The sequence below is a fragment of the Orcinus orca genome, chromosome 1 (genome assembly GCF_937001465.1).
Source record: "Orcinus orca chromosome 1, mOrcOrc1.1, whole genome shotgun sequence".
NCBI lineage: Eukaryota > Metazoa > Chordata > Mammalia > Artiodactyla > Delphinidae > Orcinus > Orcinus orca.
The window spans coordinates 131,216,932-131,477,938 of NC_064559.1; the positions used below are offsets into that span (position 1 = coordinate 131,216,932).

General features: G+C 37.3%; 1 protein-coding gene and 2 pseudogenes across 9 annotated transcripts; 1 reads left to right on the forward strand and 2 right to left on the reverse strand.

Annotated features, from left to right (window-relative positions):
• Positions 1-10,091: 10,091 nt before the first annotated feature.
• On the reverse strand, positions 10,092-10,190 carry LOC117203210 (uncharacterized; annotated as a pseudogene).
• Positions 10,191-34,316: 24,126 nt separating this feature from the next.
• EVI5 (ecotropic viral integration site 5) lies at positions 34,317-241,262 on the forward strand. Of its 9 annotated transcripts, none has more exons than XM_033432778.2 (20): positions 34,320-34,676; positions 86,908-87,137; positions 106,915-107,104; positions 107,760-107,984; positions 108,804-108,878; positions 112,551-112,676; positions 114,589-114,732; positions 115,697-115,786; positions 115,892-115,989; positions 130,799-130,859; positions 140,680-140,733; positions 142,575-142,607; positions 143,163-143,309; positions 161,358-161,492; positions 164,963-165,103; positions 166,269-166,427; positions 174,235-174,381; positions 183,647-183,742; positions 210,039-210,134; positions 237,153-241,262. In XM_033432778.2, the coding sequence occupies exons 2-20, from the start codon at positions 86,989-86,991 to the stop codon at positions 237,462-237,464; spliced, it is 2,478 nt and encodes an 825-aa protein (XP_033288669.2). In that variant the 5' UTR covers positions 34,320-34,676; positions 86,908-86,988; the 3' UTR covers positions 237,465-241,262. The 9 variants fall into 9 exon arrangements, with proteins under 9 accessions (XP_033288687.2, XP_033288713.2, XP_033288729.2 ...); XM_033432788.2 differs by having other exon boundaries at positions 161,400-161,492; XM_049714261.1 differs by lacking the exon at positions 34,320-34,676 and adding an exon at positions 83,663-83,682.
• On the reverse strand, positions 39,983-42,559 carry LOC125965313 (aurora kinase A-interacting protein-like; annotated as a pseudogene).
• Positions 241,263-261,007: the final 19,745 nt, after the last annotated feature.

Below are 261,007 nucleotides of genomic sequence, written 5' to 3' on the forward strand. Positions count from 1 at the left end.
TATTTCAGTCTGTGGGTGCTGTCTTCGAAACCAGAGTGAGTGGTTAGGTTTGCTTTCCTCTCGCTCTTAAATTGCTTAACCTCACCACCAAAATTTATTTGGGCTAATTTCTCTGGAAAATCATGTGGTCTTGGAAATTGAGAGCTAGAACTGAGGGTAACAGTGAGTGCGCTGGCCACTCTCAGACCTGGGGCTCTTGGCTTTGAGGTAGTTTCCGTGATTTCACCAGAGACTTGGGGACTAAGCATACACAGGAGATCTATTCGAGACCAAAAAGATTCCCTAGAACACGGACTTGTCAGGAGTCAGACAAGACTAGGTTTGCATCCTGACTCAACGGCTTACTCATTGTGTGACTTTAAGCAAATTACTTAACTGCTCTAAACCTCAGTATCATCATCTGTAAAACAGGATTAACAATACTTATCTCATAGGGTTGTGAATATTTTTTTAACATCTTTATTGGAGTATAATTGCTTTACAATGGTGTGTTAGTTTCTGCTTTACAACAAAATGAATCACTTATATATATACATATGTTCCCATATCTCTTCCCTCTCCCTCCCTCCCACCCTCCCTATCCCACCCCTCCAGGTGGTCACAAAGCACCGAGCTGATCTCCCTGTGCTATGCGGCTGCTTCCCACTAGCTATCTACCTTACGTTTGGTAGTGTATATATGTCCATGCCTCTTTATTGCTTTGTCACAGCTTACCCTTCCCCCTCCCCATATCCTCAAGTCCATTCTCTAGTAGGTCTGTGTCTTTATTCCTGTTTTACCCCTAGGTTCTTCATGACATTTTTTTTCTTAAATTCCATATATATGTGTTGGCATATGGTATTTGTCTCTCTCTTTCTGACTTACTTCACTCTGTATGACAGACTCTAGGTCTATCCACCTCATTACAAATAGCTCAATTTCATTTCTTTTTATGGCTGAGTAATATTCCATTGTATATATGTGCCACATCCTCTTTATCCATTCATCTGATGATGGACACATAGGTTGTTTCCATCTCTGGGCTATTATAAATAGAGCTGCAATGAACATTGTGGCACATGACTCTTTTTGAATTATGGTTTTCTCAGGGTATATGCCCAGTAGTGGGATTGCTGGGTCATATGGTAGTTCTATTTGTAGTCTTTTAAGGAACCTCCATACTGTTCTCCACAGTGGCTGTATCAATTTACAATCCCACCAACAGTGCAAGAGTGTTCCCTTTTCTCCACACCCTCTCCAGCATTTATTGTTTGTAGATTTTTTGATGATGGCCATTCTGACTGGTGTGAGATGATATCTCATTGTAGTTTTGATTTGCATTTCTCTAATGATTAGTGATGTTGAGCATTCTTTCATGTGTTTGTTGGCAGTCTGTATATCTTCTTTGGAGAAATGTCTATTTAGGTCTTCTGCCCATTTTTGGATTGGGTTATTTGTTTTTTTGTTATTAAGCTGCATGAGTTGCTTATAAATTTTGGAGATTAATCCTTTGTCAGTTGCTTCATTTGCAAATATTTTCTCCCATACTGAGGGTTGTCTTTTGGTCTTCTTTATGGTTTCCTTTGCTGTGCAAAAGCTTTGAAGTTTCATTAGGTCCCATTTGTTTATTTTTGTTTTTATTTCCATTTCTCTAGGAGGTGGGTCAAAAAGGATCTTGCTGTGATTTATGTCATAGAGTGTCCTACCTATGTTTTCCTCTAAGAGTTTGACAGTGTCTGGCCTTAGGTCTTTAATCCATTTTGAGCTTATTTTTGTGTATGGTGTTAGGGAGTGATCTAATCTCATACTTTTACAATGTACCTGTCCAGTTTTCCCAGCACCACTTATTGAAGAGGTTGTCCTTTCTCCACTGTACATTCCTGCCTCCTTTATCAAAGATAAGGTGACCACAGGTGCGTGGGTTTATCTCTGGGCTTTCTATGCTGTTCCATTGATCTATCTTTCTGTTTTTGTGCCAGTACCATACTGTCTTGATTACTGTAGCTTTGTAGTATAGTCTGAAGTCAGGGAGCCTGATTACTCCAGTTCTGTTTTTCGTTCTCAAGATTGCTTTGACTATTCGGGGTCTTTTGTGTTTCCACACAAATTGTGAAATTTTTTGCTCTAGTTCTGTGAAAAATGCCAGTGATAGTTTGATAGGGATTGCATTGAATCTGTAGATTGCTTTGGGTAGTAGAGTCATTTTCACAATGTTGATTCTTCCAATACAAGAACATGGTATATCTCTCCATCTATTTGTATCACCTTTAATTTCTTTCATCAGTGTATTATAGTTTTCTGCATTCAGGTCTTTTGTCTCCTTAGGTAGGTTTATTCCTAGATATTTTATTCTTTTTGTTGCAATGGTAAATGGGAGAGTTTTCTTGATTTCACTTTCAGATTTTTCATCATTAGTGTATAGGAATGCTAGAGATTTCTGTGCATTAATTTTGTATCCTGCTACTTTACCAAATTCATTGATTAGCTCTAGTAGTTTTCTGGTAGCATCTTTAGGACTCTCTATGTATTCTCATGTTATCTGCAAACAGTGACAGCTTTACTTCTTCTTTTCCAATTTGGATTCCTTTTATTTCCTTTTCTTCTCTGATTGCTGTGGCTAAAACTTCCAGAACTATGTTGAATAATAGTGGTGAGAGTGGGCAACCTTGTCTTGTTCCTGATCTTAGTGGAAATGTTTTCAGTTTTTCACCATTGAGGATGATGTTGGCTGTGGGTTTGTCATATATGGCCTTTATTATGTTGAGGAAAGTTCCCTCTATGCCTACTTTCTGCAGGGTTTTTATCATAAATGGGTGTTGAATTTTGTCGAAAGTTTTCTCTGCATCTATTGAGATGATCATATGGTTTTTCTCCTTCAATTTGTTAATATGGTGTATCGTGTTGATTGATTTGCGTATATTGAAGAATCCTTGAATTCCTGGAATAAACCCCACTTGATCATGGTGTATGATCCGTTTAATGTGCTGTTTGATTCTGTTTGCTAGTATTTTGTGGAGGATTTTTGCATCTATGTTCTTCAGTGATATTGGCCTGTAGTTTTCTTTCTTTGTGACATCCTTGTCTGGTTTTGGTATCAGGGTGATGGTGGCCTTGTAGAATGAGTTTGGGAGTGTTCCTCCCTCTGCTATATTTTGGAAGAGTTTGAGAAGGATAGTTGTTAGCTCTTCTCTAAATGTTTGAGAGAATTCACCTGTGAAGCCATCTGGTCCTGGGCTTTTGTTTATTGGAAGATTTTAAATCACAGTTTCGATTTCAGTGCTTGTGATTGGTCTGTTCATATTTTCTATTTCTTCCTGATTCAGCCTTGGCAGCTTGTGCCTTTCTAAGAATTTGCCCATTTCTTCCAGGTTGTCCAGTTTATTGGCATAGAGTTGCTTGTAGTAATCTCTCATGATCTTTTGTATTTCTGCAGTGTCAGTTGTTACTTCTCCTTTTTCATTTCTAATTCTATTGATCTGAGTCTTCTCCCTTTTTTTCTTGATGAGTGTGGCTAATGGTTTATCAATTTTGTTTATCTTCTCAAAGAACCAGCTTTTAGTTTTATTGATCTTTGCTGTTGTTTCCTTCATTTCTTTTTCATTTATTTCTGATCTGATTTTTATGATTTCTTTCCTTCGCTAACTTTGGGGTTTTTTTTGTTCTTCTTTCTCTAATTGCTTTAGGTGCAAGGTTAGGTTGTTTATTCGAGATGTTTCCTGTTTCTTAAGGTAGGATGGTATTGCTATAAACTTCCCTCTTAGAGCTGCTTTTGCTGCATTCCATAGATTTGGGGTCGTCGTGTCTCCATTGTCATTTGTTTCTAGGTATTTTTTAATTTCCTCTTTGATTTCTTCACTGATCACTTCGTTATTAAGTAGTGTATTGTTTAGCCTCCATGTGTTTGTATTTTTAACAGATTTTTTCCTGTAACTGATATCTAGTCTCATAGCATTGTGGTCGGAAAAGACACTTGATACAATTTCAATTTTCTTAAATTTACCAAGGCTTGATTTGTGACCCAAGATATGATCTATCCTGAAGAATGTTCCATAAGCACTAGAGAAAAATGTGTATTCTGTTGTTTTTGGATGGAATGTCCTATAAATATCAATTAAGTCCATCTTGTTTAATGTATCATTTAAAGCTTGTGTTTCCTTATTTATTTTTATTTTGGATGATCTGTCCATTGGTGAAAGTGGGGTGTTAAAGTCCCCTACTATGAATGTGTTACTGTCGATTTCCCCTTTTATGGCTGTTAGTATTTGCCTTATGTATTGAGGTGCTCCTATTTGGGTGCATAAATATTTACAATTGTTATATCTTCTTGGATTGATCCCTTGATCATTATGTAGTGTCCTTCTTTGTCTCTTCTAATAGTCTTTATTTTAAAGTCTATTTTGTCTGATATGAGAATTGCTACTCCAGCTTTCTTTTGATTTCCATTTGCATGAAATGCCTTTTTCCATCCCCTTACTTTCAGTCTGTATGTGTCTCTAGGTCTGAAGTGGGTCTCTTGTAGACAGCAAATATATGCGTCTTGTTTTTGTATCCATTCAGCCAATCTGTGTCTTTTGGTGGGAGCATTTAGTCCATTTACATTTAAGGTAATTATAGATATATATGTTCCTATTCCCAATTTCTTAATTGTTTTGGGTTCGTTATTGTAGGTCTTTTCCTTCTCTTGTGTTTCTTGCCTTGAGAAGTTCCTTTAGCAGTTGTTTTAGAGCTAGTTTGGTGGTGCTGAAGTCTCTCAGCTTTTGCTTGTCTGTAAAGGTTTTAATTTCTCCATCAAATCTGAATGAGATCCTTGCTGGGTAGAGTAATCTTGGTTGCAGGTTTTTCTCCTTCATCACTTTAAATATGTCCTGCCAGTCCCTTCTGGCTTGCAGAGTTTCTGCTGAAAGATCAGCTGTTAACCTTATGGGGATTCTCTTGTGTGTTATTTGTTGTTTTTCCCTTGCTGCTTTTAATATGCTTTCTTTGTATTTAATTTTTGACAGTTTGATTAATATGTGTCTTGGCGTATTTCTCCTTGGATTTATCCTGTATGGGACTCTCTGTGCTTCCTGGACTTGATTATCTATTTCCTTTCCCATATTAGGGAAGTTTTCAACTATAATCTCTTCAAATATTTTCTCAGTCCCTTTCTTTTTCTCTTCTTCTTCTGGAACCCCTATAATTCGAATGTTGGTGTGTTTAATGTTGTCCCAGAGGTCTCTGAGACTGTCCTCAGTTCTCTTCATTCTTTTTTCTTTATTCTGCTCTGCAGTAGTTATTTCCACTATTTTATCTTCCAGGTCACTTATCCGTTCTTCTGCCTCAGTTATTCTGCTATTGATCCCATCTAGAGTATTTTTCATTTCATTTATTGTGTTGTTCATCATTGTTTGTTTCATCTTTAGTTCTTCTGGGTCCTTGTTAACTGATTCTTGCATTTTGTCTATTCTATTTCCAAGATTTTGGATCATCTTTACTATCATTATTCTGAGTTCTTTTTCAGGTAGACTGCTTATTTCCTCTTCATTTGTTAGGTCTGGTGGGTTTTGATCTTGCTCCTTCATCTGCTGTGTGTTTTTCTGTCTTCTCATTTTGCTTATCTTACTGTGTTTGAGGTCTCCTTTTTGCAGGCTGAAGGTTCATAGTTCCTGTTGTTTTTAGTGTCTGTCCCCAGTGGCTAAGGTTGGTTCAGTGGGTTGTGTAGGCTTCCTGGTGGAGGGGACTAGTGCCTGTGTTCTGGTGGATGAAGCTGGATCTTGTCTTTCTGGTGGGCAGGTCCACGTTTGGTGGTGTGTTTTGGGGTGTCTCTGGCCTTATTATGGTTTTAGGCAACTTCTCTGCTAATTGGGTGGGGTTGTGTTCCTGTCTTGCTAGTTGTTTGGCATAGGATGTCCAGCACTGTAGTTTGCTGGTCGTTGAGTGAAGCTGGGTGCTGGTGTTGAGATGGAGATCTCTGGGAGATTTTCGCCATTTGATATTATGTGGAGCTGGGAGGTCTCTTGTGGACCAGTGTCCTGAAGTTGGCTCTCCCACCTCAGAGGCACAGCACTAACTCCTGGCTGCAGCACCAAGAGCCTTTCATCCACACGGTTCAGAAGAAAAGGGAGAAAAAGTAGAAAGAAAGAATTAGTGGAAGTAGAAAGAAAGAAAGGAGGGAGGGAGGAAGGAAGGAAGGAAGGAGGGAAGGAGGAAAAAAAGAAAGAAAGAAGATAAAGTAAAATAAAATAAGATAAAATATAATAAAGTTATTAAAATAAAAAATAATTATTACGAGAAAAAGAAAACGGACGGATAGAATCCTGGGACAAATGGTGGAAGCAAAGCTATACAGACAAAATCTCACACAGACGCATACACATACACACTCACAAAAAGAGGAAAGGGGGAAAAAATCATAAATCTTGCTCTCAAAGTCCACCTCCTCAAAATGGGATGATTCGTTGTCTATTCATGTATTCCACAGATGCAGGGTACATCAAGTTGATTGTGGAGCTTTAATCCGCTGCTTCTGAGGCTGCTGGGAGAGATTTCCCTTTCTCTTCTTTGTTCTCACAGCTCCCAGGGGCTCAGCTTCGGATTTGGCCCTGCCTGTGCGTGTAGGTCTTTGGAGGGCGTCTGTTCTTCGCTCAGACAGGACGGGGTTAAAGGAGCCACTGATTCGGGGGCTCTGGCTCACTCAGGCCGGGGGTAGGGAGGGGCACAGAGTGTAGGGCGAGCCTGCGGCGGCAGAGGCCAGTGTGACGTTGCACCAGCCTGAGGCGCGCTGTGCGTTCTCCCGGGGAAGTTGTCCCTGGATCACGGGACCCTGGCAGTGGCTGGCTGCACAGGCTCCCCGGAAGGGAGGTGTGGAGAGTGACCTGTGCTCGCACAGAGGCTTCTTGGTGGCGGCAGCAGCAGCCTTAGCGTCTCATGCCTGTCTCTGGGATCTGCGCTTTTAGACGCGGCTCGCGCCCGTCTCTGGAGTTCCTTTAAGCAGCATTCTTAATCCGTTCTCCTCGCGCACCAGGAAACAAAGAGGGAAGAAAAAGTCTCTTGCCTCTTCAGCAGGTCCAGACTTTTCCCTGGACTCCCTCCCGGCCAGCCGTGGCGCACTAACCCCCTGCAGGCTGTGTTCACGCCGCCAACCCCAGTCCTCTCCCTGCGCTCCGACCGAAGCCCGAGCCTCAACTCCCAGCCCCGCCCGCCCCGGCGGGTGAGCAGACAAGCCTCTCGGGCTGGTGAGTGCCGGTCGGCCCTGATCTTCTATGCGGGAATCTCTCCGCTTTGCCCCCCCGCACCCCTGTTGCTGTGCTCTCCTCCGCGGCCCCGAAGCTTTCCCTCTCTGCCACCTGCAGTCTCTGCCCGCGAAGGGGCTTCTAGTGTATGGAAACCTTTCCTCCTTCACAGCTCCCACTGGTGCAGGTCTCGTCCCTATCCTTTTGTCTGTGTTTTTTCTTTTTCCCTACCCAGGTATGTGGGGATTTTTTTTGCCTTTTGGGAGGTCTGAGGTCTTCTGCCAGCGTTCAGTAGGTGTTCTGTAGGAGTTGTTCCACGTGTAGATGTATTTCTGGTGTATCTGTGGGGAGGAACGTGATCTCCACGTCTTACCTCTTCCGCCATCTTCCCGGAAGTCGGGTTGTGAATATTAAATAATACAGTTCATTTGAAGTGCCTAGCATTATATTTGGTGCATAGTAAATGCCCAAAAAAGTATAGGATTTTTGTAATCACTTTTATATGGAGGTATTATGGTTTGTCTTACTTGGCTAGCTATGCTATTTATTCAGTCAAACATTAATGTAAGTATTGCTGCAGTGGTATTTTATAGATGTGGTTAACATCTACAATCAGTTGGCTTTAAGTAAAGGAGATGATCTTGATAATGTGAATAGCCCTCATCTAATAAGTTGAAGAACTTAATAGCAAAAACTGAGATTTCTTGGAGAAGAAATTCTGTCTCAAGTATGTAGCATAAAATCATGCTTGGGTTTTTAGTCTTCCAGTCTGCCCTGCCAGATTTCACATTAGCCAATCCCCACAATCACATGAGCCAATTCCTTAAAATAAAGGAATTGTGTGTGTGTGTGTATTCTATTGGTTCTGTTTCTCTGGAGGACACTGACTGATACATGGGTTATACTATGGGCACAGATCAACACAAGAGGCTTAGAAAATCCAGTTGAGAGAGTGGAAAGAAGGAGAGAGGGCAAGAGGGGTTATAAGAAAAATAGTATCCTCTAAACAGCTCCATAAACCCAAGTAGAATTTCCACAGGAAGTGGGAGTCCCTCAACTAGTGTGCAACCCAAAGTGGCTGCTGGGCCTGGTCCCCCCAGAGGAACTTCTACTCGCTCTTACTGAGGATCTTCTTCCTCTCTGAGTTGCTTGCTCAACCACACCCCTTCCTCTGTGGTCCTATGGGATTCACTGGGAGGAGCGGTCAGAGGTGCTTCTTTCCTCCTGGCTCAGGGACTGAGGACTGAAAGATGCTGTACCACAGTCATTGCAGGAACACTGGCCCTCTCAGCCTCCTATTCCTTAGTGGCTCTGGAGAAAGTCAGATGGGAACAAAAATCTCCTCCAACCCCTAAGGATTCCAAGGATGGACTCTCTCTTGCTGTGTGTCACTTACTGTTATATGTTTCCAAAAATACTACAGATATAACATAGTGATTGGAATCAGAGTTGAAGTTCCTCTCTTAGAGTCCCAAAGGGCACCCAGCTATTAATTAGAACTCAGATAAAATAACTGCTGCTTCTGGGCAATGAAGCAGTTAATTAAGCAGAATTTGTTTAGATAATACTCATATTAAAGATTCAGATTTTTAAAATTCAACTTGTCAAATGACTCAAGAACCACTCACTTCATACTCTGCTTAAAATTACTTAAAAATCAAGGCATTACTATGCTTTGAAGACCATCTGAATAAAGGGAAACCTAAGAGGCAGAGTACCAGTGTGGACTGTCTCAGTGAGAAGCTTTTCTTTGTATTACAAACATCAAATGCTTGGCTGATCAAACATGGCCAATTATACACACTCTTTTGTCTCGCTTAAGTTTCTTGCACCATGGGTAACGTTCTAACCTATCATTAGCATCTTCTACCTCCATCTATTCTCCCTACTTCCATTGTTTCACCTTTCTGAAATTCCAGCTTTATCAGATCATGATTAATAATGAGCTTCCTCTGATTTAAACCTGGGTACATAAAACAGTAATATCTATATTTTCTAATTAAAATTCTATAAGACTTTCTTCCCTTGTAAAAAGTGTTTCCAAAGATAGATCAAGATCATTACAATATCAGTGGATATTTATTGGAAATTATGTCATTGTTTGGACAAACTAATTTTGAAAAAGTTTGAGCTGAGTTAGGAACTAATTACGTCCCATCAGGTGTTCATATGTTTCCCAGGTCCTACTCAAGGGTTGGGAAAAAGGGTCTGTGGACAAGATTAAGCATGGAAAGATGTGATCCTTAGGATACTCAAGAATTTACTAAGCCAAAAAGCACAAAAGAAAGTGATAAGGAAGGAGAAATTAATCAACGTGAAAACTGTTGATAAAATCTTGGGTGACTAACCTGAGGAATCAAATTGAAGGGTCAGAATGGGTAGACAGTGAAACTGATGTCCATGAAACTGAAAGACCAGAATGAAGAGGCAAGTATTGAGTAGATATTGATAAAATTTTGTATTGGTAGAAATATGTTTCATCCTATTTTCCATGAAAGAAATAATTTGAGGAAGAATGAAGCTGTAAAATCATAGAGAAAATGCTGCTCATTTGACCAAAATCTGAGCTTTGATTTCATGTGTATCTCTGTCTACTCTGTGTCTACATCCAGGTGGCTCAGTGTGTTTGGGGTAAAAGCACAACCATACTGACTGCTCTCATTTTAAATTTGTGACTATGCACATCGAGTGGGCCATTGATGATGCCTGGCAATCATATTATATTTCTCTAGTGAATTTATTTTTTCACTCTCCTAGACAACTATTTCATACTTTCCTATTAGCTACATCTTCCACTTCTTCTTCTCCTTCTTCTTCCCCTTCTTCTTCTTCTTCTCCTCCTCCTCTTTCTTCTTCTCCTTCCCCTTCCCCTTCTTCTTCTTCTTCTTCTCCTTCCCCCTTTTAATGGATGCTTCACAAATTTGCATATAATCCTTGCACAGGGGCTATGCTAATCCTCTCTGTATTGTTCCAATTTTAGTATATGTGCTGCCAAAGCAAGCATTCTCTTAGCTTAGAGAAGATGACTTCTCCTCTTGTTTCACTGAGAAATAAGCACAATCAGAAAAGAATGTCCACAAATTCCCAGCATCTCTACCCAACTAAACACTTTTGTGTACAGATACCCTGCCTTTTCTCTTGTAACAATGGATGAATTGCCCATGATTCCATCTGAGGCTAACTCTTCCACGCCAGCACCTTACTCTGTGTTATTGTTTCAGTAATTCTCTCCCTTCTCTCCTGCACCCTCAATTTCCCCTTTCTGATAGATCTTTCCCATTAGCATCCAAACAAGATGTTATTTATCTCACTTTAAAAACAAACAAAAAAACACTTTCTTACAACTACTCCTCCATTCTTCACCTTTCCTTTACAGCAAAGCTCTTTCAAAGGTTTGTCTGTTTCTCTGATTCCATTTTCTTTCCTTTTATTTTTTTCTTGGTCCCACTCCAGTCAGGCTTTTTCCTACACTGTTCCATGGAAACATCTCATGGTCAGCAATCATTTCCATTTTGCTAAATCAAATGGTCATTTCTCTTTACCCATCAATAGCAATTGACTAAGTATTCTTTAAATACTTTTTTCTCTTGGCTTCCCAGAGACTATACACTCTCCTGGTTTCCCTTCCACTTCACTGGCTGCTCTTTCCCAGTCTCTTTGGTTAGTTCCTCTTCTCTTCAACCTTTCTAATTGTGCCCTAGGTAAGACTCAGTCTTTGAACCTCTTCTTTTTTCCATCTATACTCACTCAGTTCAATCTTATGGCTTTCCACGTATCGTATCAGTAACTATGATCCCATTTTTATAAATTAACCAACTATAGGTATTCATTTACTCAGAAATGAGACAGAAAGGAAAGAGACCAAAAAAGTCAAGGGTGATTATCATTTGATGATGAGATTACAAGTGATTTTAATCTCTGTAATCACATTTTATACAATTAACATGTTTCTGTAATCAGATTTTAAAAAAAGAAGGATACATGGCTGGAGGGATGCAGAGAGATTTACCCCAAAAAACTTTCAAACATTCTTTTCCCAACCTAAGCATCAGAACGCTTTGGAAATAATGAGAGGCATGCAGATTTGAAGCGATTCTTTAAGAGTGGGAGAAAAGAAGCCTTGGTCAGCAAAAACTATGCCAACTTGCTTGCATTGTCCAGGACGGGACCTTTTTATATTTCCCAAGCTCTGAATGACTGAGAGTCACAGTCATTCTCCTGGGGAAGGACAATGGGAAAGTCTGAAGGCTTGAGGATCCCAGTCCTTGAGTACTTAGGCTCCAGAATTTTCTCTGATGTAGAATAAAAATTCACTGAATATTTTGTTCCCTACAAATAAAATTTTAATAGTATTACTTCTTGTTTATTAAATCAGAGTTTTCCTCTTTAAAATTGTTTTGGTATGTAATATTTCCTCAAAAAAAGGATATCTGTGTGTAATGAAACTCAGCAATAAAACAGATGGCCTTGAACAACCCAGAAATTTACCTGGTCCCTATACATCACCAATACCTTTGCATGTACCTGGGCCACTCCTTTCCTATCCTATTCCCCTACCTCTCTCCCCAGAAGAAAAAACCACTAACCTGATGTCGTTGCCATTTTCATATCTATTTTAATAGTTTTGTTGGGTATGTATACTTTCTTAAACAATGTATTATTTAGTTCTTTTTAGGACTTCCTAAAAATAGTATCATATCTTATGAGGCTTTCTGCAAGGTGATTTTGCAACTCAATATTATGTTTCTAAAGTTCATCTACACTGTTGTGTGGAGCTGTAGCTCATTCATTTTCACTGTTACATAATATCCCATTGTGTTAATATTCCATACATATTCACCTGTCAATGGATATTTGGTTTGTTTTTAATTTTTTCTATTACTAGCAATGCTGCTATGAACTTTCTTGAAACTAATATACATGTGTAAGCGTTTTTCTAGGCCAATAGCTTTCAGGCTTTTTTCACTGCAACCCAAACGATAAGTATATTTTACTTTGCAGTTCAGTACACCTATACGGTACAGATGGTTAGGGGTTCATACATTTCCATAGTGTAGAGTTATTGCTGGAAAACAGAAGTTATTTAGAAGTGTATTTTCAAATATTGAGATCTCTAGGGATTAAAATTGATTTATCTGGGCTTCCCTGGTGGCGCAGTGGTTGAGAGTCCGCCTGCCGATGCAGGGGACACGGGTTCGTGCTCTGGTCTGGGATGATTCCACATGCCGCGGAGCGGCTGGGCCCGTGAGCCATGCCGCTGAGCCTGCGCGTTCGGAGCCTGTGCTCCGCAACGGCAGAGGCCACAACAGTGAGAGGCCCGTGTACCGCAAAAAAAAAAAAAAAAAAAAAAAAAAAAAAATTTGATTTATCTATGTTCTTATCTTTAAGATAGAAAGGTAAATAGATAAAGTTTTTGCTGGTGACTTCTAATTTAGTTGCATTTTGGTCAGAGAAAATATTCCATATGATACCAATTGCTTGAAATTTGTTGAGACTTGCTTTATTGTCTGGAAAGTGGTCAATGTTTAGAAATGTTCCATGTCAATTTTTAGAAATGTTCAGTGTGTGCTTGAGACAGATGAGTATTCTCAAATTATTGGAGACAGGTTTCTATTTTTCCATAATAAGTCAAGGTTAATTACTTTTAAAAATTTTTTAATTTTTTTTTTTGGTGGCGCCTTGAGGCATGTGGGATCTTAGTTCCCCGACCAGGGATGGAACCTGCGCCCCCTGCAGTGCAAGTGCGGAGTCTGAACCACTGCACTGCCAAGGTTAAGATTTTTTAAGACTGTTTAAAACAATGTTTACAGATGAAATGATTTGCTGCAAGAATTTGCTTTAGGGGCTTTTCTGGTGGTCCAGTGGTTAAGAATCCACCTTCCAATGCAGGGGACGCGAGTTCCATCCCTGGTTGGGGAACTAAGATCCCACATGCCATGGGGCAACTAAGCCTGTGCCACAACTACTGAGCATGTGGGCCACAACTAGAGAGCCCACATGCTGCAACTAAGACCCGATGTAGCCTAAAATAAATATTTTAATTGCACACAATACAAAGTTAAAAAAAATTTGTTTTAAAATACTCCAGTTCCTCTTACTCCCTCAGAAAAAAATTGCAGAGATATCTTAAACAGTATCCCCAAAATGGGGAATTCCCTGGTGATCCAGTGGTTAGGACCCAGCGCTTTCACTGCGGTGGCCACTGCAAGCCGCGCAGTGCGGGCAAAAAAAAAAAAAAAAAAATTGCCCAAATGGTTTAGTACTTAGAGGTTCATTACATCATACCAAGGTTCCACAAAGCGTGGTCTTCCAGCCAGTAGCATCAACACTACCTGGAAACCTGCTATAAATTGGTCTCACCCTTTACCTACCGAATTAGAAACTGGGGATGGAACACAGCAATCTGTCTCCAGGTGCTTCTGATGCACACTAAAGTTTGAGATTTTACCACAGCTGCCTTTAGTTGATATTTGCCTGACTTCTTTTTCTAGTTGAAATTCTATTAAGATAATTGTCCATTTATACACAGTTGTAAGAAATAATACACGGAAAGTTCTTGTGTAGTTTGCCCAGTTTCTCCTACATTTTGCAAAACTATGGTATATCATCACCAGGTTACAGACACTGATGATTTGTCTTTTTTCTATCTCTTTAAACCTTTCTATATTCTTATGTTTTAGGTATGTCTCTTGTAAATAGTTGGGTTTCATTTATTCTTTAATCCAATCTACTTTAACAGGCTAGTTCATTCCATTTACATTTATTAAATTACTAACATTTCTACTTGTTTCCACTTTCTATTTATTCTTTTTTCCTGTTTTTTTCTTCATGAGCCTTTGTTTTTTCATATTAAGGTTTAAAAATTATTGTTATCTAGTATGTTATCATATTCTATTTTCTCCCTTCTACTAACTTGGAAATTGCATATTCTATTTTTGTTCTTTTAGTGGTCACCCTTGAAGCATTCGTAACAATATCCCAAGTTAATTCTTCCCTCCGAAACAATATAAGGACCTTTGAACTCTTTAACTTTGGTCATCCACCTTACCAACCTAAATGCTATTTTTTCCAGTTTTTGTTTTACCCTTTTCTTTAATCTTTCAAATTAGCAATATTTATTGTTATACAGATATTTGTTTAGATTTGACTACCTGCTTACCTATATCTTTGCTCAGTAGTTCATCTCCCACCTTTTAGCTAGGATTATTTTCCTTCTTTCTTTTCCTACTCCTGGTCTGAGACCAGCAACATTGGCATCACCTGGGCAATTATGAGAAATGCAGACTCTTAGGCTCCTCCTCAAGATCTACTGAATCAGTATCTGCATTTAATACAATCCCTGGGTGATTTGTATACATGTTAAAGTTTGAGAAGCATTGTCCCAAAGAATTCCCTTTCAAAATTCTGTTAGTGCAAGTCTCTTATGGTAAACATTCTCAGTTCCTATTTATCCAAAAAGATCTTCATTTCACCATTCTTCTTGAATGGGAGCACAATTCTTCATTAACAATTATTTTCTCTTAGCATTTTTAATGACCTCATTTCTCTGTCTTCTAAATTATTTGCTTTTAAACTTGCTGTTTATCTAATTACCATTCATTTCTCTCTGGCCACTACTGAGATATTTTCTTTGACACTATTCTGTTTCACTACAATGTTTTCAGCTTTGGATAGATTAGGAGTTTTCCTTGTGGTATAGATTTGGGAATATCTAAGATAAAAATCTAGAGTGAACAGTTATATTAAAAAAAAATAAGTGGATAGAGCTCATGGAGTAACAGGTGATAGTTTTACAAATGATTGATAATTTCTTGGCTACATATAGATGGTAATAAATCAGACCTGATTGTCATTCAGGCAAAACATACAATAGAAGTGAATTACATTGTGTTTTTCTTATTGCTGGATGTTAATTGTGACTTGAATTAGATATTATTTGAGACTCACAAAGCTACAGTTTTGCCTTTTTTATACTTAAGTATACTTATTACAAAAACTTTATGGATCATAACTAAACGGGAGTTAAGCCCTTTAAAAGAAAATATGATGGAGAAAATAGAATTCTGTGCCATTGTTTCAGGTCTACCTCAAGAGATTAAAGTCTTAAAATTTGAACTCAGCTATAAAAAAAAGAAATATTGCCATTTGCAGCAACATGGATGGACCTAGAGAATACTGTACTAAGTGAAGTAAGTCAGACAGAGAAATATAAATGTTATATGACATCACATATGTGGAATCTAAAAAATAATACAAATGAATTTATATATGAAACAGAAACAGACTCACAGACATAGAAAACAAACTTATGTTTACCAAAGGGGAAAGGCAGGGGGAGAGGGATAAATTAGGAATATGGCATTAACAAATACAAACTACTATACATAAAATAGATAAGCAACAGTAAATAAGGATTTATTGTGTAGCACAGGGAACTATAGCCAACATCTTGTAATAACCTATAATGTAAAACAATCTGAAAAAAATATATGTATATATAATTGAATCACTTTGCTGTATGCCTGAAACTAACACAATATTGCAAATCAACTATATTTCAATAAAAGAAAAAAATATTAAATGCTGAAATGAGCACAAGTTAGGATCCAAGACTAGTAAATTGTGTGTTGCCCATAACTTATACTTAATTACAAACAAAGATAAAATATTCTTTTTCATCCTTCCCAGTTTTTACAGAATGAGTAGTATTGGGGCAGGGAAACCACTTTCAGCTTTCTGGGAAACAATAAATAAGTAAGGTTTACAAATTGAATAGATTTTAATAATTAATAATTTTTATTATTATCTATAAAATTTTTTTAAAAAATTTATTTTTGGCCTCACAGCTTGTGGGATCTTAGTTCCCTGACCAGGGATTGAACCCTAGCCCTGGGCAGTGAAAGCGTGGAGTCCTAACCACTGGATCACTGGGGAATTCCCAGTTCTAATTTTTTTTTTGTTTTTTTTGCGGTACGCGGGCCTCTCACTGCTGTGGCCTCTCCCGCCGCAGAGCACAGGCTCCGGATGCGCAGGCTCAGCGGCCATGGCTCACGGGCCCAGCTGCCTCGCGGCATGTGGGATCTTTCTGGACCAGGGCACAAACCTGCGTCCCTTGCATCTGCAGGCGGACTCCCAACCACTGTGCCACCAGGGAAGCCCTCTAATTATGTTTATATTGGTCTAATTTAAATGAGGTACTTACAGCTTTTATTTGTGAATACAATATTTATTATTATAGTTATTTCATATGTGTTTAATTGCTCATTTTCAATATGTGTTCCAAAATATCTCGGGTTTTGTCTATTTTGTTCATTATTGTATTCCTAGTACTTAACCTTGCCTGGCATGAAACAGGTGTTGAATAAACATTTGCTGATTGAATGAATGAGTGAACATAGTGATGCCATACAACAATTCTCCAAGTATTACATGTCACCATCTAAAAGATAAAATGAAGCTGGTGTGGAGCAGAGCCTGCCATGGAAGGAAACGTAAGTGGAAAATAAATCTCTGTTAGTGTAAGCTGCCAAAATTTGGGGGACTTTTGTTACTCAAGATTTGGAGGTTTTTGTTACTGCATAACTCAGCAAAAGCCTGATGATACAGCATATACAATAATATGCACATATAGAACACAGCCCAATAGATGAGATTCCAAAGAAAGTGAGCTCAATAAGCATTGACTAAATACATCTACACCCTCTTCAGTTACCTAACAGAACAGAACTTTTGTTCACTAAGATCTGCCTCAAATATCACTTACTTTGTGGAAACTTTTCGGACTACCTCAGTATTAGTCAGGACTCTTGACTGCACATGACAAAAACCCGACTCTAACTTATTCCCCACCACCACTCACGCTGCTCATCCTTCAGTCTTCCCTGTCTTGTAAATGGCAACTCCATCCTTCTGTTGCCCGGCCCCCAAATCTTGGAGTCATCTTTGATTTCTCTCTCTTTTTTCCCATAGCCAATCTGAAGACAAATCATGTTGACTGAAAATACATCCACGTTGATCACTCCTCACCCTCTTGCACTTCCTACTCTGGTCCAAGCACTCACTTTTCTCAATAGCTTCTGACTCGTCTCCCCGTTTCTACCCTTCCCTAGAGTCAATTCACTGCACAGCAGCCAGCTGATGATTTTGAATGTAAAACATGGATCAGATCACGTCACTCTGCATATCCATCCCACTTAGAGTAAAAGCCAAAGTCCTAAAGATGGCAGGGTCCCCTGTGTATTCTCGTTCCATTTTCTCTCTGATTTCATATCCTAGCATCTTCTATATTGCTCTTCCCATTCTAACTACACCAAAGCCTCCTTGCTGTTCCTTGGATATACCAGGCACATTCCTGCCTCAGAGCCTTTGTACTTGCTTTTCTCTCTGCCTGAAATGCTCTTTGCCAGACCTCTTGCTCTCTTACCACCTTATTTGTGAGGTCTTCCCTGACTATTCTATTTAAAATTGTAATAACCCTCCCCTACACCTCTTCGCTTCTGTTTGTTTTCTCCATATACTTACACCATCTCATATACTATATATTTTGGGGGGTGGTTATTTATGTGTTCAATTTATTATTTCAACTAAGTCAAATCAAGATTCTCTTTCTCGGGCTTCCCTGGTGGTGCAGTGGTTAAGAATCCACCCGCCAATGCAGGGGACACAGTTTCGACCCCTGGTCCGGGAAGATCCCACATGCCGCGGAGCAACTAAGCCCGTGCTCCACAACTACTGAGCCTGCGCTCTAGAGCCTGCAAGCCACAACTACTGAGCCCACGTGCCATAACTACTGAAGCCTGCGTGCCTAGAGCCCGTGCTCCGCAACAACAGAAGCCACTGCAATGAGAAGCCTGAGCACTGCAAAAAAGAGCAGCCCTCGCTCACCACAACAAGAGGAAGCCCGCGCACAGCAAAGAAGACCCAATGCAGCTAAATAAATTAATTAATTAATTAAATTAAATCAGAAAAGAAAGAAAGGAAGTATGTGTACATTATTTTTAAAAAAGTAAAGAAACTCTGTACCCATTTTGCACTAACTCTCCATGTCCCCCTCCCCTGGACACTAGTAACCTCTATTCTACTTTCTGTCTCTGTGAGTACCTAGATATCTCATACAAGTGAAATCAAACAATATTTGTTCTTTTTGTATCTGGCTTATTTCACTTAGCATAATATTTTCAAGCTTTATCCATCTTGTATGTATCAGAACTTCATTGCCTTTTACAGCTGAATAATATTCCATTGTATGGATATACCATATTTTGTTTATCCATTCATTTGTTGATAGACACTTGGGTTGTTTCCCTTTTTGGCTATTGTAGATAATGCTGCTATGAACATTGGTGTATATGTTTGAATTCTTGTTTTGAATTCCTTTCAATAGCTTGATGTAGAATTGCAGGGTCATATGGTGATTCTATTTAACTTTCTGAGGAACTGCCAACTGTTTTCCACAGTGGCTGCATCAGTTTACATTTCCATCAGCAATGTATAAGGGTTCCAGTTTCTCCAATGTCCTCAGCAACATTTGTAATTTTCTGTTTTTTCCTTGATAGCCATCATAGTGAGTGTGAAGTGGTATTTCATTGTGGTTTTCATTTGCGTTTTCCTAATGACTAATAATATTATACATTATTTTGTGTGCTATTGTATATCTTTTTTGGTGAAATGTCTGATCAAGTTCTTTTCCCATTTTTTTATTGGCTTATTTGTGTTTTGTTGTTAAATTGTAGCAGTTCTTTATATAGTTTAGATATTATTCTTAATCAAATATATGGTTTGAAAATATTTTCTCTCATTCCATGAGTTATTTTTTAACTCTTTTGATAGTGTCCTTTGATGCAGACACATTTTTAAAAATACATTTATTTATTTATTTATTTTTGGCTGCGTTGGGTCTTCGTTGCTGTGCGTGGGCTTTTCTCTAGTTGCAGCGAGCAGGGGCTACTCTTCCATGTGGTGCACGTGCTTCTCATTGAGGTGGCTTCTCTTGTTGAAGAGCATGGGCTCTAGGTGCACGGGCCTCAGTAGTTGTGGCTTACGGTCTCCAGAGCGCAGGCTCAGCTGTTGTGGCACATGGGCCCAGCTGCTCTGCGGCATGTGGAATCCTCCCGGACCAGGGCTTGAACACGTGTCCCCTGCAGTGGCAGGCAGACTCCTAACCACTGTGCCAGTAGGGAAGTCCAGACACATTTTTAATTTTGATGAAATCCAATTTATGTATTTTTTCTTTTGTTGCTTGTGTTTTTGGTGTCATATTTAAGAAATCCAATGTCATAAACATTTTCCCGTTTTTTAAAATTATTTATTTATTTATTTATTTTGGCTGATCTGGGTCTTAGTTGCGGCATGCATGCGAGATCTAGTTCCCCCACCAGGGATCGAATGTGGGCCCCCTGCAATGGGAGCGCAGAGTCTTACCCACTGGACTACTGGGGAAATCCTATGTTTGTTCTTAATAGAGCTGCTCACACATAGCAGCTGGCTTCCCCCAAAGCATGCAGTCTAACGGAAAAGGGGAAAACTACGGTGTCCTAATGACTTAGTCTCAGAGGTTATACTCTATCATTTTTGCCGTATTTTATAGATCACACAGTCCAGCCCTTACTCAGGTGGGAGGGACTATACAAGGACATGAAGAACAGGCAGCAAGGATCACTGGGGGTCAAATTAGAGGATGGCTACCATGTGTATCTATCCCCAGTACCTAGAACAGTGCCTAGAATAATAACCTGGTATAATAAGTAGTATATTATATATAAGCAGTATATATATGTAAATGTTCAGAAAATACTTGATGATGAATGAGTCACTTGGAGGTTCTTGGTGAGGTCACAGCATTAAAGAAAAATCAGAGTGACAATCATCGACAGAAAGACATTGTAACTCACTATAAAAGATACCGCACATCCAAAGACAAAGAAGAAGCCACAATGAGATGGTAGGAGGCGCGCAATCACAATAAAATCAAATCCCATAACTGCTGCATGGGTGACTCACAAACTGGAGAACACTTGTACCACAGAAGTCTACCCACTGGAGTGAAGGTTCTGAACCCCACGTCAGGCTTCCGAACCTGGGAGTCCGGCAATGGGAGGAGGAATTCCTAGAGAATCAGACTTTGAAGGCTAGCGGGATTTGATTGCAGGACTTCGACAGAACTGGGGGAAACAGAGACTCCACTCTTGGAGGGCACACACAAAGTAGTATGCTCATCAGGACCCAGAGGAAGGAGCAGTGACCCCACAGAGACTGAACCACACCTACCTGCTAGTGTTGGAAGGTCTCCTGCAGAGGCGGGGGTGGTTGTGTCTCACCGTGAGGACAAGGACACTGGCAGCAAAAGTTCTGGGAAGTACTCCTTGGCATGAGCCCTCACAGAGTCATCCATTAGCCCCACCAAAGAGCCCAGGTAGGCTCCAGTGTTGGGTCGCCTCAGGCCAAACAACCAACAGGGCGGGGACCCAGCCCCACTCATCAGCAGACAAGCAGATTAAAGTTTTACTGAGCTATGCCCACCAGAGCAACAGCCAGCTCTACCCACCACCAGTCCCTCCCATCAGGAAACTTCTACAAGCCTCTTAGATAGCCTCATCCACCAGAGGGTAGACAGCAGAAGCAAGAAGAACTACACTCCTGCAGCCTGTGGAGCAAAAACCACATTCACAGAAAGACAAAATGAAAAGGCAGAGGGCTATGTACCAGATGAAGGTACAAGATAAAACCCCAGAAAAACAACTAAATGAAGGGAGAGAGGCAACCTTCCAGAAAAAGAATTCAGAATAATGATAGTGAAGATGATCCAGGACCTCAGAAAAAGGATGGAGGCAAAGATTGAGAAGATGCAAGAAATGTTCAACAAAGATCTAGAAGAATTAAAGAACAAACAAACAGAGATGAACAATACAATAACTTAAATGAAAAATATACTAGAAGGAATCAATAGCAGAATAACTGAGGCAGAAGAATGGATAAGTGACCTGGAAGACAGAATAGTGGAATTCACTGCTGCGGAACAGAATAAAACCAAAGAATGAAAAAAAATGAAGACAGCCTAAGAGACCTCTGGGACAGCATTAAATGCAACAACATTCACATTATAGGGGTCCCAGAGGGAGAAGAGAGAGAGAAAGGACCCGAGAAAATATTTGAAGAGATTATAGCCGAAAACTTCCCTAACATGGGAAAGGAAATAGCCACCCAAGTCCAGGAAGCACAGAGAGTCCCATACAGGATAAACACAAGGAGAAACACACTGAGACGCATAGTAATCAAGTTGGCAAAAATTAAAGACAAAGAAAAATTATTGAAAGCAGCAAGGAAAAAATGACAACATACAAGGGAACTCCCTTAAGGTTAACAGCTGATTTCTCAGCAGAAATTCTACAAGCCAGAAGGGAGTGGCATGATATATTTAAAGTGATGAAAGGGAAGAACCTCCAACCATGATTGCTCTACCCAGCAAGGATCTCATTCAGATTCCATGGAGAAATCAAAAGCTTTACAGACAAGCAAAAGCTAAGAGAATTCAGCACCACCAAACCAGCTCTACAACAAATGCTAAAGGAACTTCTCTAAGTGGAACACACAAGAAAAGAAAAGGACCTACAAAAACAAACCCAAAGGGACTTCCCTGGTGGTGTAGTGGTTAAGAATCTGCCTGCCAACACAGGGGACATGGGTTGGATCCCTGGTCCGGGAAGATCCCACATGCTGTGGAGCAACTAAGCCCATGCTCCACAACTACTGAGCCTGTGCGCTAGAGCCCACGAGCCACAACTACTGAGCCCGCATGCTGCAACTACAGAAGCCTGCTCACTTAGAGCCCATGCTCCACAACAAGAAAAGCTACCACAACCAGAAGCCCACGCACAGCAATAATGAGTAGTCCCCGCTCCCCGAAACTAGAGAAAGTGCGTGCGCAGCAAAAAAGATAAAACACAGCAAAAATAAATAAATTTACTAAAAAACAAAAAAAGAACAATTAAGAAAATGATAATAGGAACATACATATCAATAATTACCTTAAACATGAATGGATTAAATGCTCCAACCAAAAGACACAGGCTTGCTGAATGGATACAAAAATAAGACCCATCTATATGCTGTCTACAAGAGACCCACTTCAGGCCTAGGGACACATACAGACTGAAAGTGAGGGGATGGAAAAAGATATTCCATGCAAATGGAAATCAAAAGAAAGCTGGAGTAGTAATACTCATATCAGATAAAATAGACTTTAAAATAAAGAATGTTACAAGAGACAAGGAAGGATGCTACATAATGATCAAGGGATCAATCCAAGAAGAAGATATAACAATTATAAATATATATGCACCCAACATAGGAGCACCTCAATACGTAAGGCAACTGCTATCAGCTATAAAAGACGAAATTGACAGTAACACAATAATAGTGGGGGACTTTAACACCTCACTTACACCAATGGACAGATCATCCAAACAGAAAATTAATAAGGAAACACAAGCTTTAGATGACACAATAGACCAGATAGATTTAATTGATATTTACAGGACATTCCATCCAAAAAACAGCAGATTACACTTTCTTCTCAAGTGCGCACGGAACATTCTCCAGGATAGATCACATCTTGGGTCACAAATCAAGCCTCAGTAAATTTAGGAAAATTGAAATCAAATTAAGCATCTTTTCTGACCACAATGCTATGAGATTAGAAATCAATTACAGGGAAAAAACCGTAAAAAACACAAACACATGGAGGCTAAACAATACATTACTAAATAACCAAGAGATCACTGAAGAAATCAAGGAGGAAATCAAAAAATACCTAGAGACAATTGACAATGAAAACACGATGATCCAAAACCTATGGGATGCAGCAAAAGGAGTTCTAAGAGGGAAGTTTATAGCTATACAAGCCTACCTCAAGAAACAAGAAAAATCTCAAATAAACAATCTAACCTTACACCTAAAGGAACTAGAGAAAGAAGAGCAAACAAAACCTAAAGTTAGCAGAAGGAAAGGAATCATAAAGATCAGAGCAGAAATAAATGAAATAGAAACAAAGAAAACAATAGCAAAGATAAATAAAACTAAAAGTTGGTTCTTTGAGAAGATAAACAAAATTAATAAACCATTAGCCAGACTCATCAAGAAAAAGAGGGAAAGGATTCAAATCAATAAAGTTAGAAATGAAAAAGGAGAAGTTAAAACAGACACCGCAGAAATACAAAGCATCCTTAAGAGACTACTACAAGCAACTCTATGCCAATAAAATGGACAACCTGGAAGAAATGGACAAATTCTTAGAAAAGTATAACCTTCCAAGACTGACCCAGGAAGAAATAGAAAATATGAACAGACCAATCACAAATAATGAAATTGAAACTGTGATTAAAAATCTTCCAACAAATATAAGTCCAGGACCAGATGGCTTCACAGGTGAATTCTATCAAACATTTAGGAAGAGCTAACACCCATCCTTCTCAAACTCTTCCAAAAAAACTGCAGAGGAAGGAACACTCCCAAACTCATTCTATGAGGCCACCATCACCTGATACCAAAACCAGACAAAGATACTACAAAAAAAGAAAATTACAGACCAATATCACTGATGAATATAAATGCAAAAATCCTCAACAAAATACTAGCAAACAGAATCCAACAACACATTAAAAGGATCATACACCATGATCAGGTCGGATTTATCCCAGGGATGCAAGGATTCTTTAATATATGCAAATCAATCAGTGTGATACACCGTATTAACAAATTGAAGAACAAAAACCATATGACCATCTCAATAGATGCAGAAAAAGCTTTTGACAAAATTCAACACCCATTTATGATAAAAACTCTCCAGAAAGTGGGCATAGAGTGAAACTACCTCAACATAATAAAGGCCATATATGACAAACCCACAGCAAACATCATTCTCAATGGTGAAAAATTGAAAGCATTTCCTCTAAGATCAGGAACAAGACAAGGATGTCCACTCTCACACTATTATTCAAAATAGTTTTGGAAGTCCTAGCCATGGCAATCAGAGAAGAAAAAGAAATAAAAGGAATACAAGTTGGAAAAGAAGAAGTAATACTGTCACTGTTTGCAGATGACATGATACTATACATAGAGAATCCTAAAGATGTCACCAGAAAACTACTAGAGCTAATCAATGAATTTGGTAAAGTAGCAGGATACAAAATTAATGCACAGAAATCTCTGGCATTCCTATACACTAATGATGAAAAATCTGAAAGAGAAATTAAGGAAACACTCCCATTTACCACTGTAAGAAAAAGAATAATATACCTAGGAATAAACCTACCTAGGGAGACAAAAGGCCTGTATGCAGAAAACTATAAGATACTGATGAAAGAAATTAAGGATGATACCAACAGATGGAGAGACATACCATGTTCTTGGATTGGAAGAATCAATATTGTGAAAATGACTATACTACCAAAAGCAATCTACAGATTCTATTGAATCCCTATCAAATTACTAATGGCATTTTTTACAGAACTAGAACAAAAAATCTTAAAATTTGTATGGAGACACAAAAGACCCTGAATAGCCAAAGCGGTCTTGTGGGAAAAACACAGAGCTGGAGGAATCAGACTCCCTGACTTCAGACTATACTACAAAGCTACAGGAATCAAGACAATATGGTACTGGCACAAAAACAGAAATATAGATCAATGGAACAGGATAGAAAGCCCAGAGATAAACCCATGCACTTATGGTCAACTAGTCTATGACAAAGGAGGCAAGGATATACAATGGAGAAAAGATAGTCTCTTCGATAAGTGGCACTGGGAAAACTGGACAGCTACATGTAAAAGAATGAAATTAGAACACGCCCTAACACCATACACAAAAATAAACTCAAAATGGATTCGAGACCTAAATGTAAGACCAGACACTATAAAACTCTTAGAGGAAAACATAGGAAGAACACTCTTTGACATAAATCACAGCAAGATCTTTTTTGATCCACTTCCTAGAGTAATAGAAATAAAAACAAAAATAAACAAATGGGACCTAATGAAATTTAAAAGCTTTTGCACAGTAAAGGAAACCATAAACAAGATGAAAAGGCAACCCTCAAAATGGGAGAAAATATTTGCAAACGAATCAATGGACAAAGGATTAATCTCCAAAATATGTAAACAGCTCATGCAACTCAATATTAAAAAAACAAACAACCCAATCCAAAAATGGGCAGAAGACCTAAATAGACATTTCTCCAAAGAAGACATACAGATGGCCAAGAAGCATACGAAAAGCTGCTCAACATCACTAATTATTAGAGAAATGCAAATCAAAACTACAATGAGGTATCACCTCACACCAGTTAGAATGGGCATCATCAGAAAATCTAAAAACAACAAATACTGGAGAGGGTGTAGAGAAAAGGGAATCCTCTTGCACTGTTGGTGGAAATGTAAATTGATACAGCCACTATGGAGAACAGTATGGAGGGTCCTTAAAAAACTAAAAATAGAACTACCATATGACCCAGCAATCCCACTACTGGGCATATACCCTGAGAAAACCATAATTCAAAAAGAGTCATGTACCACAATGTTCATTGCAGCTGTATTTACAATAGCCAGGTCATGGAAGCAACATAAATGCCCATCGACAGACGAATGGATAAAGAAGATGTGGTACATATATACAATGGAATATTACTCAGCCATAAAAAGGAACGAAATTGGGTCATTTGTGGAGACATGGATGGATCTAGAGACTGTCATACAGAGTGAAGTAAGTCAGAAAGAGAAAAACAAATATCATATATTGACGCATATATGTGGAACCTAGGAAAATAGTACAGATGAACCGGTTTGCAGGGCAGAAATTGAGACACAGATGCAGAGAACAAACCTATGGACACCAAGGGGGGAAAGCGGTGGGGGGTGGTGTTGTGATGAATTGGGAGATTAGGATTGACATGTATACACTGACGTGTATAAAATGGATGACTAATAAGAACCTGCTGTATAAAAAAATAAATAAAATAAAATTCAAAAATAAAACCCAAAACAGGCCAGGCATTAAGGCAAAAAAGATTTAGAAGGGGGAAAAAAAGAAAAAGAAAAATCAGAGCAACAGAGGCTTAGGAAAGGCAGGATTCACTGGAACCAGGGATTGTATATCTTCAGGATGCTCTCCATTTCATTTTTAGTTTTCTGAGAATAGCCAGGATCTCTGGGTTCAAATCCCTAGAGCTTCATAATGAGAGGGCAAAGGGACTTTACTTTTGCAGCTCTGGTTTGAAAAATTCTAGGTGAGGATTCCCCCAGTCTTACCTCCTTGACCCAGTTGCTATGGTCAGAGGGTTAAGGTAATGTGATTGGTTTAGCTTGTGTCAGGTGCCTATAATTGTTCATAGAAGATGGAAGGGGATGTGGACAAATAAAAATTGTACAACTCCCTGGCCAGGTTAGGTAATCCCCATACCGTATGTTCCCGCCATACTTTATGTCCATATAATAGAACATATCAGTATTGTCCATTTATTTGTTCACATGTCTGTCTTCTACTCCAGACCATACATTCTTAAACTAAAGTCTGAACACAGGTACTACATTTTGTAACTCCAGACGACACAGGTTTTGTAGTGAAGACAGAGTTATGCTTGTATTTTTGCTTTTCATTTTTCTGTCACTGTGACTTTGGACCAGCCAGAGCTTCCTCAACTTTTAAATGGGTCTAATGATGGCTGCCTCATTTAGAAGCACATTATATTATTGCTGACATGTTGTAGGAGCTGAGAATGTTAGTTATTATCCTTCCTGTTAGGAAAGTGCCTGACACAATTGTATGTCCTTAATACCTTTATGAATGAATGATTGAATGAATAAATAAATGAAGCATTCTCAGTGATTTGCTTGGGTTCACTTGTAAATGAGGACAATAATAGGGTTATGGTGAAGATTAAGTGAGATGATAGATAAAAAGTGCTTCCATAGCCCAGTTCACGGAGAATGGAGTATCTCCATTTAGATTTCTCTCACAAAGTGCATCACTTGCCTTTGTATTTCATAGAAACTCTCAATTAATAGTCCTGAATAACACAAATGCAATACCCATTAATAGAACACAAAAGCCTGCAGTATTCCAAAACCTCAGTTAAAGAGTTAAAAAAAAACCCCAAAGGGTAAGTTCTACCAAGTTAGTAATTTTGTCTAATGTCAAATTCAAGTGCTGAAACCACCTAATATATAGAAGCTTCTAACTAATGCCTCAGACTGGGCACCCCCAAACACAGTAACAATTAGTATACAATTGTCATTCTGAGACCAATCAACTCATTGAAGGAAGGAAAGTGAAAGAAAGAAAAGGGAGGGATGGAGGAATAAAAGAAGGAAAGGTGGAAGAAAAACAAAATCAATTAGCGCTCATGCCCGGAAAGCTTTGTTTATTGCATTCCTAGTCCTCCACATTCTCAGCTTCCCCTAAGGATACTACCTAGCAAATGTACAGGGTGGAACTGAAAGGGTGTTAAGTGGGTGGATCCCAGTGGCAATGTCTTGTAAACACTCCCTATGAGTCAGCTATAAATTCAATTCAAATCCCCAGTCTCCCTGTCTTTGCTTATCATGGTTACCACCAAAATGACTTCTGCCTTTAGAAACCCTAATAGGAAACAGGTAAATGTCTAACAATGTTCGATTCTACCTTAAAACTTATAAAAATGTAGTTACTGTGCAGAAGATATTTTGTTACTGAGTTAGGGTTAATATACCTTCCTTAATCTTCAAATCACAGGAACAGCTGTGAACATTTCAGTTTTATTTTGAGAATGTTATCTCATTGTATTGCGGCCATTTGAGTGAGGAACAAAAATTTATGAAGGGTTAGGTTTAATTCCACACCTGTAAGAAAGATTATTTTAGTAAGTGCCTTTTGTAATTCAATACCATTTCTCTCCTTGCTGTAATTGGCAGCTGGTTATCTTTTTTGAATGTGCTTTCTCAGAGGAGACAATGTGTCTGTATGGGTTTCAAATTTCTCATGTGGAGAAAAAGATTAGCTGAGGAAAATGCTGGTTACCAGCATTTGGTCCTAATGTTGATGGCTGTACGGCCTTTCAGTGATGACTTCAGCAGTGGTTGCTTCCCAGTCCTGTTTAGGAGCACAGGACATAATAAAAACTAAATTAATTTTACCATAAAGTAACACCTTCCTAATGTAGTTTCCCAATTTCCTTTTTGGTAGAGGTGGGGACAGAGTACTAATTAACATTAGCTAAAGTTTGTACTTTACTGTTATTAGACAATTTTCACATGAAATAACACATCTATTGTTGGCAACTCTTATCCTTATTTGTCTGATGAAGAAACTGAAGCTTACAGAGGTCAAAAGCCAAACAATTAGCAGGTGGTAGAGTCAGGAGTTTTCTACTTAAGAGTCTGTTTAAAATCTATTTAAAATTTTTTGCGTGTTGGTGCTTTGTGGCTTTGGATAATAGCAATTACCATTCGTTGAATGCTTATTTTGTGCCTTGCATATATTATTTCATTTAATTCAACACTTACATAGATACTTTTATTATCTCCAGTTTATAGACGAGAAGATTGGACCTCAGTGAGGTTAAACACACTTTTGGCAAGCACACTTGAAATTTTAGGTCACAATCTAGTCACATGCATTAATTTGGAGGTTACTAGTTCCCAGATAATTGGATAGATTAGAATTGCTACTATAGTTGCACTAAATTTTGTCTTGCGATAAAACAGATATTTCAGACAGTCATGAAAAGAATAGACTTCTCCTCTGGTGGGTGAGGTGGAAATTAGCACTCTACTGATGTCCCATTTTGGTGGCACAATTTCAAAAGCTGTTGTTGGGTTGATAATGTGAATGTCTGATATCACACGTAGAAATGATGTCCAACCTCTAGAGCCCGAGAGCAGGTTCTTTACCACAACTGTGGCAGATATTGTCCCTACCTGCGCACAAACGCCAAGAGATGGCAATAGAGGTGTGTTCTTCTTAACAAACAGTGTTTGTGTCTTGCAAACAACAGAATGCAGTGGAGGTGAAGTGGTGACGTTAAAGCCATTCTTATAAACTCGGTATAAGGAGAGGCCACAGTTTTTGCACTTGAGTGGCTTTTGGATTTGTGCTGTGGAAATCATTGAGCCGAGTGAAATAAGCTTTCACTATTTCGTTGTGAGCCTTCAGTTTTCAAGGCAAAAAAAATCTGAATATTAGCTGGAGGTCACAATGGAGTGTTGTTTCTCCTTTTTCTAGAATAGTTCTGCCAAGAGAACTTTCTGATGGATGGACATGGTCTATGTGTGCTGCCCTAGTAACAAGCAGCCACATGTGGCTATTATCAAGCACTTGAAAGGTGTGAGCGCGACTGAGAAACTGAAATTTTAATTTAAGTTTAAATGTAAATAGTCACATGTGACCAGTGGCTGACGTATTGGACAGTGCAATCCTAGAATGTAACTGAGATGCCCTGGTTCTCTCTGGAAGCTCCAGATGCCAGCTGCTCAAAGTGAGAGTGGGCAGTGAGTTTGACTCCACTGGTGAGTTCCTTTTCTGTACTCTGGGTAGTTTTTGCCTCTCAGGGGAATGCCTCCCTTGCCTTTCCTTTCTGTGAGCAATGAGGCTCACATGGCTGACTTATAAAACACTTTTGGCAGTTGAGAGCACTGTGTTCTGATACTTAACCCTTGCCTGGTTTAGAGGGGATTAGAGCTCAGACCCTCCTTCTGTTCCCCTCCTGGACAGTGAAACAAATCAATGATAAGGGTGTGTGGTATTAGAACATAGGGAATCTTGAATTGCTAACTGAATTTGCCTCATACTCAACTGTCTCTGAGGAGGGTGCCCCTGCCCACTGCCCCCATACTTCCTCTATCTTCTACTCTAGTTTCAGGGTGTGAACAGCCGAGGGCAGAAAGCTGGAGCAGAGGCAGTGTTGGTATGGAATTCACACAGTGGGATTTCACTTACGCGAGTGCTCAAGCACTTGGGAGAAGTTAGAATTAGCTATTTCTCTAGTTAGAATTAGCTTTAGTGTTAATTTTATTATTTATTTATACAAATTTTATTTATTAAAAATAAAAATATTAATTTTAATTTTTCAGTAAAATAAATGTGCAAGCTCTTTCATCAAATAAATTGGAAAGTCAGAGCTAATGGTAGAAGCTTCTCTCCTCAGGCCCATGACCTCATTAGAGATAGTACATCTCAGGCACTTAGCACAATGGTACTGATTATTTGGATTATTTAGAATATTTTTTATATATATGTACAATTTGTACCAATTAAAAATGTGTAATTTGTACCAATAAAATTAACACCAAGCTTGTTCTTTATCATTCATTCAAAATACATTGAACAGCTACTATGCAAAGTGCTGGGGCAACTGAATAGTCTAAGACAAAATATGATTTCAGTTATTGCAAAGCTCTTTATCTAGTGGGTAAGTAATATAAACCACTTCTGACATTAGACGGACTGATTTCAAAGCCCTGCCCCACCATTTTCCATTTGTATAAATGGGGGTAAGTTACATGGTATTTACTAAGTGTCAATTTTCTCATATGCAAGGGGGTTATAATGATATCTGCCTCATGAGGATAGTATGAGGCTTAAAAGAAATTATGTATGTATAGCCCTTAGCCAATACTCACACAGAGAGTGCTCAACCGTGTGTTAGCTTATTTGTTTTAAAATGAAGTATAATTGACTCAGGATATTATATTAGTTTCAGGTGTACAGCATAGCGATTTGATATTTTTATACGCTATGAAATGATCACCACAATAAGTCTAGTTACAGTCTGTCACCAAAGTTATCACAACATTATTGACTATATTCTCTACATTACATTCCCATGACTTATCTATTTTATAACTGGACATTTTTACCTCTTAATCCCCTTAACCTATTTTACCCAATCCTCCACCCCCTTGGTGACCACCAGTTTGTTCTCTGTATCTTTGAGTCTGTTTCTATTTTGTTATTTGTTTGTTTTGTTTTTCAGAGTCCACATGTAAGAGAAAACATATGATATTTGTTTTTCTCTGCCTGACTTATTTTACTTAGCATACATACCCTCTAGGTACTTCCATGTTGTTGCAAATGGCAAGATTTCATTCTTTTTTATGCCTAATATTCCATTGTGTATATATACACCATATCTTTATCCATTCACCTTCTGATGAACTCTTAGGTTGCTTCCGTATCTTGGCTATTATAAATAATCCTGCAGTGAACTTTGGGGTACACATATCTTTTTTACCTTTTTTTTTTTTTGGCCATGCCGCAAGGCTTGCAGGATCTTAGTTCCCCAACCAGGGATCGAACCCATGCTCCCTGCAGTGGAAGCACGGAGTCCTAACCACTGGACCGCCAGGGAATTCCCTGCACATATCTTTTAAAATTAGTGTTTTCATTTTCTTCAGATAAATACCCAGAAGTGAAATTGCTAGATTGTATGTAGTTCTATTTTCAATTTTTTGAGGAATCTCCATACGATTTTCCATATGGCTGCACCAATTTACATTCCCACCAATAGTGTGCTACTGATTTGAGTACTTGAACTCTCTAATCAATAGAAATTGATAAGAGGCCAGACAAGAAATTCAGGCAAGTTACTGGGGCTCCTGGTGCAGCATGAGGGAGCAAAAACAAGTAACAGGTGCTCTTACTCACTCCTAGGGGTCAGGGGGCAAGCTGGTTCCCTTGGGCAGGAGGCATAACTTAGGTGGTCTGTCCACCCCCTTGGTGGTGCTATGTGCAGGGGTCCTGCATAGTACCCTGCTTCTGCTCCTGGCATCTCAGAAACAGCAGTTCGTTTGTGGCCTTTTTGTATTGTGTCCTAACTGCCCCAACTGCACATGTGCACAGTTATTTTTAGTCCCTTATAGTTTCTTTGTATTCTGTTGCTCAAGGAAACATTTGTGCAGGTGCAAGCACTTTAGTAAAGGGTCCCAGGTCCCAGCCTAGCTCAAGTGCAGGAGGGTTTTATGACCCAGAAATTTCTCTCATACACCTTCCCAGCCAATTTCCGGCCAGAGGCAACCAGTTACAATTTTTTTTTCGTAGAATTTCAAATAAATAGAATCATAGAGTATGCACTCTTTCGTGTCATTTATTTATTTTCAAGTAGGTAATACACTCACATGGCTTTAAGTTAAGAAGATATACAAAAGGGCAGGCAGTCTCCTTCCCAGCCCTGACTCCCAATCATTCAATCTTCCTCCCTTGAAGCAAAAATTATTATTAGATTCATGTGGGCCCATCCCATAGCTATCATTATTAATTCAGGGCTTTACACAGGTACTTTGAGAACTCAGTTTTAAAGGTTACCCAAAGGATCTTCTGACAGCCCAGCTAAAACAATATAAAATCAGTTTAAAAATAACTGGAGTTCTTTTTAGACTCTGATTCCGAATGTCAGATTGTGACATTTTACCTATCTATGACTTAGGTAACCTTCAAGCCATATCTAGTTCAAGTTCTGGCATCCTATAATTCTCATTTATTGATGAAACAAAAAAATATTGAACAAATATGGAAATACAACCATGAACCAAAGAAAACCAAGCTCCAGGCCTTATTGATCTAATTAGTCCAGTGGGGGAGGGGAAACAAAAATTCACCAAAATAATCATATAATTACAGTCTCAGTGTCATGTGATAGGAATGGACCAAGATAGGGAAGTGTGAAGATGCTTCTCAGAGGTAGAGACTAGAGGTGTGGTTAGAAGGATGAGGATTGGAAGAGCCTTCCAGGCACAAAGGAAAGCATATGCAGGTCTGTGGAGGGAGAAAACTGAGGAATTGGAAGAGGCCAGTCTGGCTGGAACAGAGAAAGGATGGAATGTGGTCTGAGCAGTGAGAAGAGGTGGAGAGGTGGGCAGGCCATCAGACCATGCAGGTTAGTTAAGAGGTTTTGTCTAAGGAAGTGGGAGGCCATTGAAGTGGTACATGCTGGGAAGATAAAAGATCACACAGCCATTTGTGTGGAGAAGAGATTAGAGAGGGGCTAGAGGACATGAGGGTAAACCAATTAGAGACTAAATTTGTAGCCCTCCCAGGCCCCTGGCCCTCCCAGACAAAGGGAGTTTGGACTAGGGTGGTGATGCAGGAGATGGTAGAGGACAGATTCAAGGAAATTTTGGGATGTAAAATCTATAGAATTTGCTGATAGATGGAATATAGGAAGGAAAGGTAGATTAACAAAATGTCTCTTAGCTTCCTATACAAGATGGATTCAGTTGCAATGAAACTGTTAGTTGAAATTACTTTAAATAATGGCATAATCTGAAGTTATGCAAAATTTTGCCTCAGATGCAATTTCAAGTTTTTAGCTGGGTGGAGAGCATGGCTCTACTTCCTATTTTCTGGTATTTCTTAATCTTGTTTTTTAAAAAAATAGAGGATTTTTCTTTTTCTGAAATACTTATTACAGTGGAACCCCTTCTGGAGATTATAAATTTAAATTAGGTAATAACCAGGACTATCTAATTTCTAGGCAATTTTTTTTGTGCTAATTACTATCATTTTGTCACTTCTAAATGTATAATGAAAGTAATTTACATTGCCTTTGTTATTATTATTGTTATTTTTTGCCTGTTTTTCCTGGGATTAGACCGGAATTAGTAGGTTGTTTCTGTTCTTAAGCACTTGCCTTCTAAGAATTTCTTCGTTGATATTGGATGACTGCCCGGCTGGACCTCACATATTTGTGCCCATGTCCCTGCCGGACTCCGCATAAATCCAATGTGTCGAGACGACTGATGGTAGAGTGATTTGCAATCACAAGTGCCATTTACACGTTAATTATTGTTTTTGGGAGTGACCAGGTCACCTCTCGAGGAAGCACGGACGGCCTTTCGAAGGTTGCGCGTCTGCATCCCGTGGCTGCGACCTGGCGACATGCGCATAAGCAGTGCAGCAATGCGAGGCCCGCAGCCTTAAGCGCGGGGTCGCTTCGGGGCGGGGGTAGTGTCTGGTGCAGCTCTTACAGGCAAGGGGCGGTTCCAGAGACTGGGGAAGTCAGCAATTTGTGGGTCCGACCGCTGGAACTTTGAAAGAGAGGCGGAGGAACAAGCGGGAGTTCCCCGCCCCCGTTCCCCACGGTCCAATCCCTTAGGCTTGTTTTCTCAGCCGGCCCGCCCGTCCCCTAACCTGCTCGAACCCATTAAGCGCTAGGGCGGCCCGGTCTCTTTAAGGCCCTGCCGCGCCTGCGCCTTGAGCCTTCCTGACGCGGCCTGGCCGGACCCGGGAGGAGCCGGCGGCGAGCACAGTAGGGGTTGGGTGGTAGTTGAAACCGCGGCGGTGCGGGGGGAGTGGGTCAGCGTCTGAGGCGGCCCCGAGCTCCTGAGTGAGCGCGGCGCTCAAGAGGGGGCGCCGACGGCGGACGGCGGAGCCGGGAGAGAGGCCGAGGCGCTGAGACGCGGCGGCGCGGCTGCCGGCTGGATGGGAAGTTAATGTTTACGGCGGAGTCCACCCAGCGTTTCCAAGGTGAGGGGCGCCGCGCCAGGCCGGGCGGGCCGCGAGCCCGGGTTCCGCGGGGCGCACAGCCGGGCCGAGGCGCGGCGAGTGGGGGCCGCCAACCAAACTTGCGGCGCGAGCGGGGCGGGCGCGCCCAGCCCCTCGGGGCCTAAGTTCCCTGTGGTCGCTGCGACCCTCCTGCCGTGGGCGCTGGGGAAGAAACTCTTCCGCGGGACTTCCAGTGGAGTCCCGGGGAGGTGGAGGGACTAGGCAGCTTCGGGAGCGCTTCCTCGTAAATTCTGTGGGGGAATACTGACTCTTCACCCCCGCCCTCGAGGCCAGGAGTCTGTTCCTTCTGGGTGACCTGATGGGGCGAGACCGTCCGCGCCTCTTGCAAAGTTGGCGTCTTTATTTGGCCTCTGGGATTCTGCGCAAAGCCGTGTCTCCAGGCAGGTGATGGGCGAGCCAGGTGTGCTAGATGACGCCCAAGGATGCACTTGGGGAGCGTTTGTAGCCATCACTGAATCACCTTATGACTATCGGGGCAAGCCTCAAATTAACCACAGCATTTCCGGTAGGTTGGATTGTGGTGTTGGTGTTTGCTTTAGAGTTGCTGTGATTTCTTTGTGGCTTCATTTTTGTCTTTTGGGCTACACAAATCAACTCAGCTGGCATTCTCTCACCGAAGAGTTAACCAAAACTTTTGGAATGGTTTCTTCACTTTCCTATCTGTTGTTGTTAGAGGTGATTTCAAAAAGTAGCATTTTCTTGCAAAGATTTCTTTGGGTTACAGTGTAGAATAACAGACTCCTTTTATTGCTGAAAGATATCCGGTGCTTCGTGAAGATCAAGAAAAGTTATCTGTTCATAGTTTTTACCTTTGTTCTGGGTTGAAATGTGTTAGCAGCTTTTTTTGTTTTGTTTTTTAAAAAAATTTTATTAATAAACTTTCGGCTGTTTACCAGAAGCTCCTTTTCTATTCTAAAATGCTAGTGTTAATGTCTCTGAGAAATTTGTGTCAAAGAAATCTTAGAAAACTTATTGTAGTATAATATATTTTAAAAAGTGCACAATCTTGAGTATGCAGGTAAAGAATTTTTACTAAGTATACTATCACAGATCAAGAAACAGAACATTGCTAGGTTGAGGTTTATGTCTAGGAGTGGAACTCTTGGTTTATGAGGTATGTAAATGATAAAACTTTAGCATTAGATACAGTTGAACATTTTCCCGGTGTTCTACCAATTATCAGGGAATGGTATTCCATTTACCTCATATCCTTGCTAATGCTTGTCAGTTTTAAAAATTTTTGCTATTTTGGTAAAAGTGTAGTAATATATGTGTGGTCTTATTTACATTTTTCTGATGATTGTGGTTGGGTATCTTTTGTTGGCCATTTATATGTCGTCTTTTGTGAAGTGCCTGTTAAGTCTCACTATTATTTTTTTTAATTGGTCTGTAATTCTTTATTCTGGATATGAGTTCTGTGTGTGTGTGTGTGTGTGTGTGTGTGTATACACATCTGTCTTCCATGAGTCCTTTCTGGACTTAATCTTTTTCCACTCTGTATGTTGCCTTTTCACTCTTTTAATGGCCTTTTTTTGATGAATGGAAATTGTTATTTTTTTCTTTTTTTTTTGCGGTACGTGGGCCTCTCACTGTTGTGGCCTCTCCCGTTGCGGAGCACAGGCTCCAGACGCGCAGGCTCAGCGGCCATGGCTCACGGGCCCAGCCGCTCCGCGGCATGTGGGATCTTCCCCGACCGGGGCACGAACCCATGCCCCTGCATCGGCAGGCGGACTCTCAACCACTGCGCCACCAGGGAAGCCCGGAAATTGTTAATTGTAATGAAATATACTTAATCCTTCCCTTTATGATTACTGCTTTTTGTGCCCTTATTTAAGAAATCTTTGCCTAGCCTAAGAATATGGAGATATTTCCCCATGTTACTGTACAGAAGTTTTATTTTGTTTTACTTTTCGTATTTAAGATGTACAATTTACAGTAAATTCCAGATGGATTGTAGGGGTCCAGCTTCACTTTATACCATATGGGTATCTATTTGACCCAGCACCATTTACTGAATATACCATCGTTGCCCTTCTGCACTGTGTGACACTTTTTCATAAATCAGGTGACTGTATAAGTGTGGATCTGTTTCTGGACAGTATTCTGTTTCATTGGTCTATTTGTTATCCTTGCACCAATATCACTATCAACTGATGTAACTTTATAATAAGCTCTGATATCTGTTGTTCGTATATATATATATATATATATATATTTTTTTTTTGGCTATGCTGGGTGTTAGTTTCCTCACGCGGGCTCCTCGCTGTGGGCTTCTCTCTAGGTGCGGCGCGTGGGTTTAGTTGCCCTGTGGCCATGTGGGATCTTAGTTCCCCCATCAGGGATCGAACCCGCATCCCCTGCATCGGAAGGTGGATTCTTAACCACTGGACCACCGGGGAAGTCCCGATGGTTGTTCCTATTTTGTTCTTTAAGATTGTCTGGGCAGTTCTTGGTTCTTAGAGTTTCCACATAAATTTCAGAATCTTGTCCATTGCTACAAATTTTGGAAATAGAGAATTGACATCTTAACAATATTGAGTTTTCCAGTTTATGAACATGGTATATTTCTCCACTTATTTATGTCTTTTAAAATTTCTCTAATATTTTGTAGTTTTCTGTATAAAAGTCTTCCACATCTTTTTTTAAAATTATTTATTTTTGGCTGTGTTGGGTCTTCATTGCTGCACATGGGCTTTCACTAGTTGCCGTGAGCAGGGGCTACTCTACGTTGCGGTGTGCAGTCTTCTCATTGAGGTGGCTTCTCTTGTTGCGGAGCACAGGCTCTAGGCGTGCGGGCTCAGTAGTTGTGGCTCATGGGCTCTAGAGCGCAGGCTCAGTAGTTGTGCGCACGGGCTTAGTTGCTCCGCAGCATGAGTGATCTTCCCAGACCAGGGCTCGAACCCGTGTCCCCTGCGTTGGCAGGTGGATTCTTAAGCACTGTGCCACCAGGGAAGTCCCACATCTTTTCTTATTTATTCTTAGGTATTTGTTTTTTTAAATATTATTGTAAGTGATATTTTAAAACATTTGTGGCCAGTATATAGAAATACAGCTGATTTTGGGGGGGTGGGGAGAGTGGCTCTGGGATTATTTTAAAACAAATCCCAGACGTCATTTCATCAATAAATCCTAAATCTTTAATGTCCCTTCAAGACCTAGTCCAAATTACACCTTGTATGCTCTAGTTTTCCAAGGTTTTAAAATCTCTTGTATGTTATCTCCAGTGTCTGGGACCAATTAAAGATTTATAGAGTGTTTAACATGGAGTGTAACTGTGTTAGGCTCTGGGGATATGAAGCTGATTAAGATGCTGCCCCTGCCTTTAAGAAGTTGAGAGTCTAAGAGGAGTTGTAGAAATTCAGAAGACCTTTATCCTCCACTAGGAGAAGTGCTGTGATGAAAATTGGTTTGGCTGCATGCAAAAGGGGCATTTAAATCCAAGTGTGGGGCACGTACTGTGCCTGGCTCCCGGTGTTCTGAGAGCTGCACGGAGGAATTGGGCTGTGGGTGAAGGCTGCTATTACCGCGCATACTTCTGCATTATTCCTTGGCTTTCAGCCGTGAGCCTCGCTCCACTCTTCTTGACTCTGGAGTCTCTCCAAGTCGCTGTTTCCAGAGAATAAATTTATGAGAGGATGTGAATAGTGGAGGAGGGAAACTGGAGGTCCATGTACAGACTTTACCAGACTTTAAACCACTGACCTGCTCTTCAGCCCCATACTTCTTCCCCACTGACTATATCCCTCGAGACTCTCAAGGGCTGAGCCTTCTGGGGCTCTGTGAGCGAGGCACATCAGCCCGTTGACCATATTCCCTTGTGCAGGCCTGTAGGTTTAGCTTCCCATCCTCTACTCAGTTACTTATTCCTCAGTTACTTACGGCATCTATGAAACAAGAAAAAGTCTCTTTTCTTGTTTCATAGATGCCATATCTCTCTTACCTACCTGAGATTGTTAAAGGCAGTTTCTTTAAGCTTTCTTTTTCCTTGCATAGCTTGTTTCCTCCAAGTTACTTTTTTTCTGTTTGGTATAGTCTCAGCAGTAGAGGCCCTCTTCAGAGGTCTGATAATCCTCCTTGGTTGTTTGCTTGTGACTGAGGGACCAAATACGTCAGGTAGCAGTACTTTTTAAAAATTTAAGTGTGATTGCACACAGTAAAATATATAGATTTTAAGTGTATAGTTTGATGATTTTGCTGTGTGTACACCTGTGTAATGAACACAAGGTACAGAGCATTGTGAAACCCCTAGAAAATTCCTTCATATCCCTTCTATCTTCCCCACTCCTTGCCCAGAGGCAACCACTATTCTGATTTCTGTCTGCATAGATTAGCACCAGTATTTTCTAAAGTTGCCCAGGTGATTCCAGTGTGTGGTCAGGATTGAAATCATTGGTTTGGGTGGGCTGTTTGAGGCTCTCTCCAGTGTCTGTCTTTCCATTTGGCCTGGTCAGATTTCCCAGAGAGTATCCCAGTTTTCTGCTTGGAGGCCAGAGGTCTAGTTGCCGGTGGTCTGGGAACTCAGGAAAAGAGGGCTGGGTAATGAGCCATAGAGCATTTAATATGAAGGGACATACAATTTGCCTCTTCATGTTAGGATTCCTTCATCCTCCACCATGTGTGATTTACTCTTTTTAGAGAATAAATCTCTAACCTGCTGCCTCATTGAGGTTGGGTCACTCAGCAACTCAGGAGAGGCATGGGCTCTAGGTTTCTAACTGTTCAAACAGCTTTCACCTGATCCTTTCTTTCTTTAGTCTCCCTTCCCCCTCTGTGTTCTGGCAGTTCCTGAACCCTTTGAGGATTCTGTAGCGCAAAGTGGGTTTGTTCTTAGTTGTCAGCACTGCTGTCTTATAATTTGTCTTTGACCAAATCAGTTATCACTCATCCATCTTTCCAGCTTCCAAAATTTTGTTGCTGTTGTTTCTTCCATTCTCTCAATCCTTATGGTTTGTGTCCTAAAAACAGAACAAAACAACAGCAACATTTTCTTTATCTTGTTTTAGTAGGGTTTCGTGAGGGAGCAAAATTAGATGTGTGGGTTCAGTCTGCAGTCTTAACGTGCAAGTCCCTCATCTGCTTTCCATTCATCATACAAAAATGTGCTGCCATCTGCCCACCACTGTTTTCTCCTCCCTGTGGGGTTGTAGCTGTTAAAATTTCTTTACTGTTATCTACATAGAATGTTAGGAGGGAGAGCACTTAAATGTTGGATCAAACTGTAATTTCTCTAGAAACCTCTAAATTCTTTTGAGAAGTTTACATTGTCCCAGAATCTTATAATCTCAGGATTGGAAATGATTTTAAAGATAAGCCAGCTTAGTGAGCTATTTGATACTTTCTGTAGTGGGAAACTTGCTATAAAGAGAGAAATGACTGGAGAAACAGAGTGGGCTGTGGATCTCTGCAGTGGGTCTGGAAATCAATATGTGCGTTAAACATTTAATATTGAAAGAACAAATAATAGATCTTGCATATTTGTAACATACAGGAATTATCAAAAAGTCGTGGTGGTTTTGTTATTTTAATCAATAATTCTTAAATCCAGCTACTGTCATGGGTGGGAGGTAATACTTAGAATTTTTTTTGTTTTTTGTTTTTAGCTGAGTTCTCTGAATACTTATTACAACGGGTCATCAGCAGTAATAGGGGTACGGGAGAGAGATAGGAGATGCATTTGCCCCTCAGGTAGATCTTGGGGGTCTGCCAGCCTGTGGGGGTTTCCTTCAGGCCCGCCTTCCACCAGATGCGCTTCAGGTCTCTCTTGAACTTGATTTGCTGCCGTTTCAGGCGTCCTTCCTTGACTTTCCGCAGTAGGTACTGGGTCCTCTTGACCAGCTTGCGGTACTTGCGATGATTCATCTTGTACTGGCAGATCTTGAGTGTGTTTTTGCACTGCATCTGGGGTGCATCCCAGACCTCCTTACCCCACTGCTCGACCCATTCCCCCACCTGGCTGGGCGGACACTCAGAGTTGGGCTGGAGACACAGTCCCTGGGACCCCAGCATCCAGTCTGGGCAGGAGGTAGCCAGCTCTCAAGGTCAGCCAGCTCTCCAGGTCAGCCAGCTCTCCAGGGGGCTGATGGATATATTCCTGCACAGCAGCATCTCCTCAAGCTCCAGATGGACCCGTCTGCCAGGGAGGGAGGCAGCACCACTTGGGCCTGTTGGTTGCGTGCTGTAGCGAGGCCTGCAGGCATGCCTGCCCAGCACCCCTGAGACAGGCCAGGACCCACTGCAGCCTACCCGGGAACAGCCCTGAGCAGCTGGGAAGTGAGGCGCACCAGGAACAAGGTCTGTGTGTGGCGGCGGCCCCAGGTGCTCAGTGGAGCCTCCGTGAGCCTCAGCTTCACCCCGAGGTGCCCACTGCGTGGGTGGTGTGGACTCTCAAGTTCCAGGTCCCCAGCCCAGCCGGCAGCAGCCGCCTCCGCTGTCCCTGGAGCCCGCGGCCTCATGCTGACCCTACCCAGACACTGCTGGGAGACTGACCATTCTGCTGCCCAGTATTTTTTGTTTTGAGAAAAAGATTATATTCCAGAAAAAATTGAAAAGTATTGCTAAAGTTGTAGAAATCTTATAGTTAACGTAAACTGGTAAATTAATTAGAACCACCCATTAAAGCCTCTCTGTTAAGCTCCTCTGATAACTTTGTTATGCTTTGCACTCCTTTTTTCTTTAAAACACTAAGTATGTTTCCAAATGCTCTTTGAGATAAGAGTTTTTTATCATAAAGTTCATGATGAAATGAAAATATTATTCTCAATATAATTTGTTTTTTCTTAGGCTAAATTTATAAAATTTTATGTGTTTACCTTTATATTGTGTCCATCCTTTTCTGTGTTACAGTATCCTTTTACATTTGAGATTTATGCTAGATAGTGGTGGGTTTTTTTGTTATTTTCTGTAATGCCCTTGTTTAGCCCTTTGTTTCTCTTCAAATTAATTTTGGACAAGTTACATAAAATATAAAAGTCTGCTTATCACTGCACACAGTTTTATATGTTTGCATATAAAATTCAAGCTATCAATTAAAGATAACATTGGCAATTATTACTATCTGTTTTGGCGGTATGATAGTCCTTCCTCATTGGAAACATGTAGGTTAATTAATGTGTGTTTTGTGGCTAGAAGCTGTTGACTGTGGCCTCATATGTTTGCTCAGAAAGGGTCATCCAATTTCTCATAATTGTAAGTTGCCTGGCATGTTTATTTGTTGCCATTCCCAGATGTTTATTACTGTCTCTGTACTTCATGAGAGCATTCCCTGCCTGTGCTGTTGGCAGTTTATTGTTTAAGTGGCCAGACAATGTGGGTTTAGTGCTTGTTAATTGTTCTTTGTACTAATCCAACTGCTCACAATTGTACTTTGAAAAATGTTCCCTAAAGCTGGTTAAACTGGCTATTATCTGGGTCTTCATTGTTGGTTTTGCTATTCATTGTCTTTTGGGTTCATGATTAGGGCTCTCTCCTTAAGGAACTGCTAGCTCCTGTGTTCTTGGAAGGAACATTGATAGAGAGAGGAGCAGAATGGTTTTATTATGGATCATTGCTCTTTTCGTTTTTCATAAGAAAGTGTAAGCACTGATAGGGAAGTGAAGATGGGGATTTTGTCTTACCTTTGAATTGGTATTCAAATGATTAGTTGCTGTATTTGGCTTGATACAGATCTTTTGCTATGTTAAAAATGAATCCAGCATTCTCATAAATTATGCTGGTAAGTTTGTTAGAACAATGTTAACAGATACTGGATAGGAACTTCCCTGGTGGTCCAGAGGTTAAGACTCTATGCTCTCAGTGCAGGGGCCTGGGTTTGATCCCTGGTCAGGAAGCTAGATCCCACATGCCACAACTAAAGATCCCGCACATGGCAATGAAGATCCTGCGTGCTGCAGCTAAGACCCGACGCAGCCAAATAAATAAATAAATATTAGAAAAAAAGATACTGGATAAAAGTTTCACTTGAATGAACCACTGTATAATATGATATTTGAATGAGGTACATAAGAGAAAGAAGAAAAATTTAATATCTTCAAGTATACCAGAATCAGGATAGTTTAGAAGACTGAGCCAGAATTTGCTGGTGAGGAGGTAGACCTTGAAGTAAATTGAGAACGAATCTTAGGGAATAATCTCATGAAAAGTGTAATGCCTTTAAACATTTAATTTAAAATACATGTAAGAGAGGAGCACAAAGACTCAACTTGGCTGCGTTTTTGAAAATGTGGAGAAGCTTCTTTTCTGCTGCTGGATGAACAAGGTTATAAATGTTGTCAAGCATTTAACACACGAGATCAGAAAACTGAGTCAGTAAATGATCTAGAAATTTAATGAAGTTATGAACATTGTCAGTAAGTCAGTAAGAACTACCAAAGGTAACACATATATAGCATCTCCTATGTGTCAAGCATAATGATAGGTACTGGGAAGACAACGGTGATCAATACTACATAGACAAAAATCTTTGCTTTCACAAAATTTATAAACCAGGGGAACACACAGTTGGTATAGTCTTGTTTCTTTACTTTTTTTTTTTTTGGCCATGCTGTGCAGCTTGTGGGATCTAAGTTCCCTGACCAGGGATTGAACCTGGCTCCGGCAGTGAAAGCACTGAGTCCTAACCACTGGACCACCAGGGACTACTGCAGACCAGGGTAATTAAGTGATTAATTTGTCTTAAATCTTGAGGTTTTTTTTTTGTTTGTTTAAATTGAAGTATAATTGATTTTCAATGTGTCAGTTTCAGGTGTACAGCGAAGTGATTCAGTTATGCTGAATCTATTCTTTTTCTTTATAGGTTATTACAAGATATTGAATATAGTCCCCTGTGCTCTACAGTAGGTCTTTATTGTTTATCTGTTTTATATACAGTAGTGTGTATCTGTTAATCCCAAACTCCTATTTATCACTCCCCCCACTTTCCTCTATGTCTGTAAGTCTGTTTCTGTTTTGTAAATAAGTTCATTTGTATCATTTTTTTGATTCCACATGTAAGTGATATTATATGATATTTGTCTTTCCTTGTCTGATTTTACTTCACTTATTATGATTATCTCTAGGTCCATCCATGTTGCTGCAAGTTATTTTATTCTTTTTTATGGCTAATATTCCTTTGTATGTGTGTATACCACATCTTTATCCATCCATTTGTCGATGGACATTTAGTTTGCTTCCATATCTTGGTTATTGTAAATAGTGCTGCTGTGAACATTGGGGTGCATGTATCTTTTCAAATTAGAGTTTTCGTCTTGTCTGAATATATGCCCAGAAGTGGGATTGCTGGATCATATGGTAATTTTTTTTTAAATTAAATTTTTATTTATTCATTTGGTTGTGCCGGGTCTTAGTTGCAGCTCGCTGGCTCCTTAGTTGTGGCTTGCCAGCTCCTTAGTTGTGGCATGCAAACGTTATTTGTGGCATGCATATGGGATTTAGTTCCCTGACCAGGGATGGAACCTGGGCCCTCTGCATAGGGAGCATGGAGTCTTAACCACTGTGCCACCACGGAAGTCCCTCATATGATAATTCTATTTCAGTTTTTTAAGGAACCTCCATACTGTTCTCCATAGTGGCTGTACCAATTTACATTCCCACCAACAGTATAGGAGTGTTTTCTTTTCTCCACACCCTCTCCAGCATGTTATTTGTAGACTTTTTGGTGATGGCCATTCTGACAGGTGTGAGGCTTTTTAAATAATTAGTATGGAAAAATGCTGAGTGAAGTAAAAGTTTTAAATTTTAATATTTGCTTTAAAAAATTTTGAGGTAAAGATTACGTATAGTGAAATGAACTTAACTCTACAATTGAATGAATTTTGTCGAATGTGTACTCCTGTGTTAATCTCTCCCTCCCCAGTAATCCCACATGGTTCCTTTAGTCAGTTCCTGTTCTGCTGTCTTTTACCACAGATTCGTTTTTCATGTTCTTGAACTTCACCTAATAGAATAGTAGAATTAGTGTGTATTCTTTTCTGGCTGGCTTCTTTTGTTCAACATAATGTTTTGAAATTCATCTATGTTAATGCTCCTTTCAGTAGTTCTTTTTAACTGGTGTATAGTAATAACATTGTATGACAATAACAGTTTGTTTATCCCTTTTCCCATTAGGCTATTATGAAAGCTGTTATGAACACATAGCTATTAGTCTTCTTATAGACATACATTTTTGTTTCTCTTGGATAAATAACTAGTGGTGGACTTACTGGTTCATAGAGCGGATGTATGTTTAACTTTAGAAGACATTGCCAAACAGTTTTCCCAAGGGAATATATCATGTTACATTGCAACCAGCAGTCTGTGAAAGGTCTGCTTGAGTGACAAATCAGAATTGAGTTTCAGAAAGACTGTGCTGGTACAGTGGGGTATGAGACTTGAGATAGGGAACACACACAGTTAAGTAATACAATTGAAAATTGATGTATTCTTGTTCTAAGGAATTGATAGGGAGGGAGAGACTTACAGATTCTGGAGCCTGTGGTATGTGGGGTGAGGATAGGGCAGGGGTCAGGTGATCCCCATGCATCTGCCATAGGCTGTTGGATATTGGTGTGTCAGTCATTAACAGAGAGAATACAGTGGAGGAGTAGATTTTAGAGGGAAGAGGGAGAAGTAAATCTGTTATGTTTGTAAGTAGTAATAAAAGGAAGTAGATTAAATAACTGTGTATAGTGAGGAGAAGGCCCAGGATGGAATTGGAATTTTGGGGACCATTGACATATAAGAAATGAGCTGATGACGAGAAGTCTGCAAAGGAGCAGAAGGAGTGAGTAGCCACCACAGAAGGGAAACCAGGGAAGTGATTTAACAAACTGAAAGAACAGAACTTTGAAAAAGGAGGGAGGGGCTTGAATGTTGTTAATGTGAGTAAAAAATAACTGTAGCCTTTCTGGAGGTTAACTTTTTTTTATTATTTGACCCAATAGTTGCACTTTGTGGAATAACTTCTAGAGAAACAGACAAATGTGGAAAGGTATCACACACACATACACAGAGTATTATATAGTTTTCTATTGCTGCTGTAACAAATTAGTACAAACTTAGTGGCTTAAAACAAAAATATAGTCTCTTACAGTTATGCAGGCCAGAAGTCTCAAATGTTTCACTGGGCTAAAGTCAAGGTATTGACCCAGCTGGTTCCTGGGGTAGAATCTATTTCCTTGCCTTTTCCAGTTGCATTCCTTGTATTCCTTGCATTGCATTCCTTGATCCCTTCCTCCATTTTCAAAGTCAACTACATAGCATCTTCCGATGGGCCCAAACCAGATAGTTCAGGATAATCTCCTCATCACAAAATCCTTCCCTTAATCACCTCTGCCAAGTCCCTTTTACAATTTAAGGTAACATTCACAGGTTCTGTGTTTTATGATGTGCTCTTTAGGAGGCCGTTAATTAGTCTACCACATAATACTAACAAGGACAGAAGATCAAAGTACATTAAATTAAATTCTCAAAAATGTATAGTGTGATCTGATTTTTTTTGGCTGCACCAGGCAGGGCATGCGGGATCTTAATTCCCTGACCGGGGATTGAACCTGTGCCCCCTGCTGTGGAAGCATGGAGTCTTAACTGCTGGACCACCAGGAAAGTCCCCAAGTATGATCTAATTTTTGTGAACTTAAATACATATACTTGTATATTACCATATGTATAGAAATCTTAATATATATTGTACAGCTAACAGTGGCTGTCTTTGAGAGTGGGATTACAGAGTACTCAAACTTTTCCATTTTTTTCTGTGGTATTTCAATTCTTAACATGTATTTGCTAATCAGAAAAATAAAAAATAAATAACAGGAAAAGTACTGTATGGGTCACATGTTACAGAGAGGTCTGTAAGTAAGATAAGGACTATGAAGCATTTACTGGATTTAGCACAAAGAGGCTGTTGGTGAGTGACCTTGGTAAGTGTGGTTTTAGTAAAATGGTATGGTAGAAGCCACATTGCAGTGAAAAAGTGGGAGGTGAAGAAGGGAAGAATGAAAGCTAAAGCTATCTGTCCAGTTGCTTAGCTATGGGGGAGGGACGATACTGTGAGACAGGGGGTACTTAGTGGGATGTAAGGTCCAGCGAGAGCGCTAAATATGGCAGAGCAGCCTGTTTAAAAGTTGAGAGCAGAAACTGGGAAGAAGAGAGAGACCACCTGAGTTCCAGGATAATTCACAGAGCGCGAGGCCTGTCTTCTGACTTCAGACCCACTTACCTGTGGCAGGTGAGACTAGAGAGGTGTGGATATGGGCAGTAGTTAAGTTTATAACATTTTCGTTTTCTTTAATATTATCAGATTAAAAAAAAAAACACAAACTCTTGTAGTCCTAAATGCTTCTTTGGCATTTTGTTAAAGTCCAAAGTTATTGTGTACCTGTGTTAATTTAGTCTTGCTAATGTACTCTCATTTTGTTGGTTTCTGATTATTGCTGTAGCCTCATAGTATATGAGTATATGAGGTTCAGGGAATGAGACCTTAGTTTTCTAGTGCAACGTTTTGCGGACTCCTCCCCCCCTGTTATTATTGAAACTAATCATTGTATAAAAATCTGCTTATATGAGTTTATCAATTTTCTCTTGACTCTACAGTGTCACAACAGGAAAACATTAGAGGTACCATTCACTCCAACCTTTTATTAAGTTCCTGACAAGGAAACAAGGTTTAAAAAATTTAAATAACTTGTGAAGGCCTTACGCACCCTGTCAAAAGAACATGGTACTTTACCTTGCTGAGATGCTGAGGACCTTTCAAAAAATTATTATTTCATTGATACTATATTTCTGCCAGGATTTCCTGAGTTTTCATGTGTCCTTCTAGCCAATTCCAATTAACATACATTTTCCACCTCTTAATTTCATCACTCTTCTTTCACCAGTATCAGTGTAATTAAATTAATTAAAATGACAATTTAAAATACAGTTTTTAAGGCCTTGCCATGATCTGTGCATTATTTACCTATTTGGAGAATTATGTTGAAGATTCCTATTGACATTTTAGGATTTTTCAGAACTGTGGCAGTTCATTTTGTTTGTTTGTTTGTTTTTGTTTTTGTTTTTGCAGTACGCGGGCCTCTCACTGTTGTGGCCTCTCCCGTTGCGGAGCACAGGCTCCGGACACGCAAGCTCAGCGGCCATGGCTCACGGGCCCAGCCGCTCCGCGGCATGTGGGATCTTCCCAGACCGGGGCACGAACCTGTGTCCCCTGTATCGGCAGGCGGGACTCTCAACCACTGCGCCACCAGGGAAGCCTGGCAGTTCATTTTTATTTCACACTGGGTATGGGGTGATGGTGCTTAACACACTTCTTGACACAGTGCTTGATGTATTGTGTGTATTAAATAAAAAATTTGCGTAATATGTGATATATTTTAAGAGGTACTTGTTCAGAATTTGTGCTTTTTTTGGACTAGATTAAGACCTAAGGAAACAGGTATTTTAGTACTCTTGCTGCTGCCAGGAAAAAAATTGTGTAGATATGCCTTTTTTTTTTTTAAAAATAATTTTGTCTTTGTAACAGTGGAAGGTTGAGGTCAGGGGACAGGCTTATTAGCTCCTTATTCATGAACTTGAACACCTTGGCTATAGCAATTTTAGGTGCAGCTCAAATTATCAAATTTTTTAATAAATTTATTTATTTACTTATTTTTGGCTGTGTTGGGTCTTCGTTGCTGCATGGGGGCTTTCTTTAGTTGCGGCGAGCGGGGGCTACTCTTCTTTGTGGTGCGTGGGTTTCTCATTGCAGTGGCTTCTCCTGTGGTGGAGCACGGGCTATAGGCGTGTGGGCTTCAGTAGTTGTGGCTCTTGGGCTCAAGAGCTCAGGCTCAGTAGTTGTGGCTCACGGGCTTAGTTGCTCCGCGGCATGTAGGATCTTCCTGGACCAGGGATCGAACTCGTGTCCCCTGCATTGGCAGTTAGATTCTTAACCACTGCGTCACCAGGGAAGTCCTTCATTTTCAAATATAATTTTCATCTCATTATTTTAGTTAATTGAATTGCTTAAGTAGGTAATCAGATTGGTTTCTGTCAGAATCCTTAGAGTCATGACATGTTCTGACGTTCTGTGTTTTTACTTTTGTGTTCTTCTGTTTTAGCTCACCTTCCTATCAATGATTTATACTTGTCAGGATGTTTTTGTTTTAGGGCTTAATGTTTAGTATCCTGGTTCCATCGTTTATTAGCTAATGGATTCTTGGGCAAGTTGTTTAACCTCTATAAACTTCAGTAAAATCTGTCTCAGGATTATTGTGAGGATTAAATAAGGTAATGAATGTAAGTGCCTGGTACATAGTAAAACTTACAGTAGATGATGGTGGTAGCAGCAGCAATAGTATATCACTGTGTACAAAGTTTTCCTTTTCTTTCTTTTTTTTTTTAAAATTAAAGTGTAGTTTATTTACAATGTTATGTTAGTTGCAAGTTTTCCTTTTCTGAAATTTTGTTCTAGAATTTTGTTCTAGGAAGGATCAGAGAGAGATGAATATATGCTGTATGCCTACAGAAAATAAATTAACTCAGAGAAATTTGTTGTATAGACATCTAAAGGAAGAAGACTTGTCAGCAGTGTTACCCTTATTTCCTGTTTTTTTCCCTTTCAGTGTAATTCCTGTTTGCTGTTTTTTCTGTTCCTGTTGAAGCCAGTGCTCTGTATCTTTCTCTTCTTCCATCTGACAACTGTTAACTTAAAAAGTGAAAGACAGGGCTTCCCTGGTGGCGCAGTGGTTGAGAGTGGTTGAGTGGCAGGCGGCACGGGTTCATGCCCCGGTCCAGGAGGATCCCACATGCCGCGGAGTGGCTAGGCCTGTGAACCATGGCCGCTGAGCCTGCGCGTCCAGAGCCTGTGCTCCGCAACGGGAGAGGCCACAACAGTGAGAGGCCTGTGTAATGGGAAAAAAAAAAAAAAAAAAAAGTGAAAGACATAATTTGCAGTTCTTCTTTGAGGATATTTATAGACTGTATTTTAAAATCTGTACTCCATATTTATTGATAATACTCAAAACATGCAAGACACTGCTATTTATATAATAATGTTGTTTATTCCCATGTTTGCAGAGTTGGAATAACACTCCCTTATAACCTGCTTAAAAGATTGAAGATAGATATTACATTTGCCCCAAGCTTAAATCCTACTGGGACAACGTTGAGTATAAATAATTTTTTTTTTTTTTTGCTTTCTACATATTTATTCAGTTGTATACCAAGATTTTTATGGGTTCAAAATTTCCAACGCCTTGAAGAATGTTGAAGTAATGGTGTGTACAGATAATTATTTTTTATATTTATATTGGCATAGACCATTTTGAAATTTGATCATATATTTTAGATGTACTTCTAAGTTTGATACGTTTGCTATTTATTTTGGAAGCAAATAAGAAAAGATCTCTCTGGACCCATTTGGCATTACAAACACTTAGGCAAATAGCCACTAAAAAAGTATGATGCTGTAAGTTGGTGAGTTTTCTGGGCTTGTAATCTTGTGTAATCAGTCAGAGTTGTAGTTTAAATAATGGTCCCAGAGATACAATTTCCTGTCACTCATCTACTGGCCGATTTCCCCATAAATTTATGGGTTCGTATAAAACTTCCTGTGAAACTTGAGATGCTCCTAATAATCTGTTTCAGACTAAGTATAAACAGTTAAAAAAACATGATGTAGTTGTAAGAACTCAGATACCTATAGAATTATCCATCTGTTTTTTTCAGCCAACTTTTGTTGTTGAGTTTCTAGAATACACTGGGTTCTGTGCTAGGCATTAAGGAGGGCAAAGTAATACCTTCTCTTTGGTCAGAACAAAAAGAAGATGCTGTTTGAGGCTATAACTCTGCTCCCTTCTCAGTATTGCTCCTAACCTGCAATCCTGACCTTAGTAATGATTTGTTAATATGTTACTTAAGCATTGTTGCTTTCTCCCTTTTATTTCCTTCTTGTATATTTTTCAGATTAGAACATATGAAGTCTGTCATGATGAAGGACTCCAAAATTTGGAAAAATCAGAAGTATAAATAATTTAAAAACCATAAAGTTGGGACTTCCCCGGCAGTCCGGTGGTTAAGACTCTGTGCTTCCACTGCAGGGGGCATGGGTTTGATCCCTGGTGGGGGAACCAAGATCCCACATGCTGCGTGGAAAACCCATGAAGTTAATGTCTTATATTCTGTTCTATTGTGGTAATTGCTGTTGGCAGCTTCTGTTGCTGTTTTTTTTTATAGTCCTTTTCTGGCTTTCCAGCCAGAGCAAACTATTAAAAGTCTATTTGGCATTTGTATGCCGGTGTTCATAGCAGCATTATTCACAGCCAAAAGTTGGAAACAACCCAAAATGTCCATCAACAGATGAATGGATAAACATCAGATGAGTAGAGTTCTTCCTTCCTTCTTTTTTTCCTTTCTGTCTTCCAGCCTTAAATATACCAAGTTTTTCATGGGCTCAGAGTTTCTAGCACCTTGAAGAATGTGAGAAGTATATGTATATAATAGAATCTTATTTAGCCTTAAAAAGGAATGAAGTTCTGATACATGGTGCAGTGTGGATGAACATTGAAAACATTATGCTGAATGAAATAAGCCATGACACAAAAAGACAAATATTGTATGTATGATTCTACTTATAAATCTAGAATAGGTAAGTTCATAAAAATCAGAAAGTAGTTTAGAGGTTACCTGAGGCTGTGGAGAAAGGAATGGATACAAAGTTTCTGTTTGGGGTGATGAAAATGTTTTGGAAATAGACAGTGGTGATGGTTGTACATCACTGTGAATGTAATTAATTCCAACGAATTGTACACTTAAAAATTGTTACAATGGCATGTTTTTATGTTCTATATATTTTACCCCAATTAGGAAACAGGCTGTTTGGAACCTGCAAGAGGCTTGTGGCTAGTTCACAGTTTTACTTCTAAGTGAGGCTGAGGTCTTGCTCATTCATGCTTCCCTTGTTCATGCTCCATTGTTTATGAAAAAAAAAGACCAGCACTGATTGAGTGGTGTTTCTGGATGATTCATTTTTCTTCATGATTTTCTTTTTTCTTTCCTTTTTTCCATAAATATGGATCACTTATAAGGAAAATATCCATAAATAAGACTTATTTTAAGAACAAAATCAGGGGACTTCCCTGGTGGCACAGTGGTTAAGGATCCTCCTGCCAGTGCAGGGGACACAGATTCGATCTGTTGTCTGGGAAGATCCCACATGGTGTGGAGCAGCTAAGCCCGTGCGCCACAACTACTGAGCCTGCGCTCCAGAGCCCGTGAACCACAACTACTGAAGCCTGCGCGCCTAGAGCCTGTGCTCCGCCACAAGAGAAGCCACTGCAATGAGAAGCACGTGCACTGCTACGAAGAGTAGCCCTTGCTTGCCACAACTAGAGAAAGCCTGCATGCAGCAGCGAAGACCCAATGCAGCCAATAAATGAATGAATGAATGAATGAATGAATAAATAAAAACAAAATCAAGTCAGAAAATATTTATCTTCTTTGGCTCACTATATAGTATTCTTTTCTTTCTCTTATCCTTTATCTCTTCTTGATCATCTTTCACTTTTTTTGCATGTATGTATCATTCCTTAATTTTACAGTTTTTAATATAACCAAATTGGAGATAATTGGAAAAAGAAGGGATTCTTCCCATCCCCAAATTCACTACTATAACACTGAGTTTCTTGGTTTTTAATTTTAATGTATTTTTTCTATTCTCTTCTTGCTTATATCTTTGTTCTAATAAGAATTTATATATAATTTGAGTTTTTTTCATTTTTTGCTGCATTAGCCTTCTGCATGTGGTCTGCCTTATTATCTTCCTAACCATCTTTTTAAAACAAAGTTACAACTTCCAGTTTCTAGTCCAACATGGAAGTTGCCACTTCCTGTTAACAACAGGTAAAATAGCTGAACAAACTGAAAAACAACAGTTCTTAGATTCAGCAGGGAGGTGAGGTCACAGGACAAAGCACCGCCCCCTGAATTGGAAAGACAGTCGGCAGATACAGAGAATTACAACTTAGTGGAGAGAAACCTGTGAGTTGAAACCGCTGTGGGAACCAGTGGTAGGGAAGGGAAACCTGAACTACTGATGAATTGCTGCAGGCTCAAGTGTGGACAAGTCAGAAATAAAAACTCCAGGGGGACCCAGTCATTGGGTGCCCGCACACTTCTGTGAATTTTGCCTCCAGGAACTTGGCCACGTTCTCATAATGAATATCAGAGAAAAATCCCCTCTTGCGTCCAGCTGTGGGAAGGAAAAGGAAGTATTTTGAAATACTCCAGAGTATTCTGTTCTTAACAAGGTCTGCCCTTAGGAGAAACTACTTAACCAGAGCCTCACCTGCTGGGGTTTGATCAGAGCCTAACTGACCTGGGGGAAATAAGCAATTCTGGCCTAGTATAGCCATTTTGTGCCACAGAAGGGGAGTGGAGTGATGGGAGAGGCCGATGACTGAGAAGCACATGTAAAGTTCAGAGTTTAGAGATACAGGCTCACTGAAAGACTAAGATCTAATCATAGGACTATAAAATGCTTCCCTGCCCTCCACACCTTACTACCACATTATTAAAGGCCTATTTACAGTAGTTCCTTTACACAGTACATCATAACTATCAAAAAAAAATTACAAGACATACTCAAAGACAAAAAACAGTTTGAAGAGAGAGTGCAAGCATCAGAACCAGACAGAGATATGGTAGGGACGTTGGAATTATCGGACAAAAGAAGAATTTTATTTATTTATTTTTTGCGGTATGCGGGCCTCTCACTGTTGTGGCCTCTTCCCTTGCGGAGCACAGGCTCCGGACACGCAAGCTCAGTGGCCATGGCTCACGGGGCCAGCCGCTCCGCGGCATGTGGGATCTTCCTGGACCGGGGCACGACCCCGTGTCCCTTGCATCGGCAGGCAGACTCTCAACCACTGTGCCACCAGGGAAGCCCTAAAAGAAGAATTTAAAGCAATTATGATTAAGATGCTAAGGGCTCTAATGGATAAAATAGGTAGCTGACAAGAACAGATGGGCAATGTTAGCAGAGGGTGGAAATTCTAAGAAAGAACCAAAAAGAAATGCTAGAGATCAAAAACATTGTAACAGAAATGAAGAATGCCTTTGGTTGGGCTTATTAGTAGACTGGATATGCCTCAGGAAAGAATCTCTGAGCTTAAGAATAGCTAGATAGAAACCACCAAAACTGAAAGGCAAAGAGGAAAAAAGACTGAAAAAACAGAACAGAATATCCAAAAACTGTGGGACAACTACAAAAGGTGTAATACATGAGTAATGGGAATTCCCGAAGGAGAAGAAAGAAAAGAACAGAAGAAATAGTTGAAATATTAATGACTGAGAATTGCCCCAAATTAATGTCAGATACCAAATCATAGATCCAGGAAGCTCAGAGAGAACCAAGCAGAGTAAGTGCCCAAAAGACTGCACCTAAGCACACCATTTTCAAACTACAGAAAATCAAAGATTAAAAAAAAAATCCTGAAAGAAGCCAGAGGGGAAAAACACCTTACTTATAGAGAAGCAATTATAAGAGTTACACCCAACTTCTCAGAAGCCATGTGAGCAAGCAGAGAGTAGAGTGAAATACTTAAAGTGCTGAGAAGAGGAAAAAACACCAGCCTAGAAATCTGTGCCTTGCAGTATTATCCTTCAAAAGTGAGGGAGAAATAAAGACTTTCTCAGTCAAACAAAAATTAAGAGAATTTGTTGCCAGTAGACCTGCCTTGCAAGAAAAGTTAAAATAAATTCTTTAGAGAGAAGGGTTGTAATATAGGTCAGAAACTCATACCTTACTTCCTTACATAAAGTAAGGAAGAGTAAGGAAATGGGAAAAAGGAATAAGTGATGGTAAAATAAAAACTTTAGTGTTTTTGTTCTCATTGATCTAATAGATAAGTTTGTTCAAGATAGTAATGTCAACTGTGATTTCATTATGTATACTTATGTATATATGTGTGCTATGCATAAGTTCAATGAATAACACCAGTGAAACAAGGGCACAGGGGGGAGGATATATGATTATTTTGTTACTATAAGGTACTTACACTACCCATGAAGTGGTGTAGTGTTATTTGAAAGTGGAATTGGATTACCTGTAATTGTATATTGCAGACTCTAAGGCAACCACTAGGAAAAGTGTAAAAAAAAGAAAAAGTATAACCAATATATAAGAAAGGAGAGAAAATAGAATCATGTAAAATCTCTTAAAACCATGGAAGGCAGAAAAAGAGTGGAAGACAAAAATAGGAACAAAGAACAAGGAAGGGCAACAAATAGGTAACAGTAACAAATTTGGTAGATGTTAGTCCAACTATGTCAGTAGTCACTTTGAACATCAGTGGTCTAAATGCACAAATTAAAAGACAAAGACTGGTAGAGTGGATCAAAAAACAAGATTCAACTATGTTGTCTACAGGAAATCCCCTTAAAATATAAAGACACATATAGATAGGGGATTAAGAGGTACAGACTACTATGTGTACAGTAAATAAGCTACAGGCATATATTATACAGCACAGTGGATGACTACAGCCAATATTTTATAATAACTAAGTGGAGTATAACCTTTAAAAATTGTGAATCACTGTTGTATACCTGGAACTCATATAATATTGTAAATCAACTATACCTCAATTAAAAAAACATAGATTAAAAGGAAATGGATGGAGTGGGCTTCCCTGGTGGCACAGTGGTTAAGAATCTGCCTGCCAATGCACGGGACACAGGTTCGAGCCCTGGTCCGGGAAGATCCCACATGCTGTGGAGCAACTAAGTCTGTGCACCACAACTACTGAGCCTGCACTCTAGAACCCACGAGCCACAGCTACTGAAGCCTGCGCACCTAGAGCCCGTGCTCCGCAACAAGAGAAGCCACCGCAATGAGAAGCCCGTGCACCACAACGAAGAGTAGTCCCCACTCACTGCAACTAGAGAAAGCCCGCACCTGGCAACGAAGACCCAACGCCAAAAAAAAAAAAAAAAAAAAGTAAATGGATGGAGAAATATATAAAAGGTACAACATTGCTAACACTAATTAAAGCAGGAATAGCTATATTAATTTCAAACAGCAGATTTCAGACCAAGGAATATTTTCAGGGATAAAGAGCGAGGGGAATTACATAATGATAGAGGGATCAGTTCATTAAGAAGACATACCAATCCTTAATATGTATGCACCTAAAACAGGGTATCAGACTATGTGAGGCAGAAACTGATAGAATGCAGGGAGAAGTAGATGAATCCATTATCACAGCTGGAGACTTTAATACCCCTCTATCAGAAATGGACACATTCAGCAGACAGGACACAATTGAACTCAACAGCACCATCAAATCAACTAACTAGAATGGACATCTTATACTACTTCATCCAACAACAGAGTGCATAGTCTACTGAAGGTCACATGGAACATTCATCAAGACAGACTACATTCTACATTCTAGATCATAAAACCAATTTTTTTCTTTATTGTTTTTTTGGCTGCGTCGGGTCTTTGTTGCTGCGTGTGGGCTTCCTCTAGTTGTGGCAAGCGGGGGCTACTCTTTGTTGTGGTGCGTGAGCTTCTTAATGCGGTGGCTTCTCCTGTTGCTGAGCACGGGCTCTAGGTGTGCGGGCTTCAGTAGTTGCAGCATGCAGGCTCAGTAGTTGCAGCACGTGGGCCCTAGAGTGCAGGTTTCAGTAGTTGTGGTGCGTGGGCTCAGTAGCGGTGCGCAGGCTCCAGGGTGCATGGGCTTCAGTAGTTGTGGTGTGCAGGCTTAGTAGTTGTGGCTCACAGGCTCTAGAGTGCAGGCTCAGTAGTTGTGGCGCACGGGCTTAGTTGCTCTGTGGCATGTGGGATCTTCCTGGACCAGGGTTCGAACCCGTGTCCCCTGCATTGGCAGACGAATTCTTAACCACTGTGTCGCCAGGGAAGTCCCCAATTTCTTAAAAGACATGATCTGCCCAAACTCACACAAGAATAGACAATTTCTTTTTTATTATTATTTATCATTTTTTACTTTTTTGGCCGTGCCACGCGGCATGCGGGATCTTAGTTTAGTTCTCTGACCAGGGATTGAACCCGTGCCCCCTGCAGTGGAAGCATGGAGTCTTAACCACTGGACTGCCATGGAAGTCCCAAGAATAGACAATTTCTATTAAAGAAATTGAATCGATAATTAATAACTTTCCAGAACAGAAAGCACTAGGCCCAGACAGGTTCACTGGTGAATTCTACCAAACTCAGTATTTTAAGAAGGTCAGCTCTTCCCAACTTGATCTGTAGATTCAGTGCAATCCCAATCAAAATCCCAGCAAATTATCTTGTTGATATTGACAGACTGATTCTAAAATTTATAGGGAGAGGCAAAAGATCCAGAATAGTCAACACTGCTGAAGGAGAAGAAGAAAGCTGGAAGACTAACACTACTCAACTTCAAGATATACTATAAAGCTACAGTAATCAAGACAGTATGGTGGAGGGGGGAGGGATAAATTGGGAGATTGGGATTGACATATACACTCTACTATATATAAAATAGATAACTAATAAGGACCTACCGTATAGCACAGGGAACTCTACTCAGTACTCTGTAGTGACCTTATATGGGTAAAGAATCTAAAAAAGAGTGGATATATGTATGTGTATAACTGATTCACTTTGCTCTACAGCAGAAACTGACACATATTATGAATCAACTATACTCCAATAAAAATTTTTAAAATTTGTTTTTTCTAAAGGGAGAAAGGAAGGAGGTGATGAGGTCATACAGACAAACTCTAAATGATGACTGGGGGGAGAAAAAAAAGACAGTATGATGGATAAACAACAAGGTCCTACTGTATAGCCCAGGAAACTATATTCAATATCCTGTGATAAACCATAATGGAAAAGAATATGAAAAAGAGTGTATATCTGTATGTATGATTGAATCATTTTGCTGTATAGGAGAAATTAACACAACATTGTAAATCATTTATACTTCAATTAAAAAAAAGTATGATATTGATTAAAGAATAGATATATAGCTCAATGGAATGAAATAGAGAGCCCAGAAGTAGTCACACATAAATATAGTCAATAGTCAACGATTTTTGACAAGGGAACAAAGGCAATACAATGGAGAAAAGATAGTCATTTCAACAAAAGGTGTTGGAGCAACTAGGCATCCACATGCAAAAAATAAATAAACAAATAAAAAAGACTTAGGTACAGACCTTACATCCTTCACAAAAATTAATTCAAAACGGATCACAGACCTAAATGTAAAAGGCAAAACTATAAAACTCCTAGAGGATAATATGGTAGAAAATAGGTCACCCAAGTAGGTGACCTTGGGTTTGGTGACTTTTTAGATGCAACACGAAAGGCACAATCCATGAAAAAAAGAATTCATACCTGAATTTCATTAAAATTAAAAATTTCTGCTTGTGAAAGACACTGTAAAGAGAATGAAAAGGCAAGACACAGACTGGGAGAAAATATTTTCTAAAGACATATCCGATAGTGAAACCACACTCCTACTCAGATGGGACTCAAACCTAGCCAAAACTCAAATTGGAACTTGAACCCATGGGCTGGCACTCGAACCCACTGTCTTTTAATTAAAACTGCTCACCTGGTGTCAGGACTTTCTGAAGCTCAGGTTCTTTTGTCTCTATGCAGAGAGAATTTGGCGAGAGGCAAAGTGATAGTAGAGTGAGTTTATTAGCACAGGACGCTTTTGCAAGCAAGGGAGTGCAGTCTGGAGAACAAAGAGGCCTACGTTTTTATAGTCAAAGAAAAAGTGGGGAGGGGAGAAGACCACCTTCTTCCTTATTCTTGGGTAAGGAATTACATCAAGGCTTATATCATTAGTTCCTCCTTTGACCCTATATGGTCTAACCAACACAGTCATGGCGCTATTTAAATCATATGTATATTAGCAGAAGGGTAGTAACATATACTAAAATATGGTAATTCATCTCAGGTTTCATTATAATGTCCCCTTTCACCTATATTCTTGTCCTGGCTACATGCAGAGATGCTACTTTTCAAGGACCATTAACTCTGACTTCATGTAACGAGATTTAGACCCCTTATCTATTGTGTTTTGTTTTAACCATCAGGATTTGTGGCTTGAATGTGCCTGGTCTTCTTTCAAGGTAGTGTAGATTGTTGCTAGGTTACTGGATTCTTGAGTGGTCATTAGCTTACATGAGTCTCCCAAAACTCCCTTAAAATTCCCTGTCTTTAATCCCCTAGTGGGATTTTTATTTTTTAAAATTTATTTATTTATTTATTTTTGGATGCACTGGGTCTTCGTTGTTGGCTCTTCGTTGCTGTGCGCAGGCTTTCTCTAGTTGCGGCGAGTGGGGGCTACTCTTCGTTGAGGTGCGTGGGCTTCTCATTGCGGTGGCTTCTCTTGTTCTGGAGCACAGGCTCTAGATGTGCAGGCTTCATTAGTTGTGGCACGTGGGCTCTAGAGCACAGGCTCAGCAGTTGTGGCCCACGGGCTTAGTTGCTCTGTGGCATGTGGGATCTTCCCCGACCAGGGCTCGAACCCGTGTACCCTGCACTGGCAGGCAGATTCTCAACCACTGCGCCACCAGGGAAGCCCCGCCTAGCAGGATTTTTAAATGAGCTATTTAATTATCCTACTTTATCCCTATCACTAATGGACTGTTACCCCAAATATTCAGAGGATTCTTAAAACTCAACAATAAGAATACAACACGATTAAAAAAAGGACCAAAGACCTTATCAGACACCTCACCATATGTACAGATGGCAAAAAGCATATGAAAAAAAAAAACACATATGAAAAGATGCTCCACATCATATGTCATCCGGGAAATGCAAATTAAAACAGCTATAAAATATTACCATATTCCTATTGGACTAGCCAAAAATCTAGAACACTGACAACATCAAATGCTGTCAAGGATACGGAGCAACAGGAACTCTCATTCATTAATTGTGGGAATGCAAAATGGTACAGCCACTTTGGAATACAGTTTGTCCAGTTTTTACAAAACTTAAACATTCTCTTACCACACAATCCAGAAGTTATGCTCCTTAGTGTTTACCCAAAGGATTTGAAAAGTTGAAAAATGTCCACACAAAACCTGCACGCAGATGTTTATAGCACCTTTATTCATAATTGCTAAAACTTGCAAACAACCAAGATACCCTTAGTAGGTGAATGGATAAGTAAACTGTGGTACATCCAGACAATGGAATATTATTCAGCATTAAAAAGAAATGAGCTATCAAGCCATGCAAAGACATGGAGGAAACTTAAATACCTATTACTGAGTAAAAGAAGCCAGTCTGAAAAGGCTACACACAGTAGGAGTCCAACTATATGACATTCTAGAAAAGGCAAAACTATGGAGACAGTAAAAGGATCAGAGGTTGCCAGGCATTGGGAGGAGGGATGAGATGAAGAGGCAGAGCACAGAGGACTTTTAGGGCAGTGCAACCACTCTGTATAATACAGTTGGACTTCTTTATCCTTGGATTTCTCATTCATGGATTTGGCCAACTACAGATCAAAAATATTCGAAAAAAATTCCAGAAAGTTCCAAAAACCAAAACTCGAATTTGCCTCAGCTCAGCAACTGTTTACATAGAATTTACATTGTATTAGTTATTATAAATAATGTAAAGATGGTAAAGTATACGGGAGGATATGTGTAGGTTATATCCAAATAGTATGCCATTTTATATAAGGGAATTGAGCATCCACGGATTTTGGTTTCCATGCGGGGTTCCTGGAACCAATTCACTGTGGATACCGAACGTATCTTTATGCATTTGTCCAAACCCATAGAGTGTACAACACCAAGAGTGTACCCTAATGTAAATGATGAGAATGACAAGAATGGGAATAATGGAGTGGGAGGAATACAGATCAGCTAGGATCTTCTGTCTGTGTGACCAAAGCCATTCAAAAATACCTTTGAACTCTTTACTTCTCCCCAAAGCTGCAGAATTAGTTGCCCCTCTTACTTGTTTCTGTGTTATCTTATATATACTTTTCTGTGGCCTTTGTCACATTGTGTTATAGTTGTTTCCATGTTTGTCTCCTCACACTCCATGGATGGTGCTACTTGAGGACAGGGCAAGACAGGAACCATATGTCATATTCCTCTCCCCCTCAGTGCCTAGCCCTATACCTATGCTTAGTAAATATTTGTTGAGTGAAATTGATAGGGTTTTTGTGGAGGTAAAGAAGTTAGAAGGAATATTAAATTCCTGAAGCTGAGATAGCCAGGTTTTTGAGTCATTGTTAACTTGTATAGAACACCCTGTTTCTTCTGAAGAGTAGTCACAGTAAGCTTCTGAACTACTGTTACTTTGGCTGTAGGAGTTTGGCACTGATTTTGAAGTCTTGGCATTTGTCTTCTATTTTGTTATTGTTCTCTGGGGCTTGGGTTAGGAGAAAATGTTTTCTGTAGAAGATTTTGATTTCACACTCCTTCTGGGCGTATTAACTGAAGGTAAATTTTTTCTTTTCATTTTTCAAAATAGGAAAGAATTATAAAAGACCCAAAGGGGCCTTTCAGTTGAGGATTTTGCTGATGGTGTCACAGGAGGCAGTTCTTAGCTACATCCTAATGGAGTATTTTTATTTATAGATTTTGGAGACACAGTACATTACCACAGAGGGTAATATACCTAATTTTAGGACATCTGGGTTTGAGTTTCACTTTTAGTATTTATTTGTAAGTGTGAGCCTCTCTGAACTTATCTTCTTATTTGGAAAAATTCTTGATTTCATTTTCATGAACTCTAGCACCCCCTGCCAAATAACAACAAAATGCCAATTTCTCTGGTTTCAGTAAATGGTACAATCAATTGCTCAAGTCAGGATAGAATGTACTCTTGATTCTTCTTTCGCCCTCATTCTCTCTATCCACTTCATCAGGAAGTCATTTTGTTTCCACCTCCGCAAAATTATTGGGTGCGTGGAGTGTTAACCACTTGACCGCCAGGGAAGTCCCAGGAGAGTACTTTTTTATAAAACAGAAAAGACCATATTATTCTTCACATGTTTAAAATCTTAAGTGACTCTCAGTCATACTCCAGATAGAGTCCAAATTCCTTTCTTATAAGATCCTTACCGACTGGGCCCTGGTTGACTTTTCTAATTTCATCTTTCTGCACTTCCCGTTAAACTACTATGCATTAGCCATAATGATCTCCTCTTAGTTCTAACCTGTGCTATTCAGTATGGAGGCCACTAGCCATGTGTAACTGTTGAGCACTTGAACTGTGACTAGTCTGAATTGAGATGTGCTATATAAAGTACACACTGAATTTCAGACTTAGTATTAAAGAAAGAATGTAAAATATTTCATTAAATGTTCATTTTCTGTTGAAATAATGTTTTAGATATATTTGGGTTAAATAAAAGATATAATTTCACTTGCTTTTACTTTTTAAAGTATAGCTACTAGAAAATTTTAAATAACTAATGTGGCTTGCATTTGGCTCACCTTATATTTCTGTTGATATTTCTGTTGATAGATATCCCTTATCTAACCCATTGAGTTTTTAAATTACTCAGGGCCTTTGTACATGTCGTTGCTTTCTTTGCCTAGCCCGCTGTGTAGCTGGCTGCTTCTTGCTCATCTAGAAGATCTTAACTTAAATATTGCCTCCTAAGAAAGGCAGTCTTTAAATGCCCTATCAAATTAAGTTCTAGTTTGTTGCTCTCATGCCATATATTCTTCCCTGCATTTGTTTGTTCACTATTTGTCTGACTTCTTAACTAGTTCCATCAGGGTAAAGAACATGTCTCTTTTGTTTATGACTACATATTCATGTATATTCATCAACCAGTAAAGTGCTTTTTCAGAGTAGGTTCTAAATAATTACTTGTTAAAGGAGTAATACTGGAATACCTTCTTCTCAGATCTGTTGTAAGATCAAATATGTGAAAATATCTTGTAAAGGGCTGTACCAGTGTTATATGTAGAGAAGCGGAAGAAATTGGTCCTTAAATGTGCTGAGATTATCAGAATACAACTCAGTATTCTAGTCAGTATTCAGGTATCACTTTTGCTAACTTAAGAATAAAATTCTTTAAGAAATTACTTCCAAAGGAAGAATTCTTGTCAAAAAGAAAATTTAATTTGATTTTGTTCTTCAGTAATTTCACAGCTATGTATTTGTATTTAAGAAAATAAAGGTTAACTAATGTAGTTTGTAACATATTGATTATAAGCCCATGAATAGCAGCAGAGATCTGGAGAAGAATGATAATTCTTACTTTTTAAACTCTGAGAGATGGGGAAAGGAAACGAGCAAGATTTAAGTATAATTTCAATATAGGTAGTTAGTTTAAACCTCTGTAAAAGCTTAGGATATAGGTGGGGAGACCATCACGAGCCTTTTAAATAGCAGTAATAGCAGTGGAGCAGCAGCAGCAGAGGCAGTAGAGGTAACACTAATGTAGTAATAGTGGCAAAAATTTGAGTGCCTACTATGCCAGGTAGCCTTCTAAGTCTATAAAAACATAACGAAAACCATAGGAGATATGCTTATTAACCCAGTTTTTCAGATGAGGGTTTGAGGCATCAAGTGGTAAAACAAATTGCCCAAGGTCACACAGCAACACCTGGGTACAGAGTTTGTATTTGATCTAGCATAGAGTAAAAAGAGAAGTGGCCAAAGATGGATTTGTAGAGGACATCAGATAAAGCATAAAAAGGATCCAGGAAAAAAGATACCTGAGAAGTAGAAGGAAAAACCTAAGGACATGCCGTCATAAAAGCTATGGGAAGAGAGAGAAGAAAAAAGAAAGATTGTTAGTATGAAAATAGCTGCATTTATTGAGTGCTAGGTATATGCCAAGTGCTTTGTTTACATTTTATTTATTACTATTATCCCTATTTATAGATAAGAAGCTGAGGCTTATGTCAGTATTAAGTAGAGGAGCTGGTGTTGAACTCAGGCCTTTAACTTCAAAGCCCAGGTGCCCAATCTCTAAGCCGTCCTGCTTTGCAACAATATGAGGGTTTGTAGAAAGTAGTGATTAAATTGGGAGGAAAGGTAAAATTAGAAAGCCAGCCCAAGAAGTACAATAACTGAATAATAAGAGTTTAAGAAAGATATTGTCAAAGAAACAAATTAGGAAAACTTCCCAGAACGAAGGATATGAATTTCTAAATTAAAAGGGCCCATCTGGGACTTCCCTGGTGGTCCAGTGGTAAAGAATCCGCCTTGCAATGCAGGGGACGCGGGTTCGATCCCTGCTCAGGGAACTAAGATTCTACATGCTGCAGGGCAACTAAGCCTGTGTGCCACAACTACTGAGCTTGCGCGCCTCAGCTAGAGCCCACAAGCCGCAAACTACAGAGCCCACATGCTCTGGAGCCTGTGCGTCACAACTAGAGAAGAGAAAACCCTCACACCACAACTAGAGAGAAGCCCACGCACCACAATGAAGATCCCGCATGCCTCAACAAAGATCCCGCATGCCGCAACTAAGACCCGACGCAGACAAAAATAAATAAATAGATTAAAAAAATAAATCTTTAAAAAAAAAAATTGAAAGGGCCCATCATAGTGCTAAGCACAATGGATGGAAAAAAGATTTGTGTCAAGGCATTTCATTGCAAACTTTTACAACTAAGGAGCCAAAGAAGAGTTGGAGAAGTTCCCAGAGATGAAGGGAAAATGGGTTATTAATAAAATTAGAGTGATTACAGACTCTTCAATAAGAATAGTGAAAGGTAAAAGGCAACTGAGGGCAATATCTTCAAAAATCTCGAAAAATTATTTCTAATGTAGTTTGCAGTGCAGCCAGATTTTGAAGTGTGAGAGTAGAATATATTTTTTTCATGTATGCAGTGTCTCAAATTTACCTCTCGCTCAATCCCTCTCAGGAAGCTTTTGAAGGCGTTAACCCACCAAAATGAGAGTATGTACCAAGAAAAAGGAAGACAGGATTTAGGAAACAGATTATCCAAGCCAAGTGCAAGGTGGATCACACTGAAGGGAAGTCCCTGGAGGACAATTGTATACCAGGTGTGAGAGCGAACAGTCCAGAATGGAGCAGGTCAGGTTTCAGAATGGACATGTTCAAAAATTGATAACACGTGATAAATGTGTTGTGGAGGCTTATAAAATTGGATGAATTGGGGAACGAATTAGGCATGAATTAATAATATGTACATATAAAGCTAAATAAAATTAAAGCATTTGTTAACTCAAGGGAATGTAAAAAGTTGGGCTAAGAAAGTAAAACTAATCACAGCACACTTCATAGAATAGCTGTGACTTAAGTTACATAGTCATGTTAATGTATACACAGAATCTTGATCCAACCGAAAGTATGTTTTAATTATATAGGGATGGTGAGATGTAAGGAGCGTATGTGTGTTATGGTGGGCAAGGAATGGATGGTATGGGTGATGCGGAAGAGAACTAAAATGTCCTTTTTTCATAGTGAGAGGTCAATAGATAAATTATTTAAAAGTTTCTTTTTGGTCATAGGCCTCATATAACTGGTAAAAAATTTTAAGTAAGGGGAAAAAACAGTGATGAAGCAGACATTAGCTGAAGGAAGACCCGGTATTCTTATTACTGCATCTGTGGATTATGTGAACCTTAAAGCTATTTGCAAAATTTTGTCTATATGAGCATGAAGTTCTCAAAGGGATTTGTGACCCTAAAATGTCCAAACTTATGCCTTAGTAAGAGAGGTGTAGGGGATGATACGGTGATGGTGTTATTTTTCAGCATGCTCATAAGATGTGGTTGTTTTGGTGTTGATTCTGTTTTTGAGCTGGGGCTACTCTTGGTTGCGGTGCTGTGAGCTTATTTCCATCTGGGTCGACTTTGGTGGCTTGACTGAGCATTTTTTTTAAAAAAATTATTTTTATTTATTTGCTTGTGGCTGCATTGGGTCTTCATTGCTGAGTGTGGGCTTTCTCTACTTGCGGCGAGCAGGGGCTACTCATCGTTGCGGTGCGCGGGCTTCTTGTTGTGGTGGCTTCTCTTGTTGCAGAGCACAGGCTCTAGGCACGTGGGCTTCAGTAGTTGTGGCACGTGGGCTCAGTAGTTGTGGCTTGCGGGCTCTAGAGCGCAGGCTCAGTAGCTGTGGTGCCCGGGCTTAGTTGCTCCGCGGCATGTGACATCTTCCCGGACCAGGGCTCAAACCCGTGTTCCCTGCATTGGCAGGCTGATTCTTAACCACTGTGCCACCAGGAAAGTCCCCTTGATTGAGCATTTTAAGTAAAGAGACTTCAAGAGCAGTTATGTGAACCTGAATTGGTATGGGTATTTGGAAATTTGAGGCTGTGGGCCCAGTTTTAGCAGGAGGTATATGACATATGATAAGTTTGGATATGCATTTTAATGATAATTTGAGTGATTAGCAAACTACTTTATTTCTTAATGCTTTCATGTGCTCTAAATAGGGAGGGAGTTTTCCCGTAGTAGCTGTCTGATGTCAGCATGATTTAGCTAATTAAAATGAATAGTCATTATATGTACTAGTTATTACTCTCCCATTTATTATATATATAACTTACTCTTTACTGCACAGACATTTCTTGAATATCTTCTTTATGATAGACACAGTCTTTGGTACTAGGGATGTAGAGATATTCAAGACACAGTCTCTATTTTGGGGGAAGTCAAGTAGCAGATGAAACTGAGAAAAACCTTACTGAGAACTTATGACTGCTCAGGCTTCATTGTTCACATTATAGAATGGTTGCCTTTTAAAAAGTTGGAAATGATCGGGCTTCCCTGGTGGCGCGGTGGTTAAGAATATGCCTGCCAGTGCAGGAGACACGAGTTTGATCTGGCCCAGGAGGATCCCACATGCCGCAGAGCAACTAAGCCCGTGCACCACACCTACTGAGCCTGTGCTCTAGAGCCTGTGAGCCACAACTACTGAGCTCACCTGCCACAACCACTGAAGCCTGTGTGCCTAGAGCCCGTGCTCTGCAACAAGAGAAGCCACGACAATGAGAAGCCTGCGCAATGCAACGAAAAGTAGCCCCTGCTTGCTGCAACTAGAGAAAGCCCGCACATAGCAACGAAGACCCAACACAGCCAAAAATAAAAACAAATAAATAAATAAATTTATTTTAAGAAAATGTTAGAAATGATATGGTGTATTGGCAGATAGAAGGGGTACCTTGTTCTGAAGTAAGAGACAAAGATGTTTTGAGGTGAGTAGAGAAGTAAATGAGGAACATAATATTAGACCACTTCTGCTTCATCAAGGTGAGGCCATTTGCTTGGGAATGTCTAAAGAACCAGATGGTGAGGCAAGCTGGGGAAAGACATGAAGATAGGAAGATAGGAGATTTGATTAGAGGTGAGGAAGGTTGTCAAGCATTGTCTGCATCATAATCTGGTCTTTTTTATTTTATGGAGAAATTTGTCTGACCTAAATTTTGTTTTTGTATATACAATATAATACTAATTTTTATTGAAAATACATCAAGTATGGAATAAAATATATCCAGTATTAATAGTACTGACCTGAATTTTTTTTTTGTGGCTGTGCTGCGTGGCTTGTGGGATCTTAGTTCCCGAACCAGGGATTGAACCTGGGCCCTTGGCAGTGAGCACACAGAGTCCTAACCACTGGAATTCCAGCACCAGGGAATTCCCTGACCTGAATTTTTAAAACAACTTTCTTCATATGTAATTCACATACTATACAATTCACCCATTTAAAGTGTACAATTCAATGGCTTTTAGTGTATTCACGGGTATGTGCAACCATTGTCATAGTCAATTTTGAAACATTTTCATCACCTCAAAAAGAAACCTTGTGCCCTTTAGCTATCACTCCCTGTCCCTGCATCCTCCTCAGCACTGTGCAATCATTAATCAACTTTCTGTCTATAGGTAATGCCTAGACATCTCATATAAATGGAGTCATTATATGTGGTATTTTGTGACTGGCTTCTTTTACTTAGCATAATGTTTTCAACATTAATTTATGTTATAGACTGTATTAGTACTTCATTCCTTTTTTAGCTGCGACCTATTTTTTTTTAATTAATTAATTTATTTTAGTTTTGGCTGTGTTGGGTCTTCGTTTCTGTGCGAGGGCTTTCTCTAGTTGTGGCGAGCGGGGGCCACTCTTCATCGCAGTGCGCGGGCCTCTCACTGCCTGCGACCTATTTTTTTAAATGTAAATTTAATTGAAATTGCTTATGCCTGGACTTCCTGGTGGTCTAGTGGCTAAGACTCTGTGCTCCCAATGTAGGGGTCTGGGTATGATCCCTGGTCAGGGAACTCGATTCTGCATGCTGCAGCCAAGAGTTCACATGGCGCAAGTAAAAAGATCCCGCATGCCGCAACAAAGATCGCGCACACGCCAATGAAGATCCTGTGCGCTGCAACTGAGACCCGGTGCAGCTAACTGAATGAACGAATGAATAAATAAATAAATCTGCTGATGCCATTGAACTAAGCTCTTTTGGATTTTTTTTTTTTTGTGGTACGCGGGCCTCTCACTGTTGTGGCCTCTCCCGTTGCGGAGCACAGGCTCCGGACGCACAGGCTCAGCGGCCATGGCTCACGGGCCCAGCCGCTCTGCGGCATGTGGGATCTTCCTGAACTGGGGCACGAACCCGTGTCCCCTGCATTGGCAGGCGGACTCTCAACCACTGCGCCACCAGGGAAGCCCTCTTTTGGATATTTTTACTGAAAGATTTCTCTTCTATTTTAGTCACTTGTTTTAGTTAAAATATAAATATTTACAATTAAATCTTCAAACTAATTATATCCTATATTACTCAAAGAAACAAGATTCCTATTTCAAGAGAATAGCCTACTTGTTAAACAGAAGGCTTCCTTGAATATCTTATTTCTTGGCATTGCTTTAACATACTAATCAAAATGCCATTTTAATAGCAGTGAAAAAGTAATGACATGATTTCAGTGCATTTGACTATGAGGTGCAAATCAATGATACATTTTTCTAACTTAATTAAATGCTGTTCTCTCAGGCCTTTGGAGCATTAATATAATTTTCTGGTTCTACTATTTACTTATATTTTCCTAGTATACTGTCCTTGTACCTACTCACAGCATACTACAGCCATGTAAAAAGATGATTTTTCTCAATTATGTGCGTCCTCCATTCTCTCAAAAACAAAAACAAGTGCAGTAAGAAGTCTTTAATAATATACTATACTGCAACTTCCTGGCTTTATTTTAAGCATTATTAAATATTTTAATTTTATTTTGTGAGTTATAGCTGTGTAACAAGCCCCCATAAAATTAGTGGCTTAGAAACAGTCATCTTAGTATGTCTGTAGATTCTTTGGGTCAGGAATTTGGACAGAGCCTTATGGAGAGGGCTTGTCTCTGCTTCATAATGCTTGTGAAGCTGAGAAGCTGGGACGACCCTTCATCTAGGGCCTTGAATTATTTGATCATGTATCCACACTCATGTCTGGTGGTTGATGATGGGACCTCGGCGGGGCTGTTAGCCAGAATAACTACATATGGTCTTTGTGTGGGCTAGTTTAGGCTTCTCAACAGCATGGTGTCTGGGTTCCAAGACTGAGCCTCAGTAATGACTTTGTTAAATAAATAAATTTTAAAAAACATCTTTATTGGAATATAATTGATTTACAATAGTGTGTTAGTTTCTGCTTTATAACAAAGTGAATCAGCTGTACCTATACATATATCCCCATATCTCCTCCCTCTTGCATCTCCCTCCAACTCCCCCTATCCCACCCCTCTAGGTGGTCACAAAGCATTGAGCTGATCTCCCTGTGCTATGTGGCTGCTTCCCACTATCTATTTTACATTTGGTAGTGTATATATGTCCATGCCACTCTCTCACTTCATCCCAGCTTACCCTTGCCCCTTTCCGTGGCCTCAAGTCCATTCTCTACATCTGTGTCTTTATTCCTGTCCTGCCCCTAGGTTCTTCAGAGCCTTTTTTTTTTTTTTTTTTAGATTCCATATATATGTGTTAGCATACAGTGTTTGTTTTTCTCTTTCTGACTTACTTCACTCTGTATGACAGTCTTCCATGTCCTGGCTATTGTAAATAGAGCTGCAATGAACATTTTGGTACATGACTCTTTTTGAATTATGGTTTTCTTAGGGTATACGCCCAGTAGTGAGATTGCTGGGTCGTATGGTAGTTCTGTTTTTAGTTTTTAAGGAACCTCCATACTTTTCTCCATAGTGGCTGTATCAATTTACATTCCCACCAGCAGTGCAAGAGGGTTCCCTTTTCTCCACACCCTCTCCAGCATTTATTGTTTGTAGATTTTTTGATGATGGCCATTCTGACTGGTGTGAGTTGATACCTCATTGTGGGTTTGATTTGCATTTCTCTAATGATTAGTGATGTTGAGCATCCTTTCATGTGTTTGTTGGCAATCTGTATATCTTCTTGGGAGAAATGTCTGTTTAAGTCTTCTGCCCATTTTTGGTTTGGGTTGTTTGTTTTTTTGTTATTCAGCTGCATGAGCTGCTTGTAAAGTTTGGAGATTAATCCTTTGTCAGTTGCTTCATTTGCAAATATTTTCTCCCATTCTGAACGTTTTCTTTTTGTCTTGTTTATGGTTTCCTTTGCTGTGCAAAAGCTTTTAAGTTTCATTAAGTTCCATTGGTTTATTTTTGTTTTTATTTCCATTTCTCTAGGAGGGGGGTCAAAGAGGATCTTGCTGTGACTTATGTCATAGAGGGTTCTACCTATGTTTTTCTCTAAGAGTTTTATAGTGTTTGGCCTTACATTTAGGTCTTTAATCTATTTTGAGTTTATTTTTGTGTATGGTGTTAGGGAGTGTTCTAATTTCATTCCTTTACGTGTAGCTGTCCAGTTTTCCCAGCACCACTTATTGAAGAGGCTGTCTTTTCTCCATTGTATATTTTTGCCTCCTTTATCAAAAATAAGGTGACCATATGTGCGTGGGTTTATCTCTGCACTTTCTATTCTGTTCCATTGATCTGTATTTCTGTTTTTGTGCCAGTACCATACTGTCTTGATTACTTGATTACTTGATTACCGTAGCTTTGTAGTATAGTCTGAAGTCCAGGAGCCTGATTCCTCCAGCTCCATTTTTCTTTCTCAAGATTGCTTTGGCTGCTCAGTGTCTTTTATGTTTCCATACAAATTACGAATTTTTTTTGTTCTAGTTCTGTGAAAAATGCTGGTGGTAGTTTGATAGGGATTGCATTGAATCTGTAGATTGCTTTGGGTAGTATAGTTATTTTCACAGTGTTGATTCTTCCAATCCAAGAACATGGTATATCTCTCTATCTGTTTGTATCATCTTTAATATCTTTCATCAGTGTATTTATAGTTTTCTGCATACAGGTCTTTTGTCTCCTTAAGTAGGTTTATTCCTAGGTATTTTATTCTTTTTGTTGCAGTGGTAAATGGGAATGTTTCCTTAATTTCTCTTTTAGATTTTTCATCATTAGTGTATAGGAATGTCAGAGATTTCTGTGCATTAATTTTGTATCCTGTTATTTTACCAAATTAATTCATTAGCTCTAGTAGTTTTCTGGTAGCATCTTTAGGATTCTCTATGTATAGTATCATGTCATCTGCAAACCGTGACAGCTTTACTTCTTCTTTTCCAATTTGGATTCCTTTTATTTCTTTTTCTTCTCTGATTGCTGTGGCTAAAACTTCCAACACCATGTTGAATAATAGTGGTGAAAGTGGACAACCTTGTCTTGTTCCTGATCTTAGAGGAAACACTTTCAGTTTTTCACCATTGAGAACGATGTTGGCTGTGGGTTTGTCATCTATGGCCTTTATTATGTTGAGGTAAGTTCCTTCTAGCCTACTTTCTTTAGGGTTTTTATCATAAATCGTTGAATTTTGTCAAAAGCTTTTTCTGCATCTGTTGAGATGATCATATGTTTTTTCTCCTTCAGTTTGTTAATAAGGTTTATCACATTGATTGATTTGCATATATTGAGGAATCCTTGCATTCCTGGGATAAACCCCACTTGATCATGGTGTATGATCCTTTTAATGTGCTGTTGGATTCTGTTTGCTAGTATTTTGTTGAGGAATTTTGCATCTATGTTCATCAGTGATATTGACCTGTAGTTTTCTTTCTTTGTGATGTCGTTGTCTGGTTTTGGTATCAGAGTGAGGGTGGCCTCGTCGAATGAGTTTGGAAGTGTTCCTCCCTCTGCTGTAGTTTGGAAGAGTTTGAGAAGGATAGATGTTAGCTCTTCTCTCAATGTTTGATAGAATGTGGCTGTGAAGCCTTCTGGTCCTGGGCTTTTGTTTTTTGGAAGAATTTTAATCACAGTCTCAATTTAAGTGCTTGTGATTGGTCTGTTTATATTTTCTGTTTCTTCCTGGTTCAGTCTCAGAAGGTTGTGCTTTTCTAAGAATTTGTCCATTTCTTCCAGGTTGTCCATTTTATTGGCGTATAGTTGTTTGTAGTAATCTCTTATGATCCTTTGTATTTTTGCAGTGTCAGCTGTTACTTCTTTTTCATTTCTAATTCTATTGATTTGAGTCCTCTCCCTTTTTTTCTTGATGCATCTGGCTAATGGTTTATCAATTTTGTTTATCTTCTCAAAGAACCAGCTTTTAGTTTTATTGATCTTTGCTGTTGTTTCCTTAATTTCTTCTTCATTTATTTCTGATCTGATCTTTATGATTTCTTTCCTTCTGCCAACTTTGGGGTTTTTTTGTTCTTCTTTCTCTAATTGCTTTAGGTGTAAGGTTAGGTTGCTTATTTGGGATGTTTCTTGTTTCTTGAGGTAGGATTGTATTGCTATAAATTTCCCTCTTAGAACTGCTTTTGCTGCATCCCATAGGTTTTGGGTCACTGTGTTTTCATTGTCATTTGTCTCTAGGTATTTTTTGATTTCCTCTTTGATTTCCTGAGTGATCTTTTGGTTATTTAGTAGTGTATTGTGTAGTCTCCATGTGTTTGTATTTTTTTACAAATTTTTTCCTGTAATTGATATCTAGTCTCAAAGTGTTGTGGTCGGAAAAGATACTTGATAAGATTTTAATTTTCTTAAATTTACCAAGGCTTGATTTGTGACCCAAGGTATGATCTGTCCTGGAGAATGTTCCATGAGCACTTGAGAAGAAGGTATATTCTGTTGTTTGGGGATGGAATGTCCTATAAATATCAGTTAAGTCCATCTTGTTTAATATATCATTTAAAGCTTGTGCTTTCCTTATTTATTTTCATTTTGGATGATCTGTCCATTGGTGACAGTGGGGTGTTAAAGTCCCCTGCTATGATTGTGTTACTGTTGATTTCCCCTTTTATGGCTGTTAGCATTTGCCTCATGTATTGAGGTGCTCCTATGTTGGGTGCATAAATATTTACAATTGTTATATCTTCTTCTTGGATTGATCCCTTGATCATTATGTAGTGTCCTTCTTTGTCTCTTGTAATAGTCTTTATTTTAAAGTTTGTTTTGTCTGATACGAGGATTGGTATTCCAGCTTTCTTTTGATTTCCATTTGCATGGAATATGTTTTTCCATCCCCTCACTTTCAGTCTGTATGTGTCCCTAGGTCTGAAGTGGGTCTCTTGTAGACAGCATATATACAGGTCTTGTTTTTGTATCCATTTAGCCAGTCTGTGTCTTTTGGTTGGAGCATTTTATCCATTTATATTTAAGGTAGTTATTGATATGTATGTTCCTATTACCATTTTCTTAATTGTTTTGGGTTCGTTATTGTAGGTCTTTTCCTTCTCCTGTGTTTCCTGCCTAGAGAAGTTCCTTTAGCATTTGTTGTAAAGCTGGTTTGGTGGTGCTGAATTCTCTTAGCTTTTTGCTTGTCTGTAAAGGTTTCGACTTCTCCATGGAATCTGAATGAGATCCTTGCTGGGTAGAGTAATCTTGCTTGTAGGTTTTTCCCTTTCATCACTTTAAATATGCCCTGCCACTCTCTTCTGGCTTGCAGAGCTTCTGCTGAAAGATCAGCTGTTAAGCTTATGGGGATTCCCTTGTGTATTGTTATTTTACCCTTGCTGCTTTTAATATTTTTCTTTGTATTTAAGTTTTGATAGTTTGATTAGTATGTGTCTTGGTGTGTTTCTCCTGGGATTTATCCTGTATGGGACTCTCTGTGCTTCCTGGACTTGATTGACTATTTCCTTTCCCATATTAGGGAAGTTTTCAACTATAATCTCTTCAAATATTTTCTCAGTCCCTTTCTTTTTCTCTTCTTCTTCTGGGACCCCTATAATTTGAATGTTGGTGCGTTGAACGTTGTCCCAGAGGTCTCTGAGATGGTCCTCAATTCTTTTCATTCTTTTTTCTTTATTCTGCTCTGCGGTAGTTATTTCCACTATCTTATCTTCCAGGTCACTTATCCGTTCTTCTGCCTCAGGTATCTGCTATTGATTTGTTCTGGAGAATTCTTAATTTCATTTATTGTGTTGTTCATCATTGTTTGTTTGCTGTTTAGTTCTTCTGGGTCCTTGTTAAACGTTTCTTGTATTCTCTCCATTCTGTTTCCAAGATTTTGTATCATCTTTACTATCATTACTCTGAATTCTTTTTCAGGTAGACTGCCTATTTCCTCTTCATTTGTTTGGTCTGGTTGGTTTTTACCTTGCTCCTTCATCTGCTGTGTATTTCTTCTCTGTCTTCTCATTTTGCTTAACTTACTGTGTTTGGGGTCTCCTTTTCGCAGCCTTCAGGTTTGTAGTTCCCGTTGTTTCTGGTGTCTGCTTCCAGTGGATAAGGTTGGTTCAGTGGGTTGTGTAGGCTTCCTGTGGGGGGTCTGGTGCCTGTGCTCTGGTGGATGAGGCTGGATCTTGTCTTTCTGGTGGGCAGGACCGTGTCTGGTGGTGTGTTTTGGCGTGTCTGTGACCTTATTATGATTTTAGGCAGCCTTTCTGCTAATGGGTGAGGTTGTGTTCCTGTTTTGCTAGTTGTTTGGCATGGGGTCTCCAGCACTGGAGCTTGCTGCTCATTGAGTGGAGCTGGGTCTTAGTGTTGAGATGGAGATCTCGGGGAGATCTTTTGCCATTTGATATTACATGGGGCCAGGAGGTCTCTGGTGGACCAGTGTCCTGAACTCGGCTTGGCTCTCCCACCTCAGGGGCTCAGGCCTGACACCCCAGCCAGAGCACCAAGACCCTGTCAGCCACACGGCTCAGAAGAAGAGTGAGAAAAAGAAGGAAAGAAGAAATAAGTAAATAATATAACATAAGTTATTAAAATGGAAAAAATTGTTAAAATAAAAAAATTAAAAAGTAATTAAAAAAAGAGAGAAAGAAGAGAACCATACCAAAAAACAAATCCACCAATGATAACAAGCGCTAAAATCTATACTAAAAAAACAGAAACAAAAAATGATAGTCAGAACCCTAGGACAAATGGCAAAAGCAAAGCTATACAGACAAAGCCACAGAAAGAAGCATACACATAACACACTCACAAAAAGTGAAAAAGGAAAAAAATATATATATATTTAAAAAAAGGCAGAGAGCAACCAAATCAGTAAACAAATATACCAGTGATAATAAGCTCTAAATACTAAACTAAAATAAACATAAAACCAGAAACAAATTATATTCAGAAAGGAAACTGCAAGCCTACAGTTGCTCCCAAAGTCCACTGCCTTAATTTTGGATGATTCATTGTCTATTCAGGTATTCCACAGATGCAGGGTACATCGAGTTGACTGTGGACATTTAATCCACTGCTCTTGAGGTTGCTGGGAGAAATTTCCCTTTCTCTTCTTTGTTTGCTCAGCTCCTGTGGTTCAGCTTTGGATTTGGCCCCGCCTCTGCGTGTAGGTTGCCTGGTGGCATCTGTTCCCCGCCCAGATAGGACGGGGTTAAAGGAGCAGCTGATTAGGGGGCTCTGGCTCACTCAGGCCCCGGGCGAGGTCGGCGGCAGAGGGCAGCATGACGTAGCAACAGCCTGAGGCACACCCAACAGCCTGAGGCACACCGTGGATTCTCCTGGGGAAGTTGTCCCTGGATCATGGGACCCTGGCAGTGGCAGGCTGCACCCGCTCCCAGGAGGGGAGGTGTGGATAGTGACCTGTGCTTGCACACAGGCTTCCTGGTGGCTGCAGCAGACCAAGAAGCAGACGGTCTCATGCCCGTCTCTGGTGTCCACGCTGATATCCACGGCTCGCGCCCGTCTCTGGAGCTTGTTTTGGCAGTGCTCTGGATTCCCTCTCCTTGCGCACCCCGAAACGATGGTCTCTTGCCTCTTAGGCAGGTCCAGAGTTTTTCCCGGACTCCCTCCTGGCTAGCTGTGGTGCGCTAACCTCATTCAGGCTGTCTTCACGCAGCCAACCCCAGTTCTCTCCCTGGGATCTGGCCTCTGAAGCCTGAGCCTCAGCTCCCAGCCCCCACCTGCCCCGGCGGGTGAGCAGACAAGCCTCTCAGGCTGGTGAGTGCTGGTCCGCAGCGATCCTCTGTGCAGGAGTCTCTCCACTTTGTCCTTTGCACCCCTCTTGCTGTGCGCTCCTCCGTGGCTCTGAAGCTTCCGCCTTGCCCACCCCCTGTCTCTGCTAGTGAAGGGGCTTCCTAGTGTGTGGAAACTTTTTCTTTTTCACAGCTCCCTCCCCGAGGTGCAGGTCCCATCCCTAATCTTTTGTCCCTGTTTTTCCTTTTTTCTTTTGCCCTACCCAGGTAGGTGGGGAGTTTCTTGACTTTTGGGAAGTCTGAGGTCTTCTGCCAGCATTCAGTAGGTGTTCTATAGGAGTTGTTCCACATGTAGCTGTAGTTTTGATGTATTGTGGGGAGGAAGGTGATCTCCATGTCTTACTCCTCCGCCATCTTGAAGGCGTCCCCCAACTCAACTATTTAACAAAAAATTTTTGTTTTATTTTTTGGCTGTGCTGTGTGGCATGTAGGATCTCAGTTCACAGACCAGGGATCGAACCCGTGCCCCCTGCATCGGACGCATGGAGTCTTATCCTCTGGCCCGCCAGGGAAGTCCCTATTTGTAGACTTTTTGATGATGTATGTCATCGTGGTTTTGATTTGCATGTCTCTAATAATTAGCAATGCTGAGCATCTTTTCATGTGCCTGTTAGCCATCTGAATGACTTCTTTGGAGAAATGTCTAATCAGATCTTCTGCTCATTTTTTGATTGGGTTGGGTTTTTTGTTTTTTCAACTTTGAGTTGTATGAAGCTATTTGTGTATTTTGGATATTAACCTCTTGTCGTTCACATCATTTGCAAATACTTTCTCCCATTCCATAGGTGTTCTTTTTGTTTGGTCAGTGGTTTCCTTTGCTGTGCAAAAGCTTCTAAGTTTAATCAAGTTACATTTGTTTATTTTTGCTTTTATTTCTTTTGCCTTAGGAGAGTGCCACAAGAAAATACTGCTACGATTTATGTCAAAGAGTGTTTCTTCTAGGAGTTTTATGGTTTCAGGTCTTATATTTGAGTTTATTTTTGTGTATGGTATGAAGGAATGTTCTAACCTCATTGTTTGACATGTGGCTGTCCAGTTTTCCCGGATCACTGTTGAACAAACTGTCTTTTCTCCATAGTATATTCTTGCCTCCTTTGTCATAGTTTAATTGACCGTAGGTGCATGGGTTTATTTCTGGGCTCTCTATTCTATTCCATTGATCTATGTGTCTGTTTTTGTGCCAGTACCGTTCTGTTTTGATTACTGTACACATAGCTTTGTTCTTAAGTCATCAAGAGGATTCATGAAAAGTAGAGAGTAGTCTCTTTGACCTATTATACTCTTTTTGGTGACAATATGAATATATATGAAATATTCTTTTTATTTTGTAAGGAACTAAGAGGCAGTACATCTAAATGGTTAATAATGTAACAATATAAGGACAATATGACACGTATACCATAGGGTTGGAGGTTAAATTAGGTGATATCATCAAGTATCTGAGTATAAGCACTCAGTAAATATTAACTGGTATTACTTTACTAATGAATATCAAAATATTCAGTAAAGTCGTTCTCAGTATCTTCAGGGGATTGATTCCAGGACGCCTGTGGACCAAAATTCTGGGATACTCATTGGCGCAGTATTTGCATAAAACCTATGCACATCTCTGAATACTTTCAATCGTATATAGATTATTTATAATACTTAATAAAATGTAAATTCTGTGTACATAGTTGCCAGTGAGGGGCAAATTCAAGTTTTACTGTTTGGAACTTTCTGGAATTTTTTTTCCCCTCAATATTTTCTATCCATGGTTTGTTGAATTGGTGGATGTGGGACCACCGTTTACAGAGGACTGACTATATAGATGAAATGTACCATAGAAATGAAGGGAAAGATGAGAACACGAAGTTACAAATGCCTTAAAGAATGAATACTGTTTGGAAACAGCATTTCTCAGAATATGTTTTGCAGATAATGGTGAAAAAAGGATTTACGGGCAGTTAAGTTTGGAAAGTACATTCCTCTACCTTCTATAGTTATGTCTCTGAGAAGTTCTATAATAAAAAAAAATTCACCTAATCTATAGGACTTCGGCTTTTAGCAGTACAGTTCACTACATAGCTTAGAAAAACTCTTCCTATATAAAGCATCTAGAAATGCAAACATCTTTTTAAACGCAAAATTGTATTTCCAGGAAGGTAAGGGAAATAACCCAGGCAAAAACAGCCAGAAACTGGAAACCAGATGGCCTTCAAACCCACCCATGTATTGTATGAATTATTTATTTACTTTTTTGTATAATCTATAGAAAGCTGGAGTAGCTATATTAATTTCAGACAAAGCAGACTTGAGAAGGAAAATGTTCAGACATTATGTATTGATAAAGGGGTCAAGTCTTCTAAAAGACATGGTTTATTAGGCAAAAACTGATAGAACTTCAAGGAGAAATAGATACATTCACTGTTATGGTTGGAGACTTCAGCACCTGTCTTTCAGTAATTTATAGATACAGCAGAGGCAGAAAATCAGTAAGGATATAGCTGAACGGTACCATCAGTCAAGTGTATTTAATGATGTTTATCTGACAACCACTGAATATACATTCTTTTCAGGCTCACATGTAACAGGCTTCAAGATGCACTATATTCTGGGTCATAAAACATACCTGAACATGTGCTCTTAGACTTCAATGGAATTAAGTTAGAAATAACAGAAAGTTAGTTGGAAAATCTGAAAATATTTGGAGATTAAACAACACACTTTTAAATAACACATGGATCAAAAAAAAAGTCCAAAGAAAAATTTAAAATATTTTGAAATAAAGGAAAATGGAAAGCAGCAAAAGCAGTGCTTAGAGATTAGTTTAGAGCATGGAATGTATATGTTAGAAAAGAAGAAAGATATAAAATGAGTTTCTAAGCTTCCAGCTCAGAGCACCAGAGAAAAAGAGCAATATAAGCCTTAAGCAAGTGGAAGAAAGAAATAAAAATTAGAGCATAAATAAATAAAACCAAAAACAGGAAGACAATAACAGAAAATCAACAAAACTAAAAGCTGGTTCTTTGAAAAGATTGTTAAAATTGATAGACCTCTAGCCAGTCTAACAAAGACCAAAAGAGAGAAAGACACAGATTACTAATATAAGGAATGAAAGATGTAAATTTCTTTTTTTCATTTAATTATGATAAAATACACTGTTGACCCTTGAATAACACAGGAGTTAAGGGCACCGACCCTCCCACAGTTGAAAATCCATGTATGACTTTACAGCTGGAACTCTGTATTCATGGTTCTGCATCCTCGGATTCAAACAACCGCAGATCTTGTAGTACTGTAGTACATATTTATTGCAAAAAATCTGTGTATAAGTGGACCCATGCAGTTCAAATCCATGTTGTTCAAGGACCAACTGTACATAACAAAAATTTACCATTTTAAACATTTTTTAAAAAATAAATTTATTTTATTTATTTATTTTTGGCTGTGTTGGGTCTTTGTTGCTGCACGCAGGCTTTCTCTCGTTGTGGCGAGCAGGGGCTACTCTTCGTTGTGGTGCGTGGGCTTCTCTTGTTGTGGAGCACCAGCTCTAGGCGCGCGGACTTCAGTATAGTGGCACGCGGGGTCAGTAGTTGTGGCTCACAGGCTCTAGAGCGCAGGCTCAGTAGTTATGGCGCATGGGCTTAGTTGCTCTGCAGCATGTGGGATGTCCCTGGACCAGGGTTCAAACCTGTGACCCCTGCATTGGAAGGCGGATTCTTAACCACTGCGCCACCAGGGAAGTTCCACATTTTAAGCATTTTTAAGGGTACAGTTCAGTGGCATTAAGTACATTCACATTGTTGTACGACCGTCATCACTCCATCTCCAGAGTACCCATTAAACTCCCCACTCCCCACTTCCCTGGCAGCCAATTTACTTTCTGCCTCTATGAATTTGACTACTCTTGGTACCTCATATAAGTGGAATCATAGAATATTTGTCATTTTGTGACTGGCTTATTTCACTTAAAATAATGCCTTAAGGGTTCATTCATGTAGCATATGTCAGAATTTTCTTCCTTTTTAAGGCCAAATAATACTCCATTACACGTAACAATGTGTATATAGTACTTTTTTTTTTTTGATTTATTTATTTATTTATTTTTGGCTGTGTTGGGTCTTCATTGCTGCATGCGGGCTTTCTTAAGTTGCTGCGAGCTGGGGCTACTCTTCGTGGTGGTGTGTGGGCTTCAGTAGTTGTGGCACGCGGGCTCAGTAGTTGTGGCTCATGGGCTCTAGAGTGCAGGCTCAGTAGTGGTGCATGGGCTTAGTTGCTCCGTGGCATGTGGGATCTTCCTGGACCAGGGCTCGAACCCGTGTCACCTGCATTGGCAGGCGGATTCTTAACCACTGCGCCACCAGGGAAGTCCCTATAGTACATTTAAAAAATCCATTTATTCATTGATGAGCACTTGAGTTGCTTCTGCCATTTGGATGTTGCGAATAATGCTGCTACGAACTTAGATATACAAATATCCCTGCTTTTAATCCTTTTGTGTACATACCCAGAAGTGGAATTGCTGGGTTATATGGTAATCCTATGTTCAGTTTTTTGAGAAACCATCATATTTGTTTCCACAGCAGCTGCACCTTCTTACCACTTTACATTCCTATCAGCAATGCCAATACTTGTTATTTTACGTTTTTATTTTTTTAAATTTAATTTTTATAGTAGCTGTCCTATTCTTTTTCAAATTCCTTTTCCATTTAGGTTAATACAGAGTATTGAGCAGAGTTCCCTGTGCTGTATGTACAGTAAATCCTTGTTGGTTATCTATTTTAAATATAGCGGTGTGTACATGAATAGATACATGTATATGTACTCATGTATAAGTGAATCACTCTGCTGTACAACTGAAACTAACACGACATTGTTAATCAGCTATACTCCAGTATAAAATAAAAAAACAGCTATCCTAATGTGTGTGAAGTGGTATCTTATTGTGGCTTTGGTTTGCATTCCCTAATTAGTGATGCTGAGCATCTTTTCATATGCCTGGTATGCTTATTGGCCATTTGTATATCTTTGGAGAAATGTCCTTTGCCCATTTTTATGGGATTGTTTGAGTTGTTGATTTTAGGAGTTCCTTATCTATTCTGAATATATGTGAATATATACATATATATGTGTATATATAGATATACATATATATGTATATCTATATATACACATATACATATATGTATATATTTGGCATGGCCAAAAAAAAAGAGTTAATACTAGTTGTTGTGAAAAGTCCTAAAAAAATATGCTAAATTGTTGAATCAGCCTTGACTTTTTTTTCTTTTTTTTTTTGGCCACACCACACGGCATGTGAGATCTTAGTTCTCCGACCAGGGATTGAACCCATGCCCCCTGAATTGGCAGCACGGAGTCTTAACCACTGGACCGCCAGGGAAGTCCCAGCCTTGATACTATAAAACAAAGTAACTACAAAATGATAGAAAAAAAATAAGAGTCTAGTTATCTGAATTGTATCAATTTTTTCTTTGTTTCATAAAATCAACTGAAGTTAGTGTGTTTGAAGGCATTTTTGGAAAGTAAGGTTTGTTACATGGTAAAATCCTGACCAACTTACTGGAACCTCCAGCCTTCAGGAGTCAGACTGAATCAAGATGTCTCAAGAATAAAGGTCATAGTGATAGAAATGGGATTATTTTGCAGCTCCTAATTCTCTAAGATGGTCCTCAACCTTCTGTAATCTGGTTTCTGCTTCCTTCACTGTGGAATGGATTAATTGAGGTCATTAGTGACTACATCTCTTGCCAACTTTTGGTCTAATACACTCTTGTTTTTTTTCTTTTTTTTAACCATTGAATTGTACACTTTATTTTGTTGTTGTTGTTTTAACATTTATTTATTTATTTATTTTGGGTGGCACTTGGTCTTGTTGAGGCATTGCAGGATCTTCGTTGCAGCATGCGGGCTCGTAGTTGCATCACACACGTTTCTTAGTTGCAGCACGCTGACTCTTAATTGTGGCATGCTACCTCTCAGTTGGGGTATGCATGCGGGATCTAGTTCCCCGACCAGGGATCAAACCCGGGTCCCCTGCATTGGGGGTGTGGTGTCTTACCCACTGGACCACTGGGGAAATCACGGGTCTTATTCACTCTTGACAGTGGTTAAGAGCAGAGAATCTCAAACCAGACTGTCTACGTTCCACTCTTAATAGCTTTCTAATATAAAAGTTGTGTTACCTCTCTGGGTCATCATTTAAAAAGTGTCATCACTTTTACAATGGGGAAAGTAGTGATACCTGCTTTAGAGTATTTTAGATTTTGGATCTAAAATTGGAATCTTTAAAAACAGTCCTTTTGGGGAGTTAAGAGCATCTTTATAAGTTCTAATAAAATATAAAGTGATAAAGGAACCATGATTGTTTCTCATGGGAGATCCTATTCAAATATTATAGCAATATCTAAGACTTTTACTAAATTTATTTAATTTATTTTATTAGTATTTTATTTTTTAAGAGCAGTTTTTGGTTCACAGCAAAATTGAGTGGAAAGCACAGAGATTTCCCATCTACCCCTTACCCCTACACATGCAGACCCATCCCCCATTATCAGCATTCACTACCAGGGTGGTACCTGTGTTACAATTGATGAGACTATGTTGACACATCATAATCATCCAGTCCATAGTTTATATTATAGTTCACGCTTGATGGTTTACATTCTGTGGGCTTGGACAAATGTATAATGACATGTATCTACCATTTTTGTATCATTCAGAGCATTTTCACTACCCTAAAAATCCTCTATGTTCTGCTTGTTTGTCCCTTCCCTTGCCCAAATCCTGATCTTTTTACTGTCTCCATAATTTTGCCTTTTCCAGAATGTCATATAGTTGGAATTATACATTATGTAGATTTTTCAGATTGACTAAGCTCTTTTAAAATTGAGATATAATTCACATACCATAAAATTCACTCGTTTCAAGTGTACAGTTCAGTGGCATTTAGTATATTCACAGGTTCGTATAACTGTCACTGCAGTCCAATCCCAGAGCATTTTCATCACTCTAGGAAGAAACTCTGTACCCATTAGCAGTCATTCCCCATCCCCCCTCCTACAGTCCCTCCAAGCCACCCAACTACTTTCTGTCTCTGGATTTGCCTATTCTGGACATTTTATGTAAATGGAATCATACGATGTATGGCCTTTTGTGTCTGATTACTAAGCATTTTTAATGATGGTTTTAATCTTTCCAAAGTATGTTCATGTTTAAAAATAAATGCATAACACCTCTATGAGGTAGACAGGAACTTTGTGACAACCTTTGTGACATAATTGCATTGTCAGATTTATTGTGTCCTCATGACCTCAGTTTACCATAGGATGAGGGAAAGAGGTTTAGAGGTGGCAGGTTAGAGATTTGGAAAAGTAGAGTTAAAGGAAAAATAGGACATGATGATATATGAAAAATAACTCATCCTGTGGGATTTCTAGAACCATGAGAGTTAAACTTTATTAAAGTGCAACTGCAATTAAATACTCCAGTTATATTTAAGAATTTTAAATTGTAAAGATGGGTTGTTGAGCCTTCAGTAGTTATAGACTGAATCTCATTTCATCAGGGTTGAAAGGATGTCAGGATTGTGCTCCGGGTTATTCCAAATTTTTTAAATGGAAGCCTGTTGCTACAGTGTGCAGAAAGGGTATGATAAATTTATTTTTAAAAACAAATTAAAGCAAATAATAGGTGTCTTTTGCTTTGCTACAGTTAGCTTGAGTAGAGAACTTTTATATAATGGAAATGTAAAGCGTTAATTCTTTCTTTAAAAATTTTTTTCCGTATTTATTTCCATATACTTCAATTTTAAGATTGAAGTATAGTTGATTTATAGTGTTTCTGGTGTATAAATCAAAGTGATCCTTTGATTCTTTTTTTTTTCAGATTCTTTTCCCTTACAGATTATTACAAGATACTGAATATCGTTCCCTGTGCTATATATACAGTAGGTCCTTGTTGTAAGCATTAATTTTTGAAAGTTGTGAGTATATTTGAAATTTGTCGTCAGTGTTAGTAAAGGGTAACATTTTTCTGTAAATTTTATGTGTTAGGTTTTCTGTTTTACAATATAGTGTGCTTGTGGGATGCAAATTAGTGCCATCTTCACAGTTGAATTTGTAGTTGTAACTGAGTAGAGAAAATCAATAGGATAACAAACTACAACAGGCTGTCTTGTTGTCTGCCATGGCTCTTACCATTTCCTGGTACAAAGGAAGTTCTGACTAAATTATTTGGTTACTATCTGGCCTTTTGCCTTAATGAACTGTGCTGCTGGTCTATTCATTGGCGAGGACTTTTTTTTTTGGCCTGGAAGCCTAAATGATCGTCCCCATACTTCTTTTCCTTGGTTCCCCTACTTCATCCTGCTTGTCTTTCTTGGGGGTTCTTCCCTCAACAGTAAGAGCTCCCTGATCCCTTCTATAATGCCATTCCAAGGGAAGTAAGTTCTAAAATGAAAAAGTTACTGAAAATGAAAAGAAAATGAGAGGTATCTTTAAGTTAATGAAACTCTTGCCCCTATTCACTTGTAATCAAATCTTTGTCTCAGAAGTTCCAGCCTCACATTGAGTGGCATAACTATGACCTTAGAATCCCTTTTCCCTACATTGAATTTTTCTGCTGCTGGGTGAGGTGGAGGAAGTGGGGACATGTATGTGTTGATGAAGTGAGAAGGAAAGACTTGGACAACCCATGAGGGGAGAGTAGTATCTGCTAAGATAGTCTAGGTGGCATTTTTATTTGTGTATATAAGTTGGTGTTTAATTTTTGTGTGTATAAGTTGCTGTATGTAACCAAGGTTAGCTGAGAATATGTCTATCTAGAAAACAACTTTATAGTGCTTTAGTCATTTTCTGTTGCATAAAATTTAAGATCTTCTCAAAGCACGTAAAAGCACTTCATAGTTTTTGTCTAAGAACTTCACAATCAAGAAGCTCTTTTTCTTTTTCTGACTTATCTTCACTCTGGGGCGAAGTGAGAGTAGCATCGACATATATACACTACCAAATATAAAGTAGTTAGCTAGTGGGAAGCAGCCACATAGCACAGGGAGATCAGCTTGGTGCTTTGTGATGACCTAGAGAGGTGGGATAGGGAGGCTCAAGAGGGAGGGGATATGGGGTATATGTATGCATATGGCTGATTCACTTTGTTGTACAACAGAAACTAACACAGTATTGTGAAGCAGCTGTACTCCTATAAAGATCTGTTAAAAAAAAAAAAAAAGAAGCTCTTTTTGTGATAGTTTCAAAAAAGTATATAATCCCTTAAAAAAACTACTGTACCTTATTTTGTAAACTCAAATTAAGAATGTTTAGTTTTATATAGATATTCAAATATGGTTATTGTTCACATTGTTTTTCATTACTGAAGTGATAATGCCTGTTTGAATATTACTTATGTATATTTTGTGTTTCAAATGAATTCGCTGTAGGCATATCTGCTTAGGACTTTGGCATGATTTATGAAGAATATATAGACGTTTGTATAGTTCATTGAATCTTAGAGATGGGAGGGATTTGAAAGGCTTTTTTAGTCCTGGTTGCCCATCTAAAACAGAAACTCATCTTCAACCAACTCTTGACTTTTGACTCTTATATTATTAATTTTTTTTAACATTCTTTTTCATATTCTTTTCCATTATGGTTTATCACAGGATATTAAATATAGTTCCCTGTGCTATACAGTAAGACCTTGTTGTTTATCCATTCTATATATACCAGTTTGCATCTGCTAATCCCAAACTCCCACTCCACTTCACCCCTCCCCTAACCCTGTCCCTCTTGGCAACCACCAGTCTATTCTCTATGTTCTTGAGTCTGTTTCATAGATATGTTCATTTGTGTCATATTTTAGATTCCACATATAAGTGATATCATATTGTATTTGTTATTCTCTTTCTGACTTCACTTAATATGATAATCTGTAGCTGCATCCATGTTGCTGCAAATGGCATTATTTCATTCTTTTTATGGCTGAGTAGTATTCCATTGTATATATGTACCACATCTTCTTTATCCATTCATCTGTCAGGGGACATTTAGGTTTCCATGTTGACTCTTATAATGAATTTTTTAAAAAAATTTTTATTGGAGTATGGTTGCTTTACGATGTTGTGTTATGGATTCTTAATTGTAGCCATTGGTAGGAAATGTCTACTGTTTCTAGGCATCCCATTCTATTTCTGACTAGTTCTAACTATTTGAAAATTGTACCTGAAACTCTCTTACTCTGTTAAATCAATCACTTATCATAATTTTGTTCTTCTAGAGCTAAATCCTCTTTAATAAAAATACTCTTTAGTGGTTTGAAGATACATCATGAGTCTCATTTCATCTTATTTATACTAAGCCCAGTTTTTGTTGAATTGTTGGTCATATAGGATTTCCCTGTCTTCAACACCTAATGGACATGTTTTAGTTCCTCGGCTTTCAAATGTTTTTGACTATAACTCAAATAAAGAATATATTTCATATCCCAACTCAACATACATGTAGTATGTAGTTTTAATACATATATGCAACTGAGACAGAAATTTTATAAGACAACATACCTTTACATTGACACTTTCTGCTCTTTTTCATTTTTTAAAAACGGTGGTGTTACCTATTAAATTGATTTTATCACTCCCTGATGGATTTTAGCCTGTAGTTTGGAAAGCATTGTTCTAATTTGTTCATGTCGCAGAACTGAAATAAGGAGTTTCCAAAAGCTGTATGTTAGGACAATCATTGCTAAAACAGGTTTTACCTTTATTAACTCAAAGAAAATATTCTGATGGTGGTTATAAAGTAAAACTAACCAGGATTATCAAGTTCTTGGTAATGCATACAATACAATTGATGTATGCAACTATTATTTTTATCCTTAGGTGGCGACAGACAAGGTTGCAGAAAAGTTGAGTTCTACTCTCTCATGGGTGAAGAACACAGTGTCACATACAGTCAGTCAGATGGCCAGTCAGGTGGCAAGTCCATCTGCTTCATTACACACTACATCCTCGTCTACCACACTGTCAACGCCAGCCCTTTCACCATCTTCCCCGTCACAGTTGAGTCCAGACGACTTAGAACTCCTGGCTAAACTGGAGGAACAAAATAGGTAAGTGAGGTTGCTTGGGTTTTCTTTCTTTTAATTATCATACAAAGTCAACCATTCATATATGTATATATGCCATAATCAAAATTTTAAATATTTGTTCAAATTAAGAATGTTTAGGGGAGTTCCCTGGTGGCCTAGTGGTTAGGATTCTGGGCTTTCACTGCTGTGGCCCAGGTTCTAGTCCTGGTCAGGGAATGAGGTGCCACAAGCTGTGTGGCGTGGCCAAAGAAAAATGTTTAGTTTTTGGCTCCTTGTTTATCAAAGCTACTTAACAAAAGTATTCAAGTCTTTTTTGGAGGAGTTGATCTTAAAACTAAAGTTGGACTAAAATTTTCTTCTGCCTTGGATAGCTGTAGAGATTTGTTTTCTTAATATAGCAAATTATCTAAATTTTTCCTGAATTTAGAAAAGGTTTTTAAGGCAAATAAAACTACCATTTTTGTTTTTTAAACTCTCTAAATAGTCCCTTTGGTTAAGCTGTAGAATTATTTAATTTAGGATGGATATCTGATTTGTGATTTAGAGTGGGAAATCTCTTCATAAATTTATTCATGGAAGGCAAAGTATTCTTTTCTTTTAATGGTGTGATATAGAATACTTGTTTACTCTGTTATTAATGGGTACTGTGGACCCTGGGTACCCCTTCACTAATATTACTATCAGAAGTTCTCTAGGGCATCAGCTATTAAAGAGTTATTGGAAGAGCGTCCTTTTACGTTCAGTCAAGATATATACCACCACTGGCTTTAAGGGTAATAAGAGAGATAATTTCTAACAGCTCTTTTGATATACAATGTACATAATAAAGTACACATACTTAAGGTATACAATTTGATAAGTTTTGACATATGTATATATCTGTGAAATTATCAACCAAATCAAGAAAATGAACATATCTGTTATCTGCCTTTCTATCCCCAGATAGCCGTTGATTTGCCTTTTGTCACTGTAGATTAGTTTGCATTTTCTACAGTTTTATAGAAATAGAATCATACAGTATGTACTCTTTTTTAATGGGTTATTTCACTAGCATAATTTTTATGTTGTAGCACATATGAATACTTCATTCCTTTTTTTTGCTTAGTAGTATTCCATTGTATGGATATATCACAGTTTACCTACTCACCTGTTGTGAAATGCTATAAACATTTGTGTACAAACCTTTGTATAGATTTATGCTCTCATTTCTCCTGGGTAGATACCTAGGAATGGAATGGCTGGTTTATATGGTAGGTGTACATTTAATTGTCGAACTGTTTTCCAAAGGGCCTATAGTATTCCACATTCTCATCATCAGTGTATGAACATTTCAGTTCTTCTACATCCTTACCAATGCTTGGTACAGTCTTTTAATTTTAGCCATTCTAATAGGTATTTGTATCTTGTGGTTTTAATTTTCATTTCCCTAATGGTGTTGAGCATCTTTTTATGTGCTTATTTGCCATTGATATGTCATCTTTGATTAAATGTCTGTCTGAAATTTTTGCCCATTTAAAAAAATTAGGTTGTTTGCTTTCTTATTATTGTGTTTTAGGAGTTCTTTATATATTTCAGGTGCAAGTCCTTTATCCATATATATGTTTTTCAAATTTTTTTTGCAGTCTGTGGCTTATGCTCTTAGCATTATCTTTTGAAGAGCAAAAGTTTTAAATTGTAATTAAGTCCAATTTGAAGTTGTTCTTTTATGGACTTTGCTTTTGATGGCTCAAGGTCACACAGGTAGACTCCTGTGTTAGAGAAGGTTTATATTTTTAAGTTTCAGATTTACTGTCGTACATTTGAGTTAATTTGTTTGTATGAAACAGAGCATAGATCAAAGTTCAGTTTTTGAATATGCATGTTTAATTGTTTTTGTATTTGTTGAAAAGACTGTCCTTTCTCCACTTAATTACTTTTGCACTTTTGTCAAAAGTCAGTTGTCTGTATACGTTATGTGCTTATTTCTGGATTCTTTTTCTGTTCCACTGATCTATTTGTCTACTTTAATGTTAGTATGACACTGTCTTGATTATTGTAGCTTTCTAATAGGTCTTGAAATCAGATAGTGTTAATCCTCCATCTTTGTTCTTTTGACGATTTTTGCTGTTTATCATACCCTTGTGAATTTTACATGAAGTAATTTGTACAAAAATGCTTGCTGAGATTTTAATCAGAATGCTGTTGAATTCCTAACAGTATTGCCTTCCACCCATGAACACAATATATTTCTCATTTACTTATTACTTGTGCATGCTATTGTTTTTGTAAATTTAATTTTTGATTGTTCATTGCTACCATATAGAAATACAATCATTTTTCTTTTGTCATTCGTGTATCCTGCTGCCTTGATAAATTCACTTGTTCTGGTAGGTTTTGTTGTTTCTTTAGATTCCATTAGATTTTCTACATAGATGAGCATGTGGTCTGTGAATAAAAGCATGTTTGTGTCTTCCTTTACAATATGGATGCCTTTTATATCTTTTTCTTGCCTTATTGCAATTGACTAGTACCTCCAGTACAAATTTGAGTGTAAGCGATGAACAGATAGCCTTGTTTTCCTGATCTTAAGGGGAAAGCATTAAATATGAAGTTAATTGTAGGTTTCTGTAGATGACTTTTATCAAATTGAAGAAGTTCCTTTTTATTTCTCATTTGCTGAGAGTTTATAAGAAACAGAAGTTGGATTTTGTCATATGCTTTTCCTGAATCTTTTGAAATGATTACATCGTTTTCCTCTTTTAGTTTAATATGGCAAATTACATTGATTTTTAAATGCTAAACCAACTTTGCATTCCTAGGATAAACCCCACTTAGTCATTATATACTGTCTTTATAAAGTATTGTTTACTGTCTTTATAAAATATTGTTGGATATGATGTGTTAAAATTTTGTGTGGAATTTTTGCATCTATTTTCAGGAGGGAAATTGGTCTGTAGTTGTCTTCCGACATCTTTGACCTTTATCTGTAATGTCTTGTGTCCTTGTAATGTCTTTGTGATCTTTCCTCTTTTCTAATATAAGTGTTTAGTGCTGTACGTTTCTCCTAAAGCTCTGCTTTAGCAACATCCCTTTAAATTTTATGGTCCTGAGTGTGGTCTGTTTTGATAAATATTTTATGTGCACTTGAGAAGATTGTATATTTAGCTGTTGTTTGGTGGCGTATTCTATAAATGTTAATTGATTCAAATTGATTGATAGTGTTGTTCAAGTCTACTGTATCTTTGCTGGTTTTATGTTTACTTGTTGTATCAGATATTGATGTCAGATGTTGAGAGAAGAGTATTGAAACCTCCAACTATAATTGTGGATTTATTTCTGTTTAAATTTTATCAGTCTTTGTTTCATGTAACTTGAAGTTTTATTATTGTGTATATAAACGTTCAGAATTGTTATGTCCTGTTGTGAAATGCACTCATTATCCCTAGTAATATTGTTTGCTTAGAAATCTACTTTATCTCATCTAGTCACTGTAGCTTTCTTTTGAATAATGTTAAAATTTTATATATTTTTCCATTCTTTTATTCTATTTTTTTCTTTACCTTTAAAGTTTGTCAGTTAGCATATAGTGGCTCTTGCTTTTTAAAATACAATCTGACAATCTTTGCCTTTTAATTACAGTAATTAGATCACTTTTTAAAAAAATTATGACAAAATTTTATTTCTTGCTCACGTTAACGTTCATCCGAAACTGCAGGCTGAGTACATTTTTGCTGCACACTTCATTTCTGGAACAGTGACCAGCCCCTATGCAGGATAAACCAGACTCATGGCAAATAGTGGAAATATATCTTAAAACATCTGCTAGAGAGTGATACACATAACTTCAACTCACATTTTATTGGCCAAAGCAGATCACATACTCACACTCCTTATAGAGTGAAGTGAGGATTAGAATCTTCTTGCTGGATCTTAGAAAATACATGCTTATTATTATTTCAGCACCTTTTCCAGTATTTTTATTGTATTGTTATTGTGCTCTTAATTATTCACATACCATAAAATCCATCCCTTTAAAGTGTACAATTTAGTGGTATTTTTAGTACACTCACAGAGTGGTGCAAACATTACCACTATCCAATTTCAGAACGTTTTTATGACTCCCAAAAGAAACTTTGTACCCATTAGTCTCCCCTTTCCTCCCTCCTTCCAGCTGCTGGTAACCACTAATCTACTTTCTGTCTCCATGGATTTGCCTATTCTGGACATTTCATTGGTAGTCTTTTGTGACTAGCTTCTTTTACTTAACATAGTATTTTCTAGGTTTTGAGGAAAATAGATCATTTACATTTAATGTAATTCTTGATATGGTTATGTTTATATTTGTCATCTTGTTTTACTGTTCTTTATCTTTTAATTTTTCGGCCTTTTGACTGAATGAAATGTTCTTTATGATTCTGTTTTATCTTTTGTTGATTTATTGGCTATAACTGTTTTTTTTTATTTTTATTTTTTTAACATCTTTATTGGGGTATAATTGCTTTACAATGGTGTGTTAGTTTCTGCTTTATAACAAAGTGAATCAGTTATACATATACATATGTTCCCATATCTCTTCCCTCTTGCGGTTGCTTTATGGTTCATAGTATATATCCTTAACTAACTTAGCACGGTATGCCTTCAAGAGATCTCATACCATTTCACACGTAGTGTAAGAACTTAGAATAGTACATTTCCATTTCTCCTCTCCAATCCTTTGTGCTAGTTTTATCATGCATTTTGCTTTTGTATATGTTATAAACCCCATACTACATTATTATTTTTGCTTCAGTAGTCAATTATCTTTTAAATGAGATTGAAATAATAAGAAAAAATCTTATATTTGCCTACATAGCTTCCATTTCTGGTGCTCTTTGGTTCTTTTTTTTTTTTTTTGTGGTATGCGGGCCTCTCACTGCTGTGGCCTCTCCCGTTGCGGAGCACAGGCTCCGGACGTGCAGGCTCAGTGGCCATGGCTCACAGGCCCAGCCACTCCGCGGCATGTGGGATCTTCCCGGACCGGGGCACGAACCCGCGTCCCCTGCATCGGCAGGCGGACTCTCAACCACTGCACCACCAGGGAAGCCCTCTTTGGTTCTTTTTTAGCTCCAGATTTCCAACTGATAGAATTTTCCTTCTGTCTGGAGGACTTGCTTTTATATTTCATGTAGTGTGGGTTACTCCTGTATGTCTGAGTCTTCATTTTGCCTTTGATTTTTAAAAATATTTTTTCTGAGTATAGGACTCTAGGTTGACAGGGCTTTTTGTTTGTTTTTGTTTGTTTGTTTTCCTTCAGTACTGTAATGTGTCATTGACTTCACTCTTGTATTGTTTACATCAGGAAATCTGATGCAATCCTTATCTTTGTTCCCGTGTATATAATGTGCCATTTTTCCTCTCTGTCTCCTTTTAGAGTTTTTCTTTATCCCTGGTTTTGTTAATTAATTAATTAATGTATTTATTTTTGGCTGCGTTGGGTCTTCATTGCTGCGCAAAGGCTTTCTCTAGTTGTGGTGAGCGGGGGCTACTCTTTGTTGCGGTGCATGGGCTTCTCACTGCGGTGGCTTCTCTTGTTGTGGAGCATGGGCTCTAGGCTCCTGGGCTTCAGTAGTTGCGGCATGCAGTCTCAGTAGTTGTGGGTTGCAGGCTCTAGAGCGCAGGCTCAGTAGTTGTGGCACACGGGCTTAGTTGCTCTGCGGCATGTGGCATCTTCCTGGACCAGGACTCGAACCCGTGTCCCCTGCATTGGCAGGTAGACTCTTAATCACTGAGCCACACAGGGAAGTCCTTTATCCCTCGTTTTAAGCAGTGATTCTGAGGTGCCTTATTGTAGTTTTCTGCATGTTTCTTACTTTGGGGTTTTGTTGAACTTCTTGTAGACTTAATAATTTTCCTCAAATTTGGAAACTTTTCAACCATTTTATTTTTCAAAATTTTTTTGTGTGTGTGGTACGTGGGCCTCTCACTGTTGTGGCCTCTCCCATTGTGGAGCACAGGCTCCAGACGTGCAGGTTCAGCAGCCATGGCTCACGGGCCTAGCCGCTCCGCTGTATGTGGGATCTTCCCGGACTGGGGCACGAACCCGTGTCCCCTGCATCGGCAGGCGGACTCTCAACCACTGCGCCACCAGGGAAGCCCCTTCAAATTTTTTTTGTTCCTTTCTCTCCTCCTCCTCAGTGACTCTAATTACACAAATATTAGGCCACTCGAAGTTGTTGCACAGCTCACTGATATCGTGTTCACTTTCTGGAAAATTTTTATCGCTTTGTATTCAAGTTCTCTATATTGTGATCTGCCATGTCTAATTTGCCATTAATCCTATCCAGTGTGTTTTTCCATCTCTCACATTGTTCATCTCTAGAAGGTGGAGCTGAGTGTTGTTTGTATGTCTTTACTTAAGTTTTGAATATACAGAAGTATAGTCTTAATAACTTTTAATGGCCTTGTCTGGTAGTTCTAACATTTCTATCAATACCAGTTTGCTTTTGATTAATTGCTTTTTCTTCTCATTGGTTATATTTTTCTGCTTCTTTGCATGCCTGATAATATTTGATTGGATGTCTCACATTGTGAATTTTACCTCACTTGGTTTGGCTTTTTTCCTATAAATATTCTTGAGCTTTGTTCAAGAATGCAGTTAAGTTACTTGGAAAGAATTTGCTCTGGAGTAGTGCACAGCCTAGGGCTATTATTCCCTCCTACTGAGGCACGACCCTTTTGTGTACTTTACCCAATATGCCTTGAAACAGGTTTTCCAGTCTGGCCGGTGGGGACAGATACCATTCCTGGCCCTGTGTGAATGGTGGCCACTGTTAAATCTAATCTTTTCTGGTGTTTTTTTCCCTCTAGCTTTGGGTAGTTTCCTTACATACATGTGCTGATCAGTTCCCAGCTGAATACTTAATGGATATCCTCTGTCAATCTCTGAAGGTCTTGTTTGTGTACTTCTTACCTCTCTGATACTCTTTTCCTTGGACTCTAGCCACTTTGGTCTCCTCATGCTCTCAGCTCTGTCTACTCAATTGAGAAAGTTCACTAGGATCTGTTGAATTTTTCCTACGCATGCCAGAATCTGGAAACTCTCTCATGGGAGGTAAGATGGCAGTCATAGGTCTTACCTCACTTATCTCCTGAGTTTCAGAAATTGCTGTCCATTGTTGCCTGTTGGCCAAAGTCTTACATATTCTGAATATTAACTCTGCTCAGCTTTAAAAAAATTTATTGCTGAGGTAGTTGTTGAAATTTTTGCTTTCAAATGACCTGTCCTCAGGTTCGGTCCCTTTCTGTTGATATGGAGACAGAAAATAGAGACGTGAAAGAAATTACCTGGAAATAGAATTTACAAGCTAGCGATTTTGAACCTGGCCCAAATGAACAACTAGAAGAAGACCTAATGTTAGCCCATTCAAACCTGGCAATAGAAATTGTCCCCTTCTGATTATTGTTTCCTAGAAAGTGCTTTTAAAGGGTTTTCTTTGGCTCTCAGCATTTGATGGGTAAGATAGAAAGCTTGGTGTGCCACATGATGATAACTTTATGTGGGTTTTATGTGTGTATTGGTATTAACTTTGTGCCTCTTTGCTTATTACATTTGAAAGATTTAGAGCAAAGTCTTTTGGTTGAGGTTTTAGGAGGAGGTAGTTTTCTAGCATAATATGTAGATTGGCAAAGTTTCTTGGATAAGATGAATTTGGAAGAGGCTCATGAAAGAGCAAAGTGGAGTGTTGGGTTGTGTGAAGGCAGTTATGAGCAAATAGATGCTCACAGAAAACAAAGTGGCGGGGACTCTCAAAAGGAGGTGTATGGTGTGGAAAACTTAGTGGAATATAAAACCAGGGCAGGACTGGCAAAGTAAAACACTTACAGATGGTGCTAAAGGATGTAAAGAATTTATAAGTTTTGAATTGGTTCTTACATGGAAAAGTAGTTCGCACAAAAGATAACTTTGGCCCTGAGTTTGTAAGTGACCAAAGTTGAACTTATGGTTATGATCAATAATTACTGTATAACTAAAATATAGAAAACACCATATAAAAATTGTTGCAAGTGATGTGTGTATAGATGAACTTTTTCTCACGTAATTCACAATTTATTCCAGAATACTAGATGTGCTTGGCATATATCTTAACAATTAAATAATAATTGTTAGAATTGTTTAAAGATGTCTAGAAAAGAAATTTTGACAAGTAAGACTTCAAAGAAGTTAAAGAAGCAGAAGGTTTTCACCCTTTGTTCTTGTGTGGAATTACTCAAAACTTTGTACTTTTTTGAGTTCACATTTTGAGTCTCTCACTCTTTTTAAAAAAGTCATTAAAACCCAGAATCCATGGGAAGGATTTATGTGTAGAGAATGGGTAAATGTAGCAATATTTTGTTTTGCCTTAGGAGAACAGTCCTGGTGGAAAAACACATCTTTCTGACTTTAATAAAGAATAAAATGACAAACACTAAGATCTAGCTCACCTTCCCCTGTTCTGCTCTAGTACCCCAGCAATGTATTAAGTCCAAGAAAAAATTGCAAGAATAATAAGCTAAATTTTCTCCGACCACTTCTGTGGTTTGTAATGTAGATATGCAAGTTATGTATCTAAAGTAAAAACTGAGACACAACTGTTACTTCTAACAGGTGAAATGCTTTTATTTAGGATGTTTTCTTCTCTTTTGCAAATGTAGATGAATCTCTTGTGTTGTTTAACCGTCTTTGATTAAGAAGTATAAAATACTTTGGCAGTATTTTAGAAAATTAAAATTGAAGAAACATGAAAATACCAAATTCTATAAAGAAACTGTTTTTCCTTCCCATAGTTTTGCTGCAGTTATCACTTTTTAAAAATCAGTGCATCTGGCAACCCCAGGAAGATGTGAAGAAATGGTTCAATACAATGGCAAAGATCTGTTTGATGAAAGTTAATTATTGATAGCCTTGAAGTTGAAATGGGACAGCTATTTTTTTTTCTGTGTTAAGTGTGTTTTTCATTTTAAAAATACAAAGGCTTTGGCTGAGATGAATTTAAGAAGGTAAGGTTCAAGTGTAATAGCAATGCATTTTAATTAAGGAGGGGAATAGTGCTAATTTAAATTTTAAACGGGCCATTATTTGTGTGGTTTAAAAGTTTGGCATTGCAACCATGTTTGTTTCCTTTTGCGTTCTGTTATTTAGAATCAGATTTTACTTTTTAGCAGATTTTGGGGAGTGAAATATGAGGATGAGGAAATGGTTCTTCTAAACTAAAGTAAATGTATTTTATTTATTTTTTAAAATATGGTAAGCAGGAATCTTTGAAACCTTAATTTATATATCTTTGTATCCTACCAATATCTAAGTCTACACTGTCGAATATGGAAGCCTTTAGCCATATGTGACAGTTGAGCTCCTGAAATGTTGCTGGTCTAAATTGTGGTGGGCTGTAAGAGGAAAATATACTCTAGATTTTGAAGAGCTGATTTTGGGGGGAAAAAAATCTCATTAATTAAAAAATTTTGATTACATACTAAAAATATGTAATATTTTGACTATATTTGATAAAATAAATTATTAAAATTAATTGCAACTATTTCTTTATACTTTAAACTTGGCTATTAGAATATTTTAAATTATGTAGGGGCTTGCGTTATATTTCTATTGGACAGTGCTGATCTAGGTGATCTAACTTTTATGTTTATAATTTTAGCACCACAGCATTACCTCAGTTTTCCTAAGGATACTCTCTATAACACAGCCATGAACATTTAAGGAAGTAGTAAAAAGCTTCTGAACAAAACATGTATTTTCAAGTCTTTGCGTTAAAAATTCATGTATTTTTAATCATAGGAGAAGCCTTTAGATCTTCACTCGAACTCTTTATTCTTTTTCTTTTCATAGGATTGTTTTAAATTTTTAATCGGTTATCTGATTTCCTGAGGAATTTGATGATATGATTAATTAAAAGAATTTATTGTACTATTTCTGTTGCAACTAGCTTAGCTTCAGTCTGCAGTGTCTATGCTTTCTGTCTGGAGTGTCTGCATAAAGCAATCAGTAAACCATCAGTTTCTTTTTTTAAATTTTTTTTTAACATCTTTATTGGATTATAATTGCTTTACAATGGTGTGTTAGTTTCTGCTTTATAACAAAGTGAATCAGCTATATATACATATATCCCCATATCTCCTCCCTCTTGCATCTCCTTCCCAGTCTCCCTATCCCACCCTTCTAGGTGGTCACAAAGCACTGAGCTGATCTCCCTGTGCTATGGGGCTGCTTCCCACTAGCTATCTATTTTACATTTGGTAGTATATATAAGTCCATGCCACTCTCTCACTTGGTCACAGCTTACCTTTCCCCTCCCCGTGTCCTCAAGTACATTCTCTACGTCTGCATCTTTATTCCTGTCCTGCCCCTAGGCTCTTCAGAACCTTTTTTTTTTTTTTTTTTAGATTCCATATATATGTGTTAGCATACGGTATTTATTTTTCTCGTTCTGACTTACTTCACTCTATATGACAGTCTCTAGGTCCATCCACCTCACTAAAAATAACTCAATTTCATTTCGCTTTATGGCTGAGTAATATTCCATTGTATATATGTGCCACATCTTCTTTATCCATTCATCTGTCGATGGACACTTAGGTGGCTTTCATATCCTGACTATTATAAATAGAGCTGCAGTGAACATTGTGGTACATGTTTCTTTTTGAATTATGGTTTTCTCAGGGTATATGCCCAGTAGTGGGATTGCTGGGTCATATGGTAATTCTATTTTTAGTTTTTTAGGGAACCTCCATACTGTTCTCTAATCCATGAATTTGGTAAAGTAGCAGAATACAAAATTAATGCACAGAAATCTCTTGCATTCCTATACACTAATGATGAAAAATCTGAAAGAGAAATTAAGGAAACACTCCCATTTCCCATTGCAACAAAAAGAATAAAATACCTAGGAATAAACCTACGTAAGGAGACAAAAGACCTGTATGCAGAAAACTATGAGACACTGATGAAAGAAATGAAAGATGATACAAACAGATGGATAGATATACCATGTTCTTGGATTGGAAGAATCAACATTGTGAAAGTGACTATACTACCCAAGGCAATCTACAGATACAGAGCAATCCCTATCAAACTACCAATGGCATTTTTCACAGAACTAGAACAAAAAATTTCACAATTTATATGGAAACACAAAATATCCTGAACAGCCAGAGCAATCTTGAGAAAGAAAAACAGAGCTGGAGGAATCGGGATCCCAGACTTCAGACTATACCACAAAGCTGCAGTAATTAAGACAGTATGGTACTGGCATAAAAACAGAAAGATAGATCAGTGGAACAGGATAGAAAGCCCAGAGATAAACCCATGCACATATGGTCACCTTATTTTTGGTAAAGGAGGCAAGAATATACAATGGAGAAAAGACAGCCTCTTCAATAAGTGGTGCTGGGAAAACTGGACAGCTACATGTAAAAGAATGAAATTAGAACACTCCCTAACACCATACACAAAAATAAACTCAAAATGGATTAAAGACCTAAATGTAAGGCCAGACACTATCAAACTCTTAGAGGAAAACAGAGGCAGAACACTCTATGACATAAATCACAGCAAGATCCTTTTTGAACCACCTCGTAGAGAAATGGAAATAAAAACAAAAATAAACACATGGGACCTAATGAAACTTCAAAACTTTTGCACAGCAAAGGAAACCATAAACAAGAAAAAAGACAACCCTCAGCATGGGAGAAAATATTTGCAAATGAAGCAACTGACAAAGGATTAATCTCTAAAATTTACAAGCCTCTCATGCAGCTCAATATCAAAAAAACAAACAACGCAAACCAAAAATGGGTAGAAGACCTAAATAGACATCTCCCAAGAACATATACAGATTGCTAACCGTCAGTTTCTGATCAGAATATTTGAGAGGGGGCTGCAAGACTCATGCATTCACCTTCTCTGAGATCTCATCTTAGGAAACAAAAGCCAAAGAAAACCCCTATGCTTTCAGAACTGGAGAGATTCTTGTCGTCTAGGCACCTCCCTCCTGAGTTGTCTCTGAATTGTTTCCTGTGCTAATTCCTTGTCTTTTCTCTTAATTGTCCCTTCTTGCTTCTCTTGTTCTGAGACTTGTATACGTGCTTGATGATGTTGCTGTGAAAGGGTGTGACTCCTGTGAGTCAGAAGTGTATTTTGTTGCTATTGATTTGCCTTTCTTTTAGCCAGCAAGCTGCTGTCTTTCTCCATGCACTTTCATATCCTGTTTGTTTGGTGTAACATTACAAGAGTGTTTGACCCTATGTTTGAAAGGTTGCTCCCTCTGCAATAAAGTGCCAGTGTATTTAGCTTTCCACGTGTTTTTCTTGTATAGCAGTTTTCTTCCTTAGCTTTCTTAGATCTTTCCTTAGTTCTTTATAAATTAACTTAGCAGTTTACACATTCCCAAATGGCATGTTGACCTGTCATTTTTGTATCCTGCTTTCTTATTTCTGGTATCCATAGGAAAGCATTATACTGAGTACAGCAGGATATTCAAAAAGTTTGTCAAATAATTGCCCAGTTTCCATTTGTAGACTTTTCAACTTCTGGGCTTCTTATCTACGTGGGTAAGTCCCACAAGTACTTCATATTCCAAATAACCCAAAAGAGAACCCATTCTTTATCTTCTCCTCCTTTGTATTTTTCATAGTATTGTAGTAAGTAGAGGGGTTTTTTTCTTTCATGTTTGTCAAATATGTCCTGCTATACATAAGGTACTTTTTTTTTTTCATGTACCCATCATTGAAGTGCACAGAGTACCATTTTTCTCAGATAGGTGACCCCTTGGTGAGGTGAAGGTTCACTTCTCAGTAGCAGGAATATGGTGAAGGTAATCTCTCTAAAATAAGACCCAAAGACCCTGATTACTCTCTTTGTTGGCATATTCCCTTGTTCTCACTTTAGTCCCTAGTCCTGTCTATTAGGGTACTGGAAATGCTTTCTCTCTGCCAAGTATTCTAAGCTTCTGCAAGCAAACAATCCTAGACTTTTTCCATCCTTGATACTATTTGAAGTCCAACTAATAATTGGCTTTAGCACCTCCACCTCAGATAATGTGGAGCTGTAGCCATTTTGAATGCTGCCCTTAGAGCTGGAGGTACAGAAATTTGGAATTGCTTAGCTAGAAGACTGAGGACTATGTATTTATTCCCCAGTCAGTAGAGATTCAACTCTGATGTCTTAGTCTGGCAGCATTCTAGGAGGATGAATAAATTTGGGCCTCTGAATTATTGTATAGCAGCAGGCCACACATACCTATGGGGAATGCCTTTGATTATAGTGTACAATATTCCTACCAGGCCAATATTCTTTTCCTTAATTTGATAAATTTCTTCTTGTATTAGTCATAAGGAAATTATGTTGGGGTGGGAAGGTAGTTTCCTTTTTTTTTTTTTTTTTTAAAAATTACAGTAAATCCATGCAAGGCAGTGAACCCATGTGCTCTGGGAAGAGGAAGATAACTGAATAAGTTTTGAATAGACTTCTCACTAGCCCATGGATCATGAGTAATGTTGTTGTATTACCACTTTCTCAGTTGCCAGGCTAAAGTCTTTGGAAACTGTTGGCATTTTCAGGCATTGTGCCTCTACTGCCATGTCAAGAGTATTTTAATTGAATTTAAACTAGGTGGCAACCTGTCTAGCAGTCTTCCTGAGGTGGTTTTTTTTTTTTTTAATCACTGCTTTTAGGAAAAAGAAATAAAAATATCTGATTTTAATTACACATTCTGTAAGGTCTACATATTCTTAATTAGTATGTAAATTCTTCTACATACCATGACTAAGTAGCTACTGGGGAGAGACTTGGTAGTATCAATTCAAATGTTACTTCTTTTGGAAAATGTTAGCGGTCTCTTAGAAGGATTTCATTATATCCATAGCACTGGAAAAAAATTATAAAATTTTTCCTTAGAAAATTCTAAATTTTGATAGAGTGACCAACAAATTTGAAAAAAGAGAAAGGAAGTCGTGTTCATATTTCCCTTTCTTTATGAAATAGATACACTTAATATATCAAAAACAGTTACTGTTTTTTTTTTTTTGGCGGTACGCAGGCCTCTCACTGTTGTGGCCTCTCCCGTTGCGGAGCACAGGCTCCGGACATGCAGGCTCAGTGGCCATGGCCCACGGGCCCAGCCGCTCCACGGCATGTGGGATCTTCCCGGACCGGGGCACGAACCCGCGTCCCCTGCATCGGCAGGCGGACTCTCAACCACTGTGCCACCAGGGAAGCCCCAGTTACTGTTTTTTGTGATAGTAATAGTCATGGTTTTTAAAACAATTCTGAAGGGCTTCTAGTAATAAAAAGCAGTAGTTTCTCACCTAATTCTCACTACCCCTAATGTCATTAACCAGAGACAGTATTTTTAATACATTTTTATAAAGTTGATGTATAATTTGCAACAGAGAAATGCACAGTTCTTAAGTGTACAGTTAGAGCTTTGATAGATGTATACACCTGTGTATAACCCACAGACCATTAACACGGAGACAATTTCTGTCATCTTAGAATATTCATTTGTGCCCTTTTTAGCAACCCCACCACCTGAAACTTTTCATCTGATTTTTATTGCCATGGATATATTTCATTTGTTCTTTTTTCGATATAACAGCATTTGGGGGCTATAATTCATATACTGCAATTCACACATATGAAGTGTACAATTGAGTGTTTTTTCATGTATTCACAGAGTTGTGCAACCAATCACCACAATCAATTATAGAACATTTTCATCACCCCCCAAAGAAACTTTGTATCCATTAGCAGCCACTGCCCATTCCTTCTTGTTCCCCTTACTCCCACTCCAGTCCTCAGCAGCATCTAACCTACTTTCTGAATTCTAGCTATTTCCTATAAATTGAATCATACAATATGTTTCCTTTTGTGACTGGTTCTTTCACTTAGCATAGTGTTTTCAAGGTTCATCCATGTTGTAACATGTATCACTACTTCATTTATTTTCAAGACTGAATGATATTACACCTTATGGATATACCAGTGTTTTTATTCATTCAGCACTTGATGGACATTTGGATTGTTTCCACTTTTTGGCTATTATGGATAATGCTGCCATGAACATTCGTTGTATAAGTTTTGTGTGGACATAGATTTTCATTTCTCTTGAATATATACCTAAGAGTAGAATGGCTGATTCGTATGGTAATTCTTTGTTTAACCATTTAAGGAATTGCCAGACTATTTCCCGAAGTGGTTTTAACCACTTTATATTCCCATCAGTAGTGTCTGAGGGTTCCTGTGTCTCCATATCTTCACCAACACTTATTATTTGTCTTCTTGATTATAGCCATACTAGTGGTTGTGAAGTGGTGTGTTGTTATGGTTTTGATTGGCATATCCCTAATCATTAGTGACGTTGAGCATCTTTTTATGTGTTTATTGGCCATTTCTATATCTTTGGAGAATTGTCTTTTCTTATTCTGCGCCCGTTTTTATTTATTTTTTATTTTTTTAAATGATTGCTTTATTTTTAAAAAATTAATTAATTAATTTTTGCCTGCCTTGGGTCTTCGTTGCCACGCACAGGCTTTCTCTAGTTGTGGCAAGCAGCGGCTACTCTTTGTTGCGGAGCATGGGCTCTAGGTTCACGGGCTTCTGTAGTTGTGGCACACAGGCTCAGTAGTTGTGGCTTGCGGGCTCTAGAGTGCAGGCTCAGTAGTTGCGGTGCACAGGCTTAGTTGCTCCGCAGCATGTGGGATCTTCCAGGGATTGAACTCGTGGCCCCTGCACTGGCAGGTGGATTCTCAACCACAGTGCCACCAGGGAAGTCCCTGTGCCCATTTTTAAATTGGTTTGTTTGTCTTTTTCTTATTGAGTTGTAAGAGTTATCTATGTAGTCTAGATAGAAGACTCATGGGTTACAAATATTTTTCCCATTCTGTGGGTTTTCTTTCCACTTTCTTTTATTTTTTATTATTTTTATGTATTTAGTTTTTGAATTTTTAATTTATTTTTATTTATTTATTATTTTTGGCTGTGTTGGGTCTTCGTTGCTGCGCGCGGGCTTTCTCTTGTTGCGGCGAGCGGGGGCTACTCTTTGTTGCGGTGCCTGGGCTTCTCATTGCGGTGGCTTCTCTAGTTGCAGTGCATGGGCTCTAGGCACGCGGGCTTCAGTAGATGCAGCGCGTGGGCTCAGCAATTGTGGCTTATGGGCTCTAGAGCACAGGCTCAGCAGTTGTGGCGCACGGGCTTAGTCGCTCCACAGCATGTGGGATCCTCTCGGTCCAGGGCTTAAACCCGTGTCCCCTGCATTGGCAGGCGGATTCTTAACCACTGCACCACCAGGGAAGTCCCTCTTTTCACTTCCTTGATGGCATCCAGTGAGGTACAAAACATTTAAAATTTTGATGAGTCCAATTTATACATATTCTTTATTGTTACTTGTTCTTTTGGTGTCATGTTTAGGAAGGCTTTTCTTCTACAATCTGTGAAGGCTTGTTCTTGAACTTCTTATAAGTAAAATCATATAGCATGTACTTGTTTGCATCAGGCTTCTTTCACCTAATGTTTATAAGATTCATGTATGTATCAAAGTTTGTTTCTTTTTATTGCTGAATAGTGTTGCAGTGAATATATATGCAGTGAATGAATATATCACAATTTGATTATTTTTCTGGATATTGGGGTTGTTTCTGGGCTTTGGCTAGAAATAAAGCTCTTCTGAACTTTCAATTGCAAGTCTTTTTGTGGATGTAGGTTTTCATTTCTCTTGCTGTGTCATATAAAAATGTGTTTAACTTTGTAAAGAATTGCCAAACAGTTCTTCAAAGTGGTTGAACTCTTACATACTTCTGACATGGTTATATGAAAGTCACAACTGCTCCCATCTTTAGCAACACTTGGTATGGCCAGTCTTTAGAATTGTAGCCATTCTAATGTGTACATAGTGTGGTTTTAACCTGGGTTTCCCTGGTGACTAAGGATGTTGAATGTTTTTCAGTTGCTTATTGACTACTTGACTATTTTGTTTTGGAAAGTGTCAGTTTAAGTCTCTTACTCATTTTTTAAAAAATGTGTTGTTTGCCTTCTTAATTATCAATTTTAAGTGTTCTTCATGTACTCTGGATACCAGTCCTTTTTGTCAGATGCATATGTTAAGGATTTTTTTTTTTTCAGTTTGTGACGTACCTTTTCATTTTCTTAAAACAGAGCTTTTTGAAGTCCAATTTAGTATTTTTTTAATCAGATTTTTCCTTTATTGTTAGTGTTTCCTTGTGTCCCATTAACAAATTTTGCCTATTCCAAGGTTGTGAAGACTTTTTCCTGTTTTCTTCTAGGAGTTATATAGTTTTAGGTTTTATATTCAGGCCTATTGTCCATTTTGAGTCATTTTTTTTTAATATGTGAATTAAGGCAGAGACAATATAATGTAATGTCTTTACTTGGAATATTTCATTTGTAAATGTTTTTCACAGTTTTGTATATTTGTTTATGTTACTTATTTCATTGTCCTCTGAAGGTGAACTGCTTAACCCTTTTCTCTAATCCGCCCATGAATTCACTTGGCTTTCCTGCTTATACTTAAAGTTACAACGTGGGGATCTCTGAGACCCTTCTGATTCTTAAAAGAAAAAATAAAAGAAAACTTCTATTTGGGTACTTTTTCATCTATACTTTCATTATATCTCAAATTTATGTTTAGCTTAGGAAATACCATTATTTTCTTTTTAACTGTGTGTCTCTTTGTTAATGGTAGTGGTGCAATTTAATTATTTGGCATATAGCAAGCATTCAGTGAATAAGTGAAATGAAGAACTTAGGTTCAGGTTATTTCTGTAAAGTTTGTTTCTGTATTCCATTTATAATTCTTAAGGTTTAGAGTCATACATAAAATTACTTAAATACATACACTAATTTTTTCATAAGATATATTATGGACTTACTAAAATAACATGGGAAAAATAGTATTTAAAGCAAAACATTATCATTAATTAGTTTTTTCTTTTTTTATATAAATTTATTTTATTTATTTATTTTTGGCTGCATTGGGTCTTCGTTGCTGCACGCTGGCTTTCTCTAGTTGCGGCAAGCGGGGGCTACTCTTCCTTGCGGTGGGCGGGTTTCTCATTGTGGTGGCTTCTCTTGTTGCAGAGCATGGGCTCTAGGCGCGCGGGCTTCAGTAGTCGTGGCTCGCGGGCTGTAGAGCGCAGGCTCAGTAGTTGTGGAGCACGGACTTAATTTCTCTGCGGCATGCGGGATCTTCCTGGACCAGGGCTCAAACCCATGTCCCCTGCATTGGCAGGCGGATTCTTAACCAGTGTGCTGCCAGGGAAAAGTCCTAATTAGTTTTTTCTGATAAATAATATTTATAGCAAAGAGTTGACCCTGAATTTGGCTGTTTTGTAAGTTTTTCTGTTCTTAGAAATATTTGGGACATTTTATTTAATTTATTGTTGCCGTAAAAAATGTATTAAATTATCCCATGAATAAGGATAGAATGAGTACAGTTTATATTACTGTGTTATTGAATATGACTATCTGGTATTTGACGGTATTTTTTAATATGGGATTTTGATTTTATTTCGATTCAGTCAGTGTTCAGTATACTTTGTATTGAGCTAAATACAAAGATGATATAAAGGAATGTAAAGTTAAGCAAGATATAAATATGGCTCACAAAGGGTGTTTTTATAATCTGCTTGGTATAATTTGACTCATATGTTTCTTTTCTTAATTATTTTTTATATGTCATAAATTAGTATTGGGAGCATTTCTTGTCTAAGCAGATGATTTTCTGAAGGAGTTACTGGAAGTAAATAGTAGCCATGTTAAATACCTAAATAGATGTTTTAATAATCTATTGAATGACATGTAATTTACATCTTTATAATGATAGAGCCACATTTTTCCAGCCTTTTTTTTTAATAGCCTGTGTACATGTGAAAGAAATAATGGATTTGATGTTGTAATGAGTCATGGAATGGATCTCTGAAATTATATTAACCCATCATTCTACAGATAAGGAAGAGGCCTTAAACAGGGCCTTAAGAGTAAAGACGTTTCAGTTTAAAAGTGCAAGTCCAATGATAAATGACAGCTGTTAGTTGGCCTGAGTTTTTGGGAGATAGTAGGGATTATGGAGAGTTAGTGGATTAAAGTCCTTTCTCATTTAAAGGGAGAAGCTCCTATTCTGCTACATCCTGTTGTTTCTGTTTAGGAATGTGGGCCTAGTCCCTATCTTTTTATTTTTCAAGAGAGTCCAGAATTGTAAATAAATATAAATATATGTGTATATAAACAGGTAAATGAAATCTTCTAATTTTAGTTTTAGTAATTATTCAGTTTTTTACTCAAACATTGCATGGGCCAAACAAAACACTTTTTGTTTGGGCAGGTTAGTTATGCATCGGTAAAAGCAAAATGAAAAAAGACTAGGGATTTGATTAATTTGTGTGTCTGCCTTACTTTTTTAGCCCTAGACACATTGTAAACATGATAGGGTTAGTTCTTTCATAGAATTGGTTATACCTCTTCCAAGTAGTTTTTTTTTCCTGAAGCCCTCCCAATCACTTTTCTCACCAGAAGATTTCTTTTAATTTTTAGTGGTGATGAAGGGAAATTATGAGGGGACTAATAGTAAAATATTTAACATAATTTACTATTTCAAATTTTGAAATTGTATGCTTAGTAGAAAAAATACAGCAGTTAATTTTATAGATGCTGACCAAATATTATTGAAATTATATATATTTTAAAACCATGGCTAAATTGCAGTAGTGAAGCTCTTAAGTATCATCATGTCATCTAGTGTCACAGTGAGATGTTGAGCAATTTTTAATTATGTTTTAGATTGTTAGAAACAGATAGTAAATCTTTAAGATCTGTAAATGGATCAAGAAGAAACAGTGGCTCCTCCCTTGTATCAAGTTCATCAGCCTCCAGCAACCTCAGTCACCTTGAAGAAGACTCTTGGATTCTTTGGGGAAGAATTGTTAATGAATGGGAAGATGTGCGCAAAAAGAAGGAAAAGCAAGTTAAGGTATTCATATTCTTTGCTTAAGTCCTTCCTCTTATCCGAAAGGGCATGAGGCATCAATTAATAGAGGATTAAAAAAAATCAGATTCAATACTTCCCAAGTGCTATGATGAAGAGGTCTGCTTTATATATTTGTGCCCATAGAAGTTTTGGTTTGTAGCTATCAATTGTTATAGAGGTCTCCTAATTGTAGAAATATATAGCTGAAAATTATTTTAGATATTAAATTCTCTTATTTTATAGATTCAGAAATGGAAGTTGTGACATCCTATATCCTTCAGTTACCAGTATTTTACTTTTTTTATTTTAAAACATAAAACAGCCCTTTGAAAGATGATGGTTACAGTGCCATCATTCGCAGCTCTGCAGATTATCAGGTCCTTAATACCTTTAGAGGCCATACTCTGAGTGAAATGACAAGAATTTATCTGTGGCATTGTTGTCCCTCTGATCAGAACAGAATATACCCGTATCTTAGCCAAATCGTAGCCTTGGTTAAAAAGTTCCCTAGTCTTATTTTTATAAAAGTAGCTTTGTGAATTATAAATTTGAGAAAGTCATCTATTCTACTCCAACCTCCAATAAGTCTTCTTTGGCTTTCAAGGTAGGAAGCCTAAATAAGTCACTTAAACATTTTTATTTTTATTTTTATTTGTAGGAACTTGTTCGTAAAGGGATACCCCATCATTTTAGAGCAATAGTTTGGCAACTTTTGTGCAGTGCACAAAGTATGCCAATTAAGGATCAGTATTCAGAACTCCTGAAAATGACCTCACCTTGTGAAAAATTGATCCGAAGGGACATTGCTAGAACTTATCCTGAACACAATTTTTTTAAGGAAAAAGATAGTCTTGGACAGGAGGTTTTGTTTAATGTAATGAAGGTAAGTTCTATTTATTCATTTTTTGAGATGAAATGAATTCTCAGGAGGTTGAAATTAAACATTTCTCATAATGAAGTATGAACTCTCACCCCAGTAATCAGTTGCTTTGGCAATAAATTTGACTTTAGCATAATTTTGGCTTTAATTCTGATGCTAGATTATTGTCTAGTTTGGAGAACTCTTAGAAAATTCCTCACATTGCTTGGTATCAGTTGACTGAAATCAAATAACCTATAAATCACTATACATACCATAGAGAATATCTTCCATGAGAATGAATAATTCACCTTCTATGAGTCACAATCTGGGAGCAAATTTTTCGCTTGCTGTGGCCAGCATTGCTAAGAGCTCTTAGCCCTTAAAAGTGTGTGCCATTGTAATTTTTTCTCCAATGTTGCCTTTTCCCTTTGCATAATTCCTTTTCCTTCTAGCTACCTCCGTGAAATGTTGGTTTCTTGTTAAATCATTTCAATTTTTTCAGTGCTTCGCCTTCATCCTACTCTAGTTTTGATCTTTGTCAGATATATATTTTTAATGATTTTTAAGCTTTGTCACTTTCCTGAGTACAGATTCCTTTATTTTCTTGTCCTTAGGAGTTGTCAGTTCCTAATTGGGAAATCATCAAAATAAAACTTTATGTGGTAAATCATTTGCTTTTAAAATACTTACAGGATAGGATAACATCTACAATAAAGCAAGCAAGAGCTTCTCTAAAAAAAATGGCCTTTAATCCACCTTCTTACTGTCTTTAGGCTTTTAGAGAAGGAAGGTATGATAAATCATGTGAAAGTATTTTGAACAACATTTTTTACTTTTTAGGCATATTCTTTAGTGGATCGTGAGGTTGGTTACTGTCAAGGAAGTGCTTTTATAGTTGGATTGTTGCTTATGCAGGTAAGTTAGTATAAGTATTAAATGTCCAATTAAGTTCTTTATTAAAGTTGGAGAACTTAAATATCATCCTTGTTTTAGTAAGTAGATATTGGGTATTTCCCCCTAAACATAGTCTAAATAGGAACATTTAGTTTGCATTTTAAAATATTAAAAGTATTGAAAATAACATACAGTAGATATCCTGCCACTAAATCAAATTTCACCTTATCTACATTTGGACCATAATATTCTCTAAAGCCTGTATCTACTTTTAAATCTTAACTTATATGTCAATATTTAATGACGAATAATCTTTTCTCAGCCAAGGAGGACTGATTAAAGTGTTGGTATGAAAATCTTATTTATGGAACTTCCCTGGCAGGTTCTATCGCTGGTTGGGGAACTAAGATCGCACATGCTGCGCGGCGCAGCCACAAAAAAAAAAAAAGAAAGAAAGAAAGAAAAGAAAAGAAAAGAAAATCTTATTTATCATGTACAACGTCTTTGGAAATTTATACAGTAATTTTATTTGTCACAGAGCTGAGGGCTTGTTATGCCTGTTTTACTATAGGCTCTATAATAGAGGTACTCAGTCACTTTTACTGCCCTGGGGATATAACATGTATTTCCATTGGCAGTGACTTATTTTGGGTGGGGTGTTTTCAGAAGTCAAGGACAGGGACAATCAGTCATAACTTTGAAGGGAAATAGCACGTTGTGTTACCTCTCCAGCCTTATTGAAATTAAAAAAAAAGTCTATCATACTCTATATTTAGTCTCAGACTAAAATATGATCTGAAAAGAAACCTTGGAAATAACTTCATTTGATCATGTGGGCTTGTTTTTGCAACTCAGTTCTGCACTGAGTTCAGAAGTCAGTGATTCTTATTAACTCAGTGTCATAGAGAAAGTATGTAGCAACACATTGCTGTAAGACTCAAGTGTGCAGATTTCTTTATCATAAAAGGAATGACTATAAAACAACTGGGTGATTGTTCTTCATATTTATATTTTACTTGGTGTCACACTTTTTCATTTTGTGACTATCGTTTCAATCTTTTTGAGAGGGACCCAGTGATAGTATTTTTTCTACCTCCTTTTGGTCTTTTATTCAATCATTTCAACTTATTTTTTAAAATATCACCATTTTTAAAACCTTCTCCCAATTTCTATATCAGTGCTATTGTGGAGGAGAGAGGGAATGAATTATTTGATATGTTCAGAGGAGAAGAAGTTCTTACAAGGCAAAAAAGGGAGAGAAATTGACTCATTCTCACTGTGACTGGAGTTGAGGGGTGGAGGGAGAAGTGGAAAGCGGAAGATAGTTGTGGGAGATGAGTTTGGAGAAGTAGTAAGGGGCCACATCATGTAGGACCTTGTAAGCATTTTGACTTTTACTGAGGATATGGGGAGGCACTAGAGTGTTTTGAGCAGTGGAGTGATGTGATCTGATTCATACTTTAAAAGTATCACTCTGGGATTTGAACCTCAGGTGGTGTGGCCCTAGAGCCTGCACTAGTAACTACCTGCCAGGATCATTGGAGGAAAGGAGTCAAAGATCTGCTAGGCCAGGGAATTAATCCTCATGGAAATGAATGGAGTTTGGGGTTGGGGGTTGATCCAGAGGTTTGTAGATGCTGCAAAAAACAGGAGTAAAGGGTAATATCTGCTGGTATATGTTTCAGAGAGAAGGGGCAGTTAATGCAATGGCAGTGAGGCATTGAGGTCCAAGGAGGGACATAAACCTCTCTACCCCAGGCCTCTTCCAGTGCTCTGGGAGAGAAAACAGCCACCTCAGGAGAGAGCCAGGTTTCGGTGTTGAAGTATTCTTCGGGGGAATCAGGTTTCACTTAGAGAAAGACAGTGAAAGAACATTTGGTAAACAGATTGAGGGTATAGGTAGGATATTTTGTTGATGGCGTATTATCAGGTTCAGAAAGTACTGTTGGAAAGATTTCGGGAATATTGGAAATGGTGTTAAATTATGGGAGCAATAGAACCAAGCACATGGGATGAGAGTTCTGGGAGGTATGGTTTCTTGCAGTAACTGATATAAAAATCAGTGGGGCTATAAACCTTGACAGGATTAATAAGGATGGTCTCCAAGGCAAAACTGTGGCTGTGTGTTGGGAGGAAGGAAGGAAGTATGGGTTTTGCCAAGAATAACTCTTGGCTCCTGTCCATGGCTGTGTCAAGGCCAGGAAAAGTGTATTGTTAATAAAAGTAGTCTTCAGTAAGAAGAGTGCCTAGAGACCCTTTGAGGTTTCGTCTTTTGAAACACACTGGTATAATGTGAGTGAATGAACATTAGAAAATTTTATTTTAGGAAAAGCCACACAGGGGAATTCCCTGGCCGTCCAGTGGTTAGGACTCCACGCTTCCACTGCAGGGGGCATGCGTTCCATCCCTGGTTGGGGAACTAAGATCCCTGCATGCCATGTGGCAGGCCAAAAAAAAAAAAAGGCCACAAAATAATTTGTATAAGTGTTATGTGCCTACATATTCTTATTACAGAGCTTTTACGTTCATTATCTTAGTTGATATGATTATCTAGTGAGTTACACATAAAATGTGAAATTGGAACCTTTAAAACTCTAATTACAGGTTTTTTAAAAACTTATTTTACAAGTTCTTTTAACACTTACGCCATATTGTTTCTGCTTGGAACCCTTGAAAGGCTTCCTATCTCACTTAAGGTAAAAGTCCACATCCTTACAGTGGCTTCTAAAATCCTATGTAATTTGGTTCCCTTTATTTCTCCTCCATAACCATACTTTCATTTGTAACATTACTGCTAATTTAGTAGTCCCCTATTCGTTGTTCCTTGAGCATGCCAATTGTGATTCCATTTCAGGACCTTTGTATTATTCTCCCAGGACTGTTCTTTCTTCAGTTGTTCCCTTACTTCAGTATTTTGCTCAAATGTTACCTTATCAAGAGACTTTCCCTGACCTATCTATATATAAATAGCAGTGTAGCTCCCCGGGATTCCCTCTTGCTCTACTTTGTTTTATTTCCATAGCACTTCTCACCATCTGATGTATATATTAATTGATTTATTCCATGTATTATCTGTCTCCCCCAACTAGAAGGTTCAGTCTGCTTGAGGGTAGATACTGTTTATTTTGTTCACTGGTATATACTCAGAGAGAGAAGTATCTGGCTTTAAATGAATATTTGTTGGTTGAATTCATGAGTAAGGCAAGTGAGGCAGCTGGTCTCAGAGGCTGTAAGATTTGTCTAACTTCTCATTGTCGGTGATAGAATGGGAAATTAGAAGCTTCTGATTTCTAGTCCATTGCTCTTAATATTGTACCACATGGCACTCAGGATTGACATATATACACTACCATGTGTAAAATAGCTAGTGGGTACATGCTATAATGCACAGGAAGCTAAGATCGGTGCTCTGTGACAACCTAGATGGGTGGGGTGATGGGGGGGATGGGTGGGAGGGAGGTCCAAGAGGGAGGGGATATATATATATACATATAGCCGATTCACTTCATTGTACAGCAGAAACTAACACAACATTGTAAAGCAATTATGCTCCAGTAGAAGAAAAAGTTAATGACAATAAAAACCAAAATAACAACATTGTTTATAGTTGGATGGGTACTTAGTTTAAATGTGTTTAGCTTATTTGCATATCACAGAACATTAACCTATGTTGCTTTTTTCCTCCTAATGCAGATGCCAGAAGAAGAAGCTTTCTGTGTATTTGTTAAATTAATGCAAGATTATAGACTTCGTGAACTTTTTAAACCAAGTATGGCAGAATTAGGCCTTTGTATGTACCAGTTTGAATGCATGATACAGGTAAAGGTGTGGTGTTAACCAAAAACATATTGCCTTTATATTTTTTGTCATCTTGGTTTGAGTGACAACTAAGCAAATTTAATGTTAAAAGCATTAAAGCAATAGAAAAAAACCAGTGTTTTAATCACATCATCATTTGTTGTTCAGTTAATCCACAGTTTAGACCTACTTCTCAGTTAGGCGCTGTCTGCAGGTAGATCACAGTCTGCAACTTGACTAGTTTTTATATTCAGACCTTAAGCATTTGTGCCAAATATAGTATATCATAACCTAGATGCATGAATTTCTTTATTATGCCATATTGTATCCTATTATTTTACGTAGACTTTGCTCTCTTACAGAAGCCCATGACATTTGGACACTGATATCAATTCATTTCCTTTGAGACTATCTCTTTTATCTCTTTCCGTCCTCTCCCCTGCCTTTCCCTTTTCATCACTTTTTTTGCTAGCCTGTAATCTTTTAAAAAATATATTGTTTCTATCCTTTTGTGTTACTAGTTTAAGAGTCAGAGTCTTAGTGACTATGTGAGGGTGAAGAGGAGGAAGAGAGGAATCAAAACCAAGTAAAAAATACCTTTGAAGTATTTCATCTTTCTGGATTTAATTTTATATTTGTATATATAAATAAATTTACTATTTTGTCCTGTAATGTAATGGTAGAAATATTCTTCATTTACTTAAATTTCAATTAGGTAAGCAGAATTTAAGAATATAGGTTAATCATTCAGCTGGCATAAGAGCCATTTTCACAACTCTACTTTTCCCTGGCAGCCTTACCCACAGCAATTTTAAAATTCTCTACCTTTTCTGTGTGTGATGAGACAAAGGGGATATACAAAATATTTTTACATTTTAAAGTAAAAGACAAAGTAGGTCTTGGTGATTCTTAATTTTTTTTTCTTTTTGAACTAGTAAGCTTATTTTTATCACCCTTAAACTCCCTTGGTTTATTTTCAGTTAATGTATCATTAATGTTTTGAATTACTAGAGTGTTGAAGTATCTGTATTTTGGGTGAGAAGGTAGGAAGCTTAGGATAGGTGACCAATGGTAGATAGCACCTGAAAGTATTTCAAGATAACATTTCTTTCCCTTAAAAAATTTTTTTGGGGCTTCCCTGGTGGCGCAGTGGTTGAGAGTCCGCCTGCCGATGCAGGGGACACAGGTTCGTGCCCTGGTCTGGGAAGATCCCACATGCTACAGAGCAGCTGGGCCTGTGAGCCATGGCCGCTGGGCCTGCACGTCCGGAGCCTGTGCTCTGCAGTGGGAGAGGCCACAACAGTGAGAGGCCCGCATACCGCAAATAAAAAAAAGAAAAGAAAAGAAAAAATTTTTTTGGAAATATTATAGTTTATAGAAAAGTATAGAAAATATCAGATACCCATGTACCCACAAATAAGATTAAAGAAATATAAAATTTTTACTTATTTATTGTAATTTTTCTTTTTATTAATAAATCATTAAAAAGTTCCAACTTTTTTTTTTTTTTTTTTGCGGTATGCGGGCCTCTCACTGTTGTGGCCTCTCCCGTCGCGGAGCACAGGCTCCGGACGCGCAGGCTCAGCGGCCATGGCTCACGGGCTCACGGGCCCAGCCACTCCGCGGCATGTGGGATCTTTCCGGACCGGGGCATAAACCCGTGTCCCCTGCATCGGCAGGCAGACTCTCAACCACTGCGCCACCAGGGAAGCCCCCATTTCCAACTTTTTAAGTTCCAACTCCACATCCTTTTTCCCTTCTTTCTTTTCCAGACAATAACCACTATCCAGAATGTGTCAGTTTCTGCCTCTTAACTCTTCCGTATGAAGCCTAAGTTTTATGTTTGTGTTTGCTATCAGCTACTTTAGTATGTATACAATGGTCTGGCTTAAAATACTCAGTTTTAACTAAGAACTTCTTTTCATCTCTTTAGGAGCATCTTCCAGAGCTCTTTGTGCATTTTCAGTCTCAGAGTTTTCATACCTCAATGTATGCATCATCTTGGTTTCTGACTATCTTCCTTACGACTTTTCCACTACCAATTGCAACAAGGATATTTGATATCTTTATGTCTGAGGTGAGTTAATGCGCAGACTGAGCAAAGGAATCATTGGGTTAATGAGAGCTGGGCAATGAGGCCAATGATATAGGAGACCCATGTGTTCCATGCTAAACTGCTTACCTGGATAATCTCATCTAATCCTTTAACAACCCTATCAGTACTATTCATCTCCCCATTTGATAGATGATAGATGAGAGATTAGGAAGCCAATATTTAGAGAAAGATTAAGTAGCTCGTCTATGGACACATAAGTGGTATAGTAACCAGGATTCAGATGTAGGCATTCAAAATCTGGAGCCCACACTCTTAATCAGACCTCTGCTTCACCTCCTTTTTGATTTAGTGAGAATTAGTGAGGGGTAAAATCTACCTTACAGTCAATATTGTTGCAATGCATCTGTTACCCAAAGAGGAGTATAATTAAGTTTCTTCTATCCCATGAACACCTTGCAGGCAGTCCTTCTAATTGTCAGTGATATGTAGTAGTGATCCTTTGTCTTGTATATTTTGAGTGAGAAGGTAGGAAGGTAAGGATAGGTGATCAGTGATGGAGAGCACCTAAGAATATTATTAATTGTTATTAATTACATCTTGGGAAGATCAGTTTGTATAATGTAGCTAAGTTAGGTTAGTCTGGAGCCAGCAAGCTGTGATTCATATACTAATCTCTTCTGGTTTGCATGCCAAATCTGTCCTTCCACTTATTTCTGTAAATAAAGTTTCTTGGAACGTAGCCGTGACCATTTGTTGATGTGATGTCTGTGTCTGCTTTTGAGCTGCAATGGCAGGGTTGATTATTTGTGACAGCAACCATAGGTAGGGCTCATAAAGCCTAAAACATTTGTTCTCCAACTCTTTACAGAAAATGTGTGCGCACCTCTGTTTAGATACCTAAATGTTTACCTTAGTATTCTTTTGAATGATTAGTTTTTGTTTTGAAAGAATAAGACAAATTTGACTTTATAATTTGATTCCTCAGGGTTTAGAAATAGTGTTTCGGGTAGGATTAGCGCTTCTTCAAACGAATCAGGCAGAACTGATGCAACTCGACATGGAAGGGATGTTACAGGTAAGCCAGGCCATGATTTCTTGAATGTCTCTAGATTTTACCATTAATTAATTGATAATAAACGGTACTAAGTCATTCTTATGGTTTTCTTCTGTTGTATTTTAGCACTTTCAGAAGGTCATTCCACATCAGTTTGATGGTGGTCCAGACAAATTAATCCAGGCAGCTTACCAAGTCAAGTATAACTCAAAAAAAATGAAAAAGTAAGTATTTTATATTTTGTTTTTTTAGTTATGGGGGTTTGTTGATGCATTTAGGAAATTAAATGGAAGAAGCAAAACATTCTAGTGGTGAGTGCAGATTTCCTCCTCATTTTATAGAGCTGTAATGTTTTATTTGGTGGTATTGGTTTCAATATAACCTAAATTTAATATTGGAATTTCATAGTGCTCTAGTGGTGCATGGGATTATTGTGTATTACTTTTAAAACTCCCCTTCCCATTCCACATTGATTAGAATTAGGAACCTGGTAAGTGTATATATGTGAGTGTGCTGTTATTTTAGAAACCGCTTTTATGGTGTGGTCTAAGTCACTGACATTCTTTTCCTCTTAGTTGATCCCAGTTTATCACTTAAGTTCAAGATTAGCATAACCAGCAAGATAGGCATGAAGTATGCATTAAGTTAAAATTTTGTTTACTGTGTATTACTTTCTAGTGAAACTTTTCTTTGAATATATTTCATAAAAGTTCAAGATATGCAGTGTTGGCCTGTAAAGGTTAATTTTTGAAATATGATAAAGGTGTTAATTAAGAACAACAGCTCTTACTCTTCTAGGTTCCAGTAATTAAATAAATCTTAGCCTGAGGTCATTGTTAGCATTCCTGACACTTGTTCTCAGTATCTCTGCTGCTGCAAGGTGAAATTACATTAACATGTACAACTATTCCCATGGAGATTCCTACTCCAGAAAGTATATTAGAATATGAGTAAGAATTATGTTATTAAAATTAGTTGGCTCTAATTTGAAAAAAGACAATTTATCATATTCAACTATTATTGTTAATAAATTACCTGTGAAATTTCTAATAATCACATCACACCATCATTTTGAGACATTACTGACTGAAAAGCTGTTCTGTTCTATAATTGATAAAATCTTAGGCACCATCTCAATTTCTGCCTGTTGACCTTAATTTAAAAATACTTTATTGGGACTTCCCTGGTGGCACAGTGGTTAAGAATCCATCTGCCAATGCAGGGGACACAGGTTCGATCCCTGATCTGGGAAGATCCCACATGCCATGGGGAGCAACTAAGCCTGTGCACCACAACTACTGAGCCTGTGCTCTAGAGCCCACAAGCCACAACTACTGAGCCCGTGTGCCACAACTACTGAAGCCTGCATGCCTAGAGTCTGTGCTCCGCAACAAGAGAAGCCAACGCAATGGAAAGCCCACGCACTGCCACGAAGAGTAGCCCCTGCTCGCCGCAGCTAGAGAAAGCCCATGTGCAGCAAAGAAGACCCAGTGCAGCCAAAAATAAATCAATAAATGAATAAATAAATTTATTAGAAAAAAACTTTATTGCTAATCATCATTTGAGCCTTCATCAAGTTGTAATCTTTTTTACAATAGTAACATCAAAGATCACTGATTATAGATCACCGTAACAAATATGCTTCTGTTTTCTTTCCCTTCCTTTTTTTTTTCTTTTATTGGTACTTCCCTTCCTTTTCTGTTGCAGTATCTACTTCTTACTGCATTGACTACTTCTTAGTGGTTAGTAGTTGTTTATGCATATTCTGGAGAATAATACTTTATCAGTATTAAAAGATGAGTGTCATCCATTTCTACTAAGTATCACTCTCAGAATGTAATGAACTTACACTTGGACCTGGCTCTGAAGAAGGTTCAAATTTCCTGTGGGTAGGATGGTGGCAGAACAGAATTAAATAGCCTATTACAGTCTGGTAGATGTCAATATAACATGTTATTAATATAACATGTAAGAGATGCCTAAACTATGTGTCTTTAAGCTGCATACACAGTCTAGTCTGTTGGGGCCCAGGAAAATGTTCAGAGCATGGTAACTAGATTTTCATTCTTTCCTAACTTTTATCTGCCCTGATAATATTCCTGTGGTAGAGGTACGTTTACTGAGTTCAAGCTTGTAGTACTCGCCGCACGACAGGCCAATAAATCGAGAGACATGGTGTTGGGGCAAGGAATAGTGACTTTATTTGCAAAGCCGGAAGACCAGGAAGATGGTGGACTGGTGTCCCAGTGAACCATTTTACCCGAGTTAGGATTTAGGTCTCTTTAATACTAAAAGGGCAGAGTGTGTAGCTGGTTGTTGCAGACTTCTTGGTGCCACAATCCTTTGTTCTTCCAGCTGTCCACCTGAGTCTAGCCACAATGTTCCTATCAACCCTCAACAAAACAAATGTTGTTCTCTGTTCTGCAACATTTTATCTCTGTATGAAAAAAGTGTTATATGGAAAAGTGTTATATTGATACTTTTAAAGATCAAGCCTGGGAGGCAGAGCCTTGAGAATGGGCTCTCATGTATATTTTAGGCTATAGGCAACATCCTTTTACAAAGGTGCAGAGCCAGCATAACTAAAAACAGCTCAAAGGTTAGAGCTAAAGGAATAGATCCAATATGGAGTCAGGTTTGTTCTTCTTTGTTACAGTATCTTTGTTCTCCTTTCTAGCTCCCCTTTTACAATCTGCCTTCTACCACTTTATAAAAGTAAGGCAAACCTGTCACTCCAATTCTTACTGTGGTACATTACTTTGGGATATAAAAATCTCTGGGGTACCAAACAAAAGGGACAATTTCAGAATGCCTTGCTACAGAAGGAGTGTGCCCTTAGAGAACAAAGCAAGAAAAATCAAATGGAGCAGCTTCTTATTTCATCCAGCTGACAAATGCTTGGCAAGGCTGCCTTATCTTGCTTATGGTTAGAATTGAAAAATAGAATGGTGGTTATGGGGTTATGTATTCATATATACTTATTTGAGTTGAAAAAAGAACATGAACTTTAGTGATAGAGAAAGTAAATGTAATTTGACTCATTGGTTTAGTAACAGTGACTGCCTTTGCTGCTTAGGTTATAGAGTAGACATCCATAAATCGAATAAGTCTCATTTAAAGTTTTAGTGAAAAAATTTAAGCATATATAAATCACATCCTTTGCAACTATATGCACTTAGGTAACAAAAATTTTTTAGACTTCTTTAAAGTATATAAGGGGCAACATTCTTTTAGCAGGTACATGAGAAAAAAAAGTTGAAGACCACTGACATGGCTGGATAGGAGGATGGCAGAAGATGAAGATTCAGGTTTTCTTGTTTTTTTTTAACAGAAGATGTTGGGGGTAGGTGTTTATTAATTAATTAATTAATTTTTGCTGTGTTGGGTCTTCGTTTCTGTGCGAGGGCTTTCTCTAGTTGTGGCAAGGGGGGGGCCACTCTTCATCGCGGTGCACGGGCCTCTCACTATCGCGGCCTTGCTTGTTGCGGAGCACAGGCTCCAGACGCGCAGGCTCAGTAGTTGTGGCTCATGGGCCCAGTTGCTCCACAGCATGTGGGATCCTCCCAGACCAGGGCTCGAACCCGTGTCCCCTGCACTAGCAGGCAGATTCTCAACCACTGCACCACCAGGGAAGCCCTCAGGTTGTTTTCTGAAGGAGAGGGCACCAGAGTATAGTTTTAAAAAACTTACGTTTCCAGTTGCTGGGGTTAAATGATGACTACAGAGAGGGAGTTCCTCCTTTGTGGAACTTACAGAAGTGCAGAAGACTGACTTTGAGATATAAAAACCTCTGGAGTTCCAAACAAAAGGTACAATTTCAGAATGACTTGCCCCAGAAGGAGTGTGCCCTGAGAGAGCAAGGCAAGAAAAATCAAATGGAGCAGCTTCTGAACAAATATACAGTATCATGTCCATCAGTGTCAGTGCCATGAAGGAAAAGTAAAGGAGGATGAAGGACATGGAAGTGATGGGGTGCTTTTTTTAGATAGAGAACTCAGGATAGGGCACACAGACTGATAAAGCACCATTTGAGCAGACAGCTGAAGGAAGTGAGAGAGGGAGCCATGTGATTATCTGAGCAAGTATATTTCATGCTGAGAGAGCAGTAAATGTAATGAATGAAATAAGAATGATTGATATATTTAAGAACAGTAAAAAGCCATTGTGACTGTACTGTAGGCAAATGGGAGTGTAATAGGCAGTGAAGTTTGAAACGTGGTGGGAACCTAGGGGTATTTAAAGCTGTGCTGTCCTGTATGGTAGCCATTACCTGTATGTGGCTATTTAAATAGAATTAAAGATTCATTAAATCAGTTGTATTAGCCATGTTTCAACTGCTCACTAATCACTCACATGTGGTTTAGAGGTTTCTTTAAGATATGAATGTTGCAAGCAAGCAGTCTTAGCCTTTGGCTTCTTTTGTTGTAATTTTTATTTTGGTATACTTTTAAACTTTTCAAAAAAGTTACAAATATACTACAAGGAACTCCCTTATGCCACTTATCCAAATTCACCAATTGTTTACATTTTGCCCCATTTGTTTGATTTTCCTCCCCCCCCCCACATGCATATATATAAATAAAATAATATGTGTGTGTGTGTGTGTGTAAGTAAAATCCATACCCATTATTTTTGGGAGGACACATTTTAGAGTAAGTTGAGATATTGTGCCCTTTTTCCTTAAATACTTGAATGTGTACTTCCTAAGAACAGAGCTTTTTTTTTTTTTTTAAACCGAAGTCAGCAGTTAATCAAAATCAGGAAATTATCATAGATACAATAGTATTCTAATCCATAAAAGAAGTTCAAATTTTATCATTTGTCCCAATAATATTCCTTACAACAATCTCCTCCTCCCATCCCCAACTTCTACCCACTCCCCACCCTTAATCCCTTACCCCCTGGCTCCTGTATCCACTCCAGACCCTACAGGATCATGTATTGCAATTTGTTTATTTATTTATTTATTTAAAGATTTAATTTTATTTATTTTTGGCTGTGTTGGGTCTTCATTGCTGCATGCGGGCTTTTTCTAGTTGCAGCAAGTGGGGGCTACTCTTCGTTGTGGTGCGCAGACTTCTTGCGGTGGCTTCTCGTGTTGTGGAGCACAGGCTCTAGGCGTGCTGGCTTCAGTAGTTGCAGCACGCTGGCTCAGTAGTTGTGGTGCATGGGCTTAGTTGCTCCACGGCATGTGGGCTCTTCCCAGACCAGGGCTCGAACCCATGTCCCCTGCATTGGCAGGTGGATTCTTAACCACTGTGCCACCAGGAAAGTCCCGTGTATTGCATTAGGTCTTCCATGTTTGTATTGTAAATAGTGTCATTTCAGTCTCCTTTAATCTGAAATGCTCTCTCAATGCTTTGTGTTTCTCGACCTTGATATATTTGAAGAGTACAGGCTAGTTATTTTGTAGAAGATCCCACAATTTCGGTTTATCTAACATTTCCTCATTATTAGATTCAGGTTGCGCATTTTTGGCAGGTATAGCAATAATATTGTATCTTCTCATCAGTCTTGGCTTGTCTCAATATTGATGATGTTACCTTTTTTAAAAAACAATTATTTATTTATTTTTAAATTTTTATTGAAATATAGTTGATTTACAATGTTGTGTTAGTTTCAGGTGTACAGCAAAGTGATTCAGATATATATATATATATATATACACACACACACACACACATATATATGTATATATATATTCTTTTTTTACATTCTCTTCCATTATAGGTTATTACAAGGTATTGAGTATAGTTCCCTGTGCTATACAGTAGGTCCATGTTGGTTATCTATTTTATGTATAGTAATGTGTATATTTTAATCCCAAACTCCTAATTTATCCTCCCCGCTTTGGTAACCATAAGTTTGTTTTCTATGTCTGTGAGTCTATTTCTGTTTTATAAATAAGTTCATTTGTATCATTTTTTTATATTGCACATATAAGCAATATCATATGCTATTTGCCTTTCTCTGGCTTACTTCAATTCACTTATTATGATAATCTTTAGGTCCATCCATGTTGCTGCAAATGGCATTATTCCATTCTTTTTTAAGGCTGAGTAGTAGTCCATAGTGTGTATATACTACATCTTCTTTATCCATTTAGCTGTTAATGGACACTTAGGTTTCTTCCATGTCTTGTATTGTAAATAGTGCTGCTATGAACATTGGGGTGCATGTATCTTTTCAGCTTATGTTTTTCTCCAGATATATGCCCAGGAGTGGGATTGCAGGATCATATGGTAGCTCTACTTTTACTTTTTTTTTTTTTTTTTTGCGGTACGCGGGCCTCTCACTGCTGTGGCCTCTCCTGTTGCGGAGCACAGGCTCCGGACGCGCAGGCTCAGCGGCCATGGCTCACGGGCCCAGCCGCTCCGCGGCATGTGGGATCTTCCAGACTGGGGCACGAACCTGTGTCCCCTGCATCGGCAGGCGAATTCTCAACCACTGCGCCACCAGGGAAGCCCCTACTTTTACTTTTTTAAGGAAGATGATGTTAGCTTTGATCACTTGGTTAATAAGGTGATGTCTGCCAGATTTTACTACTATAAAGTTATTATTTTGTCTTTTATGAGTAAGTAATTTGTGTCAAGGTACTTTGAGGTTATATAATATCCTGTTCCTTACCAAACTTTCCCTCCCCATATTTGGCTCTGTTTATGATTGTCTCACTCCCTCATTCCTTCCTTATTAATTGGCATTCTAGTATAAGGAAGAGGTTTCCCTTCTTTCTCTTTTTATCTCTTTGCTTGCTTGCTTGCTTATTTATTTATTTATTTATATCTGTGTGAATCCACTGAGTCTTATTATTATTTTTTTTTAAATTAAGAACTACTAGGTGGTTTTCAGACTGGTTTTTGAGAAGCCCTGATTTTTTAAAATTAATTAATTTATTTGTTTGTTTTTATTTTTTGGCTGTGTTGGGTCTTTGTTGCTGCGCATGGGCTTTCTCTAGTTGAGGGAAATGGGGGCTACTCTTCGTTGTGGTGCGCAGGCTTCTCATTGTGGTGGCTTCTCTTGTTGTGGAGCACGGGCTCTAGGTGCACGGGCTTCAGTAGTTGTCTCACATTGGCTCAGTAGTTGTGGCTCACGGGCTCTAGAGCGCGGGCTCAGTAGTTGTGGCGCATGGGCTTAGTTGCTCCACAGCATGTGGGATCTTCCTGGACCAGGGCTCGAACCCGTGTCCCCTGCATTGACAGGCCGATTCTTAACCACTGTGCCATCAGGGAAGTCCCCCAAAAATACCACTCTGGTAATGGTGTTTAGAAAAGATTGAGTTAAGAAACTGGCAAGTAGCAAGAACAATTAAAATATTCCTCTAGTAATTTAGATAAGCCATAACAAAGGCCTAAAAATACTACCAGTGAAGGGAGAGGGAGGTAGCTTTGCAGCTACTTGGAAGTAGGTTTGCAGAAACCTGATCATACCTCAGCCAGGTGATCAAGGTCAACATCAACAGTGGTATCCTGTTGATAGTTTATACCTTTGATGAAAATGGGACTTACCTCTGTGGTCTTCCTCCCCCAAAACCCATATTACCAATATAATCATGAGCAAAGCATGAGACAAATCCCAGTTGAGGGACATTCTACAGAACACCTGATGACCAGTACTCCTCAAACTGTCAGGGTCATCAAAAACTTGGAAAGTCTGAGAGACTGTCCTAACCATGGGACTTTAAGAAGACGTGACAGCTAAATGTAGTGTGGTATCCTGGATGGGATCCTAGAGTAGAAAAAGGACATGAGCCAAAAACTTCAGAAACCTGAATAAAGTATGGCCTTTAGTTGTTAATAATATATTAATATTCGTTCATTAATTGTCATAAATGTACTATACTAATGTAAGGTTTAAACCTAGGAGAAACTGGGGATGGGGTTTATAGAAACTCTATACTCTTCTAATTATTTTGTAAATCTAAAACAGTTCTAAAAAATAAAGTTTGTTTAAAAAAATTATCAATGCAGATGAAAAAGTAATATTGAATTTTAGAGCAGTGTTAAGGTGGTTGAATTGAACATGCTTGGTGACTGAATTGGGAATCAAGGATTAAATGATAACTCATAGTGTTTTGTTTTAGGTTTGTGAATGAGTAATGATGACATTTATCACAATACATTACAAAATATCTGCTTCACAGTAGTCATTTGTGAAGGCTATAAAGTTATTTCAACAGTGCAGCCATTGCTCAAAATGTTTCGCACTTTTTTAGAATCAAAATTTTTTTGGATATCCTGTATTCTTTTAGACATACCAAAGTAAGAGACATAGCAGTGTAGCAGTTAAGGGTGTGACCTTAGGCAAGTTTCTCCTTCTTTCTAAGCCTCAAAATTGGCATATTACATAGTCACTGTGGACAGAAGATTGTGAAAAGATGGCAGAGTAGGAAGCACCAGGAATCTGTCTGCCACCTAGACAGTAGTTGCACTGGCAGAATCTGTCTGATGTTAACTGTTTTGGAACTCTGAAGTCTATTGAAGACTTGTAACTTCTAGGGGTAGGCATGGTAAATTGCAGTTAATTTGATCAGTTCAGCTCTTAGCACATTACCCATTCTCTACCCCTTAGCCACTGACAGGCAGCTGTGCTTGTATTCCTGGAACAGCCTGCATGCAGCTTATGGGAGTCAGGGTGGGCAAAAAAGACCATGTCCTCCACATATTGGGGATCTGTGCTCTGATTCCTGATCACTGTTTTTGATCAGACAGGTGCAAAGAAGTTGTTGTTGCACATCTCCCCATTGATGTCGCACCTCTCTCCACTGTTGTTGCACCTCTTCCTCTGGCTGAAGAGACTGCCAAGAGATTTAAAGGGCTCGTGCCCTTTTCTCCCCTTCAATTTTTTCTTTTTCCACTTTTGGGAGCCGGACACAAAAGACTAGGACGTTCAAAAACAACTGCATATATGGAGAAAATTAAAACGTGACTGTGTATGCCCAAGGGAGAGGCTCAGAAAAGACCTGTGGATACCGTAAGTTTACAACTCAGGTTGGTCATCAACACAGAGACAGCCTATAACAATCAAAAAGACAAAAACAATAACAAAAAAACCCCCAGCAAATCCTGGGGATGGGGAGAATCTGATTTTCAGAGTTACCACATTACTAGATTCAAATGTCTAGTTTTCAACAACAAAAAAATCAAGGCATGTGAAGAAACAGGAAAATATGACCCATTCAAAGGAAAAAAATAAACTGTATCTGAAGGAAACTTCATGGCATATTTGGTAGATAGAAACTTTAAAAGATGCTCAAAGAAATAAAGGAAGCTGTGGGAAAAGTAAAGAAGATGTATGAACAAAATGGAAATATCAGTAAAGGGATAGAAAGTCTAAAAAGAAACCAAAAAGAAATTCTGGATCTGAAAAGTACAATAACTGAAATGAAAAGTTCACTAGAGTGATTGAAAGGCAGATTTGAGCAGGTAGAAGAATAAGTGAACCTGAAGATAGGATACTGGAAATAACTGAGTTCGAGGAATAGCAACAACAAAAAAGACCTAAGAAAAGTGAACAGAGCCTAAGGGATCTGTGGGATACCATCAAGTGGACCAAAATACGTATTGTGGGAATCTGAGAAGGTGGGGTGGTGGGATAGAATGTTTGAAGAAATAATGGCTGAAAACTTAACATTTGTTGAAAGACATGAATATAAACATTTAAGAAGCTCATTAACTCCCAGTAAAGTGATGTAAGAAAGACCCCACACCAAGACACATTATAATCAGACTTGCAAAAGGCAGCAAAAGAGAAGCCAGTCATTATGTACAAGGGATTCTCAATAAGATTTATAAACATACTTCTCATCAGACACTTTGGAGGCCAGAAGACAAGTGGGCCTTTATATCCAAAGTGCTAAAAGGAAAAACAGTCAGGAATCCTGTATCTGGCAAAACTGTCTTTCAAAAGTGAGGGGAAAATCGAGACATTCCCAGGTAAATGAAGGCTAAGCTCGTTATCACTAGATCTGCCCTTCAGGAAATACTCATTCCTGCAGGGTGAAATGAAAGGACACTCACGAAACAGTAACTCAGAGTCATCTCACAAAATGAACTTCTTAATTAAGGCAAACACATGGGCAATTATGAAAGCTATTATTATCATAACAGTGCATTGTAACTCCACTTTTTGTTTTCTACATGATTTAATAAATTAATACATTTTTTAAAAAGCAATTATTAGTCTAAAAGTTACTAGTATTGTAATTTTTGTTTGTAGCTCCAAATCTTGTTTTCTACATTATTTAGGAGACTAATAGATTTAAAAGAATCATTAGTTTGTGTTTTGGGGCACACAATGTATAAGTACATGTTTTTGTGACCAGTAACCAAAAGGGGTGGGAAAGAAGCTATAAAAGAGCAGAGTTCTTGTATATTATTGAAGTTAAGCTGCTATAAATTCAAATTAGAGTATTATAACTTTAGAATGTTAATATAATCTCCATGGAACCACAAAGAAAATAACAATGGAATATACACAATAGGAAATTAGAAAGGAATTTAAGCATTTCACTACAAAAAAACCAACTAAACACTAAAGAACAATAATGCAGGAAATGAGGGACAAAAAAAGCTACAAGGCATATAGCAAACAAATAGCAAAATGACAGTAAGTCCTTCCTTATCAGTACTTACTTTAAAAGTAAATGAATTAATGGGCTTCCCTGGTGGCGCAGTGGTTGAGAGTCTGGCTGCCGATGCAGGGGATACGGGTTCGTGCCCTGGTCTGGGAAGATCCCACATGCCGCGGAGCGGCTGGGCCCATGAGCCATGGCCGCTGAGCCTGCGCATCCGGAGCCTGTGCTCCTCAACGGGAGAGGCCACAGCAGTGAGAGGCCCGCGTACCGCAAAAAAAAAAAAAAAAAAGTAAATGAATTAAACTCTCCAAAAGACATAGATTGGCAGAATGGGGAAAAACCACATGATCCAACTACATGTTATCTACAGGTGACTCATTTTAGATCCAAAGATGCAAATAGATTGAAAGCGAAAGGTTGGGAAAAGATATTCCATGCAAATAGTAAACAAAAGAGAGCAGAGGTAGCTATAGTAATATCAGACAAAACAGACTTTAAATTTTAAAAGTTTCCAAGAGACAAAGACAGGTAATATATATTAATGAAAGGTTCAATATAGCAATAGGTGTTACAATTATAAATATTTATACACCAATGACAGACTATCAAAATACATGAAGCAAAAATGGACAGATGAAGTGAGAAATGGACAGTTGTACAGTAGTAGTTGGAGACTTCAATATCCCACTCTCAGTAATGGATAGAACAACCAGAGAATATAAGTAAGGAAATAGAGGACTCAACACAATAAACCAACTATATCTAATAGAGATACACAGAACACTTTACCCAATAACAACAACACTATTAAGTCTCAGTAGATTTTAAGAGATGTACAAAATGTCTTCTCCAGCTATAACAAGTTGAAGTTAGATATCAATAACAGAAGTAAAACCGGAAACAGCAATTTTTTGGAAATTAAACAACACACTCTTAAACAACCAGTGGATCAGTGAAAAAGTTTTATTTTTCAGTAGCATCAAAATAAATACTTAGGAATTAACTTAACCAAGGAGGCAAAAGACTTGTACAATGAAAACATCAAAACATTACTGCAAGAAATTAAATATATAAACAAATGGAAACACATCCCATATTCAAGGATTGGAAGACTTAATCTTGTTAAGATGTCAGTACTACCCCAAATGATCTACAGATTCAGTGCAGTCCTTATCAAAATACTGATGACATTTTTTTTTGCAGATAGAAAACCCTATTCTAAAATTCATATGGAACCTTAAAGGACCCCAGATAGCCAAAATAATCTTGAACAAGAACAACAAAGCTGGAGGACTCACACATCCTGATTTCTAAACTTACTGCAAAGCTACAGTAATCAAAACAGGTTGGCACTGGAATAAAGACAGAAATAAGCCCTTACATACATGATCAAATGATTTTTGTCAAGGATGCTGAGACCATTCAATATGGAAAGGACTGTCTTTCAACAAATGGTGCAGAGAAAACCAGATATCCACATGCGACAATATGAAGTTGGACCCTCACCTAACACCATGTGCAAAATTTAAGTCAAAATGGATCAAAGATCTAAGGACTAAAACTAAAACTCTTAGATGAAAACATAGGGCAAAAGCTTCATGACATTGGATTTGGCAATGATATCTTGCATATGACACCAACGGCACAGACAACAAAAGAAAAAATAGACAAACTAAAGTTCATGAAAAATTTAAAATTTGGTTATTAAGATGTAAAAACTTTCAGTTACAAAATGAGTCCTCAGTGTGAAATGTACAGTGTGGAGAGTATGGTCAGTAGTTATGTAATAGCTTTGTTAGGTGATCCTTTTGAAATGTTTAGAAATGTCAAATCACTATGTTGTGTACCAGGAACTAACATAGTGTTGTAGGTCAGTTATATTTCAGAATAAGCTGATAGAAAAAGAGATCAGATTTGTTGTTACTAAAGGTGGGGGCCAAGAGAGGGGGAATTGATAAAGGCAGTCAAAAGGCACAAACTTCCAGTTTTTAGATAAGTAAGTACTGGGGATGTAATGTATAACATGATAAAGATAGGTAACACTGCTGTACATTATATATGAAAGTTGTTAAGAGAGTAAATTCTGAGTTCTCATCACAAGGAAAAAAAATTTTTTTTCTATTTTAAGCCCTAGAGCGGAACAACTTCAATTTAAAAATGTAACAGGTTGGGGCTTCCCTGGTGGCGCAGTGGTTAAGAATCCGCCTGCCAATGCAGGGGACAAGGGTTCAAGCCCTGGTCCGGGAAGTTCCCACATGTCACAGAGCAACAAAGCCCATGCGACACAACTACTGACCCTGCACTCTAGAGCCCGCGAGCCACAACTACGGAAGCCCACGTGCCTAGAGCCCGTGCTCTGCAACAAGAAAAGCCAACAGAATGAGAAGCCTGTGCACTGCAATGAAGAGTAGCCCCCGCTTGCCGCAACTAGAGAAAGCACGCAGGCAGCAAGGAAGACCCAATGCAGCCAAAAATAAATAAAGTAAATAAATAAATGATTTTTAAAATCTATATGCGGTAATGGATGTTCACTAAACTTATTGTAGTAGTAATTCATGATGTATATAAGTCAAATTATTATGCTGTACACCTTAAACTTATATGACGCTGTATGTCAGTTATATCTCAATAAAACTGGAAGAAAACATAAAAAATTCAGAAAAATTCTATCCATTAGAGGCTCATAAAATTTTAAAATAAAATATTACTGTACTTTGAGAAAATTTTTATGTATTATAAGACATTCAACAGAAAAAGGCAACCCGCAGAATGGGAGAAAATGTTTGCAAATCACATATCTGATAAAAGATTAATATCTAGAATATATAGAGAACTCTTAAAACTCAGCAGCCAAAAACAAAACAGCTGGATTAAAAAATGGACAATGGATTTGAATAGACATTTCTCCAAAGAGATATAAATGGTCAGTTAGCACATAAAGAGACGCTCAATGTATGGTATAATATGGGTGAACTATGGGGACATTATGCTAAGTGGAATAAGCCAGTCACAATAGGACAAATACTGTATGATTCCACTTATATGAGATACTTAGTGTTGTCAGACTCACATAGACAGAATGTAAAATGGTTGTAGCCAGGGCCTGGTGAGAGGGGGAAATGGGGTGTTATTGTTTCATAGGTACAGAGTTTCAGTTTTATAAGATGAAAAAAGCTGTGGACATGATGGTGGTGATGGCTGCACAACATTATAAATGTATTTAATACCACTGAATTGTACATTTAAAAATAGTTAAGATGGTAAAGTTTGTTATGTGTATTTTACCACAATAAAAAAAATGTTCTGTGAGATAAATGAAATTATACATAGTACGTAATAGATTCTTGTCCTTGGAGGGAGAACTTGATTTTTAAAAGAAGCTATAAGTTATGTGGGACCTTGGTTATTATTTGGAGGGTTTAACTTGTTATTAACATTTTTGATTGAGAGTAAGGTATAAAAATAATTTGTTAGGACTAATTTTTGGATGGCTGATAATTTTTTAAGATAATTTTGTGTTTATAGTAGAGTTGCAAAAATAGTACCTTGCATTTGTTTGTCATTTCTTACTCTCCTACAGTCCGTGACAGTTCTTCAGTCTTTTCTTGTTTTTTCTGACCTTGGCACTTCTGATGCGAGCTGGTCAGATATTTTTTAGAATGTCCTTCAATTGGGGTTTGATGATTTCTCTTGATTAGATTGAGGATATGCATTATTGGGAAGGATACCACAGAGGTGAGGTGCCGCCTTTCTCAGTACTTTTTAACAGGGGGTGTGTCATGTCGATATGCGTTACCGGTGATGTTAACCTTCATCATTTGGCTCAGATGCTGTCTGCTAAGATCCTGTACTATAAATTTACTATTTTTTCCTTTGTAATTAGTAAATATTTGGGGAGAGATACTGTGAGACTGTGCTTAAACTTTTACCCACTAATTTTAGCATTCATTCATTTTTCTTGCCTACGGCAGTTATTTATTGTGGAGTTCTAATGGTGATTTTTATATTTGCCTCATTCTTTCTACATTTATTAACTGGAATTTTTTTGTTAGGAAGAGTTGTTCCTTTTCTCCCCTTACAAATTTCTAGTCAAGTTTAGTTAAGATCCAGTTGAACTTTATCAGTGTATTTTAATTTGAGAGGGAAGGGTTTGTGCTTCTTCTGTAAGTTAAGGGCTGAATAGAATCTCTAAACTCAGTTCTCTGGTGCTTTATAGCAGTTTACTTTCTAAAGTTTACTTTTGTGTGGTTCTTATATTTGTTATTTTTGAAGTAATTTTTTTTTCCTGATAGCCTGTATAACTATTGAGATGGTTTTTCTGATTTCAAGTATCTCAAGTCATAAGTTGGGGGAACATAGCAAAATTGTATTTTGTGTTAATATATGGTTTTAAATTTTATAATTTCCGTAACTAGTTTGGAATGAAAGCATACCTTTAACTTTTTTTTTTTCTTTCTCAGGCTTGAAAAGGAATATACTACAATAAAAACTAAAGAAATGGAAGAACAAGTTGAAATTAAAGTAAGCATCTTAGGACTTTTAAAAGTACTGAACATAAATTCATTAAAGTCAGTTATTTGGCAGTAGATGTTATGTTGATATATTTATTACCTGTTATAAATTTAACAATGATGTTTGTATTTATTTATTGATAAATTTACCATCCCATTAGATTATAGTTAAAAACAGACATTTCAAAAACTGATCTGAAGTGGTTTTTGTTCTAGTGTGAAAGAAAGCAGCTTCCTTTTTCTGGATTTATTGGCAGGTCATCAGGAGAAAATACTTCTTTGGGGAAGATAATTATCATTTCATTTAAGCATGTTTTAAAAAGTTATAGAGAATATAATCTGTAACATGCTGAGACTAACAGCAGTATAGTATAAAGGAGACCTAATAGAGTAGATCATTGCAGTAGAACTAATTATGGCTGCCTTAAAGATGCAGAAAGCTTTGACTAATTAAATTTTCTCATCGCTAACCAAAGAGTATTTTTGAATTACTGTTCAGAGAAACAGGTAGATTTTCAATTTGAAGGACATGTAAATTCCCACGTGTACCTTAAAATTCTTGTTTGTATCCCTGTAGGCCAGAAATTGTTGAGGATCTTTGGCATTGTGTGAGCTGGGTGTTAAGGAAAATTGAATTGGCATTTATGCTGATATTTCAGGATGGGGCTAATGAGTAGAAGCATGAGTTAGTGAAGGAACTCAGTGACTGGCTGATCCAATTCCTTACCTGTTATTTTCCCCCCAGCTGCCTGAAAAAAAAAAAAAAGAAAAGAAAAAAAGAAACAAAAAAACAAATTTATTGAATGACTCCACTTTTGTATATTTGGATGTGTCTGATTTTTTACTTCAACCTGGCAAGACATTTGATGACCATCTTATTTACAATTCCCTACCTGTGTATTATTTTGCCTTGCTATAAAATAACACTTTGTTACTCACACCCCGCATGCCTTTTTACTAAGAATGGGTTCTGTTAAATTACTACTCTTTCTTACCATAATCCTGCTCAGAAGCCACCTGGGAGACAGTCTCTTCCCTCATCAAATCTGTCTCCCTTTTATACATGTTTTATTTCCGTTTCTGTCACCTACTCACTATCTGTTGGAAATAGATACTTATACGTTTTCTTCAGAGAGAGAGAGGAGGAGAGAAGGAAAAGATCCCTGTGGATGTTTTTCCCTCTTTTTTTTTGTTCTGTCACCCACCTGCTGCTCTACCATTTGCTTTTCTTTTAGGTTCCATGAGTAAGGGTAATATTGAATCATACTCTCCACTTCAACCTACTGAAAGTAAAAAGTGCACCATCCTGATGAGTGGGGAGAGAGTATGGGTTACTGCATACCACAAATATTTGGAACTGCAAATCAAGAATCTGAGGATGGGGAAGCCATCCTGTTCGTTTCCTCATGCTTGTAGTTGCAAAAAATAAAAAAATAAAAATAACAGTTCTATGAACAATCCTTGCTCTTGAAGAAGTTTTTTTAAATTAAGTCACATGAATGTAGGAATAGCAAAGGCCTTTTCAAAAAGATCTAGCAGACATTAGCCTATATTTGCAGTTTTTTTCAAATTTTGATTTTGGGGGAAAGTTATAGTTCATATACCTCACAAAATACTTTTGAGTATGTCTTAGGCAAAAACAGATGGCACAAAGTTGTTTATAGAGAAGAATCTGGGGGGGAAAAAGTTTAAAAAGTTAGTGGAGTGCATTGGGTAAATAAATACGCTGATCTCAGAGATAGTTTCTTTTATAAAATCTTGTTTCCACATAGTTCTTTTTTTACTCTTGTACCATTTTCATTCCTTTCTTCATTCCTCCTGCCCTCTGAAGGGCAAAGCCAAAACAATTTTTGTGTAACTCTACTTTTTTAACTTCATGTTTGCATATGTCTGATTTTTAAGCTGGACCTGGCAATTCATCTCATTCCCAACCAGAAGACCACCTTATTTACAATTAATTAGCCATGTATCATGGAGCCTCTCTCTTCTTTGGGAAATGTCACTTCCTTATTCAATTCCCTTCCCCTCCCCCAAGGGCCCTTTTATAAGGGAATGAATTCTGTTAAACTAGTACTTTCTTGCCTTGGTTCTCCTCAAAAGCCTTCAGGGAGATAATCTTACGCTGTTCTTTACGCAAGTAGTATGATCATAATTATGTGATGTTTTGATATAGACGTAAAAATCAGCCTTTGATGCTATGACATGTGTTTAAGGTTTGACCTTTGGGTCAGTGACCTTTACGCTAGGAATTATACCTGTCAGCTCCCTGATCAAGACGGTGACTTTAAAGTATTTTCCATTCCTTCTCTGAAAGTATTACAGGAAGATTTTGATAATAACGATTTCATACGGTAGATCTTACATTTTACTGTGCGAAATTTTTTGTTAATAGAAACACCTTTGTCAGTATCTTCTTCCAATCTCTTGATGTTCCACCTGAGGGGGAGGAGGTAAGAAATATTAAGATTCTAGCTTATATTGGGATAAACCACAGATCTTTAAAAAAGGAAGAGCCTTTATCCCCTACTCTATTTAAGATAGACATATGAATTTATGTTTACATTTATGTTTTGGGGTATAGAGATTTAAGCCCTGTGAAGAGGAGTTAGAAATTCTGACTGGTTTTTAGTCAGAATTTGGATATTTTTTCTTATTTCAAAAATTATGGAATATTCCAGATATGCTGAAAACTAGAGCGTAATATAAAAACATCTGTGTTTTCACTGCCTAACATAAAAAAACATGACAAGTATTATCTAAGTCATCCAGGAATTATATTGAACAATCAATATAAAGTACTAGTACTGACACATTTATTCAACACTTAATATATGAAGGATAATTTACGTACATTATCTCCTTTTATTTTTCCAGTAACCTTATGAAAGGGTTGTTTATCTTTCTATGAAGAAACTAAGGTTCAGAAAGCTCAGATAATAAGCTAGTGGTCATACTGACAGAAAGTGGTAGAAGTCAAGAGTTTGAACTCTGATTTGGGTTAGTCTTAGACCCATACATGTTCTTCAGTGTATACACACTACTACTTTGCAAGAGACACTTTAATGTATTGTGATGTAGGAAGGATTTGGATGCCCAACTTTTCATTAAAAAATGAATAGCTACTTAATAAAATCCAATGGGGATATAATAGCTTAATTTATTTAAGAAGTCATTCATTTAACAGATATTTACAGTGCCTGCTACATGCCCAAACACTGTGCTAGGCACTTGATATGTGTTTATGAAACAGACCAATTCCTGCCCTTGTGGTACTATATACTCTAGTATGGAAATCTGACAATAAGTAAAATGTACAGTGTTTTAGATGGTGATAAGTGTTAAACAGAGGAAACAAATATCTTAGGGAAGGGAAAATAAAATGATAGTGTTCGGATTAAAAGTTTAGAGAAGTTGACCAGGTTACCTTTGAATAAAGACCTGAAGGAAGTGAGGGAGCTCGATATATAAGGAGAGCAGGGTCTGGTCAGGAGCATGCTGATGAGGAGTAGTGATGGGACAACATGAAGATGAGGGAAGTGAAAGGAGGTAAGGTGTTGCACATTGCAGATAATGTAGGGAGTTGCTGAACATGTGAAGACTTTAGCTTTTACTCTGGTGAGCCACTGGGGTTTTCAGTAGAGAAGGACAAGATCTGACTTAAGTTTTCAGTGCATCTTCTGGCTGCTGTGTTGAGAGTATATTGCAGGGGGTAAGAGCAGAAGCAGGGATATTAAGTAGAAAGCTGGTGAAGTAATACAGGCAAGGGGTGGTGGTGCCTTGGACTGAAGTGTTAAGAAATTATTAGATTCTGAATAGGTTTTAAAGGTATAGCTGATTGTGGAGGTGTCAGAGGGACAGAAATCAAGGACTTTGGCCTGAGCAGTTAGAAGAATGCAGTTCCCAGTACCTGCAATGGGAAAGTCTACAGGAGGAATACCAAGAGCCCCAGTTTTGGTTATATTAAGTATGAGATGCCCAGGAGCTGTTCAAGTAGCTCCTCGAAATACAGTAAATCCCCTGTGTATGAACGAGTTCTGTTCAGAGAGCGCATTTGTAAGTTCAGTTTGTAAAGTCCAACAGAGTTAGCCTAGGTACCCAACTAACACAGTTGGCTATATAGTACTGTACTGTAATAGGTTTATAATGCTTTTCACACAAATGATACATAAAGAAACAAGCAAAAAAATAAACATTTTTAATCTTATAGTACTGTACCTTGAAAAGTACAGTAGTACAGTACCACAGCTGGCATACAGGGGCTGGCTTTGAGTGAACAGGCAAGAAGAATTACTGACTGGAGGAGGGAGAGGAGGTGGAAGATGGTAGAGCTGAAGGATTGTCAGCAATAAGAGACAGAGGGCAAGCTGCAGTTTTAAGAACGCACGTTCAAATCTTTGAAAGTTCACAACTTGAAGGTTCGTATGTAGGGGACTTTATTTAAAGTTGGAGTTAAGAGAGGACAAGCTGGAAATAAAAATTTGACAGTTATTGACATGATCATAGTAAAAGCCATGAGAGTAGATGAGATTACCTGGGGAATGGATGTAGATAAAACAGAAGAGTACAAGAATTAAGCCTGAGAGTAAGCCAACATTTAAAAGTTAGGAAGACCAAGAGGCAATCAGCAAAGTAGGAGAACACCAGGGAAATATAATGTCCTAGAAGCCAAGAGAAAAGAGTGTTTCAGAAAGAGAGCCATTTACTGTGTCAAATGCTAAAGAAAGGGGACTTCCCTGGTGGCACAGTGGTTAAGAATCCGCCTGCCAATGCAGGGGCCACGGGTTTGAGCCCTGGTCTGGGAAGATCCCATATGCCATGGAGCAGCTAAGCCCGTGCACCACAACTACTGAGCCTGCTCTCTAGAGCCAGTGAGCCACAACTACTGAAACCTGTGTGCCCCAACTACTGAAGCCCACGCACCTAGAGCCCGTGCTCCACAACAAGACAAGCCACCGCAATGAGAAGCCTGTGCACCGCAACGAAGAGTATCCCCGGCTCAAAAAAAGAATCAATACCAAAACAACCACATCTTATGAGCACACTGCAACTAGAGAGAGCCCGCGTGCAGCAACGAAGACCCAATGCAGCCAAAAATAAATAAATAAATAAATATATTTTAAAAAAAGAACAAGAGAGAATGTAAAATATATGGGCAAAAATGTAGGTAAGATGTTGGTTGTGGGATGTTGTGAAGTTCTGTTGTGATTGCTTCAGTTTTTTCACTGAAATCAGAAACAAGATTATCATCTGAGAGTGACAGTAGGGTGGAGGGTTGCTGGTTTGAAGACAGAGGAGAAAGTATGAAATAGTGATCTAAGAAGGTGGGAGAAGGAATGGACTAAGGAAACACATTATTCTAGGATGCATTAAGAGTCCAACTGAATTTAGTGATTGTTAATTGAAATAAACTTTACAGTTTTATTTTTCTTTGGTCATATTTACTGGCTGAGGTGCAGACTCAAGAGTTGTCAGTGTGTTGACCCAGACTAGTGGTTTCCCAGGCAAGTATGCTCACTACTAAAGAAGAGAAGGGACAGGGGGATAAAAGCAAGGGAAAGTCTGCAATGATTGGAAATTAAACTTTGTTTGGGAAGAGAGGATATCAGGCAGTGAGGGACAGTGAAAAGTTGGTAGGATCCATGGATTATCCCAACAAGAAGGAGGATTATTGAGTTTGGGTTACTTCATAAAATGAGTAAGCTGGAAAGAATAGAGTGGTTTGTTTGAAACTGAGATTCCCCTATTTTGGCATATTTAGGTGGTTTTTCGTTTTTCATCATTAAAAAATAATGCTTATGTTAACATCTTTGTATATAAAGTTTTGTGGTACCTTCTATTTCTGTAGTCAGTTGTAAAAAGTAGAATTACTGAATTATAGGATATTAGTATTTTTACGACATTCAATATGCACTAAGTAAATTTCCTAAAGAATATTTCCAGGATATGTTCTTGGCAGCGTTTCCATTTCACTAATACCTTGCGTATATTAGATATTTCATTCTTGTTCTCACCCTTAGTCTCATTTTCTTTTCTAATTTGGTAGGTCAAAAAAGTCTCTCTTTTTAAGTGTATGTATCTGTTGCTCTTTCTCTTTGTGGCTTTCACTTTAAAGTTTAGAAAACACCTTTTTAATTAATTCTAGGAAATGTGATTAAAAGTAAGGATACTCAAAAATTAATGAGAGGGCATCCCTGGTGGCGCAGTGGTTGAGAGTCCGCCTGCCGATGCAGGGGACACGGGTTCGTGCCCCGATCCGGGAAGATCCCACATGCAGCGGAGTGGCTAGGCCCGTGAGCCATGGCCGCTGAGCCTGCGCGTCCGGAGCCTGTGCTCCGCAATGGGAAAGGCCACAACAGTGAGAGGCCCATGTACCGCAAAAAAAAAAAAAATTAATGAGAAATCAGTCAAGTGATAGATTTTAGTCATTAACTTTCCTATATAGCAGCAATAAACATTTCAAAAGTATCTTGGAAAAAAAATTCAATTTGAAATAAAGATAAAAGCATATTTGGGACTTACCTGGTGACACAATGCTTAAGAATCTGCCTGCCAATGCAGGGGACGTGGGTTCAAGCCCTGGTCCAGGAAAATCCCACATGCCACAGAGCAACGAAGCCCATGCACCACAACTACTGAGCCTGCTCTCTAGAGCCTGTGAGCCACAACTACTGAGCCTGCGTTCTAGAGCCTGCGAGCCACAACTACTGAGCCCGCGTGCCTAGACCCCATGCTCCACAACAAGAGAAGCCACCCCAATGAGAAGCCCGTGCACCGCAGTGAAGAGTAGCCCCTACTCACCACAACTAGAGAGAAAAGCCCTCGTGCAGCAATGAAGACCCAATTCAGCCAAAATTTAATTAGTTAATTAAACTAATTTTTAAAAAAGCATATTTAAGAATAGCCTAAAGGAAAAATAGTTTAAAACCTAACGAACACCGAAAAAACTTTGCAAAGGGTGTTTTTAAAGGATGAGTAAAGGGGAGAGACAAAAATAACTACATGTTGTGTAAAAACAATCTAAAGAATAATTATTTTAAAAAATAGACGAAAGTAATAAAATTATATTCATGCCCTAACTTTAAAAATATTATAGCAATGCTTATCATTAACCAAGTATTTGGTATATATTAGGCAGTATGCTATCTCGTTGAATTCTTGCAGCATCATTGTAGGTTTTATTAGTGTAATTTTCTAGTTGAGGAAATGGAGATTCTAGGGCACTGAATGATATCCACAGGTGTTAATTGTACAGTGAGGATTTGAACCTAAACTACCTCATTTCAAAACCCAGTCTCTAAACTACTAGTCTACTAGTAAAGGTTTGCGGAGGATAAAAAACACAATATAAGAAGGGGGAAAATTACCTATAACAGATGTTAAAATAGATTACAAAGCTCTAATTACCAAAATACTGTGAAGGTAACCCTGAAACAGTCTTTAATAACTGTAAAGTCTATTATATTTTTCAACTCATAATGAAGTGGGTATCACACAAATAAGGAATTGATTATTTATTTAAAAAGTGGTATTAAGACATTTGTGTAGGTGTTTGGGGGGAAAATGAATTCAGGTTTTTATAGCAAAATTTCAGAAGATTTAAAGGGGGTGGGGAGGGAAATCCAAGTGAATGTTTTTAGTTTTAAATTTTAAGCATTATTTCTATTGAAATATTAACTTTATTCACTCAATTGTCTGGTTGAACTTAACTTCCTAAGTCTTTTAGAAAACAAAATGCTACTTTTTTTTTCATGAAATATGTTGAGAAGATTTTGAGAATCACATTTATTTCTTTGGCTTTCCAGACTTTAAGAGCATTTAATAATTGCTTATTTGTGTAGACCATTATGCTATACATAATGTGAGTAGCAAAAAAATGAGAAATATTTTCTTTTTCTCAAACTATTTTGTAGATTGAGATCACACATAAAGTAATATCTATTTCAATTCATCCAAATATATTCTAGTGAATAGAGCAAAAATATTTAATTTGCAAACTGTCTTTGTAATAAATAAGATTTATTTGTTCCAATTTGTGGTCCACTTAATAAGACAACAATAATTCATAGTCTTTTATTTGCTTTGTTCTGAGATTTTATATGTCATATAAACTATATTTTAGTCTTTACTGGCAAAATAATAGGTTGAATTAATAGAAGAATTTTCTGAGGAAGACATTTTTAGCAGGAATTTAGAGGAAGGCAGGGTTGGAAGAAGTCTGGATTGCACTCTAGAGCAAATTGGTACAAAAAGGTCAGAGGGAGTTTGAAATTATAATGATGGCAAAATGAAGGGATAACTTATATTGGTGAACTATACAAAAAGGAGATGATTTTTTAACGTAGAGTGTTTTGTTTTTTTCATATTATTTTCCATTATGTTGTCACAGGAAAGAACTGTAGTTCCCTGTGCTATACAGTAGGACCTTGTTGTTTATCCATCCTATATATAGTAGTTTGCATCTGCTAATCCCAAACTGCCAATCCATCCTTCCCCAACCCCACTTTCCCCCTTGGCAACTACAAGTCTGTTCTCTATGTCTGTGAGTCTGTTTCTGTTTCGTAGATATGTTCATTTGTGTCATATTTTAGATTCCACATATAAGTAATATCATGGTATTTGTCTTTCTCTTTCTGACTTACTTTGCTTAGTATGATAATCTCTAGGTCCATCTGTGTTGCTGCAGATGGCATTATTTCATTCTCTTTTTATGACTGAGTAGTATTCCATATTGTGTGTGTGTGTGTGTGTGTGTGTGTGTGTGTGTGTATCACATCTTCTTTATCCATTCATCTATCGATGGGCATCTAGGTTGTTTCCATGTCTTGGCTATTGTAAATAGTGCTGCTATGAACAAAGGCGTGTGTGTATCTTTTCAAATCATAGTTTTGTCTTGATATATGCCCAGGAGTGGGATTGCTAGATCATATGGCAGCTCAATTTTTAGTTTTTTTGAGAACCGCCATACTGTTTTACATAGTGGCTGCACCAGTTTATAATGTAGGGTGTTTTAGATTTAATACTTAATAGCAGTAATTTGACAGGGTTTTGGGAGTTGGGCATTGAGCAATTAGGTGAAGTTTTTTTTTTTTTTTTAATCTGGTTTTACTCTTTTAACTACAAGAAAATGCTAGTAATTTTCTTAAATTGAAAACAACTCATGATAAATAATTCATTCAATGAAAATAACTCATTCTTCGTATTTTCAGAATGGAACTTTGCAACTTGGCATATATAACACATAAATGGAGGCTGATCTAGTTCTAAACTGACAATTTGATATTTATCCTACGAACATGCATTTTTCAGGTTTCTTGTTTATTTGATAGACATTTGAATATTATTTGTGTAGTCTTTGTAGGAGATAAATGAGTTAGAATCTTTTCTATCTAATAGGGATATTAAGACATATAAGAAAATACTGGGAATTCCCTGGCGGTCCAGTGGTTAGGACTCTGCGCTTTCACTGCCGAGGGCTTGGGTTCAATCCCTGGTCGGGGAACTAAGATCCTGCAAGTGGTGAGGCGCAGCCAGGAAAAAAAGAAAAAGAAAATACTGATTATGAGTCATTATGCTAGGTACAGAAAAGGAAGGGGTTATTTTGTATGTATTCTAGCTTATATTTAAAATTCAGTCACAGCTGGAATGATGAATGTGGTCGTTTCCTTTGCCATGCATTTCTTACTCTGAGCCTTTAAGAATTTCACAGATGATAATGTAGCCATTTCTTGGACTCTTTCCTACTTATAAAAGGTGGTACATTTTATCGACTGTCATTTTTCCTTCTCAGGAATGTTTGCAAGCAAACCTTTGTTTGTTTTCTTTTTCTGCAGAGGTTACGCACAGAAAATAGACTATTAAAACAGCACATTGAAACATTAGAAAAAGTAAGTAAATTGCTACTTATGTAAACTTCAGTTGAATGCACAATAATTTTTCTATTTTAAATAAAGGCTCAAGAAATCTGGCACATGTCTCTGAAGTTGTGGTATTGACTGCTTAGCTTGCATAGCTTACTACTTAACTAAATAAGTTGTCAATAAAAATTGATCATTACTAGTCCTTGAACTCTTAAGGTTAAAGTTTCAAACTGAGATTATTAGAGTAACATAGTGATGTCATTTGTTTTTGTTACATAATCTCTGAAAAGTATGTTCTTTAGGGGTAACCTAATTGAGGATCCATTCTGTGTAGTATTTTAAAGATGAATTTCAAATGTTGCCCTGTCGAGCCATATATTAAATGTGGCAGTGATTTCTTTAAGGCCTAGTATTGCTTTAGGTTTAGTCAAAATGACTGACTGATTTCTTATGTAAAAATTCACCATGATGTTTGTTGATTTTCAACACAGGAATTGTGACTAAACTTTTGGTTCTTAGAATTATTTTGATACCGCTTGTTACCTCTTCCTCTGTTTCATATAAAATAACTGGGTAAATGTGTCAATCTTGCATTATTTTTCTTATTGTGCTTTTGATGTAGTGTCTTTCGTAGTCTTGTTCCTGATGCTATAAGAATGTATTAAGTAATAGAAGTATAGCCTAAGAGTTTTGGTTTATTAAAGGAGAAACATCTGAATTCACAAACTGTTTTGGGTTTTTTTTTTTGTTTCTTTTTACCAAAAATGAAAGTTAGTAGTTTAAAAAATAGTCCTCATGATATTGCCAAGTATCTTAAAATCTTCCCTGAAAGTCTATTGGTCAATATTTAGGAATTAAATGAATGAAGATATAGATTATTTGCATGTTTATCTTTTGTTTGAAAGTATTGATGGTTTCATATTAAATAGCATGGCAGAAGGACAGGATCTTTGTTACATGTATATTTTTGTTATATAATAATTGCAGGTACATTATATTAAGGATATATTTCTTTCATCTTATTAGAGTTTGAAGATAATTCTGCTTTTTTGGTGACTGCAAAAAGGTTGAGCTTAATTGTTTTTAAGTCATTTTGATTTTATCGATATATATTTTTTCCACTAAACACTCAGTTTATAGTAAAATGTACATCTTCCTAGGTGGTCTTTTATCTTTGGAGTAAGACATTTTCACAGAGAAAGCATTTTTATTTCATTGAACCTTAAGAATAATAAAGGTGCTGTCTGAAAGAGTTAAGTTTGGATTTTGCTTCTAGAAAATTAAGTACCTTTTTACTGGCTTAGATGGCCTAGGTGTGTTCTTTAGCACTTAGAATTCTGTAAATACTTAGATAGCAATTAAAGTCTGTAACTGAAATGTTTACTTACTCAGTAATTGCTAGAGTTTATTATGGTTGAGCTCATTAATTTCATTTGTCATATTTTCCTTGCTTTGCTTCTTTGGAAGTTGCTGTTGCACAAATTGCTGTCACACTTCATAAGTGATATTGCTTACTCAAATTCCTTCTCCTTTTCATATAAATGGTTTGACAATACGGCTGACGCTAAAAATACTTAAAGTATGCTTTAAAAAGAAGATATTAGCTTGTCCCAAATAATGAAAACTCTCTTGGAATGATCTCTTCTAGAAGCACATGATTTTCTGCAGTTTATCCTTATTTTGATATATACTTTTTTAAGAATAGAAACACATGCAATAAAAAATAGTTTTAAAATCTAAATGTCCATCTTAATTACAGTGAAACGTAGGTGGAATTTGGGTATGCGTTGTTTCTTCTTATTCCTAATTTTATCACCTTTATTTTGTTTCTTTCTCTTATATTTCTATCTGAATTTTTCCTTTTGTAGGAAAGTGCTTCCTTGGCAGATAGATTGATACAGGTATAGTTTTTTTTTTTTAAGCATTTTCTCTAACATCTAAGGAAAGTCCTAAACCTAGAAATTCATATTTTAATGCATGCAATTTTACATGCATTTATCTAGAAATAATTTTTGGGGTGGTATCTATGGGTGTAAACTTAATTTTTGATAATAGTGTGTTATCTTTATTAAAATAAACCCATCTTTTGCACGTTTTAGAGCTAACCTTATTTTAAAGTTTATTCCAAAATGGCAATCAGTGGATTCTGCGAAATTAACCACTATTCATTGAAAACATTAGTCCTGCATGTACAATAATATTGCATGAATTGAATTTTTATTGACTGAAAGAAGAATTGTTCTTAAGATTATCAGATGAATTTTTCATTTGGTTTCCCAAAATTTGCTGGAGCAATAATGAGCTGCTGGCTAATAATTACTCAGGCTGTTCTGTTCTCTGAGGTGATCTTTTTTTTTTTTTTTTAACATGTCAAAGTAAGTAACTAAACCTCACAAAGGCAGTCTTTCTTGAATCTATCCTAAATTGCTTTACACACAAAAAAATTATGTCCTAAGGGACAAGTGACAAGAGCCCAGGAGGCTGAGGAAAACTACCTCATAAAACGGGAGTTGGCCAACATCAAACAGCAGAGTGATGAGGCCAGTGCTAAACTGGAGCAAGCTGAAAATACCATCAGGAAGCTCCAGCACCAACAGCAATGGGTAAGGAGTCTGGTAGTGGTTTTTCTCACCTTTCTCATCCCCTTCCTTTAAACTTTTTTTTTAAAGCACAACTTGTGTGCTCTTGTTTTAAACAATTTTGTTTTCTACTTTAATTGAATTCTTAATTTTAAGTTCTGTAATATTTACAGGTCTTATTGTGGCCTAAAGACTCCTTGTTCTAACATTTTTTTTTTCTGTCTACACAGTTTTGTTAGAATTAGGTAATGTTTTCTTTCCTTACATTATATTTTAAGTCACAGCAAATAAGTGATGTATGTCAGACCTGCTTTTTAGGTTTTAGAAATCTGTTTATTTACAAAAGATATTTTTCCATGGGTAATTATTAAATCTTCTGATAGTTTTTGTTAATTGTGTACACGAGATACTACCCAACATGTAGAAAATATGTAACTATCTCATTTAAGTCTTTGATAATATGGTGATTTATATCTTGCGAAATACTATAGTCTTCTTACATCAAGACATTAAATTATGGGTTCAGTTATATGCTTACATTTTTTCAAGAAGAGAGAAGTTGTGAAAATGAAAAAAATGGACTTTTAAAATATTATGTTAACAGAGTACTAAACAGCTTCTGATTGTACAGCTATCCTCAGGTATCTTTTGTAACTTAGATATTATTTTCCATTGGCAAATTCAGACAAGTGTGATATTAATAAAGAATATGAGAGTTAAAAAGAAAGCCAGCTGTTTATCTTTGAAAAGATATTATTTCTTGTTTCAGTTTTCTGTTTTCAAGTAGGAGTTGGATTGTAACAGGTGGAAAAAGTTGTGGTAAACCTAGAATTCTATATAGGTCTGAAAGGCAAATAGAATGACTTCAAGGTTCGATGTTATTTTTATTCAGAAAAACTAAGAAACATTATTATCTGAGTATGAAAAGCAGAAAACTAAAAGCAAAAAGAAATTGGTATTTGAAAAAAAAATAACATAAAATGTTTCCTATTAATGTTAATTGAATATGGTTACAAAAAATGAATAGCAGAGTGGTAAGAGAATACATTCATCCCTTGTTATATGTGGGGGACTGGTTCCAGGACCCCTGAGGATACCAAAATTCTTGCATACTCAAGTGCCTTTTGTAAAATGGCATAGTATTTGCATTTAATCTGCATATATCCTCCCATATACTTTTTTTTAAATTTTTTGCGCTTAGTAAATATGTTTTTATAATGAAAATTCTTGAAGTATAGCTTTGAACATATATACAAGAGTAGCACAATGTGAAACAAATTGAGATTGTGTATTTTTTCCCTTTAAATCTTGGAATTGCTATTGGTATATGAATATTTCATTATAAACATTTATATTGTATGTTAAATATTTAAAAATTCATATTCACACACATTGTTGCTGTAGTCTCTACTACATTAGTGCTTCATGCTGCCTCCCATATACTTTAAGTCATCTATAGGTTACTTATAATATCTAATACTGTGTAAATGCTAGGTAAATGGTTGTCTGTGTATGGCAAATTCGAATTTTGCTTTTTGGAACTTTCTGGATTTTATTTTTCCTGAATATTTTCAATCCACGGTTGGTGGAATCTGCAAATGCAGAAGCTGTGGCTGTGGAGGGCTGACTGTACTAAAGAGATGGGTTTCGTTTTGCCTTTGTATGAAATGTCAATAATATCAAAGCATAAAAATAGGAAGAGCAGAATTGGAGGGTCACGTTGAGAATTAAGCTGAACTGAGTTATCAGTGTAATGTGATTTTGTTATTGGAAAAGATAAGTATTATATTTACATTTAGTATAAGCTACAGTCTTTAATACATTGGAGTCATAAATTACTAGTTTCTTTGCATAGTTTTTCATATAGTAAGACCTGTGTATAGATGTGTATCAAAGATAAAAAATGTTGGTTTATAATGAAAAAGCTAAGTGGGCAAGCAAAAACAGCCAGAATGAACTGAAGCTTTTGAAAATAGTTAAGTGTAACAAAAAGAATCTTTGTGCTCTAATTCAAAGGACAAGATAGACCCATATTGTGGGGCTATGATACAACAAGTAGAAATCAAATCTCTACTTCGATTTTGCTTCCATTTTTTTTTCTCACTAAGCAGACATTCTCCTAAACTGAAATAAACTGTAAAGCAGACATATAAAGCAGTAATGCACAAAAATAGGTGAAGTAACAGAATCTTCGTTAAATTTCTAGTTTCAAAGTAAAGTGATATTAGATATTAAAGTAACTTGCAAGATGATCATAGGAATATTATTATTATTATTTTTTTTTTTTTGCGGTATGCGGGCCTCTCACTGCTGTGGCCTCTCCCCTTGCTGAGCACAGGCTCCGGACGTGCAGGCTCAGCGGCCGTGGCTCACGGGCCCAGCCACTCCGCGGCATGTGGGATCTTCGCGGACCGGGTCACGAACCCGTGTCCCCTGCATCGGCAGGCGGACTCTCAACCACTGCACCACCAGGGAAGCCCAGGAATATTATTTTATTTATTTTATTTTTTTTGGCTGCATTGGGTCTTCATTGCTGCGCGTGGGCTTTCTCTAGTTGTGGTGAGCAGGGGCTACTCTTCCTTGTGGTGTGCGGGCTTCTCATTGCAGTGTCTTCTCTTATTGCGGAGCACGGGCTCTAGGCGCGCGGGCTTCAGTAGTTGTGACACGCGGGCTCAGTAGTTGTGGCTCGCGGGCTGTAGAGCACAGGCTCAGTAGTTGTGGTTCATGGGCTTAGTTGCTCCATGGCATGTGGGATCTTCCCGGACCAGGACTCGAACCCTTGTCTCCTGCATTGGCAGATGGATTCTTAACCACTCCGCCACCAGGGAAGCCCCTAGGAATGTAGGTAATATGTTAATGGTGAGTCAAGATTTTAAAATATTTAAACAGTCTATTCAGAATAAGAAACTAAATAAAAGATTATTTCATAGAAGTAAATCTATAGCCTTGCCTCTAAGTTTAAAACTTAAAGATATATCTTAGTGATGCTTTATGTAGCAAAATTGAGAAATTGACAGCGGATCAGGAATTACCAATAATATAATGAGACTCCCTGCATTCCTTATCCCAAGTATAGTCTTCTAGAAGTATAATAATCCAGTTCAGTTCTAAGTAGCTTGTAGAAAATTTGTAGTGTTGTATCTGGTTTGAATACCAAAACTCATATGAAATGTTTACAGACTGTGTTATGGCAAGTATAGGAACATGTGGAATCCCTGGATATTTTTAGACTCTACTAAAGAAGATTTTTATAAGAACATCACAGTTATGGTCATTTTAAAGTATTTGAGAGGTGAGGTGATCTTATGGAAAAGTGGTTAGTCTCTTTTGATATTGCTTCAGAGGGCAGAATGTGTTTAAGATCCAAAGATACAAAATCTTACCAATGGGAATTTTGACAAATGGAGTAGTTTCTTCGCAAAGTAGTGAGCATACTACTGCTAGAAAGTTACCATCTATTGCTAATTGTCTTGATTACAGCCTTCCAATATAACAACATGAAGTCTTCAGAATTCTCTAAGGGTTTCAAGTCTATTCCAGCAGGAGGTATTGAATTACCAGTATAATCAACCACCACCACCACCCTCTACTGCCAGTAGTGTCATTTTATATGCTATAAATAGCTTTGGATTTCATATACAGAACTGAATTCTAATCCTGTTTTGCTAACATTGTGACCTTGGGTACTCAAGGATTGGGTTTCTTTTTTTCTCTAAAATGATTACATAAGGCTAGATTACATAAGGCTAGAAAGACCTCAAGTCTTTCTTTTTGATTTTTTTTTTTTTTTTTTTTTTTTTGCGGTACACGGGCGTCTCACTGTTGCGGCCTCTCCCGTTGCGGAGCACAGGCTCCGGACACGCAGGCTCAGCGGCCATGGCCCACGGGCCCAGCCGCTCCGCGGCATGTGGGATCCTCCTGGACCAGGCACGAACCCGTGTCCCCTGCATTGGCAGGCGGACTCTCAACCACTGCGCCACCAGGAAAGCCCCTCTTTTTGATATTTTAAATGAACTTTATTAAGGTATAAATTACATGTAATAGAATTCATCAAATTAAAATTAAAATGTATGGTTTGATATGTTTTGATATTAGTTGTATAACCATCACTATCACAATCAAAATGTAGAGTATTTCCATCACCCCCCATGATTTCTCTCATGTCCCTTTGCAGTTCACCTCTCTATCCCAGCAGCCTCTCTGCTTTCTGTCACTGTAGTTTTGCCTTTTCTAGAATTTCATATAAATGGAATTGTAAGGTATGAGGCTTTTGTGTATGGCTTCATTCACTTAACATATTCACTCAATTTTTTTCTTCTTGGCAGTTTTTTTTCTTTACTGTGGTAAAATAGACACAACATAAAATTTACCATTTAAGTTCACAGTTCAGTGACACTAAGTACATTTATAATATTTTGCAACAATAACCACTATATTTCTAGAACTTTGTCATCATCTCAAACAGAAGCTTTGTACCCATTAAAAAAAATAACTCTCCTTCCCCCCCTCCACCTTTTTGCCCCTGGTAACCTCCATTCTACTTTGTGTCTCTGAATTTTCCTCTTCCAGGTAACTCATATAAGAATCATACAATATTTATCCTTTTGTGTCTGACTTATTTCGCTTAGCATAATGCTTTCAAGGCTCATCCTTGTTGTAGCATTGCATTAATATCAGAATTTCCTTAGTTTTTATTGTGGCTGAATAATATTCCATTGTATGTATATATTTTGTTTATCCACTCATCTGTTTATGGTCATTTTGGTTGTTTCTACCTTTTGGCTGTCATGAATAATACTGCTGTGATCATTAACATACACATATCTGTTTGAGTCCCTTCTTTTGAGTATATACCTGGAAGCAGAGTTGCTGGATCAAATGGTAATTTCATATTTAACTTTTTGGAGACTCAGCAGACTATTTTCCACAGCTGCTGCACCATTTTACATTCCCACCAGTGTACAGGGTTCCAATTAATTTCTCCACATCCTCAACAACTCTTGTTCTTTTCTTTTCTTTTTTCTTTACTGTGTTTTTATTAAAAACCATCCTAGTAGCTAGTAGTAGGTGTGAAGTGGTATAAAGAAATTTAAGTAAATGGAAAGATCTCATGTTCATGTATTGGAAGACTTCATATTGTTAAGATGGCAACACTACCTAATATGATGTATAGATTTAATTCTATCAACCCTGTCAGTCTTTTACAGAAATGGGAAAGCTGATCCTGAAATTCATATGGGATTACAGGGAGCCCTAAATAGTGAAAACAATCTTGAAAAAGAACAGAGTTGGAGGACTCACATTTCCCAATTTGAAAGCTGACTACAAAGATAGAATAATCAAAACAGTGTGGTACTGGCAACAGGATAGACATATAGATCAATGAAATAGAAATTGAGAGTTCAGAAATAAACCCATACATGTATGGCCACCTGATTTTCAGCAAGGGTACCAAGACCATTTCATAAGGAAGAATATTCTCTTCAACAAATGGTTCTTGAAAAACAGGACATCACCATGTGAAAAAATGAGCTTTGACTCCTACCACACACCACATAAAAAAAAATTACTCAAAATGGATCAGTGATCTTTATGGTTTTAAAACACGTAAGGATAAATTTTCATGAGCTTAGATTTTTGGCAGTGGATTCTTAGATATGGATTCTTTGACACCAAAAGGATGAGCAACAGCAACAACAACAACCGAGAAACAGATAAATTGGACTTCAAAATTAAACCTTTTGGGCATCAAAGGACATTATCCAGAAAATGAAAGGGCAACCTGCAGAGTTGAAAATATTTGAAACTCACATATTTAAGTGTTTAGCATCCAGAATATATAAAGAACTCTTTCAGCAAAAAGGCAAACAACTCAATTTAAAAATGAACAGAGAATTGCAGTATTACTTACCATAACCAAGACATGGAAACAGCCTAAGTGTCCACCAGTGGATGAATGGTTAAAGAAAATGATACACATGAATACACACACACATAGTGCACATGCTGGAATATTATTCAGCCAATAAAAAGAATGAAATCTTGCCATTTGCAACAACATGGGTGGACCTTGAGGGCATTATGCTGGGCAAAATGAAATAAGTCAGATAGAGAAGGCACATATCACATGGCCCACTTATATGTGAACCTAAAAACAAACAACAAACCCCACTGAGCTCATAGATACAGAGAACAGATTGGTGGTTGCAAAAGATGGGAGGGTGAGTGAATTGTGGTTAAGGGGGTCAAGAGGTAGAAATTTCCAGTTATAGATAAGTCATGGGGATGTAATGTACAGCATGGTTACTATAGTTAACAATAGGCAACTGTATTTCCTGTTTGAAAGTTGCTAAAGAGTAGACACTGCAAGTTCTCATCTCGAGAAAAAAGATTGTAACTACCTATGATGATGGATATTAACTAGACATTGTGGTGATCATTTCACGATATATGCAAATACTGAATCATGATTCTGTATACCTAAAAACTAATATAATGTTATATGTCAATTGTACTTCAATAAAACTTTTTTTTTTAAGTAAGCAGAAGACTCGAATAGACCTTTCTCCAAAGAAATATACAAATGTCAACAAACATGAAAAGATGCTCAACATCATTAGGCTTTAGGGAGATGCAGATCAAAACCACCATGAGGTTTCCACACTCACTAGGATATCTGTAATAAGTAAAAACGAAAAGGAGTGTTGGCAAGGAGATGGAGAAATTGGAACCCTTGTATATTGCTGGTAGAAATATAAAATGGTCAGATACTGTGGAAGACACTCTGGTGGTTCCTCAAAAGTTTAAACATAGGATTATCATATGACCCACAATTCAATTCCTAGATGTATGCCCAAAAGAATGGAAAACTGATGTTCAGACAAGTATGTGTACACATGTTTGTGGCAACATCATTCACAAAAGAGTGGACATAGCCCAAAAGTTCATCAACAGAAGAATAGATAGGCAAATTGTGGTATATATGTACAATGAAATATTCAGCCATAAGAAGGAATGAAGTACTGATGCATGCTATGAATAATATGGATGAATCTCCAAAACATTAAGCTAGGTGAAAGAAGCCAGACACAAAAGATCACATATTGTATGATTCCATTTGTATGAAATATCCAGAAGAGATAAATCCATAGAAACAGAACAGAGGTTGGTGGTTGCCAGAAGGTTGAATGGGAAAAGGGTGAGAAACTGCTTAAGAGGTTTTACTGTGGACTGATGGAAGTGTTTTAGAGCTAGATAAAAATTTGTGGTTGTACAACATTCTGAATATCCTAAATGCCACTGAATTGTTCATTTAAAAGTGTTATTTGAATTTTGCCTAATTGTCTAAAGAAGAAGGCTACAGAACTGAAGGGTATATGGCTCAAGGAAATGACGCATTTAGTTTGAGTAATTGTGGTAGAAGGTGGAAATAAGGGAGAACATATAACATCCCAGTGCTGAAACCCATTGGTTGAGGTCAGAGTAGGACCAGAAGCAAGTGAGCTAGCTTGTATGAAGAGGCTGAGAGGACTGGAAGAGCCCTCAGGGCTGGAGTTGGGCATGTCTTAATCAACATTATGGTTGCATTGATACTAAAAGGAGAATGCAATGTGGGGTAGCGCAGAGCAGGTCAAGGTTGGCAACTACAGAAGTGACTTACAGTAGGTTGTCAGATGAATACCCTATAGGAACTGTAGCCCAAGGCAAGGGAGTTTAAGACATAAAAGAACAAGAATTTGGATTATCAGGAGTTTAGTGGGCTAATGAGAGAGCAGCTTGGGCAAGTGTTGAACATGGAGGCTATTATCCATAGCTGTGATTTACGTGATTTGGGAAGATGTGGTGTTAGGATAGGCCATCTCTGTTAATGTGCCAGAGTAGAGCAGACATATTTTTATATTTTATTTATTTTTTTTATGTCCTTCTACTTAGGAATAAGGTTGTTCCCAGAATCTCAGTGAATCTGAGATGGTCTCACTTAAAAGGGCTGGAAGTGACAGAGGCCAAGTAGGCTATTATATGAATATTGGGAATGTGGATAGTATGATAGCTAATGAGGGTGACACTCCTACAGTGAAAAGGATCAAGGTGGTCTTCAATATACTAAATTACAACTAGAAAAAAATGTAAAAAGATAAATAAGAAATACCATGCAAACACTAAGCAAAAGAAAGCTGGAGTGACTGTATTAATATCAGATAAAGTAGACTTCAGACTTCTTGGAATAAAGAGGTATATTACATGTTGGTAATATGGTCAGTTCCATAAGAAGACATAACAATCTTAGGATTGTTATGTATTTAGGAATATATGTCTCCTAATATGTGTATGCTCCTAATGATAGGGGAGCATGAAGCTGAACTGATAGAACTGAAAAGTGACGTGGACAAATCCACAGGTACAGTTGGAGTCTTTAATACCCCAGTCTCAGTAATTGGTGAAACAAGTAGGTGGAAAAATCATTATGGAATGGATATCAAAGACCAACCAGCTTGGCCTGGTTGGCATTTATGGAACACTTCACCTAATAACAGAATACATGTTATTTTTAAGGGCACATGGAACATTTACAAAGATATTTCTGGAGATAAAGATATTCTGGACCATAAAATAAATTTTGACAAATTTAAAGTAACTGAAATCATAAGAAGTATCTTCTTTGACTCTAACAGCATTCAGTTAGAAATTAATAATAGATATCTGGGAAATTCCTAAAATATTTGGAAATTAAACAACACATTTTTACCCCTGTGTCAAAGAGAACATCTCAAGGGAAATTAGAATGTGTTTTGAATTAAATGAAAATGAAGACACAACATTATCAAAATTTGTGAGATCTGCCTAAAGCAGTGCTTAGTGGAAATACTATAGCATTGAATGCTTATATTAGGAAAGGAAATAAGTCTCAAACCAACAATCTAAGCTTCTACTTTAAGAAACTAGACATGTAAGAGGAAATTCAACCTAAAGCAAGAAGGAACAAGTAATAGAGTAGAAATTAATGAAATTGAAAACAGTATAAAACAAAAATAGAGAAAATCTGTGAAATCAAATGCTGGTTCTTATAAATCATCAATAAAGTTGATAAAACTCTGTCTAGACTGACTAAAGATAGAAAAAACAAAAGCCAGTTTAGGGGTGACATTGACTTTTTACAGATGTAACCAAGTTGTCTTGTCTCATATCCTGGATTTGTCTGATTCCTTTCTCACGGGGTCATATTTCCTGTAAACTAGATTCAGTTAAACATTTTTAACATTTAGATTATAGATGATGCTGTGCTTTAAATCAGGAATCACATAATGTAAGTTCCCACTATTAGTGATGCTGCTGAGTTTGATCACCATGCTAAGTTTGGTTACCACACAGCCTTTCCCTTGTAAAGGTATGGTTTCTTCTTTGCCACGATTAAGTAATACATTGGGAAATACTTCTGTACCAAATAAATATCTTGCCCTCTATTCACCTTTTACCTATGGTTTTAGCATTCTCTGATTGGGTTTCCAAAATTGAGATTTTCATATTTTCTCATTTTTTTCTACACTGTTAGCTAATGTTCCTCTGTAAAAGAGACTTTTCTCTTTTTCCCCTTCAATCTCTCTCTTACTCACTATGAATACTTTTCTATCACTCCAGACTCATGGGCTTTTGTTTGTTTTGATGTTTCATATCATATTTAATGATTTTAATGCTGTTGGTACAATGATATATATTAAACTTCTGAGCAGCAGTTTTTAAAAGGTAAATTTTATTTTTAATAAATTTTGAGTATTGATATGCTTTAAAAAGCATTTGTGCAGTACTCAATCATTGAGTAATTGTCTTTAACACATCATTGCATTTTATGCTGGCTCTTGATACTTTGAACCTGATATTGCTGGTTTTCAAAAACGATCGTGTTAATTTTTTTTTAATTGAGGTATAGTTGATTTACAATATTAGTTTCGGGTGTACAACATATATATTCAGAGATTACATTCCTTTAAAGTTATTACAAAGTAATGGCTATATTTCCCTGTGCCATACAATATGTTGTGTTAATTTATTATTTAGTATTTACACTAAATAAAATTTAATATTTACTTATATTTAGTAATTTTAAATTAAATAATAAATATTAAACTAAGCACAAGATAAACCAAGCATTGAGATTAAATTATCCCTTTAAGTATTTGTTATACATGTTGCATGCCAGTTTTTCTAGGAAACCCATAGAAGTAGAAATGATCCAATGATACTTCATACAGTTGCATGTCTGACTTTGTCCTTTTTCAGTGTGATGGGGCACAGATGTGTTTATATTGGATGATTTTTCCTGATGAGACCAACTGTCTGAGTCTTGCTTGATCTATTTATAAACTTTTTGCCCTATACATGACTGCTTATCATTCAGGTGTCCTGAATAAGTAATTGTTGTCCAGCAGTTTGTTGGCTAGGATCAGCGTATACAAGAAGGACTGTAACACTTAAAGCTGCTGAGCGCTGAAATGACTGCCTTTTGAGGTTGTTGGGACCTTTGTACCAGGAAGTACTTAACAGGAGGCTAGGCAAGATTTCTTTCGATCTTCCTTCCTCTTCCTATAATTCTAGAAGAAAATATGAAATAATTATGTGATACTTTTAAGAACCAAGGATTTGATATGAGGAATAAAAACTAATCTTACTTAGATTAAACACATGAATAAACATTAATAAACTAAAAACTATCCATTAGTGCAAGTTGTGAAATCGTCTAGATAATTTATTTTAGAAAGTGTGTTTGTTAAGCAGCATTTAGAATTGCCCCACACCTGATTTACCTAGTGGGTTTGTTTTTCTTTATGAATATGGAAATTAATGTTTAATATTTCTTCCTGCATTATAAACACTTTTAAACTCTACTTTGGTGACATTTCAAGAAAAAGCCATTTAATTTGTAATTATTGGTAAGTTTATGTACATCTTCCTAAAAATCCAAACTAGACTGATGACTTAACACATTAAGCTTCGTAAACTCGCAGTATGCCTAGAAATCTGAACAGAAGCTTTCTTCCAAACTAATTTTGGCCTTAGTCTAAGATTAAATGTTTTATATTCATATGTTATCATCTCTTTTCAGCTTAAATAATAAGTGAACATTCATTTTAGTGGAAATAATTGTTTTCTTAACATTTTCTTCATCAAACTATCTTGCAGTTTGTGTATATAAATAATCAGAGATAATCTTCCACTTTTTAAAGGATGTGTGTAATTTTTCAGATGTTGGGAATAAATAATTTAAAAATGATATACCAATTAAAAAATAAATTTATTTATTTTTGGCTGCGTTGGGTCTTCGTTGCTGAGCACGGGCTTTCTGTAGTTGCGGAGAGCGGGAGCTACACTTTGTTGAGGTGCGTGGGCTTCTCAATGCGGTGGCTTCTCATTGCAGAGCACAGGCTCTAGGCATGCAGGCTTCAGTAGTTATGGCATGCAGGCTCAGTAGTAGTGGCTCTCAGGCTCAGTAGTTGTGGCGCACGGGCTTAGTTGCTCCGCGGCATCTGGGATCTTCCTGGACCAGGGCTGGAACCTGTGTCCCCTGCATTGGCAGGTGGATTCCTAACCACTGTGCCACCAGGAAAGCCCCCAATTTCTCAAAAAAGTTTAGTGTGACAAATCTTTAAATAGTACATCCATATTGCTTGGATTTTTAAAAAAAGACTCATTGGAACATGTGGTAGAGGGGATTACAAACATCTTTTTTGGGATCATATGCTGGGTGGGAGAGCAACTTTTTATTTAAGTTTTTTTCTCCTTTAATATTGTCTTGCATAGAACCATTCTGGACTCTTTGATAGTACAGGCGTTTTCTCAGATGCTTTGGATGTAACAATGGAAATGTACCATATCCCCACACTATTACAAATTTTGTTTCGTTTTGAAACAGATTTCTTTTTTTTTTTTTTTGCGGTACTCGGGCCTCTCACTGTTGTGGCCTCTCCCGTTGCGGAGCACAGGCTCCGGATGCGCAGGCTCAGTGGCCATGGCTCACGGACCCAGCCGCTCCACGGCATGTGGGATCTTCCCGGACCGGGGCACGAACCCGTGTCCCCTGCATCGGCAGGCGGACTCCTCACCCACTGCGCTACCAGGGAAGCCCCCAAATAGATTCTTATAGGTTATTTTTGCAGCATTGAATTTCCACTCTCATTGTTTAATATATGGTTTATGATGGGGGGGGGTTTGTTGTTGTTTTTTAAACCACGAGTTGACTAGCTAATTGATTCAGCAAATAAGGTTTCTCACTTACTATGAAAAGTACGGTTTAATTCTAGCAATGTAGTGGTAAATCACACTATCCTTGGCATTGATTGTATAGTATTTATAGAGATAGATATTGTGAAAATTATTTAATTAGAGTGGCAATTAGTACGACGAGAGAAGAATACAGCAATGCAGTCACATCTTCAGGCTCCACTTCTAATTCTAGTTCTCTTGCTGTTTTCACCACATCTGCAGTTACTTCTCGCACTGACTTGAACCTCTCCACGTCATCCATGAGGGTTGGAATCAGCTTCTTCCAAGCTCCTGTTAATATTGGTATTTTGACCTTTTCCCATGAATCATGAATGTTCTTTTTGTTTTGTTTTGTTTTTTGGGGTTTTTTTGGCGGTATGCGGGCCTCTCACTGCTGTGGCTTCTCCCGTTGCGGAGCACAGGCTCCGGATGCGCAGGCTCAGTGGCCATGGCTCACAGGCCCAGCCGCTCCGCAGCATGTGGGATCTTCCCGAACCGGGGCACAAACCCGTGTCCCCTGCATCGGCAGGCGGACTCTCAACCACTGCACCACCAGGGAAGCCCTCATGAATGTTCTTAATGGCATCTAGAATGGTGAATCCTTTCCAGAAGGTTTTCAATTTACTTTTCCCAGATCCATCTAAGGAATTGCTATTTATGGCAGCTATTGCCTTACGAAATGTATTTCTTAAATTTTTTGAAGACTTGAAAGTTGGAATTATTCCTTGATCCATGGGCTGCAAAATGGATATTGTGTTAGCAGGCATGAAAACAGTATTAATCTCATTTTACATCTCCGTCAGAGCTTTTGGGTGACCAGGTACATTGTCAGTGAGCAGTAATATTTTGAAAGGAATCTTTTTCTGAGCATTAGGTCTCAACAGTGGGCATAAAATGGTCAATAAACCATGTTGTAAACAAATGTGCTATCGTCAAGTCTTTGTTACCATTTAGAGAGCATAAGCAGAGTAGTTTTAGCCTGATTCTTAATGGCCCTAATATTTTCAGAATGGTAAGTGAGCATTGGCTTCAGCTTCAAGCTTCCAGCTTCATTAGCCCCTAACAAGAAAATCAGCCTGTTCTTTGAAGCCAGGCATTGACTTCTCTTCTAACTGTGAAAGTTTTAGATGGCATCTTCTTCCAATAGAAGGCTGTTTCATCTACATCAAAAATCTATTGTTTAATGAGCTGCCTTCATTAATGACTTTAGCTAGGTCTTCTGGATAACTTGCTGCAGCTTCTATGTTAGAACTTACTGCTTCACCTTGCACATTTATGTTATGGAAAAGGCCTCTTTCCTTAAACCTCATGAACCAATCTGTTTTAGCTTCAAACTTTTCTTCTGCAGCTTCCTCACTTCTCTCAGCCTTCATAGAACTGAAGAAAGTTAGGGCCTTGGTCTGGATAAGGCTTTGGCTTAAGGGAGTGTTGTGACTGGTTTGATCTTTAATCCAGACCACTAAAACTTTTTCCATTATCAGCAATAAGGCTGTTTTGCTTTCTTATCATTTGTGTGTTCAGTGGAATAGCACTTTTAATTTTCTTTAAGAGGGACTTCCCTGGTGGTCCAAAATCCGCCTTCCAATGCAGGGGACGCGGATTCGATCCCTGGTTGGGGAACTAAGATCCCACATGCTGCAGGGCAACTAAGCCCACGCTCCAGAACTACTGAGACCGCGCACCTCAAGTAGAGAGCCCACATGCGGCAAACTACAGGGCCCACGTGCTCTGAAGCCCGTGTGCCACAACTAAAGAGAGAAAACCCACACGCCACAACTAGAGAGAAGCCCACGTGCTGCAATGAAGAGCTGGCGCACCGCAACAAAAACATCCCGCATGCCGCAACAGAGATCCCGCGTGCCGCAATGAAGGCCCAACGCAGCCAAAAATAAATAAATATTTTTTAAAAGTTAGGATCATTGTCAAAAAAAAAAAAACATTTAAAAAAAATTTCCTTTAAGAATTTTTCCTTGGGCGTCCCTGGTGGCGCAGTGGTTGAGAGTCTGCCTGCCAATGCAGGGGACACGGGTTCGTGCCCTGGTCCGGGAAGATCCCACATGCCGCGGAGCGGCTGGGCCCGTGAGCCGTGGCCGCTGAGCCTGCGCGTCCGGAGCCTGTGCTCCGCAATGGGAGAGGCCACAACAGTGAGAGGCCCGCGTACCGCAAAAAAAAAAAAAAATTTTTTTTAAAGAAAAAAAACCACGAATTTTTCCTTTACATTCACAACTTGGCTGTTTGGTACAAGAGCCCTAGTTTTTGGCTTATCTTGGCTTTCGACATGCCTTCCTCACTAAATTTAATCATTTCTACCTTGCGATTCAAAGTGAGAGACATGCAACTCTTCTTTCTCTTGAACACTTGGAGGCTGTTGTGGTTTTATCAAATGGCCTGATTTCAGTAGTGTTGTATCTCAGGGAATAGGGAGGCCCAAGGAAAAGGATGGGGGGAATGGCCAGTCTGTGGAGCTGTCAGAACACAAACAACATTAGTAACACCGAAAGTCACTGGTCACAGATCATCCTAACAAATATAATAATAATGAAAAAGTTTGAAATATTGTGAGAATTACCAAAATGTGACACTGACTTGAAGTGAGCAAATTGTTGGAAAAATGGCACTGATAAACTTGCTTGAAGTAGGGCTGCTACAAACCTTCAATTTGTAAAAATTGTATCTGCAAAGTGCAATAAAGCGAGGAGCAATAAAACGAGGTATGCCTCTATTAAATAATACCCACTGTAAGCACTATTAACAGATGGTGATATATAAGGCTATTGTGGTGGTTCAAAGAAAGAGATGAGAGCATAAATAAAAACAATGACTGTGAAGATGGAAAGCAGCAGACAAATTCAAGAGATGTGCAAGTTACTAAGACTTTGTGATTGATTTGGTATGGGTTGAGTATAAGAGGGGAAGTTTTGACTTGGTCAGTTGTTAGATGGTGGGATCCTTAGCATATAGTAGTAAATACATGAGGAGGAAAAGATGGGGAGTCCAGTTTTGACATGTTGAATGTGAGGTGAGTATGAGGCTAAAGAGATGAACAAAACCAGTAGGAAGTTGTGAATATGAATCTGTAGCTTAGTAGAAAGATCAGAGCTGAGAATATGGACTTGAGAGTCATTGCTTTCTATGTATCTGTATATCTGTCAATATCTATCTATATATTTATTGTCCCTAGAGTTCCATTGTTGTGTGTTCTTTCTTCCTCCCTCTTCCTGTCCCTCTTTCCCTCCTTTTTTTTTTTTTTTTTTTTTTTTTACTATTTACATATACACAGTATCTGATAGTGTCTTTATACAGACTGTATTAGTGGATGAAATCACATAGGAGGAATCTACAAAATAAGAAAGTTAACAGGAAGATTGAGAAAAAACACACAATATTGGAACCCTGGGGCCTACTGATTGATATACACAGACATATACATACACAGATACACGTAGACATACATACCTATAATTAAGTAGTTCAGCTGACAGAGGAGACAGAGAAGATATGAGGTAGAACCGTGAAACAGTAATACCTCAGAATCTGAGGCAGGAGAAATTTTTGAGTTGTCAGTTGTTTTAAATTCCATAGACTATCAGGTGAAGGTAAGAGCTGAATAAAAGGGCTTTCCATTGAGTTTTTATATTGTTATTGGGTATTAATATTGTTAGCGATTAGAGCAGTTTCATCAAGGGATGAAGACTAAAGCTAGTTTGCAGTGGGTTGAGGAACAAATGGGAAATATGAGAAGAGAAATAGCATGTACACTATAGAATGTATCCCATTAACAATAGAGGATGATTAGAAGTTTTGTAAATTTTATTGATAAAAATTTGTTCCCAATATTAGTACAGTTTTTTGTTTACTTGGTTGGATCAGTTGGATTATACCAGATCAATGGTTTCATTCTCATTTTGGCTATTTGGGTTTGATGTATTCCTGGGGCTCTCCTGATAGAGTCTTGGAAAATAAGTGTGAAGTAACATAGAGCTTTAGATTAAAAGCAAAAAATTCTAGTATTATTCATAAAGTAACTATGACTAATTAAACAAAAATCATAGCACCTGCATTTTGGATGTGGTCATTCCAAAATTGCCATTCTCCTATTTGGTAAGGTAAGTATTTGCTAAGCTGTTACACCTATTGCAGATGTACTTCTTGTATTGATATATTGTTTTAATAGTATCAGAAAATTACTAGGAGAAACAACATGTAGTACACTGAATTTAAAAATTCTCATTTGCCTAATAAGTGGATGGTGCATTTTTTTTTTATTTTTTTTTTTAATAAATTTATTTATTTATTTATTTTGGGGTGTGTTGGGTCTTCGTTTCTGTGCGAGGGCTTTCTCTAGTTGCGGCGAGTGGGGGCTACTCTTCATCGCGGTGCGCGGGCCTCTTACTGTCGCAGCCTCCCTTTTTGCGGAGCGCAGGCTCCAGACACGTAGGCTCAGTAGTTGTGGCTCACGGGCCTAGTTGCTCCGTGGCATGTGGGATCTTCCCAGACCAGGGCTCGAACCCGTGTCCCCTGCATTGGCAGGCAGATTCTCAACCACTGCGCCACCAGGAAAGCCCTGGATGGTGCATTTTTAAAAATATCTTTTTGGGTAACTGGGGCAAGGGAGTACCATATGTTTTAATTAAGTATTTAATAGTTTTTAAATAGAGTTTTAATTTGATGTCTGTTTTGTTCCTAATGTCTTGAATAGTAAAAGGAACCATTCTTTACTTGTGCTAGTTCAGTGGGAAATTATTCCCTATGACTCTGTTGGAATTTTGAGTTGTCGCTATTTTTTTACTACGTGAGTTAAATGTGAAGTGATAGTTTATTTTAGGAAGTCTTTTATAATGGTGAATTCAATATCTTTTTGCTTTTTTGAACAGCTTTGTGTAGAAACTAGTTTAAAAAAAGGGATTTCTAAAGTAGCTGTATTGGTATAAAGTAGGAAAGGAAATGGAAAGGTTTCATGCTTCCATGGCTAATTTCTTTATGCAGCATCTTTTTCTTTGCTTCCAGCAGTCATTTTCATGAGTATATTTAAATAGATCTACATTTCTAACAGCAAATACATTTTTATTCTTTCGGGATTTAGGATGGTTCACGTTATTGTGGATGCTTTGTTTTTATTTCTATTAGGTTAAAATAGAATTTTCAGTAAATACGTACTTGTCTTCTGTAGTCTGTAATGGTGCTGTCTAATAGTAATATAATGTGAGCCAGATATGCATTTTAAAATGCCATGTTAAAAGGCGTAATTAATAATTAATGAAATTAATAAAAATTTTATTTGATTAAATTAATATTTTGTTTAACTCGGCATTTGAAATATTATTTCAACATATAATCAGTGTACAAATTACTGAGATATTTTGCCTTTTTATTTCACACTAAACCTTCAAAATCCAGTTTGTATTTTACACTGAAAACTTTTCTTAATTTGGACTTACCACATTTCAAGTGCTCTGTAACCATATATGGCTGGTGGTTACACTGTTGTACAGTTCAGGTCTATAGAGCTGGAACAAATTCTTAGTATCTGGATGGATGGACAGATAAAAAAAGATATTTATCTCCTATAAATTGGATTCAGTTAGTGTAATAACCGACTATGAACACCCAATAATATGATCATCTTTATAGATATCAAACCTGGAATTTTTTGTTCATTGGAAAGTTAATTGGAGGAAATAAGCTGGAAATATTAGGTGGATGGAACTTTTACAGTCTGGTTGCCCTCAATAGTTGTATTGTGTAATTGCACTTATTTTTATTATATATACATGTTCATACTTATGAAAAATTTCAGTGTATGTCTATAACTTGTAGCATAAATGCAGTTCCAACTACAATGAAGATTTTGTGCTACAGCTAGAGAAGGAATTGGTCCAAGCCCGACTGAGTGAAGCTGAGTCTCAGTGTGCACTAAAGGAAATGCAGGATAAAGTTCTGGATATAGAAAAGGTAAGAACAACATAAATGCTTTCATTCCCGAATTAGAATGGGACATGTGATAGATACTTGTTAAGTACTTACTGAGTAGTGAAATTGGACTTGGTGTTTTTGCACATTAAAAATCTTACATATTATAAGAGAGGAAAGGAAAAAAATACATGATTCCCATTTATTCTTTGTTGTTGCCATACTACTCAAAGTGCCATATTTAAGGTAAAAATGGAGATTAGAGCCCTTTTAGAGGAAAACAACCAGGATAATTTTGATATGAATAATGTTTAAATGTCAGAGAAGAGAAACTTAGGGGATAGAAATTAACCATTGTCAAGATGAATAGTACTTACAGCATTTAGACTATCACCCGAATGCAGCTGGTACAGTATCTCCCAGACTTCTCATTTCTGAAGTTCTGGGGGAAGTGGGACAATTTGAACTGTAACAGTCTACAAGGTAGTAATATTGCCTCTTGGCCATTGGCCCAGTACTAACCTTTTTGTTTTGTTTTTTAGTATATAAAATATGCTGAAAGTATTTGTCTTAAGCACATTTCAATTAATGTAATTAAACAGAAGGCAACAACTTCTAGAAGAATTAGATTTAGCTATGAAAAACTTGCCATATATTTGTTAATTTATGGAATACTTTTTGGGTCAATCCAGACCATAGTGTATTTTTTAATTTAAAGCCTGTGCTAAACACAAGTAAAAAGAACTAAAAACATAATCACATTGGTAGTTTTTTTAAAAAATGAAAATTACCATTTTTATCCCTATAGTATATAAATACATCATGTTGCTTTTATCCAAATAAAAGGTAAATTTCAAAAAAGAAAAATCCACTGTGAAATTTACATTCTGACTAAGCACAAAAGTACACAAATATTAGGTCTAATCAGAAATTTCAGCTGACAAGTGAACATTTTTACTTTGAAATATGTAGATCTGAGATATAGGAGTGAATATTTTGATTGAAACACATTGCAAATATACCTTGTTTTCATGTAAAAATAATGTTTTTAAAGAGAAAAAAGAAATTAACCATCATCTTCAAATATTATAATGCCTTCATCTGCAAGAGGTGTAGAAATAGACCAATACATAAACATTTCAGCGAAAATTTCATCTGAGTGTAACTGTTACAGCTTTCCAAGCTGCAAAAAAACCACCTCCGAATATATAGGAAGATCTTAGCTGGAGGTGTACTTACAGAAGCTAACTTACCTTTTTTCAAAGCTATTAAAGAACAGATTAGTAGTGGAAATAGAAATGATTTTAGGTTTCTTACAACCCTCCGACTTGAGAGTCTCCAAATCACAAACTCTGAATCTCTGTTTTCTCATTTATAAAATCATAGATGATTTGGGCTCTGTGTTGCGTTTGTTTCTTTGGCCCTTGGGTAGTATCTAGCCATTGAGTCAAAAACTCATAAATAATGGACATGAAAGATACCCTCAAATTGTTCTTAACTGTTAGAATAGGGTATAAGTACAATCAGTAGTGGAATAATTTTACTAGAAATCTACTTGCTATTTTTATATTATTTTTGGAAAACTTATTCTCCTGTTTGCTGAGAAAAAAGCTGGCAAGAATGCTGTAAAAATTACCTAATTAAGAGCATTCTGGGCTCCATGATTTAGGTAAGAATCTGGATCTTTTAGTTTTGAATATTTGGTAGAAAGAAATGTCCTTGGGTCCAATTTAAAAATAAATTTTTAAGTATCTTTGTTGGTATTCATGTTATAGAGTAGAAAGGAACTTGGAAGGTTTCATGCTTCCTATGGTTAATTTCTTCATGCAAGATACTTTTTTTAATGCATATACAGTAAATTTCTGGTTTTCAATTGAGAAAATATTTCAAGTCCATCATAAAAATGTGTAGTTGGCAAGAATAACTTTATTCCATCATCTCTGTGGGCTAAAATCTTCATGAAATATTTCAGATAGAAAATTTCATAGACTCAGGACTTGATATTTCAACAGTACTTCAGTTTACCTAAGGAGCTTTTACTAGAGCCTAATTTAGGATTCTTTGGTCATTCCCCAGAGCAGTTTAATATGGCAACCCTATATCCTATGTGGGTCTTTCAGCATGGTAGGAGATTAAATCTTGTACCCTTGAAGCAAATATTTAGGTCACCTTGGTGCTTATTTCTTGAATATTGATATAAATAGTGACTAAGGTACAGATGTTTTACACTCCCTTTTCAAAATGATATGCTGAGAAAATATAAGAAAACAGATTTTGGACTATTCTCTTCCATAAATCTTTAAAACATAAATGATGTTCATGCTTTGTAGTCCTAATCAGAGGTTAGTATGTTCACTGCCATATTGAAAAACATTTTTAATCCTGTTGCTCCATAATTAGTATTTTATTAAACAAAACAGAGTTAGACTTTCTGTGTCCTCAACATTAAGTACAGTTACCCTTATACCTTCCTGGTGGGAATGTAAAACGTGCAACTGCTTTGGAAAAGTTTGACAATTTCTTAAAAGTTAAATGTAGAATTACCATCTGATCCAGCATCTCTGTTCTTTCATATATACTCAGGAGAGTTAAAAACATATATCCACACAAAAACTTTTACATAAATGTTCGTAGCAGTGTTATTGATGTAACCCCAAAGTGGAAACAACCCACATTTCCATCAACTGATGAACGTGTAAATAAAATGTTGTATATCTGTACCATGGAATATTATTTGGCAATAAAAAAAATGAAACTTGAAAACATGCTAAGTGAAAGAAGCTAGTCACAAAAGGCCACGTATTTTATGATTCCATTTATATGAAATATTCAGAATAGGCAAATTCATAGAGACATAGATTAGTGGTTGCCAGGGGCTGGGGGTAGGGGAAACGTAGAGTGACTGCTAATGGTATAGGGTTTCTTTTGGGGGTGATTAAAATGTTCTGAAATTAGTTTGTGATGTTGATTGCACAACCCTGTGAATACTCTTAAAACCACTGACTAGGGACTTCCCTGGTGGTGCAGTGGTTAAGAATCCACCTGCCAATGCAGGGGACATGGGTTTGAGCCCTGGTCCGGGAGGATCCCACATGCCGCAGAGCAACTAAGCCCGTGCACCACAATTACTGAGCCTGCGCGCCGCAACTACTGAAACCTGCATGCCTAGAGCCCATGCTCCACAACAAGAGAAGCCACTGCAATGAGAAGCCTGCGCACCGCAACGAAGAGTAGCCCCCACTTGCTGCAACTAGAGAAATCCCATGTGCAGCAATGAAGATCCAACACAGCCAAAAATAGAATAATTAATTAAAAAAACAAAACAAAACCCACTGACTAGTGTTCATTAAAAGGGTAGGTTTATGGTTTGTGAATTATATCTCAATAAAATTAAATACAATTACATATGGGAGAAAACAGCTCATTATTTTGTTGTATTTTATTGTTATTTATGCTGTATTTTATTCTTCAAATTAAAAAAAAATCCCCAATTAAATTTTCTCTTGCTTTAGAGAAACAACTCGTTTCCTGATGAGAATAACATTGCAAGGCTTCAGGAGGAACTCATTGCTGTGAAACTGAGAGAGGCAGAAGCTATTACGGGTTTAAAAGAACTTAGACAACAAGTCAAAGATTTAGAGGAACACTGGCAGGTATATCAAAATATTTTGTGTGCTTTAAAAAAGAAAGGTAAAACCTGAATATCCATTTTGTGTGAATTTGAAGTAGTTAATGACGAACACTAGGATCTGAGTTTAAAGTGAGAAAGACCCTGTTTAATATACAAAACTGAGAGCATTTATAAATTGAAAGTACCGTTAGGCTTTTTCTCCCTTTCTGATTCTTATAAGTAAATAAAAGATAAAATAGAGATCAAGTCATTTTTATTGTGTTGTTATACCATTGTGATTTGTGTAACTTTTTCTAAAGAACTGAAAGAAAATACTTCTTTATATAGTACTTATTTCTTCTCCTGTTGATATTAAATTCATTGGTCAGTATGAAACATCAGAAGGGTGACGCCAATATAAATTTGTTTATGAATTTGTAACTTCTTTTGAAAATGGTTTTCCCACAAAATAAAACATTCAGTTAGTTGTATGCCCACAAATTTATTCACCCACAAATTTATTCACATATGAGGGAAACTTGATAAGTAGCAAAAAAACAAAACAGAATCTATAAGAGAGAAGGGAGAGAGGGAAGAAAAAATAAACTACACATCATTTCAGAATAGTGATCTTGGTATGAATTTGGGATGGGGGATGCATCTAGCAAAGACTGAAGTCAGTCCTTTAAGTTGCCATGGCTTTTTTTTTTTTAAGAAGTATCAGGTGGCATTAGAAATTAGAAACAAATGAAACAAAACTGTCCTTCACCACAGATATTTTGAGAACACTGCTCTCAACTTCTAATATTGTTTCCTTAATTCGTGAAAGGCCCAATTTTCCCCTTTTCTTGGAATTTCATTACAAAATAATGTAAAAATCTCTCAGAAAAAAATTAGGGTGAAAAATGTATTCTTTACAATAATTAATCCACAGTATAAAAAAAATTGAACTATATCTGAGTTTATATCGCACATCTGCCACTTACTGGCTGTGTGACCTTTCTGAAGTTACTTACTCACAATTTCCATTTTCTCACCTCTATATTTAAAATAATAGTGTTTAACTTTTAAGATTTTCTGGGGATTAAATAAAATGATTCATATAAAGTGCCTTATACAGTACTGGGCCTGAAATAAGTGCTTCGTTAAGTTGACTCTTACTGTAATGCTGGGAATATTTGTTGCGATATAATTTTTTTGTATTTCAGCGCCACTTAGCTCGTACTACTGGGAGATGGAAAGACCCACCTAAGAAAAATGCTGTGAATGAGTTACAAGATGAACTGATGACCATTCGACTTAGAGAAGCTGAAACACAGGCAGAAATAAGAGAAATAAAACAAAGGATGATGGAAATGGAAACACAGGTATAATGGGAAAGCCTAATAGCTTTAAAAAATACTGTTAGCCCGTTAAAAGTTTATGCACAAATTGTATCATCCTTAGAACAGAGCCAAAAGGTGGACACATGAAACTGTCTAGACTGCAGTTTTCTAGCCCAGATAAAAAGAGCTAAAAGTGTATTCCTTGACAGCAGAGATTTAATATCTTCTTTGACTCTTTCAACAAAGTTTAAACAAGTCATAAAACTCTATATGACTTTGTTTCATTGTTGTACAACCTGAAAGGGAATACTCATGTTGAGCAAAATTTCTTAACCTCAACAATATTAACAGTCAGGACCAGTTAATTCTTTATTGTGAGACTGGCCTGTGCATTGTAGTATGTTTAGCAGCATCCCTGGCCTCTCTACCTACTACCATATCCCTCTACCCTCTACTCAGCACCACGCCCCTGCCACATTGTGATGGCCGAAAGCATCTCCACACATTGCCAAATGTCCCCTGGGGGGCAAAATTGCCCCTGGTTGAAAACCACTGATGTAGAATATAATGTGAATGATGCTTCCTAAAGTGTAATGTGGTGACTCTGAGCAGTCAATTCCGAAATTACACTTCTTTCTTCTCAAGTCCCATTTTCTCTAATAAATCTTATCTCAAATATGCTTGACTTAAGATCTGCAAAGTCCTTTTTATGTAACCCATTTACGTTATAAAAGTACCTTTGGTACATTTGGTTTTTATGTGGTACATCTGTGTGGACTATATTCTTTATTCTCTGTAATGTTATTCAGTTTTCAAAATACTTATTCAGTCAGTAGGGGGCATAGTTAACTCATATATCATTCTGTATACTTACTGCAAAATGATTATCCCAAACAGACTCATATATAGAGAGAACAAACTGATGTTCATCAGAGGGGTGAAGGATTAGGGTTGGTAGAAATAGGTAAAGGGGATTAAAAGGTACAAACTTCCAATTATAAAATAGTTGTCATGGGGATATAGTATACAGCATAGGGAATATTGTCAATAATATTGCAATAGCTTTGGACAGTGATGTTATCAGACTTACTGTGGTGATCAATTTGCAATGTATATAAATGCCATACCATATGGCATTTATATGTCACTACGTTGTATACCTGTAAATAATATGTCAAGTATGCCTTAATAAAAAAATTAAAAATACATAGAAGATATTAAAAAAAATGATTATCCCAACTTAAACATGGAAATGATTATCCCAACTTGAACATGGTAATGTGGATATGTAAATCCTTTAGATTAAATGTATCTTGTTTTACATTGTTCAAAGTTATTTTCTTGTATTGTTCATTGTAATTAAAAATAACAGTAAGATTATGAAAAGTAGAAATCCAGCTTTGTGATGGTAAGTTTTATTTTTATAATCAGATTTTATCCCAGTATAGATATTAAAGATGCAAACACAACTTTTAAGCCAGTGTTCAGGATTTATTTCAGAGTGACTGTAGGTGAATGGATCAAACTCAGCAAATGTGATTTGGGGAACTTGTGACTACAAAGCAGTATGCAGCCATCAAAGATCTTACACTTAAAAAAAAAAAAATCTTACACTTGAGAAATCAGGCAAGCACAAACTGTATTTAATATAATTCACTATGTGAGATAATCAAGGTTAACTAAATTTACTGTGGTAATCATTTCACAATATATGTAAGTCAAGTTATTATGCTGTACACCTTAGACTTATACATGCTATATGTTAATTATATCTCAGTAAAACTGGAAGCAATATATAATTCAGAAATTTGTAAGTAGAGAGTTAGATAGAAATTGCTATGGAGACTAGGACAGGACAGTTAATTGCAACTTGGTGGTTTGGAGAAAGGCTTCCTAAGGAATTTGTATTTTGCACTGTGCCTGACTAATGATCGTGGCTCCTAAATGTCAGTGCATGTACTGGTGACGATCCATGAAGTTTTCTCATTGCAAAGTGAGGAAAATAAAAACAGATAGTGTCGTATGATGTTAATGCTGTATTAGTCATCTAAAGAATATTACATCAAACACCTATGTATCCAGCATCCAGATTAAGAGATAGGTCCTTGTTGATACATGTAGCTCCAGTTCTTTCATTTTAATGACTTTTAGAAAAGTCCACCTGATAAGTATACCTTGGTTTATGGAGCCACTTTCCTTTTCGTACCGATTTTTGCTATTACAAACAGGGCTGCTATGAGCATTCTTGCATGTTTTCTTGTGTATATCTCTAAGAGTTTCTTTAGTACAGGGGTTCTTATCTTTTTTGTGTGCCATGAACCCCTTTGGCAGTCTGAAACCTATGGACCCCATCTCAAAATGTTTTTTAATGCATAAACTACATAGGATTTCAAAGAAAACCAGTTATATTGAGGTACAGTTATCAAAATGCTGAAGAACAAGTTTGTAGTATGGAATGCAGACAGAGACATACACAACATATTCCCATTGCAGGAATCAGGTTTTTCATAATTTAGATTTTTTTTGTACCTAAATTAAATTGTGCTATAATTTTCCTTTTGGGGGAACCTTTTATCTGGTTTTGGCACCAAGGTAAGCTGGGGGAATGAGTTGGGTTGTATTTAACTTTTTCTGTTCTCAGAAGTTTTATGTAAGATTGAAATTACCCATTACTTGAATATTTGCTGGAATTCATTCCTCTTTTTTTTGGGCCATGCGGTATGTGGGATCTTAGTTTCTCGACCAGGGATTGAACCCGTGCCCCCTGCAGTGGAAGCACGAGATCACTGGACCACCAGGGAAGTCCCTGGAATTCATTCCTTTAAACAGTCTTGTTTTTTGTTTTGTTTTGTGGGTGTAATAATTATTGATCCTAGTTGTTGAAGGGTTATAGATCTTTTCAGGTTTTCTGTTTCTTCTTGAGTCTGGTGCTGTAAGATGTGCTAAACTTCTTCAAGACTTTTTAAGAAAAGAAAGAAGGCACAAATAAACACTATTAGGAATGAGAAAAAGGGACATAAATATAGATCCAGTGAAAATATTTTTTAAAAACATACTCTGAACAAGTTTAAGTGATACATTTGAAATTTGAGTATTTAGATGAAATGGGCAGTTTCCTAGGGAAATATAATTTGACTTGATGTGATTTTTGCTTTGGTTTTTTCTTGAGCTTCTGGGACCTGTGAATTTGTGACTGCCATGAAATTTGGAAATTTCTGGGTCATTATTTCATCACATATTTCTTCTCCCACACTCTCTTCTTCAGGGATTCCATTTACACTTATGTTAGGTTGTTTGATGTTGTCCAGCAACTCTTGGATGCTCTACTCTTTTCCCTCCCATTATTTTTTCTCTTTGTATTTCAGTTTCTATTGACTGACATATTTCTCTTGATTTATCACTAAGTTCACTGATTCTTTCCTCCAGTTTGTGAGTTGTCTGATGAGCTGTTTAAGGTATTCTTTACACCTGTTAACTGTGTTTTTTACTTCTAGTATTTGTTTAATTCTTGTAGTTTTCATTTCTTTGCTGATATTACCTATCTGATGTTGCATATTTTTCACCTTTCCCATAGAGCCCTTATTTTAAATTCCCTGTCAGATAATTTCAATATCTGTGTCATATATGAGGCTGGTTCTGTTGATTGCTTTGTCTCTTGGAAGTGTTTTGTTTTTTACCTTTTCGTATGCTGTGTAATTTTTTGTTGAAAACTAGATGTGTATCTTGTGTAGAACAGTAGACTAAGGTAAATAGTTTCTTGCCTGGAAATGGGTACATCTTTCCTTCTACTAGGTCTTTAATGTGGGGGATTTGAGTTAATATAGTCAGGAGTTGGGCTGGTTTGAGGTTTGTTGTTTCTGTGGTTACCCTCATTGCACCACGGGCTTCAAATTCCTCTAGCAATATCTTATTTTTAGATCAGGGGTTGGTTTGCCAAAGGGTTTTCTTAATATCTTTAGGTCTTCCCTTCGTACAGTACTTCAGGGGGTCAGTCCCCAGCAGTATTCCACTGTTACTTGTTACAGGAAATTGGAGGGTCAGAGAACACTTCTGCCCTATTGTTCTGATAAAGCCTCAGTCTTAGGCTGCATCATGTCCCTGGATCTGGGGTGTTTGGTCTCATTAGTGCTCCTGTCCTACCCCCAAGCTCTAGTCCTGCCCCTTCCCCAGATGCACTGATATTCCCCGTGCCCCAGAGACAACAATATTTGTTGTCCTGCTCCAAGCAGATTAAACCTTTTGTTCTGTAGAGGAGATAAGCAAGAATTAGTGCCCCTGACATATCAGCTGTTTCCTCCCTCCCTGCGGCCTGTACCATGGAGATCTCTTTCTCAGGACTCCCACCAATCTTTTTCGTGTGTACCTATTGGGGTCCATGAGGGAAAAGTGTATAAGAGTTTATGCACTCTATTCTCCCCACGGGCTCCACGCTCTCTAGCCAGCCCACACTTGAGCTCCACCAATTCAATGTTTATTCTAGCTGAATTATTCTTAACAGCTTCTAGCAGCATCTGCCCTGTCTCTTAGATTTTTGAGCTAGTTGGTTGTCCTGTGACCTCACCTCTCTGGGTTCAACATTAGTCATGAACTTAGAGTTTGGCTGCCTTTTTTTTTTTTAATTGAAAAGGTGGAAGCAATGTTCTTTCTGATTCTCTATATCCGCAATCAGAAATCAAAAGTCTTTTTTTTTTTAAATTTTATTTATTTATTTATGGCTGTGTTGGGTCTTCATTTCTGTGTGAGGGCTATCTCTAGTTGCGGCGAGCGGGGGCCACTCTTCATCGCGGTGCGCGGGCCTCTCACTGTTGCAGCCTCTCTTGTTGTGGAGCACAAGCTCCAGACGCGCAGGCTCAGTACTTGTGGCTCACGGGCCTAGTTGCTCCGCGGCATGTGGGATCTTCCCAGACCAGGGCTCGAACCCGTGTCCCTTGCATTGGCAGGCAGATTCTCAACCACTATGCCACCAGGGAAGCCCAAAATGTCTTTATTATGATGTATTTGAAATTATTTTATTTTGTATTCTGTTTCTTCTTTCTTTCTATGTGTTTTCTTCCTTTCTTGCTTTTTATTGGATTTAGTGTTTTCTTCCTCCTTCTATTAGTTTGACTTTTATAATTCCTTTTCTTTTCTATTAGTGTTTATTACCTAAAGGAAAGAAAAAAGGAAGAAAATGCTTGCCTGACTGAACAAAGTCTAAAGTTAGTAATTATCTCTGTCATTCTTCCAAACTATATAAGGGCCTTAGAATAACTCCATGTGTTCTTCTTACATCTTATGATTATTGTACATTTTTTTTATATCTCCAAATTCCTAGGCATTATTATTGTTTTATGGAGTCAGTACTCCTGTGGATTTGTCTACCTGCATGCCAATTTTTTGCTCTCTTCTTACTTTTATCAAACAGTTTCTTTCCAGTTTTGATCATGAGTTGTAAACTCTCTCACTTTCTTAAAATAAATGTACTTTTCTCTCACTCTTGGATGTTGTTAGCTGAGTATACTTTTATAGGATGAATTTTTTTTAAGCACTACCAATTTTTCCTGTTGAGATGTCTGCTGGATATTTCACTTTCCGCCTTCACAGATACTCAGTTTTCCCCTTGATTTGCCTCTTCTTTTCTTTAGCATTTTTTAAGTTTTGTTATAATGTATTTTGATGAGGCTTTATTTATGTTGATATTTATCCTGTTTGGGACTAGTTGTGCTTCCTGAGCTGTAGATTCATATGTAGTTGTTGTTGTTGTTGTTGTAAAAGATTCCCAACTATTACCATCTTCTTAGGCCATCGTGTCTCACTTTTTTTTCTGCAACACCTGTTAGGTATATTTTATCCTGAAACACCTAATAGGTGTATTTTATACTCCCTTATTCTCTTTTCTGTGTCTCAACATAATTGAATTTTTAACAGCAGTGTCTTAATTTTAAAAATTATATTTGGTTATTTTTCAAATTTGCTGAATGCTTTTCTGACAGTGACCTGTTCTTTGTTTATGTTTTGCTTCCTCTTTTTATGCCTATGTCTAATAATTTTAAATATAAACTATTTTGTATAAAGCCCTTATGTGATTATTTTACTATCTAGAGTTCTTAAAAATCTATTCTTGCTATTTATTTATTTTTTTGTCTACCATTTCTCACTCATAGTCAATTCTTGGATTTTGTTTATGTGTGAGTGTTTTGTTTTGTAATTTTGGATCGTGGAATGGTATTCAGGGGTGTAGGGAGGAGTTTTGTCTGTGGGAATTCTTTGCAGCTTATGTTGAAGTTGTGTCCCTCTGTAGTATAGTTATTTGTCTTAATGGTAGGAGGTAAGACAGTAAAAAGAGGTTGTAGAACATTTTGAATACAGTACTAAGAAGTTCACTCTTAATTTTGTAGACAGACAGTGTTCATTGATTGAAAGTGAGAAAGAAGGGGGTGACATAGAGGATCGTCTTAGGAAGGAGGCATTTCTTCTGTGAGTCAGGAAGATGAGTGGTGAAGATGAAGAAACCTGGAAGTGGTAGAAAGTTTTAGAGCTTAAATCTATTGGATGATCCAGATTTTAAAATTAAAACTGGAGGCAGGATCATCTTCATAGAGTGAGATAGAATAGGTTTAATAATAGTAACAACTGAGTATTTATTAAATGTCTTAAATTTCAGGCATTAGGTGAGAACTCCTTCCATAAACTTTTCTCACATAATTCTCAAAACACGGCCTTAAAAGACAAGCAGTAATCTATGGTTCTATCAGTGTACTATAATTTGATGGCATTAGTTAACTTGACCAAGGTTGAAGAATGGTTAAATGAAGAGCCTAATTTTGCCTGTCTTTGGTTATGAAAATCCATTACTGTTTCTTTCAGGCCTCTAATAGAATAATTTAGCTTTGAGAGAATTCAAGCTGGGTCAAGCCTGAATGTGAAAACTGCCTCTTGTCAGTAAATTCAAGATCTATAACAAGATCCTATTGTACAGCACAGGGAACTATATTCAATATGCTGTAATAAACCATAATAGAAAAGAATATGAAAAAGAATACATATGTAAAAAACTGAGTCACTTTGCTGTACACCAGAAACTAAAACTACATTGTAAATCAACTATATACTTCAATAAAAATAAATAAAAGATCTATTTTTTTATCATGTCCTATAGTTATAATACACTAAGCAGCTAGCATGTATTGAGTTCTTACTATATATTAAGCTCTGTTAACATGTATTATTATCTTGTTTAATTCTAAAGATAACCAAATGAGAAACAGATAGTATATTTATGTACATTTTTCAAATGAGGAAATAGAAACTAGATATTAACTAGTTTGCTTACTCACCAAATAGCAAGCCAGAATTCAAAACCAGTCCATCCTCCATAAAAACAGACTGTGCTATATATATTTTAGGAATGTAGAAGTTCATGTGATATATTTTGTGACATCAAAAAGTTTACAGTCCAGTAAGTGCTGATGATACCTTTTGATTAGTCTGTGTTTTCTTTTGGGAACTGGAAAAGGGAGTTAAATTCATCGTATCACATCTATTTTATACCATATTGCCTATTTCAGAAATTAATACCTACAAGTTCTGTGTAAACATCCTTATAGTTTATAGATATTTATTGTATAAATGGTAAATGGACCTCTAATGAGAATTTCTAATATGAACCTATGCATCCTTTTGGATGATTTGATTCTTAAAGCAGTTTTATAATTTTTTTAATGTATTTAACTATTTGTTGAATAAAATAGGCCTATAACTAATAATAATATTAAGAATATTATTGAGGCATAATATGCGTAGGTAGAAATTTATAAGTTTTTTCAGGCCTTTTATCTATACTCTGAGTTTTTATATTTTTAATTATTAGAACCAGATCAATAGTAATCATCTTCGAAGAGCAGAACAAGAGGTGATCAATCTACAGGAGAAGGTGCAGTATCTTTCTGCACAGAACAAAGGACTACTTACCCAATTAAGTGAAGCAAAGCGCAAACAAGCAGAGATTGAATGCAAGGTAAATATATCATTTAGCAAGTTTATGTTTTTGTCAATATAATAATACTTTTTTTGTTTTTGTCTCATCATTGAGTACATTATCATAAAACCAAAAAAAAGCTAGTCTTATTTCCTACTTTTCCTGAAGTTACTTTGGCAGTTGCTTTCAGGCCAGGTTAGCTCATCTTGCTTTGGGTGGATTTCAGTCAGGAAACTTCATTTTCAACCACTTGGTTAAATGCCAGTGCAGGAAATTAAGTTAACCAAGTGGTTGAAGATTGGTATCTCTTTTTACCCATAGCCCTTTAAAACCGAAGCTTTTAATGTCTCAACCAAAAAGATAGGTAATTTAGAAAGGTTGGGGCAACTCTGCTTTTATTGGTACCTTATTGGCAGGCTGTCAATATTGATATATGTTTTCTGGCTAGAGAGCAAAAGAGGTGTGCGTGTACCAGTGGGTTGGGAAAGTTGTGTACATTTCACATTGCTATTTTAATCAGTTTTTAAATTTTTTGTGAAGTGTTTAGATTCGTAAAACGTGGAAAAGTTTTTGAATGCAAGTACGTTTTTTCCTTAAATAAATTTACAATATAGTAATGGTGAGAGAGAAGAGGAGGTTGGGAAATGGGGTGGAAGGAGAGGGACTGTGTGTGTGTGTGTGTGTGTGTGTGTGTGTGTGTGTGAAGTAACTAAAGAGAAGACTGTGGTGTGAACATTAGAATGGATTACTGAGGACAAGTAATGGGATTTTAAAAATAAACTAGACATCCATCTTTCCATGGTGAGATAGTAGGAATGATGCCCTTTAAAGATTCCAGTCTTATTATTCTATGATAAGAAATAAGACTTTCAATGGCACATATAAAGCTGTAATTCCATCAACTTGTTCTGGTGTCATTAAAAACCAAGAGTGAAGCTTGAGTGGTTTATCAGTGTCACTGAAATCCAGAGATGAAATTACATCCTAATAAATATGCATGGCTCTTACAGTTTACACTGACAGAAATCTGTAGGCAGTACTGAAGTTTGTACTGACATAAGAGTAGTCCCTCTTGAAGGATGTGACTAGGCTTTTATTTTTGGCCTCATCATGCAGCTTGTGGGATCTTAGTTCCTGGACCAGGGATTGAACCTGGGCCACAGCAGTGAAAGCGCCAAGTCCTAACCACTGGACTGCCAGGGAATTCCCTAGACTAATTTAAAAATAAAATGATGTGACATGAGGTTACATCAATTTGATTTATCATACTAATATCTGTTTGAGTTTTTTGGTGCTATAGTGTCTGTGCTGACTTACTTTTAATAAAGAATTAAATTTAGCCTTTTTTATTATTGGTATAAGTTTTCCTTTAAACATGTTGTTAACACTGTTACTGGATTTAATATTGCTCCTCAAATGCCTTAGCACCTTTTAATCAAAGTACAGTATTCTTTGGAAATAAATATTTGGGGAGTTTGCTGATGAAAATAATTGTTTTCTTTGAATTTATCTAAGTAATGGGCTCAGATTCAGAATTTTCAGAACCGATATGAGATTTTATTTAGTTTTAACTTTTCATTAGTACCTTTGTAAAGTATGTTACAGATACTGACTCTGAGATCTCCCCCATGTTTAAGGTGTATATTGATTTATTCAATCTTTTTAATGCCATTTGCAGATTTCAAGAATGATCAGTGTTAATTGTCACCCTAGCATCTAGTACATTCTGGTTAAGTGTACGTATTTTATTTTGTCATGCTGGAACAATTCAGCAACAAACCTAACTTTTTCAAGGGAGCTAGTCCTTCAGTTATATAAATCTGATTCATTTTCATTTAGTTTTATATGATTATGGCTTATGATTTGCTGATAAGTAATTATTAAAGCTCATGTTATTTTCATTGATGTAAAATATGTCAGGATACTGTTTTTAATATTAGTGTTATTTTCCCTCTATAACTGAATTTGAATGTTCCCACTTAAAGATGAAACAGTACAAGTCTAAGACCCCTAATACGAAAATCCAAAACACTGAAACTTAAACATTTTCATAAATTTCACACAAATCCATTTGGAAGCAAAACCAGATTTGAATTAATTTACAGCCATTTATAATTTTTATTTATCCCACTTGGTGTGGGTATTTGTACTTCACTGCTTCATTGTGTTAAGCATTGAGTATACTCTTGCATAATGGATGCTGCCTCAGATCCCACTGGAGAGTACTAATGTTTGGTTTATGCACCTTACTACTCTTAGAAAGTCTAAAACATCTGAAATTCCGTAACACACCTGGCCCTCAGGATTTCAGTAATAAGATTGTAGGATTCCTACATAAATCTAAATTTGAAGACTATAGAAAGGTTTTCTATTCTCTATGCATATACAAACATAAAATTGTGTAATAAATAATGTTAAGAGGAAAGCTGAGTGAAGTATTATACTATGATTATAATACTGTGCATATATGGAATAATCATAGGAAGAAAAAAAGAAGAAATAAACCTCTTATATTTCATATACATTTTATTTGCTTATTTATTTTTTAAATACTTATTTATTTGGCTGCATTGGGTCTTTGTTGCGGCACACGGGGTCTTTGTTGCCGCATGCGGGATCTTCGCTGCGGCATGCGGGCTCTTTGGTTGCAGCATGTGGGATCTAGTTCTCTGACCAGGGTTCGAACCTGGGCCCCCTGCATTGGGAGCACAGAGTCTTAGCCACTGGACCACCAGGGAAGTCCCTCATATAAATTTTAGTAGCTTAATACTTACACATTTTTTCATAATGTTTTGATATTTTTAAACTAAAATATAAATAAAAGCATTCCCCTTTTAGTCTCTTCCTGACCCTACCAGATACCCTTTTACTTTTTTCCCAGGTAACTGCTTTTATTATTTTCTGATAAGTTCTTTTAGAGTTTCTTTTAGGCAGATACTAACAATTTAAAATGTATACTTTTAGAAATATACACTTTTATACAATTAAAAGTGTATGCTTCTTCTCCTCACTTTCTTATGTGAAAGTTAGCAGACAGTAATATATTCTACTTTTTGCGCTTTTTTTGGTGGTATGTTTTGTAGAGCTTTCAATTATCAGTGCTTAAAGAATCTCCTCATTAGTTACTAAGGTACATTGTTTTCCATTGCATGCATATACTATAGTATACTTAACTAGGTCCTTATTGATGAGCACATGGGTTGTTCCCAGTGTTTTGCTACTACAAGCAGTGTATAGTGAATAACTTTGTACATACATAATTTCAGATGTATAGAAGTATATCTACACATTCCTGTAGGATAAATTGCTGTAAATTTGATTGTTTTGTCAATTGTACTTTCATAGATTTTGTCAAATTACCCCACTTAGGGTTGTACCATTTTGTACTTTGACCTGCAGGGCATGATAGTACCAGTTTCTTCATCATGTTACTTGCAAATTGTGTAACCAAATCTTTTCATTTTAAATAGATATAATTTATATGTTCTAAGACAGTGATTTTCAAATAGGGATGGGAAGAGGTGAGATTATGAGACTTTAAAGAATGATGGCATCTATCAGTACTTAACATATTTGTCAAATATTTGGGTGTCTTCTATTTGTCGGTTTTTCTTGTAGGCATTGGGGATACTGTAATGGAGAAAGTGGGCATAATGTTTCGTGAGACAATAAGTAAAAAATAGGAAAGATCATTAGTAATGATGTACTATAGAGTGGGAGGTTAGGGGAAGTGGCAATTAAGATTGAATGCCAGGAGATGGTAGCAGAACTGGGACCTGAAGAATAAGAAAGAAGCAGCCATATGAAGAGTTGGACGAAGATCTTTGCATGAAAAGGGTCAGAGTTCAAGACCCAAAAGCAGGAAAGAACTTGGTTGCTGAGTCTCATGTATAATGCAGAGCTGAATGAGATAAAGTCAGGGAGGTAAGCTAGGACTCCACTTCTTACTGTGTAGATTTTTATAGGCCTTGGTAACAAGTTTGAGTTTTACTCTTAAATGCTGTGGGAGGCCACTAAAAGGTCTTAAGCAGGAAAGAAACATGATATATTTTTTGATTTGCTATATTTGCTTCAGTTTTTTTACTTTTAATTTTGAAGTAATTTTATGTTTACAGTGAAGTGGCAAAGATAGTACAGAGTTCCCATATACCCTTTAATCAGCCCCTCCTAATTTTAACATATTACATAACCATGATGCATTTATCAGTACTAAGAAATGCACATTGGTATAATGTTATTACTAAATTACAGACTTTATTTAGATTTCCCCATCGTGTCTCATTCTTCTTTGAGCTGCAACAGTTTCTCAGTGTTTTCTTATCTCTCATTACTTTGACTATTGAAGAATACTTGTGAGGTATTTTGTAGAAATCTTTCAGTTTGGGATTGTCATATGTTTTCTCATGCTTTGACCAAGGTTATGTATTTTAGGAAAGTATACAGAGATGAAGTGTCTTTCCCAATGCATCATATCAGGGACATACTGTCTTGATATATCTTACATCTAGTGGTGTTGACTTTGGTCATTTGATTAAGTTGGTTATCTGCCAGCTTTCTCTACTACAAAGGTTTTTCCCCCTCGTATTCTGTCCTTACAAACAAGTTACTGAGCCTAGACAATGGTCTGAGTGGGGGAAAGGTCATTGAGCCACAATTCCTGAAGGAAAGAGTATCAAAGGACTTGTGGGCATGTGTTAAGACCACCAGAGTAGGACAATAATTAATAAGTATTTGGAGGAACTATTTTGAGTTTATGCAAATATCCTTAAGGTTTCAGCAACTAATTCTATTTCATTTTATTTATTTATTTATGGCTGCGTTGGGTCTTCGTTGCTGCATGAGGGCTTTCTGTAGTTGTGGCGAGCAGGGGCTACTCTTCGTTGCGGTGCATGGGCTTCTCATTGCGGTGGCTTCTCTTGTTATGGAGCATGGGCTCTAGGCATGTGGGCTTCAGTAGTTGTGGCACACAGGCTCAGTAGTTGTGGCACACGGGGTTAGTTGCTCCACGGCATGTGGGATCTTCCCGGATCAGGGATCTAACCTGTGTCCCTGGCATTGGCAGGTGGATTCTTAACCACTGCGCCACCAGGGAAGTCCCTCAGCAACTAATTTTAGCATTTATTAGGGGATAATGCTTATAGCGATTAATATAATTTTTTTTGTTGTTTTTAGCTTTTTAAATTTTTATTTTATTTTTGACTGTGTTGGGTCTTCGTTTCTGTGCGAGGGCTTTCTCTAGTTGCGGCGAGTGGGGGCCACTCTTCATCGCAGTGCGCGGGCCTCTCACTGTGCGGCCTCTCTCGTTGCGGAGCACAAGCTCCAGATGCGCAGACTCGGTAGTTGTGGCTCATGGGCTTAGTTCCTCCGCGGCATGTGGGATCTTCCCAGACCAGGGCCCGAACCCGTGTCCCTGCATTGGCAGGCAGATTCTCAACCACTGTGCCACCAGGGAAGCCCTGTAATTATTTTTTAAAAGAACACACGTGCCACTGTGTGTGGAGATGGATTTGAGGCGGGATTGGAGAGGGATTTGATATGAGATCATCAGGTAGTAGTATTGAATACAAGACAGAGTTGCTAGCCTGGGCTCAGGTGTTGGCAGTGGTACTAAAGCAGAGTAGATCAGTTCAGTATTTTTGTAGAGACTTGGTGATTGGATTGGAGAGGGGGAAGATTGGGAGAAAACTGCTGCCCAGATTTTTGTTTTTTTACTTGATGGAGATAATATTTTTATACAATGTTAAAATTTGTAGAGCATAAATGTATTAGTTATCTATTGCTATTTAACAAATTACCTCTAAAACTTAGTGGCTTAAAATAGCAGTAACCACTAATATCCCAGGGTTTCTGTGGATCAGAAATTCAGGAGCAGTTTAATCAAGTGGTTCTGACTGAGAGTCTCATGAGGCTACAGTCATCTAAAGGCTTCGCTAAAGCTAAAGGATGAGGTTTTTTAGGTGTCCCACTCACATGGTTGCAAGGTAGTGCTGGCTGTTGGAGAGAGATCACTGTCCTCAAGGGGCTTTCTCTTAGCAAAGGATATAGACAAACACACCATTACAATGCAGTATGAGTAGTGCTATGATTGAGGAGGTATATAGAATACTATAATGGGCATTTAGTGTTACGGTTATGGTTCAAGCAAAGCTAACTAAGGAATGATTAAGCTGAGACCTTAAGGATATGTAGGAAGTAGTCAAGGAAAGGCAGCAGAGTTCACTAGACAAAGGGAATAGCACATGTGAAGAGCAAAAGTGAAAAGGAACAATAGGTTTTTGCTTGAACTGAGGAAGTTCATTCTAGTTGGAGGGAAGTGTGTGGTGAGGAATACTGGTGAGATATAAAGCTAGAGCAGTAAATAGGGAGCCAAATCATATAGAATCTTGGACACCAGTAAAAGAACCTGTTATCTCAAGATCTGTGGAGTACCATTAAAGTGTTTAAAGTTAGAGAGTGACAGAAAGAGATTTGAACTTTATTAAACATAGACACAGAGGTGTGCTGGAGCTGGCTAGTAAAGGCTTGCAAGAACCGATTGTTACAAGATGTTATGGAAAAACCTGAACGAACTTTTTGGCCACCCCAATAAATTTTCAGGAATTTTGTGGCACATTTGTTAAACAGCCATATTAAAAATTATTCAACATGATTAGACAAATTATGGTAGTAAATACTCAAATGTCATCCTTTCCTAATTATTTTTACACTTTACTATTATCTGTGCTTTTAAGATTATTTATACCTATTTGTATCTGTTTAGTGGAAATACCAATGTGTGCTACTCATGTTATATTCATTAATGTTCACTAATGTTATGTCGACTTGAAAGGAGCCATGATGGGAGTATTTACACCACATAAATTGGCAAACTACAAATCAGGGCTTGATTTATTGTTTTGTGGATTATCAAGACCAGAAGTTGGCAAACTATAGACCATATCCCAAATCTGTCTGGCTGCCTGTTTTTGTAAATAAAGTTTTATTGGAATACAACCTTTCCCATTCATATATGTATTGTATATGGCCACTTTCATACTCCAGTGGCAGATAGAGTGGTTGTGATAGACTGTACGACCCACAAGTCTAAAATTATTTACTATCTGGCCCTTTAAGGAAAAGTTTTTGAATCCTGCTCTAGACTGTTAATGCAGATTAAAGCTTAAAAATGTGTTGTATCTTTAGTCTTTACATTATGAATAGCACAAAATATTGAGGAAATCATCTTTCAGTGTTTGATTACTGTTATCAGAATGATAATAATTCTATTATCAGAATAGATAACTTGAACAAAAATTAACCAACGTTCATATCCATACTTCACTTTTTCCTCATTTTCAGTGGTAGATGACCTATGGATACAATAGTTTGGCAAAAAATTAGTGAAAGCATTCTCTGAGAGTATATTGACTACATAGAATTTATAATAGCATTATATATATCTTATTAACTGTGTGTTGTATATTATACATCTTCTATTTCAGTCTGTATTAAAATATATAATAAATGTACATACAATCACATGTGTACACACGCACACGTACACACACTTGCTTGAGAGCTGGTCGTTAAGCACTTTCCATCACAGCACTGGGTACAGAGACTACACTTTCTGGCCATGTACAAAATGGCAAAATATTTAAAGCAGTATTTGCTTGTAGTGATGTACCAGTATCATATCTAAGATTAAAAAATATATATATTTTTTGAGTGAACTATTTCTTTATTGTTACACAGTAGGGTCATTTACAACTTTTTACCATTGTAAATAGTGTTTTGATGTACTATAATTGTGTACACTTGTCTGAATATATATATTTTTTAAATTTATTTATTTTTGACTGCATTGGGTCTTTGTTGCTGCGTGCAGGCTTTCTTTAGTTGCGGCGAGCGGGGGCTACTCTTTGTTGCGGTGCGCGGGCTTCTCATTGGGGTGGCTTCTCTTGTTGCGGAGCACAGGCTCTAGGCGCGCGGGCTTCAGTAGTTGTGGTATGGGGGCTCAGTGGTTGTGGTGCGCGGGCTCTGGAGTGCAGGCTCAGTACTTGTGGTGCACGAGCTTAGTTGCTCCGCAGCAAAAAAAAAATATATATATATATATATATATATATTTTGTGGTATGCGGGCCTCTCACTGTTGTGGCCTCTCCCGTTGCGGAGCACAGTCTCCGGACGCGCAGGCTCAGCGGCCATGGCTCATGGGCCTAGCCGCTCCGCGGCATGTGGGATCTTCCCGGACCGGGGCATACACCTGCGTCCCCTGCATCGGCAGGCGGACTCTCAACCACTGCGCCACCAGGGAAGCCCTATTTTTTTAATTTAAAAGTTTAATTATTATATTTTTACTAAATTTAGTATTTTTAAATTTTTGATATTATATTACTGTCAGGTGCTAAATTTCTCCTATGGTCACCATGATGCACATTTTTGATACTAAATGATTGCTAAATTTCTACTGAAGTTAATGAAGGAGCAAAATATTTTTGTATACCCCATTTTCCTCTGTCTTTCTTCATATTTTGTTACTTCTGGATCATTATTATTTAGCATGGATATTGTAGAATACAATTTTAGAGCTTTTCGTTTGTGAAATTTTGAAGTGGTAGAATTGATATTATGCTTTTCCTAGGAAGATTAAAATTATGATATAATCTAATTTCTATTACTCTCCTTTGTAGTGTAATGTAAATACTCATTAAAGTTCATTGCCTCAGAAAAAATGTAGTATAATGTAAATACTCATGAACTTTCATGGCCTCAGAAAAAATGTAATTTAAAAAATATTATCTAGCTATCATACTCTTAGTGTTTATATTCCCTGTTAATCTGTTGTCCTAGATACGTGTTTGAAAGTTCTCAGTAATTGTTCTTGGTTAAAAAATTAACAGCTTTCACAGTCACCAGTTTTAATTAAGTTAACTTTTAGTTGAAAAGTTTGAGTAGGGCTTCCCTGGTGGCGCAGTGATTGAGAGTCTGCCCGCCGATGCAGGGGACATGGGTTTGTGCCCCAGTGCGGGAAGATCCCACATGCCGCAGAGCGGCTGGGCCCGTGAGCCATGGCCGCTGAGCCTGCGCGTCCGGAGCCTGTGCTCCACAGCGGGAGAGGCCACTACAGTGAGATGGAATGTTACTCTATACATTTATTCTTCATTTTATACCAAGTTCAGGATATAATGGCATTTTTTCTCTCATTTAATCATGGGTTTATTTGTCACTTTCTAAATTTGAGGCATGTTACAAGTGTTTATGTTTTATTAATGGTTTGGTTTATTATATGGTTTATTTTTGGTTTGTTTTGTTTACCACCCTAGAACAAGGAAGAAGTGATGGCTGTGAGACTCCGGGAAGCAGATAGCATAGCTGCTGTGGCTGAACTACAGCAGCACATTGCTGAGCTTGAAATCCAGGTAACACATGAAAATAATAAAGTACATGTAAAAATAATGCAGTTATTTCCCCTTCCCTCTGCACCTGAATAGTGACATATGTCTTCATCCTAATGACTATGCTTCTATTTTCAACACTTATTCATTTCCAAGTCCATTTTTTTCTATTGTGGTAAAAATACACGTATTGCTGTAAAATTTACAATTTTAATGTATACAGTCTGTGACATTAAGTGCATTCTCATTGTTGTGCAGCCAATTTCCAGAACTCTTTACCTTGCAAAACTGAAACTTTGTACCCATTAAACAACTCCCCATTCCCCTCTTCCCTCAACCCCTGGAGACCACCATTGTCCTTTCTGTCTCTGAATTTGACTACTCTAAGTATCTTATATAAGGATTGATAAAATCATAGGATATTTGTCTTTCTGTGCCTGGCTTATTTCACTTAGCATAACGTCATCAAGGTTCATTTATGTTGTAATATGTGTCAGAATTTCCTTCATTTTTAAGGCTGAATAATATTCTGTTGTGGGTGCATACTACGTTTTGTTTATCCATTCATTCATTGATGAACACTTAGATTGCTTCTACCTTTTGGCTGTTGTGAATAATGCTGCTATGAATGTGAGTGTACAAATAGCTGTTTGAATCCTTGTTTTCATTTCTGTTTTCATTCATACCCAGAAGTGGAATTGCTGAATCAGGTGGTAATTCTATGTTTAATTTTCTGAGGAATTGTTATACTGTTTTCCACAGCAGCTGCACCATTTTACATTCCCACCAGCAATGCACAGGGACTAGTTTTTCCACAGCCTCACCAATACTTGTTAATTTTCTGTGTTTTTTTTTTAACACCCATCCTAATGTGTATGAAGTGGTATCTCATTGTGGTTTTGATTTGCGTTTCTCTAATGATTAATAATGTTGACCATCTTTTCATTGTGCTTATTTGCCATTATGTCTTCTTTAGAGAAATGGCAGTTCAAGTCCTTTGCCCAGTTTTTAAATGGGTTGTTGTTGAGTTGTGGAAGTTTCTTATATATTCTCAATGTCAATCCCATATCAGATATAAACAGATATTTTTGCAGATATTTCTTCTCATTCTGTGGGCTGCAGAATTTTCCTAGCACCACCCTTTTTGACTCTCTTCTTTCTTGTTGAACTTTGTTTTCAGTCTTTTTTTCCTCAGTTCTGAGTGTTTGTATTCCTCTGAGCATCCAAGTTTTTTGGCTTTTTAAAAACTACTCAGTGTACAACAATGAATTCTAATCTATCTCCATCCTAGCATGTTTCCCCTAATCAATAATCTTACACCTTTAAAAAAAATTATGAAGACAATAAACAGAAAAGTTCATAAAACAAAGCTACATTATAATATGTATAAAAACAGTATCCATGTAACCACTACTTGGGTCAAGATACAGAATATTGCCTATATTCCAGAAGTCTACCCAATCACACCCTTTTCCCTCATCCCGAATTTTATAGCAGTCACTCCTCTGCTTTTCCTTTTAGTGGTGTCATCTTTGTATGCATCTCTCATGCACACAGTTTAGTTTTTCCTATTTCTGAATTTCGTATAGAGTCATGCTGAATATTTTCATTTGTCTCTCTTCTTTCTTTGTTCAGCACTGTTTTAATGAGTCATGATTTTTATTGTTGCAACGTGTTCCATTTCATGAATATGTCACAGCGTACATATCCACTCTGATATTAGTCGTCATTTGTAAATTTCCAAATTGGGACTGTTATACACAATGCTGAGATCGTAAGCAATCTTGTACACTATACTGACTACGTGTGCACACGTTTCTGTAGCATGATGCCAGGGTGTGGAATGGCTGGGTCATAAAGCATGCAGATAGATCTTCAGTTTTATTTTCCAAAGTGTTTGTACCACTTTAACTGCCAACCACAGCCTACGAAAGTCCTGTTGTTCCACATCCTCCCCAACACTTGGTGGTGTCAGATGCTTTAATTTGTGCCAGTCTGGTGGGTATGCAATGGTATTTCATCATGGTTTTAATTTGTATTTGCTGGATTACTAATGAGGTTGGCAGTTTGGATTTCATCTTTTATAAAGTGCCTATTAAAGTCTTTTGTGTATGTCTTTTCTTTAGGATTATCTTTTTCTTATGTACGCGTAGTTCTTTCCAAGTTGATGTTATGTTTTACAGATAGCTACTCCCACTTTGTAACTTGTCATTTGTCATTGTTGTTTTTAATTTATTGTGTCTTTTGATCAGTAGACCAGTATGTTTAATGGACAGTAGAGAACTCCTCCTGGAACTTGTACAGGACCTTCAAATTCAGCACGTTTAAAATCAAATGTGTTCCTATTCCAGCCAAAATGTTTTTATTCTTTTGTATCTCAAGGCTTGTTCAGTGGTATCATCTCGTCTTGAATTATTCAGCTTAGTAGGAACTTCACTTATGCTTTTCTTAACGTTATGCCATATTTATCAAGGCTACGTATGCGAACTTTCAACTTTACTTGAGAGTACCAAATTATTTTTGCAAAGTGCTTCTGCTAGTTAACATGCCTACCAGCGTTTCACCTGCTCACCTACTCATATAGATTTGCCTTCAGATAATTCTTAATAATTCATACAGATTAAAGTACCATGTCCGACTCTTCAATTTCTTCAAAAGATAAAAGTCGTGAGTAAATCTAAAACTAAATCAAAGGTAATTTTACTCATTTCAGAAACTTTAAAAAAAATCTTTCATGGCCTTTCTATTCCCCCCTGCCACTCCCTTCATTCATCTGCCTTCGTCCCCACCTGAACGTCACAACTTCCTGTCCAGCTTCTTTTTCTCCACCCTGAGCTCTTCCACAGAGCCACCAGAATTTTCTGTCTAAAACATAAAAACCTTATCTTTTCATTATTGTCCAGACTTACATTTCTAGCCTCTTCTTTGACCATTACCACCCCATCCTCTCTCCCCACCTCCTACACACACACACACACACACACACACACACACACACACACACACACACACACCTCTTTACAAAGTCTCTATATTCTTTTAAAATTCTGTATCATTCTACATGCTATTATGTCTTCAAAAAATTGCTGTGTTTTTCTGTATCCCCTAGTCCTCTGCTTTTTAGGTATTTCTGCTTACTGAGTTCTCCATGGCTAGTTTGCCGTTAAGACATTTGATAAATGTGTTTTCAGTAAACATCTTAATGATTCAAACTTCATTCATTCATTTATTTATTATATGCAGGTTAAGATCCATAAATAGATCTTTTGTTAAAACCTGAAACTCATTTTCAATTATAAGAGTAATACATTTTAGGTTATTTTTATTCATGGAAATATCTTAGATCATTTTCAAGTTCCACTAGGGGGAGAACTCAACTTAGTCAAATATTTTTGTACTTCAGATCTCTTCAGACCAACTCTTCCAATTACTCCTGCTCTCTTGTGAATAAAACTTTTTCCCACAAACCAAATTCTTTCAAACCCTTCATTTAATAAATTACATAATTATGTAATTAGTTATTGATAAAATTAAAGCCTGCTATTTTAAGTGTAGTTATGAAAATTGTACTTTTGTGAATGTCTCATTTAGATGAGGAAATACTCATTTTTATACACACTATAGCATTCTGTAGTAGATATATTTATGAGGTTGAAGTTTATTAAATTTATTTTCAAAGATCTTTCAGTCAACTTGAAACTTTAAGGTCTGGTTTAAAGTTCATAATCACCACCCTCCCCATGTTAATCTGAGATAACTACATTTGTAATATACTTAATGTTCTTTATAATAATGCCTTTTCCACCATCTTTGGAGGATCTGTTTTATATTAGTGTCTCAGAGTGAATTTAACCTTTTTTAAAGTGTAGCAGCTTTCAGGTTTTAGCCATTTTCCTGAACTCTTTGTAAAAGTTATTGCTGAGGTTTCCTCTTTCTCAAACAGAATTACACTTCTTAATGGATTTTAGTCACTATCTACTGTAATACTTATTTAGAGCAGATCATACCCCTATAATAGAATTAAGAGGTTGAACTCCAAGGTGCCATGAAATATTAAAAAATATGATATCATGTATATCATTTTAATATTTTTTGACAATTCAGTGTTATCATTATGAACTTCAAATACTGTATAATCTCACTTCATTCAGATCTCTATTGTTTTCTTACATAAAGCTCCTTTGGCCAAACTTCTATCTAAAATAATATTCATATCCTAATCACTGTACTCTTATGCTGCTTTATATTTCTTCAAAACAGTTATTTCTTGCCATAAATTATACATGTTTGTTGTTATTGTCCACATCCCCCCACAAGAATGGAAGCTCCGTAAGAGAGGAATTTTTGCCTGTTTTATTCAGTTGCTGTATTTCTCAGCGTTGGTATATAATGCTTAGTATATAGCCATCATTCAAATATTTGTATTTGAAGAAATTAATATAATAATTTGCTCATCTGTTGTTTTTACAATAAGTGATTTTTAATGTATGTAATTTCAGCATTCAATTTTTTTTTTTTTTTTTTTTTTGCGGTACGCGGGCCTCTCACTGCTGTGGCCTCTCCCGTTGCGGAGCACAGGCTCCGGACATGCAGGCTCAGCGGCCATGGCTCACGGGCCCAGCCGCTCTGCGGCATGTGGGATCTTCCTGGACTGGGGCATGAACCCGTGTCCCCTGCATCGGCAGGCGGACTCTCAACCACTGAGCCACCAGGGAAGCCCCAAATTTTTTTAATTCAGAGATTATCACTGTATTCACACATGCATCAATTTGCATTTTTTTTTATCATTAGGTCACTACTGGCTATGAAGGATAAAATGAATTCAGACTCTGCCTAAGTGCATTTATCATTATACAGAAGGAATGATTGAGTCTGGGTCCCTTCTTTGCAATATCATTGAGTAGAATTTAAACCTCTGAAAATTTATGTACATTTATTGGTGTTAATGGCTTTAATTACCTGTGAGAGGATGCCAATTGTTGTCTTTTAAAGGAGAATTTTTTTTCTTCCTACCTGTACATATACTTTACAAGCTAATTGAATGGCTCAGGCTAAGTGGAATTTCTATAAGTAGCCTGCAAAAATAAATATGACATACCCTGATCAGAATAGAAAGAGTCAATAAATTTAATTATTATTGGGAGCAAGAGGATTTTAGAATCCTAAATAACTCTGTGGTGACAACTTTTATCTTTCTGTTTTCTTATAATTGCTAGAGATTTTGTTGATTGGTTGAGAGTAGATTTTGAAGACAAACTACTTATTAGCTGTCTTGTCTGACAAGTTATTTAACCTGATTTTCAATTTACTCGTTCAAAACTAAGGGTCCTAAAGTTATCTGCTTTAGAGTTGGTATTAAATGAGAAAGCATGTGTCAAGTGTTCTTTCCTCCCTAACTAGTTTCCAGCAAATCAGTTTATCAATGACCTTTTATAAAAGATCACACTCAGCATTGTAAGGGCTTCCAAAAATTACAACCAGAATGGAAAGTGCAGAAAGTCTTTTGAGTTCCCTTCAAGATAGTGTTTACCCACCCCAGATAATGAATTTATCCCTTTCCAAGAATTAGATATAGCTGCAAATTAAGAATTGTTTTGGCTGGTTTTTTTTTTGATTGAACTTGTTTCTGTCCAGTGTAGGCCCTGTTTAACTTACTCTTCATTTTTTATGTATTTACCATGTTTTACCATATTATCTGTAACTTTATTTCTTCCAGAATACTAATAATTAAAGTATTAATAGCTAGCATCATTGAATACTTAAAACATGCCAGGCAGTACTATTAGCCATTTAAATATATTCACTTATTTAATCTTTACATATGACATTATTGTTAGTATCCTCATTTTATAGTGGAGGAAACTGAAGCATAAAGAAGATTTTTAAATGAGATTTTGTTGTATGTTTAAGAACCCACTCTAACTTAAATTCTTTCCAGGATTAAAATGAAATTTTTTTTCTTTAGTATTACAGGTACTGTCATGTTAGTTATATGGATTTTCTTGGTAGATCAACTGCCTCCTATAACTTTGTTACTACTGGTTCCCTTTTCCTCACTTAAATCTTTCAGTAGCTTCCCATGGCTTTCGGGACACAGTTCAAATTTTGGCTGTACTCACGAGCCCCTTCCTGCTCTGATTCTTGCCTCCCTTTCTAGCTTCATTTCCCGCTTTTTCCAGCATATACCTGTGCTTGAGCCATAATAAACTAGTTAAGAACTCTTTAAATATGTCATAGAGATTCACTCTGTTTTTCTTCTCTCCTCCTTTGATCTTGCTTATCATTTCAAAGGTCAGATTAAGTTTGACATGCTGTGATCAGCCTTCCCTGATGATGCCAATCCAGCCAATTTTGTTGTGTCTCTGCTGTTTAACCCTCTCTGTTATAGATCTCTCTTATACCGTCTCACATTATTTTAATCATTCTCATTTAAAAGCCTAGATGTGAAGAACAGATTAAATTATTAATTTAAATGGGGTGTTAGTTTCAATTCAACAGATACTTATGGGGTACCTACTATGTGCTAGTCACTACTCTACATACTTTATAAGAATTAGTGAACAAAACACATGAAAAGTCCCTTTCCTCATCAAGCTTAATGGTAGAGGAAGAAGTAGGATGAACAAAATAAATGAATCGTATAGTGTGTAATTTAGAAGATGATGAGTACAATGGAGAGAAAAATGTAGGAAAAGGAGAGGGTTGGGGTATTGAGCGTAGGGTACCATTGCTATTTTAAATAATGTGGTCAGGCAAGCTCGCTAGAAGGGGATAGTTAAACAAAGATTCATGCAGATTTGTGGTAGAACTACCCTGATAAGGGAATAGTAAGGACAAAGGGCCTAAAGCCAGGGGCATCTCTGAGACCCTGAGTGGAGTAAGAGAGGAAGTTAGAGGAAGTATGAGAGGTAAATAGGGCAGATTACATAGGGCCTAAAAACTTTGGCCCTTCTCTGAGTAAGGTAGAAAGTCATGGGAGGGTTTTGAGCATAGGAGTCATCAGTTAGATGACATTTAAACCTATTAAAAGGATTCATTTGAACTTGATTCAGAAAAAAATGCTTGTAGGAATTCATAGTATTTAGATGGGAGGAAATGGTGGTTAAAAATTGTTTCCTCCTCCTCTTAGTGGAATTTTCCACCTTTATTCTATTGATCCAAATGTTATTTATTAGTTGAGGACTTTATTTTTATGTTAATGCTAAATCACACTTTCTCCATTTTCCAAGTGGTGGAACAAAACACAGAAAAGTTAATTTTTGCTTAGTTAATTGAGGAAAATAGATGAAAATTGAACCCAAGCCTTGTGATATTTAACCTGGAATTGAGTTTGTGTTTTGATTTTTATAAAGATAAACATATTAATTTGTCATAACCATATTAAAAGCTTCTGTGGGCTGAGCACATCTATAAAGTTAATGCTGCTTTGTTATAAATAATGAAAAGTTTTGAGTTTAAAACAGTTTAGTTCTACGCAAATCCAACTTTGTGTTCTTTTCCTGGTACCCAGTAACATTTACCCATTTTCATTACTTTGCCCAACAGATAACCTCTAGGGATGCCTCAGATGGGCAATACCCCAACCGCTCTTGGCTTAAGAAACACCCACTCAAAATTCTGTTCTGACATAAAATGAGGGAGTTAGATTTAAATCAGTGTGCCCAGCTCAGTATGCAGTTTTGACAGAGATAGAGAGGAAGTGATAAAAATCTTTACCATTTAACAAAAAAAATTTTAATAATGTAAAATTACAATGACATTACTAAAGGATGGAGTTTAGCATGAAGCTTTGTGATCAGTTGGTGCTTTCTAATTTCCTGAGCTCATTTGTTAATAGTTTCACAGCAGGTGGTAGTTTATATGCCACCTCTTGACTAACAAACTTCTTTTTGGAGGACTTTTTTTTCCCCCTTTAAGTACAGTGGTTTCTGTTTTGAGCAACTTGTTTAAACATTAAAATATTTTTCATTTTTCTTTAATGATTTTTCTCAAAATTTTAAGCATTTTTAAATTAGAAAAATAACTTCTATAATCTTATCTAGTCTTAATGCTGATTCTCAACAAAGGGAGTTAGGTATACAGAATATTTTACTCAGCTTGCTCTCTGGTCATTAGGTATTAAAAACTTTAAAAAAAATTTTTTTTTTTTTTAACTGAAGTGCTCAGAGATGATTCTCTGATCTCCAACTTTAGTATGCAGTTAAATATAAAGAGACTAAGTATCTAGAGGTTTTTAAATTTGCTATATCTAGGAATGAAGGATATCATTCACTTACTCAAGACCAGTTCATAATAGTATCTAAAGAATTAGTGAAGATAGTTTAGACCCTTAAAGTACCATGCTACCAGTGATCATCTTGGTGTTATTAAAATTAGTTTAGAGAATTCCCTGGCGGTCCAGTGGTGAGGACTTGGCACTTTCACTGCTATGGCCCGGGTTCAGTCCCTTGTAGGGGAACTAAGATCCCTCAATCCATGTGGCGTGGCCAAAAACTTTTTAAAATAAAAATTAGTTTATGTACACCTAGCACACAGATCTTGGTTTCTAATACCATTCTCCAATAACAGAAACCAAGGTTCCTGAGAGAAATAGCTGATTCCAGGACTAGAACAGGAAATACACAAGATGAGCCTGGAGTATCTTGTAGTGTCAGAAAGTAAGGAAGTGTTCCAAAACAAAACAAAACGAAACCCTGCATTAACAGGAATATGTTAAAGGGACAGAGAGGAGCCAACTGAAAAAGCTCCCAGTGGCCAAAGGTGGAACAATATTTAAAATAGGAAAAAATAATTAACATAGTAGTGGATTATAATTCAAGGTATAAAATAAATATCCATGGATCCATACTGATATCAATAATGATTGAATAAATTAATAAATGAAGAGGAAGAGAGAAATCTCTATGCAGAAGAATTCCAAATAACTTTTGTAGATACTCTGCCTTCAGAAGGGAAGCATAAATTTCTATTCTTTTAAGTGTAGCCTGTGCACAGTGACTTCCTTCCAAGGGGTCCAGTATGGAAAGGGTAAGGGAAAAAAGTAACTTTTTTGGAGAAACCTGACAAACACTACCTCACCCAGATGATCAAATCAGCATCAACAGTTGTAAATCACACTGCTAGTAATATACTCTTGATAGGATGTGACAAAATGGCACTTTACCTTTGTGGTCTTCCAGTGGCCCATAATCACATTCTTACTATGAGAAGAATATCAGACAAATTTCAATAGTAGGGCATCTGGCAAAACACCTGACCAGTACTCCTGTAAGCTGTCAGGGTCATCAAAAACATAGAAAGTCTGAGAAACTGTCCCAGCCAAGAGGAACGTAAGGAGACATGACAACTAAATGTAATGTGGTATCCTGCATAGGATCCTAGAACAGAAAAAGAACATTGGGTTTAAAAAAAAAAAAACAAACCCTAAGAAAATCTGAATAAACTTTGGACTTTAGTTAGTAACAATGTATCGATATTAGTTCATTAATTGTAACAACATGGAAGATATTATTAACAGGGGAAACAGTGCAAGGGAGTATATAGTACTCTTATCCTCTCAATTTTTCTGTAAATCTAAAACTGTTTGAGAAAACGTCTGTTATAAAAAATAGTTTATGGGAATTTCCTGGCGGCTCAGTGGCTAGGACTCCACACTTTCACTGCCAGGGGCCTGGGTTCAATCCCTGGTCGAGGAACTAAGATTCCACAAACTGTGTGGTGTGGCCAAAAAAAAAAACAACAAAATTTTTTTAAAAATTAAAAAATAGTTTATATAATTCCATGGTTTTTAGGAACCCCTGGAATTAGATAGAATTTTAAGTATTGGTCACAAAATTTGATCTGTTTTTAATTAAACTGATTTATAAGAAATATTTTCTAGCTTTTGGACCTTGTACAAATGCTGATTTTTCATGTGTGTATTTAGCTGATCCTGTAAGAAATATCACTTTAACTATGTGTGGGATGTATTTCTCTTCTGAAATGGAATTAAATCAGTCTTAGTAGTGAGAAAAAATTTTGATTTATTTCCTCCCTTCCATACTTTTCAACTTACCTTATTATTTCTTTAAAGTATTTATATGTACTTTTTTCTAGTTACTAAAACATAAAGAATAGTCAAACCTTTTTGTCTGTGACTTGAAATTACAGGAAACTGTTTTAGAAACTTACCAATAGTACGTGATATGAGTATGATTTGGTTTTAGATGTTTCAAATGAGTCACCTTTAAGTCATGGAGAGGCTACCATTTACCACATTTACTATTCTGATTAATTTTTCTTAAGGCAAAGTACAAATCAGTAAAAACTTACTAAAGCTTAGTGATTGCTATTGATGTTTCAGTAAGGTTATGTTGATTAATCGCGGTGATTGCTTATCGACTGTCACAGACTTACTCAAATCATTGTGTTTTCTGCTACTATCGTCATCTCACATGCAGTTATAATTTGGTTAATATAGCTTGCTTTAATTGAAAATATCAAATTAGAACTTAGAAATTGTGCTCCTGCTGCTGCAAGTTAATATGGTTGCCTCTGTGACCGTTGAACATAGTTTCATAATATAGCCTTGAAAAAAAGCATTATTTAACCTTTAAAATAGTCAAGATAATGCCTTTTAATGGTCTCTAAAATAGTTAAACTTTTACAAAGGAGAGAGAGAGCTTGTATATATCTTTCTGTAGCATAATCTCTCTTTTCGTTACATTTTCTCATCTGTGGGTGTAATTTAAAATATTTTTTTAATGTAAGCTTTACACTTGCATTTGAGACTAAGCAACCTGCATTGTGTCATGACCCTTCCAATACCACAAACCTTCTGTAATACTACTCCCAGCGAAAAACCCACATCCTATGTATAACCTTAGATTTATTTTGAAATCTCTATGAAGAGCGCACAGAGAGATTACTAATTGTTTCTGTTATTTCCTTTAAGGGTGTGATGTCTATTTGTAAACCATGTTTTAAGTTTTACTTTGTCAGGCTTAAAATGTTAAAATATATTAAGTACTGATTTCCTATTCTAAAGTTACTATATAAAAGTTTAATAACTAACGATAAGTTTCAGTTCAGAATTGGGTGGTATGTTAGACATCTGTAGGGTGTTCAAGAAAGGAGAAAGCAATGGTACTTGCAGTAGCCAATATTTCTAATACCACTGGCCAGCACAGTACTAGTAAACAATTGCAAATTTTAACAATAAGCAACTTTTTTTCCCATTTTATTCCTGTTCTTTTATTATTTCCTTTTGTCTGTTTTAGCTTTGGTGTGTGTTCTTTATGTAACTTCTTAAGATGGGTGCATAAATCTAACATTATTATTTAAAAACAAGGATAACTACTGATTATTAGGAGAATGGTTAAACCATAGTAGATCCATATTTGGAAAAGTCTGTATCTTTAAGAAAGAATAAAGAAAGATCTGCAAGACATAATAATGAGAAATATTATAGAATGTAGTGATAATTCCATTTGTGTATGTTAAAAAGTATATGTGTGTGTGTATTTGTTTAAGTAGATTGGGATGTCTGCTGTGATACCTATCAAAGCTCCCTCTGGGGAGCATAAAGGGCTTGGTGCAAAAGAGAGGGAAACTTCAGTTTTTATACCATATGAATTTATATGATTACCATTATAATTTTTTAATGTACATACATTAAAATAACCTGAGGTAACCATTGCTAGAATGGAAATAAGAATCATTGGAAAACAGCAATGTAGAAAACTTGGTCAACCTAGCAAAAATGCCACCCTCCTTCTCTGGCCTTAAAGTCTTTGAGTTGTCTGGCTCCTGCCTACTTCTCTGACTGCATCGTAAACCACACTCCCCTTCATGTCATGCTCTAGCAACACCAACTTTATTTTTGTTTCTAGAACCAAAGCTCATTCATTCCTACAGGCTTTTGCTCTTGCTCTTGCTCTTCCCTGCATTTGGAATGCTATGCTCCTTGATCTTCCCATGGCTCGTTCCTTTTCATCATTTATATCTCAACTTAAAAGTCACCAACTCGGGCTTCCCTGGTGGCGCAGTGGTTGAGAGTCCGCCTGCCGATGCAGGGGACACGGGTTCGTGCCCCGGTCTGGGAAGATCCCATGTGCCGCGGAGCGGTTGGGCCCGTGAGCCACGGCTGCTGAGCCTTGCGCGTCCAGAGCCTGTGCTCCGCAATGGGAGAGGCCACAACAGTGAGAGGCCCGCGTACCGCAAAAAAAAAAAAAAAAAAGTCACCAACTCATAGAGATTTTCCCTGACCACCTTTATAAAGTAGGACCCTAATGCCGTAACTCTCTATTTCATCATTGTGTTTCATATTATTTGTAGTTCTTATTAGTGTCTGAAATTACCTTCACTTTAAAAATCAACTCACACCCACATGTAATATATTAGAACCTGGTTTGTCTTACATACTGCTGTATGCCTTGTGCCTGGCATGTAACAGGCGATCAAAAAATAATTGTTGAATGAATCTTAGGCGGCAGCCATGTACATGAGAATTTAATATTATTATGCCATAAGAACAGGTAGGTTCAAAGTACCTTTTTTTTATTGAAGTATAGTTGATGTACAATATTACATAAATATCAGGTGTAAAGATTCATTTGTTTAAATGCTGCCCCAGAGGTGGACTGAAACTGATCCCGTAATTTCCTACCTCAACTGTCTAACAAAATAGTAAATTTTTTTTTTAAAGGCAAATACTTTCCCACTAAAAGCAGCCTGAGAGGAAAAGGATCTTACCCTAATGCAATAAACTTTAAAAGTGACAGTTAAGGAAAGAAATAAACTATTTAAGAGCAGAGAGGCCTAGCAGGGCTTGGCTTCTAACCTCAATTATCTCCCTCTCTCCTATGTCACCACGCTGTATATATAGGTAAGTCAGCAAAACCCCCGGAAGATTCAGTCATATCCCAAATGTGGAGAGAAGGAAAATGAGTATGTCTGACTGAGAAGTTGTAGAAACTTCTAGAAGGAACAACCCAGTGAAGGAGATTAGAAAGTGAACATCTGAATCTTAATTAAAGTGAAGGCCCTGGGACAACACACTCTATTTGGGAAATGATCTGAATCCTAAAACCCAGGTTTTGGCATGTATGCCCCCAGTTAGGTAATACAAAATATCTAACAGAATCTCAGAAGAATAAAGAGTGCCCCTGTTTAGCCAGGTTCTTCTTTTCCCCATGCTGTCCCTCAGGCCTTAGAAATATGGGAACAAACTTGAGCTTGGAGGGCACAGAAAATAGATTTTAAATATGATGGAAAGAGAGTTAATAAGTAACTCATATCATTAGAGCATTTAGAATATCTAGACAGTCACCTAGCCATGAGCATGATGAGAAGAAATGGCACAACAACTTGGTTTCTATTATTATAGCAGAGAAAAGAGAAAGAAATACTATTCAGAAACATCCCAACCAAGAAGAAAGGTAATTCAAGGGTAAGAGGAATTACAATTACTTCATACTATAAAACAACTAAACGTGAATTTAGTAAAATTAAGAAATCAAAAGATAAGATAATTAAAAAGTGCACTGAGGTAAGAAGGAGGGGATTGTACCACTAAGGGAATAAATTGAAGCCCAATACACCATTGCAGAAACCACAAAAGAATAGCCTATTCAATGGACAATGCTGAAAATTGGAATATTGGCATAGAAGAAAAGCTTGAGATAATAATCACAATGAATATAGAGGTTAAGAATGAAAAACAAGTATATTAGCTAATGCTTATGGATGACAGACAGATAATCTAACACTAAGAATAATTGGTATCCCACAACAAATAGAAGGAAGATATATTCAAAAATAAGCAAGAAGGGGTCCTTGAAATTAATGAAGACGCAAATTAAAAGAAAACCTTGTGTTCTAGGAAAATTTGACACAGAATGCTCCTTAAACACTTAGAGCAAATTACCTACAAAGTTGTATGGGAAGATTAAGACTTGTCCTCCAGATTTCTCACAGCATATTCAATGCCAGAAATCAGCAGAGCAATGGCTATGCTGCACTCTCCAATATGATAGCCACTAGCCAGCCAATGTGGTCATAGCCTCATTTTGCACAGTAGCTCCTAGCTAACATATTAGACAGTGCAGATGGAGAACATTTCCATCACCACAGAAAGTTGTCTTAGTACTAGTCTACAACATTCTGAGTTTGGCTGACCCAAAAATGTTATAGCTAAACAATGTGTCATCCAGATATTTTGAAGAAATAGATTGTTATTTTCCAGTGTGAAAAGATTGCTAGGATACTATTCTCATAATCTTGAAAAAATTACTGGATAGTGAAATCCAGCTTAAAACAAGTCAAAATAAAGAACTATGAAATGTGGGCACTATTTGAAAAGATGGGTGGTAAATGTTGAATCTGTTTAAATACGGAACTAATACTAAACAAATATGGGAATAATGATTACAGGTGAGAGAGTTTTTTTTAAATAAACTTTGACAGTGTAAAAATAACAGCTAACAAAAATCTGGAAGTGGAGGGAGAGGGGATATGAAGGCAGGTATAAATGCACTCATATCCCAGCAAGATAGTCAATCAATACCACATACATTTAAAGCATGTAATAAAAATGCAGACTTCTAACATCTTAATGTTTTTTTGTTATCCCTTAAATGTAGAGGTTTTTTTTTAAAAAAAGGAAATTACCTCTCATATTGAAGAAACACTTGGCATTCACTGTACTTTCTTTTCCTATTAATTTTAGCTAATATTTAATGTTTAATTTTCATTTTTGCATTTTTACCACCGTCCAAGTTGCTTAAGGCAAACATATATAATTTTACAGAAACAGTTATTTTTATTAAAAAAAAATCTGGCTGCATGTATTCCAAGATGTTAACATTGATCAATTCTGAGGAGTATGAATAGAAATGATTGTTACTCTCTTTATGTTTTTTTTTCAATTAAAATATTTTTCCTGTTTTTTTCTACTGTATTAATCACAGCCAGGCCAGACCACCTCATTGAAATAGTTGAGAAAGGAAATTAATTTTATATATGAGTTACTAATTTGAAATTTATAAAGTATTATTGATATTATCTTTACATGGGCTGTCTTTGATTTATCTTTTTGTTTGTTTGTTTTGTTTTGTTTTTCCGCTGAGCTGCACAGCATGCAGGATCTTAGTTCCCCAACCCATACCCCCTGCAATGGAAGGCGAATTCTTAACCACTGGACCTCCAGGGAAGTCCCCCTATCAAGTTTTAATACTCTTAACAGTCTAATAAGTTGATAAAGATGCTTTTTGGCAAAATCAGCTCTGCATGGATTCTTTAAACAGGGCACAGAAAAACATGTTTTATCCATGAGGTGAATATATAAGAGCCATGTATATGGTCATCTGATGCTAAGGAAGGTAGATGAGAAATTTTGACAGCTAAGGACTGAACTCCCCAGCTTTGGCTTACTAACACTCTGTACAGAGGGTCCAGAAAAAGATAAATGAGTAACATAAGCAACACCAATTTTGGGAAAATAATTCTAGCACATATCCTGCTGTGATTTGTCTTACAACTAAGGCACTAGGAATGAAATCTGGTTTCTGTCCCTGGCTAGCCATGTGATCTTTGACAGGTAAGCCACTAGTCTGTCTAATCTTTTAGTGTTGTTGAGGCCAGGCTGTGCTTAGATCAAACCACCTGTGAGGACAATAATCAGGTAAAGCACCAGGCCAAAAGAGAGGGCTTATTATTAGTCTGTCAGTCTGGAGAAAATCTGGCTAAGAGAAGGAAGTGGTAGTAAGAATCCAGAGGATGGAAATAATAGGCCTAGGTCGTAATCATCATCAAGCTGGGAGAAGACAATCTAGAGAAATAAAAGTGATGGGCAGTAGAATGACAAAGCGATGAAATGATGTTTGCATAGATCTAGAAAGGCTTTTTGTAACTAATTCTTCGAAAGTCTTGGTTTCCCAAGACAGTACTCCCCAAAAGGGTTTGTCAGGTGTTTACTCAGCCTGGCATAACAGTGTTTATCCTTAGTAAATGGGATACATTACCATATATCCTTTCCTCATAAGGAACAAGTGAGACAGAAGCTGCTTTACAGTGCATAAGAATACCTATTTGGAATTTAAGTTTGTGGTATTAGAAACAAAAAAAACAAAACCAAGAAACAAAAATAGAGATAAATCTTTCACTGAGATGATAACCCCCATGACATGGAATATAAGGGTATTAAAATATGACAGTTCCACCTCTCCAGAAGGTGAATCACATTTTCTTCAGTTACACAGTTTTCCAGCTGTGAGCACTATCTCAGTGAGCAAGATAAAGCTTAATGAGTGGTTGTTTTATGCTTTCTTTTATGACAAGTCTTCTCTTTCTTAGAGATTTCTTTGTGATGAACACTATGCTTTTCCCAGAATTTAAAGTCATCTACCTACTTTATAGAATATTTTTACAAAGGGTTTTGTGTGTTTAAAGTGATGTTAAATATAGAGAGTTCTGGGCTTCCCTGGTGGCGCAGTGGTTGAGAGTCCGCCTGCCGATGCAGGGGACGCGGGTTCGTGCCCCGGTCCGGGAAGATCCCACATGCCGCGGAGCGGCTGGGCCCGTGAGCCATGGCCGCTGAGCCTGCGCGTCAGGAGCCTGTAAAAAAAAATAGAGTTCTTTGGACCTCTTAGGAGTGAAATGTTAAACACGTTAATCTATTAATAAGAGGCATGAAATCATAACTGCTAATATTTATAATGTTTATCTTTTACCAAATACATATAAATAATAGAGTAAATATTTACAAGGGTAATATATAAAATGCTGTATTCCTATAAATATTCTGAGTCTTTGGCTTCAGATATTTAAATTTCTGTGCCCATGTCTTCTATATTTACTCCCTTGACCCAACCAACCATTAAATATACATTATATTAGTTTTACTCTGTTACCTGTTTGATTTGAAAAAAGGAATAAAAACAGTACTTGTTTTCATTCGAATGGGAAATTTTTCTATTTCAGCTTTGACTCTTAAAATATCAACAATATCATGGGGAAAAAAGGCAAAAGTACTACTTTAGATTAAAAAAGGCTAAAGAGATATAATAACCAAATGTAACCATGAACCTTGGTTCAATTGTGGATAATAATAAAACATTTTGGGCCCTTTCAGGAAAGTCTGAATAGGAAGTACATGTTTAATGATGCTGTGAAATTACTATTAATTTAGGTGTTGTAAGGACATTTGGTTTCTTTTAGGAGATGCATGCTGAAATATACAGTAGTGAAATGTCATATCTGCAATTTACATTCAGATGTTTCAGAAAATACACAAATAGGAAAAACAAAAGCAAATGTGGCAAAATAGTAATTGGTGACTATAACTAAGGGGTATATGGGTATTGTACTATTATTTCAGCTCTTCTGTAGATTTGAAAATTTTAAAAATTAAAAAGCTAGAGAAAAATTTTGCAAGATGTTAATGATAGACTAGATGCTTTTATATTTGATATAGGGTGCTTTCTGCTACCTTCATCTACACATCTAGTATATTAAATGGGTGTTAACTGGTTAAATTCTTTTAAAAAAAAAACAAAAACCCTCTAAGCAAATTATCTGGTTGTGTAGAGCATTAAAAAGCCTATGGCTTGAAACACAGCTTTTTAAAATCTGCTATCTTCCTGTCTAAGGAAGTGTCCTTCCTGTGGCAGGATAGGGGTAAGTTATAACCAGCCTTAAAAACATAGATAAAGAAACAAATAAACAAGAATGGACTCTTAGGCATGCCTATTACAACTTCTCTTTTAAAATGAGGCTAATTCATGAATTTAAACAAACCAGGGCCCCTGCCTCCTCTTTTCTCACTGCCACAATATTTTTTAATGTTGTCCACTGCTAAACCACACTTTTCTCTCAAACACTTGTTCAAAGCAACTTAACAACATATTTATCTCAGTTTTGCTGCAACATAACACGTAAAAACATGCTGCTTAGAGCTATACGGTAAACATTTCATGTTTTCTCTTCAATCTTTTAGCTTGATATGCATTACCATACTTAATTGTTCAGCCTTTTTAAATAGTATGTTGGAGTACAGTAGACGTAGGTGAAGGTATTTCTAATTAAAATGTCCACTTTCTGCTGTGACTTACACAAATACATAATTCACTTATTTCCTGCTGAGCACAGCATTTATGATTTTTCAATCAACAGATTGAAAATATTCAGGTAACAGAATATTTTACATATCCTGAGCACAGTCCATCTCTACCTCATCCTTTCTGTGATTAGAGCTCCCAAAGGTTGCAGGGACAAAAACAGGTGAAAGTATATGCCGAAGGTCGTTAATCAACCGTCTAGGTAGTTGAACACCAGAATCACTGCTCTAAGTAAAATATTCCTCTATACACATTTATATGTGTTATATTAAAGCACATAGCTTTGGGGCTATAACAGTCTGTTACCTGATTTAAAAAAGTTTAGAGAATTGGACTCCATATTTCCCTTATTTATTGCCATATCTCCTCATAATATTGGTACTTTAAGTTTTAAAAGAATTATTTTGTTGGTCCCCAAATCTTTGGTTTTTCTTCATTCTTTAGAACAGTTAGTTTTCAGTCATAGGGGTCATACATGTGGAATTTTCTCAGATCCTAAACATTTTATTTAGTTCCTCATCATGCATTACCAAACTTTAAATCATATTTTCTGTTTGAGAGCTACGTTAACCAAGACAGGGATTTGAGTTCAAAATTGAACCAACCTCTGCAGACAGGGAACTGACCAGCTGAAACTATCACAGAAATAATGTGAAGTGAAACTGATAGCAGAATTGAAAGAAATTAAAGAACCCTTGACAGTTTTCCTCTATTTTTGTTTTTAAATATATTCTCTCTGGAAATGTAGCGACTATTTGTAGATAAGTTTATCAGTCTTGGTCATTTACCACATTCACCATTGTGGTAGTTGTAAAAACATCTCTTTTATTATATGTAAATTTATACTAAGTAAATTCTGTAATGAGTGTCAACTCATAAAATATTCGAGATTTTTAAGAAATAGGGTAAAAATTAAACATTTTATAATTGGCATATAAATAGAATTTTGAATTTGTGTTTAAAAAAAATAGTTAATTTTCAAAGATGGTTCAAACCAGTGCGTTTCAAGTGTAGTTTATGTCACGCTGGTTATGTCAGAATCACCACTTGTTTAGCTTTCAAAGTATACTGATTTTCAAGCTCCATTCCCAGACATTTAGAATTCAGTAGGTCAGAAATTGGTTCTCTTAATCTATATGTTTACAAAACTCCCAAAGTGATTTTTTTTTCCATAATCATCATTTGGAATCATTGTTTTAAGCATTTCATAGATTATGTTGTTTATATCATGGTGTTTATTTACTTAGCCATATTTTTTAAAATATTTATTAGGATGTTTTTATTGCAGGCAACCCAATTCTGGATTTGTTAATGGCATAAATAATATGGCTTAAATAATAAAGGGGATTTATTGGCTTACATGCCTGAAAAGTCCAGAAGTAGGGTGTGCTTCAGGAAAAGTTTGGTTTGAGCTCCATTTTGTTGTATTTAACCATGATTCTTAAGGCTCAGCCCTCCTTGTCATTTTTATCTTCAGGAGGTTTTCCTTATTGTGCTAAAATGGCTTACCGGTGAGCTTTATACCCACATATCGTAATATCCAGAATAAGAAACTGTACCCCATACTTTCCAGCAAAACTTTTGAGTGTCACACTTTGAGAAACCCCTGAACCAATCACTGTGCAAAATAGATGTGATCATCTTGTTTGAGTTAAACCCCACCAATCAGGGCATACCTGTGGAATTAAGGATCAGGATAATTCCAATTCTGTCACCACTACATAATGAGGGAGAGAGAATGGATCTTGAGGTAACACCCATAAAATCTACTACAAAATATTATAGAGATGAACTATAATTTAGCCTGCTCCAAAATTATATTGTTTTAATGAAGTACTAATTGTATGATTTAATCATATTGCTTTTTAGTTTCTTAAGTTTTCAGTAAAATGTGAAGAAAGTAGTATCCATTCTAGAGCAAAACATGGATTTTTAAATGAAGAAACATTAAGTAACCTTTGGTAGATATGTGTCTTTTCACATATAAAAATGAAGAACAGTGTGGACCAAGTGCTTACTATTTAGCAGGCTGGGGAGGGAGAGGAAATTAATTGCTTTTTATCGATGACTTCCTCCCCATATTTTATTATGAAAAATTTCAAACATACAGAAGTTGAAAGAATTGTATAGTGAACATCATAAACTCACCACCTCCATTCTAAAACTAATATTTTGATATATGTTTTAAATGTTGCTTTATCAGATACTTACCCATCCACCATTCTAGCTCACTTATATTTTTGATGCATGTCAGAGTAAGTTAAAGTTGTCATACTTTACCCCAGTCACTTAAGCTTGCATATTATTAACCAGAGTTATTAATGACCTTTTGACCAAGAGGCTCATATATAAAGCTCAGTGGCTCAAGGCCTTAATATGAATTAGATTATTTTAGACTTCATAATGGTAATTCCTAAAATAATCATTCAAAGATAGATCTAAGAGTGAAATATGCATTTAAAACTTTCATAAAGTTACTTTATGCTCTCTTGATATAGTTTCTTTTGCTGTGTGAAAAAATATATATATTTAAGGTCTGTTCACTGAAATTACTGACAATTGCCAAAATTGTTTATATGTTGGATCTCTTTAAGTTTGTTACTTACCTTATTAGTTTTGCTTGGGAAACCAGTTAACTGGCAATCTGTTTTTGTTATCAGTTGGACCAAAAGAAAACCTCAAGAAAATGCAGGTTCCTGGTAAATTTATTAGCGTAGCTGACATTTTCCCACCTGCTTATCAGAAAGAACCATGTGGACATTGCTTGAAAACAGAAAGCTATAAAAATACTTGCAAAAAAATCTTAAACATTAGAAAATTGAATGAACTGCCTCAGAAGTGAAATCAAATTGATATCCACTTATTAGAATATAATAGTTAATTGTATTTTGGGGTGTTAGAAATATACAGTTATTCAGTTTTTACATTTAAAAAGGATCCTTAAAAGGCTTTATATTAACATATTTAAATGAGACCCTATTTGTAGAACATAAAAATCACAGACTTTTAGATGAAAGGTCATTTTTATACATTTCAATGTATTAAATAGCATTTAGGGCATCTCTCAGTTTTTACTTCTATTTTTGAAATATCAGCTATATTCCCTTAAAGCAGACTATTGAATCAAAATGCCCCAAGCAGAGCTTTCCAGCTGTTGTGTCTGTCACACTGGTGTGCTACTAATGTGTGACAAGTGTGCCAGGATGGTGATTGTCTTCTCCTGGGGTCACTGCTAGAGCCTGGAGTTGCTTAATCACCCTTCCTCTTTCTTCAGTTTAGCCAGTGTGCCTTATAGGTTGTTTATTGGGGTATCTGTCTGTCCACAGAAACAGTGGGTTGTTTATTGGGGTATCTGTCTGTCTGTCCACAGAAACAGTGGTTTGATGGGCATCAGAATCTTTTTGTTTGTAAAAAAAAAAAAAAAAAAAACCCAATAGTAACCTTTGTATTTAAATCTAAAAAGAACAACTACATGCAATTAGATTTGATCAAACATATAAAGTGTTTCTCTTTGAAATTATGCTTTTTTTCTGCAGTTAATAGAAATTCAAAGAACACCATTTTTTTAGTCATAAAATCTAAGAGGGCTTCTTTGATTTTCACAAATATCTTTCAGGAGTCTTTTTTTTAAGCTAAAAGCATTCCATTTTTTATTGTAAAATTTCTTAACTGCCGTTTTTCACTAAACACTACCTTTCCTCCAAAGAAATCAAAGTGCTATAACAAACTTTTTAGCCAAACCCTACAAAGACCCACCTTTGGAAGAAACAAATCTTTGGAGTCACTTGATCGCTTTAAAAAAAAATTTTTTTTTATTTATTTATTTTTGGCTGCGTTGGGTCTTCGTTGCTGCGCATGGCTATCTCTAGTTGTGACGAGCGGGGGCTACTCTTCGTTGTGGTGTGTGGGCTTCTCGCGGAGGCTTCTCTTGTTGCGCAACACAGGCTCTAGGTGCGTGGGCTTCATTAGTTGTGGCACGCGGGCTCAGTAGTTGTGCCTCACGGGCTCTAGAGCGCAGGCTCAGTAGTTGTGGCTCACAGGCTTAGTTGCTCCGCCACATGTGGGATCTTCCCGGATCAGGGAAGGAACCTGTGTGCCCTGCATTGGCAGCCGGATTCTTAACCACTGCACCACCAGGGAAGTCCCTTGATCGCTTTCTGTAAAACAGATTTAATGATTTCTGTCTTGCCAAGCATTTTTTTCATGCAAGTTTTCCTGTAGGGAAGAAATGATATTAATTATTGTTACTGGTCATTCTACAGCCATTCAGACCTAAAGCATTTCTGCGTTCTTGAGCTTCTTTCCTACAATATTAGAGCTTACCTTGGGCTTTGTCATTTTATTTGCCCTGAAAATTCTGTTATCCCACATGATGATATTGCTATGCAGTGTTCAAAATCCTCAAGACCTTTGCCTTTATTGGGGACCTGATTTAAAATCACCTTTCTCCAAGTCTGATTCCAAACCATAAACATTTAGCTTATTTCATTCAGAAGGATTTCTCCCTAGTAGTGGATTGCACTTTCCATTTAATCAACCATTTCAAGGGAATTAATATGACATGATAGTAAAATTAGACTAAAATTTAAAGCCATCAAAAAGGACAGCCGAACACTTGTTAAAATGAGTAATTCTTATCAAATTACCCTGCTTTGGAAGTATATTTACTTACTAAATTTCTGCTGCCATTTCTCATGTCACACATGGGATTTAGAAAGTACTTTCTATAAGAATAACGGCTTCATTTATTTACGTCAATGACTATTCTTCCTCCAAAAATTTTTTTCCTACATTATTCCTTCTCTCATGCACTCACTGCTTAATCCCTTCTGCTTAACATCATCTTTGCCATCTTTGAGATATACAGGACTAAGGCGGAGGAAGTCTAGAGCCAAGGAAAATCTTAGAATGAGATGGTTATGAAACAGGCTGAATTTGGGTGGTGGGTTCATTAGTCTTTATTATAATACTCTTTTGTTCTTATTCTATGCCTTTGAAATATTTCATTTAAAAAGTGGAGTGATTAAAAGTAAGATGCAGGTATAAGTACATGTAAGTGGTATTGGACAACTGTAAATTGATAATATGGGTCATTAGCTTAGGGCCATAAATGCAAGTTGCTATAGTTTTTTTTTTTTTTTGGCTGCATTGGGTCTTTGTTGCTGCACGCAGGCTTTCTCTAGTTGTGGGCAGCGGGGGCTACTCTTCCTTGCGGTGGGCGGGCTTCTCTTGTTGCGGAGCATGGGCTCTAGGTGCGCAGGCTTCAGTAATTGCAGCACGCGGGCTCAGTAGTTGCGGCACGTGGGCCCTAGAGCGCAGGCGCAGTAGTTTTGGCGTCCTGGCTTAGTTGCTTCGTGGCATGTGGGATCTTCCCAGACCAGGGATCAAACCTATGTTCCCTGCATTGGCAGGCGGATTCTTAACCACTGCGCCATCAGGGAAGTCCCTGCTCTAGCATTTTATCTTTAATTCTTTTGATATTGCAATTACCGTTTAAATCAGCAGAGGCTGAAATAAATACATAAAGATTTTTGTAACAAATCCAAGAAAGCTAATTTGTGTGATCCTTTGCATAGATTTCCATATATTCTCTTCTGTTTCATTATTTCTCATGTTCATAGTGCTGTAAATTTAAGGTGAAAAATGTGTCAACTGTTGCTGTGACTCTTACGCAGACAGTTCACTCAGTCTTTCATTTAAGTTTCCTTATCTAGGAAATATGAATAAAAATAATACCTATTACACAGGATTGTTGTGATGATTACATATAAAGGGCTTAGAACAATTCCTAGCTCATTGTAAGCCCCAGTCTTTCTCCACCACAGCTCCACAAGAGAATTAAGTCCTACAGAAAACTGAGTAACTATTTTCTCGATTCTTCTAAGGATGGTACATAGCTAGTACGATTTTAGATGCATAGGAGGTAAGTTAAATCATTACATACAATGATGCTTTAGGCATTAGGGCTTAATTCCTGTGGGGAACCTCAATTGTGAAGGTCTAATAAGTGCTCAAGATATGTTAGCTTTTATTTTTTTTTGATTGCAAGGGACAAATCCATATTCGAACTGGTTTAAATAATAAAGAGACTTTATTGGTTCATATACCTGAAAAAACAGGTAAGGAAGGCTTCAGAGATGGTTTGATTAGGATCCTGACTTGGTATCCCTGCTGTTCTATTGGTTCTGCTATCATTTATCTGGCCATCATACTAATACTTATAACTAAATCTTCAAAAAAATTTTTTTCTTAAATATGGGAGTGTGGGGCTTCCCTGGTGGCACAGTGGTTGAGGGTCTGCCTGCCGATGCAGGGGACACGGGCTCGTGCCCCGGTCCGGGAAGATCCCACATGCCGCGGAGCGGCTGGGCCCATGAGCCATGGCCGCTGAGCCTGCGCATCCGGAGGCTGTGCTCCGCAACGGGAGAGGCCACAGCAGTGAGAGGCCCGCGAACCCCGCCCCACAAAAAAAAAATATATGGGAATGTGGCTGAAAACCATAAGGTATCTCTTGTATATATTTAAGAAGCCCTGCATATTTGGAATATAGTAATTGTTAAGTTAGTTCTTTGCTTAGATGATTATATGTGATATTCATGTTTTTAATTGTATAAGAAAAGTTTTAAAGCCTGTAGAAACAGTAGTTTTTCTTTTACATCTATACAAACATTGGTTACATCAAACTGCTTTAGCAGGCCAAATTCCAGTAAAAGGTTTTTAAGGCAGGTTGCCAAAAGAAAAAAATAAAATAATAAAGGTATGTATAGGAATAACTTGATGAAAGGATTTGCAGAACACGCTAAGGGTACATAAGAATGAAATCAAGGTGGCAAAGATAGTTTAACACAGAAGAGCAATCCTGTTGGCATGGTGCCCTGACTCTGCAGAGGAGCTACCCATTCTGTTGCCGGAGCAGCTCTGTCTAGTTCTTCTTTCTGCCAAGGATGTTAGGGGAAGGTGTGTAGAAGAAAAGTAGAGGCTGGATTTGGCTGCAGTCAGAGGTCCAAACCGGATAATGTCCAAGGTCCCTTCTTACTGTGAGTGGGAAGAAACATTTTCCACATTGGAAAATGCTCTTCACTACAACCCATTACAAGGTAATTGTACAGAACCTAAGGCACCTTTTAAAACCTACTTTTAAAAAACCGATAAATATTTAGATACCACTAAGATAACTTTTACAGGAACTTCAGAGCTCTTTCAAATCAAAATGTATTATCTTTCTGCTCTATGTATACTGATATTGAATGATCTTCAAGTTGTATTCTTGAGAGATAATAGCAAGTGTAGAACAGCTTGTATAGTGTCAGTAGTATGAGTAAAAATATGTGGGTATACATGTGTGTTTGATTATATATGTAGAAAATACCATGGAAAGACTACACTAAAAAAACTGTCAACAGTGGTTGTCTCCATGGAAGGAAACTGAGTGATGACTATTGAAAGTGAATTGGTACTTTTCTGGCATGAGTAGTTTCAGTAGATGTCTCTGCATCAGAGCTTCTTAACATTTTAAGCATCAACTTCCTAAACAAATAATCTGGAGATAACAAAAACAATCCTGTTTTCACTCTTTAATAAGTTCTTTACCTTCAAAGTACATTTGCTTTCAGGTGGTATAAGAAAAAGGCAGCTCCTCCCCTTCCTAGTCTACTTCCCTGGAAAATGATCCCAGCATGATTCTAGAACTAGTTCTTAGGATTGGAGCACCTTTTAATCACATTCCTGAACTAATTAAACAGAAGAGATTCAGAGCTGTCCTCCCCTTTTAAGAGTGGTTTGGAGAACCTGGTTTTTTTCCTTCTCTGTTCCCCAGCAAAAGCAGGTTCGTAGTGTAGCTGTAGGAGGCTTACAACCTTCTCAGCTAAGCATTGAATCTCTTATAGAACGGATAGAAAAGCATTTGCCCTCAAAATAACTGGATAAATGGCTTCTGAATTCTAGGGTAATTTTTTTCACTAGTAGACCCATTTGATTATTGATTTCTAAGAGTCTCTCAAAAGGTACATTTTATAAATTGTATTAATATAATTAATAAGCACTATTTAGAAATATTCAATATAGTTTACTATTAATTATTGTACAGAAATAGTTTGAGAATAGATTTGTTCAGAATTTAGCCAATTAAAGGATATGCCCTTATGCTGTCCTGTATCTTCAAATGTTCAAGTATATGCTGTGAAAATTGTCTCTTGATTTTGCTTTGTTGTATTGTCACAAAACAGAAAGAAGAAGGAAAGCTTCAAGGACAGCTTAACAAGTCTGATTCTAACCAGTACATTAGGGAACTGAAAGATCAGATAGCAGAGCTGAATCATGAGGTAAGTGATAAATTTTGATCTTCACATATTTCTTTCTTCCTTCCTCTGTATTGACACAACACTTTATTATTGCTTATGACTGACTCTTTCATGGTAAATATTTTCTGTGAATCTTTAATTATGATTCATAATAATATTTTGGAAGATTACCTTCTTTTTAACATGAATTTTTCTGTTCCAATATTGAGGATTTATTTTCCTTAAACCGCTTTAATCATGATCTGAAACGATCAATTAGTATTTGTATGGCAAATATTTCACTTTTTTATTGTGATCTGAAAAGGTAGTTTGTCTAGGTGTCAAAGTTACTTAAATTAAACGAAAATTTTCTTTTTACTTCTATAGTAGATTTGTGGTATTTACCGTTGTGGATAGAGGGAAGTTTTTTTTACTCTTCTTTTTCCCAAGCGGTATTACCGAGATTGCAAAAAAGGATACTTGCCTAATATCAGTTAACAGATTTCTTAGTATCTGAATACTTTTTAAACTGGCACTGCCTTGAATCTGTGAGATTCAGCTCATGAAATTTTCAGATAGTTTTACTAGATAGTATACTAGGTAATTTAAATTATTTAATGTGTTTTGATTAGAGAGACACTTTTTATTAATGTGGCTCTAGGTCAGTTTCCTTTTTTTTTTAATGATAAATATCTGGCTAAACATGAATGGAAAAGTGTGTTTCTTACCTTGAATTATTTGTACAATAATGTTTATTCACAATGATGAGATTTGAATGGGTAACATAAACCTCATTTGTTAAGAAAGAAACTCATTTTCTTCACTAAATTAATTTAAACCTCAAAGGAAAAAGTTTGGATATTACCCTTTCCTGGTATTACACTCTTCAGTGAAAGTCTAAGTGTTTTGGGTAATACCTCCTGGAGGCAGTCAATCTAAGTAAAATCTGAATGAAAAAACAAAACATTAACAAAAATGATAAATCTTAGATGTGGTTTAATTTAATTTGTCCTGAAATTTGGGAGGTCATGCCTATAAATATTGATTTTCAGCTCTGATAACATTTGAGGGATTCAGGATCATGTATAATCTTTACCTATTCGTGTGCATTTTTTATAATCTGTTCTGATCTGATAGCCATGAATGAAAGAACAAATTACAAATAAACATGTTCTAGAAACCCTTATTCTTTTGAGAACCCTAAGAATTATTCCTTATGTTCAAAGATTTTCCCAAAGGAAATTATGACTAAAATAAAGCAATCTCCCATTTATAATTTTGACATCTAGTGATAAGGAATGTACCTTAACTAAAAATAATGATATTCTCGGGCATCCCTGGTGGCACAGTGGTTGAGAGTCCGCCTGCCGATGCAGGGGACACGGGTTCGTGCCCCGGTCCAGGAAGATCCCACATGCCGCGGAGCAGCTGGGCCCGTGAGCCATGGCCGCTGAGCCTGCGCGTCTGGAGCCTGTGTTCCACAATGGGAGAGGCCACAACAGTGAGAGGCCCGCATACCACAAAAAATAAATAAATAAATAAATAAATAATGATATTCTCCTCATCAGGAACGGCAGAAAATATAATAGTTCATGAGGTTTAACTTTAATGTAGGTAGGGTTTTTTTCTGTGGCTTGTGAAAGCAATCTTTTATCTTATGCAAACATGAAAAGAAAATTACTTAACAAGTAGAAGTTTCTTCTGTTAAAATAGAGAGCTAGATTGTGCAAATTAAAAACTAGAACAGTTTGTGATAAGATGCTAATTAGGTGATTCAGAATAGGCCAGAGTCCTGGGCTTAACCAAGTCCCAGTTAGGAAGCATAATAGAGAGGAGAATGAGTACAGCTGGGGACCACACAAGCACACAGAGGTGAGAGTGGGTATGGGGTTGGGAGTTTAGAGGAGGCCAGATTTGATTAAGAATTAATGCGACTAGGCTTCCCTGGTGGCTCAGTGGTTAAGAATCCACCGGCCAACACAGGGGACACGGGTTCGAGCCCTGGTCCGGGAAAAGCCCGTATGCCACGGAGCAGCTAAGCCCGTGCGCCACAGCTGCTGAGCCTGTACTCTAGAGCCCGTGAGCCACAACTACTGAGCTCACGTGCCACAACTACTGAAGCCCACGCTCCTAGAGCCCATGCTCCGCAACAAGAGAAGCCACCGCAGTGAGAAGCCTGCGCGCCGCAACAAAGAGTAGCCTCCGCTTACATGCCACAACTAGAGAAAGCCCGCATGCTGCAACGAAGACCCAACACAGCCAAAAATAAATAAATAAATAAATAAATTTATTTTAAAAAAAGAATTAATGCGACTGCGTTGTGGAAATAAGGTTAGACTGAATAGAGCCAGCTTATGGTGAATCTTCAAAGCTAGAAGAGATTAAGTTTACTATTATAGATAATGTGAAACCACTATAGGTCTTCAGTTGGAGACTTCTTTTCATTATGTTTTCTGAGCAGATTTTAATATATGCACCTGTTCAAAGTCTTATAACTAAAGAAAGGATAAGTGAAAACAAGTGAACATTTAAACTGAGATAAATGGTTGTAGTCAACTTACTATAAAAATTACTCTTTTTTGGACCAGGTTCTTGAGAAGTTTAAACAAGTTGTCACTTCTTTAGTGTTTTTTTCATTCTTGTTTATAGCACTTCACAGTGGTAAAAAAAAAAGATAACTGAAGTCAATCTAATTGCTCCAACTTAACTTTTGTCTGTATGCTAAAATTTGCCAGAATCTTTGGCTTTCAACATAAGAATTGACTTTTAAGTGTTAATGTTGTATTTGAGCATGTGACTGTTAATAGTCACTTTGTTAGCTGATCTTTGTACTTCTCTAAATATTGAAGGAAATAGTGAGACAAACTTTGTAGATTCATCTTCCTGAAGATACAGCAATGTTGTACATGTTATAACAGCTATGACCACTTAGCATAGTTAGCTGGATGAAATAGTAAAGAGGATTAAGCAGGTTATTTTTATGAATGGCTGAATATATTGTTAATCTATAAAATAACAATAATAGATACTATTCATTGGTCTGTCGGCCAAGCATTGTGTCAGATACTTCATAGTTATTACTACTAATCTTCATAATAATCCCATGTGATGGTGGTATCCTCAGTTGAATGGATGTGGAAACAGACTCACAGTGATTAAGTAACTTTTCCCAAGGTGATGCAAATAATAAATGGTTGAGCCAGGATCTAATCCAGTTTGGCCTGTTCTTTTCTGTGCTGCTTACAGAGACATTAGATTAGAAAACATGTCATCGATGTTTAAAATCCTAAGAATGTCAATTAATGACAATATTTTAACTGTGTTGTCCTCCTTGACACATGAATCTGCATATATCCAGTAAGTAAATTCTGCAGTTGACCTAGCCACAAGGGTTCTCTCTGTTAACATTGCAAATAGAGATTTAGCTTCACTTTCTGCACCTTACTGTCATCCATCCATGTGATTTCTGTGACTCCCAACTCCTGTGATTCCTACCCTCACCACCTAATTTTGCTCCTAATATTACCTACCTACCATAGCAATCTTTTAATTTGAAGCCTTTTACCCTGCCAAGAGCTTCACAGAAGCCACTGTGGAAACTCTTGCTGCCCCAGACCTGGCAGGAGCTGTGGTTAAATCCTCCCCTTAAGCCTACATTCTGTCCTCATGGGAGACATAGAAAAGACCCAAGGTCCCAATTTAAGTGCTTTCGTTATCCCATCTTCCCACCTCCTGCCCTTTCACCCATCTATCATCACAGCACCTACTCTGTACTAGGCACTGGGTTTAGAACTGAAGATAAAGAAGATTGAAATACAATCCATAGCCTCAAGGGGCTCACAGTCTAACAAAGGATATAGGCGTACAAATAAACAAATTGTAATACATAATGAAAAGTATAGCATTATAGTAGCTACCATTCATTCAACAGCTGCTCTGTGTCAGACACTGTACTAAGTATTATACTTCCTTTATTTCTTTTAATCTTCACAACAGTCCTCTGAAATAGGTAGCATCATTATTATTCATGCTTTACTTGTCATAAAACTGAGGTTCTGGGGTATTAAATAACTCCCCATGGTCATACACTAGTCAGTGATAGAGGTAGAATGTTAGACTATATGACTTTAAGCCCATCCATGCACTTAACTACCATATGCTATATAGCCTCCTTTGAAACATACAGGGATAAGATGGCAACAGCATCTGGGCTGGGTTTTGAAAAATGAAATTTTTTCAGGCAGATTGGACATCAGAAACATTTCAGTCGGAGCCATAAAACAAAAATGTAGATTCCAGAAATGAATAAGCCATCTACTTTTTCAGTGCTGATCTGTCTTCTTGCAGCTGCCAACCACTAAAGACAAAGAATATTTTCTAAATGCCAGGAAAGGGAGATAGAAGGAGGTAGAAAGTTAATCTCATTTAGAAGCCAAAGGAAATGTACTCAGAACTCATTTATGTATTGACATATTGAGAAGTATAATCATATGGTTCACCCAAATTATCAGTTGACTAAGCTCCTCTGGGTTCCTTGAAGCCTTGCTACCATTTACGGTATTGTTTCACGCGAAAATGCACGCTAAACAGCTGATTTGAAAATGTTTTTGGAATACAAATTTTATGTTTTCACTTGTTCTTGATGGTGATGTGTTCCAGTGGATGTTCTAGGAATAGGTAAATTTATTCCAGACTAAAGATAGTTCACTTATACTAAAAAATATTTCCCCATTATACAGCTTTGCTCAATTTTTATGTCTTAATAAAATAATTTTAATGTGCTTTATATCCATAAAGTCTCACAAAAGTAATTCTAGTTCTATTCACTTAGTAGCTTTTCAATGTAAGGCAAATATTCCCCATTTTTATTAAGCTTTCTATGTGGTTGTTGCTAAACCAGGTATAGATCTTTTGGATAATTATTTTAATCTTCACAGTTATTCTGTGAAAATTATTATTCCCATATTATAGGCTCACCAAGGCTAAATAACTTGTCCAAAGTCACACCTATTCCTGATACTAAGACCAAACAACAGTTTCTTCATGGCTCTTTTCATAAAGAAGACCTTCTAGTATGAGTCCATCAGCTATTATCCTTAACATTCTGTAATAGTATGGGTTCATAATCATAAAAACTGAACAGTCTAAAGAACACAAACTGTTTTAAAACTTTTCTATAGAAGTAAAACTTACAGAAAAGTGCCCAGGTGACAAGTTTGTTGCTCAGTAAATTATCACAGTAATCACACCCATGTAACCACCATCCAGGTCCAAGAAATAGACCCCAGAGCTCCATTCATATTCTTTCACAACCTCTCCTTACTCCCTCCTCCTCAAAAATAACCACAATATCAGCTTCTAATGCAGTAGTTTTAAGTTTTTGAATTTTATATAAATGGCTTCTTATGGTATATATTCTTTGGTGTCTTCTTTTGCTCAAAGTTGTTTGTGCAGTTTAACCATGTTATTTTTAAATGTAGCTATAGGTTATTCATTCTCATTGCTGTGTAACTTTTCTTTGTATAAATATACCACAATTTATCTATTCTGTTCGTGAATATCTGAATTACTTCCATTTTGGCCTTTTAAGAACATTGCTGTTATTTATACTCCCATGAGCAGTAAAGATAGTTTCTATTGTTCTGCATCCTCATCAGCATGTAGGATTGTCAGTCTTTATCTAATTTTAGTCACTGACTGTGAAGAGGATTCTCATTTAATGTGTATTTCCCTAATTACTAATAAGATTGGGTACCTTCCCCCCAGCATCCAGAACAATATTGGCATGTGGTAGTTACTCCATGAAAACGTTTTTAATGAAGAAATGATTGTGAAAGGCTTTGCTGATAACATAACATATAAGTTGTGATAGGAATGCTAAGAAGCTTCCTGATGTGCGAAAAACATTGGAAAGATCATGCCTGGCAGAAGAAACAACTAACACAAAGACCCTAGACAAAAATGAAGTGGACTTTTTGAGAAACCATACTAATGTGGCTGGAGTGTAGCACAGGGCGGGAAAAAATGGTATGAGGTAAGATTAGAGAGGAAGACAGAGTCAAATCATATACAGTGTTTTGTAAGCCAGGATAAATCATTTGAATTTTTTGGTTGAGTGGGAATGGATTTAAGCAAAGAGTGATGTGATTTCATTTGCCCTGCCTGCTATGTGGTGAATTGAGTGTAGGAAAGTAAGAATGGAAATAGGGAAGCTCATTATGAGGCTGTTAAAATAGTCAAGGTAAGAGCAAAGGTGACTTAGAAGGATGGCAGAAGTGGAAATCTTAGCAACGTGGATGTATTAGAGATATGTTTTAGAGGCAGAGAATTTGCAGATGGATTGTATGAGGGACATGAGAGTGCAGTCAGTGACTCCAGAGATTTTTGGCTTCATAGTTGAGTGAATGGTTGGTGCCACTTACTGAGGTTAGGGAAGGGTAGATCCAAAGCTTTGTTTTGTTTATGTTAAGATTGAGATTCCTGTTAAACATTAAAATGAAAATAGCAGGTAGACAATGGGTATGTGAGTATGAGGTTCTAAAAAAGAGGTCAGGGCGAAAAATAGGTTTACTAGTCATTGGCATATAAATGGTATTCGTAGATAAAGAGAAGGAGGTCCAGGAGCAAGTTTGTGGGCTCCTGACCTTTAAGGTCAAGAGAGCCAGCAAAGGAGGCTAAAACCACCAGTGGGATAGGAGGGGAACTGGGAAGTGTGAAGATGTAGGAACCCCCCAAAAGGAGACTTTCAAGAAAGAAGCATTTCAGCATAGTTGTTTTAATTAGATTTTTAAACTTCCCTGATCCATCTGAAGAATGAATTTATGTTAAAGAGGTTTCGTCATCATTTTTTACCATTTATCAGAAGACGGTGGATGATTTATGAAAGAACTTGAGAAGGATCGATCTATGGTCTGTCACTGAACGATTACTAACACCTCCTTCTTGAAGAAATTAGAGAACTGTTAGCTATTTCAGGACAAAAAAAAAAAAAAAGAAAGAACTATTACAGGATGCTCTAAACGTCGTACAATCCGGGTAAGTGGAACCAACTTTCTCTCGAAGGATAGACATTGTGCTGGTTTCCAAAAGGTCTTCTGTCTTCCTGTCTCCTTTGTTGGGGAGGCAGGTTTTTTAAGTTAAGTTGTCGTATGTCACTAGAATCTTCTTTTTTTTCTTCTAGCCAAGTATGAAATTAGGAGTTTGAGTAAATAAAAAGAAATCTAAACAAAGCCCTTACTGCAGTTTGGCTTAGGAAATATTTATACATGTAATATTTAAGTTTTTAAATTCTGATAACTCTGTGTATGTATACCTGAGCTATGGATTTAATTAAATATCTACCAAAATGTATTTTTAATGTCCTAAACATTCTTAATATGTTTAATATGTATACTCATTTTGTTATCAAACTAGAATTTTTGAAATAAGGATCTTTAAGAGTCAAATGACAGATGACCCTTTGGTACTGTTTGAGTCTTTTTTTCTTCCCTGTATTTTTCAGTTTAAAAATAGTTAATAAAACCACTTGAACTTGAATTAAAAAAAAAAAAGAAGAAGAAGCAGCTTTTTAAAGACTCAATAAACATTGATTTTCATCTAGGCATTAAAACCAGAATAAAGGTAGAAAAGAACTTAGTCATTTGGCTCTGTAGGTATTGACAGCTATTTTTTCCTCTTTTTGTCCAACTGAATGATTTTGGTTTTGTTTTCTTAACTGGATGCTTATTCTATGCTACTGTTTTTACCAGTGTTTGTTTCCTTTTAAATCTTGCAAAGCTCTGAGTATATTACCTAGTTTACAGAGTGGTAACCTAGAATAGAATTTACATTCTTACAAACAGCTTTGATAACAACAATCTGTATCTGGAGGCAGAAATAAGAATCAAAAATAGTGTTTTCTGTTTGTACGGTTGGCTGTTGATAATTGAATTATCTTTTTTAGAAATACATCTACTTTTTAATTTATTTATTTTTGGCTGCACTGGGTCTTTGTTGCTGCGTGCGGGCTTTCTCTAGTTGCGGCAAGCAGGGGCTACTGTTCATTGCAGTGCGCGGGCTTCTCATTGTGGTCGCTTCTCTTGTTAAGGAGCATGGGCTCTAGGCACGTGGGCTTCAGTAGTTGTGGCACACGGGCTCAGTAGTTGTGGCTCGTGGGCTCTAGAACACAGGCTCAGTACTTGTGGCACACAGGCTTAGTTGCTCTGCGGCATGTGGGATCTTCCCGGACCAGGGCTTGAACCTGTGTCCCCTGCATTGGCAGGCGGATTCTTAACCACTGTGCCACCAGGGAAGCCCTGATAATTGAAGTTTAATTTTAAGGTTATTGTTTAAGAAATTTTTCAAAATGTGGAATTTTAAGCCTTCATGTATGTTTTTACAGTGAAAAGTGCTAGGTTTCTCAGTGTAGAAGCCTCTTAATAAAAGAAATTATTTCCTTCAACTTGTTCTTTCTCTAGTTAGAACAATGTGAAGTACCATGCAGGAGCTCACACAAGCCTCAGTGCAAGTAAATTCTTTTTCTCTGCTGCCCCCAAAAAAGGTCCTATGTAGATAATGAGAGATTATAATTGTACTCCTATGAAAATTGGTTTAAGGCCCTTGAATGAAACGTTTAGCACTGGTTTTTAATCTTACAACCTCCATTTACTGATAAAAAAATTGATTCTTAATGACTTCTTTAAATGAGTGTTATTACTCCTGTTTCTCTTATATGTTCCATTTTATCTTCGGTAAGCAGCTTATCTTATTTGAAGTCATAAGATTAAAAAAATTATTGTACAATATTTTATGTCTGGAATAATATCACTATGTAAAAGACTTAAAGCTGAGATTTCAGATTTATGTTTTTTTTAAACCAGGCATGTTCTTAAAGTTTATCTAGTTTTTCACTTGGTAACTGAGGAAGCTGAGGGCCCAAGACTTAAAGGGACTTACCCAAAGTTGCACAGCTCTTTGGTGGCAGAGACGTAACTACTGCCCAGGAGCTCTGGCCTCTGATTTACTACATCCCACTGCCGTACCAGTCCTGCCGACCAATTTAGCTGTCTCATGGTAGATAGAGTAGGAGTTTCATAGATGTTTAATTGAATTAAAATTAACTACCTCTCTCAGATGAGAACCCAGTGTCTAGATAGTAGAAATCTACTCTCACTTAGTATTCTTTACTTTTCCTTCAGCTTCAGGATCTGAACTTTTATTTGATCTGAGACTGGGGACTTGACCCTTCAGATTCTGCTTCAGTTTCCAGTGGTTACCACTAAAATCTTAGCTTTTAAATATTAGATGATTTTCTGAAAACAGAGGCAACTGAGATTTTTTAGCCAAATCTGACATTTCTAGAAACCAGGTAAAAATAGTCAACCCAATTTTATATATACATATTATTTAAGAAATACAAGCTTACTCAAGGACGTAAATTAGCTTAGCTATTCAATACATTCTGTTTCAAGAGTCTGTTATTTAGAGAAAGACAAATATATGATATCACTTATATGTGGAATCTTAAAAAATGATACAAATGAACTTACTTACAAAACAGAAATAGACTCACAGACATAGAAAACAAACTTACGGTTACCAAAGGGGAAAGGGGGAGAGAAATTAGGAGTTTGGAATTAACATATACACATTACTATATATACACTAGGTAACAACAGGGATCTACTGTATAGCACAGGGAGCTATACTCAATATCTTGTAATAACCTATAATGGAAAAGAATCTGAAAATCATATATATATGATTTTCAGAGATACATATATAGGGAAAAAAAAATATATATATATATATATATATGAGTTTGATATTTAACTGGTGACCAAACTTCCAGCAATTGTTTCTAGATTAATTTTTGTTTTAATCTCCAGGGATATATATCTTTCCATTCATTCTTTGCCTCCAAAAAGAAATACCACATTCATATAAAGAAATCTATAATAATCCCACACAGGATACCTTACTTTTATTCAAGACTTTTAGACCATCTTCTAGTTTTATGTTACATTCATAAAAAGAGTGTTTTCTACCTAATTACATGCATCTGTGTATCCTGTTCCTACTGTAGGTAAAAACAGATTTTTTAATTTGTCAATGAAAAATGTGTTTCTAATGATGGTAATTTCATTAAGGAATTGGAGTTGAATCATGAGAATATGAAAAAAAAGGTATGGTAGGAGAGAGTGAGAAAATGAAATCACTTAGGAAAGAAAAATTAAAAATATAAAACAATTTGCTGTACACCTGAAACTAACACAACATTGTAAATCAACCATACTCCAATATAAATTAAAGAAAAAAAGAAAACAAGGCAGGAAAAGAAATTAGAACATAGAAAAGATGAGATACCAAGGAAAGAAGACTCTTAGGAATATTGACTGAAGTAGGACATGCCTCTAGAAGGGTTTGTAATGAGATTTCTAGGATAAACTCTGGGTGAGCAACCAATTTAGAGAATACAGAAGCAATCTAGAACTAGGGTTTTAGATCTGAATTAAGGACCAAGTACTCAGAATTAAGGACCAAGTAAATATCCTCAAGAGATAATATCACACTGGCCAAGGAACAGAACCCGTTAGAAGTGTAAAGTCAGACTTGGATATTAAGCTGTGTCAGGTGGAATTTTTCCTGATATTGTGCCAGACACTATAGGAAGTACAGTGTAGTCCTTCTCTCAAGGAATTTACAGTCTGATGGGAAGAAGCAGAACAGTTAATTTGATAAAGACTATGTGGTTGGTACTGATAATACTTGATAGTTCAGAAATGGGAGCAAACACAGCACTTAATTTCATTTATTTTAATTAGTGGCTGTTATACTGTCCTTGATGCTCCAGGGCAAGCTAAGCTGTGCATTCCTTGATGGCAAAAGTTGTCTTATTCAGCCTTATATTTCTTAGAGTCTTTCAAAAGTCCTGACGCAGTACCATAAACTGATGGATTCAGTTAGTTCTCATGGTGTTCAGATTGTCCTGAATTTGACCAGTGGGAGCTCTTTAAGGCTAGCTTCAGTATCTTTTTTTTTCTTTACAAACCCATTAGTCTTTGAGCATTTTTGCGTTTTCTGGCACTAATAGTACTTTACATCAAATGAGTATAGCTGGATTTTCAAATGTAAGGTAGTGAAACAGTGTTTATTAGTATAGTCGGCCCTCACCATCCGCGGGTTCCATATCCGCGGATCCCGCCAACCTCAGATTGAAAATATTCGAAAAAGAAATATTCCAGAAAGTTTCAAAAAGCAAAACCTGCATTTGTCACACATGCAACTGTTTACATAGTATTTACATTGTATTTACAACTATTTACATAGCATTTACGTTGTATTAGGTATTATAACTAATTTAGAGATTACTTAAATTATACAGGAGGATGTGCACAGATTATATGCAAATACTACACCATTTTCTATGAGGGACTTGAGCATCTGTGGATTTTGGTATCCACAGGGTCCTGGAACCAATCTCCCTTGGACACTGAGGGACAACTGTACTGATCTGTAAATTGCTTAATAAATGGTCCCAACAATTACTCTTATGACTATTAGATTGGAAACATACCTCACAAGAAACCACTTCAAGGGAAACTGCATGTCAAATACCACTTGGGTTATGAGAAATAAAGGTAGATGATAATAAGCATTTTTTTAAAGGAAATGGAGCTAACTATAAAGCCTAGAGTGACAGTTTTTATAGTTACTTACAGCAGTTCTTAAACAGATTTAATTCAATAGGGGTGGAAGAGACTTGCTTTCAGCCTTCCCACGAAGAGGCCATCTAATAGTATACTCTTAGATCTAAGACATGAGGAAAATAAGATATAAATGCCTAAAGCCATTTCAATCATATGTATGATACCAATAAGGTTTTAGCATGACTACGGTATTACTTGTTGACGTTTAGAATGATACTAATAAGGTGTGCTTGAAGATTTCATTCAACCTGATATGGGGCAACCAAAATGAGCTACGATTTTTAAATCCAGTGAATTTACTCATATACTCAGGTTTCAAGACTTCAGTATTCAGTTTTTAAATTTCCTTCATTTATTTGAAAGCTGATTATCCCTACTCTTCACCTCTTACTTTCTCCTTCACTATCATGTCACTACTGCTAAACACATTCATAAAATAGAGAAGAGGGGAAAAATAAATATCCATGCAATTTATCAGGTTCTTAATAGCATTTCTGGATTTTGTTTGTTGTTCTTTGGGTTTTTTCATTTGATAAGTTTAGTTTTGTTTCTGAATTTTGTGTCTTTGCTCTCCATCTTACTGCAGGTGGTTGAGAAACTGTCATCCTGGATTGTAGGCTTAGTTCTGCCACTGATTAACTGTGTGACCTTAGGATGCCAATTTACTTCATACATTCATTCAGTGAACATTTGGACATCTTTTAGCTCCCAGGCATGCCTCAGGCTTTCCCTCAGTTTCTACATCCCAAAACAGTTATAGTTATACTAAATGATCTTTAAAGTCCTTTCCATCCCAGTCCTGTGCTAGGTGTAGAAAAGTCATAGTCCCAATTGTTAAGGAATTCAGACTGGTAGGGAGAGCCAGTCAGTATGGGCAGTGCTGTGGTAGAACCGTATGGTACCACGGCCCAGAAACGTGAGGAAGCATCTGGGCGTGGGGCTGCCTATTGAAGGAAGAATAGAAGATAACCAGGAAAAGGAAAGTAGAAGGATATTTCAGGTAGAGAAGCCATCATATGCAAAGGCTTGGAGGCAAGTAGAGAGCAAGTAACGAAGGAACAGCTAAAAAAGTAGGAGGGAAATCAGTAAAGAGGGACACCTCTGAAACCAGAGAGAGCCTTCCCCTGATCAGTCTGTTTTTAGTGTGTGGTAGTGAAAAAATCATTTGTAGAGATTGATCTGATGGCTGAGGGTAAAGCTTTCTTAATCAAACAAGAGGAAATCCATAAAATACAATCTTCTTCCTTGATTATGTTATGAGTTATTTTCCTTTTAAGGCTTTGGTTCAAATGATGCATTTCAGAGCCAATTTGAATCTTTTCAATCTAATTTAGGTATTCTTGTGCTGTTATTCACCAAGCTATCCAGTACTTCACACTTGTTTTTTAGTGCTCTATTCTTAAGTATTAGTCCAGTTTCTTCAACTACACTAAGATTTTGAAATATAGTCAGTCATTTTTAAAAACTTTTTTTTTTTTTTTGCTTCACGTAATTCAATTTTAAAATGCTAGTTTTTAAAAGAAACAGTAACAGGGCTTCCCTGGTGGCACAGTGGTTGAGAGTCAGCCTGCCAATGCAGGGGACATGGGTTCGTGCCCCGGTCCGGGAAGATCCCACGTGCCGTGGAGCGGCTGGGCCCATGAGCCATGGCCACTGAGCCTGCGCATCCGGAGCCTGTGCTCTGCAACAGGAGAGGCCACAACAGTGAGAGGCCTGCGTACCGCAGAAAAAAAAAAAAAGAAACAGTAACATAGTATTGACAGTTTTTCAAACTAGGAACATTTGAAAATGTGCTCCATAAATTTACTGTGTCGATTAAAGGAAAATCGATAAAAGATGAATAGCTAACTCTCTCTGATTTACAAAAACTAAAAATTTTACATTGTGGTTGGAAGTCTTTAGTGCAGTAAATCATGTGCTTTTCATGGACCATATCTCACAGATGCAGTTGGACGTGAGATAATCAGATTTTCACTCCCCACAAGCTGAACAGCTGAAAATGTCATACCAATAATACTTGTCAAAGACTCAGTGCTCCTTTCCTGCCTGTCTGATTTAAGTTGTTGTGGTCAGTGTGAGGAACCTGTGATATGATAAGATAGCATTCGTGAGGTCATGTGGTTTGCAAGTACCCAATCTTAACTAAGCAGCCTGTGAGCACCTCCGAATGAGGAAGAAAGGGATACTAGCCTTGTCTGTTTGAAAGCTTATTTTGTGTTCAGTGATAAAATAGTGTGGGTGTGTGGCCATATATATATATATAGAGAGAGAGAGAGAGAGAGTATATATTTAAAATTATTTTTCCATCAGGAGTTTTAGTTTCTGAAGAAAGTAAATACTATAAATGCATTCATCTCCTTTAACTTCAGTCTAAAGGATTAAACATTTTATTGCAAATATTTTCTGCCTGTTTAAAATGAAACTGTAGAAGGTAGCCATCATTTCTTTTTCTGTTGAGAAAAAACTAGATGTTAAAGGTTAATATTGTTGGTGAATTTTTTTAATCAATTAAAATTTCTGCATTTCCTAAATAGAAAATTATTTCTTTTCAGTCTGGCAATATCTCCATTGAAAACATATCCACAAAATGGCTATCTGATATATATGTAAATATATATATAGATGTAGATATTTAATATATATATATAACAGCTTTATTGAGCTTTAATTCACATACAGTACAGTTCACCCATTTAAAATGTGCAATCCAGTAGTTTTTTATATATTCACAGAGTTGTGCAGTCATCACCACAATAAATTTCAGAACATTTTTATCGCTCAAAAATTAATCACATTCCCATTAGCAGTCACTCCTCATTTCCCCCAAGTTCCCGTCCCCCAGCTCTAGGCAAACACTAATCTACTTTCTGTCCCTATTGATTTCCCTATTCTGGACATTTCATTTAATGGAATTATGCAATATGTGGTCATCTGTGACTGGTTTCTGGTACTTAGCATAATGTTTTCAAAGTTCATCCATGTAAATAGTAGCATGTATCAGTACTTCATTCCTTCTTATTGCCTAATAATATTCCTTCATATGGATATACCATAATTTATTTATCTATGCATCAGTTGATGGACATTTCGGTTGTTCCCACTTTGGGGCTATTATAAATAATGCTGCTGCAAGCATTTATGTACAGGTTTCTTTGTGAGCATATTTTCATTTGTCTTGAATGTATACTTAGTAATGAAATTGCTGGGTCATGTGGTAACTCTATGCTTAACCATTTGAGGAACTGCCATACTGTTTTCCAAAGAAGCTGTACCATTGTATATTCCCGCTGGCTGTTTATGAGGGTTCTAGTTTCTTCACATCTTTGCCAATACTTGTTATTCTCTCTCTTTTTTTATAGCTATCCTAGTAAGTGTAAATGTCATATCATTTTGGGTTTGATTTGTATTCTCCTGATGGTTTATGATATTGAGCGTCTTTCCCTATGTTTATTGGCCATTTATATCTTCTTTAGAGAAATATCTACTCAGACCCTTTGCCCAGTTCAAATTGGGTAGTCTTTTTATAATTGAGTTGTAAGAATTCTTTATATATTCTAGACACTGATCCCTTATCAGATAAATGATTCAAAATTTGGTTGATTGGATGGACTGATAAAACCCATGATTTAGCTTTAAAGAAGAATAATTCCTCTTAAGAATTCAATCCAGATCGAAAAGAAATGCTTCGTTTTTATGAGGATGTTTTGCTAAAGGTTTGAATTTTTTTCAGTGCTCCAGCTAAAGGTTAAATCATATGAAATGTACGTGGTACTTTGATGTAGCTTTAAAAGTTCAGAGTGAAACAAGTGTGAAGTGATTTATTTCCTGTAATTGGTCATAAATTTACATAGAACCTCATATATTCCTAACCTCATCACCATTGACATTAGAGTACCTTCTAAATAATGTTAATGGTTTCAATTTTATCAAGATGTGTCAGCTGCCAGGAAGAGGGCAATGGCAGTTTCATTTTGTTTGCCCAAGTGTACTGGATAAATCTAAGTATGTGCTACAGAAAGATTAAGAGTTCTTTGTAAATGACTTTTATTTCTTCCCCCTCTCTCCTTCTCTGGTAACAAATGCACAGTATAAATTTCTTCAGTTCCAAACCTTACTTTTCTCCTTTTTCACTTATTAATGTGGGTATGTACTTTTTTTCTTTGCTTCTAATAATGTAGGTTTTAACTATTGCACTTTATACATTTAACATAGAATCTATATATTTTTTTAATTTTAAGTGTTTTATCAGTTTTTAAAAAATGATTTACATATATTAAAACCAAATACATTTTCAGCATTGTCTATTTTATATTATTTCAATAAAATTCTTGAATTTTTAAACTTAATCTGATTTTTAATTACTGTAGGTAATTACTGAATTTTGGCTGTTTATGTTTATCGCTAGTTTTTTGGGTGTTTTTGTTTTTAAACAAGCCTGTTTATTGAAAGGATCTGAAAATAGTAATAAGGCTTTCAACATTTAACAAATTTTCAAGATATTAACAACATAGGACATTAAGAATTGACTTCAAAAACCCAAAGTTTCCTGGGTCATTCCCTGTCACACTTAGGACTTGGTCTACACTGGCTCTGTTGTCTGAACGAGTGACCTGTGTTCTGAATGCCACTCTCTTCTGGACCTAAAGCTGGGAGTGTCGCCCCCTCAGCCTGTGGGAGGCCAGGTGGGCTGCCCGCTGTGCCCGAGCTCGCGGGCAGAGGGTGGGAGCCGACCTCCGTCCCCAGCACCAGCTGAGCTACCCAGACGGGCACATTATCGCTAGTTTTAATCTTTGTTGTGTGTATAATTGAGAATAAATGTAGTGTATTATTTCCCATTGACATTTATTTTAAATTTTGAAAATAAGGAAAACTATTAAAATTATTCTGTAAGGAATCCAACAAAATCACTGATTAAACTTTGGGAAAAAAGAGTAAAGCCTTTATAACTTAGAAACACAAATCTATGTTATTGGACTTTATGTACATCTGCCCATATATATATATATATATATATAATACATCACTTATAGAAATGTTACGTTTAGCTTTAAAAGCTATAGTTCTGTGTTTTACAAAGATTGATTATACAAACCCAAATGTACAAATAGGAGCTTTTATAATCTGATATGACTCAGTCTTGGAAACTTACTGCAACTGTTTTGCAGTTCACTTGGTATCACATGACTCACTTCAATGGTTTAAACCCTGTCTAGTAGCGATCAAAGTTCATTTGGTTAGGGGTTTTTTTGGTGTGTGGATGACTTTTTTCCACTTTGTTGTGGATTGATTGTCTTTCAAAATACTCAGTGCAGTCCTTCTTATTATTCTTCTGAATCTCAGAAAGTAGTAGTTCCCTGCACAATTCAACCTCCAAGCATACACACTGGGAAAAATTTTTAACTTGAAATAATATACATGGAAGCAGTTTTAACTGTAAAGCATCATATAAATATAAGTGTTCATTATTAACTCTGTTACCTCTACATGTTGAAAATGGAGGGAGAATAACCTGTTGTGTCTCTTTAAAATCAACTATAAAATCAACTCTAACATTTTTCAAGTTACCACTGTTCTATAATGTGCAGAAAGAAAGCAAACACATAGAGAACATGTCGTGTCCTCTGTTTACATGGTCACTAGCCGAAATGATCAAGTTTTCTTAGGACAGATTTTCCTGTTATTTATTAAGAAGTTATATTTAAAAGCTGTATGTCTCTAAAACTATCACACTTCTCTGTTTTACAAAAGAAACTTCAATCTTAACCTTTAGTTGTTTAGCGAATGAAGTAGACTAAGGAAAAATTACAGAAAATACTTCTATATCCTTAATGATTATGAAGTCCCTTGGGGCTTCAGAATATTCACCCCTGCAGGTTTTCCTTGCTTTAAAATTTTAATATAATTTTTCTGTGAAACAACTGTAATAGTTTTTAATACTCTTTTTTAGTGTTTGTACTTTTACTGTCATACAGTTAGAAACTCTGCTGTTTCCTGTCAAAACCTACGTTCATCAGACTATGAACATGACAGTTTCCTGTTTTCTTATTACCTATAGTGCATTTTGTGCTTTATTCTTTATAAGTTGTATAATATCTTAGCTTATCACTTTCCTTTTCTAATTACTAAATGCTTTCTTGGGTCAGCATTGCTTAATACATGCAGAGAAATCCTTAAGTCCAAACTCTTTGTTGATAGTGAAAGGTTAAGATTTTGTTAACTTTTTAAGTTGTAATGAGTATATCAGAATGTCTTAAGTATTATTTAAATAAATTCTACATGTTTTTACTTTTTTTTTACTCTGTCTCTTAATGCATAACATGATGAAGCAATCCACATCAGGTAAGAAACAGTACATTATTTGGATTTTGTATATTAGCACTTTCATCTGTCTGCTTCTTAGTATTCTCATTCAGCATTTTAAAGGACAGGATGAATAATCAGTACCCCAGGGTTTTTTTTCAAGAATCCTGCTGTCTTTTCAGTGTAGTTCTTCAACATTCTTAGGTGCCTACTCTGGTCAAGTCAGAATGCTAAGTTCTAGGATACAAAAATGATTAAGAAATAATCCCCATCATCAGGAGCTAACAAGAGATAAAATATATGTACAGCAACCAACCATTCCATATTTTTCCAGACAGTACTGATTTTAAATATTCCAGTGTTAAATCATATCATTTGGAAAAAACATATCTATTAATATAAACTCAGGGACTTCCCTGGCGGCCCAGTGGTAAAGACTCCATGCTTCTACTAGAGGGGGTGCGGGTTGGATTCCTGGTCAGGGAACTAAGATCCGTCATGCCTGTGCAGCACGGCCAATAATAATAATAATAATAATAGTAATAATAATAAAAAGTCAAATATACATGTGTGTGTGAATCACTACAATATTAAGGTATATGTGAATATATTTATGCCTGTTGATTTATTTAAAATGTTATAAAAGTTATAAAAATGGTTTGTAAAAATGCTAATATTTTAAAGTATTAATATCAAAATAATACTGGAAAACAAAAAAAATACTTTCAAAAATAAAAGAAGCAATTTTGATTTTTTTGTTATAGGATTATTTGGGGGTTTTGTTCTGGTGAATGTAACTAATTTATTATCAAAATGGTCAAGCTACAGATAAATTTGGAAGCATATTTGAGAGGCTTTATTGATCACCTAGTCTTGGGATACAACTAAACAAATAATTGAAACTAAGAAACTTAATATGCATGGTGGATAATGTTTGTTTTTAGATTTATACCCCTCCTTGTTTCCTAAAGATTTTGAGGCAGTTTGTATGAATATATATAATACAAAAATAACCAAAAATTAGGTTAATTAAGCCAAATGAAATTGCTGATACTTGACTTTCACTTACAAAAATGGCAATATCATATGATTCAATCTAACAGTTAAAATAATTAGTTCTTGGACTTTTATTTAATAATAGACATTTTAATTTAAGTGTAAGATATATACAGAAAAATGCATAAATCCTAAGTGTCCAGCTTGATGAATTATCACAAAAATGAACATGTCCATTTAACCTTCCACCAAGGTCAAGAACTAGAACCTTGCCAGCATTTCAAAAGTCTCCTTGTCACTCTTCCACTCACTGCCTAGTTTTTAACCTTATACTAATGAAATCATACAGAATGGATTATTTTGTGTTTGGCTTCCTTTGCTCAGTACTGTGAGATTTATGTTGTTCCATGTAGCAGTAATTGTTCATTCATTTTTGTTACTCTATTGTGTCAATTATATGACTATTCCATAACTTATTTACTCATTCTACTGTTATTTCCATTTGGGGTTATTATGAATAAAATTGCTATGAACCCTGTTATAAATTTTTTTAGTGTATTATATTTATTTCTGTTGTTCATATACTTAAGAATGGAATTGCTGAGTGACTTATTATTTATCGTTCAAACCAGGCCACTTTTGAGAATGAAAATAGTTTGTCCCAAGCAAACTGTAATCTGTGATTATTTTAGGTGTAGGGTATGTAGATAGATGGTCAACTTTAGTAAATACTGCCAAACCATTTTCAAAAGTGCTTTTACCGATTTACACTTCTACCACCAGTTTACTTCTACCACCAGTTTACATTCCATGTCTTCGCTAATGTGATTGGACAGCTGAAAATTCAATGTTGTATTTTCTAATAAGAACCTGGAATGAATTTAATCAGTGTGATCCGTTAAGGGACCATTAATTTGCTTTAACGACCAACCTGGCAGAAGGTAAGGCAAAAGTTTTCTTGCAAAAATTAAAGAGCTTATGTTACAGCACTTTGGAAAATGGCTTGGCAATTTACTAGAGCTTAACACAATGACCCAGCAATTATATTCAAGAGAAATGAGTGCTTATATTCACCAAAAAAACATATTTAAGAATGTTTCTAGCAGCCTTATATGCAGTAGGCTGGAGACAACCCAGAAAGCCTTTAACATTATAATGGATAGTTAACTTTTGATATGTTCACATAGTGGAATACAACATGGCACTGAAAAAGAGTGAACAACTGCTATACATGCCAATGTAGATGAATCTCACAAACATAATGTCGAGTAACAGGGGCCAGACACAAGTGAGTACATACCACATGTTTCTTTATATTAAGTCTGAGAACAGGCAATACTATTTTATGGTGATAGATGTCAGAGTAGTGGCTACCTTTGAGGGAATGTAGGGTTATCACTCAGAGAAGAAGGGATACAAGGAAGCCTCCTGGGGTGTTGGAAGCATTCTGTATCTTGATCCAGATGGTAGTTACATGGGCATATACATAAGTAAAAGTTTATCAACCTGTACACTTAAAATCTGTGTGCTTTTTACTGTGTTTTATCTTTTTAAAGAACACGAGCCTAAACATTACCTTGAAACAAACATACTCTCAAAATTTTCTCAAGCAGTTTTGATATTATAGCATTGTGGTCATAGAAGAATACCACAGAACATCTCATTTTTTTTAATTGATAGATTTATTTTGGGGAACAGTCTTAGACTTACAGAAAAATTGATCAGAAAATGCAGAGGTACACCCCCTCAATGCCTTTCCACAGTTCCCCCTATGCACATCTTGTGTTAGTGTCATACATAAGCTAATATATGATATATTATTAACCAAAGTCCTTATTTACTTTAGGATGCACTCTTTGTGTTGTACAATACGTTCTGTGGGTTTTTACAAATGTATGATGACTTGTATCTACCATTACAGTATCATACAGAAGCGTTGCACTGCCAAACAATCTCTTGTGCTCTACCTATTTATTCTTCCTTCTCTCTCTTTGAACCTCTAGCAACCACTGGTCTACTTACTGTCTCCATCATTTTGCCTTTTCCAAAATGTTATATGGGTGGAATCATACAGTATTTAGCCTTTTCAGATTGACTTCTTTGACTTAGCAATTTGCACTGCCCAACACCCTTAGCAGGCTAATATTAAACTGTTTAACGGTTCTTCAGACCTCTCTCTTGCCTCCATACTTTTAGTACACGCTTCATCTCTTTAATGGGACCTTTCCAATGTGTGTGACACCATGCGATACTTTCTAACCAGAAAGAATTACTGGTACAGACTCAGTCATTTGGAGAGAAACCAGGACCCTACTCAAAGATTTGGAAGGGGTCCACTCCTAAGAAAGGTACATTTCGTGTGTGTGTGTGTGTGTGTGTGTGTGTGTGTGTGTGTGTGTGTGTGAGTGTGTGTGTGTTAAAGCTCCTGAGTTGTTTCCCTAGAGGCCTCTCCTGTAGAGTGTAGACCAAAGACAGGCCTGGAAAATCTTATTTTTAACAAATTTCTAAGATGGTCTTATCAGGGAAGTTTGAAAAATAATATTTTGGGGAGAGTTTGTTTTTCTGGCTCTAGTTATTTTAAACAGGTTTATTGAGATATAATTTACATATCATAAAGTTCTTCCATTTTAAGTGTAAAATTCAGTAGCTTTTAGTATATTTATAGAGTTGTGTGACCATAACCACAATCTAATTTTGGAATATTTCTATCACCCCAGAAAGAAACCTCATGTCCATTTTCAGCCATTCCCTTTGTCCTCCCCCCACTTCCCTAGTCGCAGGCAGCCACTAATCTACTTTCTGTCTCTGTGGACTTGCCTGTTCTGGACATTTCATATAAATGGAATCATGCAATATGTCGTCTTTTATATTTGGCTTCTTTGACTCAGCTTAATGTTTTTGAGGTTCATTCATATATCACTACTTCATTCCTTTTTATTGCCAAATAGCATTCAATTGTATGGAAATAGTGTCTTATTGTGATCATTTTATCTGCGTACATTTATTCAAATTATTGTCTTCGTTTTTTCATTTTCTTGGTGTGGTCTCTTATGCGTAACTCTCCTCTAATACAGTGTAAATCTCCTGTTATGTGTTAATCTTTTCTTTTCAAACAATTTACGTGTACTACTAATTTCACCTTCTTGAAGAAATCTTTCCTCTGGCCTGCTGTTCTCCTTCAAAGAGGTCTGACTGCCTGGAGGCCTGCACAGATGTCATCTTGGGAGCTTTTTTTATTATTGTAGGAATTCCTTTTGCCTCACTTTTGTATTAGACTTCCTTTTTCCTGGATCAAAAACAAAAGGATGTCTTTCTTGGTGTACTTCATTTTGGTGGAGCATATCACCTACCTTTTGGTGTGGGGGAGGGGGAGAAAAACGATGGAAGATAAACTATAAAAAGGATTTATCTGATTCCGGTTCAAGTCCTTTAAGCTTTTAACTCATATTTTAGTCTCACATTTAATTGATAGTTTGTATGGGTATAAAAAAATTTTTTAAGGTAATTACAACTTTTTAAAATATAGGTTAGAAATGTTTTTCTCAGAATTTTGGAGGCATTGCTGTAATTGTCTGATACCATTCTGATTCTTAATCTTTTATGTAAAACTTGTTGTTTTGGGCTGGATACTTTGTCTTTTCTTTGTTCCCAGTGTCCTGAAATTTTATTGTGATGTACTGTAGTATAGGTCTACTTTTATCCATTGTCCTGGGCACTTGACAGCTTTTTCAATTTCAAAGCACATGTCTTTCAGGTCAGAGAAATTTATGTCTAAGACCCTTTTTTAGAATATCACTTTTTTTTTTTTTTTTTACATGGATGCAGCATCAAGTTTTCTTCTCCACAGATAGTCTGTTAACTTCTAGTTTCTTTTTTTCTGGTTTCTCTTAGATGCTTTCCTCAAATGTCTGGTAATACTTTACTCTCTACGCAAACTTTAAGACTAAAGAACTTAAGGACTTCCCTGGTGGCGTAGTGGTTAAGAATCTGCCTGCCAATGCAGGGTGCACGGGTTCGAGCTCTGGCCCGGGAAGATCCCACATGCCACGGAGCAACTAAGCCCGTGTGCCACAACTACTGAGCCTGTGCTCTAGAGCCCATGGGCCACAACTACTGAGCCCGCGTGCCTGGAGCCCATGCTCCGCAACAAGAGAAGCCACTGAAATGAGAAGCCTGCGCACCACAACAAAGAGTAGCCCCCGCTCACCACAGCTAGAGAAAGCCAGCGCGCAGCAACGAAGACCCAACGCAGCCAAAAATAAAAAAAATAAAAAAGACTAAAGAACTTAAAAATCTGACAGGAAGTTCTGAATGCCTGGGTAGGATTCATTGACTATGACCGTCATTGTAGGATGATCCTGCTGAGATTCTTCTTTGGGGAATCCAGAGATTCCTGAATCCCTTTACATACAATTCAGAGACTCCTGGTGCCTCTTTTTCCTTGGTGAATCTCAAAAGTACTTCTAGGCACATTCATTGACTTTAAAACCTATGTCTAATTTCACCCAGAAAAATAATACATTTTTTCTTTTCCACGATATGAGTGTATTTCACAATTGAAGTTTTTGTCATTGCTGTTCCCAGTGTCACGAAGATATTCCTATAGTCTTTAACCTAAAATTAGAAAGACAGTGGGCCTCAAAAGGGTATGCTCCATCTAGTATGTATGTATACTTTTCAAGACAAAAGGCAGTAGCTTTTGTCAGATTCTTTATCCTGTGATTGACCCAAAAAAGATGTCAAACAAAACCAAACAAAAAAAATGGCCTAAAGAGTGGTCCTTATCCTAGGATGTACATCAAAATTACTCAGCTTTTTTGAACATATACATTCGTAGACTCTACCCTTAGACCAGAAGAAAGTTTCAGGAAAAGAGGTTTCAACAGACCGCTCCTTGTTTCAACCACCAGATAGTAGAATTGGCCCAGAACAGCTTGGTTGTACTACTGAAAGATGGTGTCCATTTGTGTATACCGGACACAAACAGGTAGATGTTCATAGTTCAGGAGCACTTTTGTCCTGCATAATTGATAGTTGCATTTCAGGTAAATCAACTCCTTTCTGAGTCAGCCCCATTTGGTTTGAACATAGGATCTGCCACAGTGATTCTCTGAATACATCAAAATCTCCTGAGATGCTTGTAAAAAATATACTCTCCATATTTGGGATCCTTAAATCTGGGGAGCGATTCTACATTTTTAATAGGCATACTTGGTTATCCTAATGCTAATGCTCAGTGGGCCATGTTCTGAGATATGCTAATCTAAGTTTGTTATTGGTAATATCCCTGAAAGTTTTTCTAGGGGGGTTGGGTTAAGAAGGTTACTTGTCTGCTTTTTGTTGTTGTTGTTTTCTTTCTTTCTTTTTATTTGGCCACACCATGCGGCATGCGGGATCCTAGTTCCCCCGACCAGGGATCAAACCCATGCCCCCTGCAGTGGAAGCACAGCGTCTTAACCAGTGGACCACCAGGGAAGTCTCTGTTGTTGTTTAAATATAATTAATTCCCAAGAGTCTAGTAATAAGGGTAAGCAGTACAGCTCTTAGATGCAGGCAACCAAGACAGCACTTTAGAGGGCCCAGCTCTGGTCCTCTCCCAGCCAAACCCCTTTTCACAGGATGCCCTCCCAGAGGACATCCGCACCTGAAGTCTAACCCCTCTGAGACCATACTCTGCGTACTCAGTACCCTGGAATTCCTTGCCCAGATGTCTACCTTCAGGGCCTACCACAGGCCTCTTCCCTTTCAGAACCAGTATGCACACTCCTAGGTCCAGGGGATAACTAGGATATAGCTTCAGTTTTACCGTCCCTTACCTTCACAGTTTTCTTCTTTCCACCAAAAAATTTCTCGATGTCTTCGCTGTTCTACATTAGCAGTTCTCAAAGAAGCAATAATTGCATCTCCTTTGACAGTGAATAAATGACCCTTCAATCTGTAGTCCACTTTATATAATATTTGAGGTCGATTATTACATTTGTTATGAGGGTACTATGTTTTAATTGCAATAAATTTTGGTAGAGCAAAGAAAAGCATAGCTTTCCAAACAATTGGGAAGTTGTGGTTCCTCCGCCATACTCCTCCTTTATAGCCAGGAAGAAGGAAGACACGTGCTCTATATTATTTCTTCAAAAAGGGTTTGGGGACAAGAAAAAGGAAGACATCAACTGACTTAATTTTACACTTGGAGCTATAAATCATGTGTTGCAATATGGTGATAGGATGTTGCATCAGAGTGTGGCAGTTGTAGTAATGCAGTGTGTATCACAACCACGGAGAGGTCTTTGTGGTGCTCTGTGCCCTTTCCCTAAAGATTCAACTCCAAGTTTATATCCAAGTTTATATCCCTTCTGCTATGCCAAAGAGGAAGGTTTTACTTAAATTACATTGTACCTCACTATGATGTTCTCTTAGCCTAGGGCACAGGAATTTCTTAATGGCTGAAGGTTTACCTGAGGCAGACATCGTTGTGTTGAGTCCCAGCATCCCTCTTGTTTCCCATTGTCACATACCAACAGGGAAGTACTAGGGTTTCTTCACTTCTTCCTGGAAGAATATCAGGAAAGCTAGGAGGTGTTATGGCAAAGCTGTAATGTCTTTACTCTCAGAACCGTTAGTTTTGAAAGTGTATGTAATATTTCCTGAATATTTCACATTGTCTTTATCTCAAGATTCGAAAGATAGTGACCAGGAATTTGTCCTGGAGAAACAAAATTGCAGGTTGATAGTAATGATAAGGACAAGAGACATGGAGTATATTTTTAGCAAATTCTTGATAATAAAGGTAGATTTTGGTAGTTAATGGTTTTTATTGTTTTGGATTTTTTTTAACTCTTCTACTTTATCGTAGGAGAAAATTCATGGTGTATGAGATAAACAGGTGATAATATCAAAATTAAATTTTATGTTTAAAACATAAGCCCTTGAGGAGAAGCTGATGTCTTAATTATATGATAGTGGATGTGGTAGTATCTATGGTGGTGGGTTTGGGAATTTGTGGGAATTTAGGCAAAGAAGTGGCAGATGATGAAAAGAAATCACCCTTAATACTGATAAAACTGGTTTGGGAGAATGTGGTTTTGATGTGTGCAACAATGGGTTTTTCAATACTGAACTCTAGAATTTGTCAGACTTGCCCGCCCCCTGAGTAATAGGTGGCATTTGATCTGCATAGCCCTTCCCACACAGGGTATGGCCCTATAAAATTCCAGGGATAGAGAAACAGAACCTGGTTCCCAAAGATGGAAAGAGAGGGAAAAGAGCTGAGCAATATGTGCCATTCCTCTTACCTACCCCTGGTGAAAGAAGTCACTCCTTCTCCCTGGGAGGAATAGGGGAGAGAAGGCAAAAATGTTATACATCACTGGCCTTCCCTCTACACAGAAGGACATATCAATAGTGGGAAGAAGCATTTCTGCCCTAATTGAGTGATAGTGGTATGGTGGTCTTTAGGATATTATAACAGGATGGAGACTCCTAGCAAATTTTATTGATTTGTAAACCATTATCATCATTCACAAAATTATGGAGACATGCTCTAAGACAGTGTGTGTGATAGTTCAGAGTATTGTCTTTATTAAGTCCATATCTTCTACAGATGTACATTGAAATATTTGCAGGTGAACTGATAGGATGGCTGGGATTTACCTCAAAATAATCCAGGAACAAGAGAGGCATATTGTAACAAGATTGTCCATGATGTGTTAGATGTTGAAATTAAGTGATGGGCACATGGAGTTCATGTTATCTCTAGTATAACAAAGGTTCCATTTGAATCTAAACTTGGGTATTAGCTATGTGTCCTCAGCAAGCTACACTACCTGAGTCTCTATTTCCTAATGTCTAAAATGAAGATAATAAAATCAACCACACAGGACTGTTGTGGTGATTCAATTAAAATAAGTTATCTGCTCATTGCATAACACGTGAGAGTCACTAAAAAATTGGTAGTTACTATTTATATCCATAAATGGAAAAAGATCAGGGTATCTTCTTACTTAAACATGAAATGTTTGCTTTCTTGGAGTGTGTATATTTCCCCAAGTTGAGTATATTAACTTGGATTTTGTTTCAACAGCTCAGGTGCCTAAAAGGCCAGAGGGGCTTCTCCGGCCAACCCCCTTTTGATGGAATCCACATCGTCAGCCATTTAATAGGAGATGATGAATCATTCCATTCCTCTGATGAAGAGTTCATAGGTAATTCCTTACAGGAAAGTGGCATTGGTTTTCCTTTGCACAGAAAATCTGGCCTGATGTCTTTGGACCCTACTGTGGCAGATGGTAGTGAAAGCGAAGCAGAAGACAGTGCGCTGAAGACCAGAGAGAGCAGTGAAGTGGTTCAAAAGGAGCGGCCCCTGAGAAGCGAGTCGTACTCAACCACTGTCTGACCATCACTGTGACCTAGACTGTGGATTTTTTTAAGGGATCAGTTATCATGACTAAGGGTTTTTGGAACATATCTGTTTCATATGTATATATATATAAATATATATATTTTACAATCTTAACTGCCTTTTTATCTTTGCCAAATCTTCACCACTGACTTACCATTGCTATAAAGTAGAGTGGAATATGGTTAATGGGAAAAATAAGGTTCTAGCAGTATTACTAAATATTAATGTTTCTTGTTTAGAAAATGCAATTATATCTATATGTGGGAACAATTTTGAAGTTCAGAACTGTGGAAAATTGAATTTTCTTCAGACAAAACTGTTCTTGTGCAATACTTTATGCTCAGTGAACAAATTGTATATTTACGTTTATCAGTTTGTTTTCAGGGTGGCTGTCTACACACATTTGACCGAGACATACATCTGATTTATCTTGGTTTTTTTGTGTTTGGGGAATTTTTTTTTCAACTAAAATTACTGCTTTATTAGTGGGTCATTGAAAATTCCCAAACGCAAAGCCTTTTTTTCACATAATTTTATAAACACAAATTAATGGTTATCTGTCTTGAGAATTCTAAATTTTGTTTTAATTTCAGATTTTTATGTGCACCTGATGCTTCTGTATGTTGCCTACCAGTCAGAGTAGTAAGTTAACTACAAATATACTGGGTTTTTGTACATATTTATAAATCTGCACCATGCAACATTGAACATTTTATGTGGAGAATGTATCTGTTGCAAGATGACTGCCTTCACTATTATAAAAGGACCTCTGTAAATAATAGGTTAAAAGAAAATTGAAAATAAAACCAAACACTAATATTTTAATAGCTTTAGAATTTTGCTTAGCATTCAACAGTAACAGATTCATAACTGATGCTTGTTCAAAGACACTATTGATGAAATCTTTTACTTCATGTGTATGTAACTAATAAATTTTTCATGATTAGAGAGGTAATAGCACACATTACTTAGTGCTAATATTCTACTTAATATAATTTAATCAATGGACTGAGGTCCACAATACACAGCAATTGTATCTGCAAATAATCTACGAACATTATCTTCAGATTCTCTAGTTACTAATCTATAGATAAAGCAAGCCATAAGAATCCTTTCCTACCAATTCTTTATTATCTAGACTTTTTTTCCCCAGAAAACTGAATGCCTGTCATTGATAAATTAGAGGAAACACCCAAACTACACTTGTACTATGGAAAGACTACAAAAATGTGTTGACTGGATGCTTTCTACTCTCATTTTCATCAGCAGCCTACGGAAAAAAAAAAAATAACCTTCAAGAATAAGAGGAAGGTAGAATTCGGTAAATATGGAGGTACAGTTTTGCACGATACGTTGCATGCAGAGAAGAAAAAAATTACATGACACAATGGAACAGAAGAGACAAAAATAGTTTTCTGTCTAAACCAAGGAGTTAAGCCTTACGGTGCATCGTAGGCAAGAGTTTCCCAGCAAACCCTTTATAGCCGTTTTGCTTGAGAAACAAGATTGAAAACATGCCTATTGTCTCCATAGCTCCAGGCTAAATTCTAGTGGTTAAGTAATTTACCTGTGGTCACAAGTTAGTAAGTAATCAGAGCCAAGATTTTAATCCAAGTCGCTGGGACACCAAAGCATTTGAAAAGGCTCAGCTAATGAATTTCTCAATTCCCTGCTTTTCTGACAGCTAATGTGATTTAAATAAGTTTGATTTAAATTGTTTCCTGAATATATTATATAGATATGTATCTATACGTATAGATATGCAAGTATCAACACTCATAAGCTTTACGCAGCTCATGAACATAGATACTACTCCTAGAATTGTCTGACTGGTGCCTTTGGGATTCTCTTTTGGGGTTCATTGCTGTCAGTCTAGAGGCTGTTGATGCCCAAGTGAAATGAGATGATTCATGGCCACATGATTGCTTTGACCCCCCACATCAAGAAATCGGAATGATCCAGCCCATGAGCCAGTTCCAGCCAACATCCTGTTTTCACATGACCCACAAGCTAAGAATGATTTTTACATTTTTAAAGAGTTGAGGAAAAAATCAAAATAATAATATTTTGTGTCACATGAAAATCATATGACCTTCAAATTTCAGTGTCTAAGTTTTATTGGCGCATACCCATGCTTATTCATTTGCATGTTGTCTGTGGCTGCTTTTGTGCCACAGTAGCAAAGTTGAGTAGCTTAAAATATCTATTATCTGTCCCTTTAGAGAAAGTTCGCAGACCTTAATTTAGATACTCTAAAATGTAGGTTTACCTCTTCAGTTTGTCTCAAGTAGAAGACTGAACCATTTGCTTTTGCTGTTGAGCTAATGGTTTGGAAACCTAAAATTTCCTGGTGGATCCTATACTTATAACTATTCAACATGGAGAGTGTGCCAGCTATTTTAGATTGCAAAGTCTTCGAAGCCATAGACAAATTTGGAAGGGTATCTGTGCCTTTGGAAATGGAGAAAGAAAGGAAAGAATACCAGAATCCTAGCACTGTTCTTGAAAGCATGCATCATTGATTGACCTTTAGGTTTATGCTTTATGCTTCACTGAGTCAGTGTTATAATTTGACTTTAAAAGTAAGAACATCTTTCTAGAACCATGTTTCAATTCTAAACTTCGAAAGATATTCTTAAAGAATTTCCTAAGTACTGTTTCTGGTTAGGAATTAGTTGTTAAAAGAATCATGGTAAGTAAACCTTACTCTGTTGAGACTCTTGTAATTTGGATAATGAAAAACTAGAAATGACAATCTTCTCATTCAAGATCTTTGATTCAAATACTCCTTAGAAGGGTTTAAAATCTTCCTGGCCTTTAGGATGTAATAGGATAACTTACTCCCTTGGGATAGTTACTTTCTGGTGTCATTGCCATCCTGGGTTGAAATGCTGAGAGAGACTACAGGTCACCTGAATAAAATGGAAATTGCATTGAGGTGATGAAACAGAGACCTTAAAGATCAAGAAAATATTTCAACAGCCTTTTAAAAAATTAGTGGTAAATTTTTTCTTCCTGGAAAAATAAGTCAAAGATGTAACTTTACACAATTTCTACCCTTTTTATTGATAGATATTAAGCATTCAATGTTTGATGACTAATTGAGACACCAAGTCCTAACTAACTGGTTGGCTATTTGGGGAAGGAAAAAACAACTTTTTCTTAGCTCTGGAATGTAATGCAGCTTGTTACTCTCCAGATAGTGCCTTTGATTGAAAACAAGGTCTAGACCTTTTAAAGTATTTTATTTCTGACACCATAAGAAATGATTTGGTTCCTCATTCTTCTTTATCTTTACATAGTGCACTATAATTTTCAAATTTAAAGTAAAATGAGTGTATGAATCGTGTGTTAGTAAAGCTCTTTTATGACCAGCTTGATTTTTGTGTAAGTACCAAGTGTCAACAGCTAACATTTCATGAAATCAGTGATTTACTTTGTGAAAACAATGAGCTTTAGCCTGAAAATTATTGCTGCTCTGTCGTTAATGAAACAGTAAGTTTTTTAAATTAATTTTAATTTAATTCATTCTACTGAAATTAAATTTTCTGATTAAAAATGGAGTGAATGCTATTTATAATCCAACTTTTTACATCAATCCATTGATCTACCTACCCCTTCTTTTCACTCCAAAGAGAGGATAGACTAATACATTAGATATACTATAGAGATGCAAAATTATAATGTATTTCATTTTACTGTTGGAATTTCTTATTGTAACATTGTATGATAACCTGAAATGTTTACTTGTGCCTTTGCTTTAAACAATTAAAGTTTTCCATTTTATAAGAATTTCTGTTTCCTTAAACTATTCAACTTAAAAGGGGATAGGCATCAAAAAAAAAAACTGTTTAAAAATGTGTGGCCTAACATCAGATATTCATGAGTAAGGCTTGTGCTCCATGGGTACAGGGACCATATCCACCTGTTCCACCTATGTGTAACTAGTGCCAAACAGAGAGCCTAGTATATATTTTTCGGTTTAATGAAAGGCCTAATACCTGAATTTGTTATTTCCTTCAGTAACATGGTAATTTTTTGAAAATAGTACTGGCAATATTTTCATCTCACATTGTGTTTTAGGTTATTAAATTAACTAGCAACTAATTCAATAAATATATTTAAATATATAATTTGAATATACATAGGTAATTATAAAAAGAAAGTTATGCCTTCTGCATCATCACAATGTTAATAATCATTTAATTCAGAAACAGTAGTTCATTGTATATATATTATATATACAATTGTATAAAATGTAATTTATAATCCAGGGTTTCCTACCTTGGCACTATTGACAATTGGGGCCAAGTTGTTGCAGGTGGCTGTCCTGTACATTGTAGAATGTTTATCATCATTCCTGAGCTCTACCCACTAAATGCCAGTAGCACCCTCTCTTTCAGTTAGTTGTGTCTCGCTGCCAAAAGTAGGGAGGACTGGAATGAAAATCACCCCTGGTTGAGAATCTCTGGTATATATTTAGAAGTGAGTCAAAAAACAAAAAGCCACTAGGGCTAAAACTAAAAATATATACATCTATTGAAGATGGATATCAAATTTGTTTCTAGTAGCTGGTGAGAAAAGTAAAACCTGAACCACAGTGAGGTGCCTCTTCACACTTATTAGAATGGCTATTAAGACACACACACACACACATACACACACTAACAAGTGTTGGTAAGGATATGGGAAAATTGGAACCCTTGTCCATAGCTGCAGGGAAAGTAAAATGGTGCAGCCATTGTGGAAAAGTTTTTGCAGTTCCTCAGAAAAGGTAACCATAGACTTACCATATGATCCAGCATTGCCACTTCTAGATATATACTCAAAAGAAAACAGGGACTCAAACAGATATTTGTGCAACAATGTTCATAATAGCATTATTCACAATAGCCAGAAGGTGGAAACAACAAATGACCATCAACAGATGAATGGGTAAATAAAATGTGGTATATACCTACAATGGAATATTATTCAAGTATAAAAAGAAGTGAAATTTTTTTTTTTTTTTTGGCCGCGCCATGCGGCTTGTGGGACCTTAGTTCCCCCATCAGGGACTGAACCTGGGCCCCAGCAGTGAAAGCACTGAGTCCTAACCACTGGACTGCCAGGGAATTCCCCGGAATGAAATTCTGATACATGCTACAACATGGATGAACCTTGAAAACTGCTAAGTGAAATACACCAGACATATAGTGTGATTCCACTGATTTGAAGTACCTAGAATAGCAAATTTATAGACAGATATATCAACACAAGTATTTCTGTACTTCTGTACATGTCTAACACGTAGACATTAACCATGGGATAGTGGTGTAGGAGAAAGGGAAGTTATTGTTTAATGGATACAGAGCTTATGTTTGGGATGATGAAAAAGTTCTGGAAATGGATAGTGGTGATGGTTGCACAACACTGCATGGATTTAATGCCGCCAAATTGTACACTTAAAAATGGTTGAGGGGCTTCCCTGGTGGCGCAGTGGTTGAGAGTCCGCCTGCCGATGCAGGGGACACAGGTTCGTGCCCCGGTCCAGGAGGATCCCACATGCCGCGGAGCGGCTGCGCCCGTGAGCCATGGCCGCTGAGCCTGCGCGTCCGGAGCCTGTGCTCCGGCAACGGGAGAGGCCACAGCAGTGAGAGGCCCGTGTACCGCAAAAAAAAAAAAGGTTGAAATAGGGACTTTGGTGGGCCAGTGGTTAAGAATCCGCCTTCCAATGCAGGGGACGCAGGTTCAATCCCTGGTCAGGGAACTAAGATCCCACGTGCAGGGCAAGTAAGCCCTCGCACCGCAACTAGAGAGAGGCCATGTGCTGCAACAAAGAGCCTGAGCGCTGCAATGAACGATTCCGAGTGCCCCAACTAAGACCCGACAAAGCCAAATAAATAAATTTTCTTTAAATGGTTGAAACAGTTTTTAAAAAATAGGCATGTTGAGAACTTAGAGTCAGCTTATAAATTAAATATGTTCAAGTAAAGATATATAGAAGGAAAAAAACCTAATACCTGAAGACTTATAAAATTTGCAGTGTCCATGAAATAAAAAGGTTTTTTTAGGTGTAGAATTCTGGCACTAGACTGGGACTCGAGATTTGTGTTGTTGAAACCTGGACAAATCACAGAAATTTATGGCTTCCTTGCTGCTGCTGGTACACCAGACTCCTGGGGCCTTGCCCTTCCTGGAATGGGCTTCTGCCACATTCCCACAAGACTAGCTCCCTAACTACTCCTCTTCTCTACTCAAGTATCACCTGCACAGGAGGCCTTTCCTGACCCTTTTAAAAAGCCCATTCCCAGCTTTATTTTTCTCCATTGCATTGATAACTGTCTATGCATTTTACATCATCATTTGTTTTTGTCTGCCCACACTAGAATGCAAGCTTTATGATTTTTGTCTCTCTCCCCAGTATTCAGGACAGTATCTTGGCTCACAATAAATGTTTGTTGAATGAGTGAATGAATAGTTGAATAAATCACTGTACCTCAGTTTATTCACTATTAAAATGGGATAAACAACATCTGTGAAATATGAATATCAGTGGAAAACCCAGTGGAATCTCAGTGCAGCCAGCCTGACTCCAGAGTCCTCTAATTACTGAATACTGCTTTGGCGGAAGACACCCACCAGGCACTGTTGAGGAGGCAAAGATGAACCAGACCAACTCCTGTCCTCGCACGTGGAATGAGAGATACAAAGGTATGGATACAGTGCCATCGGAATTCAGAGATCACATCCAGCTTGGTGGAAGGGCCTCCTTCGTACTGCTTCCTGCTCTCTGCCCATCCAAAAGCCCCACCCTGCACCAGGGCAGGGCCCGTGATCCCTGCAACAACTGTTCTGTAAGTCCCATTGTCTCCTACCCAGTGACTTGCTCTTACCTAGGTGCTAATGTCTCCTGATCTGGGTGTATGGCTTCATCTCTTCTGCACTCTAGATTTTACCAAGGGTGTCTAGAAATGAAGCATCATAAACCAGCATGTGGGATTTCAGGCCCAGAGAATCCTTTTGTATCCTGAGTTGACTCTAACAAAGTAGCTACTACTGTGTCCACAGCAACCCCCCCCCCTTTGTCACCCAGGGCTGGCCACTTTTTCAGAGACTGCAAGGGATCTTCTTCTGAGGCTGTCCTCGTTAACAGGAGAGAGCAGGGCAGGTGGAAAGAAACTGGTTGACTTTCAAGATGTTGTTTCTCTGATTTTTTTTTAAAGGAAATGCATACTGTACACATGAGAGACTCCAAGGCTGAGAGATGCCGTGGCAGTTGAGATGCACCTGGGAGCGCCTAACTGTTCCCTGCCTCTGCCGCAGGGGGTGGGACAGGCAGCCACTGTGTACAGCCCTCCACAGCAGACAGACCAGGGCAGCCCATCAAGTCATAGCATCTCGTCTCCTCCCCTACCAAGGACTCTTCTTTCTCTCCAGGCAAAGGCTTTCCTTGTCTCTTGTATCATCTTTGTCACTCCCATCCAGGTCTGGAGTAGGGACCCCTCCTTGGTGTTTGCTGTACTTCAGTCTTCAAGGCACAACTCTGTGTGGACCTGCCTAACCCCAACCAGGCTGATTCTTCCCCGTGGGTAGAAGAGACGACAGCTATTCCCCACAGCCCTGCATTGTCCCTTCTATTTTGCATGTCTCGAAGTCCAGCTTCTACCCTCGTGCCCTTCACTGGAGCTCAGGATTGGGCCAACTACACTCCATTTACAAAGAGAGTTTTAAAACCTTTGGTACATGAATAAATGTTTGTCTCTGCAGCCTTCTCTCTACAGATAAGCTTCTGGTCAGGCTTAAGCTGCTCAGCTTAAAGGAGTCTCTGAGCCATTTCCCTCTCCCCTGCCTCATCAGCCCACTGAGCTGCTGCCAGAACTGCAAAAGCAATCTGCCAGGTGATGCGGTGGAAACCCCAACAGTGAGGAGTCGTGATGTTCAGCATAAATTTACAAAGAAAAGCGTCAGGCATTTCCCCCCAGTTAACTTAGTTCAAAAGCTTAGGCCAGGTCCAGCTCTGCCCTATTCTGGCGAACTGCCTTCCAGTTGTGCTCTGTGGAGGGATGTCCCTGGCAGGCAGCTCCCCAGGCCAGTGCTGGGATTTGAGTAATCACAAGCCCAAGTCGGGTGTGTGGGAAGGTGTGTTGTTTGGTCTGGCTCACAGCCCTTGACACTCTGTAGCTATTTTAAACAGATCCCACAGCCTTTCATTTGCTTCACTAATTTCTCTAAAATAGAATTATTTGTGGGTCAAAATCGGAGAAGCTTCTTATTCATCACCAAACTGCTCTTTGATGAGACTGGAGACAACACAAGGCCCAGAGCCCAGAAGGGCTTGGCACATAGTAAGTGCTCAGTCAACGTTAGCTAACAGCGAGATGGTGCGTGGCATCTCTGAATCCCCAGAACCAGTACAGGCCACTCAGTTAGTATTCATGGATTTGAATGTCCCTTCTCCTGCCCTGACTTCTCATCTGCACTCCAGTTCTCTACTTCCACTATCTACATGGTATTTCCACATAAATATGTTTGAGGTGATGGGCCAACACTCTCTGTTTCCTAATTTCTGCCCGTAGTGGTAATTATACTACTTGTTGTTGTTGTTATTAACACATACCTTAGAATCTCATGGCTTACAACATCGTGTCTCACTCCTGCTACACGTCCATCAAAAGTTGGCTGCTGTTCTGCTCTCTGGGAACCAGGCTGATGAAGCCACTTCTATTCTTTTTTAAAATTTATTTATTTTATTTTTAGCTCTTTTGGGTCTTCATTGCTGCACGTGGGCTTTCTCTAGTTGCAGCGAGCTGGAGCTACTCTTCGTTGCAGTGTGCGGGCTTCTCATTGTGGTGGCTTCTCTTGTTGTGGAGCACAGGCTCTAGGCATGGGCTTCAGTAGTTGTGGCATACGGGCTCAGTAATTGTGACTCATGGGCTCTAGAGTGCAGGCTCAGTAGTTGCGGTGCACGGGCTTAGTTGCTCTGTGGCATGTGGGATCTTCCCGGACCAGGACCCGAACCCGTGTCCCCTGCATTGGCAGGCGCATTCTTAACCACTGCGCCACCAGGGAAGCCCACCACTTCTATTTTGAACACTGTTGATTGTTAAGGCAGAGGGAAAAGTGATATGGTGAACAATATGCTGGCTCCCAAATCTTCTGCTGGGAAGCAATATACATCATTTTCATTGATGTATATCACTTAGCCATTTCATTGGCTAAGTCACACCACTAAGACTCCTCCAAGGAGAGGCAGTAAATATTTGGAAACATAGTACTTACTTTGTGCCAATAACTATTTTTAAATAACAGCTTTATTGTGATATAATTCACACACCATAAAATTTAGCCTGGGACTTCCCTGGCGATCCAGTGGTTAAGACTTTACCTTCCAGTGCACGGGGTATGGGTTCAATCCCTGGTCCCACATGCCTCACGGCCAAAAAAATAAAACAGAAGCAATATTGTAACAAATTCAATAAAGACTTAAAAAATGGTCCATATCAAAAAAAATCTTGGAAAAAAATTTAGCCTTTTAAAGTATACAATTACATAATTTTTAGTGTATACACAGTTGTTCAATCATCGCCACTAGTAATAATGGTTCACACCAATTTTAGAATATTCACATCAATTTCAGAATATTTTCATCACTCCAAAAAGGAAACCCCATACCCACTAGCGGTCACTCTCTACTCTCTCCTTTCCCCAGCCCCTACTATTAGTAGGCAACTATTTTTTTCTGAATAATATTCCAGTATATGAGTATACCATATTTTGTTTATCCATGCATCAGTTGATAAACATGTGGGTTGTTACTAGCTCTTTGCTATTGTGAATTATGCTGCTTTGAATATTTGTGTACACATTTGTATGTGAACATAGGTTTCCAGTTCTCTTTGGTGTATACTTAGGAGTGGAATTTCTGGGTCATACGGTAACTCTGTTTAACATTTTGGGGAACTACCATACATATTTTACAACCCCACCAACAATGTATGAGCGTTCCAATTTCTCCACATCCTCAACACTTACTATTGTCTGTCCCTTTTATTTTAGGCATCCTAGTTGGGTGTGGAGTGATATCTAACTGTGGTTTTGATTTGCTTTTCCCTAATGATTAGTGATATTGAGCATCTTTTCATGTGCTTATTATTGACCCTTTATATATTTTCTTTGGAAGTGTCTATTTAAATCCCTTGTCCATTTTTTAATTGGGTTGTTTGTTTTTTTATTTGTTGAATTAGTAAGAATACTTTGTATATTCTGCATACCAGTCCCGTATCAGATATATGGTTTACAAACATTCTTTCCTATTCCATGAGCTATCTTTTTCACTTTCTTAATGGTATCCTTTGAAGCACAAAAGTGTTTAATTTTGATGAAGTCAATTTTGTCTGTTTTTTCTTTTGTTGCTTGTGCTTTTGGTGTCATATCTAAGAAATTATTGCCTAATTCAAGGTCACTATGATTTATAGTTTTATATAAAGGAGTTATATAGTTTTAGCTCTTACATTTTGGTTGATGATCCATTTTGAATATGGTGTGAGGTAGGGGTGAATACTTTTTTAAAAAATAAATCTTTTATTTTGGAATAATTTTAGATTTGCAGTACAGTTGCAAAGATAGTGCAGTTCCCATATACCTTTCACCCAGCTTCCCCTAATGTCTAACATAACTATAGTACATTTGTCAAAATAAGACATTTTAAATGGTACAATAGGTTTAACTAAACTACAGACTTTATTCGGATCCCACCAGTTTTTCCACTTATGTACTTAATGTACTTTTTTTCTATTCCAGGATCTAATACAGGATAAAGCATTGCATTTAGCTAAGTACTTTTTATATATTAAGTAATTTAATCCTCACAACAATATAATTATCTTCACATTACAGAGGAAATAAAGGCATAAAGAGCTTAAGTAACTTACCCAAGGTCATATTGCTAGTAAGTGATGGAATTTTTCTCATCTTTATCATCAATCCAAAATTCTAGGTAAATTACACTACATCCTTCAGTCACCTGCCAAGGAAGGTGCATGGGAGTTAAATGTTGTGAGATGTTGCTAGTCTGAAAATGTTTTTATTCTTTTTTATTCTATTTGATTGATAGTTTGGGCAATATGATACAGACTGCCTGATGTCCCCCAGTATCTTGGGGTTCTGAAATTTCACAATGATATCCTATGATATAGGACCTTTTTTCTTTGATTGTGTTGGGCCCCCACTGGATCCTTTCAATAAGGAGACTTATGTCCTTTAGATTTGGAAACATTGTCCTGATCTCTGTGATAATTTCCTTTCTATTCTATCAGTGGGATAGTGGGACCCCTGGATTGCTCCTCTTATTTTTCTGTCTTTTTCTCTCCTGTTTTCCTTATTTGTTTATTTAGTTAGTTAGTTATCAAACTTGGGAATATATGTACACATTGTCATGTGACCTGATTTTTTAAACTTACCTTTTCCTACATATTTTAATGGCTATACATCACATGAACATTCTTTAATTTATTTGACCAATGTTCTGTTATTGGGCATGTGTTCCCTATTATTGCCATGAAACTGCTTAAAATAAGTTGTGACATATCTTTGCTTCCTTATGATATATTACTAAAAGTGGAATTCCCACATCAGGGAGTATGTATATTTTAAATACGTTTTTCTGACACATATTGCCAATTTATCCTCTACAAATTAACATTCTCATTAGTACTATAAAAGAATATTCATTTTCCTTATAGAGCGTACTTTTGGGAACAGGCTAATTGAAACTGAAGACGTATATTCTTTGTAAATGGAAACGTGGTATTGAATAAATTTGGGGGAAATTTTCCTCTCTAATCTGAGAGATTGCATCATATGTTGTAGTTATAACATATATTATTATTATGCTGCTAACCACCCTTAGAACGAATACTCTGGATTACATATAAAATTTTCTCTTCTCTGGCTTAACTAAGAGCATCCTTGTCATAGAGCTGTAATACCTAGGAATTAGATTAGGGTGGTTGATGCACTGACAAGAGTAAGGTGGCTGAGAGCTTTCAAACACCTGGTAATTTATCATTAGGTGAATTTTACATAAACTGCTTTGGATGTAGAAAACTCATAACCAGTTTTCCTGAAAATGAAGGTATCACTTTCCTAGTACATGATTTGTCAAGAACTACTGGTTGGCCAAGAAAACCTTCATAGGATTAATGATGAAACAACCAAAATCTGGAATGTCTACCTGACACTTACTTATAAAAGCAAAGATCTATAATTTTTCTTTGCCTCAAAACTGTTGCTAAGTAGAGTCCTTATTCTTTAGAGAGATGTCCTGAAATGTTTATAGAAGAAATGATATGATATTTGGGATTTACTTCAAAATAGTCAGGTGGAGGAGGGGAGCAGTGGATGGGGAAATAAATGATAAAATTAAACAAGTTTGGCCATAGATTTACTGTTGAAGCTGGGTGATGGGTACATGGGGTACATTTTACTATTCTATCTATATATGTTTGATATTTTCCATGAAAGCAAAACAAAAACAATAAAACCTTCTTTGCTATGAACTTTTGGAAGAAACTGAGACAGGCCATTAGATTTGGCACTTTGAAAATGATCTCCAAGGCAAGATGATGGAGTGGCAACCCAGATGTGAGCAGGCCCATGGGAGGCTCACTTTACCTAACTCTACAGACCATGGTCCATGGCCTGGATTTTTGTAGCTCCCAAGCCAATTTCTAACCAGAGCTCAGTAATGGTCTCCCACTTTAAGCAACTGGTTAAAAAATACAAATTCAGTATAGCACCTGAGGTCCTGAAAATAATCTAGATCTTGACTTGGGTGTATATCTATGTAAAAATTAGCCAAGCTATACTCTTAAGATTTATGCACTAATAAAGTACCCAAGACTTTATTTCTAGAGCTGTTTAACAATTGCTGTGAAATCACAAGCTCTGGTCCTTATAAACAAGAGGTATTTCTGACTTGTTCCCTCCACAGACATGACCATACCTGGCAGAAGAGCAGCATTTATTCTGTCTTTGAAAAAGCCAGCCTGATTAAAGGACCATCTAGTCTGTTTGCTTATTATAGTGGGGTAGCGTAACCAGAGTTAAAAATCTGGGCTTTAATATCAGATCCACTTAGGTTTGAATCCTGTTAACTAACTGTGTGACTTTGGGCAAAGTTACCTCTCAGCTTCAGTTTCCTCACCCATAAAATAGGAATAATAACAATAACACTGCCTACCTCATAGGGTTGTTGTAGTCAATGAGATAAAATGGGGAAAGAACTCATAGTCAACAACCAAAAAAATGAGTTATTATCTTGATTGACAAATTCTGAGCCTGGGTTTTTCTGGCTAGTGTTGTACATAAGGAATAGGCAGACTTTAGACGTAGCTTGTCTATTACATGCAACATAATATTCCTTTGACATTTTCTCAGCCTTTAGGTCTGTTGGCAGGAATTGGTTATGGAGCCATCTACACAAGTTCAACACAGATACACTCTATCCTGTGCCCTATTACACATATATTAAATCTTAAAGAACCTGAGCAATAAAACAGTTTTCATAGCTGAGCTTGACAACTCCCTTCTGTTGTAAAACAAAACAAAAAAGCAAGCACTTTTGTATATGCAGATAAACGAGTCTTATCATCTCAAACTCAGAGCTCTTGATAAAACCCTCTTGGGTAATTGCTGCCAGAGAAGGTATATACTTGCAAAATAAATTTACACTTGGTATGTATTCAGTAGGTATTTCTCATCTTTTTTTTTTTTGCGGTACGCGGGACTCTCACTGTCGTGGCCTCTCCCGTTGCGGAGCACAGGCTCCGGACGCGCAGGCTCAGCGGCCACGGCTCACGGGCCCAGCCGCTCCGCGGCATGTGGGATCTTCCCTGACCGGGGCACGAACCCGTGTCCCCTGCATCGGCGGGCAGACTCCCAACCACTGCGCCACCAGGAAAGCACCTATTTCTCATCTTTTAACTGGTTTATAATGTTAAAACAATGTTATGTAAGTTACTTGGTTTAATTATCTCCCTGTACATCACAGATACTTTACCCAGAGAGTAGATATGGTAGGAAGTAGCCCTACTAAAAGTTATGAATTCTGGGGATGATTAATTAAGATTATCTTTTGGTGTTAATATTTTTATTCAAATTTTATATTAAGGTTATGTTGGAGTTGAATCTAGTTAGAATTATTTGGATGTTCATTGCACTATTCTTTGAACTTTTCTGTATTGAAAATATAAAGTTAGAAAAATATCATTTTGGCCATGTTCTATGGATGTGAGCTTTTAGAGTCGAGTTTGTGTGCTACAAAGACTCAAAACAATTTCCTCAGGAAAAGTCTACACCTGACTTTGGTTTTCCCTTGTAGGTGAGAAAAGCCTTTTATCCAGCCAGCTGTCCTTAGGTACCTCAGCTTTCATAATAGGCTAGACTCTACCCTTGAATTGTCTATTAAGGCATGTGTGTCTGAATTTAGACAACTCAGGATAGCTACATTCCAGGATTTGGCTGGGAATATAATCTCATTTTGTCATTCAATATTTATTTTTTATTTTATTTATTTTAAATTATTTTATTTTATTTTATTTTTGGCTGCGTTGGGTCTTTGTTGCTGCATGCGGGCTTTTCTCTGGTTGCAGCGAGCAGGGCTACTCTTCGTTGTGGTGCGCAGGCTTCTCATTGTGGCGGCTTCTCTTGTCGGGAGCATGGGCTCTAGGTGCGCGGGCTTCAGTAGTTGTGGCACATGGGCTCAGTAGTTGTGGCTCATGGGCTCTAGAGCGCAGGCTCAGTAGTTGTGGTGCACGGGCTTAGTTGCTCCACGGCATGTGGGATCTTCCCCTATCAGGGCTCCAACCCATGTCTCCTGCATTGGCAGGCGGATTCTTAACCACTGCGCCACCAGGGAAGCCATCCAATATTTATTAAAAACTCAGTAGGGAGAAGCAATTTTCAGGGAGGATTGTTTGAAGCATACATCAGCTTATGTGCTTTTTCAGACAGTCTAGTCTAAAACATATCCATGGATTAAACCAGATCATTAGACAACTGGTACCTTGCTAGACAGTGCCATAGTTTCCTAAAGTATAATTTTTACCAATTTGCGCTTTTCTGTGATATCAACACTGTGTGTTGAGTATTGCATCTATTATAAGGAAGTATGAAACATTGTTCATTTCTGTCTCACAATAACCACTTTTTAGGATTCCAGAGAGAAATACAGCTGGTCTTGGTACCAAAAATAGTTAATAGTAATAGTTAATCTCAAGTTTGCTATTAGAAAGAAAGAGAGAGAGAAGAAAAAGAAAGAAAACATTTTGATCCACCTTCTCTGACTCCTTCCCAGAGAATCCAAGCAAAAACATGGAGAAATTTTGGCTAGACAAGCATCATGGAATATGCCAAAATCAAATAAATGCCTTTCTACAATCCAAACTACAAAATACTTCCCAAACCAGAAGGAAAAATGTCTGTGCAAAAAGTACATCACATTCTTCACAACTGGTCGAATATTTTGATGCTCCAAAATTCTAACCCCAGCCTCATGTATTTTGTTAATTTCAGATCTTTAGCAGAAACTGTGCAGTGGTGCTGACTGGTTGTACTCATCATGGTTCTCCAGAGAAATAGAACCAATAGGATATATCTAGATATATATGAGGAAATTTATTATAGGAATTGGCTCACACTGTTATGGAGGCCACGAAGTGCCACGATCTGCAAGCTGGAGAACCAGGAGACCAGTGGTATAATTCAGTCTGTGTCTAAGTGCCTGAGAACCAGGGCAGCTGATTGTGTAACTCCAGTCGGAGGCTGAAGGTCTGAAAACCAGAAATTCCAATGTCCAAGGCTAAGAGAAGATGAGAGAGAAGTGGTGGGGGGTGGAGAATTCACCCTTCCTCTCCACCTTTTTGTTCTATTAGGGCCTTCAATACACTGGATGATGCCAGCCCACTTTGTTAAGTGTGATCTTCTTTACTTTATCTACTGATGCAACGTTAATCTCTTTGAGAAACACCCTCACAGATACATCCAGAAATACCGTTTTACCAGCTATCTGGGTATCCCTTTGTCAAAGTGACACGAGAAATTAACTAACACACTGGTCAAAAGAAAAGTCCCTGGGGAATTCCCTGGAGGTCCAGTGGTTAAGACTCAGGCTTTCACTGCCATGAACCCAGGTTCGATCCCTGGTCAGGGAACTAAGATCCCACAAGCCGTGCAGTGCAGCCAAAAAAGAAAAAAGGAAAAAGTCCCTGTATGCCAGGCCAAATGGCCATCTCAGAGGCCTGGGGTAGGAGGGAAATATTCTTCATTCATTAATTTTCTCTTTTATTTACCTTCCCTGCTATAGTCACTTCTTGGTGGGTAAAGGAGAGCAGAGGCCCCCATATCCATCTCTGTACCCCATATAGGGCACGGTACATGACATTCAACCAGTATTCACTAAATATTTGTTGAATTAAACTGAATCATACTGTTGAATCCACAGACCCCATCCTCCTGTGGAACAACTGTGCCAGCACTTGACTTTCCATCCTTCAGGCCTCAGGGACTGCTTTTAAACTCAGCTGCCACACTGGTCACCCAGGTTACCATCCTGAGTCAGAGTTCATTCTGGTGCTGTCCCTTGTGTTTCCTTGTTGCCACCAGGACATTCTTCTACTAGTGAACAAAGAAGCCATGCAGTGCTCAAGCAAATCCCTGATTCGCACAGAAGCCCTGTTCATTCTTTCATCAGATATGTCTGGATTGGGGGTCATGTGCAGGGGGATGTGTGTGGTGGGTGCGTTTTAATTAAAGCTCAAATGAAACCTCATGACCCCTACCACTGAATTGGCCCTTACCTGACAACAGGAAGAGTTAAAAAATATTTTAGAAAGGGGAACACAAAATAAGTGTTTGTTTATTAATAAGAAGAGTATTTTAGGAAGAGGCAATGATCCTTTGCCACTCTCTACCAGCCCCAGCCTTGATGAACTACTCAATTTGATGGAGACACAGACCATGAGAGTTGAAAGTAATCTTGGAAAGCCCAGAACCCAAGGCATCCTGTGGGAGATGAGGTCTGAGAGCCTCAGGTGGTCGGACTGATTGGGGATGTCAGAAATCTGTAGTAAAACGCTTCCTGGCAATTCCTGGTCATTGTCCAGGGTATGCAAGCTACTGCTCCCACACCGTTGGCCCTACTCCAAGAGTCCACCTACAGGGTCTGCAGCCAGGCTGGCCTGGGTTTGAATCTCGGCCCTGTCCTTCTCTGGCCATGTGATCTAGGAAAGGCAAACCTCTTCAAGTCTATTTCCACAGCATGTTTATCAGGATGGTTAAAGAAAATGTATGAAAGGGCCTCGATAGTGCTTGATATATAGTGACAGTAACTAACACTTCATAAATGCCTACTCGATGCTTCACATCTATTATCTCGTTAAATCTGTGCAGTGCAACAAACTATGAGGTAGGTGCTATTATTATAAGTATGTTCACAGGTAAAGAAATTGAGGGACTGAGAGGTTGAGGAACTTGTCTAAGGCTAATAAAGGACAGAGCCAGAATTTCTAGATTGTAGAAATCTGGCTCAGAGTCCATGCCTTTAATGACTACATTCTTCTGTTCCTTGGTTACTATGGTCTTTATAATTTTTCTTGGCAGAGGTGTAATTATTATACTCATTTGGGAAAATAATTTGTCAATATGTGTTCATAAACTTTAAAAGGTCCTTATTCTTTGATGCAGTAATTCCGTTTCTGGCAATCAATAGTAAAGAAAGAATTATATATACACAAAAACCCAAATGCACTTTAAAAAAAATCATAGCATCATTCATAGTAGGGAAAAAGAAACAATCCAATTGTCCAGAAAAATGTTAATAAATAAAATCACAACACATCACTTACATGGACAATTAGACAACGTGATCATAGCATGGAAAATATACACCTAGAGTTTTTTTTTTTAAGATTGAGAAAAAAACACTCCAAGATATTACTAGCTAAGGTAGTGGGATACGGAAGTGTGTTTTAATATTTTCTTTTATCAACTTTACAAGTGTTCTGTCACACAGCTATTCTACTTTCAGCAACTCACTCATTTAATGCTGTTTCTGGGCTTGTGATGAGCAGCGTGCCCGGGGGCAAGGCGGAGGTGGGCTGGGGTTACAAGCTCGCAGCAGGAGGTGAGGAAATGTGTTCCCTCTCCTCTACCAATCAAACTTAGTTATCGGCTTGATCTCCCCCATCCTTATCACTCCCCAAGGCTCTAACAGGCACTTGGCTTTTGGCTCAAGGCTTTTGCTCCCTGTGCTGGATGTGGAAGTATTAGTATGGTTTGGTAGAAAGAGACAAGATTGGGACTCAACAGATTTGGTTGGGTTTTAAAAAGCTGCTAGTTATCAGAACCTGGGCTTCTTAAACCACTGGTGTCCTTATGCAGAAATAGAAATTACTCTAATGTCTGCCTCTGAGAAGTCCCAGCCTTTCCCTCTCCTCCACGAGGCCAGTAAGCGGCAGAGCTAGAACACCCAGTGGGTTGCATCTGCCAACCACGGGTCCTGCTGTCCTTCTCCCAGGGAGTTGTCTCTCAGGGAGAGTCTGGGGATATCCACGAGGCCTGATCTGAGCCTCGCAGCCTGCCTGAGTTTTCCAGGAGCCTCAACTCCCACGTTGCTTCCAGGTATGGGGTCAGACATTCCCTGTAGCAGAGCTATGCTTTATAAGTAATTTTTTAAAGTTACAATATATAGGCTTTACTGTTTGAAAGTGAAGTGTCTCATCTGGGGTAAACATAGGGTAAAAGGATCACCAAACATCTTGGAGGAAATGATGAAAAAAAAAAGAAAAATAATTTTACATTTTCTCTCTCGTTACATTTTCCATTCACCAACTAAAATCTACTTTTTTTTTCCATGAAAGTTCACACTGGGTATGTTTCTATGAAGAGTCATTTCATGCAGCCCACACATAAGATGACACTTTATTCAGTCAATCTGTTCTTAGGAACAATGTAAAAATATATATGTGGTGAGGTTAACAATTTTCTTATTTGAACTTTGAACACCAAAGCTGACAGCCCCTCCCTCTTCAGATGTTTGAAATCCTTTATGTAAATGTTTAATTTAGATTTTTATACTAATAGAACATGTTTTATAATGTGACAAGATTTAAATATATCGGTTCCAAAATGTTAATTAAAGGAAAATAGTGTTTCTCATCATGTTTGAAAAGGTTCTGAATATTAATACAAAATTGGGTCTTACTCATGGCATAAGTCTTATACTAATTTTTTTATCTCCAAATTTCTCCTTTACCCCATTTCCCAATTTTTGCATATGTTGGTAAAAAAGCATTACCCACTTTCCATAAATGATGATACCATCAAATTTTATTCTGACTTATAGTGTCATTTGAATTTTATTTTGATAGCTTGCTACTTATAGAGTGGAAGGGAGACAAATATATTACCTAACATTTCAAACATTTCAATTAAGGCATCACGGAATTATCATTCTGCATTTATATTCCTTGAATTCATATAATTTAGAAAATATATATATCTCTTATTTCTGTCTAACTTCACCCACCAAAACAGCTAATCCAAAGACAAAAATTAAATAGTTTTTTAATAGCAAGAGAACAAAACCATAGCAATATGACAGGGTGTGGACACTGTCTCACAAATACTTCTTGTGCATAAAATAAAAACCAGTTCTATGTCTGGTCTTTTATCAAGGTCTAACTTTTCCATAGTTGATTTTTTAAATCTTTTAACTGTTTGCTAAGTGATATGAATTGTTTTGCCCTGTGCATTACACAAACGTGCTATCCAAAATACTTTTTCTGGCATGTATCAAAAGCCATAAAAAATATTCATTGTTGGATCCAGAAATTCCACACTTAGAAAGATATCCTAAAGAAACAATTTAAAATGTGGGCAAAGCTATAGCCAGAAAACTGCATTACTTAAAATAGTAAAAAATGAAAACAAGCTAAATACTAAGACAGGCATGATTAAGTAAATTATAGTAACCTACTTGATAGAATTCTTTTTATAGCAATTGAGAATGATAAAAGACAATATAAAAGCAAGGAACATGATTGTTACAATTTTTATTTAAATAATTTTTACTATAAAATAGTTTTTTGTTCAATTAAAGAAAATCTGAAAAATAAAGAGAATAGAAAAAAGAAATATTATCCAGTGGAAAAAACAGAATACACACTTGTATCTGTGATATGATTACAATTACTTTTTTTTTTAAAGAAGCAGAGCAAACATATTAGAATGTTGTCTTGGGTTTCTTCTTTTCTTTATCAAACTGTATCTAATATAATTTATAATGAAAAAATATATTTAAAAAATAAAGCACCACCTTCTTATAGACAAAATCTCTTGTCTGGTTTACAGAGGAGCCTCATGCCTAGTCCCATCCTGTGATTTTTTTTTTTCTTTTTACTGTGTGTATTAAACATTGATTTTACTCTCAGTATCTCTCCCACAGCTACTCCTCAGCCAATAGCTCATGGCATTTGATACACGGGAGGCATTTCTTGTTTTAAAGATGGGTAAACTAAGTTCTGAAACAAGTTAGTTATTCATTTAACTTCCCCCAAATAATTCCATAGAATATCTAGAAATGAAAATAGATCCTTGATTCATTTTTTTCCCTGACCTTTGATTTAAAAAAAAAATCCAAGTCCCTGCAAATTGCTGTCACAAAGTTTACTTATGCAAAGTTGAACAAATTGAATCAAGACATGGGACAAGGAGGTTAAACCTAGGACACCTTCACTGGGAGCATTCTTCCATTCTTGGTGCCCAGAGGATCCTGTGAAGAGTGGAAATCAAAGGACTGCTCCATGGTCTCGCAAGATTGGTAGGTACTCTGACTTTATAGATGAGAAACTGAGGCTGCGAGAGTTGAGCCAATTTGTTCAAGGTCACAGGGCTAGTAACTGGCAGAACAGAGATAGATACCACAAATGACCATCGACAAAAAGCGTAGACTCTCTCCCCTCCTGATAGCATTGCTGTGAGGATCAAATCATGCAAACATCACAGAAATGTATGCTGGAAATGGAGGCATCACCCCTCCTCAGGATCACCCATCTTTCCTATGCCTCCCACAAATAGAACAGAGATGGTAACTGTAAAGCTTTGTGAAAAAAACAAGAGGCTGGTAATATCCTGTTACAATTTTCTTTTTTAAAATGTCTCAAATCTTTTGTTGTAAGGAAATTCTGATCTATGAGATGCTGCTTGAAATAAATGAGCCACTGGCCAGAACTTGGAAATGTTTGCCATATGAAGAAGGTCATTTGTTATTTGGTATCTGTAGATACATTATTATTGTTATTTAATAATAATTAGTAAATTACTGACAAAATTAGTAAATTTAACATCCTCTTTTGTGAAAACCAGTATTTATAGATAATTATGCCCCAAGCCTACATTCTGCTTATCATTATATCCAGCTCCAAAGGAATATTTGGGGGGAGGGATTCTTCCTAGATTTAAAAAAGTGTACTTTTCGGGAGGGGGGGCTTACTCTCCTCACTCTCCGTTTAGTGGTAAATGAGAGGGAGTCTGGAGTAGTGGGAAGTCAGGTTCATTCTATCATCACTTCCAGTCCTGGCTCTATGCTGCCCCTTGGTAAGTTTCTTAACCTTTCTGGGTGCCCCTCTTCTTACCTTTCTCCTCTGTCCCCCCTAAGCGTGAGAATCACTTTCCAACACTATGCACTCGATAGATAACCTGATCTCAATGGCTGAATATTTTTAATGTGTATTTATTTATTTGAATTAGTAATACATCCACATGGCTCATAACATAAAGTATGTAAAGGGGAATTCGGTGCCATTCCCCTCCCACCTGCTCCTTTCTGGGTGTCCCTGTCCCAGTCCCCAGTTTTATTTTGCAAACTCAGAGGCTGTGAAGGGCAAAAAAAAAAGTAAAACAAAAACAAAACCCAAGATGACTAGATTTACTCTGAATGAACGGGATTTATTCTAAGGTGATTATTGGTCCCCTTCAAAGTCTCCCCATGTTTTCTGAGACTTCAAACAGCGACACTAAACTACTAACTAATCACAGCACAAGAAATTTTGACTTTGAACTTGCTAATGTGCAAAGGAAATGGTTCAGCCATTTCTCTAGAACTTGGCTGATAATAAATTTTCTATGGTCCCATTTATCATGAAAAAAATTTTGTTTGGTCTTTTTTTTTGCTGTTGCATAAGACAGAAGGAAAAAAGAAAGATGTGTTTTCTACTGCTTTAAGATTTTTATACCTTAGGCCAGAAAAAAGCACACAAATAAAAACTTTAACAAAATGACCTTAATTTCCCTTCAGCTAATTCAATATTTGTAGTCCTTCTGATTAAGATTGCTTACCTCTGCATTTATTTATAAAGAGTATGTTAAGCAAATGAACAGTGGTGTAAGGAGGACAGTCACACAATTAAGATGCGTGTATGGTCCCGCACCTGGCACATAGTAGGTGTGCAGTCATTGCTGTATAAAACGTCTAAATTATTAAAGCATGCTTGAAGCACGGCAATAATAGTCAAATATTTTCCACAAACCTTTAGATTTACAATGCAAATTAAAAATCATTTTTAAAAAGCATTCTCTAAGGACTTTTTTTGCATGACAACTTTGGATTAATCTAAAAAATAGCAAGTTATTTTGCAAGAACTGAGGAACACCACTCCCTTCTCCCGGTATCTGACACTGGAAATTTATTGTGCAGGAAGTAGTGATCAAAATCTAACTCAATTCATTTAGGAAAGTAAGGTAATTATAACGATATCCATCCCCCTTAAGGAAAGGGTTTAGGCTTTAAGTACACACCACAGGCCACACTCTATGGATCATGACATACAGTCCAGCGTTGGAGGTCGCTGCATTTGTTTATTTATGGGTGAGGTTTTAATTTTTCCTATTCTACTACAATTAATTAGTGAATTAGTGCCATTCATTCATTTACTCCGTCCACAGACATTTGCTACGAGCCCACCAGGACACAAGGCTGTAGATCCACCCCTACCCTCATGGAACACACAATCCCAGCGAAGAATGACTTTTTAATAATCAGCAGGGTAGTGCTTTTATGGAGCTTTACCGCTCGCGTCCCGACTAGGTGCCTGGGTTGACCTCAGGCGGTGGCGGAGCCCGCGCCTGGGGTACGGCTCTCCCTGGTTTGCCCCGGCAGGGCGGGGTCAGCCGAGCAGCCGCCGTCGCTGCCCCCGCGCGCTCCCTTCCGCGCGGCCTTTAATTTCGCAGCTCCGACCACCGGAAATTAGCCGCCGGCCGAGCGGACCCGGCCCAGCGCGGGTGAGCGCTACGTGGGGAGGGCGCGCCCGCCAGCCCAGCCGGGCGCCCGCGGGACGCGCCGCCTGCGCCCTCTCGGCCGGGGGCTCGGCGCTCGCCCACCTCTTCCAAATTTAACCATTACCTAAATCCGAAGGGAAATGAGCAAACCTCTGGGATTGGGTGTCAAGGTATTTTCAGCCTTGTTGGGCGTATTTATCCCGAAGTGTTTCCACAACAAG

Bases quoted from the DNA above. Each gene is read 5' to 3' on its own strand.
- EVI5 (XM_033432778.2), top strand. From the start codon at position 86,989: ATGGCCAGTCAGGTGGCAAGTCCATCTGCTTCATTACACACTACATCC. The intron at 108,879-112,550 runs GTAAGTTAGTAT...CTCCTAATGCAG, and splicing joins TTGGATTGTTGCTTATGCAG to ATGCCAGAAGAAGAAGCTTT. The intron at 210,135-237,152 runs GTAAGTGATAAA...TTGTTTCAACAG, and splicing joins TAGCAGAGCTGAATCATGAG to CTCAGGTGCCTAAAAGGCCA.